This window comes from Lissotriton helveticus, chromosome 2_1 (genome assembly GCF_964261635.1).
Source record: "Lissotriton helveticus chromosome 2_1, aLisHel1.1, whole genome shotgun sequence".
Classification (NCBI taxonomy): Eukaryota; Metazoa; Chordata; class Amphibia; order Caudata; family Salamandridae; genus Lissotriton; species Lissotriton helveticus.
The window spans coordinates 181,292,815-181,581,172 of NC_136059.1; positions in this window are offsets into that span (position 1 = coordinate 181,292,815).

Consider the following 288,358-nt stretch of genomic DNA (forward strand, 5'->3'; position numbering starts at 1 on the left):
TTTGGGACATCCTCTCTGTGCAAACTGTAGGCGGCCATTTTGAGGTCAGGCGAGCTGAGTTTAGCAACAAGCATTGGCGAACATAATAGAAACAAGCATTGGCGAAGACCAAACAAGCATTGGCGAAGACCAAACAAACATTGGCGAAGACCAGACAAGCATTGGCGAAGACCAAACAAGCATTGGCGAAGACCAAACAAGCATTGGCGAAGACCAGACAAGCATTGGCGAAGACCAGACAAGCATTGGCGAAGGCCAAACAAGCATTGGCGAAGGCCAAACAAGCATTGGCGAAGACCAAACAAACATTAGCAAAAGCAAGCAAGCATTGGTACATGGCAATAAACAAACATTGGTATATGCAAATAAACGAGCAGTGGCGAAGACCAAACAAACATTGGCAAAGACAAGCAAGCAAGCCTTGGTATGTGCAAATAAACAAGCACTGGTAAATGCCAAGAACTAGGCATTGGTAAGGTAAATAAATAAGCGTGGATAACGGCGCGTGAACAAGTCTTGGCAACCAAAACAGAATAAGCACATACAAACACGAGAGTGAATCAACTAACAAGCACAAGCAACCACAAGAGTGACTTACCAAACATGCATTGACAAAAACAAATGTCAGCACGGGTGGAAACGCGAACATTGAGAAACGCAAGCGAATGCGCAGTAAGACGACACTGAGCACAAACCGAAGAGTGCCGAAGGGAGAAGAGCTGCTGGGCCGAACTGCAGAAGACCCAGAGGAGGGCAGTCCTACAGAGGACCCCGGAGGAAGTAGAACCATCCAAGTTCATTCACCAGCGCATACTGTGATGGTTACAAAGACTATCAATTTCTAAGCAAACGACCAGACCAAAGACCCTGACCAGAATCTCCCTCTCTCATGGCCGGAAGAGATGTAGCACAACGGGTCACTCCAGACATTGAAGTACCGCCCCCAGCGGTGCAGACTGATGATTGGATCTCGGATCTCAAATGACACTGGTGGCTCGAAGCTTTGGAAGATTTCTTAAAAGCCAATGGTGAGCAAAGAGAGAGAAAATGTCTGATACTACTCCTCCATCTGGTGGGTCCTGAGGGCCGATGCCCAATCAGGACATTTTCCAAAGAGGATACAGATATCTATAAAAGACTCCAAAGGGAGCTCTGTGCCCATCTCAACGCACAGACAGATGTGGATCATAATCGCATGGTTTTCAATACAGCACGGCAGGAACCAGGCGAACCGTTGCCAAACTTCATCACTCGGTTACAAAGTCTGGTACGAGGCTGCCACTTCAACACTTTTACAAATGAGGATGCGGTTCGACTTCGGATAGTTGAATGTTGCACAAACCCTGACACCAAGCGCAAGATCCTGCAAGGGCATTGGTCGTTAAAGGAAATCATCAAGAAGGCCAAAATTGGAATGCAGATAAAAGCAAGAGACGGATTCAAGGACGTGCACCTGAGAGCAAACCATCAAGATACCTGGGAAGATAGAACTCAGAAAACAAACAAAACTGAAAGGAGAGAGAGGGAAGGCAGACCAGCAAAAAGACAACGGGAAAGATACAGTGACAAAGAAAGTGACAAGGACTACTCAGAATCAGATGACTCAGAGTCAACCATCCAAAAGACAATTCCAAGGAGTTATTCGCCCCCCAGGAGTTCCTCAAGGAGTCATTCAAAAAGACAACGGGAAAGATACAGCGACAGAGAAAGTGACAAGGATTACTCAGAGTCAGACCCCTCAGCGTCCGACTACTCAAAGTCAACCAAGGATTACTCAGAGTCAGATGACTCAGAGTCAACCATCCAAAAGACAATTCCAAAGAGTTATTCACCCCTCAAGAGTTCCTCAAGGAGTCATTCAAAGTATGACACACAGTACTCTGATGAGGAAAGAGCATCAAGTGGGACAGATCGCACTCCTGGACAAGAGGGCATACTGCACAACAAGTGGGAGAGGAAGATAAACCCTGGAAGAAGGGGTCGCACTGGTCAACACCTGAAGTCGGCACAGGAACATCAGTCACCAAGCAGTGAAGACGAGTCCAAGGAAACATCTGGCAGGAGAACGCATCACCCCCAGATCAGAGGTGTTAGAGCATCAAACAAGCGTGAAGGAGAAACAGGTCGCACAAGACGGACTGATCCTCCACAGCAACGAACCAGAAAAGATCCATGCATCCAGGGCTCCCGCGACAACGAAGAAACGCAGAGGAAAGTGTTAACTTCAGGCGAGAAGGACAAAGAGGCAAAGGCTTGGAATCAAGCACAAGGAACAAGCACGGGATCACCAAACAACCTCCCAAATGAGACAGCATTGAAGATGTTCCAACAAAGGCAGACGGAGAAGCATCTCAAAGACAATTTAAAGGGAAAGAACAATTCGTCACGGACTACGGAATTCAAAAATCCATTACCCAAGACCGTTTCAAAGAAACGTTTGAGAAGGAATGGGAAGGAGGATCTCTCTGATGCGGAGTGCACATCTATCCGATCCTGGAAGTCGACAAAAGACTTCTCTGACCCAGAAAGCACGTCTATGGCCAGGAACTCCTCTGGTTCAGAGAGCGCGTCTGTCCGATCCTTTAAAAGGGGTATGGCCAGGATCTCCTCTGATTCAGAGAGCGCGTCTGCCCGATCCTGGAAGTCGACAAAAGACTTCTCTGACTTAGAGAGCACGTCTGTTCGATCCCGTAAGTTGACCGAGTCATGGTCCCGACAACAGCCATGGCGTCAACCACCCGAACGCACCATGGAACCAAAGGACCTCCTTCCCGTCAAGAGCAACATGTCACACACTAAGGTCTCTGAATACTCAGTCACGCTACAAGACAACCTGTCATGTGAATCACAAGTATATCCGGACATAGATCAGACACCGTCACTCCGGAAGGGGTCCACGAGGCTGACTCAAAGGACCTACAAAAGGAAAACAGAGACAGTGGACCTTAGTCACCGGACAGGAAGGGACCAGCCAGCCACTCCGCAAGGAAAGCTGGACAGGTCAGTAGAGAGAGATCATCAGATGAGAGAGAGACATGCCTATGCACAGATAGCCCACGAGTTCGCCAGACAACCCGAGGCCGTGAATGAGTTATCGAACCAAACCAAGACAGTCTCGTCAGATAACACCGTACTGTCTGGTGTACATGACCCTGAATTGGAGGGCAGTGTTGCCCTCGCCCGGACTAGACAAAAAGAAGTAAAAGTACATGCGGCGGATGAGTTACCGAACCAAACCAAGACAGTCTTGTCAGATAGTACCGTACTGTCTGGTATACATAACCCTGCATTGGAGGACAGTGTTGCCCTCGACCGGACAAGACAAGAGGAAGTAAAAGTAGATGCAGGTGCCCAGAAGAGGACCAGAACATTATCCACTCATGAAAGGGACCGAGCATCTGAACCAACAGTTACACCACAGGAAGGGAACATGGTGACTGTGGAGTGTGGGAGTAAACAGTTCACACGCAACGTGGTCAATAATGCCCTGATTAAGGCAACGGAAAGATTGACCAAAACCAAGCCCACCACTGATTCGACACTACTGAGGCTTGAAGAACAGGCTGTCCGCCGACCCGTGTGGTGGATTGACGAATTGCGAACACTGAAGACATTAAGCTCATTTTGTTAAGAAGGGGGGAGATGTAATATAGTTGACAGTCTAGTGGCTGGGGTGGGCGGAGCTAGGTTGGCTGAGGGGAAGAGGAGGAGACAGGACAGGATGAGGGCAGTTAGAGTAGGGACAGGGAATGTGTTGGAAGCAGATAATAAAGCTCCATAGAAAGCATCAAGAAGTGTCTGTATTTATTTGTAGCACGATGCTACACACGGGTATTAGCATGATATCAAATGACTTTCAACTCATGTACTCATGATTAGAGCAGTTTTCGGGACAACACAGGTGAGACGGGGAAATATAAGATAGATATATTATTTCTCTTGGCTTTGGAGATTTCTCTAATATGATAGGGGTTTATCCATATCCTTACTTCTACAGGAATGGATATGAGTTAATGTTTCCTATGGGATACCAGCATGACATAGAATTGAAATTAGTTTACGTATATGTCGAAGTTCAGACACAGGTGAGCTGTGAGTTATGATTTACTTTCAAGAGTTGCTTAGAATAGTATGAACGTCCGTTTATTGAAAGGGAAGAGGGGGAAACCCAATGGTCATGTGGGGATAATGTCTTACATGGTTATTTATTAGAGTGAGAGCTCCATTTTTGTATTATATGTTTTTTATATCTAGTTAGAGGTGTCAAGTAGACAACAAGATAAATAATAGGAAATTACTATGAGTTGCTGAAGAGACTCATGTACTCATGATTAGAGGAGTTTTCGGGACAACACAGGAATGGAGATGAGTTACTGAATCGTATGGGATACCAGCATGACATAGAATTGAAATGAGTTTACGTATATGTCGAAGTCCAGACACAGTGGACAGTTTGAAGTACCCATACAGGATTGCTAGTAATAGGAACTTTAGGAGTCAGCCAGTGTGAGTGTTCGTGTAGAATGCTGACATGAGGTACATGAGTGGAATGTTTGGGTGCCTGGTGTGTGAGTGTTGTCAGTTGGAAGATGGGCTGAGCAGCTAGCTGGCTGCTCCTGTTGGGGCTTGCTGTAACTTCTACTCATGAACTTAATAAACTACAAGAAACTTAACTCGGCTACGTCTTCTATGTCATCTGAACACGTGGGACAGCCCACTACACTGTCCCTATGATGTATTTACTTGCCTGTAATACATTGTTACGGGCAAACACTGCTAGCTTTTTTAACACAGGAGCATTCCAATATTAGTACGTAATTGTAATGAGAAAATAATTAACAGCTTTTAAAGGAAGATTGCAGTCTCCCTCTCATTTAAAAAATCTAATACCCAGAATACTGCCTACCACTGTCTGAATCCGACTAGCTGCAAAAGAACAGGCTCTCAAAGGCTCTGAGTCTTAACTTATTACACACTGGGGACCTGCTACCAGGTGCACTGAAGGTGTGCAGCGTGTGCATATTTACAATGGTAATATTATGCCCTCTCCACCTAGTCAGAACAAACCCTAATAAGTATGGATACCTGCATCCGAGAGAGAATGGCTTGCTTTTATTCATTATTCAGAGCTCCAGGCAGAGTTGTGTCACTCAGCGTTGGAGGACCGCCCCTATAAATAATGGAATAATTCAACTTTAGAATGGGCGCAGATGCAGCAGCTCTATGAGCGTAATGCATACATATGAAGTAAACTACAGGAGTAAGTTCTAAGTAGAAAGAAAGAGAAAGTTTAGTTGGCGTATCACACTATAGATGATAAATATCAAAATTCCAAGTTACATGTCATTGGTGCTGCTTCCGAACTTTGGGGCATATTTACAAGGCTTAACACCACAGAAACATCACTTTTTACGAAGTTTCTGTGGCGTTAAGTCCTTTGCCCTATTTACAAGGCAGCGTTTAGCCACGTAACATACTTGTAAATATGGCCCCCTTTCACACTGCACTTTGTGTGAAAAGGCGGCGGGCAATGGGTGTTGCGGTGGGCATTCCACTGCGACACCCATTGTTATTTTATGCTACCCTCGATTTACAAGGGCGGCGTAAATATGGGGCGCACCAAAATTAATACCAGGGAAAACCTGGTCTTTCCCTGCAGCAACGAAGAGAAATGTTTAACTTCTCGTTTTTGTTCTGCAGCACACATAGAAACAGCAAATCGCCACTAGTGATTGTTTTACTGCACATCAACAATCTTTGAAAAATGACGATTTGCAACTTTTATGTGTGCTGCATAAAGCAGCACACATAGAAGTTACAAATCACCATTACTGATTGTTTATGTGCAGGAAAGGACACCTTCCTGCACATAATCAATCATTCCCCCCAATGCCGGCACCCTTGCAGTATAGTGCAACTGTAGTACGAGGGTGCCTGCATTGGCTCAAGGCAGCTAAATTGCGCCAGCACTAGGGTAATCTCAGGGGAGTGCAGCATTATTATAAATACGGCGCATCCCTGTATTTGGAAACTGTCAGAGCACGGCGTTAGCAATCTTGGCTTAATGCCACACTCCTTCGACATGTGCCCCTTTGTGTCTCCATTACAAACCCAAAAAAGTACCTATCTAAAAATCCGAAACAAATCTCTTTTTATCTCCGTGAAACTTAATTATTATGCTCATTAATGGTCCATGTGTGTCTCATCTAAATGACCTGTTCCACAGTTCATGCAATTTCCAGGCTCTTACTCCTATTACCTACAATCTTTTCCTCACTACAGTTCTGTGTGTAAGCACTCTGATGGCACATCTCTCAGAATAGTTTAAAAAATCAATAATAATGTTAATTTGCATTTTCGTACCAGTCTGTCACTCTTTTACTTGCTTCTTAATGGTCATCTGCCCTTCCTCTTCATTTATTTGCCGCTTCCCTGGAGCAAGGATGCATTACTTGTGTCCTTCCACTGCTTATTTACGTAGGCACTATTTCTTTGTTTGTGTTTAAGCACTCTACCAGAGTGCGTCTTTGTGCAGTCTCCCTGGTGTACTTGCCTCACCCCGTGTTCCTTCTGCCCGCCGACCCTCCATTATTTACGTGCTTGCTCCCAGCCTTGCTCTACAGCTGTTGTCCACCTGCCTCCCCTTCCGTCCCAGCCTCTGTTGTTGTCACCTTGCCGAGTCCCCTCTCACAATCTGTTGTCCTCAGCTTAATCCAAGCATCTCCCTTCACCCTCATCAGCTTGTTCACAACCCTTCCCTCTCACCTTCCATTGTCATCAGCTTACCCTCAGGACCTACCTTCCTCCTTCCATTGTCTGTATTGCTTCTCCGACTCACTCTGTGCTGCCTCCCGGCTCCTATCCTGCAAATAATTTTTTTTTTTAAAAGGATTATGACTGGCTACATCATAGCACTTTTCCCACACCCGCAGTCTGTGTTGTCCCCCCACACACCCTCACTCCCTGTTGCTCCCATCTGGTCAGCAGTAAAAACAATATAACGCTTTGGTGTTGACAGCTCTGGCTGCGTCATAGCTCTTTTTTCCGAAATTTAAGCCATGCTGCACACCCGCAGATACATTTTAAGCAATGCTGCTCTTTTGGCTTTGACAATGCTTGTTGTTCTTGTGGTATGCATTTTCTTGTTTTTCATTGCCTTCTCAGCGTAGATTTTCCTTCTATTAGATATTTTGCGCTAACAGTGGCTCTGGATTGCTAAATTGGAGCCATTGCAACCGCAAAATAAGTTTTGGACATGTCTAAAACCCAAATTGCTATTCGGTAGCTTGTTACTGAATCGCAAAACAGGTTGTGGCTACACACCGAATTTCAAGGTGAAAGGGACGTGTTTAGACGTCCATCCAATTTGTGATTTCTAATGGAATGCACCAATTTCATTCCCCTTGGTTGTTCAATTTTCCTTAACCTCTCCCCTAAGGAGCAGAACCAATAATGGAAGAGGAACCATTACGTACTTCACGAATATACCAGAGATACCCACCTCCTTCATCTCCATACTGGGAGTGAGTGTGGGAAATTGATGGCTGGTGCAAGGAAGACAAACGTAATCTAGGCGTTACCTTCCTATTTTGTTTCCTTGCATCATTCATCAACTATAAAAGCTCTACATATAGAAGCTCTACCGATGCCTAAACAGCTGATGGAGAAATGTTAAATAAGGTGAAAATTATGAGCAAATAACTTGTGTTCTCACCATGCACAAAGTTTAATCACTAAGCAGAAAGTTGAATTAATATGATATACAGTATGATAAAGCTAAGTTTATTAGAAATGGCATTTCTAATAATTGAAAAAGAGGGTACCTGAATTCAAACATACCAAACAAAGGTTACACGGGGTAATTAATGTCTGCTTGGTAGGGTTCAGCATATTACAACCACTCAAAAGTAAGAAAGAAAAGTGATCATTCCTAATCAGGAGAGCAAAATGTCTTAATAATAGCCCATAGAAACTTTGAGGTTGACACTGCCAATCTTAGTTTGAATCCATCCAATAGAAAAGCAAATAGTTTTTTCAGCTACGTAAAATTAGAAAGATTAGTCGGATGCTCACTCACGCAGCACTGATACAAGTTACGATAGCCTTGGTTATTTCACACCTAGATTACGCTAATTCAATCTACTTGGGACTGCCACTTTATCTCACCAAGAGGCTCCAAATGGTCCAGAATCAGGCTGCCAGACTAATCCATCAACAACCCAGATGGCTTTCAGCTAGACCCTTATTGAAGAAACTTCATTGGCTCCCAATATCTGAGAGGGCAGAATTCAAAACGGGATGCCTGATCCTCAAATCACTCCACGGCAAGAGTCCTAAATTCATTAACACCTTGTTGACTAGGTATACACCTTCACACTACCTCCGTTCAATGCATCTTCAGCTACTTGCTACCCCCACTTATAAACGGAAACAACCAGGTGGACGTCGATTTGCTTTCCTGGCCACCAGATTATGGAACTCACTCCCTTTGGAGATTCGTTTTTGCACTGATCTACTTCAACTCAGGAAACTATTGAAAAAGTGGCTGTTTACGAGAGCTCTAAAATAACCCCTCTCGATATTAGTAGTTTCTAAGTAGCGCCATGAAACCCCTGGGTGTACGTGTGCTTTATAAGCAACTTTTAACATAACATACCTGTTGGAGGAGGACAAATTAAAGACTGCAAATCCTTTAACAAGCCCCATGTGTGGAGAAAGACCCAGTGTTGTTCAAAAGCATTCCTAGATGAAGGTTTACTAAATCGCCGCCCTGCAACAGAAGTGAACTCATAAAAACCAAGTTGTGTAAGGCTTATCCTTTCAGCTTTCAAACTCCCAATTCAGCTTTCAAACTCCCAATAAGAGTAACTGACTCTGTGGGAGAGACAGGCATTTAAGAATATAGGAGGTCAGAGGAACCAACCAAGGAGGGCTCTCTGCCAAATCTAAAGGAAAGGATACCAAGTCCTTCAAACCGAATTGAGAGCAACCAATATTACATAATCATCCTTTGCTGAGTTTTTTGATAGAACCATTGTCGGAAGAGGCAATGGGGAAATGTGTAAAAGAGACTATGAGGCCAGGGATTCAGTAGCTCATTTATTGACAAAACCAATAGAACTTGCATTCAAGAGCAGAACATTGGTGGACTGCGGTTATCCCTGGAGTCAAACAGATTCTGGCACAGAGTGCTAAGGCTCAATCACATTTTGTGAAAGTCTCCCTGTATTGGCAGCAATTCTGTGAGGGGAAACCTTCTGCTTAGATGATCTGCTCTAAGATTCATTTCTTCACAAAGATAAACTGTCACCAGAGATGATACCTGAGTCTTGGCCCACCTGAATATTTTTTTCGCCGTCGGAGACAATGCTGGAGATTAGGTTCCTCCTTCACGATTTATATAAGATTTGGACCAGAATTCCCTTGCATTGGAGATGGTGAGAAAAGTTTGGAGATCTCTTCTGGTGTCTCAATGTCTCTCCAAACTGAGGTTCAGTTTTTCTAAATTTTTTATCATCAGTTCTGATTTTGCAGAAATCTTATCCTTTGGCACTGGTGACATGGGTAAACATCGTTTACAACGCTGTATTTACACCGCAGTGCTTTTACAATGATGCCATTACAACGCAAGTCGTTACTACGACTTGCGCTGGATGGCGCTGTAGGGCAAGGAATGTTGTAATTTTATATTCCAACACCTTCCCTACTGTTACGTGGACTGGTGTTGGAATATAAAATTATAATATTCCAAAATCCGCGCCCTCCAACGCAAGTCGTTGTAACGACTTGCGTTGTAATGCCCGCGTTGTCAAGTACCGCGATCTTTTAGATCGCGTTGTACTGACATACATACGTGACATGTCTTAGAATTTGGTGCAAAAGAGGAACCAGAGAAACTGCTTGATTTAGACCCCTTCGACCAGATGCAAGCGGACAGGAATTTTCAGATGAACCTGATATCTTGCTGAACTTGGATCCCATGATTTCAGACGACGAGAATGCAGTGGTCTCAGATGACAGCAAGCTCATTTGGCTAGACAATCAGTGAATGCCATGAGACTCAGAACCCATGTTTTCTAAAACCTCACAGGATCTAAATTGGCTTGAAGAAAGGTCAGTAAGTTCTGAAGTGCTTCCGCCGTCCAATCAGGAAATATGACCCTGCTCCTGGATATTTTGAACATGATCCAGTGAACTGCAACTCTTGTGTCAGAGCACACAGCTGACCCGAATCAATTGAGAAACTTCTGACACATCTCCCTGCTTCCCTATCAAGCCAAAATGATTGTGAAGGCCATCAACTAACAACTCACAATGCACCTCGAACTTCACCATCTTCTTGCCAATACTCAATTAGGATTCAGAAAGAACCACTGCACTGAACCAGCACTCAACATGGCCACTGATGACCTTGAAATCATCTTGTACTGAGAAGAAATGGCAGTTCTCATCCTGCTCGACCTCTCTGCAGCCTGCAACACTGTCTCCCATAACACCCTCATCAAAAATCTCCAGGAGATTGGCATACAAGGATCCACTCTCAAATGGATCAGTTCCTTCCTCATGGGAAGAACTCACAGTGCTGCCTCCCTTCACACTAGAGACCATGACATTGATATGCAGAGTCCCACAGAGATTTCCTGAGACCCACCCTTTTCAACATACACATGATACTTCTCCATAACATCATCTGATCACAAGATATCACTGTCACCTTCTACACTGATGACACCCAACTCATCATCTCCATGACAGACAAGACGACCACCACCAGAACATGCTTCACCAACGGCATGACCATGGAGCAGACTGAATGCGAACCAACACCCTGCAGCTCAACTACACAAAGATGGAAGTACTGGTCTTCGTTAACAAGATCTTCCCATGTTACTCCACATCGTGGCCGTCGGAGCCAGGAACAACACTCACACCCACAGACCACACAAGAAATCTAGGGATCATTGTAGATGATAAGCCCAACATGATGGCTCAAGTCAACGCAGTGGGCATCTCCTGCTTCCACATCCTATGCATGCTATGAAAGATCTTCAAAAGGTTTCTCTTAACACCAGATGGACCGTCATGCAAGTAATCATCACCAGCAGGCTGGACTACACTCTCTACACCGGAATCTCCAAACAACTCCTACGCAGCATCCAGACTATCCAGAACGCAGATGCAAGAAGGATGCTCGGCCTCCCACTCCATACCCACATCATACCGCTCCTCAAGAAGCTTCACTGGCTCCCCATTCACAAGCGCAGCCAATCCAAACTTCTCACGCACACATACATAGACCTACACAACACAGGACCAAAATACCTGAACAACCACATACACTTTCACCAACCTACTAGACACCTTTGCTCTGCCTCACTCTCACTCGCACACATTCCCTGCATCTGCTAAAGCAAAACTGGACATTGTTCATTCTCCTACACTATACCTAAGACATGGAACAACCTCCCACAACACATCAGAGCCTGTTTCTTACTTCTTGAGTTCTGCAAGAAGCTGGAGATGTGGCTCTTCATATAAGCACCTTATGCACCACACAACTCCCAAGCGCTGAATACAATCTCGGGTTATTAGTGCGCTATACAAATCAACATAGCATAACATTACGTAACACAACATAACAGAACAGAATGAAATGTGATTTCCTTGTAGTTCATCAGCAATCTATGTTGTGTCAAGACTTTGCAAACTGTCTTCAAGGCCAAATGTGACATCTCCACTGAAGGGGGTCCGATTAGCCACTCATCCATGCATGGAAGATTGACAGACCTTCTGCACACAAAAAGCCCACCAGAGGGGCCAAAGCTTTTGTGAATATCCTGGGAGCATTTTTCAGTTCAATAGGGAACATGATGAACTAATAATGCTCTGTTCATATAGCGAACCAGAGCTACTTCCAACATATCTGATCCAAAAGAATGTGGAGATATTCATGAACCCATGGGATCACCTGCTGAGGGATATCACACCAAAGGTATTCAAGTCTAACTATGCCTGTGGCATCATGAATATACAATAGTATAATCTGGAACCGATCTCTAGGGACAGGGAAGGAATGAAAGCATGTTTCTGCAGTATTTCTGCAATTCTATTTTCCATTGCAGACGGTCTTTGTATTTCAACATACCTTGGAGTCATTCATTCGAGGCCTGAAGTCACGAGCGGACTTATACATTTTATTTGACACCCTTGAAGTATCACTTTCAATACCTACTTTAGGTCATTGAAGAACATCTGCTCCTAGGTACCTATAATTTTTGCCATTTTGCTGAACCCTATTTATGCTGGTTATAGAACTCTGTGCATTTTACCCCTGCTAACCAGTGGTAAAGTACATGTGCTATTCCTTTCAACATGATAACATTGGAATACTCCCAATTGGCATATTTGACTTGTATAAAAGTTCCACAGCACCCATTCTCCCATTCACTCCAGTGACATTGAAAACATGACTGTGGGCCTCCCATGTGCGGCCTAGCAAACAAAATTAACTTTTGACAGGCTGAAACCCTCCTTTTAAATAATTATATGTCACCCAAGGTAAGCCTTAATTCCCAAAAGCTAGTGTGTATGATATTTAAAAGTTGAACATGTAAAAGTTTAATATTACATATTTCTTTACAGTGAAAAGAACCCAAAAGCTATTTTCACTTTAGCAAGGCTGGCTGTTCCATAGGAAAATACTGGGATGCAATATTAAATACTAATACTGTATCTTGAGAATGGAATTAGTCAGAAAAATAACTAAACAGCTATTTAAATAGGTATTAAAAATCGAATTAAATGGGTGTGCCTCTGATTACTGATTCGACAATATCAATGGGACAGAATATGGAGGACAGAATATCAAAAAATAAATATTGACAGCTAAGTAAGTAAAGATTTTCTATACCTAACTCCACATATATGTACCTACAAGATACATATATCTTCAAAGTACTTAGATTTGGAGTTATGAATTGTAAATCTATACTTCCCTATATGCACTTACCTTTCAATATTTTGTCCATCAATATTCTGTCATCAAGATTAGTATGCCACAATATTGTTGGTGTATATATTCAGTAATACAATCAATTCAAGGGTGAAGTCATATTTTTGCTAAATGTTTTGGAAAAGGTACTTTTAGAAAGTTTCCATTTTCCTGATAAAACCTGTGCCGGCCCATTTGCTTTTGTTCTCTCACTGCTGTCAGCCAGTAAGCATACGAACAGGAGTGAATTGGTGTGAAATTACTCCCAGGAGAAAGCAAAAGGCTGATTTGAATGGGCAGATTTGACCCATCTGAACTTGACAGAATATGTACCGTGGGGCTGTGAGCATACCTTTTGACATTAAAGTGTCAATCTGGCTTAAGAGGTCTGCTGGGGTTTTTCATATTACACTTGGGGCTCACTTCAGTGACAAGCAAATGCTAATTGACACCGAGGCAGGTCCCTTCATGTGACCCCCACTCTCCACCCAGGCCAGGCAGTTTCTAATCATTGTTGGCCTCTTTATGACATTACAGTGTCAACGCCTGCTTGACAGGCCTGTTGGGTTCACATATAACACTTGAGGCACACCTCAAAGTAGTGAAATAAGATGCCAAAACAATTCTTGTGTATTGCTGATTGGTTTCTGGAAACTCTTTTTACCAGACTTCTGTCTGTGAGTATTTTGGGGGTAATGTTGGCTGCTTAAAATTGGAGTTTAGTGCTAGATGTGGGAGGACACTAAGGATTACCATAGTACACTCCCTATACACACAATCAGCACTCACAGCCTAAGTTTAGTGCTTACAAATACCTCTTCCATTTTGAAAATGCCCAAAGTGGGTAGGGTTAGCCCTGGGAACTTTTACCCCATTGGTTATGGCATCCATAGGGTCATTCCCACCCACTGGCTCATGCAGGCATAAATGTTGCATCCTCAGGCACCCACTTCAGAACACTCCTGGAGCTGTTTGCGACCTGAGAAGAGCTTAGAGGCTTGGACCTGCTCTCCATCTTGCATCCATAACAAAAAGTTGGACTCCAAGGGTCATAAGGCTGACTTCATATTAAAGCCACTGGGATACAAGAAGCTGCAATAGACCTTTTCCTGTAACTGCCCAGCTGACCAGCGGCAACTTGACTTGGACTGGATCCTGCTGTTTGGTCTATGCCTGATACCTTGTGAGTCTCTAACAGGCACATGCATCAACATTGGCTTTTGCGATTCCTTAATTGCGATATTTAATGAATCGCAATTAAGGAATCTCAAAAGCCTATGCATGTAGAAATCGCTTAAAAAATAGCGATTTCTAAACATTCCTTAATTGCGACTCGCAAATTGCGAGTCACCATTAAGGAACACCTCCCCTTTCATTCCTATGGGCCTAGAGGCCCATAGGAATGAATGGGAAGACATTCTCAATTTGCAAATCTCAATTAGAGAATCGCAAATTGAGAATGCAATTTCAAGGATGCCAGGGTGTCAAAAGGACACCCTGTTGCACCCCTGAAATTGATCTGTGCACATATGTTGCGCACACACATGCCCTAAGAGCATGTGTGTGCGCAACATGAAACTTTGAAAAATACACAAAAGTAAATTTTTCAAAGTTTTTGCAAATTACCATGAAGTTCAACTTCATGGTAATTTGTTCCCCCTGTTAGGAAAATCGCTGATTTTTTTACTTTAATGCATTGCATTTAAAGAATCTCAATTTGCGATTCCTTAAATGCAATCGCAATTTGAGTAATTGCAATTTAGAGATCACTGAAATTGTGATTTTTGCATTTGGGATGATGCATCTCAAATGCAAAGATACCGGTCGCAAAGGGGCAGATTCTGAGATTCAGCCAGTTTGCGACCGGTTTTTCTTTTGATGCATGTCGCAGTAAGTGTCTCTCCTGTTGTCCTGGGGACTTTTGAAGTGTACTCCTAGTTTGATTTAATGATTAAAGTTAGAAGGGACAATCTTTGGCCAGGTCACCCCTGGTTGGTGTAGCCCAACCTTAATCTATAGCAGTCAGCTTCGAATTGTTCCCAGGTACCCGTCTACCATTCCCATTGACTATTATTGGCACTTTGTGTTTCTTGAGACTATTTTTACTAAAAATATTTAAAAAAAATATTTCCTGTTCCCCTTGTTGGATTCTTGCCATCTTTGTGTCGTTTTGTTTATTACCTTTTACTCCACATTTCAAATTCAGCTTATGTTTTATTGCTGCATTAATACTTTACACATTGCCTCTAAATTAAGCCTGTCTGCTCTGTGTCATAGCTACCAAAGGGTAGAGCTCACAGTCACAAGGATTGCTATTATTACTTGAGATGGACACTTTCCCCCCTCAACTAATAACCTCATTTCCTTTATGGATTAAGTGTGAATGCCCAGCATTGCAAAATAAAGAGAATGAAGAACCAGATCTATGGTCCAGATATGGTGGAACCGGCTAGGCTGTAAATTGGAAGGTAAATACATACTTCTGTTTCTCAAATGCACTCTTTACTATGCAATCCAATTCAGTGTCCAAGCGGGTTTGACCACCGAGTGGCATTTATAGTAACATATTCTTTTGTGAAGCCTCAGTCTTCCAGTCTCAAATTTAAATGTTACTTTGTGCCACAGTAGTAGAACATACCAAAATGTAGCCACCCTAATAGAACCAAGTACTGGATCAGCAAAATATTCTATTTACTTTCTGTGGCAGAGAAAACTTCAGAACGATTCAGTCCATCTTGCATCTGCTCATACAAGGAAGAAAAATCCTTCCTAATGGACTTGGCCAGGTAAGCAGTACATACCCCAGAATGTAAAAAAATCATGGAGCCAGTATATGTCTTCTTATATTATAGTTGATTCTACCTTGCTATAGACGTAAGGGGCTATTTACAGGAGGCCCACGCAACCGGAGCATCACTTTTTTTGACACTCCGGTTGTGCAGGCCTCTCAATCATATCTATGAGGCAAAGTAAAGCCACCCTGCATGATTAGCATGGACTCATAGATATTGAGTAAGGCAAGGCAGCACAAAGCACTGTCTTGCCTTACTCTGCATTAAGGAGGCATTCCATGTGCCTTGCAGTGGGTGTTCCCATGCAACACCCAAAGATGTTGATGCTGCCCCAGATTTTCAGGATCACGTAAACCTGGGGCAGTGCCAAACCCTTAAGCCTCCCAGAGTAGGCATAATGAGGAGCATTTATTTCATTTCTCCTTATTTTGTCCTCTTTCTATGTGTGCTGCATTCTGCAGGACACATAGAATGAGGAAAAAGCCTCCATGAACTGTTTTGGTGCAGAAAGGTACAATCCTATCAATAACGCAGGCACCCTTGCACCATGGTGCAAGGGTGCCTGCGTTGGCACTAGCCTGCAAATTGTAAGCCAGCGCTATCTGAAAGGACAGGAATATGGTGCAATCCTGCCCTTTTGAATTAGCATAGGGCAGCACAGCAAAAAGACTTGCTGCGCTGCCCTTCGATAATTCATTGTAAATGATGCCCTTAATCTCTAAGGGTCAGAACTACAACTGACTTTAATGATCTACCAAATAGATTAGGTAACACTGTATGAACTGGTACTTTATCTAATTAACTCAATTCCTCACCCACAAATGGGTATAGCTTGAACATAGAGTGAGGAGAAGCCAATTGTCCATGCTTCTTTCATTCTCTCTGAATAACAGCTTTCATTTTATGATGAATACTGGCAAATACCAGCTCCTAATGCTTAAATGAGAGTGAAGGAGATCACTGGAATGGGGCCAGTTGGGGCACCTGGAATGTGAACAGGTTTGTGATCTCAAGCAAGGTCTGTTCTGTCTCATCTTCATTGTTTTTGTATCTGCTTTCAACATTTTCCATGATTTGAAGAAACAGGAAAAATCAATTTACTTGCCTGTCGTCTAAATACTTCAGCTTCTTCTTGAGTGGCAAACTAGAACTTTACCGCCCCCACATCCATTCAGTAGGTAAATTAAAGGGCACCCTGTAATCTATAGAACAAAGGTAATAGGACTGCAAATGAACAAGTGTTCTACAAGGAAATACTTTTTATAAAAAGATTTTGACAATGAGAAGTTAAGTCACTAGTCTGAAAAGGAAACATATGAATACATCAAAAGCTTTTAATATAGTCAAAGAAAAATGTACAACCAAGGGTGCCGTTGTTTCAGTTTTGTAATTTAAAGTGATAACTTCAAGAGACTGAACATCAAGCTGTATCCATGTACTAGGTGCCTTTATTACAGAGCCGCACATGAAAGAAGGGAAGGCATGATGGATAGATGTCTGACGGAAGCAGAGGGTGGGCAGATTGAACTGGAAAAAGCAGTTAATATTACAGAATGTGGTACTCACAGGTAAATGGGTCTATTAACCTTGTGCTATATCCAAGGATGTAATAGAATAGCGGAATTTCTGTTCATTAATTAAAGATGTAACGGTGAAGTCTATAGACGCGTAGGGGCATATTTACGAGAAAATGTTGGAGCCCGGAGCTGCGCCAAATTTGGCAGCGCCGCACTCTGACATTTTCAAAATGCAGGGTTGAGCCATATTCACAAGAATACAGTACACCACTGTGTTTCCCTAGAGCTGGTGCTACATTTAGCTGCCTAGCTCCAATGCAGGCACCCTTGCACTGCTGTGCAAGGGTGCCTGCGTTGCAGGGAATGATTGTTTAAGGTGTCCCTTCCTGCACGTAAACAATCGTTAATGGCGATTTGTTACTTCTATGTGTGCTGCATAATGCACAAAAAGTGGCTTAATGCGGCTCTGTAACTATGGAGAAGTGCATATCATCACTAGAACATCCCTAAAGGTGACGTTCTGGTGGCGATATTGTTGAAAGACAGTAGTCCAATTAAGTTACAAAGTTTATTGTCAGCAGTGCAGCATAGCGTCCTGCAGGCAGAACAGCTGCAGTTCAACTGCAGTGCAGCCCAGGGATTCCAAGATCAATATTCATTGGAATTCAGAATGCACAACAAAACATAACAAGTCATGTGCTAGGAACATATGCTAATACAAATGACAATGTAACAGATATCCCCTTGTAAATATGCCCCATAGATGAACATATAACTGGTATATGATAGGGACCAGTAATCGACTTGACCTTTACCTGTAGCAATTCATTAGATTTCCAAAAACTATGATCTATGAGACTCTATTTGTAACTAGACAGTACACATTTTTAGTAGGATTCTAGTTGGAGCTTTAAATGTTTGCTAGTTTCACTGCTTTCATTTGTCGTCTTGCATTACGTCACCGCCTTTGCATTATGTTGTTTACAGAATTTAGAAATAGCAAAAGTGCTTTATGGAGCACTATATAAACACAAGTTGTTCTTATCATTATTATCATTATTATTAGAAGTAAGAGTAGGTTATTTTAATCTATCACTCACCCAGCCATGATTGTTTTTCTGGTATGGTAACTGCTTCAGAGATCTGTCCGACAACCAGAGCTGGAATTGAAAACATTTAGCCCAGGAGCCATAGATTGGGTGTCAAGGTGTAGTAGAAGAAAGGGGGTGGAGTCATGAGAAGCGGAATCAGGAACACAGAGGCTGACAGTCAACTTATCCATTTTTTTTAAAAATCTTCGGTAAAGAAATTGGCAACAAGGACAAATGTGAGAGTAAATTTGTTCTAGCTCACTTAGTCTTAATAAAGGCTGCATTAAAAATACTCATGGAGTTAATATACCTGTTTCACAGTGCTTAAAATTGAAATATAGAAGTTCAGGTATACTTGTCCCAGATTACCTGTTTGCTGCTGAAAGGTGCAGGTACTATTCCTTCCAAATTAAAGAGTACCTGCCCATTTAAAGCACTGCTGCTACAGATATTGTTTGTGCCCAGCAATTTTCAGGGGATTATATTATTGATAAGATAACTCTCAGAAAGAAGCACAGAGGGGTAATATGCATTTTGCAAAGCCCAACGTGTAGCATGCAGATCACAGATTTGTATTTATGTAGATAGGTGATTTCTTTCTTTTAAAACAGAGATGCTTTTGTTACTTCCAGTTCACAAGTTACAATCCCAATAAACGACACCCTCAGAAGCTAAGCAGAGTTATTTTTTGCTTCGTTACCTCTCTTTGTCCCTGACCAAAACTGCACCATTCCCTCCTTTTTCCAATTTTCACCCCTGCCCCCCTCCCTACCCTTCTCCACCCCAAGAAACCCTCCCTCCAACCCTCCTCACCCATAACCCCCACCCTACTCTGTGAGGCGCTCAGACCTAGTCTGTGCGTGTGATGGAACACGGTGTGTGCGGTGAAGGCTTACTTAACCTATTAACCCAACAAACTACAAAAATTGGAGCCCAAAAAAAATCACAAATCAGCAGAAACCCTCAACCCATAATCCAGAGTCAGCTACTAGCCGACTGCCACTCCGTGATCTTTAGAGCAACAAACCCCCTGTCTTCATACAGGGTCCAAATATTCCTTCGCTTTAATCTCAGATGTCCTCCCTTCATTAACAATCTTCAACTGCGCCGGGTTTATTAGGAATGCCTGCATCTTTTTGTCCTGAAAGGGCTTAATCACACCTCTTAAACGCCAGCGTCTTTCTACCGTCGTGTGGCAGAAATCCAGCCGCACGAAAAATGATAGCCCTTCACAACACCATTTAGCATTAGGCCTTGCTAAATCCGAAACAGCCTGACGTAAAATGAAATTTCCCAAGAAAATCAGAATCGCCCTGGGCTTGTCCCCTTCTTTCATGTTCCTCCTGACTTTAAAAGGGGTACGATGGACTCTCTGCAGTTCAATAGACCAATTCCAGCTTGCCAGCTCGGGGAATGCTTGTTCAAAAAGCCTGATGATAAATGCCCAGATATCGCCCCCCTCTGATCCCTCAGGGATTCCCAGAACTCTCAGGTTATTCCTGCAGAGCCTGTTCTCCATCTCCTCAAGTTTCCATTGTATGTCTATAACCTGGGAGCTTTGTGCGTTAACTTTAGCTACTGCGTCCACCACCTCCGCTTCTGTTGAGACAATCCTGTCCTCCAGATTTGAGACAATGTCCCCGGTACTTGCGCAGGCCTTAGACAGCTTCCTAACCACACTCCTCATTTTCCTCATTTCTGCCTGTGATTTACGATTTTCCTGGCGTGTCTCCTCCCTATGGGCAATGATTTCCTGGTAAATAGTCTCTAATAAGGTTATTTGCGCCCTCTCAACACCCGGGCTGCCTTGTAAGGTCAAAGAGGCGGAATGATCCCAACTTAGTTCACACTGGGGGTCTAACTGGCCCTTCCCAGCAGCTCCAGAAACTTTTAGTGCTCTGGTTCGCTCTCCTAGTCCCCGAGGGAGCTACAATCACCATCCTCCTCCTCCTCAGACCATTCCAAGCCGTCAGAGGGGCAAAAAAAGCTTTGCTTTGTGCCCCTTCCCCAGCACCAGCACCAGTGAGCTTGCCGGCATCTCTCTGCTCCAATAGAACTAATTGATCCCTTCCGCCGGCATCGGTAGCTCCCTGTGCCTGAGCCTGTATTTGGGAATCTCCCCCAGCCCCCCAACAGAGTCTCCGGGAGTGATTGCCTCCTTTACCAGATTTTGTGCTTCCACTTTGTCCTGTGCAACAATACATATTAGCCGAGCACACTTAGAAAAACAATTTGTTACAAATGGTTAAATCAAAATCAGTTTTTTTTCAATTTCACGAAAAAGTCGATGTTTTCAGTTTTCAGTAATTCTTTATTGTTCAATCTTTTAAAAGCTTTTGGACAGCATCACTTTTGGAACCGCCAACGCGTTTCGTCCGAAGGACCCTTTCCGGACCCGAACTATCATATCCGGGTCGTTACCTCTTCAAATTGACCACTCTATGAATGAATATGATGTCCCACTACATGAATAAAGGACCAAAAGTGGAGTTTTAATAATCAGCAACCGTGAATATATAAAGGGTCTCTGACTAGAAAATTCTCTTCTGTAATAGATCATTACCGTTGAGGATTTACAAGATACTATCAACCGGAATTCATAAGAAATTGACAACCAGTGTAGACTATACGAATTGTTCAAGCCCTGAAGAAGTCCCTGGATGGGACGAAACGCGTTGGCGGTTCCAAAAGTGATGCTGTCCAAAAGCTTTTAAAAGATTGAACAATAAAGAACTACTGAAAACTGAAAACATCGACTTTTTCGTGAAATTGAAAAAAAACTGCTTTTGATTTAACCATTTGTAACAAATTGTTTTTCTAAGTGTGCTGGGCTAATATGTATTGTTGAATTGTTGAGGGTCTGGTTCTTGAACCCGCCCTTATTTTGAGGGAGTTTAGGGAATTGTACTCTCAGCCCTTTTGCACCTTTCTCTCACCAATATTGATAGGGAACTTGTTAGACTGGTGCTGACATTCTATGCTTCAATTCCCTTTTTTGCTTGTGCACTTTGTCCTGTGCAGCTACCCCCATCTGAGGGATCTCGGTTACTGGGGGGATAGTCCCGTTGCCAACGGTAACCGCCTGGTGTACCTGCTGAGCCTTAGTCTTAACTACAGTCACTTCTGTCGACGCAGGTACACCCCCTACAACTCTAGCAGCTACCTCCACCGCCTTCTCCTTACCAGCTTTTGAGAACATCTCGGCAATCGAAGCAGTGGCCTGCCGGGTCCGGGTTCCAGTCTGCTGGTTTTCTTTAATTTCTCCGGCGTCGATGTTTGCAATCCTGGCGTCTTGACTGTGCCCTCCTCTTGCTGGTTTTTCTTTTTCATAGCCGCTTTAGAGGCTTGATTTACTTTTGGGGCCATTTCCCTTAATGCACCCTCCTGCAGTCCAGACGAACTCGGACGCCCGAATGGTTTGCCTCTAAAACGTTCTCTTCGAGCTCAGAGCTTCTTCGTTGCGGCAGCCTTAGCGCCAGACTCCGCCCTCCGAGGGACCCGCGGCGTTTCAGGCTGGGAGAGAGCGCCGCCAGCACAGCCGTTAGCTCCCGCAAAAGACGAGTTGCTGATCCGCGGCAGGACAACGTTGCCTGCATGCCTCTGGTGGCCCCCGCTTACTGCCCCGCTTTACTCCGACATCTTCGCAGTCCAGTAAGTGAGCATTCGGCTAGGGCTGAACTTCCATTGAGCTCCTTCAATTACCAGCCTCACCACACCTCCGTTACAGCCACAACTAAGCGGCCGCCATCTTGCCCCCCCATAGATAGAGTTTCTTGTTATAGGTGGCGTTGCTCAACTAGATGGCAAACATTAGAATTTGCACAATGAATGTGGGAGGCTTGAATGACTGGAAGAAAAGGCAGAGATTAGCTTATGTGGTGAGGCACAATAGAATAGATGTCCTTTGTCTCCAGGAGACCCATCTCCTCTGGGCCAAGAGAAATTTGTTGATCTTAAAAGGTTTCGAGCTGGTGGCTTGCTCGACTCAATCCTCAACTATTAGGGGAGTCGCTATTTTAGTAAGAACAGCTCTGGGAAAAGCCAGGAAAGTGAAAACTGATAGTAACGGTAGATGGGTGATAGCTGAAATGGAGTTGGGTTTTACAATCTTTGGGATATATGGCTCAAATGACGATGATCCTGAAATTTTCAATTTATTAGAAGTGGAGCTAGTTAATTGGTCTACCCCTTAAGTAATTGCTGGTGATTTAAATATTTCTTCTGATTGGAGTAATGGAACATCTTATGGAGGGCGGAAACCTAGAGTTTTCAGTTCAGTTCAGGCTCTTATTAGCTCGCACGGGCTGATGGATGTATGGCGAGCTAAAGAACCCCAGAATCCGGGCTTTACGTACTTCTCAAACCCCGCTCAGAAGTATTCAAAATTGGACTATTTTCTTATCTCTTCTTCGGAAGTAGAAAAAGTCGGGATTATCAAACTCCCAAGATTAATTTCAGACCACAACCCGTTGGTGCTAATGTATAATCTGGGTTGACTGGAAAGGTCAGAGGCAAAGTGGACGTTTGAAATAAGATTGTTGGCAGATAATAGATATGTAGATCACCTGAATAAATGGGTGGGAGAATTTTTTGCTGCTAATAGATATAGTACATCACGGAATGGGGTGTGGGAGGCTTTAAAGCCGCCTTAAGGGGAGAGACGATTAGCTGTTCTGCCAGGCTTAGAAGAGAGGATAGGGGGGAGGTAGAGAAATTAATGGGCAAGCTTGTTACTGCGGAGGAACAGCATATCAGGGATATTGTTTCTTGTGGGGATGGTAAGGAACAACATGCACTACTGGTGGCTAGAGCGGCATTGCAGAAGGAGGTAACGCAGAAGGCAATTAGGGACTTTCAATCTTCAAGGGCCAAAAGATATGAAACGGGGGAACAAGCTGGCAGAGCTCTTGCCCTTTGGCTAAGGCAGGAAAAATCCAAGAAACTGATAACCCGTATAGAAGAGGATGGGAATGTATTTACTGAAGTTAAGGATATACTGACGGTGTTTGAAAATTGTTATCAAAGACTGTATGATGTGGGGGATACTGAGAGTTACCAGGGGGATGAGTGTCTGGATGGGGGTCCCAGTTTGGATGATGCAACCAGAGCGGACCTTGACAAAGATATTTCGCATACTGAGGTCCTGGCTGCATTGCGGGAGCTAGCGCCCGTAAAAGCTTCTGGCCCAGGCGGGATCCCCCTGGAGGTGTACAAAGCTATAGAACGTGAGATTGTTCCATTGTTGGTCGATTTATTCAATGGGATTTTGTATTCAGGGGTGGTTCCGGACTCATGGAAGGAAATCAATATTATAATCTTCCACAAGAAGGGGAAACCAGCGGAGAAACCAGGGTCCTACCGCCCGATATCGCTGATTAACGCTGACACTAAGCTCTATTCAAAGATTTGGGCTAGGTGGTTGGACAGAATCATTGGCGGTCTCGTTTCCCCGTGGCAGCGCGGGTTTGTCCCTGGGCGGGCCACCACAGATCATACATGCAGAGCTATAGCACTGTTTGACGCCCAGGATGCCACGGGGGGGGGGGAGATCGCCATGATCCTGCTTGACGCAGAGAAAGCGTTTGATCGCGTTGTTTGGAGCTTTCTTTGGGGTTTATTGGCGGGGAGGTGGTTTGGCTAGAAAGTCATCAGAGCGCTTAAAGCCATGTATGTGGATCCGGTTGCAAGAGTCACAGTGATGGGGGAAAAATCGGATATATTCAGTATAAGGAGAGGGACGCGTCAGGGCTGTCCCTGCTTCCCTATTCTTTTCTCTTTGTACATTGATCCCCTTATCCAGAGAATATTAGAGAGACCCAGCATATCTCCTGTTATTTTTAACGGCCATGTTAATAAGATATTAGCTTATGCTGATGACTTGGCTGTTATTACGACAAACCCCCAGCAGGCACTTCCAGCTCTGGTACAGATGACAAAGGCTTTTAGCCAGGGATCTGGATATCTCCTAAACTAATCTAAAACACAGATAATCTGCTCAAAAAATATGGTGAAGTCCGATTCTAGATTTGTGGACTCAACAGTTTATTTAGGGGTACAAATTAATGTGTCAGTAGGTAGAATAGTGGAAGAGAATTATCCCCCTCTAATCAAGTCAATAGAGGCCGAATTGGGAAGAATAGATATGTTACACCTATCTTTGGTAGGGAGGGTTAACGCTCTAAAAATGTTAATGTTCCCTAGAGTGTTGTATTTGTTTAGGGCCATACCCTTATTTATAGAAGAAAAATAATGAAACAGCTGGAGTCCGCTTTTATAAAGTTTATATGGCAGTATGGCAAGGTTAGACGATCTACGAGCCTTATGTCATTACCGAGGGATAGGGGCGGGATGGCACTTCCAAATCTTAGATTGTACCACTGGTCCTGCCTCCTGATCCAAATGTCTATTCTCTTTCAATTTGATGTTGGACCAGGAGGGGAAAATTCAAACTCAGGCTCTCGGGGGCCTCCCCCAATTTTTAAGATGCTGTTGGGGGAGAAAGCAACCGGCCTGTTGTTGTGCGAAGTCGAAAGTAGGTTTTATAAGAAGGCCCGTTTTAAGACTTTATTTGGGGCCCGGTTGGTATGGAAAGCCATCCTGAAATTTTTTAACGCCCCGAAGATAAACTCCTATCTACATTTGGGAAACTCAAGTCTTCTCCCTCAGCTGAGGACTGATAGGAATCTCCAGGTTTGGAAGGGATTAGGGTTAAAGACAATTGGTTATCTTATGGAAGGGGATAAGATAATAGGGTTTGAGGATCTGCAAAGGAGGTTTGATGTTCCCGCCAACCAGTGGCTTTTGTATGGTGAAATTGCTCGCACCCTTAGGGCCCTAAGACCTAAACTGAAGCCCCCGTTGATATTCCTGTGGTTGAGGTCCTAGTTAGAGGTTGTGGAGAAGTGTGGCTCAGGGGTTAGAGGCAGCAGACCCGGAAGCTGAGATCGGTCCTGGACCAGGGTTCAATTCCCCGCCTCGGCGGGTCTTGGGCTAAAAATTCCACGGACTTGATAATTCTCGCCCCGGTGCCTCCTCGACTCACGGGTTCACACTCTGCGACTCTGGGCAATAGCTTGCTTAATCTCCACAACGGCCCCTCGCGGCGGGATGCCTGACTTTCACCTTGTGGATACCCTGCTATCTCACAGGGGAATACCAGGAAGGGTTCCCTAAGCAAGTGCCTGGAAACCCACTGCGGGTAGCTGTGCGCTATATAAGCTCAACTACATTTACATTTACATTAGGAAGATTAAAGTGGTTTATGATCTTTTGGTGGTCAGGATCCAGGACGATATCGGTAAAGTGGAAAGTGATTGGGCAACTAAACTGGGGAACCCTGTCGTTGATCTGGATCTCGCACTAGGTTTAAATAAAAAGCTTTTTCGGGCCTCTAATTTACGGGCTCAACATTTTAAAACAGTGTTTAATCTGTACCACACTCTGGTCAAACTATTTGCATGTGGTGTCAGGAGTGATGACCGTTGCCCGAGGTGTAATACAGGCCAAGCAGACCTATTACATATGTTTGTTACATGTGACCGGTTGGGCCCACTCAAGGATGAGATTATGAAATTCTGGGAGGGGATGCTAGGTCATAAGATCGATCTATCCCCTACATTGGTGTTAATGGGCACGGACTCTAAACTGGCTCTGTCAGAGGATGAGGAAGCTTTGGTTTTTATGTCGGTCGCCGTGCTTCGTGTCTTGATTTCAGCAGGCTGGAAGGATGTCACTGCTCCCTCCTTCCAGATGTGGCTATCGAGATTCTTGGGCATCCACAATATCGAGTCATGCTTATATGAATTCAAAGGTGCTAAAAACTGGGAGTTGGTAAGACGTCTCTGGGCCCCTGTTACGGAATGAAGGGCTGCTAGAATCTGAATTTGAAATTAGTATTTTACTGACATATTTATTTGATTGTAAGATGTATTTATCCCCACTTTATGAATTGTGTATTTTTCTATTTATATATCGAGTCCATCATATTGTATTTTTGTATCAAATGTTTACTGCTTCGTCTGTGCTAATTTAATAGTTAAACCCTTTTATTGCACCATAACCCTCAATAAAATATTTTATAAAAGACAGAAGCTAAGCAGAGTGTGTTTAAGAGGCTGCTGAATCAGCTTTAAGTTGTAAACTGCGTATGGAAAGTGTATGTTACCCTCAAGTTCTGGTTATAAAAAGGGATTTGTCGATGTTTATGAAAAGCAGTATTAAAGTGGCTTAGCTTTGGGCTCACCTGGAGGATGAACCAGGACCATCAAAGTGTGGACTGAGCCTGGCTGTATTCAACCAGATTCTGATCTTTAGGAGTAGTTCACTGATCCCAGGCAATCAGCATGGGCCTTCCTGATTGGCCCTCTAGCTCGCAAAGAACTCTGAGACCCCCCCTCCCCACCTGTAGTTGCTCTTAAGGTTTGTGCAGGGCGCCCTAAGACAGCCACCTCCATCTTGTAGCCTGCCTCTCTGTGCCCTACAGAACCCAGTGAACAAATGACAGAGAAGGTGGTAAGAACACAGACTTGTGCTGCGCATTTGAAACTTTAAAACTGCTGGGGGGTTTTCTACCCAGGACTGTTTAACTTTAATCTCTTGTCCTCTGTGCAAGTTGTACTCTTAAAACTACTGTTTCCTTACTCATGACTGTTTGAATTGTACTCCTGGTTTCTGTACAAATGGAACTGTTTAAAATACGGATTTTCTACCCTTGGCTGTTTGAAAAAGTGTCCTAGTTTCCCGTGCACCATGCATATGCGAGGAGAGGCAACCCCACTTCTAGCACCCCCCCTTCTTTTGGGTCTTGTAAAATTAAAAAATGCAAACTACATCCTCAGAGGCGAAGCAGAGTGTGTTAAGGAGACAGCTGAATCTGTTTTAGGGTTTTAAAAACTGTGTTTGGAAAGTGTATGTAAACCTTGTTTTTTGGCTAGAAAAAGGGATTTGTTGAAGTACGCAAAAAAACAGTATCTAAATGGCTTAGATTTGGGCCTATCTGCAGGGTGAACCAGGATGAGCGAAGTGTGAATTGAGCCTGTCTATATCCAAGGAGATTCTGTTCTTCAGGAGCAGCTCACTCTCCCCTGGCCATCAACCTGTGCTTGATGTCACACTCTCATTATATAAGTTTGCCATTGGATGTTACATCTGTGCTCTGATTGCCTCCTGTATTTCGTGTTTCTATTGGATGTAGGGCTTAGGGTTGAGTCTTTGATTTGGCTGATACGTCTGGTGTTCTGATTGGTCCCTGGAGATAGAGTTTCTATTGGACTTTGGTCTTAGGGTTAGGCTTCTGTTTGGCTGATAGGTCTGATGTCCTGATTGGTCCCTGGGGCTGGAGTTTTCTATTGGACTTAGTTCTTAGGGTTTGTTTCTGTTTAGTTGCTAGGGCTATGGCTGTGATTGGTTGTAAGGCCCTGGTGTTCTATTGGTCCTAGGGCTTGGGCTTGTGTTTTGATTGGTTATAGTTTACTACAAACAAACAATACCCACATTCCAATATCTCAACAACCACTACAAATCCCTACATACCACACCTATACACCCTACTAACCCAACTACCACCCAATGGGACCATCACTCTCACACCAACACCACTCTGTCCTATACAAATCTACAAATCGCTAACACAATACAAAGCCACACTATACGAAATTTTAATCCATCTAGATACAAACTACCTGTTCATACAAAGGACCAGCTCTACCCTCTGCTCACTCCTAACAGACACCTTTCTCTCATCACCAAACCAATACTCAGCCTTCCAGCCTTCCATCACTTCATGTACCTACAACCTCCTCCTCTTTTTACAAAAAATATACAACCAAACAGCCCTTCCACTACACTCCACCACACATATTACCTCTTACAGCTCTCAAATCTAACATAAAACACTCATAACTGCTGTCCATCCCCTCTCGCACACCACATACACTCTTTTCCAAAACACATCACCACCCCTTTACCATTCAACTTCCACTCACCAACAATACTGAACATACAAATTCTTCTCAGAAGACAACTACATAATCTTCTCCTCTCACTACTCCACAAAACCAAAACATAACACACACACCAACACAACAGAATTTCACTCTCACACTATTTTTATAATCCATTCTATCACAAACTAGAAACATACACCTACTCCCACCGTCCTGACTAAACAAAGAATACACATTTTAAACCAACTTTACTCCCAAGTTTTCTTTCTTCCCTCACATCTAACACAAATACATCAACACAACAACTCTCATTCAACCGCCTCTCATCCATTAGACAATTTAGAGTTTTTCAACTATAGCCACATGCTTCACTACCACCTCTAACTTAAATACCTTCCGCCATAAACAGACACAAATAAATTAAACAACAATCCATTCTTCACAACTTCGCATCTCCATGTTTATTATATAACAAGGCTACCCTACGAAAGCAACACAGCTCACCAACTCACTCTCAACCATCATCTCCACCACCTACACACACAGACCCATCAAAATGACTTCTCAGCCTGCTGGATGAGGAATACTGTATAGAAAAGCAACACTATTGCTATCCTAATACAGCTAATACCACCACTAATTGCACACCTGCTACAAGTTCTATAAATACTGCTCACTCTTCCACTCTTCTACTAAACAAAGTCACTCTATCACTCTAAACTGAATCATGGTTGGGAGAAGACAGGTGTCCAGTGTGGCATGAAGCCTTTTTTCCACGCTTTAAAACTATTACACAAAATCGTATAGGCAAAAGAGGAGGTGGACTAGCTGTTATATTCAAGCAAACAATAAATCTCACTAAATCTGCCGCTGCCACCATACGAGGTTCTGAGGCTCTCTTCACCAGATGCAACCCTACACCATCTTCCTCCTGTACCTTCCTTCTCCTTTCCAGACCTCGGCCTAGTAATGCAACATTCCCAGATATGTTTCTAGACACTGTTTCAAACATGATAACACTATAGTCCAAGCTATGCATTCTTGGTGACCTAAACATTTAGGGGTCCATTATGATGTCGGGCGGATTGCCTCCACCAGGCTGGCGGTAGCCACCGCCTGCCTGGCGGAGGCAATCCGCCTGACATCCATTGCCCAATTCCCCCCCCGCCACATTAGGATGGTGGGGGGGGACGGTTGCAGTGAAAAACACCGCCCGCCTGTTTTCCGCCCCGGTCGCCTTGCGGCCGGGGCGGAATGTGTTTCATATGGTGGCTGTGTCTGTTAGACACCGCCAGCCATATTACCATGAGCATATTGTCAGGCCTTTCCAGGCAGGCGGTCTTTGGTTTGGGGGCCCCCTGCGGGCCCCCCTGGTGATGGCCGAGGTGATTTGTGCAATGGGGGGGTACCCCCCCCCGCATTTGCATACACCAAGCAGCAGGCACCGCGGGGAGCCTGCCGCTTCGTGTATGCAAATGCGTGCATTTGATTGTAAGATTGTGGCGGGCGGTGCAGTGAGCACCGCCCGCCACAATGTTAAAATGAGGATTGCGCCCGCCACTGTGGCAGGCGCATCCTAATGCACATTTCGGGACCCCCGCCCTTGAGGCGGGCGATCCCGTTTCCCGATAGGGTGGCGGGCGGGCAAAGCCCGTCCGCCATCCTAATGGCCCCCTTAGTTTGACAAACCCAATATGCCCCATCCTACAACCCTCATCACTGGCTTAGACATATTGAACCTGCATCACATCGTCCCCAAACATGCACACATCACTGGACACATCCTAGATGTCGTCTTTGAAAATCCAGAACTAGTTACTTTTCAAACAGTCACTCCATTCACTCCAGTCAGACCCCCATTTTCTAGCTTTCCACCACAAAGCAATACACCTAAAACTGCCTTACATACATCCACCTATTGGGTAACTAGTCATAATATCGAATCCAAAATATCGAATAGACAAAATATTGAGTAAAAAATATCGAGTATAGGTAAATATCGACAGTAAGAATATCGAGGTAGAAAATATCGTTATATTTAATGGTAAAAAATATCGAGTACAAAAATATCTTGTCAAAAATATTGAGTAGTATTAATATCGATTTTTAGTAATAGGAAAAAATATTGAAAATGTAGAGATACAATGTAAATTATAAGTTAAAAAAATAATAAAAAATGTTAAAATAGTAAAAAAATAAAAAAGATTAATATTGTATTAATATTTGTTCAGTTATTAGGGGTCGATTATGATGGCGGACGGAAACGGGATCCGTCCGCCACGGACGCAGCGAAGATACTCCCGACCGCGCCGCGGAGAACCCGCCATTGCGATTAGGATAAAAATGCCTTTAAACTCCGTGCGCGGCAGACGGAGTACAGCAAACCCCGTCCGCGGCGGACGGAGTACACCTGAGACCGCCGCAAGCGGACGGAACCCAAGAAACTCCGTCCGCCGCGGACGAACATGACCGCGGGAACAGGCACAGCCACCGCAATACCTGCGGATGCTCCGTTCCAGCGATTAGGATAACGCCGCCATTCCCACGGAACTCACCCCCATCCACGACCGCTGCGGAAACAATGCTACGAGAAATCCAGCATCCCAGCGGAAGGACTACACGGACACCATCCCTACCGTCAAACCAATTCACAAATGGCTGACGGAAGTAAATACAAAACACACTACACAGGACACCCACCCACACCAATCACAAGCCACAATGACAACCCCCCAAGCACCTACTAATCCACTCAAGTCAACACACCCACATAGCACCTGACTGCCATCAACCATTGGGACACAACCACGACACAGACTATAAAATTACTCCCACCCACTACCACAGTCCTTTGCATCACAGCATAGCTGCTAGCAAGAGGCCCGAGACGACGAACAGCAGAGACAAATTGCACACATACAACCACCACCCAAACACACCACCATACAAACACTCACCACACCATTCCTACACACCACACACCTGCACCTCCCAAAACAACCAACCCACACCTTGAGCACCACACACCATGGCACCCAAAAAAAAAAAAAAATTCACGGAGACAGAGTTGAAGGTCATGGTGGATGAAATCATCCGTGTTGAACCCCACTTATTCGGGACACTAGTCCAGCAGACCACCGTGGCCCAGAAAAATCACATGTGGGACAGGATTGTAACTCGGGTGAATGCGTCAGGGACCATGCCAAGGACAAAGCACGAAATCCAGAGGCGGTGGCATGACCTAAAACCCAGGGTCAAAGGCATCCGTGCCAAAAACAATCTACGAGCAAATCTCACTGGCGGCGGCACACCCCCGGAGCCCATACCCTACACTGATTGGGAGGAAAAGGTGCTGGGCATACTGCACCCAGAGAGCCTGGAAGGATTGAAGAAGGAGAAGAGGCTGGTAAGTAAAAACCAAGCACCACGAGCACATAGACATGACCTGCCACACACAACTGAGAAGAAAAAGCTCCCAGGCCCTAACCTATGTATGTGGGCTACATACTCACCAAAATGTAAACGACTCCCAACAGGCCCCCATGTCCACAGGGAGGGTGGTGGGGTGTGGGGTGTGTGAGAGACCAGCACTACAACTCCCAACAGGCCCCCATGTCCACAGGGTGTGTGTGAGAGGTGGGTGGGGTGTGTGAGAGACCAGCACTACAACTCCCAACAGGCCCCCATGTCCACAGGGAGGGTGGTGGGGTGTGGGGTGTGTGAGAGACCAGCACTACAACTCCCAACAGGCCCCCATGTCCACAGGGTGTGTGTGAGAGGTGGGTGGGGTGTGTGAGAGACCAGCACTACAACTCCCAACAGGCCCCCATGTCCACAGTGAGGGTGGTGGGGTGTGGGGTGTGTTAGAGACCAGCACTACAACTCCCAACAGGCCCCCATGTCCACAGGGAGGGTGGTGATGGGTTGGGTGTGTGTGAGAGGTGGGTGGGGTGTGTGAGAGACCAGCACTACAACTCCCAACAGGCCCCCATGTCCACAGGGAGGGTGGTGGGGTGTGGGGTGTGTTAGAGACCAGCACTACAACTCCCAACAGGTCCCCATGTCCACAGGGTGTGTGTGAGAGGTGGGTGGGGTGTGTGGGAGACCAGCACTACAACTCCCAACAGGCCCCCATGTCCACAGGGAGGGTGGTGGGGTGTGGGGTGTGTGAGAGACCAGCACTACAACTCCCAACAGGCCCCCGTGTCCACAGGGAGGGTGGTGGGGTGTGGGTTGTGTGAGAGACCAGCACTACAACTCCCAACAGGCCCCCATGTCCACAGGGAGGGTGGTGGTGGGTCGGGTGTGTGTGAGAGGTGGATGGGGTGTGCGGGAGACCAGCACTACAACTCCCAACAGGCCCCCATGTCCACAGGGTGTGTGTGAGAAGTGGGTGGGGTGTGTGAGAGACCAGCACTACAACTCCCAACAGGCCCCCATGTCCACAGGGAGCGTGGTGGGGTGTGGGGTGTGTGAGAGACCAGCACTACAACTCCCAACAGGCCCCCATGTCCACAGGGAGGGTTGTGGTGAGTCGGGCGTGTGTGAGAGGTGGGTGGGGTGTGTGAGAGACCAGCACTACAACTCCCAACAGGCCCCCATGTCCACAGGGTGTGTGTGAGAGGTGGGTTGGGTGTGTGAGAGACCAGCACTACAACTCCCAACAGGCCCCCATGTCCACAGGGAGGGTGGTGGTGTGTCGGGTGTGTGTGAGAGGTGGGTGGGGTGTGTGAGAGACCAGCACTACAACTCCCAACAGGCCCCCAAGTCCACAGGGTGTGTGTGAGAGGTGGGTGGGGTGTGTGAGAGACCAGCACTACAACTCCCAACAGGCCCCCATGTCCACAGGGAGGGTGGTGGGGTGTGGGGTGTGTGAGAGATCAGCACTACAACTCCCAACAGGCCCCCATGTCCACAGGGAGGGTGGTGGTAGTCGGGTGTGTGTGAGAGGTGTGTGGGGTGTGTGAGAGACCAGCACTACAACTCCCAACAGGGCCCCATGTCCACAGGGAGGGTGGTGGGGTGTGGGGTGTGTGAGAGACCAGCACTACAACTCCCAACAGGCCCTCATGTCCACAGGGTGTGCGTGAGAGGTGGGTGGGGTGTGTGAGAGACCAGCACTACAACTCCCAACAGGCCCCATGTCCACAGGGAAGGTGGTGGGGTGTGGGGTGTGTGAGAGACCAGCACTACAACTCCCACCAGGCCCCCATGTCCACAGGGTGTGTGTGAGAGGTGGGTGGGGTGTGTGAGAGACCAGCACTACAACTCCCAACAGGCCCCCATGTCCACAGGGAGGGTGGTGGGGTGTGGGGTGTGTGAGAGATCAGCACTACAACTCCCAACAGGCCCCCATGTCCACAGGGAGGGTGGTGGTAGTCGGGTGTGTGTGAGAGGTGTGTGGGGTGTGTGAGAGACCAGCACTACAACTCCCAACAGGGCCCCATGTCCACAGGGAGGGTGGTGGGGTGTGGGGTGTGTGAGAGACCAGCACTACAACTCCCAACAGGCCCTCATGTCCACAGGGTGTGCGTGAGAGGTGGGTGGGGTGTGTGAGAGACCAGCACTACAACTCCCAACAGGCCCCATGTCCACAGGGAAGGTGGTGGGGTGTGGGGTGTGTGAGAGACCAGCACTACAACTCCCACCAGGCCCCCATGTCCACAGGGTGTGTGTGAGAGGTGGGTGGGGTGTGTGAGATGTGGTAAATAAATAAATAATACCCTATTTTTGAATGAATAAATGAATAACAGATAGCTCAATAAATAAGAGTCAAGATTCGAGGTAGTAGGAGTTTTGCAGGTTTAATACAGCATAAGGACAGGAACAGGACGACCTGCACAGGAATAGGAAGGCAGGGCCCAGCAGCTGCTGGGGCTGGATCTGGGATGAGCGCGCTAAGGAATAATCTTTTTAATAACAGTACATGAGCATATATACATAACGCAAACACATAGCATTACATTGCAATAGGCGTAGCAGTGGGTGGAGCAAAGGGTGTGACGCGTAGTAGTCGCGAAAGATAAGGGTGAAAAGAGGTGTAACAGGGCGTATACATAGACATGTGATGCAAACGTAACAGAATATGTCATGAATGGGGCGGAAACCATGGAGGGGGCTACCTGAGGAGCCGGGACCTCTAACCTGATGGTGCGCGCAAACTAGCAACGACGTGTTACTAGGAGAAGCTGGGGGCTTCGAACTCTGTGCTAGGAGCAGAGACTGAAGTCTGGAGAGTCAGGGCGACATGTACCTAAACAGTATCTAGTATCTGATGTTTAGAGAACATGTTGATATAAACTAGAAGTCAGGAGGGGAAAGGCTAACAGACACTATGACTGGACCATGCATTATTCTACATGTAGTGCGTGATGAAGAATATTAAATGACCATTAAATGCAGTATTTCTCTTACATGGGGACGTGAAGGCTAGACAATGACGGAAACTATTGATGCGATTCAGTAGCTTTTAGGAATGCAGAGAAGGAGGACTGAACTGATAACTGGAATCATAACATACTCTTGGCAGACTCAGAGGCAGAGCCAGGCTGAGCCGGGCACTGCGAGGCAGGAAGTAAGTGAAGGGTCGAGGATACAGGTGGGGGCTGTATCGCTCCTCAGCGAGGCTTCAGGAGACAGGAGACAGGAGCTGAATCTGGTGTCCAGGCCCTTCTGAGGCCTAGAAACGGGGACTTTACAATGAAATAACGTGCACACTGAGAAACGTGGCAACGTAACTTTACATAGTCCTGATATTCGTAGTATTCACGAGAACTGGAAACTGACATACTAGAGATGGACACAACTGTAATTGCGTCATTAATCGAACATAGGGAATGCATATGCATATTTAATCATGCACACATAACATATGATGGATGACACGTAGGGACACAGAACATGACAAAATTTACTTTTCCACATTCCCTCCTTGTCACTACGTTTCCATCAGGAAACATCAATATTCATGATACCATCTATCATTTCATACAGTATCATTTGCTCGTCTCAAATTTTCTGGGAACGTGTTTTAGAACGGGGCTTGGGACTAGGAATACAAGATGTAGCACAAATGCCGCAAATCGCAGGGCCACATTGTAAACAGAGGCAGCAACTGAATATGATCGCTACTGCAATACCTAGAAAGGACAAGACTTTCCATCCCCAAGCGGAAATTATATCCCAGAACCAACCGGACCATGTCCAGGTGCCTGGATCTTGGTGTAACAGATGGGCAATTTTATGGAGTCTGGTTATAGCTGAATAAACAGACGGCGCGTTATTTGGAATGAAAATGCAGCAACTAGATCCGATGACTCTACAGGCCCCGCCCCTATCGGCCAATATGACGTCAAGGACGAGACGATTCTGTAAAACGACAAATCTCATAGCAGATTGCTCTTCGGTTAAGTTACCTAAGGCAGAGGCAGTCTCATTGACTACTACTTCAAGGGTTCTTGTTAACCTACGGATTAGCTTACTATTCTGGATAGGTCCTATAAAGAAGAAGAAACCTCTATTAAAATCTGTATACTGTTCTAGAGCAGTTTCAGTATAATCGACAATTGGGGACTCGATCTCCCTTCTATGTCTAATGTGTACTAGATGTGTGTTTCTATGATAATCAGGTGGGGCTAGGAAAACTGGTGGCAGTAGGAAGGCAATGTAACAGGTTCCCTCCCAATCGAGGGGCAGACGAACATATGCGGTCTGACCACAAATAAAATAAGAATGACGTGAAGCTTTGAAAATAGATTTCCCACTGTCACTATACTTGACAATAGTAGTACAATCACTATGTCCTACATGTACGGAACCATTATTTCGGACACATAATTCGCCTTTGACTGGTAGTACTGAAATAGCAGGTAAATCTGGAGTAGAATCAGACTGAACATTCAAGACCATGAAATTCGAAGAATAATTACCCAAATCGTACACTTCATTTTCTAGATCTAACCCGGTTCTGTGGGGGAGACCTTGCTTGTCTGGAAAACATGTACTGTTAAGAAAAGACATATCTGTTGAGGATGACGTTAACGTGGACCATGCTCCACACGAACCATTATGTGAAAAAGGATAAGGAAAGAGTGGCAGAACTCCCTTCGGTGTCTGGAAAGGGGGGAGTCGACCACACACCCAACAATTAGTGGCATTGCTGGTCTGGTGTGAATAATGTAACATGCGGATGAAAGAATTATTTCGCATAGCGAGGCGGTAAGAGAGTTCATGAGGAGGTAGATCACTAAACGTATGCTCTACTGTAGCATTAGCAGACTTATTTACATGAAGAACTGGGAAATACAGGTAAAATGCGTAACTGGTGCAGGAAGTCATAATGCTGAGAAATAATATGAAACATAGAAAAACGATACATCGAATTGAGTTTTGACTAACTCTCTCACTATGGGGGTCTATTTTATACATGTCAGAAACAGTCTAACCGTTTCACCTAGGGGAGGACTTAGACAATCAAACTGGCTGACTTATTTTACTAGACCGGAGTTTCAACTTATACTCCTGTTGCGGAGTTTTCTCTAACAGGGGAGGGTTCGTAGCAATGTCTTTTGCGGGACAGTCCTTAAAAATAGTACTTTGGCAGTCCTTTGAATCCTGGGAAATGTTCTTTGAGACTGGTTTCAGTCCGTAAAACTTCTTTATGTGCGAAAGGTGCACCCAGCCTTTGCGTCCCTCCAACTTCACGGCTGTACGGGTGGCGAGGAGGACCTGTCGGGGCTCCTTCCAGCGGGGCTCCAGCGGACTTGAGCAGTCAAAATTCCGGACAAGGACCATGGATCCTGGAACGATTTCATGCGGTGCCACCTCGGTGTTGTCTGGAAATGCGGCGGCAACCTGTGAACGACAAGAGTTGAGGGCAGACATCAAGGAAGCTAGGTAATCTGTCAGCATATTACTTGAAACATCGGTAATACTTCGGGGTCTGGGTGTACCCCACATGTTAGGGGGGCGGCCGAAAACGACCTCATACGGGGATAGACCTGATCTGGAATGTGCGACCATGCGCATATAGAACAAGGCAACTGGCAGAGCTACTAGCCAGTCCACACCTTTCTCTTTACATACTTTGGCAATGCGGATTTTCAGAGTCTGGTTATGTCTCTCTACGAGACCGGCTGCTTCAGGATGGCGTACACAATGGAACTTCCACTGGTACCCTAACAAAAGGGAAACATGCTTCATTAACTCTGAGGAGAATGGCTGGCCGTTATCAGAATATACGACCCTAGGGAGTCCATAACGGGGGAAGAACTCACGAACCAACTGCTTGGCAGTGGTCGCGGCTGTGTAATCTGGGACTGGATATGCTTCTGTCCACCTGGACAAAGCGCATACAACTACAAGGACATACTTGAAACCTCGACATCGCTCCATCTGAATATAATCCATCTGGAGGACTTCAAAAGGGTGGTTAGGGGGTTGGAATCCACCTTGTTCCACCGGGACACTTTTACCTGGATTAAACTGACAACATATCATACAGGTACGGACTTTCTGCTTGGCTGCAGCTCGTAAATGCTTGTTGAACCAAATGTTCTGGATACTGTCTAACATAGCTTTTTCTCCTAAATGTGCTGGACTATGTGCGGTATTGATAATGACTTGAACCATAGAGTCGGGGAGAAACCAAGTGGCTTTTCCCTTCGTCACCCATCCCTGATCTGTCTGGACCCCTCCTTGTTCGGACCATTTCTTGATTTCATCGGGAGTAGCATGTAACTGGATATCTATGACATCTTGAGTAGGGTCTTTAACTGTCATACATGTAGTCGGATCTGGAGTGTGTGTCGGTGTCTTATTTACTGGAATGTCTGGTGTCTGAGCTGTAAGCTTGGCTGTGCGATCTGCTAGATCATTACCTTGGGAAATGGTGTCAGTAACTTTCGTATGTGCTTTACACTTCATGATAGCGATAGATGTCGGTAAATGTATGGCATCTAACAGAGCTTGAATAAGGAGACCATGCTGAATCTTGGTTCCATGAGAAGTCATGAAACCTCTCGCTTGCCAGAGCACTCCGAAGTCGTGTACAACTCCAAATGCGTAGCGTGAATCTGTGTAAACATTAACTTTCAAGTTCTTGGCGTGTATGCAGGCTTGTGTCAGAGCAACTAGCTCTGCTGCTTGAGCGGACAGGGTGTCAATACGGTGTGTCTCAATAACTTCGGTGTCGGTAGTCACTGCATACGCGGCGACTAGTTCTCCTGTACTTGTTCTCATGCATGAACCATCCACATAAAGTGTCAGGTCGGGGTCTGGTAACGGAATATCTGTCAGATCTTGTCTTGGCTTTGTCGTAATGTTAACTACTTCCACGCAGTCATGTGTGGCAGAATTCGAAGTCACTGATGGTAACAATGTAGCAGGATTTAAAACGTTGCAGCGTCTGATTTCTATGTGTGGCTGAAACAGTGTCAATTCATAACCTGTTAAACGTGCAATTGTCAAGTGCTGAGTTTGTGTTCGGTTTAAAAGAACTTCCACGGCGTGTGGAACCTGTACTGTCAGGGAGTGTCCTAATACTATGGAATCACTTTGTCTGATAGCTAGTGCTGTGGCTGCGACTGACTTGAGGCACGCAGGCAGAGCCTGGGCTACAGGATCTAATGTGCTCGAAAAATAAGCACATGGCTTGTATTGTCCTGCTTGATCTTGTGTGAGAACAGATAATGCTGTACCTTCGCGTTCAGTGACGAAAAGTGTAAAAGGCTTACTGTAGTTCGGTGTCGCTAGAACTGGAGCTTGACATAGGGCTTTCTTTAACTCATTGAAACTGAGTGTATGTTCAGATGTCCAAGGGAGGACAGTGTCGTTAACTGTATCAGTGGCTTGGCTAGAAATGCATACTGAGGAATCCATTGTCGGCAGTAAGAAGTGAGGCCGATAAAGGCACGTACCTCCTTCTGGGTCTTGGGCTGAGGAAGACTCGCTATTAATTGAATACGGTCAGGTGTCAACTGCCTACCCCTCTTGGACAGTAAGTGTCCTAAGTAGACCACTTGCTGGACACAGAATTGAAGCTTCGAAGGGGACACCTTGTGTCCCATCTCGGCTAGGAAATACAAGACTGTAAGGGATGCTCGCTCGCAAGCACGTTCAGAACGGGCTGTGATCAGTAGATCATCGACATACTGGAGCAGGGCAGTGTCAGTTGGCATGTGAATGTTGTCTAGTTGTCTCTTAAGTGCTTGACTGTAAATACTAGGACTTTCTGTGAAACCTTGAGGAGCTCGTGTGAACATATAGCTCCTTCCATTTAAACAGAATCCGAAAAGGAACTGGCTGTCTGGATGAATAGGGACACTGAAAAACGCGTTCTTGAGGTCGATTACAGTAAAGAACGTGGCTTCGGAATCAATGGCTGTCAATAGGGAAGAGATATCTGGGACAACTGGATACTGGGGAATAATACATTTATTAAGCTCTCGGAGATCAATCACTAATCGATATACTGGGGGTGCATTTGGATCAGTACGTTTCATGACTGGAATGATCGGAGAATTGCATACATTGGAGTCAGTTTCTACAACCACTCCTTGAGCCATGAGCTCGTCAATAATTTTGGATAAGGCTGCTACAGCCTCAGGTGGCAATCTGTACTGTCTGATTCGTGGTAACACCACACCTGGCTTGAGAGTCACACGATGGGGTGTGATTTGCATATAACCAACATCAGTTGGACCTTGCGCCCATAGATGCTGCGGAACATTGGACAATCTGGGATCAAAATCTCGTAATACATAGTGACCCTTAAAGTCACGTAGGAACAGACGTATTCCCTCTGGGGAACAGCATATAACTGCACCTAATTCTTTCAGTGTCTTAATGCCTAACAGATTTTCTGGACATGACTTAGTAAGTAACAGATCAGTAGTGCGGGACAATGGACCTACTTCTAGAGTAACTGGCTTTGATATTTCATTTACAATGGGTTTTCCTGAAAATCCAAGGGAAACATTTCTTGAGCCTGAGAGCGGAGCCCCTGGAACTTCGGCGTGGCTAATTGTGGTCCTACTTGCCCCTGTATCAATCAAAAACTTTCTGTCTTTCCCTAATACTTGACTGTGAACATAGGGACCTTCTTGATCTACAGGTATCTCGATGAGAGGCAAGCCTACCTCCCTCTCTAGGCTGTTTCATGAATATGGCTGGTACTCTGGATACTCAGACTGTGCATACTGGTACATCTGCTGTGTAACGTGCTGTGTTGCAGCAATAGGCTGCGGTACAGTAACTGTCTGTGGTGCATTCTGTGACTGAGGAGTCTGTGAAACTTGTTCGTGTCTAGGCGGACGTGGTCTTTCTTTAGTCTTACCAGTGGCTATGTTGTGTTTCAGAACTGCACACTCGTTTATAAAATGACCTGGCTGTTTACAATAATTGCAGTTCCCTTTAACGGGAGCTGCAGGATGACTGGCTTGATTCGGACCCCTCTTCTGACTGTCTTGAGGAACAGATTGTGCGACTAGTACTTTCATTTTCGTGTCTTTCATACGTTTTCTCTCGTGTTCTTGTTCTTCCCTGATCCTATTCTGGTGGTATTGGAGCATCTGCAACATCTGGGACGGGGTATTAGCTTGCCAGGTACTTTCGACTTTCAAAACTCGATTCTTAATTTGTGGACTTGAATTCTCGACTAATTTAGTAACAAAAAGATGAGGGTATGACTCACTACTTGTCTTGAGGCCACTGTTGATACTAAAACATTTCTCAAATCTGGAATAAAAATCACTAATGTCTTCGTCTTGTTTCTGTTTACAGGCTGAGATTGCATCCCAGTCTTCTTTTCTAGTTGTCAATAACCTAGGCAAAACTTGTATTAATAATTCCGGTAATTCTTTACATTTCGCTCCAAGACCGGTACCTGGTACTCGTGCCTTGTCTTCGGCTTCTAGAACTGCCCAATCGATCTTTTTCTCTCCCACCTCCCATTCTTTTTCCTTGGGCTTTTCATACACCCCTGCGGGCAACAGAACCTTTAACATTTTAATTATATCTGGATACGTGTATTCTCCCATACGGAGCATGTCTTTTAATTCTCGATGGAACCCTGCTGGATCTTTATCGTGACAGGGGATTAATTTTTTCATCTCTAAGAGTTCCATCTTTGTGATCGGGGTGTAAACAAACACTCGTTCTAGTTCGCCACCCGTTCCTCTAACTGGGTGGACTTCTCGTAACGGATTCTGTCTCTCCATGTAAAATGGTTTACTTTCTGGGGGTGAGACATGAACAAAATGCGGGTTCAAAAACGTTCTATATTTGTGACGCTGTTCTAGAATGACACTAATTAAATCGGTACCTAAACCTTTCCATCTATACTGGAGTAACTCGTTCAGGATATCATGTAACGGGCCTGGATCAGAGTGTTGACCCTCATACAATGTAATGAGGTGCTGAATCATATACATACCCACCAGTCGTTGCTCGGCTGGGGGCATTTTCAGAAACATTTGTGCCACTATTTCGTCTGGAAAAGTGGTAGAATCAGTAATCCATCGGACTGCTGATCGGGCTAGTTCTTGTTCATGCATAGTACTTAACTCACTGTAACCGATTTGTGATTTCAGAATGTGATCGGTAGCTTGAAACACTTGTTCTAGAGAACCTTGTTCTGGTCCTGGATGATGAAAAATAGACTTGTGTTCTAGGCGTAAATGGCGATCTGGAAATCTAGATTTTCCTACATACGCTATTCTGTCGGGATTCTCGTCCTCAACCTCTTCAGGATCAGAGTTTCTTTCTCGCTTACTTGTGCTGCTTTACGTTGTTCGTGTATTCTTATTATTTCTTTACGAATTTTCTTGTACATACTTTCCATAGCACTGATGGTTCTGTGCTTACCCTCGGCTATATTATCACTCCACTTTGTCAGGGTTCTCATTTCGGCTTGATCTTTGGTCGGATAATCTTGTTCTCGTATTAGACAATTAATCAGAAACTTTAATAGCATGAGCTGGACTTCAGCTTTTCTTTGAGACATGACTTCGCCAATGCTTTCTGGATCATCCCCTGTACGGATGAAACGATATATTCTGTCTAGATCTTCTTTCATATTCGGTAGGGTGACTAGATACTCGGCCACCCTTCTTACACGTAATGAATATAAAACCATATTATCCTCTCCTGGGACTGGATCATATCCACATTCATTAAGGGCTTTTCTTATTTCTGCTACAGACTGATGTCTGGGCGTACGCTGTGATGCTTGCATATGTAATTCGGCTGTCGTTAAACGCTTGTGTGGCGGCGGGGTTTGAGGAGTACCTCCCCCTGCGGCCCCTAAACTAGAGTCGTCGACTGATCCTCTTCGTACTAGTGTGGCAGGAAATTGAAATGCGGGCTGAACTGGTATGGCGGGCTGGACCTGGGGGACCGTAGCAGGTACTGCAAGGGGTACCCCGGTGTCTGGAGGAACGGGAAGTGCCTGATTTACAGGGACTGGTGGAGCGGGGACAGGATTTGCATATTCTGGGACTGTGTCGTCCAAATAGGACGAAATAAAAATATCAGCTGCGGTCTGTTTGTGACGTAGCTTGGTCGGAACTAATGGTGGCGGGAAATTACTGGATGCCTCCGGGGTCGCTTTTGGCAAGCCCTCGGCAAGAAGAGGATACATACCCTTAATAAGAGCATGCCTCTGTCTGTCTGACTGTTCGGCTTTAACTTGTTCACCTATCTCGATTAATTCTTTTTCTTGTGCTCGTTCTAAGGATTCTCTACTTAATTCTGACTTTCTGATTTCTTTTTCGGTTCTTTTATGAGCTTCTTTGCGCCATAACTCGATGGCATCTTTCTGTGACTGTCTGGCTTTCTTTTTCCATAATGCCTCTTCTACTCGCATGATGCACTCGGCATCCCATGTACCCGATACGGGCCATCTATACTTTTCTTCTAACTGTTTGGTATACTCTACCCATAAATCTAGATATAGTATGGCACTTATGCCATGTTTCTGATACATAAAATGACCTGGACTGTCCCTAGGCGGAACTGGAACTGCTGCTTCCAGCAGACCCTTTCTAGTTTTTAACTGACGTAACTTAGAAAACAAGGGCATGACTGGACTGTAATCTAGACACAATACAATACACAATGAACACGATACTTATTCCCCATTCATACCACGACATTAAAATACATGAAGAACATTTAAAAATAACAGTTCGAACAGAATACTACCTGGAATACGGAACACAGAATACATGAATTTTCTCGAGAACAGAACTGACTAGAACAGGAACTAGATGCACTGCTGAAACAGTACGAAACTTACCGGTCTCATACAGAGACACGTCAGGACCCGTATCCACCGGAGTGGACACTTCGTTTGTGGGACTGTGTACCACCAACCCACGGACCAGAGTCAATTAGATTGACCCTGTCTAGATACTACCCCAGTAATGGTACTCACCGGGCAGTAAGAACGGAAGGCCTCAGACTGGACTGGACTGCTTCGACGTCGGACGGACGAACTTCGGACTTCTGTTACGGGTGGGCCTCCGGATACCTCGGACCTTGGACTCTCGGCTTGGGCTCTGGTCGGGACTCGCCGCGTTCCTCCACCGCCTCGTCTGGATGCTGGACCGCCTCCTCCGTCTCCTCCGTGGGCCTGAGGGATACTTGAAGCAGAAATATCTGCACGTGCACGGTATGGTTCCGTCACGGCTGCAGAGGGTCAGGGGGCCGGCGTGGCTTCACCGGCGTGTGGGGAAAGGGCAAGTCCCTATTCGGGCGCCATTATGTGGTAAATAAATAAATAATACCCTATTTTTGAATGAATAAATGAATAACAGATAGCTCAATAAATAAGAGTCAAGATTCGAGGTAGTAGGAGTTTTGCAGGTTTAATACAGCATAAGGACAGGAACAGGACGACCTGCACAGGAATAGGAAGGCAGGGCCCAGCAGCTGCTGGGGCTGGATCTGGGATGAGCGCGCTAAGGAATAATCTTTTTAATAACAGTACATGAGCATATATACATAACGCAAACACATAGCATTACATTGCAATAGGCGTAGCAGTGGGTGGAGCAAAGGGTGTGACGCGTAGTAGTCGCGAAAGATAAGGGTGAAAAGAGGTGTAACAGGGCGTATACATAGACATGTGATGCAAACGTAACAGAATATGTCATGAATGGGGCGGAAACCATGGAGGGGGCTACCTGAGGAGCCGGGACCTCTAACCTGATGGTGCGCGCAAACTAGCAATGACGTGTTACTAGGAGAAGCTGGGGGCTTCGAACTCTGTGCTAGGAGCAGAGACTGAAGTCTGGAGAGTCAGGGCGACATGTACCTAAACAGTATCTAGTATCTGATGTTTAGAGAACATGTTGATATAAACTAGAAGTCAGGAGGGGAAAGGCTAACAGACACTATGACTGGACCATGCATTATTCTACATGTAGTGCGTGATGAAGAATATTAAATGACCATTAAATGCAGTATTTCTCTTACATGGGGACGTGAAGGCTAGACAATGACGGAAACTATTGATGCGATTCAGTAGCTTTTAGGAATGCAGAGAAGGAGGACTGAACTGATAACTGGAATCATAACATACTCTTGGCAGACTCAGAGGCAGAGCCAGGCTGAGCCGGGCACTGCGAGGCAGGAAGTAAGTGAAGGGTCGAGGATACAGGTGGGGGCTGTATCGCTCCTCAGCGAGGCTTCAGGAGACAGGAGACAGGAGCTGAATCTGGTGTCCAGGCCCTTCTGAGGCCTAGAAACGGGGACTTTACAATGAAATAACGTGCACACTGAGAAACGTGGCAACGTAACTTTACATAGTCCTGATATTCGTAGTATTCACGAGAACTGGAAACTGACATACTAGAGATGGACACAACTGTAATTGCGTCATTAATCGAACATAGGGAATGCATATGCATATTTAATCATGCACACATAACATATGATGGATGACACGTAGGGACACAGAACATGACAAAATTTACTTTTCCACAGAGAGGCCAGCACTACAACTCCCAACAGGCTCCCATGTCCACAGGGAGGGTGGTGGGGTGTGGGGTGTGTGAGAGACCAGCACTACAACTCCCAACAGGCTCCCATGTCCACAGGGAGGGTGGTGGGGTGTGGGGTGTGTGAGAGACCAGCACTACAACTCCCAACAGGCCCCATGTCCACAGGGAATGTGGTGGGGTGTGGGGTGTGTGAGAGACCAGCACTACAACTCCCACCAGGCCCCCATGTCCACAGGGTGTGTGTGAGAGGTGGGTGGGGTGTGTGAGAGACCAGCACTACAACTCCCAACAGGCCCCCATGTCCACAGGGAGGGTGGTGGGGTGTGGGGTGTGTGAGAGACCAGCACTATAACTCCCAACAGGCCCCCATGTCCACAGGGTGTGTGTGAGAGGTGGGTGGGGTGTGTGAGAGACCAGCACTACAACTCCCAACAGGCCCCCATGTCCACAGGGAGGGTGGTGGGGTGTGGGGTGTGTGAGAGACCAGCACTACAACTCCCAACAGGCCCCCATGTCCACAGGGAGGGTGGTGTGGTGTGGGGTGGGTGAGAGACCAGCACTACAACTCCCAACAGGCCCCCATGTCCACGGGGAGGGTGGTGGTGTGTCGGGTGTGTGTGAGAGGTGGGTGGGGTGTGTGAGAGACCAGCACTACAACTCCCAACAGGCCCCCATGTCCACAGGGTGTGTGTGAGAGGTGGGTGGGGTGTGTGAGAGACCAGCACTACAACTCCCAACAGGCCCCCATGTCCACAGGGAGGGTGGTGGGGTGTGTGAGAGACCAGCACTACAACTCCCAACAGGCCCCCATGTCCACAGGGAGGGTGGTGGTGGGTCGGGTGTGTGTGAGAGGTGGGTGGGGTGTGTGAGAGACCAGCACTACAACTCCCAACAGGCCTCCATGTCCACAGGGTGTGTGTGAGAGGTGGGTGGGGTGTGTGAGAGACCAGCACTACAACTCCCAACAGGCCCCCATGTCCACAGGGAGGGTGGTGGTGGGTCGGGTGTGTGTGAGAGGTGGGTGGGGTGTGTGAGAGACCAGCACTACAACTCCCAACAGGCCTCCATGTCCACAGGGTGTGTGTGAGAGGTGGGTGGGGGGGATGTGTGAGAGACCAGCACTACAACTCCCAACAGGCCCCCATGTCCACAGGGAGGGTGGTGGGGTGTGTGAGAGACCAGCACTACAACTCCCAACAGGCCCCCATGTCCACAGGGAGGGTGGTGGTGGGTCGGGTGTGTGTGAGAGGTGGGTGGGGTGTGTGAGAGACCAGCACTACAACACCCAACAGGCCCTCATGTCCACAGGGTGTGCGTGAGAGGTGGGTGGGGTGTGTGAGAGACCAGCACTACAACTCCCAACAGGCCCCATGTCCACAGGGAAGGTGGTGGGGTGTGGGGTGTGTGAGAGACCAGCACTACAACTCCCACCAGGCCCCCATGTCCACAGGGTGTGTGTGAGAGGTGGGGGGGTGTGTGAGAGACCAGCACTACAACTCCCAACAGGCTCCCATGTCCACAGGGAGGGTGGTGAGGTGTGGGGTGTGTGAGAGACCAGCACTACAACTCCCAACAGGCCCCCATGTCCACAGGGAGGGTGGTGGTGAGTCGGGGGTGTGTGAGAGGTGGGTGGGGTGTGTGAGAGACCAGCACTACAACTCCCAACAGGCCCCCATGTCCACAGGGAGGGTGGTGGGGTGTGGGGTGTGTGAGAGACCAGCACTATAACTCCCAACAGGCCCCCATGTCCACAGGGTGTGTGTGAGAGGTGGGTGGGGTGTGTGAGAGACCAGCACTACAACTCCCAACAGGCCCCCATGTCCACAGGGAGGGTGGTGGGGTGTGGGGTGTGTGAGAGACCAGCACTACAACTCCCAACAGGCCCCCATGTCCACAGGGAGGGTGGTGTGGTGTGGGGTGGGTGGAGACCAGCACTACAACTCCCAACAGGCCCCCATGTCCACAGGGTGGGTGGTGGTGTGTCGGGTGTGTGTGAGAGGTGGGTGGGGTGTGTGAGAGACCAGCACTACAACTCCCAACAGGCCCCCATGTCCACAGGGTGTGTGTGAGAGGTGGGTGGGGTGTGTGAGAGACCAGCACTACAACTCCCAACAGGCCCCCATGTCCACAGGGAGGGTGGTGGGGTGTGTGAGAGACCAGCACTACAACTCCCAACAGGCCCCCATGTCCACAGGGAGGGTGGTGGTGGGTGGGGTGTGTGTGAGAGGTGGGTGGGGTGTGTGAGAGACCAGCACTACAACTCCCAACAGGCCTCCATGTCCACAGGGTGTGTGTGAGAGGTGGGTGGGGTGTGTGAGAGACCAGCACTACAACTCCCAACAGGCCCCCATGCCCACAGGGAGGGTGGTGGTGAGTCGGGTGTGTGTGAGATGTGGGTGGGGTGTGTGAGAGACCAGCACTACAACTCCCAACAGGCCCCCATGTCCACAGGGTGTGTGTGAGAGGTGGGTGGGGTGTGTGAGAGACCAGCACTACAACTCCCAACAGGCCCCCATGTCCACAGGGAGGGTGGTGGGGTGTGGGGTGTGTGAGAGACCAGCACTACAACTCCCAACAGGCCCCCATGTCCACAGGGAGGGTGGTGGTGAGTCGGGTGTGTGTGAGAGGTGGGTGGGGTGTGTGAGAGACCAGCACTACAACTCCCAACAGGCCCCCATGTCCACCGGGTGTGTGTGAGAGGTGGGTGGGGTGTGTGAGAGACCAGCACTACAACTCCCAACAGGCCCCCATGTCCACAGGGTGTGTGTGAGAGGTGGGTGGGGTGTGTGAGAGACCAGCACTACAACTCCCAACAGGCCCCCATGTCCACAGGGAGGGTGGTGGGGTGTGGGGTGTGTGAGAGATCAGCACTACAACTCCCAACAGGCCCCCATGTCCACAGGGAGGGGGGTGGTGATTCGGGTGTGTGTGAGAGGTGTGTGGGGTGTGTGAGAGACCAGCACTACAACTCCCAACAGGCCCCCATGTCCACAGGGTGTGTGTGAGAGGTGGGTGGGGTGTGTGAGAGACCAGCACTACAACTCCCAACAGGGCCCCATGTCCACAGGGAGGGTGGTGGGGTGTGGGGTGTGTGAGAGACCAGCACTACAACTCCCAACAGGCCCTCATGTCCACAGGGTGTGCGTGAGAGGTGGGTGGGGTGTGTGAGAGACCAGCACTACAACTCCCAACAGGCCCCATGTCCACAGGGAAGGTGGTGGGGTGTGGGGTGTGTGAGAGACCAGCACTACAACTCCCACCAGGCCCCCATGTCCACAGGGTGTGTGTGAGAGGTGTGTGGGGTGTGTGAGAGACCAGCACTACAACTCCCAACAGGCCCCCATGTCCACAGGGAGGGTGGTGGGGTGTGGGGTGTGTGAGAGACCAGCATTACAACTCCCAACAGGCCCCCATGTCCACAGGGAGGGTGGTGGTGAGTCGGGGGTGTGTGAGAGGTGGGTGGGGTGTGTGAGAGACCAGCACTACAACTCCCAACAGGCCCCCATGTCCACAGGGAGGTTGGTGGGGTGTGGGGTGTGTGAGAGACCAGCACTATAACTCCCAACAGGCCCCCATGTCCACAGGGTGTGTGTGAGAGGTGGGTGGGGTGTGTGAGAGACCAGCACTACAACTCCCAACAGGCCCCCATGTCCACAGGGAGGGTGGTGGGTTGTGGGGTGTGTGAGAGACCAGCACTACAACTCCCAACAGGCCCCCATGTCCACAGGGAGGGTGGTGGGGTGTGGGGTGTGTGAGAGACCAGCACTACAACTCCCAACAGGCCCCCATGTCCACAGGGTGTGTGTGAGAGGTGGGTGGGGTGTGTGAGAGACCAGCACTACAACTCCGAACAGGCCCCCATGTCCACAGGGAGGGTGGTGGTGGGTCGGGTGTGTGTGAGAGGTGGGTGGGGTGTGTGAGAGACCAGCACTACAACTCCCAACAGGCCCCCAAGTCCACAGGGTGTGTGTGAGAGGTGGGTGGGGTGTGTGAGAGACCAGCACTACAACTCCCAACAGGCCCCCATGTCCACAGGGAGGGTGGTGGGGTGTGGGGTGTGTGAGAGATCAGCACTACAATTCCCAACAGGCCCCCATGTCCACAGGGAGGGTGGTGGTGGGTCGGGTGTGTGTGAGAGGTGGGTGGGGTGTGTGAGAGACCAGCACTACAACTCCCAACAGGGCCCCATGTCCACAGGGAGGGTGGTGGGGTGTGGGGTGTGTGAGAGACCAGCACTACAACTCCCAACAGGCCCTCATGTCCACAGGGTGTGCGTGAGAGGTGGGTGGGTGTGTGAGAGACCAGCACTACAACTCCCAACAGGCCCCATGTCCACAGGGAAGGTGGTGGGGTGTGGGGTGTGTGAGAGACCAGCACTACAACTCCCACCAGGCCCCCATGTCCACAGGGTGTGTGTGAGAGGTGGGTGGGGTGTGTGAGAGACGAGCACTACAACTCCCAACAGGCTCCCATGTCCACAGGGAGGGTGGTGGGGTGTGGGGTGTGTGAGAGACCAGCACTACAACTCCCAACAGGCCCCCATGTCCACAGGGAGGGTGGTGGGGTGTGGGGTGGGTGAGAGACCAGCACTACAACTCCCAACAGGCCCCCATGTCCACAGGGAGGGTGGTGGTGTGTCGGGGGTGTGTGAGAGGTGGGTGGGGTGTGTGAGAGACCAGCACTACAACTCCCAACAGGCCCCCATGTCCACAGGGTGTGTGTGAGAGGTGGGTGGGGTGTGTGAGAGACCAGCACTACAACTCCCAACAGGCCCCCATGTCCACAGGGAGGGTGGTGGGGTGTGTGAGAGACCAGCACTACAACTCCCAACAGGCCCCCATGTCCACAGGGAGGGTGGTGGTGGGTCGGGTGTGTGTGAGAGGTGGGTGGGGTGTGTGAGAGACCAGCACTACAACTCCCAACAGGCCTCCATGTCCACAGGGTGTGTGTGAGAGGTGGGTGGGGTGTGTGAGAGACCAGCACTACAACTCCCAACAGGCCCCCATGCCCAAAGGGAGGGTGGTGGTGAGTCGGGTGTGTGTGAGAGGTGGGTGGGGTGTGTGAGAGACCAGCACTACAACTCCCAACAGGCCCCCATGTCCACAGGGTGTGTGTGAGAGGTGGGTGGGGTGTGTGAGAGACCAGCACTACAACTCCCAACAGGCCCCCATGTCCACAGGGAGGGTGGTGGGGTGTGGGGTGTGTGAGAGACCAGCACTACAACTCCCAACAGGACCCCATGTCCACAGGGAGGGTGGTGGTGGGTCGGGTGTGTGTGAGAGGTGGGTGGGGTGTGTGAGAGACCAGCACTACAACTCCCAACAGGCCCCCATGTCCACCGGGTGTGTGTGAGAGGTGGGTGGGGTGTGTGAGAGACCAGCACTACAACTCCCAACAGGCCCCCATGTCCACAGGGAGGGTGGTGGTGGGTCGGGTGTTTGTGAGAGGTGGGTGGGGTGTGTGAGAGACCAACACTACAACTCCCAACAGGCCCCCATGTCCACAGGGTGTGTGTGAGAGGTGGGTGGGGTGTGTGAGAGACCAGAACTACAACTCCCAACAGGCCCCCTTGTCCACAGGGAGGGTGGTGGGGTGTGGGGTGTTTGAGAGACCAGCACTACAACTCCCAACAGGCGCCCATGTCCACAGGGAGGGTGGTGGTGGGTCGAGTGTGTGTGAGAGGTGTGTGGGGTGTGTGAGAGAGGTCACTGAAAAGTAATGTATGCCAATCAAAACATGTCATGTCCAAAGTATTGATCATCAAAACTTTTCTCCCACAGGTGATCGCAATTTGACTGGTGGAACCAGCAACCCGCCGCCACATTCTCCTCACCCACATCCAGGACTCTCTGGGGACGATGCCACAGCCAGTTCCGGTGCGGAGGAGGAAGCGGGCCAAGCCCAAAGCACACTGCCAGGGCCATCTGGCACACGGGAAATCCCTGCCTCCACAACCGTGGCCTGTGTCACTCCTGCAACACCTGCCACAGTGAGCTGTAGAACCACCACCACCACCTCCACCACCACCATTACCACCACTCCTGCCTGTGCCACCCTGCCTGACCCACCGCTAGACGCAGGGCCATCCACATCCCACGCAAGCAGGGAGAGTGGACGGGAAAGCAGAGAGCCGAGGCAACATCCCCCAAGCAGGAGTACCTCACACCGGCGAGCTGGGGAAGGACACCCACCCCATCCTGCCGCTGAGACACTGGAAGCCCTAGGCAGAGTCCAGGCTTCCTATGATGCAGGATTGTAACTCGGGTGAATGCGTCAGGGACCGTGCCAAGGACAAAGCAAGAAATCCAGAGGCGGTGGCATCACCTAAAAACCAGGGTCAAAGGCATCCGTGCCAAAAACAATCTACGAGCAAATCTCACTGGCGGCGGCACACCCCCGGAGCCCATACCCTACACTGATTGGGAGGAAAAGGTGCTGGGCATACTGCACCCAGAGAGCCTGGAAGGATTGAAGAAGGAGAAGAGGCTGGTAAGTAAAAACCAAGCACCACGAGCACATAGACATGACCTGCCACACACAACTGAGAAGAAAAAGCTCCCAGGCCCTAATCTATGCATGTGGGCTACATACTCACCAAAATGTAAACGACTCCCAACAGGCCCCCATGTCCACAGGGAGGGTGGTGGGGTGTGGGGTGTGAGAGAGACCAGCACTACAACTCCCAACAGGCCCCCATGTCCACAGGGTGTGTGTGAGAGGTGGGTGGGGTGTGTGGGAGACCAGCACTACAACTCCCAACAGGCCCCCATGTCCACAGGGAGGGTGATGGGGTGTGGGGTGTGTGAGAGACCAGCACTACAACTCCCAACAGGCCCCCGTGTCCACAGGGAGGGTGGTGGGGTGTGGGGTGTGTGAGAGACCAGCACTACAACTCCCAACAGGCCCCCATGTCCACAGGGAGGGTGGTGGTTGGTCGGGTGTGTGTGAGAGGTGGGTAGGGTGTGTGGGAGACCAGCACTACAACTCCCAACAGGCCCCCATGTCCACAGGGTGTGTGTGAGAGGTGGGTGGGGTGTGTGAGAGACCAGCACTACAACTCCCAACAGGCCCCCATGTCCACAGGGAGCGTGGTGGGGTGTGGGGTGTGTGAGAGACCAGCACTACAACTCCCAACAGGCCCCCATGTCCACAGGGAGGGTGGTGGGGTGTGGGGTGTGTGAGAGACCAGCACTACAACTCCCAACAGGCCCCCATGTCCACAGGGAGGGTTGTGGTGGGTCGGGCGTGTGTGAGAGGTGGGTGGGGTGTGTGAAAGACCAGCACTACAACTCCCAACAGGCCCCCATGTCCACAGGGTGTGTGTGAGAGGTGGGTGGGGTGTGTGAGAGACCAGCACTACAACTCCCAACAGGCCCCCATGTCCACAGGGAGGGTGGTGGTGAGTCGGGTGTGTGTTAGAGGTGGGTGGGGTGTGTGAGAGACCAGCACTACAACTCCCAACAGGCCCCCAAGTCCACAGGGTGTGTGTGAGAGGTGGGTGGGGTGTGTGAGAGACCAGCACTACAACTCCCAACAGGCCCCCATGTCCACAGGGAGGGTGGTGGGGTGTGGGGTGTGTGAGAGATCAGCACTACAACTCCCAACAGGCCCCCATGTCCACAGGGAGGGTGGTGGTGGGTCGGGTGTGTGTGAGAGGTGGGTGGGGTGTGTGAGAGACCAGCACTACAACTCCCAACAGGGCCCCATGTCCACAGGGAGGGTGGTGGGGTGTGGGGTGTGTGAGAGACCAGCACTACAACTCCCAACAGGCCCTCATGTCCACAGGGTGTGCGTGAGAGGTGGGTGGGGTGTGTGAGAGACCAGCACTACAACTCCCAACAGGCCCCATGTCCACAGGGAAGGTGGTGGGGTGTGGGGTGTGTGAGAGACCAGCACTACAACTCCCACCAGGCCCCCATGTCCACAGAGTGTGTGTGAGAGGTGGGTGGGGTGTGTGAGAGACCAGCACTACAACTCCCAACAGGCCCCCATGTCCACAGGGAGGGTGGTGGGGTGTGGGGTGTGTGAGAGACCAGCACTACAACTCCCAACAGGCCCCCATGTCCACAGGGAGGGTGGTGGTGGGTCGGGGGTGTGTGAGAGGTGGGTGGGGTGTGTGAGAGACCAGCACTACAACTCCAAACAGGCCCCCATGTCCACAGGGAGGGTGGTGGGGTGTGGGGTGTGTGAGAGACCAGCACTATAACTCCCAACAGGCCCCCATGTCCACAGGGTGTGTGTGAGAGGTGGGTGGGGTGTGTGAGAGACCAGCACTACAACTCCCAACAGGCCCCCATGTCCACAGGGAGGGTGGTGGGGTGTGGGGTGTGTGAGAGACCAGCACTACAACTCCCAACAGGCCCCCATGTCCACAGGGAGGGTGGTGGGGTGTGGGGTGGGTGAGAGACCAGCACTACAACTCCCAACAGGCCCCCATGTCCACAGGGAGGGTGGTGGTGTGTCGGGTGTGTGTGAGAGGTGTGTGGGGTGTGTGAGAGACCAGCACTACAACTCCCAACAGGCCCCCATGTCCACAGGGTGTGTGTGAGAGGTGGGTGGGGTGTGTGAGAGACCAGCACTACAACTCCCAACAGGCCCCCATGTCCACAGGGAGGGTGGTGGGGTGTGTGAGAGACCAGCACTACAACTCCCAACAGGCCCCCATGTCCACAGGGAGGGTGGTTGTGGGTCGGGTGTGTGTGAGAGGTGGGTGGGGTGTGTGAGAGACCAGCACTACAACAGGCCTACATGTCCACAGGGTGTGTGTGAGAGGTGGGTGGGGTGTGTGAGAGACCAGCACTACAACTCCCAACAGGCCCCCATGCCCAAAGGGAGGGTGGTGGTGAGTCGGGTATGTGTGAGAGGTGGGTGGTGTGTGTGAGAGACCAGCACTACAACTCCCAACAGGCCCCCATGTCCACAGGGTGTGTGTGAGAGGTGGGTGGGGTGTGTGAGAGACCAGCACTACAACTCCCAACAGGCCCCCATGTCCACAGGGAGGGTGGTGGGGTGTGGGGTGTGTGAGAGACCAGCACTACAACTCCCAACAGGCCCCCATGTCCACAGGGTGTGTGTGAGAGGTGGGTGGGGTGTGTGAGAGACCAGCACTACAACTCCCAACAGGCTCCCATGTCCACAGTGAGGGTGGTAGGGTGTGGGGTGTGTTAGAGACCAGCACTACAACTCCCAACAGGCCCCCATGTCCACAGGGAGGGTGGTGGTGGGTTGGGTGTGTGTGAGAGGTGGGTGGGGTGTGTGAGAGACCAGCACTACAACTCCCAACAGGCCCCCATGTCCACAGGGAGGGTGGTGGGGTGTGGGGTGTGTTAGAGACCAGCACTACAACTCCCAACAGGTCCCCATGTCCACAGTGTGTGTGTGAGAGGTGGGTGGGGTGTGTGGGAGACCAGCACTACAACTCCCAACAGGCCCCCATGTCCACAGGGAGGGTGGTGGGGTGTGGGGTGTGTGAGAGACCAGCACTACAACTCCCAACAGGCCCCCGTGTCCACAGGTAGGGTGGTGGGGTGTGGGTTGTGTGAGAGACCAGCACTACAACTCCCAACAGGCCCCCATGTCCACAGGGAGGGTGGTGGTGGGTCGGGTGTGTGTGAGAGGTGGATGGGGTGTGCGGGAGACCAGCACTACAACTCCCAACAGGCCCCCATGTCCACAGGGTGTGTGTGAGAAGTGGGTGGGGTGTGTGAGAGACCAGCACTACAACTCCCAACAGGCCCCCATGTCCACAGGGAGCGTGGTGGGTGTGGGGTGTGTGAGAGACCAGCACTACAACTCCCAACAGGCCCCCATGTCCACAGGGAGGGTGGTGGGGTGTGGGGTGTGTGAGAGACCAGCACTACAACTCCCAACAGGCCCCCATGTCCACAGGGAAGGTTGTGGTGAGTCGGGCGTGTGTGAGAGGTGGGTGGGGTGTGTGAGAGACCAGCACTACAACTCCCAACAGGCCCCCATGTCCACAGGGTGTGTGTGAGAGGTGGGTGGGGTGTGTGAGAGACCAGCACTACAACTCCCAACAGGCCCCCATGTCCACAGGGAGGGTGGTGGTGGGTCGGGTGTGTGTGAGAGGTGGGTGGGGTGTGTGAGAGACCAGCACTACAACTCCCAACAGGCCCCCAAGTCCACAGGGTGTGTGTGAGAGGTGGGTGGGGTGTGTGAGAGACCAGCACTACAACTCCCAACAGGCCCCCATGTCCACAGGGAGGGTGGTGGGGTGTGGGGTGTGTGAGAGATCAGCACTACAACTCCCAACAGGCCCCCATGTCCACAGGGAGGGTGGTGGTGGGTCGGGTGTGTGTGAGAGGTGGGTGGGGTGTGTGAGAGACCAGCACTACAACTCCCAACAGGGCCCCATGTCCACAGGGAGGGTGGTGGGGTGTGGGGTGTGTGAGAGACCAGCACTACAACTCCCAACAGGCCCTCATGTCCACAGGGTGTGCGTGAGAGGTGGGTGGGGTGTGTGAGAGACCAGCACTACAACTCCCAACAGGCCCCATGTCCACAGGGAAGGTGGTGGGGTGTGGGGTCTGTGAGAGACCAGCACTACAACTCCCACCAGGCCCCCATGTCCACAGGGTGTGTGTGAGAGGTGGGTGGGGTGTGTGAGAGACCATCACTACAACTCCCAACAGGCTCCCATGACCACAGGGAGGGTGGTGGGGTCTGGGGTGTGTGAGAGACCAGCACTACAACTCCCAACAGGCCCCCATGTCCACAGGGTGTGTGTGAGAGGTGGGTGGGGTGTGTGAGAGACCAGCACTACAACTCCCAACAGGCCCCCATGTCCACAGGGTGTGTGTGAGAGGTGGGTGGGGTGTGTGAGAGACCAGCACTACAACTCCCAACAGGCCCCCATGTCCACAGGGAGGGTGGTGGGGTGTGGGGTGTGTGAGAGACCAGCACTACAACTCCCAACAGGCCCCCATGTCCACAGGGTGTGTGTGAGAGGTGGGTGGGGTGTGTGAGAGACCAGCACTACAACTCCCAACAGGCTCCCATGTCCACAGTGAGGGTGGTAGGGTGTGGGGTGTGTTAGAGACCAGCACTACAACTCCCAACAGGCCCCCATGTCCACAGGGAGGGTGGTGGTGGGTTGGGTGTGTGTGAGAGGTGGGTGGGGTGTGTGAGAGACCAGCACTACAACTCCCAACAGGCCCCCATGTCCACAGGGAGGGTGGTGGGGTGTGGGGTGTGTTAGAGACCAGCACTACAACTCCCAACAGGTCCCCATGTCCACAGTGTGTGTGTGAGAGGTGGGTGGGGTGTGTGGGAGACCAGCACTACAACTCCCAACAGGCCCCCATGTCCACAGGGAGGGTGGTGGGGTGTGGGGTGTGTGAGAGACCAGCACTACAACTCCCAACAGGCCCCCGTGTCCACAGGTAGGGTGGTGGGGTGTGGGTTGTGTGAGAGACCAGCACTACAACTCCCAACAGGCCCCCATGTCCACAGGGAGGGTGGTGGTGGGTCGGGTGTGTGTGAGAGGTGGATGGGGTGTGCGGGAGACCAGCACTACAACTCCCAACAGGCCCCCATGTCCACAGGGTGTGTGTGAGAAGTGGGTGGGGTGTGTGAGAGACCAGCACTACAACTCCCAACAGGCCCCCATGTCCACAGGGAGCGTGGTGGGTGTGGGGTGTGTGAGAGACCAGCACTACAACTCCCAACAGGCCCCCATGTCCACAGGGAGGGTGGTGGGGTGTGGGGTGTGTGAGAGACCAGCACTACAACTCCCAACAGGCCCCCATGTCCACAGGGAAGGTTGTGGTGAGTCGGGCGTGTGTGAGAGGTGGGTGGGGTGTGTGAGAGACCAGCACTACAACTCCCAACAGGCCCCCATGTCCACAGGGTGTGTGTGAGAGGTGGGTGGGGTGTGTGAGAGACCAGCACTACAACTCCCAACAGGCCCCCATGTCCACAGGGAGGGTGGTGGTGGGTCGGGTGTGTGTGAGAGGTGGGTGGGGTGTGTGAGAGACCAGCACTACAACTCCCAACAGGCCCCCAAGTCCACAGGGTGTGTGTGAGAGGTGGGTGGGGTGTGTGAGAGACCAGCACTACAACTCCCAACAGGCCCCCATGTCCACAGGGAGGGTGGTGGGGTGTGGGGTGTGTGAGAGATCAGCACTACAACTCCCAACAGGCCCCCATGTCCACAGGGAGGGTGGTGGTGGGTCGGGTGTGTGTGAGAGGTGGGTGGGGTGTGTGAGAGACCAGCACTACAACTCCCAACAGGGCCCCATGTCCACAGGGAGGGTGGTGGGGTGTGGGGTGTGTGAGAGACCAGCACTACAACTCCCAACAGGCCCTCATGTCCACAGGGTGTGCGTGAGAGGTGGGTGGGGTGTGTGAGAGACCAGCACTACAACTCCCAACAGGCCCCATGTCCACAGGGAAGGTGGTGGGGTGTGGGGTCTGTGAGAGACCAGCACTACAACTCCCACCAGGCCCCCATGTCCACAGGGTGTGTGTGAGAGGTGGGTGGGGTGTGTGAGAGACCATCACTACAACTCCCAACAGGCTCCCATGACCACAGGGAGGGTGGTGGGGTCTGGGGTGTGTGAGAGACCAGCACTACAACTCCCAACAGGCCCTCATGTCCACAGGGAGGGTGGTGGTGAGTCGGGGGTGTGTGAGAGGTGGGTGGGGTGTGTGAGAGACCAGCACTACAACTCCCAACAGGCCCCCATGTCCACAGTGAGGGTGGTGGGGTGTGGGGTGTGTGAGAGACCAGCACTATAACTCCCAACAGGCCCCCATGTCCACAGGGTGTGTGTGAGAGGTGGGTGGGGTGTGTGAGAGACCAGCACTACAACTCCCAACAGGCCCCCATGTCCACAGGGAGGGTGGTGGGGTGTGGGGTGTGTGAGAGACCAGCACTACAACTCCGTACAGGCCCCCATGTCCACTGGGAGGGTGGTGGGGTGTGGGCTGTGTGAGAGACCAGCACTACAACTCCCAACAGGCCCCCATGTCCACAGGGAAGGTTGTGGTGAGTCGGGCGTGTGTGAGAGGTGGGTGGGGTGTGTGAGAGACCAGCACTACAACTCCCAACAGGCCCCCATGTCCACAGGGTGTGTGTGAGAGGTGGGTGGGGTGTGTGAGAGACCAGCACTACAACTCCCAACAGGCCCCCATGTCCACAGGGAGGGTGGTGGTGGGTCGGGTGTGTGTGAGAGGTGGGTGGGGTGTGTGAGAGACCAGCACTACAACTCCCAACAGGCCCCCAAGTCCACAGGGTGTGTGTGAGAGGTGGGTGGGGTGTGTGAGAGACCAGCACTACAACTCCCAACAGGCCCCCATGTCCACAGGGAGGGTGGTGGGGTGTGGGGTGTGTGAGAGATCAGCACTACAACTCCCAACAGGCCCCCATGTCCACAGGGAGGGTGGTGGTGGGTCGGGTGTGTGTGAGAGGTGGGTGGGGTGTGTGAGAGACCAGCACTACAACTCCCAACAGGGCCCCATGTCCACAGGGAGGGTGGTGGGGTGTGGGGTGTGTGAGAAACCAGCACTACAACTCCCAACAGGCCCTCATGTCCACAGGGTGTGCGTGAGAGGTGGGTGGGGTGTGTGAGAGACCAGCACTACAACTCCCAACAGGCCCCATGTCCACAGGGAAGGTGGTGGGGTGTGGGGTCTGTGAGAGACCAGCACTACAACTCCCACCAGGCCCCCATGTCCACAGGGTGTGTGTGAGAGGTGGGTGGGGTGTGTGAGAGACCATCACTACAACTCCCAACAGGCTCCCATGTCCACAGGGAGGGTGGTGGTGAGTCGGGGGTGTGTGAGAGGTGGGTGGGGTGTGTGAGAGACCAGCACTACAACTCCCAACAGGCCCCCATGTCCACAGTGAGGGTGGTGGGGTGTGGGGTGTGTGAGAGACCAGCACTATAACTCCCAACAGGCCCCCATGTCCACAGGGTGTGTGTGAGAGGTGGGTGGGGTGTGTGAGAGACCAGCACTACAACTCCCAACAGGCCCCCATGTCCACAGGGAGGGTGGTGGGGTGTGGGGTGTGTGAGAGACCAGCACTACAACTCCGTACAGGCCCCCATGTCCACTGGGAGGGTGGTGGGGTGTGGGCTGTGTGAGAGACCAGCACTACAACTCCCAACAGGCCCCCATGTCCACAGGGTGTGTGTGAGAGGTGGGTGGGGTGTGTGAGAGACCAGCACTACAACTCCCAACAGGCCCCCATGTCCACAGGGAGGGTGGTGGTGTGTCGGGTGTGTGTGAGAGGTGGGTGGGGTGTGTGAGAGACCAGCACCACAACTCCCAACAGGCCCCCAAGTCCACAGGGTGTGTGTGAGAGGTGGGTGGGGTGTGTGAGAGACCAGCACTACAACTCCCAACAGGCCCCCATGTCCACAGGGAGGGTGGTGGGGTGTGGGGTGTGTGAGAGATCAGCAATACAACTCCCAACAGGCCCCCATGTCCACAGGGAGGCTGGTGGTAGTCGGGTGTGTGTGAGAGGTGGGTGGGGTGTGTGAGAGACCAGCACTACAACTCCCAACAGGGCCCCATGTCCACAGGGAGGGTGGTGGGGTGTGGGGTGTGTGAGAGACCAGCACTACAACTCCCAACAGGCCCTCATGTCCACAGGGTGTGCGTGAGAGGTGGGTGGGGTGTGTGAGAGACCAGCACTACAACTCCCAACAGGCCCCATGTCCACAGGGAAGGTGGTGGGGTGTGGGGTGTGTGAGAGACCAGCACTACAACTCCCACCAGGCCCCCATGTCCACAGGGTGTGTGTGAGAGGTGGGTGGGGTGTGTGAGAGACCAGCACTACAACTCCCAACAGGCTCCCATGTCCACAGGGAGGGTGGTGGGGTGTGGGGTGTGTGAGAGACCAGCACTACAACTCCCAACAGGCCCCCATGTCCACAGGGAGGGTGGTGGTGAGTCGGGGGTGTGTGAGAGGTGGGTGGGGTGTGTGAGAGACCAGCACTACAACTCCCAACAGGCCCCCATGTCCACAGGGAGGGTGGTGGGGTGTGGGGTGTGTGAGAGACCAGCACTATAACTCCCAACAGGCCCCCATGTCCACAGGGTGTGTGTGAGAGGTGGGTGGGGTGTGTGAGAGACCAGCACTACAACTCCCAACAGGCCCCCATGTCCACAGGGAGGGTGGTGGGGTGTGGGGTGTGTGAGAGACCAGCACTACAACTCCCAACAGACCCCCATGTCCACAGGGAGGGTGGTGTGGTGTGGGGTGGGTGAGAGACCAGCACTACAACTCCCAACAGGCCCCCATGTCCACAGGGAGGGTGGTGGTGTGTCGGGTGTGTGTGAGAGGTGGGTGGGGTGTGTGAGAGACCAGCACTACAACTCCCAACAGGCCCCCATGTCCACAGGGTGTGTGTGAGAGGTGGGTGGGGTGTGTGAGAGACCAGCACTACAACTCCCAACAGGCCCCCATGTCCACAGGGAGGGTGGTGGGGTGTGTGAGAGACCAGCACTACAACTCCCAACAGGCCCCCATGTCCACAGGGAGGGTGGTAGTGGGTCGGGTGTGTGTGAGAGGTGGGTGGGGTGTGTGAGAGACCAGCACTACAACTCCCAACAGGCCTCCATGTCCACAGGGTGTGTGTGAGAGGTGGGTGGGGTGTGTGAGAGACCAGCACTACAACTCCCAACAGGCCCCCATGCCCACAGGGAGGGTGGTGGTGAGTCGGGTGTGTGTGAGAGGTGGGTGGGGTGTGTGAGAGACCAGCACTACAACTCACAACAGGCCCCCATGTCCACAGGGTGTGTGTGAGAGGTGGGTGGGGTGTGTGAGAGACCAGCACTACAACTTCCAACAGGCCCCCATGTCCACAGGGAGGGTGGTGGGGTGTGGGGTGTGTGAGAGACCAGCACTACAACTCCCAACAGGCCCCCATGTCCACAGGGAGGGTGGTGGTGGGTCGGGTGTGTGTGAGAGGTGGGTGGGGTGTGTGAGAGACCAGCACTACAACTCCCAACAGGCCCCCATGTCCACCAGGTGTGTGTGAGAGGTGGGTGGGGTGTGTGAGAGACCAGCACTACAACTCCCAACAGGCCCCCATGTCCACAGGGTGTGTGTGAGAGGTGGGTGGGGTGTGTGAGAGACCAGCACTACAACTCCCAACAGGCCCCCATGTCCACAGGGAGGGTGGTGGGGTGTGGGGTGTGTGAGAGATCAGCACTACAACTCCCAACAGGCCCCCATGTCCACAGGGAGGGTGGTGGGGTGTGGGGTGTGTGAGAGACCAGCACTATAACTCCCAACAGGCCCCCATGTCCACAGGGTGTGTGTGAGAGGTGTGTGGGGTGTGTGAGAGACCAGCACTACAACTCCCAACAGGCCCCCATGTCCACAGGGAGGGTGGTGGGGTGTGGGGTGTGTGAGAGACCAGCACTACAACTCCCAACAGACCCCCATGTCCACAGGGAGGGTGGTGTGGTGTGGGGTGGGTGAGAGACCAGCACTACAACTCCCAACAGGCCCCCATGTCCACAGGGAGGGTGGTGGTGTGTCGGGTGTGTGTGAGAGGTGGGTGGGGTGTGTGAGAGACCAGCACTACAACTCCCAACAGGCCCCCATGTCCACAGGGTGTGTGTGAGAGGTGGGTGGGGTGTGTGAGAGACCAGCACTACAACTCCCAACAGGCCCCCATGTCCACAGGGAGGGTGGTGGGGTGTGTGAGAGACCAGCACTACAACTCCCAACAGGCCCCCATGTCCACAGGGAGGGTGGTAGTGGGTCGGGTGTGTGTGAGAGGTGGGTGGGGTGTGTGAGAGACCAGCACTACAACTCCCAACAGGCCTCCATGTCCACAGGGTGTGTGTGAGAGGTGGGTGGGGTGTGTGAGAGACCAGCACTACAACTCCCAACAGGCCCCCATGCCCACAGGGAGGGTGGTGGTGAGTCGGGTGTGTGTTAGAGGTGGGTGGGGTGTGTGAGAGACCAGCACTACAACTCCCAACAGGCCCCCATGTCCACAGGGTGTGTGTGAGAGGTGGGTGGGGTGTGTGAGAGACCAGCACTACAACTTCCAACAGGCCCCCATGTCCACAGGGAGGGTGGTGGGGTGTGGGGTGTGTGAGAGACCAGCACTACAACTCCCAACAGGCCCCCATGTCCACAGGGAGGGTGGTGGTGGGTCGGGTGTGTGTGAGAGGTGGGTGGGGTGTGTGAGAGACCAGCACTACAACTCCCAACAGGCCCCCATGTCCACCGGGTGTGTGTGAGAGGTGGGTGGGGTGTGTGAGAGACCAGCACTACAACTCCCAACAGGCCCCCATGTCCACAGGGTGTGTGTGAGAGGTGGGTGGGGTGTGTGAGAGACCAGCACTACAACTCCCAACAGGCCCCCATGTCCACAGGGAGGGTGGTGGGGTGTGGGGTGTGTGAGAGATCAGCACTACAACTCCCAACAGGCCCCCATGTCCACAGGGAGGGTGGTGGTGGGTCGGGTGTGTGTGAGAGGTGGGTGGGGTGTGTGAGAGACCAGCACTACAACTCCCAACAGGCCCCTATGTCCACAGGGTGTGTGTGAGAGGTGGGTGGGGTGTGTGAGAGACCAGCACTACAACTCCCACCAGGGCCCCATGTCCACAGGGAGGGTGGTGGGGTGTGGGGTGTGTGAGAGACCAGCACTACAACTCCCAACAGGCCCTAATGTCCACAGGGTGTGCGTGAGAGGTGGGTGGGGTGTGTGAGAGACCAGCACTACAACTCCCAACAGGCCCCATGTCCACAGGGAAGGTGGTGGGGTGTGGGGTGTGGGGTGTGTGAGAGACCAGCACTACAACTCCCACCAGGCCCCCATGTCCACCAGGAGGGTGGTGGGGTGTGGGGTGTGTGAGAGACCAGCACTACAACTCCCAACAGGCCCCCATGTCCACAGGGAGGGTGGTGGTGAGTCGGGTGTGTGTGAGAGGTGGGTGGGGTGTGTGAGAGACCAGCACTACAACTCCCAACAGGCCCCCATGTCCACCGGGTGTGTGTGAGAGGTGGGTGGGGTGTGTGAGAGAGCAGCACTACAACTCCCAACAGGCCCCCATGTCCACAGGGTGTGTGTGAGAGGTGGGTGGGGTGTGTGAGAGACCAGCACTACAACTCCCAACAGGCCCCCATGTCCACAGGGAGGGTGGTGGGGTGTGGGGTGTGTGAGAGATCAGCACTACAACTCCCAACAGGCCCCCATGTCCACAGGGAGGGTGGTGGTGGGTCGGGTGTGTGTGAGAGGTGGCTGGGGTGTGTGAGAGACCAGCACTACAACTCCCAACAGGCCCCCATGTCCACAGGGTGTGTGTGAGAGGTGGGTGGGGTGTGTGAGAGACCAGCACTATAACTCCCACCAGGGCCCCATGTCCACAGGGAGGGTGGTGGGGTGTGGGGTGTGTGAGAGACCAGCACTACAACTCCCAACAGGCCCTCATGTCCACAGGGTGTGCGTGAGAGGTGGGTGGGGTGTGTGAGAGACCAGCACTACAACTCCCAACAGGCCCCATGTCCACAGGGAAGGTGGTGGGGTGTGGGGTGTGTGAGAGACCAGCACTACAACTCCCACCAGGCCCCCATGTCCACAGGGAGGGTGGTGGGGTGTGGGGTGTGTGAGAGACCAGCACTATAACTCCCAACAGGCCCCCATGTCCACAGGGAGGGTGGTGGTGAGTCAGGGGGGTGTGAGAGGTGGGTGGGGTGTGTGAGAGACCAGCACTACAACTCCCAACAGGCCCCCATGTCCACAGGGAGGGTGGTGGTGAGTCAGGGGGTGTGAGAGGTGGGTGGGGTGTGTGAGAGACCAGCACTACAACTCCCAACAGGCCCCCATGTCCACAGGGAGGGTGGTGGGGTGTGGGGTGTGTGAGAGACCAGCACTATAACTCCCAACAGGCCCCCATGTCCACAGGGTGTGTGTGAGAGGTGGGTGGGGTGTGTGAGAGACCAGCACTACAACTCCCAACAGGCCCCCATGTCCACAGGGAGGGTGGTGGGTTGTGGGGTGTGTGAGAGACCAGCACTACAACTCCCAACAGGCCCCCATGTCCACAGGGAGGGTGGTGGGGTGTGGGGTGTGTGAGAGACCAGCACTACAACTCCCAACAGGCCCCCATGTCCACAGGGTATGTGTGAGAGGTGGGTGGGGTGTGTGAGAGACCAGCACTACAACTCCCAACAGGCCCCCATGTCCACAGGGAGGGTGGTGGTGGGTCGGGTGTGTGTGAGAGGTGGGTGGGGTGTGTGAGAGACCAGCACTACAACTCCCAACAGGCCCCCAAGTCCACAGGGTGTGTGTGAGAGGTGGGTGGGGTGTGTGAGAGACCAGCACTACAACTCCCAACAGGCCCCCATGTCCACAGGGAGGGTGGTGGGGTGTGGGGTGTGTGAGAGATCAGCACTACAATTCCCAACAGGCCCCCATGTCCACAGGGAGGGTGGTGGTGGGTCGGGTGTGTGTGAGAGGTGGGTGGGGTGTGTGAGAGACCAGCACTACAACTCCCAACAGGGCCCCATGTCCACAGGGAGGGTGGTGGGGTGTGGGGTGTGTGAGAGACCAGCACTACAACTCCCAACAGGCCCTCATGTCCACAGGGTGTGCGTGAGAGGTGGGTGGGGTGTGTGAGAGACCAGCACTACAACTCCCAACAGGCCCCATGTCCACAGGGAAGGTGGTGGGGTGTGGGGTGTGTGAGAGACCAGCACTACAACTCCCACCAGGCCCCCATGTCCACAGGGTGTGTGTGAGAGGTGGGTGGGGTGTGTGAGAGACCAGCACTACAACTCCCAACAGGCTCCCATGTCCACAGGGAGGGTGGTGGGGTGTGGGGTGTGTGTGAGAGGTGGGTGGGGTGTGCGAGAGACCAGCACTACAACTCCCAACAGGCCCCCATGTCCACAGGGTGTGTGTGAGAGGTGGGTGGGGTGTGTGAGAGACCAGCACTACAACTCCCAACAGGCCCCCATGTCCACAGGGAGGGTGGTGGTGGGTCGGGTGTGTGTGAGAGGTGGGTGGGGTGTGTGAGAGACCAGCACTACAACTCCCAACAGGCCCCCATGTCCACAGGGTATGTGTGAGAGGTGGGTGGGGTGTGTGAGAGACCAGCACTACAACTCCCACCAGGGCCCCATGTCCACAGGGAGGGTGGTGGGGTGTGGGGTGTGTGAGAGACCAGCACTACAACTCCCAACAGGCCCTCATGTCCACAGGGTGTGCGTGAGAGGTGGGTGGGGTGTGTGAGAGACCAGCACTACAACTCCCAACAGGCCCCATGTCCACAGGGAAGGTGGTGGGGTGTGGGGTGTGTGAGAGACCAGCACTACAACTCCCACCAGGCCCCCATGTCCACAGGGAGGGTGGTGGGGTGTGGGGTGTGTGAGAGACCAGCATTACAACTCCCAACAGGCCCCCATGTCCACAGGGAGGGTGGTGGTGAGTCAGGGGGGTGTGAGAGGTGGGTGGGGTGTGTGAGAGACCAGCACTACAACTCCCAACAGGCCCCCATGTCCACAGGGAGGGTGGTGGGGTGTGGGGTGTGTGAGAGACCAGCACTATAACTCCCAACAGGCCCCCATGTCCACAGGGTGTGTGTGAGAGGTGGGTGGGGTGTGTGAGAGACCAGCACTACAACTCCCAACAGGCCCCCATGTCCACAGGGAGGGTGGTGGGTTGTGGGGTGTGTGAGAGACCAGCACTACAACTCCCAACAGGCCCCCATGTCCACAGGGAGGGTGGTGGGGTGTGGGGTGTGTGAGAGACCAGCACTACAACTCCCAACAGGCCCCCATGTCCACAGGGTATGTGTGAGAGGTGGGTGGGGTGTGTGAGAGACCAGCACTACAACTCCCAACAGGCCCCCATGTCCACAGGGAGGGTGGTGGTGGGTCGGGTGTGTGTGAGAGGTGGGTGGGGTGTGTGAGAGACCAGCACTACAACTCCCAACAGGCCCCCAAGTCCACAGGGTGTGTGTGAGAGGTGGGTGGGGTGTGTGAGAGACCAGCACTACAACTCCCAACAGGCCCCCATGTCCACAGGGAGGGTGGTGGGGTGTGGGGTGTGTGAGAGACCAGCACTACAACTCCCAACAGGCCCTCATGTCCACAGGGTGTGCGTGAGAGGTGGGTGGGGTGTGTGAGAGACCAGCACTACAACTCCCAACAGGCCCCCATGTCCACAGGGAGGGTGGTGGGGTGTGGGGTGTGTGAGAGATCAGCACTACAATTCCCAACAGGCCCCCATGTCCACAGGGAGGGTGGTGGTGGGTCGGGTGTGTGTGAGAGGTGGGTGGGGTGTGTGAGAGACCAGCACTACAACTCCCAACAGGGCCCCATGTCCACAGGGAGGGTGGTGGGGTGTGGGGTGTGTGAGAGACCAGCACTACAACTCCCAACAGGCCCTCATGTCCACAGGGTGTGCGTGAGAGGTGGGTGGGGTGTGTGAGAGACCAGCACTACAACTCCCAACAGGCCCCATGTCCACAGGGAAGGTGGTGGGGTGTGGGGTGTGTGAGAGACCAGCACTACAACTCCCACCAGGCCCCCATGTCCACAGGGTGTGTGTGAGAGGTGGGTGGGGTGTGTGAGAGACCAGCACTACAACTCCCAACAGGCTCCCATGTCCACAGGGAGGGTGGTGGGGTGTGGGGTGTGTGAGAGACCAGCACTACAACTCCCAACAGGCCCCCATGTCCACAGGGAGGGTGGTGGTGAGTCGGGGGTGTGTGAGAGGTGGGTGGGGTGTGTGAGAGACCAGCACTACAACTCCCAACAGGCCCCCATGTCCACAGGGAGGGTGGTGGGGTGTGGGGTGTGTGAGAGACCAGCACTATAACTCCCAACAGGCCCCCATGTCCACAGGGTGTGTGTGAGAGGTGGGTGGGGTGTGTGAGAGACCAGCACTACAACTCCCAACAGGCCCCCATGTCCACAGGGAGGGTGGTGGGGTGTGGGGTGTGTGAGAGACCAGCACTACAACTCCCAACAGGCCCCCATGTCCACAGGGAGGGTGGTGGGGTGTGGGGTGGGTGAGAGACCAGCACTACAACTCCCAACAGGCCCCCATGTCCACAGGGAGGGTGGTGGTGTGTCGGGTGTGTGTGAGAGGTGGGTGGGGTGTGTGAGAGACCAGCACTACAACTCCCAACAGGCCCCCATGTCCACAGGGTGTGTGTGAGAGGTGGGTGGGGTGTGTGAGAGACCAGCACTACAACTCCCAACAGGCCCCCATGTCCACAGGGAGGGTGGTGGGGTGTGTGAGAGACCAGCACTACAACTCCCAACAGGCCCCCATGTCCACAGGGAGGGTGGTGGTGGGTCGGGTGTGTGTGAGAGGTGGGTGGGGTGTGTGAGAGACCAGCACTACAACTCCCAACAGGCCTCCATGTCCACAGGGTGTGTGTGAGAGGTGGGTGGGGTGTGTGAGAGACCAGCACTACAACTCCCAACAGGCCCCCATGCCCACAGGGAGGGTGGTGGTGAGTCGGGTGTGTGTGAGAGGTGGGTGGGGTGTGTGAGAGACCAGCACTACAACTCCCAACAGGCCCCCATGTCCACAGGGAGGGTGGTGGGGTGTGGGGTGTGTGAGAGACCAGCACTACAACTCCCAACAGGCCCCCATGTCCACAGGGAGAGTGGTGGTGGGTCGGGTGTGTGTGAGAGGTGGGTGGGGTGTGTGAGAGACCAGCACTACAACTCCCAACAGGCCCCCATGTCCACCGGGTGTGTGTGAGAGGTGGGTGGGGTGTGTGAGAGACCAGCACTACAACTCCCAACAGGCCCCCATGTCCACAGGGAGGGTGGTGGTGGGTCGGGTGTGTGTGAGAGGTGGGTGGGGTGTGTGAGAGACCAGCACTACAACTCCCAACAGGCCCCCATGTCCACAGGGTGTGTGTGAGAGGTGGGTGGGATGTGTGAGAGACCAGAACTACAACTCCCAACAGGCCCCCATGTCCACAGGGAGGGTGGTGGGGTGTGGGGTGTTTGAGAGACCAGCACTACAACTCCCAACAGGCCCCCATGCCCACAGGGAGGGTGGTGGTGAGTCGGGTGTGTGTGAGAGGTGGGTGGGGTGTGTGAGAGACCAGCACTACAACTCCCAACAGGCCCCCATGTCCACAGGGAGGGTGGTGGGGTGTGGGGTGTGTGAGAGACCAGCACTACAACTCCCAACAGGCCCCCATGTCCACAGGGAGAGTGGTGGTGGGTCGGGTGTGTGTGAGAGGTGGGTGGGGTGTGTGAGAGACCAGCACTACAACTCCCAACAGGCCCCCATGTCCACCGGGTGTGTGTGAGAGGTGGGTGGGGTGTGTGAGAGACCAGCACTACAACTCCCAACAGGCCCCCATGTCCACAGGGAGGGTGGTGGTGGGTCGGGTGTGTGTGAGAGGTGGGTGGGGTGTGTGAGAGACCAGCACTACAACTCCCAACAGGCCCCCATGTCCACAGGGTGTGTGTGAGAGGTGGGTGGGGTGTGTGAGAGACCAGAACTACAACTCCCAACAGGCCCCCATGTCCACAGGGAGGGTGGTGGTGGGTCGAGTGTGTGTGAGAGGTGTGTGGGGTGTGTGAGAGAGGTCACTGAAAAGTAATGTATGCCATTCAAAACATGTCATGTCAAAAGTATTAATCATCAAAACCTTTCCCCCACAGGTGATCGCAATTTGACTGGTGGAACCAGCAACCCGCCGCCACATTCTCCTCACCCACATCCAGGACTCTCTGGGGACGATGCCACAGCCAGCTCCGGTGCGGAGGAGGAAGCGGGCCCAGCCCAAAGCACACTGCCAGGGCCATCTGGCACACGGGAAATCCCTGCCTCCACAACCGTGGCCTGTGTCACTCCTGCAACACCTGCCACAGTGAGCTGTAGAACCACCACCACCACCTCCACCACCACCATTACCACCACTCCTGCCTGTGCCACCCTGCCTGACCCACCGCTAGACGCAGGGCCATCCACATCCCACGCAAGCAGGGAGAGTGGACGGGAAAGCAGAGAGCCGAGGCAACATCCCCCAAGCAGGAGTACCTCACACCTGCGAGCTGGGGAAGGACACCCACCCCATCCTGCCTCTGAGACACTGGAAGCCCTAGGCAGAGTCCAGGCTTCCTATGAGCGTGGGCAGGGGCATGCTGATCGTGCACACCAGGGCATGGTTGATAACACCAATGTGTTGCGGGCCATTGACAGCCGCATTGGCCAATTAGTGGATCTCGTGGCCCAGCACACATCACTGTGGAGGGTATGGTTAGAATGCAACACCCCCCCTAAACCAAGTGTCCAGCCGCCACGGTCAGCAACACCACCGCCACCGCCACCGCCACCTGTGCCCCTGGAGACGGATGTGGCCCCTGAGCAACCTGCCCCACAAGCTGACTCCGCACCGCCTCCAAGACGGAGGGGCCGTCCGAGGCTGGATGGAGGGGAGAGCAGTGGGGATGCTCCATCTACACCCTCGAAGAGGGGCCGACAATGACTCTAACACTGCCTGAGGCTGCCATCCACCCGCAAACTATCCTGTCCCACCACGCCAAGTATTGGCACAGGTCTGCTGGACTAGCCGGACATCACGCAATGTGGTGTCAGCACGGACATTTCATCTACCATGACCTTCAACTCACACTCCCCCACCCAACACTTACTTGTATATATCCACCAGCACCAATGCACAACCTGTAAATAAATTTCACTTACACACTCAATGATGTGTTGACTCCATGTTTATTCACATGATTGTCTCAGAAACAGACCTGACCAGGTGCAGGGAACCATGTCGTACAGAATCCTGCCGCTGTGGGAGTGACCTAGGGAAAATCAGAGACAGCAAACACACGTCAAGTAAGTGAATCACAACCATCACAACACACAGCAGTGTAAAATTCCACTAATCACACCCATCACAAAATCAGTGGATGAGAGGACACACATCATGTCCAGAGAAATAAACACACACACATGCAAACATAACATACCAGAACAGGCAGCTGATGAACACCACATCCACAAACCACCAGCAAACATACAAAATGCATTGTCAACCGGCACATGAGGTAGTCACTCACATTCAAGGGAAATAGCTATCAATGAGCTGACGCCTCTGGTCCACACCTTCCTCCTCAGCACTATCCTCATCAGTCGACATGGGTGGGATGGGAGGCCGAGGAACTTCTTGGTCTTCAGGGTCCAAGATCAGTTCAATGTTATTGCGCACTGCCAGGTTGTGGAGCACGCAGCAGGCAATCACGATCCTGCATACTTTGCTTGGTGAGTAAGGCAGGGCCCCTCCGGTCTTATCCAGGCACCGAAACCTGGACTTTAGCAGTCCAAAAGTACGTTCCACCACTCTACGTGTCCTTCCATGGGCATCATTGTAGCGCATTTCACCCGCTGTAGTAGGATTACGTATGGGACTCAGAAGCCAGGGCCGGTTTGGGTACGCCGAGTCGCCTATGTAGGGGGATGACAGACACAATCATCACAACCAGAATTGGTGGGTACCGCATGCCACACAGAAATCACAAATGTCCCCACCGCATACTCTCCAACAAGCCACGCGTGTCCTGGACGCAGATTAGCCATCAGTTGGGGGACAATGCTGCTCCGCATGATGTGGGAGTCATGTGCGGAGCCTGGGAATCTTGCACACACATGGGAGATGATGTTGTCGGCCAGGCACACCACCTTCACGTTCAGCGAATGAAAGTGCTTCCTATTCCTATATACCGGCTCACGTGCCCGAGGTGGAATCAGAGCGATATGTGTGCCATCAATGGAACCCACTACGTGTGGTATCTGGCCCAGTGCATAGAAGTCTGCTTTGACTGCTGCCAACTCTGCCGGCCGTGGGAAATGGATGTAGTAATCCTTGTACAGCATCATGGCTTTTAGAACATCCCGAAGTACCATGCTGAACATGGACTGTGACATCCCGCCGGCATGTCCAACTGTGTACTGAAAGGTGCCAGTAGCAAAAAAGTGTAGTGCTGCCATCACCTTAGCTGTGGGTGTAATGGAACCAGGATACGTCCTTCGTGGCTGCAGATGAGGAGACAATTGGGCAACAAGCTCCATCAATCTACGTCGATCTAGCCGGAATTTCCTGATCAGCTCCTCGTCAACCATATCCTCCAGCACAGTGTATGGGCGATGGACATTTGGAGCCCTCCTGTGTGGGAGTAGACGTGATATAAGTCAACTTACAAACAACGCATGGCTGTGCAACTCCATCACATGTAAGGCAACACTAGCAAGAAGATAAATGTCGTGGACAATAGTCATATGTGTGACATGTCAGAAGGTTACGACAATACGGAGTGCCCTATGAACAATGTGCTGCCACTAGCAACATGAAGTGCGTCAACTTGTACAATGCAACTTAGTCTCATGTCAACATTACTGCCAAGAAGACATGTTAGGACCCAATTTTGTAGAAGCCACATCACAGACACACATGCACGTGCAAACACGACACAATAATGCTACACACACTCCATGTCATCATGCACCAATGACAACACAGACAATGGTGAGCATCCGCCCATTACATGCATGGTCAAACAGGCAACACACATACGCATACACAGAATGCATGTGGACCCCCACCATTGTTATTAGCACACATTAACTACACACTGACAACAGATTCAGAATGTGGCGAGACAGGCCTGATGTACTGGGTAGATGTGAAGTATTTGAAACGTGTGTAGGGAAATACAAGATGTCAACACGTCGACATGCACATGTGTAGCACATTGTGTGCACATCAATGGGCATAGTATGAACACACATGACATAGTGCATGACATATGCAGTTTTGCCAGCACGGTCACAACCCTCATAATGCAAGAGCAGACTATACAGCACAGTGCAGCGGTCCAAATAATAACAACATTGGCGCCGCCATGGCGGTGCACAGCTTCCGCGATTTCCAAATGGGCATACGCGCCCCGCGTTCACTCTTCCCATTGGCTGCCTGTGCACGGACCGTCACGGTCACACATCGTCAACCGCATGTGCAAGCTTCCGGGAGGGATGCTTCTCTTGCAACAATGTTCAATCAGTTGCGCCACCATGGCTGCGCACGCCTTACGCGGGGGAGGTGCCGGCCAACACATCCTTCTGATGATGTCAATGGAGATGGCAGTTCATGACCCTCCCTTACAGTCACGTAGCATCATCAACCATACACCGTCTGTGGCCGGCCCGGTCACCCACCGCCGGCCCGGCCCTGTCACCCACCGCCGGCCCGGCCCGGTCACCCACCGCCGGGCCAGGCCGGTCACCCACCGCCGGCCCGGCCCTGTCACCCACCGCCAGCCCTGTCACCCACCGCCGGCCCGGCCCTGTCACCCACCGCCGGGCCAGGCCGGTCACCCACCGCCGGCCCGGGCCTGTCACCCAACACCAGCCCAGTCACCCACCGCCGGGCCAGGACGGTAACCCACCGCCGGCCCGGCCCGGTCACCAACCGCCGGCCCGGCCCTGTCACCCACCGCCAGGCCGGTCACCCACTGCCGGCCCGGCCCGGTCACCCACCGCCGGCCTGGCCCTGTCACCCACCGCCGGGCCAGACCGGTCACCCACCGCCAGCCCGGCCCTGTCAACCACCGCCGGCCCGGCCCTGTCACCCACCACGGGCCCAGCCCAGTCACCCACCGCTGGGCCAGGCCGGTCACCCACCGCCGGCCCGGCCCTGTCACCCACCGCCGGCCCTGTCACCCACCGCCAACCCGGCCCTGTCACCCACTGCCGGGCCAGGCCGGTCACCCACCGCCGGCCCAGCCCTGTCACCCACCGCCAGCCCGGCCCGGTCACCCACCGCTGGGCCAGGCCGGTCACCCACCGCCGGCCCGGCCCTGTCACCCACCGCCGGCCCTGTCACCCACCGCCGGCCCCGCACTGTCTCCCACTGCTGGGCCAGGCCGGTCACCCACCGCCGGCCTGGCCCGGTCACCCACCGCCGGGCCAGGCCGGTCACCCACCGCCGGCCCGGCCCTGTCACCCAATGCCGGCCCGGCCCGGTCACCCACCGCCGGGCCAGGCCAGTCACCCACCGCCGTCCCGGCCCTGTCACCCACCGCCGTGCCAGGCCGGTCACCCACCGCCGGGCCAGGCGGGTCACCCACCGTGGGTGACAGGGCCGGCCCGGCGGTTGTGCACCGGGCCAGGCACGGCGGTGGGTGACCGGGTGTAGTTAACTTGTATAGATGAATCACGCAGGTGGAACTTGTACATGTCAGGTTCATTCGCAGCACAGAAATAAACAAGCAGAGCTCCAACTGCCAGCATTACAATTCCTAAGTAGAATCATGACTTTAGGAACACACTAAAGTTCCACATAAGAAACAGAGAAAACAGACGGAATGGACAACGCTATTTACAATACCGGGCCGGCACGGCGGTGGCTGACCGGGCCGGCCCGGCGGTTGGTGACATGCCTGCCAGGGACGGTGTACGGTGGATGATGCAACGTGACTGTAAGGGGGGTCATGAACTGCCATCTCCATTGACAACATCAGAAGGATGTGTTGGCCTGCACCTCCCCCGCGGAAGGCGTGCACCGCCATGGGGGCGCCACTGATTGAACATTGTTGCAAAAGATGCAACCGTCGCGGAAGTGCGCACTTGTGGTTGCCGATGTGTGTCCGTGACGGCACATGCACAGGCAGTCAATGGGAAGGGGTCACGCGGGGCGCGTATGCGCCATCGACAATGGTGGAAACAGTGCACCGCCACACCAGGGCCTGTCATTGGGCCTTTTCGAATGAGGCATCCAGGGGGAACCAATAGCTGGCCACGTGTGCCACTGACATGGGCTCTGGTCCCTATATATGTGTGACTTTCAGAAGCACACATTCACTGCTTCGATCCAGTGCTGCCTGTGACCATCACCTCGACCTGCTGCTGCTGAGCTGACCTACGGCTGCTGCCTGTGACCATCACCTCGACCTGCTGCTGCTGAGCTGACCTACGGCTGCTGCCTGTGACCATCACCTCGACCTGCTACTGCTGAGCTGACCTACGGCTGCTGCCTGTGACCATCACCTCGACCTGCTGCTGCTGTTGGGCCACAGTCCAGGACCTTGACATGGAGGGAGTGCGAGAGAGCCGGTCGCGTCCCTTCACCGCAGCGGAGCTGGATGTCCTTGTGGACGGTGTGCTCAGCCACTACCAACGGCTCTACGGTGCACCCGGACAGGTGGTAAGTACAGTGGTGTACATGTTGTTGGTCATGAGGTGTTCGGTGGCTCCTGTCTTCTGCAGGCCTGCCGGTGTGCTGTGGGACCTGTACATGTGTAGTGCTGAGCATGGCTGCATGTTGAATCGTGTTGCTGCGATGTTTGTGCATGTCATACTGTCCACTTACGTTACCCTCTTGTCTCCCATCATGGCAGGTAAAGCTGCACGTTCGCAAGGCCGTGTGGAGGACGATAGCACGTGATGTACGGGCAGTGGAGGGGTTCAATAGACGACACACACACTGCCACAAGCGCTGGGACGACATCTCCAGGCTTAGCAAGAATGTGGCGGAGATGACACTGGGGATGATTCCAAGATCTACACGTCTGGCCCGCCGCACCATGACCCCTCTTATGCACCGTATCATTGCTGTGACGCATCCTGACCTGTCCGCCCAGCTGGGTGGGGAATCACAGCAAAGTAGCGGTAAGCAGATTGTATGTGTATGTTACTTGGGCCTGCAATGCATGTATTGCTGCTCGGACACAGTAGTGGCTTCCGTGGTGCGTATGTTTAGCAGAAATACCATGCTGGTGCCATTAGCGGAGTAGGCGTTGGCATCCATGTCCGCCAGGTGGACAGCCCACTTGCTTGGTAGTTGAGGGTTCCAGGACATGCCGTTGAGGTCTGTGGTCCCATGGCATGACATGTGTGCAGATAGTAGGGGTGGGACGTGTGCAGGATGTGTGCTACATGTACAATGTATGTAATTCAATCCTAGATCTGTTGTCCTTCAGTACGTGTGTGTGGCACTTACTCACACCGCGTTTCTCTCTATTTCAGCTTTGGCAGAGGGCACTGACCCGCAGACGACGGAGATGAGTGGTGGCAATGCATCTGAATCAGAGGTCACACACACGCAGACTGACACTGAAGAGGGCAGCCCCGGAGAGGGGGACAGGACTGTTCCTGAGGACTCGCATATGGAAACACCATCGCCCTCATCCTCAGAAAGTGTTGGTGAGTCCGCACCGTTGGCACAGACAGGGAGTGGGCAATCGACACCTTCAGTCGGGACACAGCACACAGGGCCCACACTTCCACCCACTGCAACATGTACTGCTCGTGCTCGCCAGAGGAGGGGGAGCAGAGTTGCCTTCGGTGCAGGAACCGCCGCCCCTGCCCCAGTGACACAAAGTGCACTTTGTGCAGAGGCTGTTGATCTGCTGCGACAGCTGTGTGTAGGGCAGACCAACATGATCAATGCATTCCAAGACCACAATAGGAAGTTGGGGCAGGTGGTGACATGCATGGAGGGGATGCATGGCGATGTTGCTGGTCTCCACAGAACAGTTCAGTCATTGGCAAACACTGTGTCCTCAGCCATTGTACAGTCGCATAGACAAGGTGCTACTTCTGTACAACCATCCACACCACTTGATGTTACAGGGTAGAGTGAGTCTTTAGACCAGGCCTCTTATTCTGGTTATTACACTAGGAGCAGCCACAGGCAGCAAGGCAGGTCAAGGAGGGCACAGACACCATCCCATGAGCCTGTGATCTCTTTATCCGAAGACGACGTGTCCAACACTGGAGTTGACAGACATGATCATGGAGGGGTGTGTATGGAAATGGATTCCCATGCTACACAGCCATCCCCCACCAACGTGACTCCCAAGCCAAGGCCACCTCCCAAGAGCAGGGAGACTCCCAGGGACAAGGACAGTAGCTAGGAAAGGCCATCTCCCAAGAGCAGGGACACTCCCAAGGACAGGGACAGTAGCAAGGAAAGGCCACCTCCCAAGAGCAGGGAGACTCCCAGGGACAAGGACAGTAGCAAGGAAAGGCCACCTCCCAAGAGCAGGGAGACTCCCAGGGACAAGGACAGTAGCAAGGAAAGGCCACCTCCCAAGAGCAGGGAGACTCCCAGCGACAAGGACAGTACCAAGGAAAGGCCACCTCCCAAGAGCAGGGACACTCCCAAGGACAAGGACAGTACCAAGGAAAGGCCACCTCCCAAGAGCAGGGACACTCACAAGGATAGTACCAAGGTGAGGGCACCTCCCAAGAGCAGGGTAGCTTCAAAGGAGAGGGACACTACAATGGACATGTCTGCACCCAGGGACAGAGCACCGGAAAGGGATCGGGCCATTCCAGGGACAGGACACCTCCGACGTCCAAGGCACATCCCATGGCCAAGGGTTCTCCTATGGACACGAGCACCATCAAGGACAGGCATATTTCACCCCTGGCTGCACTGAGGATGATGTTTAAGGAACATACAATACATGTATCAGCGGTCAAGTCCCCCCATACCTCTACTCCCATCCACGGACCACTAAAGCAGAGGAAGGAGTACACTGTTGTTGCATCACCCATTACACATGATGCAGAGGGCAGAAGGCAGGCCCACAGCAAATGGCAGGCAGGGTCCAGCACGTCCCCAGAGAGCAGACCACCACAAGCACATGATTCACCTTTGGTGTCTGGTGATGCCACTCCACTTACCAGTCCAGGAATGTCCGGGGTACCCCTACGTTTCACAAAGAAACGGAGACACACACCAGTGAGACCTGAACACCCCAATGTCGCTCCAGTATAGCTGTCCCCAGCTCCCAGAGCCACCCTGCCTCCTGGCCCATACAGCCCTGTGGCTCACCATTTCAGTGGTCCTAGTGGCTCAGCTGCTGTTCACTCACAAATGTCAGGTGCAGGCATGGTATTTGTTGGTCAGTGTACAGGGACATGTCCGGCAAGTGTGTATGGGTCTAGGGCTCATGTGTCAGTGTGTAGATCGGTGGCTGTGTCTCACACTCCTGGTGCTGGTGCTGGTGCTGGCGGTGTGTCTGGGTCTATGGCACATGTGTCAGTGTGTAGATCGGTGGCTGTGTCTCACACTCCTGGTGCTGGTGCTGGCGGTGTGTCTGGGTCTATGGCACATGTGTCAGTCACCACAGCTGTGGCTGTGTCTCACACTCCTGTTTCTAGTGCTGGCGGTGTGTCTGGGTCTATGGCACATGTGTCAGTGAGTAGATCGGTGGCTGTGTCTCACACTCCTGTTTCTAGTGCTGGCGGTGTGTCTGGGTCTATGGCACATGTGTCAGTGAGTAGATCGGTGGCTGTGTCTCACACTCCTGGTGCTGGTGCTGGCGGTGTGTCTGGGTCTATGGCACATGTGTCAGTGAGTAGATCGGCGGCTGTGTCTCACACTCCTGGTGCTGGTGCTGGCGGTGTGTCCGAGGCGAGTTGTTCAAGCAGTCCACCAGATTCTGTGGTGTGAGGTCTAGTTGCCATCAGTCACATGTCATTTAAGTTTGTGTGTAGATTGACGAATGTAACCACCTATGTTTTGTTAATCTTCTTGTGACGGGTCGCTTGACACACGTTCTTGGCTAGCCAAGTTGGTAGCCTGTAATCTAAGGTGGGTAGATAGAGAACTACACGAAGGAACAGACAATGTATAGGTTCCTTTTAACCTTGCAGGGTTTCTTTTTCATTTATGTTTTAAGCTGAATTGAGGCGTCACATTTTTTAGAAGACTAGGTTTAGATGGGTGCATGCATAGATTCAACAGATTAGGTAGTAGCACCGTGGAACTATATTACAGGGTGGCTACATCTTTTCCTTTCTGTTTATGCATACCTAGAGCGGGGCCTCACATACCCGAGCGGTTGCCGGTAGAGGTGAGGTCTTCACCCACAGAAAGTTGGGTGAGTACATGAAACAAAAAATTCTTATATCTTGCCCTGATGGCCGTATGTAAACGCACTAGGAGCATTGTAAGAGTTGTATATCATAATAGAACACACCTAAAGTGTAACAAGAGTACTATACTCCTGTTTTGTCTGAATTGTGCACTGGGTGATGGGATTAGTCTGCGTTCAGTGATGAACAGTCTATATATTCTTTCGTTTTTTCTAGGTGAGAATTGGTGGTCTACTTCGCAAGGACACATTGGGGCTCCAAGGTCCTGGTAGTAAGACTCTCTGTACTGTTTGATCACATTTATCACATATATAATTTTTTATCACACACCATATTTGGTTCTTTTCAGTAGCATTCGATCCTTGTAGGTCCTGATGAAAGCCGGATAAATTAGTCCTCATGGCAGAAACATGTTGACCTTCCTGCACCACGGGGTAGCCATAAATTCTTAACTACCCACGTGTTTGTTTTTAATTATTGGCACTGGGACATCCCTTATTAAACATATTTTTGTTCCATTGACCAATTTTTATCTCACTAATTTTGTTGCACTGCACTATATCAGTTCCACCTTTGAGATACCTTAGGCTGGAGTATACCATTGGTATCCACCTCCACACCATCAGTTGATGGTCAGGGTGATGGTTGGATCCTTCACGAATCTCAAGTGACGATACTCCACCAATCAGGGTGGCCTGATGAGACTTTTTTAGAACTTTCTCTAGCCCTGGGTATTACTCAAAAGGTATAGTTGAACCACCAGTCCCTCTCCAGTTCACACTTTTTGACACCATTTGCAGACCCTATCGTTCTTTTTCTTGTTGTGTAGCCAATGATGTACCTGCTCTGTTGGGCACAATACCCTGTTGCTGTTCTGATAATGCATTCTGCCCTCTCACGTGCTGCCTCTGATGGACCTGTCCAGTGCAATGGACTGTTGATGCACTTAGCCCCTCTCACGTGCTGCCTCTGATGTACCTGCTCTGTTGGGCACAATGCCCTGTTGCTGTTCTGATACTGCATTCTGCCCTCTCACGCGCTGCCAATGATGTACCTGCTCTGTTGGGAACAATGCCCTGTTGCTGTTCTGAAAATGCATTCTGCCCTCTCATGTGCTGCCTCTGATGTACCTGCTCTGTTGGGCACAATGCCCTGTTGCTGTTCTGATAATGCATTCTGCCCTCTCACGTGCTGCCAATGATGTACCTGCTCTGTTGTCCACAATGCCCTGTTGCTGTTCTGATACTGCATTCTGCCTTCTCACGTGCTGCCTCTGATGGACCTGTCCAGTGCAATGGACTGTTGATGCACTTAGCCCCTCTCACGTGCTGCCTCTGATGTACCTGCTCTGTTGGGCACAATGCCCTGTTGCTGTTCTGATACTGCATTCTGCCCTCTCACGTGCTGCCTCTGATGGACCTGTCCAGTGCAATGGACTGTTGATGCACTTAGCCCCTCTCACGTGCTGCCTCTGATGTACCTGCTCTGTTGGGCACAATGCCCTGTTGCTGTTCTGATACTGCATTCTGCCCTCTCACGTGCTGCCAATGATGTACCTGCTCTGTTGGGCACAATGCCCTGTTGCTGTTCTGATAATGCATTCTGCCCTCTCACGTGCTGCCTCTGATGTACCTGCTCTGTTGGGCACAATGCCCTCTTGCTGTTCTGATAATGCATTCTGCCCTCTCACGTGCTGCCAATGATGTACCTGCTCTGTTGTCCACAATGCCCTGTTGCTGTTCTGATACTGCATTCTGCCCTCTCACGTGCTGCCTCTGATGGACCTACTCTGTTGGGCACAATGCCCTGTTGCTGTTCTGATAATGCATTCTGCCCTCTCATGTGCTGCCTCTGATGTACCTGCTCTGTTGGGCACAATGCCCTGTTGCTGTTCTGATAATGCATTCTGCCCTCTCACGTGCTGCCAATGATGTACCTGCTCTGTTGTCCACAATGCCCTGTTGCTGTTCTGATACTGCATTCTGCCCTCTCACGTGCTGCCTCTGATGGACCTGCTCTGTTGGGCACAATGCCCTGTTGCTGTTCTGATAATGCATTCTGCCCTCTCACGTGCTGCCAATGATGTACCTGCTCTGTTGTCCACAATGCCCTGTTGCTGTTCTGATACTGCATTCTGCCCTCTCACGTGCTGCCTCTGATGGACCTGTCCAGTGCAATGGACTGTTGATGCACTTAGCCCCTCTCACCTGCTGCCTCTGATGTACCTGCTCCGTTGGGCACAATGCCCTGTTGCTGTTCTGATACTGCATTCTGCCTTCTCACGTGCTGCCTCTGATGGACCTGTCCAGTGCAATGGACTGTTGATGCACTTAGCCCCTCTCACGTGCTGCCTCTGATGTACCTGCTCTGTTGGGCACAATGCCCTGTTGCTGTTCTGATACTGCATTCTGCCCTCTCACGTGCTGCCAATGATGTACCTGCTCTGTTGGGCACAATGCCCTGTTGCTGTTCTGAAAATGCATTCTGCCCTCTCATGTGCTGCCTCTGATGTACCTGCTCTGTTGGGCACAATGCCCTGTTGCTCTTCTGATAATGCATTCTGCCCTCTCACGTGCTGCCAATGATGTACCTGCTCTGTTGTCCACAATGCCCTGTTGCTGTTCTGATACTGCATTCTGCCCTCTCACGTGCTGCCTCTGATGGACCTTTCCAGTGCAATGGACTGTTGATGCACTTAGCCCCTCTCACGTGCTGCCTCTGATGTGCCTGCTCTGTTGGGCACAATGCCCTGTTGCTGTTCTGATGATGCATTCTGCCCTCTCACGTGCTGCCTCTGATGTACCTGCTCTGTTGGGCACAATGCCCTGTGTCTGTTCTGATACTGCATTCTGCCCTCTCACGTGCTGCCAATGATGTACCTGCTCTGTTGGGCACAATGCCCTGTTGCTGTTCTGAAAATGCATTCTGCCCTCTCATGTGCTGCCTCTGATGTACCTGCTCTGTTGGGCACAATGCCCTGTTGCTGTTCTGATAATGCATTCTGCCCTCTCACGTGCTGCCAATGATGTACCTGCTCTGTTGTCCACAATGCCCTGTTGCTGTTCTGATACTGCATTCTGCCCTCTCACGTGCTGCCTCTGATGGACCTGTCCAGTGCAATGGACTGTTGATGCACTTAGCCCCTCTCACGTGCTACCTCTGATGTACCTGCTCTGTTGGGCACAATGCCCTGTTGCTGTTCTGACGATGCATTCTGCCCTCTCACGTGCTGCCTCTGATGTACCTGCTCTGTTGTCCACAATGCCCTGTTGCTGTTCTGATACTGCATTCTGCCCTCTCACGTGCTGCCTCTGAAGGACCTGTCCAGTGCAATGGACTGTTGATGCACTAAGCCCCTCTCACGTGCTGCCTCTGATGTACCTGCTCTGTTGGGCACAATGCCCTGTTGCTGTTCTGATGATGCATTCTGCCCTCTCACGTGCTGCCAATGATGTACCTGCTCTGTTGTCCACAATGCCCTGTTGCTGTTCTGATACTGCATTCTGCCCTCTCACGTGCTGCCTCTGATAGACCTGTCCAGTGCAATGGACTGTTGATGCACTTAGCCCCTCTCACGTGCTGCCTCTGATGTACCTGCTCTGTTGGGCACAATGCCCTGTTGCTGTTCTGATGATGCATTCTGCCCTCTCACGTGCTGCCTCTGATGTACCTGCTCTGTTGGGCACAATGCCCTGTTGCTGTTCTGATGATGCATTCTGCCCTCTCACGTACTGCCTCTGATGGACCTGCTCTGTGGGGCACAATGCCCTGTTCCTGTTCTGATAATGCATTCTGCCCTCTCACGTGCTGCCAATGATATACCTGCTCTGTTGGGCACAATGCCCTGTTGCTGTTCTGATAATGCATTCTGCCCTCCCATGTGCTGCCTCTGATGTACCTGCTCTGTTGTCCACAATGCCCTGTTGCTGTTCTGATACTGCATTCTGCCCTCTCACGTGCTGCCTCTGATGGACCTGTCCAGTGCAATGGACTGTTGATGCACTTAGCCCCTCTCACGTGCTGCCTCTGATGTGCCTGCTCTGTTGTCCACAATGCCCTTTTGCTGTTCTGATACTGCATTCTGCCCTCTCGTTTACTGCCTCTGATGTACCTGCTCTGTTGGGCACAATGCCCATGCTCTTGGATTTTCTGATATGCAACTATTATGTTGAATAAAGCTAATAAATCATGTTTTGTGGTTTGTCGCTGTCATTCCTGGTTGTGTACTTCGATTGTGTATATTTTGGTGCGTTCGTCAATGTATTTCCTGTGACATGACACTCCCCCTCCCAACGTCACAGCTCTGCCAGGTACTCCCCTTCCGACAGTGAATGGTGTGTAGCGTACCTGCGTCGTCGTCGATGATGGTCCATGACTTGCTGGTGGAGGATCTGAGGTACTGGGTTTTTCAGAACCGGTACCGAACCGGTAACCCAGTGGTGTCAGGGTACACACCCAAAGACCTCGAGTACTTTCCTGATTTAGACCACAGAAACTCAGAGTCTTCTAGGTGAAGTCAAGGATCGATTTTATTGGCTGCAACCAAGTAACAGGTCCTAGAAGTACAACAACACGGGATGTATATTCTCAGGAGACTGCTCAATCTTACAAAGCCAGGCTTCTCTTTTTATACAAAATATTGTGCTTCAGGCAAACATTCTCCACATTTACAGTAGACTATTCACATATTTTTACTACAAAGAAAAAGCAGAGTCATGATGACAAGCCCACTGTTGTATAGCTAACACACGAGTCAGCGCGAGTACATGCGTGGCGCGAGGTCCACTCGCGCATTTCTCCCACATGGACTCGTACTGACTCGTGCCTATGTTTTTATTTAACTTATCACCTCGAGCTTTGTTATTGTTTAACTCTGTATCACTCGTGACCATTTACAGTTCACTGTATGTATATGCTTGTTCTTAACTGTAATCTTTGTCAGTTACCACGGAGTTCCTGGAGACTTCGGCTGTATGCAGGAGTGCTTCTTTATATGGAATAAACTTACTATTTATTCAAATCATTTGTAGTTATTTACACTACAATTTGGCGACGAGGGACGGAGCATTGAACCTTCCTAGAAGCATTTCCTGCTTAATTTTATGCTATTTACGCATTTTCGACCAAATTTACATCGAAACTTATAAAAGTTTCTGAATACATTCTTGTTTCCTGTACCTGGAAAAGAAGCGACAGACAACCTTCAGCAACACTCTGCATTTCAGAAGGAGGATTTCATTTGTTTTTTTTCAAATGCGTTGAGAGATACGCGTTTTCGTTTCCTCCTGTGTGCTCTTCACGCCTGAAACAGAAGCCACGGCTGTTTCTTTTCCATACGCGGAAACATTGAAACGCTTCTTTCCATTGGTTGTCCTGTTTCTTCTGAAACTGAAGAGGTGACTTTGTTTTCCTCACCCGACGGTCCCGTTTTACAGTTTAAAACAACGAAGATTTCAACCAAGAGGAAATCGGACTAAATGGAAAGCGAGGGAAGCGCACAGAGATCGGAGTTACAGAACAGACTAAGTTAACCTTCATTTATACACATGAAAACGCTCTTTCTTCAAGAAATCGTTTGACTTAATTTTTTTTCAACATTTCAAATATTCACTTCCCATCGTTATTTTGATAAGTACACTTGTTAGTGTGAATTATTATTTTTTTCTTATTTTATTTTACTTACTTTATCCACCATGTGTGCTCAAGGATATACTCTTTCCCCACCACAAAGTTATTGGTCAGCTGGTAAGTCTCCTTGTATGCAGTGGATAGAGTGGAAAGCTTACTTCTTGAATTATATTTAGACATTGGATGCAAATGGTAAGATGAAAGCTCCTGAAAAAAAAGGAATTTTTTTACACTCTTTGGGACCTGAAGGACTAAAAGCCTTCAATCAACTTCCTGCTTCGCAAGCAAGTGGAGATATGAACGTATTTGATAAAGCTTTATATGATTTTGATAAGTATTGTTCTCCCAAAGTGTGCATAGGAATTTCTAGATTTAAGTTTTTTCAAAGAAAACAGTTGAGTGATGAAACAGTAGATAACTTTGTATCATCTCTGAAAACATTAGCCCTTGATTGTAAATTTGGAAAGTTACAAGAAGATTTCATAAGAGATCAAGTAGTCATGCATTCCAAAAATGAGACCATACAGGAAAGGCTTTGGATTAATGGGGATGAAAATTTAGATTTTGTTTTATCCATTGTTAGAAAAGCTGAACTTTCCTGTAGAAGTGCATTACAAGTTAAAGGGGAAGATGTTTCAATTAGTAAAAGCATTGTTGCAAAAATTAACCATAAATACGATAGTAAAAATAAGGACGCATAAAAAAAAGAAACAAATATTTTCTTCCAAAGGGAATTCTGAAGTTCCAAAGAACAACCTTAAATGTTTTAGGTGCAATAGCAAGTCACATTTAGCAAATGACAAGAGTTGTCCTGGTTTGAGACAGAAATGTGCCAATTGTGGTTTAAAAGGACATTTCACCTCTGCTTGTAGAAGAGGTAATGCCAATCAGAAAGTCAAATGCATTGAGTTAAGTGAGAATAGTGATGATGAAGACTATACTGATGATTCCAATGACTGTCTTTTTGTGTTAAACATAAAAGATTCTACAGTTCTAAATGTAAATGACCATACCATCAAGAAGAAGCCATTATGTGACATGGTTATTGGAGGGGTAAAGATCAATATATATGCAGATTCAGGATCACCTTATTCTATAGTATGTGAATCTGTCTGGAGAAAGCTATTTGCACCAAGACTAGGTAGTCATTTAGAAGAAAGTGATATCAGTCCTGAAGGATATTCTGGTGGGAGAATAGATATTTTAGGGTTCAGAACTCTAGTTTTTAGATTCAAAAATAGAAAATGCATTGCGAAATTATATGTTTCAAAAAAAGGTCCTTCAGTTCTTAGCTGGTTTGATTGCGGTAAACTTGATATTGTCCTTGATCCTAATAGCCCAAATCCTGTGATGTTGATTGATGAGCAAAATGGCATTTCCTCGCTCATGTTAAAAAAATTTCCTAATGTGTTTTCTAAAGGCATTGGGAAGTTAACCGACTTTAAGCATGAAATTCGTTTGAAAGATAATGCTTGTCCAAAAATACATAAAGCTCGCAATATTCCCTTTGCTGTCAGAGAGGAAGTTAAAAATGAATTAAATGCCTTGGTAGAAGGTGGCATAATAGAAAGAATAGAGTCATCAGAATGGGTTTCGCCTATAGTGGTTGCTAGACGAGCTAATGGCAAAGTGAGATTATGCATTGACCTTCGCCATCTTAACAATAATATTATTGTAGACCAGTTTCCTCTTCCTCGTATCTCTGAAATGTTATCTGTAGTTGGAGGGTCTAATATTTTTTCAACCATCGATTTATCTGCTGCCTACCACCAGATAGAATTGAATGAGAAGAGCAAGGATTTAACTGCATTCATTACGCCTTTTGGGTGTTTCAGGTTCAACAGGATGCCTTTTGGTTTGGCGTCCGCAGCAGCCATCTTTCAAAGGGTCATGCAAGACATTTTAAAAGACTGTAAAAATGCCATCTGCTTTCAAGACGATATTTTAGTCTTCAATGATGACAAGGACAAACACATTACTGCCTTAGAAGAAGTTTTGAATGCTATTAATGAACATGGTCTTACCATTAAGCATGAGAAATGCAAATTTGGTGTACATTCTGTAAATTATTTGGGTCATGAACTATGTGCAGAGGGTGTCAAGCCGAAACCTTCACTGTTGGAGGCAATTAAGTTAGCTCCTCACCCTTTATCTAAAGACGACGTAAGATCTTTTTTAGGGTTAGTTGAGTTCTACGCTAAGTATGTTCCTGACTTTTCGTGTAGAACTTATAATATCAGGCAATTAATTAAAAGTAGAGTTGTTTTTGAATGGACGGATGAATGCGAGAAAGAGTTCTGCGATGTGAAGAATGCTATCTGCTCAGCGAGTGCACTCTCTTGTTTTGATCCTTCTCTGGAGAACATAATCACCACTGATGCCAGCGCGAAAGGACTGGGTGCTGTGTTTACTCAAAAAAATAAAGAGGGTAGAGAAGTCATTATTGCGCATGCTTCTAGGGCTCTTACTCCTGCTGAGGAGAAGTATTCTACAATAGAGAGAGAGACGTTAGCATGCATTTGGGCTTTAGAACATTTCAGGGTGTTTGTCTGGGGTAAGGAGTGTGCAACAAAAAGTATTGTACAGAGTTCCCCAATGGGAGCTAAAAAATTAGCTCAGCCTATCTTCTCTCTCACTCATTAAAAAGGTGGGGGTTAAGTGCATAGTGTAGACCCTTTTCAGAATGTAAGGATACCTCACACAGGCTAACGGCAGGACAACTACTGTTATCCCAGCCGATGACCGTCCAGCGTCATCATCGGTATCCTGCTCCTACGGCAGGCTGGCGGTGCAATGCCCGTCGGGCAGCAAGGAAAGCTGCACTTTGGCGGAGATCTTCTATTCCGAGCCAACGGGTGTGTGGGTGTGAGGGGCCTATGAAAGGTGCAATAGTGAGCGTGGTGGTGTGTCTTGAAAAAAAGTTAGTAGAGTCCTAATAGAGATTTTATTGGTCAGGCTCACTACTTTATTAAAAAAGATGAAGGGGTATTAAGGAGTGGTGAACAATGAGACCAAACCTTTATTCAACCCTTGTTGTGAAAACGGTCAACATGTTTCTCGCCCTAAGGGCGATTCATCAGGACCTTTGTGCTCATATAATTGCTAGTGTCGTTCGGAAATGGTTCCTTGCGAGGGACCTCCCGTTGGGAATCCTCTTTAAAGCCTCACGGGCTGTCCAGGTGGGGCCAGCAGCGTTATCTGAGTTCCAGTGGGAGGGGTAGGTGCAGAGATGTCCGCCACCAGCGACCTCTGAGGAATTCCTCACTCGCTGCTGGCCCCACCTGGACAGCCCGTGAGGCTTTAAAGAGGATTCCCAACGGGAGGTCCCTCGCAAGGAACCATTTCCGAACGACACTACACAGGTCGTATACCAGTGTCCTCTTAATCCGGAGGACACTAGCAATTATATGAGCACAAAGGTCCTGATGAATCGCCCTTAGGGCGAGAAACATGTTGACCGTTTTCACAACAAGGGTTGAATAAAGGTTTGGTCTCATTGTTCACCACTCCTTAATACCCCTTCATCTTTTTTAATAAAGTAGTGAGCCTGACCAATAAAATCTCTATTAGGACTCTACTAACTTTTTTTTAAGACACACCACCATGCTCACTATTGCACCTTTCATAGGCCCCTCACACCCACACACCCGTTGGCTCGGAATAGAAGATCTCCGCCAAAGTGCAGCTTTCCTTGCTGCCCGACGGGCATTGCACCGCCAGCCTGCCGTAGGAGCAGGATACCGATGATGACGCTGGACGGTCATCGGCTGGGATAACAGTAGTTGTCCTGCCGTTAGCCTGTGTGAGGTATCCTTACATTCTGAAAAGGGTCTACACTATGCACTTAACCCCCACCTTTTTAATGAGTGAGAGAGAAGATAGGCTGAGCTAATTTTTTAGCTCCCATTGGGGAACTCTGTACAATACTTTTTGTTGCATCTTCCTAGGACGAGTGCATTGGACCCCACTCAAAAATCGTCCCCCCCTATTCCCCCTGTTTGATACCACCTGGGGTAAGGAGTGTACACTGAGGAGTGATCACAAACCTTTAGTGCGGCTCCTCACTACAGAGGGCATGTTGGGAGCTTCAGCCCGCATTGCACGTATGTCCATGCGTTTGCAGGATTTCATTTATAATATACAATATTTACCTGGCAAGGAAAATGTTTCTGCCGATTTTTTATCTAGGATGCCCTTACCTATTCAGGAGGATTTACACAATGAATGGGACAATTTTCAGATTGCTTTGATTCATGATGAGGGTCCGATTACTATTGATCAAACTTTATGGAGAGAAAAATTTGAAAATGATGAAATTTTAAAGAATGTTGCAAATTACATTATTGGTACTTGGCCTGACAAGAAGTTTCTGAATCCAGAACTGAAAAGTTTCTGGGAAATAAGGTCAGAACTTTCAGTTTGTGAGAATATTATAAAAAAAGAGGTGAACGTATTGTTCCACCTATGGGTGTAAGAAAAACTATAGTCCTGCAAGGTCATGAAGGTCATAGTGGCATGGTTAGAACCAAACAACAGGTCAAACAATTATTTTGGTGGCCAGGAATGGATATGTTTATTGAAAGACTGGTTAGAAATTGTGTGGTATGTGCCAATTCAGATAAGTCTTTAGTTACCTTAAAACCAAACATGAGTACGCATACTATTCCAAACAACCCTTGGGAAACCATTGCCATAGATATCATGGGTCCTATTGGTTGCGACTCAAAGTATGTCATTGCAGCCATTGACATTTTTTCTAAATGGCCAGTTATCAAAGTTGTTAGTAAGGTAGACACTGATTCAGTGCTGTGTTTTCTAGACAAAGTTTTTATTGATGAAGGTCTACCTGTACGGGTTATTTCTGACAACGGTGTACAATTTAACTCAAAGAAAGCAAATGATTATTTTTCAAGGCTTGGAATTGTTCATTCTACTACCTCTTTATACAATCCTAGTGGAAATGGAGTAATTGAAAGGTTTAATAGAGTCCTAAAGAGTGCTATACAATTTACTGGCAATGATGATAAAAAATGGGAAGTTGATATTTTTAAAAAAGTATGGATGTACAGGACAACCATGAACTCTATGACTGGGTTTTCTCCTTTTGAGATCATGAGGGGAAGAATTCCAAGAACCAAAGTGAACCCTTTGTGGTTGGTTAAATCCACATCTTCTAATGTGGATTTGAATTTAGTTAGAGAAAACCTTATTCGCACGCATTGTTCTAGTAAAAAGTACTTTGATGAAAAATGTGGTTCCAAAAAAGATCCGAAAGTAGAAGTTGGCATGATGGTGAAAGTAAAAAAACCATGGAAAGTCAAGAAGGGGGAAAGTTCATTTATGGGTCCTTTTGAAGTTTCAGAGGTTCTAAGAAACTCTGTGAGATTATCCAACAATAAGGTCTGGAACTTGAGTAGAATTGCTATTCTCAAAGCTGACAAGGGTGTTTACTGCAAAGAATCTATCCATGAACATCCTGATCTTTCATTTTTAGATGAAGATGTTGGTGAGGCTACAGCTCATGATAGTACAGATGCTACACCTTGTTGCTCTAGTGGTTGTCATATCAATCAAACTTCCACTGTATCTTCTGATACAGATGGCAGTTTCACTGGTCAAGAAGTTACTGTACAACATGATGTTTCCTTACCCAAAAGAGCTACTAGGAAACCCAAGTGGCTAACAGACTTTGTTGCTTTTGTTACAGGAAAAGTATAATTTTTCAAAATTTTTTTATAACAATTTTCTTTCTTTTTCTTTAAAATTTTTTCTTCTCTCATAAGGAGGGGAGGTGTGTTGTATAGCTAACACACGAGTCAGCGCGAGTACATGCGTGGCGCGAGGTCCACTCGCGCATTTCTCCCACATGGACTCGTACTGACTCGTGCCTATGTTTTTATTTAACTTATCACCTCGAGCTTTGTTATTGTTTAACTCTGTATCACTCGTGACCATTTACAGTTCACTGTATGTATATGCTTGTTCTTAACTGTAATCTTTGTCAGTTACCACGGAGTTCCTGGAGACTTCGGCTGTATGCAGGAGTGCTTCTTTATATGGAATAAACTTACTATTTATTCAAATCATTTGTAGTTATTTACACTACACCCACATTCCAATTTGTTCAGCCCACAATAAATTACCCGGCAAGGCCCAACATTTTCATCAGATATCGGTGTACCCCCAATAAAAACGGGCACCTCCTCCTCGTAAAGCAAGTCAGAGAGAAAGGAACAGGGACAGGTGGGAGCAAGATTAGACAGGGTGTGTGTGCGATGAAAAGGGTTTATGACATGTTGTGCCTTGATGCTATCTCGTTCGGCCACTGGGAGAGGAACTGACCAAACAGGTTCGGCCTGAGGCAAAGGTTTCAGCTTGCCCAGGTCAGAGAAAAGTCAATCAAGGTGTACGTGTCCTTTGATATCGAATTTAGCTGCATTATAAGCCTATGTCAGGGCAACCCACAAAATGGCTGCCGTACACAAAATGGAAGCCAAGGGTTCAAGACGAAAATGACGATTTCAAGGTGAAATCGTCACTCCTATATGACGAAAATGCTTGTACATAGTGTACTAGCCATTTTCGGTCTTTTGATATAAAAATCGTCATGCTACGACGAAGTTTTATTCACGAGTCCAGAATTTTCAGAACTACAAACCCTCCTTTTGCCCTTACATAGGCAATTTAACCTAATCTCATGCTAATCTGAGTCCAGGTCTATATTCCTAAAGTCATTGAGATGTTGCTGTAACATCATTCTATTACTTAGTTCGTCTTTTGATACAGGTTTCCTTACACATGATGTAGCACAGAGGCCACATATTGCAGGAGCACACTGCACGCACAAACAGAACAGGAATAGAATGGCTAAAACCATCCCAATGACCATCAGAATTTTCCATCCCCAGGCGGATATCAGTTCCCAGAACTATCCCATTAATGACCAATCTCCTTTATCCACATGAATAGATTCCGAAATCTTATGCAGTTTAGAGATGGCCTGGTACACTGTTGGAGCGTTATCTGGAATGAAAACACAGCAACTCGATTGGATCAATCTACATACCCCACCTCGGTCTGCAAGTATGACATCTAATGCAACCCTGTTCTGAAGGGTCATAAGACGATCCGCCTGGAGCTCAGCAGTCAAGTTACTAAGGGCACCAGCAGTTTCAATTACGGTGGACTCAACCACCCTTGTCAATTGCCTTATGTTCCTGCTGTTAACCATGGGTCCCCAGAACGGCAGAAAACCCTTTACGAAGTCCCCAAATTCTTGTCCTGCAGTGTCTTCTTCGCTGAAGACACCTCTAACTATCCTTGTTTTGTGGTAATCTGCCGCCGCTGTGTAGGTGGGAGGCAGCAGGAACGAAACAAAACATGTGCCCGAAAAGTCAGGGGGCAACCATGTATAGGCTCTATCATGGCAGATGAAATAGGTACCCTTAGCTGCTAAGAACGGAGGGGAAGTCTGAGATGCAAAAACATATGTTTCAGTGCAGATGCTTTTCCCTAGCTGAGCTCTGGGATTCTTGCCATTACCTTGCAGACACAGGTGACCCTGATGGGGTACAATCCAAATCGGGGAAGATCTCTTAGCTTGCTGTTTCTCACTCAGAGTAGCTCCATATCCGGTTACGTTCCATCCTATGTATACTAGTGTCTCATCTCTCGGGATAGTCTCATAAGAAATGTCTTCCTTTATCATATCTACTATACCCTTAACTAGAGCACTATTCTTAGGATTGTCTTCCACAGAACGTAGGGGGTAGACTTCATGTGCATAGATGAACATTGTTCTGTATGCCCACACAGAACCATTGTGGCTGAAAGGCAGGACCAGATAAGGGATACCTTTATCCGTTGTGTGAGGCATAAGACCACACACCCAACAGTTAGTTGTGTTCATTACAAGTTGGTGTTGGTGCAAGAGCTGAACAAAGGAGTTATTAATAAACTCTAATCTCCTAGCGGATTCATGTTAAGGAAGGGGTTGAAAAGAGTGTGGGGAAACAGAAGAAGGAGGAGGTATAGGCGACGTAGTGGGTGCAAATGTTACTCGAAAAGAGAATAAAACATAACTTATTAAAAATATCATCACACTGAATAATATGAAAATGCACAATATCAAAAATCTTTTCTTTGTCATTATTTTACATATTCGGTTTTTAAAGTTCACAGTTTTGGCAGATCTCTCCATCTCGAAAAACTCCATCCTCTCTAAAATGCTGCCCGCGATGGGAGGTTGTTTCTGCTAAGGAATGCTTCTGTCAGTCCAGGGCAACTCCCTTGGACCAACCAGAACTGTCGACCTAACGTCGTCAGCTGCACCCCAAAGACTTTGGGCAATCGCAGCCCTAGCAGCGGAAACCGGATGGCGGTTCGAAAAACAAAAATAAGCAAGTTTCTCAGATGGGAGAACTGCGCTTTCAAAAATAGTACTTGGAGGAGAAAAAAAGAATTTTATTTGTCCATAGGTCTCGGCCTCAAATTGTATCTTTGCTTTCCAGGTATGGTATGATCTTGGAAAAGGAGTTCAGGCTCTGTAGTGTCCAATGCAACTGACGGCGATACAGCTGGTTGCAAAATGTTGTTGCTCTCTTTTTCAGTAAGTGTTCCTTTTACACGTGCATCACTGAACGGCAGAAAACGTGGCACAGTTTCAGTCTCTGAGTCGGTGACACCCTTCTGGACCCACTGGTCGTATGGCAGAGGTAAAGGTACCCTCTTGCAGTGGACTCCGTGGATCCAGTGCTTCTTCCCTTCCACTCGAACAGCTGATCTCGTGGAAAGAAGGACGAGGTGCGGTCCGGTCCACCTGGGCTGGTCGTTCTTGGTTCGCTGGAAATTCTTCACGAGAACCCAGGTTCCAGGGTCGATGGGGTGACCTGGAGTCTCAGAGACCGGAGGCAGGGTGTCATGGACCTGTTGGTGTAAAACACGCAATTTAGCCGTCAATTCGTACAAATAATCAAGCAAAACAGGGTGTTCTATTTCACTGAACTTAGTGGGCCTTGGCACTCCCCATATGTTGGCCGGGCGGCCAAAAACAATTTCATAGGGACTAAGTTTCACTCGCGAATGCACAGTCATTCTGGTTGATAGGAGTGCTAAGGGTAGAGCATCAGGCCATTTAAGACCAGTGCTCGCTTGGATTTTGGCTAGTTTTAACTTAAGCGTGCCATTATAACATTCTACTAATCCAGCTGATTGGGGGTGATTTGCAGCGTGGAACTTTTGTTGAATGCCTAGCCCTTCACATACTTTCTTCATCACTCGACCCACAAATTCACTCCCATTGTCACTCCAGACCATTCTAGGCATTCCGAACCTGGGGAAGAACTCTTTCACAAGGGCTTTAGCTGTGGATAAGGCAGTGTTGTCTTTTAGGGGATATGCTTCTACCCATCTTGAGAAGGCACAAACAAAAACGAGTACGTGTTTTAAATTGTTGCACCTCTCCATGTGGATGAAATCTAGCTGCAAAACCTCGAACGGATACGTAGGAGGTGCAAAATGACCAGCTGGAGTTGGGGTTCCCCTACCAGGATTGTGTTTCAGACACACCATGCAATTCTTGACGACATTCTCTGCACACTTGGGAATTCCTGAATTTTGCCATACTGGAGCCAACAACTTGCAAATCCCTTTCTCGCTAATATGAGCCATTCCATGAGCCATTGTAACCACTGCAAGCACATATGCATCGGGTAACAACCATCTCTGATGCTCTGACAATTCAACCCAACAACCATTTGCATCCATTCTACTCGTACTTTCTCTCAATATTTTCAACTCTTTCTCTGTAGCCTCAGCTTGAATAGACTTCACACTCTCTATCGTGTCTTCACACATTCCAACATCACCAACCCATCTTGCAGGGCCTGCAACATACATTCGGCTCATCACATTCCTTGCAGTTTCTTTCGCTATTTCGTCAGCAAATGCATTTCCACGACCAACATCATCAGTCACCTTCTTGTGAGCACTACATTTCACAATCGCCACTTGCAGAGGCAAGGTCAGTGATTCAAGAAGCTCATTCACCAACTGACCATGCTGAATCTTAGCTCCATGCGAAGTCAGGAAACCACGTTCTTTCCACAATCGTCCATAACTGTGAGCCACACCAAACGCATACTGACTATCGGTATAGATAGTCACTTTCATTCCTTTAGACAACACACATGCTCTTGTAAGTGCAATCAATTCTGCTGCTTGAGCTGAATTATGTGGAATACGTGCAGCTTCAACAATTGTATGCAAAGTCGTGACAGCATATGCTGCAGTCGTGTCACCATTCGGGAGCTTGAAGCATGAACCATCCACCCATAATGTACCATCGCACTTTGCAAGAGGAGTGTCCCTAAGATCTATTCTCCCTTTCGTTTCTTCTTCTGTTCTAAGAAAACAATCATGCTGTTCTGAATCATCTAACTCCTCTACACTTGGCAACAACGTATCTGGGTTGAGAGTGTTGCATCTTTTTATGTGCACATGACTTGCTAACAAGGTTAATTCGTAACCTGACAATCGAGCACTAGTTAAGTGCTGTGTCTTGGTTCTGTTTAACAATGTGTCCACTGCATGTGGGACCATCACAACTAGCGTGTTATTCATTACTAAACCAGCAGACTGTCGAATTGAAACAGCTGCTGCCGCTGTTGCTCTTAAACAACTCGGCAATGCTTTAGCTACCGGATCCAAAGTCGACGACAAATATGCACATGGACGCTGCTTGTCTCCAAACAACTGAGTCAAAACTGACAATGCACAACCTTGTTTCTCATGGACATACAATGTAAAGGGCTTACTGTAGTTGGGGGTACCCAACACAGGAGCCGAACATAATGCTGTGCGCAATTCAAAAAAACTTTTCTGACACTCTTCAGGCCAAGGAACGGGATTGGGTGTATCTTTACACGTTAATGCCACCAAAGGTTTGGCTAATAACGAAAAATTTGGTATCCATTGCCTGCAATATGATGTAATGCCCAAGAAAGCACGCACTTCTCTCTGTGTTCTTGGCACACTCAATTTTGCTATTGCCTGAATTCTTTCTGGGGTCAGTTTCCTTCCCTCCTTCGATAAGAGATGACCTAAGTAGGTCACTTCTTGTCGACAATATTGCAATTTTGAAAGTGACACCTTGTGATGCAAATCACACAGATGACTCAACAATGACACCGTGGCATTTTTACAGATTTCCTCAGTATCTGCAGCAACAAGCAAATCATCAACATACTGAATGAGGGTAGAACCATCAGTTAAAACAATCGTATCAAGCTGTGTTTTTAGAGCTTGACTTTATATTGATGGACTTTCACAGTAGCCCTGTGGAGCGCGTTTAAAGCGGAAACTTCGTCCTCCTAAACTGAAGCCAAAAATATCCCTGCTCTCCTCAGGAATCGGGATGCTGAAGACAGCATTCTTCAAGTCAATCACCGAAAACCAGGTTGCAGAAGCTGGAATCATAGTCAATAGGGCAGTGATGTCAGGAACAACTGGAAATTGTGGCACAACTATTTTATTGACCTCTCTAAGATCAATCACGAATCTGTAAACAGGTGGCTGGGAAGGGTCAGTTCGTTTCAAAACAGGCAGAACAGGACTATTGCAAACGTTGCCTCTTGTCTCTTCAATCACATCTTTTTCAATCAGATCATAAATGATCGCTAGTAAAGCTTTTTCACCTTCACTACAAAATTTTATATTGGGGAATGCATGGCATTTTAACATTGGCTTTCAATGTTACAACATATGGTGGTATTTCCAAAAGGCCTACATCATTAGGACCAGTAGCCCAAAAAATATTAGGGAGAGATGACAATTCTGTTGGAAGTTTATCCCTTGACAAATACATTGGAGAAACCACTTTCTTACCTAAAGTAAGTTGTACTCCTGAAGGAGAACAGTACAAAGTTGCATACAATCTTTTCAGCAAATCTAATCCTAGCAAGTTTTCACCACAACCTGTTGTCAGAATAAGGGGTGCTTCGAATTCACAAGGTCCAACAGAAAGGGACAAAGGGTCAGAAATCGGATTTCTAACTGGGGCGCCAGAAAAACCTACTCATACATTCATTTTGCCAGACAAAGGTGCGCCAGGGAGTTTTGAGTGCATAATAGAACTCTTTGTAGCACCAGTATCCAACAGAAAAGGCTCTGACACACCTGATGTAATCACCTCAACGTATGATCCACTCTGATCTACTGGAACTGAAACAACTCCCTCTCTTTGTCTATGGCTGTACTAGCAATCATTACCGTCCATATTCTCATCTTCTGCATAGTAATCATCAGCGTAGTACTGAGCCGTCCTACCAGATGCATTATTCTGCTGATCGAACCTATTCATCGAATTTTGAGGTGGAAAGGAACGAGCGTTCTGGGGGAAATTTCCACGTCCTCTACCTCTAGGCGCTTGCTGAACACCTCTACCTCTTGTGTTTGACACACCATTTGCGCGCTGTAACAGGACAGGGCAACTATACTTAAAATGACCCTCTTCCTTGCAATATAAACACTGATTGGGACCTACAGGGACACGTGGCTGAGTATACTCGACTCTTTGCGAGTTCCTCTGATACTGTTGAGGCTGCTGATAATTATTCTGATAGTTACTCTGAGCACCACTATTTTGACCACCACGTGGCGGATATGCTTGCTGTAACAAAACCTTCGTTTTTAACTCTTTAGTTTTCTTTTCTGCTCTATCTTTCTCATCTTTGTCCCGATTTTCGTAATATTGTGCAGTAGCCAATATCTGTGCTGAAGAGGAAACTGCCCAAGAACTCTCTGAATCTTTTAACTTTTTACACAACTCGGGAAGCAGATTATGCACAAATTTATCGACGAACAATCGCTGACCACCTTCTGTGCTCATATCTTGACCACTGTGGTCGACAAAAGTTTCTTCAAACCTGGTGAAGACATCTGAGACCGTTTCATCTTTCTTCTGCTTACATGCAGACAACTTATCACAATTTACACGCATCGCAGGCATTAAAGTTTTCATGCAATCAATGATTTTACCAGGAAGTTCTGCTACTAAAGGCTCAGGTTTAGCACCACCAACTTGTCGGTCATCTGCAGCAGCAATATTAGCCCATGAGTCACCTAACTCCTGAACATGACGAATCTTTCCCCATAGAGGCTGTGGAACAACCCTGCAGGATTTTTACGGGGATCAGGTAAGGTCTGCTTAAAGGCCAAAACTTCAGCTCGCTTCCATGGAACATGTACCCACACACGCTGAAAATGTGCTGGTACAGGTGGTTGAACATTATCAGGACCAGCTGCTACTGCTTCCTTCCATACTGGAGGAACTTCTCTCATGGGATATTGTCTTACCTTCTTTTTACTAACCCTGGGCGTAGTGTGCGGAGTGGGCTCCGCGGAGCTACGCGAAGTGGGCACACAACTACGCCCACCCGCGCACTCCGCGTAGCCCCACTCCGCGCCGCCCGCCTCCCTCCCGCCCTCCCTAAATACATATATAAAAGTATAAAAAGCTTTTAAAAACACTTACCTTGTCTGCCGCGTCTCCGGGGTTCCTCTCGCCGTCCCGCGATTCGCGCCGCCACCAATTCGGATCCTAATGCGCATGCGCGGCAGTCCGCGCATGCGCATTCCTCATGAGAAATGTGCATGCGCGGCCGCCCGCGCATGTGCATTAGGATCCGAAATGGCGGCGCGAATCGCGGGACGGCGAGAGGGAGCCCCGGGGACGCGGCAGACAAGGTAAGTGTTTTTAAAAGCTTTTTATACTTTTATTTATGTATTTAGGGAGGGCGGGAGGGAGGCGGGTGGCGGCCGGCTACGCACCGTCTGCGGAGCGCGCGTAGTGCCGCCTGGCTACGCCCGCTACGCAAAATGCGTAGGAGACGGCACTCCGTAGCTGGCCGCCCACCCTTACTTTTTACCAGAAGAATCAGATTCAAACAACGACCTAGAAACATCTTCAGTCCTGAGCAACAACAACGTCGCAACTGCTTTCTTAACATCTGAACCCACAATTGCGCCTTTTGAAAACTCAAACCGTACATGGCTCAACTCAGGAGGATTAGAGTCCAAATCATTTTCCTCTAAATCTTCACACAGGAAAACACACATTTTCTCAAAAACTTATCTCGCTTTGATGTTTCCCACTGGGTGAAGACATCCATAACACAGTCTAAATCATATTTTTCCGGGTCAGCAACCCATTTATGTGCCAAACAATTCAACGTTTCCTTCTCCCTAGAATCAGGCAGTTGACTACGCAATTGCTTGCGCTCTGTGTCAGGAGTCACACTCGTTGCACCAAAGAGAGGAGGCAAAAAACTAGCGACAGAACTAGCCACTCTCTGACGAACAGAAGGAGAAGTCGATGAAAAGACAAGAGGGAAAGCAGGGTGAGACGAGGCAGATGCAGAGGCAGTGTCAGGAGAAGTACCAGGAGTGGTGGTCGATATAATAGTTAAAGTTGTAGGAGGTAAAGGCAGAGCAGATGTCAAAGTCGTTGACCCTTGAGCAGGCTGCACCGGAGGAGCAGGAGCCAGCTGAAGAGTAGCTGGTGGGTGCTGTGGAGGAGCAGGAGGCAATGCAATCACAGGTTGCGCAACTAAAGGTTGCGGAGGTGCCGTAGCATTTTGCGCATAGGGGGTGGCGAACTTAACAAATGCGCCATTAACGGATCTTTTTCAAGCTCTTTTGCTGCATCTTGCTGAAGAGGCGGCAAAACTGGATAGCATTTATCTATCACCATTTTACGTTGCCTGTGCAAGTGCTCACTCATCTGTTCTTCTTCATTATCTTTAAACTGCATAGCAGTTTGCATTATCGAAATACCCCTTTCTCTCTTATTTTTCTTTGCTAATTTAATTTCCTTCTGTTTGGCTTCCTTACGCCATAGGCGGAAAGAGTCAAACATCGCCGGCCGGGCTTTCTTCTTAAAAAGTTTAACTTCGAGGTTATCTAAGATTTCCGTGTCAAAACTACCATATTGGGGCCATTTTAAAACACCATCTTTTCTGGTGTATTTGATCCACACTTCATTATATGTGATGGGGCCTACTCCATGTTTCACATATAATTCATAAGTTGGAGTTCCAATCGGAAGAACCGGACACGAGTCCTCCAATCGGGAGACCCTATTATTACAACCAAGACAAAACAAATTTCCAAGTCTGCTAAGACCAGGCATCTTCGCTCTCTAGTCCAGCTTCAAACTTCAAAGGATTATCGATTACGATATTTCTCGTGAATACACGAGTCCTTTGGCTTTGGCACTTGCAAGTTCCAAACAAAGTGATCCCAAAGGGGATACCCAAACTAAGACCAACTAAGGACTGGGAGACGCTCCCCTTATACTTAACTGAGATATCGATGACGTCACCAGAAGACTCGTCTTATCGTTTCGCTCTACCAAACTTCAAGGGTCCAAATCAGGGCGATAGGCAGGGCAGCAGTCCTTTGTAGCCGTCGGGAAGCGGGGAACCTCGCAGCAAAGACCTTCGGACCACGTCGACATGCAGGGGTCGATGAAGTGGTTGGCCTTCCTCCAGAATTTTCACACGAAGCTCCTCACGAACCTCTGGCTGGACCGGTACCGTTGGTATCGCCCCGTGTTGGGTGCCAACTGAGGTACTGGGTTTTTCAGAACCGGTACCGAACCGGTAACCCAGTGGTGTCAGGGTACACACCCAAAGACCTCGAGTACTTTCCTGATTTAGACCACAGAAACTCAGAGTCTTCTAGGTGAAGTCAAGGATCGATTTTATTGGCTGCAACCAAGTAACAGGTCCTAGAAGTACAACAACACGGGATGTATATTCTCAGGAGACTGCTCAATCTTACAAAGCCAGGCTTCTCTTTTTATACAAAATATTGTGCTTCAGGCAAACATTCTCCACATTTACAGTAGACTATTCACATATTTTTACTACAAAGAAAAAGCAGAGTCATGATGACAAGCCCACATTCCAATTTGTTCAGCCCACAATAAATTACCCGGCAAGGCCCAACATTTTCATCAGATATTGGTGTACCCCCAATAAAAACGGGCACCTCCTCCTCGTAAAGCAAGTCAGAGAAAAAGGAACAGGGACAGGTGGGAGCAAGATTAGGCAGGGTGTGTGTGCGATGAAAAGGGTTTATGACATGTTGTGCCTTAATGCTATCTCGTTCGGCCACTGGGAGAGGAACTGACCAAACAGGTTCGGCCTGAGGCAAAGGTTTCAGCTTGCCCAGGTCAGAGAAAAGTCAATCAAGGTGTACGTGTCCTTTGATATCGAATTTAGCTGCATTATAAGCCTATGTCAGGGCAACCCACAAAATGGCTGCCGTACACAAAATGGAAGCCAAGGGTTCAGGACGAAAATGACGATTTCGAGGTGAAATCGTCACTCGAATATGACGAAAATGCTTGTACATAGTGTACTAGCCATTTTCGGTCTTTTGATATAAAAATCGTCATGCTACGACGAAGTTTTATTCACGAGTCCAGAATTTTCAGAACTACAGATCGCGAAGAGTATCGGAAATGCGTGTAGCGCTGGGTCCATGTGGGCGAGCTGCTTGTGGTGGGTATCTCTGCAATGTGTTGTATCTTCGCTGTGGGGAATCCGCCGTGTTCAGGCAGGTTGTTTTTCCGCAGCGGTTTTATGTGTGTTTACCGCCATCGTGATTTGGGGCACGGTTGGCGACGTCATTCCGTACGGCGGTGTCTCAGGATTGGTTACGTCCGCCGCGGGGTCGGGTGTAGTTCCCCGGCGGTGCGTTCTCTCCTGCCGCGTACGGAGTTTTCACAGTTTTTCCCATCCTAATATGGCGGTCGGACTGTCCGCGGCAGGCGGACGGAAAAGGGCTTTTTCCGCCTACTCCAGGACGGCGGACGTCCTTACGTCCGCCATCCTAATGAGCCCCTTAATGTGTAATTTGTTAGAAAATATGTTAAACTAGGGATGTTGGGTTAATAGGGGATAAGGGTGGGGAGTGTTTTAAAATATTAATAAAAAGATGTAATGTTAACAAAATTATATTAATAATAATTAAAAAATAATAATATTAATTATATAAATATTGAAATTTATGTCAATGTTTAGGAGCGGGATGTTGGGTTAATAGGGGATAAGGGTGGGGAGTAATTTAAAAATATGATAGAAAATTTTAAAATATTATTTTAATATTTAGATATTTCCAAATAAAAAAATATTTTTATAAAAAATTAAAAAAATGATTTAGGTATTTTAATTTTGAAAATAAATTTATAAAAAATTAACACACATTTAGAAATAAACTCTAAAAAAAATAATGGGAATTTATTTTTAAAAAAATAAAAATGAAAAAATTTATAAAAATCAATTAAAATAAAAATAAAAAATGTGTAATAATTTTTAAAAAATTAAAACAATTCATAAAAAAATTATAACATTTATGTTAAATTAAAAATATTACAAAATTTAAAAATTAATTTCAAATTCGTAAAATAATAAATATATAAATATACAAAAAAAATAAATATTTATTTTTGTTTTTCAAATATAGAAAAATATACAAATAAATTAAGAATAAAATTATAAATATATTAATTTTTAATAAAAAAATTATAATTAAAAAAATATATATATCATAATAAATAACATGTAAAATATTAATTTCTTAATTAATTACGTTTTTTTAAATTTTAAAATAATTTCAACTAATTTAGAATTTTTATAAAAAATGTATATTTTATTTAAAACATAAACATTACATTTTTTAATTTTAATAAAAAAATTATATATAAATATATAAATAAATTTAAAAAAATTTAAAAATGGTAAGAAAAAATAATATGTGTTAACATTTATATTGGATCAGTGTCCACCACCTACCTTGATATATGCCTGACTGGAGTTGGAATACCTAATTATAATTGGTCAGTGTCCAGCACCTTCCTTGATATTTGCCTGACTGGAGTAGGAATAGTAACTTATAATTGGTCAGTGCCCAGCACCTTCCCTGATAGTTGCCTGACTGGAGTTGGAATAGTAAATTATAATTGGTCAGTGTCCAGCACCTCCCCTGATATTTGCTTTACTGGAGTTAGAATTGTAAATTATAATTGGTCAGTGTCCAGCACCTTCCCTGATATTTGATTGACTGGAGTTGGAATAGTAAATTATAATTGGTCAGTGTTCAGCACCTTCCCTGATATTTGCCTGACTGGAGTTGGAATAGTAAATTATAATTGGTCAGTGTCCAGCACCTTCCCTGATATATGCCTGACTGGAGTTGGAATAGTAAATTATAATTGGTCAGTTTCCAGCACCTTCCCTGATATTTGCCTGACTGGAGTTGGAATAGTAAATTATAATTGGTCAGTGTCCAGCACCTTCCCTGATAATTGCCTGACTGGAGTTGGATTGGTAAATTAAAATTGGTCAGTGTCCAGCACCTTCCCTGATATATGTCTGACTGGGGTTGGAATAGTAAATTATAATTGGTCAGTGTCCAGCACCTTCCCTGATATTTGCCTGACTGGAGTTGGAATAGTACATTATAATTGGTCAGTGTCCAGCACCTTCCCTGATATTTGCTTGACTGGAGTTGGAATAGTAAATTTTAACATAACTGTGTCATAATCTTAGAAAAATATGTACACATGGATGTTTTTAAAATGTTTATTGTCAACTTGTATTTATAACATGTACAGTACAATATTCGAAAAAATTAACATTTAATATAAGTAGTTAGGAAAATAGGATGTATTGAATTACATTTATTTTGATTTATAAATGTTGTACATTTTCCAAAAATATATTTTTCACTGTATCTATACAAAAATATGAAAAGATTTCATAATTATCTTTGGGTAACAATTAGTAATATTTATAAAAAATTATAATCACATTTTTTAACAGCCTGTTAAATATTTATTTAATCATGTTAATATATTATATACTAATATTATTAAATATACATGTTTGATATATAAATTATTATTATTATTTTTTTCTTTTAGGTTTTTTTATTCTTTTTTTTTTTTTTTTTGTCCTTATTTGCCTTCCCTTTCCGGCAAGGGGAATACCAACCAACCAGCTTGCACAACTTTGAGACGTGATTCGATTTTCTGGTGGTAAAGTTGTCCCAAAACAAGGAAAGAGTGTATCTTTAACTCCATCTAGGTATTTTTCAACCTGTAGGACCAAATCGGTTCTAAGTTGGCCCTGGCCCAGGAGCGTTGATGGCATAATCATCGGACCCGGGGGAAAAAAACCCGGGTTCACCTCCAGTTGATTAAGAAGTCCCAAAAGGCCAAATTATGCTCCCTAGCTGTTCTTTTGAGGTCCATTTTGGAGGTTTCATATAAGGATGAAGGCCACCGAGAGTGTAATGGGGGTGTTTTTTCTATCCACTGTATACAAATCTGTCTTCTCGCCAATAAGATTGCATAGAAAAGGAAAGATTTCGCCTTGCCCTTGATATTCTCTTCTAGCCCAAAGATGACAAGTGAAAGGGTTATTGACAAAGATGTATGTAGAATAGAATTTAGAGTGTTCTTCACCTCTTCCCAAAAATTTGAAATGTCTGGGCATTCCATGAACATGAGTATGTCGTTGGCTCCTACCATGTTACATTTATTGCATTTTTCGTCTGGTAGGAATTTAGACAGTTTTAATGGTGCTATATAGGCGCGGTGAATTGAAAATAGATGGTTACGTCTTAACCATGCGGGTTTTACAGTTTTGTACAATAATCCACAAGATTGTTGCCATATCTCGTCGCATGGAATGCCAATCGCTAGTCCCCATAACTCATCTGGTAGTTTAAACTCCCCGTCGTTTTCCTCCAGCATCTGCCAATACCATGTAGCTACTTCTTTCCCCCCAATGGGTCGCTCTACCAACATTTGTTCTAGTGTGCTAATTTTCCCAATGTTGGTGTCTATATGGCTCTGTGATCTCGCCCAGCTGTCTAATTGGATGTATTTGAATCTAGACAGTCCTATTCCTACAAGTTCGTATAATTCGTTCCAGGCTATAAATTTCCCGTCTATAAACAATTGACCCCACCTTATAATGCCTGCTTGTTTTATGATATTTGAGAGGCTGTCTTTCAAACAGGGTGGTGAGCCGGGTGAGTCCCAAATTGGGGAATAAGTAGAGTAATATGACAGGCCTATTTTTTTTCTTATATTAGTCCAATTTTTAGCCCATGATTGTGCCATTTTAAGTTAAATTTTTTTGAAAAATGTGTGACTTCCAAATTTAAACATAAAGCCCTCTGGTGTTAAGTTCGCCCCCAATAATATTGCTTTATACATGGAGTTAGGAATAAGATTAGATTAGATGTCGTTTTTAGTAACATTCTTGAGTGTGACATCTGAAAGGCCCATGAATAGTACAGCAAGTCTGGAAGTGCCAAGCCCCCCTTTTCCCTTCTTCTTCTTAATTTTTCCATGCTATTCTTGTTGTTCTATAATTCCATATAAAAGAGTTAATTTCTCTTTGGGATTTTTCTATTTGTTTTGATTCAAATGCGATTGGGATAGTGTTAAAAATAAAAGTAAACTTAGGGAGGATACACATTTTAACTAAATGTACTCTACCCGTTATGGAGAGCGGTAAATGAGACCAGGACTTTAAAAGTTTTTCACTTTCAATATGTATTCTTTCTAGGTTATTTGATCCAATATTGTCCACTTCCTGGGTTATTCTTATTCCTACGTAACGCAAGGATGTTGAAATGTTTACCCCTAGCTGAATATTTGGAAGGTTCCATACCATTATCTCCGTTTTGCTGGAGTTAATGTCGTAACCTGAAATCTGGCCGAATTCATCTGCGCGTGTGATGATAACTGGAAGTGCCTTGACTGGGTCAGATGTAAACACCAAAATATCATCTGCGTATAATGCTACCCGCTTTTCCCACTCTCCATATCTAAAAGATGGAATATTAGCCTCCTCCCTTAGAAGTTGAGCGAACGGTTCGATGTATAAGTTAAAAAGGAGCTGGGAAAGCGGGCAGCCCTGCCTAGTACCTCTAGATATATTAAAGTCATCAGTTAAACCCCCATTAATCATTAACCTGACAGAGGATGTATTATATAATAGTTTCATTGTTCTACAGAACCCTTCCCCACAATTGAATTTTTTTAATACGTCGTTTAGATAGAGCCAATTGACTCTGTCAAACGCTTTCGTTGCGTCTAAGATCAAAGTAGCCAGAGGTGCAGAGACGGCAGTAGCAATGTCTATGGCCCCCACTAGTTCATGGGTTAACTCGGCTAGTTGTCTCCCTTTGATAAATCCCTTTTGATCTGGGTGGATAATATTACTGATGACACTAGCCAGTCTTGTGGAGATGATAGTTGTGAATATTTTGTAATCACTGTTAAGAAGTGATATTGGTCTATATGACCCACACTCTAATGGAGACTTTCCAGGTTTAGGAATGAGTACTATGGTGGCTTCTCCCCAAGATTTAGGTGGCAGATCTCCCTTTATTAGAATGCCGTTGAAGAGTACCATGAGTTCTGGAGCTATGATATGTTCAAGGGATCTGTAAATTTCTCCGGGCAGACCGTCCGGCCCTGCCACTTTTCCCTTTTTTGAGTGGCGAATTGCTTTTATTACTTCGTCCACAGAGATCTCCTCCTCTAATAATTTGCTCTGATTCATTGATAGAGTTGGAAGTGTGATAGCATCTAACCACCTATCTCTTGCTTGTTGGTCATTGGGGAGATCTTCATTATAAATCTCAAAAAATTCAAAAAAGGCATTCCCTATTTCTTGATTGGTTGATCTAATCTCAATCTCTCCTGTTATCTTAATTGCTCTAATATAGTTAAGGGCTTTATCAGCTTTAATTATCCATGCTAATATTTTCCCTGCAGCTTCCCCGAACTCAAAATGGGATGATTTACTCACTTCCCACCTTTTATTTATTCTTTCTTGTAAAGTATTTTCCATGTGCTTTTTCAATTCGGCCATTTTTTCATGTTCTGCAGATGTTTCTAATTTCGGGTCCAACCTTAATTCTAAAAGTTTTATGTCCATTTCTAGTGTTCTAATTTTTTCATTGTATATTTTCCTCCTGTAAGAGGCTCTGTTAGTAATCTGCCCTCTTAAGAAGGCCGTAAAGGTCTCCCAAACCACTGTAGGGGTAGCAGAATATTTATTAATATCAAAAAAGGTTAGGGTCTCGTCTGACAGAAAGTTGACCTCTTCCTCCTCCAGCAGAAGTGTCCGATCAAAAGACCAGGAAGGATGTTTAACTAGGTTACCTATTTTCAAAGTAAATTCTAGCGCATAGTGGTCTGATAAGTGTGACGGTAAATAGTCTATTAATACTAGGGTGTCCTTTAAACAGTAACTAAAGAAAGCGTAGTCAATTCTGGATTTATGTTTGAAACGACTATTTCTAAACGACCCTCCTGGCTTGTTGCCCACTCTTCCTCTCCAAAAGTCCGCCAAACCTAGATGTTTCATGATTGATTTAAGAGTTTCTCTTGATTTTACGGTGCAAGAGATTCTAGATTTGGTCGATTTATCTAATCTTAGGTCAAGAACAATATTGAAATCTCCCATCCAGATTATTGGCTCCTGGGCTGATATTAGTTGGTTCCTTACGGCGTCCAGATGTGATGGGTCATCAGAGTTAGGACCATAATATCCAATCAATATCCTAGTCTGACCCTCAAGGGAAACTTTAACTATCAGCCATCTTCCTGTCTTATCTTCCTTGCAATCTAGAATTTGTGCTCTTACAGATTTTTTGAAAATAAATATTACCCCTCTTACATTCGCATTATGGTCAGTGGAGCAAAATTTATCTATCCACCTTTGTTTCTTTAATATATCAGTAGCCTCTGATTTAAGAACATGAGCTTCCTGCAACACAATGATCTGTGCTTGCGAGTCTCTCAAGTATTGTAAGATCCCGTCTCTTCTTCCTCGCACTAGCAGACCATTGACGTTCCAGGACATAAAATTTAAATTTGTCATATTTTAACTTCCTCCCCTACCATCTCCATTATTTTTATCTTTGAAATTCGATATTTCTCCCAATTTAGCATGTTGTTAATTGATTTTTGAGAAAAGTTGGTTTCTAGAACCTTAAGTAAATGAGGATTTTTTGTTTTCTTGCCCCCCCTCCCCCTCTCCCCCCCCCCTGGGAAACCACCCCTTACTTATTCTGGCTTGGTGTTGAGCCAGATTCCCCCCGCCAGGAGCCTATCCTTAGCCCCTCCACTGCTAAATTTTTCATAAAAAAAGAGAAAAAGTAGCCGTATCTTAACCATAATTGTGAGAAGTCACCTTTAAATAAAAAGAGGGTGAATTTAGTATGCTAAATATTCGTACTTGTGATTATCTTACTCAAAGCAAATATTTGTGCTCTTCTTTTTTTTATTTTTTTTTCCTTTACCTTCCCCTTTTTCTTTTTCCTTTTTTTTCCCCTTCTTTTTTTTTCTTTTTCTTTTTCCCTTTAATCTTCCTCTTTTATCTTTTTTTTAATTTTTTAAATGTCATTGAACCTGTGACTATTAATTATCTTGCTTAGTTTGTCTTATGCGCCTGAGCTTGAGCATGGTCCCTAATAGAGTCAAGTAGTTCATCAGCGTCGTGAATAGAACGGACATTATGCATCTTGTTATTGTACATAATTCGAAGGAATGCAGGGAATCTCATCTGCACCGTCGCACCAAGTGACCTAAATTTGTCCATAGCTCCCATTGCCTCTCTAGTGTAGTCTTTGAGAGGTCTGATCGTATCCTCTGGTATTTTAAGGAGTCGAATGTTGTTGCGTCTAGAGTAATTTTCTAAACCTTCAATTCTCTCTCTCATGTCATCTCCATCTCTTTGGAGAGTGTAAATTTTGGATCTAGCCGCTTCCATATTTGTGGTCAGTAGGCCTACTGAGCTTTCTAGTGCCTCTGTTCTTTCGCAAAGGCCTTCAACTTTTTGTCCCAACTCTTCACAAGTAGCTCTAATCTCTGCTTGGTTAGTTTTAGATATTTCAAAATCCTGTCTTATCTCCTCTCTCATTTCTGATATAGAGGAAACTATTGCCTCAAGCGCACTTCCAAGCAATGGATCTAAGTTTTGAGGGGTTGCCTTTTTATTCTTGTCCGTTTTAGTTGTTATTAGAATTTCTTTCTCTGATATTTCTTTTGATTGTGCAATTGTCAGACTCTCTACAGTACACTCTGTATCTGTCTCAGACAAAGTAGACTGAGTAACTTCCACAGGAGCTTTTGATGGTCCCCCTACCGACAGAGTAGACTCTGTTATGTCTGATCTCAAGTCAGACACGCCATATTCAGACTATTTATCCTGCTGTATATTTTGGTTTTTCAACGCTTCCGCCATGCCTTGTGTGATCTGTAAAACTTGTGGCAAAACTCTGAAGTATGAGCGCAACGACGGAGTTATGTCCCCAGGAGCTTTAGATTTTTTGCTCTTACTCTTGCTTTTAAGCTGTCTTAGGGTATTATGCCTATCTTTAACTGATCCTAATAATACTTTTTTTTTGTGTCTAACCTTTTTTTGGCTCCCCCCCGAGGTGCACTCTGGGAGTTGGAGTTCTTCCTCCAGCACAATCTCCTTGCCTCTGCCTTTTGTTTTACTCCTAGTAACCCTCGTTTGTATGTCCAGCTCTTCTTTTTTTTGATCCTGCGCTGGGCGCCTCCCCAAACAAACAAAAGAGCTTACTTGGTTCTTGAAAGAAATCGTCTTGACCCCTGTGATTAGACAAACCAGCCTTCTCAGCGTCTATCGTGCCGTATGTCTTCTCCGCCTTCTCTGCTTCCAAAGCGGTTGACACTGCAGCTCTCGATAGTTCTTTTCCTCCTCTCCCGCCTCCGATTACAGCCGCCGTGTGTGTGTGTCTCTTGCGGCGGCGGCACGGCCGCGTCTAATCTCCACGGCTGCCCGCCCCCAGCAGAGGGGAGAATTGGAGGCGGCGACGAGCGGAGAAAGCGGCAGGCACATCAGAGGCCGCCTCACCTTCGTGCAAAACGGATTGGAGTTCCCCCAAGACTCTGCAACAGGCTCCACAACAGGTATCGCTCGAGTGTCTCTCAACATGCGTTTTTTGCTACGGCATTACAGTCCAGTTCGCAGCGAAGGGCTCAGGAGTCAGCGAGCGTGCGAGCCGCGCCTAGCCTGCGGCCGCCATGTTTCCCCCATATAAATTATTATAAACTAATAAGAAAGTAAATATATGTTTTAAAGATTTAATACAAAAAAAACTGTAAAATACTTTGATAGATATTAAATACAATGTTCTTAATAAACAATATATAATCATTAATTATTGTTATATGTATACAAATATTTTGGCAAAAAACATTATTCCTAATACTATATCAAATAGTAAAACAATGACTTAGTTGGATATAATGTTTCTGATTACATTTTTATTATTTACATACATGGTTAGAATAATTAATAATGATAATTAATATTTTATATTAAATATTAAAATTAATTTACAATCGTTAACTAATTATAACATTTTTTACAAATTAAAAAAAATACATTCTGCAAATAGTAACTCAATGTTATAGTTGTAATTGTATTTATTTCCTATTGACATATTTAAATTATATTAATAATAAAAAGAAATAATATTTATTATTTATTTATATTATTAATTTACAAATGCACTAAAAATCTACATTCACCTAAATAAAGGAAAAATTATTTATAATAAATATAAATTAACATTAAATATTTAATATATATGTATTACAATGTTTATATCTTTTTTGTAATATTAATATTAAATAATATTCTAAAAATATTATTTAATATTAATTAAGAAAGGATATCTAAGCTAATTAAATTGTAATTTGTGTTACAAAATTTACTTAGAAATTATAAGTGTGGGTATGTATTTTATTTCTTATTAGAATATTGTATTTAGTATGTTTACGTTTCTAACATGGTTTAAGGGGACTACTTTTTTACCGCGTAAGGTTATTTTGCTTCATTCGGGACTGGAGAAGCTCGCGGTTGGGAGCTGCTTCGCGTTGAGAAAGGTAAGGTGAATTTTAACTAATATTTCTTAGAGAGTAGTAGTGCTTGAGGGTATATTAGAAGTTTGTAGTGTTATTGTGTGTATGTAGTCGTGGTTTTGGTATGTTTTAGGTGAAACTTCGTTGTTACGGAGGCGTCGTGTATGTTTGAGACCTTGGGGTCGATTCCGATCCGGTAAAATAAACCGGCGTACGATTCGTATTCGTAGCAGATTCCGTACGAATGGGAAACTACCGTCCGACCAGCGAATTCCGATCCGTTTCCATTGATTTCCGTACGATTTGCAACGACCCGTACGAATGACATTCGTTTACCCGTACGAATAAGCCTCGTGCAGACCACCGTTCGAATCGTCATCAGTCCGTACAAACTCACTATTCCGATTCGGAACGAAATGCCTGAGCGAGATACGTACGGGCCAAAGTATTCACGCTTCTACATTGATTCGTACGGGACATTCGCCTCACTGCACGCTCCACTAATACATACTACACGCACACCCCTCGGCCAAGCCTACGCGAACACCCCCACCCGCCAACGGCCCGTACCACTCACTCGCACGCACAAGTACGACACGCACACCCCCCCAACAAGCGTACGCGAACACCCCCACCCGCCAACGGCCCGTACTACTCACTCGCACGCACAAGTACGACACGCACACCCCTCGGCCAAGCCTACGCGAACACCCCCACCCGCCAACGGCCCGTACCACTCACTCGCACGCACAAGTACGACATGCACACCCCCCCAACAAGCCTACGCGAACACCCCCACCCGCCAACGGCCCGTACCACTCACTCGCATGCACAAGTATGACACGCACACCCCTCGGCCAAGCCTACGCGAACACCCCCACCCGCCAACGGCCCGTACCACTCACTCGCACGCACAAGTACGACACGCACACCCCCCCAACAAGCGTACGCGAAAACCCCCACCCGCCAACGGCCCGTACTACTCACTCGCACGCACAAGTACGACACGCACACCCCTCGGCCAAGCCTAAGTGAACACCCCCACCCGCCAACGGCCCGTACCACTCACTCGCATGCACAAGTACGACACGCACACCCCCCCAACAAGCCTACGCGAACACCCCCACCCGCCAACGGCCCGTACCACTCACTCGCACGCACAAGTACGACACGCACACCCCCCCAACAAGCGTACGCGAACACCCCCACCCGCCAACGGCCCGTACTACTCACTCGCACGCACAAGTACGACACGCACACCCCTCGGCCAAGCCTACGTGAACACCCCCACCCACCAACGGCCCGTACCACTCACTCGCACGCACAAGTACGACACACACACCCCCCCAACAAGCCTACGCGAACACCCCCACCCGCCAATGGCCCGTACCACTCACTCGCACGCACAAGTACGACACGCACACCCCCCAACAAGCATACGCGAACACCCCCACCCGCCAATGGCCCGTACTACTCACTCGCACGCACAAGTACGACACGCACGCCCCTCGGCCAAGCCTACGTGAACACCCCCACCCGCCAACGGCCCGTACCACTCACTCACACGCACAAGTACGACACGCACACCCCCCCAACAAGCCTATGCGAACACCCCCACCCGCCAACGGCCCGTACCACTCACTCGCACGCACAAGTACGACACGCACACCCCCCCAACAAGCGTACGCGAACACCCCCACCCGCCAACGGCCCGTACTACTCACTCGCACGCACAAGTACGACACGCACACCCCTCGGCCAAGCCTACGCGAACACCCCCACCCGCCAACGGCCCGTACCACTCACTCGCACGCACAAGTACGACACGCACACCCCCCCAACAAGCCTACGCGAACACCCCCACCTGCCAACGGCCCGTACCACTCACTCGCATGCACAAGTATGACACGCACACCCCTCGGCCAAGCCTACGCGAACACCCCCACCCGCCAACGGCCCGTACCACTCACTCGCACGCACAAGTACGACACGCACACCCCCCCAACAAGCGTACGCGAACACCCCCATCGCCAACGGCCCGTACTACTCACTCGCACGCACAAGTACGACACGCACACCCCTCGGCCAAGCCTACGCGAACACCCCCACCAGCCAACGGCCCGTACCACTCACTCGCACGCACAAGTACGACACGCACACCCCCCCAACAAGCCTACGCGAACACCCCCACCCGCCAACGGCCCGTACCACTCACTCGCACGCACAAGTACGACACGCACACCCCCCCAACAAGCGTACGCGAACACCCCCACCCGCCAACGGCCCGTACTACTCACTCGCACGCACAAGTGCGACACGCACACCCCTCGGCCAAGCCTACGCGAACACCCCCACCCGCCAATGGCCCGTACCACTCACTCGCACGCACAAGTACGACACGCACACACCCCCAACAAGCCTACGCGAACACCCCCACCCGCCAACGGCCCATACCACTCACTCGCACGCACAAGTACGACACGCACACCCCCCCAACAAGCGTACGCAAACACCCCCACCCGCCAACGGCCCGTACTACTCACTCGCACGCACAAGTACGACACGCACACCCCTCGGCCAAGCCTACGCGAACACCCCCACCCGCCAACGGCCCGTACCACTCACTCGCACGCACAAGTACGACACGCACACCCCCCCAACAAGCGTACGCGAACACCCCCACCCGCCAACGGCCCGTACTATTCAAACGCACGCACAAGTACCGCAAGCACACATAACGCCAACACCAAAACGACCACAAGGACCTTGCTAACGAGTCGCACTACCACACTGAACATGTCTACTGTGTACACACCTTTGTCAATCAATGTCCTGGTCACAGCCAAGCAGCCAAACAGAGGACAACACCAACACCCACCCCATATAACACCCACACCAACAATTCACATTAAGCCACACCCACCAATTGACCAATAAAAGGGACCACACATACAACCCATCATCCTTTGCAACATACCCATTCTTGCGAGGAAACAGAGAGCACACCAACAATTGCAGCCACATACCTTCACACATACACCCTATCACATCTACACCAACACCACCCCCTTCACAATCACAAACACACACCCTCATCCATACACACCATCACACCCTCAATCACATACACCTCACACCATGACCACACCCAAGAATCCAAAATTCACTAACCCGGAGATGGAGATACTTACTGATGAAGTCATCAGAGTCGAGCCGCAGCTGTTTGGCGCATTGGTCAGACAGACCAGCGTGGCAGAAAGAACACGCCTGTGGGAGAGGATTGTAGACCGGGTCAATGCTGTTGCACCCATCAGACGCACCAGGGATGATTGCCAGTCCAGGTGGTACGATCTGCGGAGGATGGTGAAGAAAAAGATGGCACAGGATTACGCCAATGCACACCACACTGGAGGCGGTGGTCCCCGCAGACCTCCTGTATACCAGCCCTGGGAGGAGAAGGTCATGGTCCTACTGCCAGCGGTGGGAGTACATGGAATAGAAGGAGCCATTGAGTCTGGTGAGTGTACAAAAAACACAAGTTACATGGGTAGACTAACAACAGTGCCCAGCAGCATGGGGTGGGTGGCCATGACTCCAAGCAGTACACAACCAAATGGTGGTAGTTGCAAGGGGGAGGCACATAGGGTGCAATGTGTAGGGTAAGAGGCTGCTCTCATGCCATATGTCCCAGGGACACACACAAGCATAATGACCAATGCACAGGGATAGGTAAATATCACACAAGATACAACACCACATCTTCTAAATATTTACTATTTGCTGACACACCTTACAGAGATGCATCATTTTGTGACAAAGTAAGGCAGTGTAGCAAGAGAGCAAGCACAATCTACCTGTCCCCATCCCTGTCTCGCCCTCTGTCTCTGTCTCCCTCTGTCGCCCTCTCCCTCTGTCGCCCTCTGTCGCCCTCTGTCTCCCTCTCCCTCTGTGTCTGTCTCCCTCTCCCTCTGTCGCCCTGTCTCCCTCTCCCTCTGTCTCCCTCTGTGTCTGTCTCCCTCTCCCTCTGTCGCCCTCTCCCTCTGTCTCCCTCTGTGTCTGTCTCCCTCTCCCTCTGTCTCCCTCTCCCTCTGTCTCCCTCTCCCTCTGTCTCCATCAGTCAGTGTTTGTCCCTCGGTCACCTCAACGCACATCCCTGGGGCACACACACAGTTGCACACAAGCACTGCACAGGCCTCACAAACTCCATAGAGCTGAATGTTAAGGGATGTCTCACAAGTACCAGCAAACATCTGCTATGTGCCTGTAAGACACCCACCATTTGCTGTCAACACTGTACTGTGTCAGGACACACATTTCAGAAAGCTCTATAGTACACAATGGGCACAGGTGTAGGCAGCACAAGTCCCTCCTGTGCTCATTGCTAACACAAACATCAGGACAAGGTCACACATCCTGTGCACCAACACAAAGCCACCATTATGGCAGCATGCCACATGAGGGGACAGCCAAATCATGAACAATGGACGCTTGCAATTCTCAAACAAAGTAATAGCATGGCCTGTTGTACACACCCCTTACAGAAACTCATCCCCGGGGGACAGGCGTTGTATTGCAACACTGTCCCAATTGCCATGTACCACAACAAAACACGTACTCATATGAACATGCATACAACTCATACATGCACATAACAGAAGCTCCAGTCCATTGTGCCCCTCTAAAAAAGCTTGTGCCCCATCTCATTACCTTTGTGGATGTACATAAGTACCAACATGGACATGGGTATTGACAAGGTGATGCGTCTTAGAGAAATGCCAAGTTCTAAAGCCATGATCTAGAAGTGGGTGTACAGGTCCAGCGGTGTTGGCATTGTTTGGACAGCATGGAACAGCAAAAGACATCCATAGTAGTAGCTGACATGCTAAATAATGATGCTCTGTCTCTTACATCAACATGCTGCATCTAAAGTCTGTGCATGCTTGACGCACACATAAGAATTTTCACCATATCTAGGATGTTGCGTGTAACTTACAAATGCTTTACACGTGTGGTGCCGGCAACACAAGACACAGCAATGGCTGTGTCAGTCATTGTCAAGAGATTGGAAGAATGTAAATACCACATTGTACAATTGTTTTTTCTACCACTAAATACACAACTGTACAATGTCAACAATGTATAGCTTGTGGAACAGTGATGCTGATAATGGATAACCAAACCACATGTCACTTGATATTGCCTTGACAGTGTCTGTCTCTCCCACACACAGGGCAACGTGCGGATCTCCCCCCCAGACAGGGGGGCCAAGGATCCCAGTCCCAGGCTCAGCAGGACCCAGACCCCACCGGCAGCGCCGTCCCTCAACGCACTGTGGATGACCCCAACCAACCTGGCTCCTCTGGATCCCAAACCCCTGCAGCAACTGTACCAGCTACATCTCTGCCAACCACCGGACCTATTCCCACCACATCCCAGCAGACAGGTCAGAGCCCTGCCCATGATTCACAAGAGAGCCAGTCTGAAAATGAGGGACACCCTTTGGCGGGCGCCCCTGAGGTTGGTGACAACCTCCACCCTCCCAGCACTCGGGGGGCCCGTCGATCGGATGTGCCCACAAGCGCAGGCCGTGCTCATGTGGGTCAGGGTGGTGGGAGTGGCGCAAGGCGGAGGCGAGAATCTGGGCAGTCAGCTGCAGGGACCGGTATGGCTGAACTCGGTAACATCCTTGAGGCATACCGGCGGGACACCAGTGAGGTAAGCCAGCTTGCGGAGACCCTCAACCAGGTCAAAGAACAGCAGGCAGAGCTAATAGCCAGGCAAGACCTGCATTATGGACGGGTGGAGGCACACCAGGCTCAGCTCTTGATGGTGCATAGGGACATTGTCCATGTGCTACGTCAGATGGCTGCCAACATGCAGCCCCCTCCCTGTGTCACAAGGCCAGCAACATCACGGCAAAGTGCAACACCAGCCACAGGGAGGGAGGAGAGGGAGGAGGAGGAACCCTCTGACGTAGCGTCCCATGCACCGTCCATGCCTGCACATGAGGGTCCCCCAAGGAAGGTGGGTCGTCCACGGCGAAGACGTTGAGGGCCTGTGGCCCATGGACTTCTCCCAGGACACTGGACCTGGCATATAGCCCCTGGGTGCAATAGCATCCCCTATGAGACTCTCCCACTTGCTGGTCCCAGTCTGCCCAATGATGTCAGGCACTGTGGGCTGGACTCTGTTGACTGAAACAGTAAGGCATCTCATCTCCAGCTGTGAATTTTGGATTCCCCCCCTTTCTGTACAGTACCTATTCACGTTTCATGCACTAGAGCACCCAATAAATAATGTAAACATCATACGCATTTGGTGAGTAATCTTTGAAACAGCATACATGTATATGTGTCTGCAAATGTCATAAATGCAAGGTATACAACAAACAGCAGTCATCCACACACTTGGATCAGAATCTGAGTGAGGACACACATTGGTCAGAAATCTCCACAAACTACATACATGGATGGTAAGACACATCTGTGTGGGACAGTCAATGCTGGAGGGGGGATTGAATCCCAATACTGCTAGCACAGGCAGGCCCAGGAGAGGCACTTTGAGGAGTACATGTCAGTGTCACAAAAGTAGTAGTCCATGTAGGGAGTACCTACAACTGTGTCCTCAGGTATGTGAGCTACCATCAGCATGATGCATTACTGTGTATGTGATTAATGCCGCACAGGATAACGGTGGCAGGACAGACTGTGGGCAATGGGCTGGAGCACTCTAGACAACCACACCTGATTAGGTGACCTACCCCTATAGAGCTACAAGTACTATACTACTGTAATGGGAGCAACACATACAGAACAACGACACACATCAGACAAATAACAACCCCGGAACGGCCAAATCACACCACACCCAAGAGACAGGGTCATGGTGTGTGTCCCATGTGCCAACTTGACTGACTGTGACAGCAATGTTGAAGTGGTGTGAGCATGTTGTGTTCTGGCACGTGACTGTAAGCTAACTGTTTTCTGATCTAGTGGTGTTGACAAGCTAACACTGTACAATATTGTGCCTATGTAAGGTGTGTGTGTGTTGGACACGCCACATGACCTGGTGGTACGTAGACCCAATGTCATGTGAATCTGCATAGTCGTGCCAGTATGTGTTGCACACACACGCATAGCAGCAGCTATGGCTGAGTACAAAGCATTTTTATAGCACGAGGGTGAATGTCTGGTGTTGTCTGTGTGTAGGGTGGCTGGAGCATGCTCTATTAATGTATGGAAGGAGGGTCATCCTGTAGGTGTCTGTGTTCCTGGATAGTGTGCGCTGCATGTTGGCTGTGTATGCAGCTGCAGCAATGAGTGAAGACATGACGGCAGGAGGGGTGTGACTAATTGCTAAACAAACACATAACACAAGGGCACCCGCAATGCACAAAGTGACATGTGGATGTGAAGGCAGGAGTGTCTGCCTCACTCAGGATCACTGACAACAAAATGGCACAGTAATCACCACACATCACAGTGAAGGACTGGACTTTTAACAGTACCAGCGGTGCCAGGGAACAACACCTATAACCTTCATGGGATACCTGTTTCGGCGCACAAATTACAGAGACACGGGACACTTCCTTCGGCGTCAAAGATCAGCTTTTATTACTGCAAGGAAACAGGAGTCATAAGAAGTACATGAACATGTAGGTTCTGCGAGTCTGCTTCAAATTGAGGTTGTAGGTCGCTCTCTTTTATACAGAGTGTTACCATTGCATAACATGTGGACAAAAGATTACAATCCGGTTCCCATAGTAGACTTCAAAAGGGTCGCTTTCATGTGTTCAGAATCCCGGAACATCTTTATAAATAGCCATGCCGGTTCCCAACTGTAAAAGTACATCTTCCCACCATTAGGCACACCCATTAGAGTTGTAAATGACCAAGAAGGAGAGACAAGAGCAGCTGCAAGGAAGTCAGACACGTGTAGAGAAAAGAGTGTGGGGGTAATATCGGAAGCATGATCGCGAGATCAAAAGAGTTGGATCCATTGCCTGTAAGGCTGTCACAATAGACCGGTACAACCAGATTACCCTCAAGCTGTGCCATCTGCCTTTGCTGTGTCATTCCTCCGGCCATAAAGACGCATGAAAGGAATATGCGTCTTCCGTAAGGCTTGGGAACTAGAGGGTCAGGGGGCGAACAGTTATCTGCTCGCTGACTACGTGAGGGCAAGAAACAAAATGGATGCCGTATCTAAAATGGAACCCGAGGGTTCAGATGAAGAACACGTAATATTAGACGAACCCTGGCAGGTAGTGTAGCGAAAATTCGCACACTTGCCGAACTCGTCATTTGCGGTTCGTAGATACCAAATTTATCCATATTCGGCAATGCCCAGAACATCGTAATAATTTTTACGGAACCTCAGACGGTCCTTTTGCCCTCATGTAGGCAAGCACTAGTCGGAATCATAATCGATTTCGATACTCATCAGATCACTCAGATGTTGTTGATACATTATTCGATCCTTCAATGCCTCTTTGGTGACAACGGGCTGTCTTATACACGTCGTAGCACAAAGGCCACATAAGGCAGGACCACATTGCACACAAAGACAACATGAGAACAGAAATGTCACAACAATCCCTATGATCATCAGAATCTTCCAACCCCAAGTCGATATCAGACCCCAAAACCATCCCAGAAGCGTCCAATTTCCTTCGTCCACGTGTATGGACTCCGAAATTTTGTGCAACTTAGAGATGGCTTGATAAACCGTTGGAGCGTTATCAGGTATGAATATGCAGCAGCTCGAATGGATGACTTTACAAACCCCACCTCTATCTGCTAGAACAATATCTAGAACCATACGGTTCTGCAACGTCATCAGTCTATCCGCCTGGACTTCGGCTGTCAAATTACCAAGGGCATTTGCAGTTATGTTGGCAGTTGATTCTACTACACGAGTTAACTGTCTCAGGTTCCTGCTATTAACCATTGGTCCCCAGAACGGTAGGAAACCCTTAAAGAAGTCTCCAGCTTCTTGTCCGGAAGTATCTTCTTTGCTAATCACGCCTCTTACAATTCTATTTCTCTGATAATCAGAGGCCACAGTGAAAGTGGGAGGCAAAAGATTCGCAATATAGCAGGTACCCGAGAAGTCATGAGGTAACCACGTATAGGCTCGATCATAACATACAAAGTAAGTACCCTTGGTAGGCAGGAAAACAGGGGAAGAGAGCGTCGGTAAGACATATGTCTCGGTACAAGCACTCTCCCCAAACTGAGCTCTCGGATTTCGACCAAGACCTTTTAAGCAGAAATTACCAAGGTGAGGTACAATCCATATCGGTGGCGAGCTTTTAAGCTGCCTCTCACCCACTGATAAGCTGTACTCAGCTTCACTTAGTTCCTTATATGCTCGCACCTCTTCCTCTGGGATGAGTGATGCGTCAAAAATATCTCTATCTAAGTCTGCAATAGCTCTCGCCAGAGTCTTGTGGTATGGGCCAGGACCAGAGTTTGCTGAGCGTGGTTCTCGATGGGGGTAGGAATCTAGTGCGCTACGGAACATAGTTTGTAATGCTCGAGCTGACCCTTGTGCACTATAAGGCAGAACTAGGTACGGAATACCTTTATCCATAGTATGTGGCATTAACCCACACACCCAACAGTTGGTAGTGTTTACCACTAACTGATGCTGATGCAGGAGTTGTATAAAAGAGTTGTTTCTGAATTCCGCACGTCTGATTTGTTCGTGTTGAGGCAGAGGATAAAAGGAATGTGGAGAAACAGTAGAAATGAAATATTGATCATGAGATGGAAGAGTAGATGTAGCAGAAGACAATAAGAACTGAGACCCATAATATATTCCTCCTACCAATAGCATAGATATGGTGAGAAATAGTATGATTACTTGTGAGAAAAACCATTTTGTATGACATATTTTCTGCAATGTAGATCTTTGCGCCAACATTTCTTCTCTTTTCGACAGCTCAGACAATGATGATTCCATCCCCTAACGACCGTCCGCGACGTTCTTGACGCACTTCGTTCTGAGTAGCGGTTATCAATTCCCAGGAGTTCCCAGAAATTGATAATAGAAACCAACCTTGTGTCGATAGCTGCTAAACAGAAGGAAGTACCCGCACGGCCTTACGGTCAACCTGGATGGTAGGTTCAAGGCTAGATAATGTTCTTGGCTGTACGAAAAAGAAGAAAAAGATACACAATATATAATGTCCACTGTTTTCAGAGCAATGTAGAATCTAGAAACAAAAAAATCTTTTTATTTGTGGCTTGTTCGTGGACGAAGAAAATATCGGCTACTTCCAGGGCGAGTCTGATCTTCAAACAATGGATTGGACGGCAAAGGAGTGTTCAATTGTTCAGGCAATTGTTCAACAGTCAAATTTTCCAATGTTGATGTGGAGGAAATTGTTTGAGAGGAGTCAGCAACGGTGTCAGATACAAGCCGAGCTTCGCTGAATGGAACGAAATGTGGTGGAGTGTCGGTCTCGGAAGAAGAAAGACCTTTTCTCATCCAGATGTCCGACGGCAGAGGAAGCGGGACTCGCTTCGTGTGGGTAGCATGTACCCAGTTCCGACGTCCGTGTAATCGAACCGCCGTCCTTGTAGCCAGCTGTACCTGAAACGGGCCCACAAATCTTGGTTCAAGGTTTCGTTTTCGTCCGTAGTTTCTGACGAGGACCCAGTCCCCTGGTTGAAGTCGATGACCAGGACCCTCTGTTTGTGATGGCAGAGACTCAAAGACCTGTTGATGAATCAAACTCAATTTAGCAGTCAGATCATAGAGATAATCAATCAACATAGGGTATTCAATTCTATCAACTTCCTTAGGTCTTGGGACTCCCCATATATTAGCAGGACGACCGAACACAATCTCATATGGGCTGAGCCCTACTCGAGAGTGTACAGTTGCCCTGGTCGACAGGAGAGCCAGAGGCAAAGCGTCGGGCCAAGATAAACCAGTTGTTGCCTGAATTTTAGCCAATTTCAGTTTTAGAGTGCCATTATATCCCTCCACCAAGCCTGCTGATTGTGGATGATTTGCACTATGAAATTTTTGTACAATCCCTAAACCGCGGCACACACTCTTCATCACACTCCCAACAAACTCACTTCCGTTGTCCGACCATACGACCCGAGGCATTCCGTAGCGGGGAAAATACTCTTTGAGCAAAATTTTTGCCGTGGATAAGGCCGTATTATCCTTAAGGGGGTAAGCCTCAATCCACCTAGAAAATGCACACACCACAACCAACACATACTTCAAGTTATTACATCGGTCCATGTGGATAAAGTCCAACTGGATAACTTCGAAAGGGTACGTAGGAGGGGCAAAATGACCAGGTGGAGTGGGGGTGCCCTTACCAGGATTGTGCATCAAACACACCATACAATTCTTAACCACTCTCTCGGCGCACTTAGTAATCCCATCATTCTTCCATACATGAGACAACAACTTGCATATGCCTTTAGTGTTGATGTGTGCCATACCATGAGCCATTGTAACAACAGCGAGCACATACGCATCCGGTAACATCCATCTCTGCTTCTCTGATAAATCAACCCAACATCCATTCTCATCCAATCTTCCCGTGCTCTCTCTCCATTTAGTTCTTTCCGTCTCAGTGGCTTCATTCTGTATTCCTTTCACACTTTCAAATGTGTCTTCACACATACCAGTCTCTGTTGGCCATCTCACTGAGCTCGTAACATACATTCTGTTCGTCAAATCTTTAGCCGTCTCTTTAGCTGTTTCATCCGCAAACGCATTTCCACGACCCACATCATCTGTTACTTTCTGATGTGCGCTACATTTGACTATGGCCACCTGTTTAGGCAATGTGAGTGCATCTAAAAGATCATTTACAAGCTGACCATGTTGAATCTTCGTGCCATGCGACGTAAGGAATCCTCTCTCTCTCCACAATCGTCCAAAACTATGTGCCACACCAAACGCGTACTGGCTATCTGTAAACACATTCACCCGCTTATCTTTAGACAATACACACGCTCTCGTCAAAGCGATTAACTCGGCAGCCTGAGCCGAATTCTGACTTAGTCTTTCGCTTTCCACAATCGTTCTCAATGTAACTACAGCATACGCAGTCGTCACATCACCGTTCGGCAACTTGAAACAAGAACCATCCACATACAAAGTACCATCGGGATCTGTCAATGGAGTATCTTTTAGGTCAATACGACCCTTAGTTTCCTCTTCAGTTCTGAGATAGCAGTCATGTACTGCTTCACCACTTGATTCTGTGTCGATCGGCAGCAATGTTGCTGGATTCAACACATTACATCGTTTTATCCGTATGTGACTGGCCAGCAACGTCAACTCATATCCAGACAATCTTGCGCTTGTCAGATGTTGAGTTTTCGTTCGATTCAATAGAGTGTCAATTGCATGCGGAACCATTACCGTGAGCATATTATTCATGACTAAACCTGCGGACTGTCGAATGGACGTCGCAGCTGCCGCTGTTGCCCTTAAACAACTTGGCAAGGCTCTTGCTACTGGGTCTAAAGTCGAAGAAAAATAGGCACATGGGCGTTGCTTACCACCAAAAGGTTGTGTCAGGACACTCAACGCACAACCATCCCTCTCGTGAACGTATAGTGTAAATGGCTTACTGTAGTCAGGAGTGCCCAACACAGGAGCCGAACACAACGCATCACGTAATTCAGAAAAACTTTTCTGACACTCTTCAGTCCAAGGCAATGGGGATGAAACATCCTTGCACGTAAGGGCTATCAATGGTTTCGCCAACAATGAAAAATTTGGAATCCATTGTCTGCAATAGGACGTAATACCTAAAAAGGCACGAACATCTCTCTGGGTTTTTGGCACAGTCATTCGGGAAATCGCTGCAATTCTCTCTGGGGTCAACCTTCTCCCTTCTTTTGACAATAAGTGACCTAGATAGGTTACTTCTTGACAACAATACTGTAGCTTTGAAGGCGATACCTTGTGGTGTAAGTTATGTAGATAATGTAACAATGATACTGTAGCCGTTTTGCAAATAGCTTCTGTATCAGCTGCCACTAAAAGATCATCAACGTATTGAATCAAAGCTGCACCTTTAGGTAATACAAAGGCATCAAGTTGACCTTTAAGTGCTTGGCTGTAGATTGACGGACTCTCACAGTAGCCCTGTGGAGCGCGTTTTAACCTAAAACTGCGACCACCTAATGAGAATCCGAATAGGTCTCTGCTTTCCTCTGCAATTGGGATGCTAAAGAAAGCATTCTTTAGATCGATCACTGTGAACCAGGAGGCAGATGCCGGAATCATTGTTAGTAAAGCCGTAATGTCAGGGACCACGGGAAATTGTGGAACCACTATTTTGTTCACCTCTCTTAAATCTATAACGAAACGGTACACAGGAGGTTTAGTTGGGTCAGTTTGTTTCAGAATTGGCAATACAGGGCTATTACACACGTTTCCACGAGTTTCTTCAACAACACCTTTTCCAATGAGATCATGAACGATTGCTAACAGCGCTCGTTCGCCCTCAAGAGAAATACGATATTGAGGTAAACGCGGTAATCGCGCCTTTGGTTTTAATTGAATCACATAGGGTGGAATATCTAACAGGCCTACATCATTAGGACCTGTGGCCCATAAGGACGCAGGGAGGGAACTCAATTCCGGTGGGAATTTGTCGACTGATAAATACATTGGAGAGATCACTCTCTGTCCCAATGTAAGCTCCACTCCTTCGGGGGAACAATACAATGTTGCATATAATCGTTTCAACAAATCCAGGCCCAAAAGATTTTCACCACAACCTGTAGATAGAATCAGTGGAGCCGTTAGCTCACGAGGACCAATCATAAGAGGCAAAGGACTAGAGACTGGGTTGCTAACAGGGGCGCCAGAGAATCCAACGGAAACGTTCGTTAAGCCAGACAAAGGTGCGCCAGGGAGTTTCGAATGCATGATGGAACTTTTCGTCGCACCAGTGTCTAACAGAAAAGGCTCAACTACACCCGATGTAGCCACTGCAATGTAAGGCCCACTCTGATCGACCGGAACTGACACTACTCCCTCTCTTTGTCGTTGGCTGTCCTAGTAATGGTCATTTACAACAGTCTCATGCTCTACGTAATAATCGTCCACATTATACTGTGCAGATCGGACTGACCCTGTATTTCGCTGGTCAAAACAATTATTTGCATCTGATTGATTTTGATAACGATCACTCTGATTGTGGGATGAACCACGACCTCTACCTCGTGATGCCTGTTGGGGACCACTACCACGATTTCCTCGTGCTGACACACCATTTAGGCGGTCCCGTAAGGCAAGACAATCATATTTTAGGTGTCCCTCTTTCTTACAATATGCGCACTGATTATACCCAAGGGAAGATCTATAATCAAAATTGTCAGAACGCGGCTGTGTCCTATTGGGCTGTGCTCGTGGTCGATACTGCTGTTGTGAATCAGTTTGGTTTGATCGTGGAGGGTATGCTTGCTGCAACAAAACCTTCGTCTTGAGCTCCTTCGTTTTCTTCTCTACACGATCACTTTCTTCCTTTTCCCTATTCTCATAATACTGGGCTGTTGCTAGTATTTGCGCAGGGGTTGAAACTGCCCACGCACTCTCTGAATTTTTCAGTTTGTTGCTTAATTCAGGCAACAAATTCGACACAAATTTGTCAACAAATAACCGCTGGCCTCCCTCAGCTCCCATGTCCTGACCGCTGTGGTCGACGAACGCTTCCTCAAACCTTGTAAAGAAATCCGAGACACTCTCGTCTTTCTTTTGCTTACAAGCTGATAACTTATCCCAGTTCACCTTCATCGCTGGCATGATAGTTTTCATGAGCGTAATGATTTTCTGCGGCAAGTCTAAGATTAGCTGGTCGGGCTTAGCCCCACCAACTTGTAATGCATCAGCCGCTAGCAGTGCAGCCCAATCACCCCCTAATTCAACTGCGCGGTTGGCTTGACGAATTTTGGCCCAAACTGGTTGCGGTACAACATTGCCAAACAACATGTCGATGTCGGCAAGGTTCATAATAGAAGCTTCCACCAGTTGTGATAACTCCTTATAATAACCAGCCGGATTTTTACGCGGATCGGGTAAGGATTGCTTCACTTGCAAAACTTCCGATCGTTTCCATGGAAGATGTATCCATACCCTTCGAAAATGCGGTAGAACCACAGGGTTTGCATTAGGATCACCAGGCACCCACAGTGGCGGAACCTCTCTCATGGGATATTGACCAGGAACCGCTTTCCAATTCTCGGTGGTATCATCTGAGGACACCCGAGAATGTGCTGTGGATCTGAACGCTAATAAGCGTTCCACGGCACGTCGTACATCGTCTCCTATAATCATACCGTTCGAAAAGTGACTCTGAAGTTCAATTATGTCGGATGGTACATTATCTACATCATCATTATACCATTCTTCCCTCAAAAAGTTACACATCTCCTCAAACACGAATCTCTGCGTAGGCTCATTAAACTGAGAAAATGTATCAAAGACCACACGAGGAGTGTAATTAGCAGGATGTCTTATCCACCTATGTGCCATGGTTATTAATGTCTCTTTCTCCCTACCACTAGGGATCTGACTCCGTCTCTGAGGAGTTTCAGATGAATCAGACGAAAATAACGGACCAGAAAAAGGTGAATAAAGGGTAGCAACAGAGTTAGGAACACGCTTACGAACAGAAGGAGAAAGAAAAACAGGGGCAACAACACTGGAGGTGAAAGAAGGCATAGTAGGAACTGACAAGATAGTTGGAGTAGCAGAAACAACAGTCTGCGAAGGTACAGGTACAGGAGCAGTAGGAACAAGGACAGGTGGTGGAACAAACGTAGGGTTAACAGCGGGCTGACCCGCAGCCGCTGGAGCAACAAGGGGAGCAACAGGAGGTACTACAGGAGGAACTACAGGAGCAGTAGCACCCTGTACATAAGGAGGTGGTGATTTCATTAAATACGATAACAAGGAATCCTCCTTCAAATCTTCTTCTTTCTTTTCTAGATTATTTGGCAAAACTGGGTAACATCTATCTATTTTCATATGATGCAATCTAGTAGAGATTTCCATTTCCTTTTCTTCTTTGTCCTGTTTACATTCTCGTATAGCTTGCATTATCGGAACGAACCCTTGCTTCTGATCCTTTTTAAGTTGTTTGATTTCTTTCTGCTTGGCCTCTTTACGCCATATCCGAAAGGAATCAAACATAGCTGGCCTAGCTTTCTTTAAAAATAATTTAGCCTCAAGATTATCTAAAATCGAAAGTTCAAAAGTTCCATGTGGTGGCCATCTAAGGTCACCGTCTTTCTTTGTATAGCGGACCCAGTAATCATTATATATTATAGGACCCACCCCATGTCGACTATAAAGATCATGTATCGGAGTTCCAACTGGAGGTATCGGACACGAGTCCTCCAACCGGGAATCCATTGCGCAACATTTGAAAATACGAAACAAACCACTATGGCTAGGCATCGTGCACACTAACCTAGTATCAAACTTCAAGGATTACCGAAGTAATTAAACCTCGTGTAAGTCAAAACCCTCGGTTTTTGGCAATTGCAACTGTCAAATAATACTAAGGACCAATACTAAGAACCACAAATGCAATGGAACCATGCAATACAACAAAGCCTTAAGGCTATCACAAAGCTCGGAGAGCTAACCACAAAGCCTGAGGAGGCTATTAAAAGCTCGGTGAGCTATTACAACAAAGCCTTAAAGGCTAACAACAAAGCTTTCAAGAAGCTAGAACAACCACTAAGGACTGGGAGCGACCCACAAAATACTTAACTCAGAACTTCAATGGCGGCACCAGGAAGGCCCGTCTATCGTCTCGCTTGTACATAAGGTCTGCGCCGGGCGTCGAAGACAGGTCGACAGTCAGGGCATCGGTCCGTCGCAGCCGTCAGGAGGCGGGAATCTTCGCAGGGAAAAACTTCGGGCCACTTATTTCGACAACAGGATCGATGAAGCGGGGTGCACCTTCCCTCGGAGATTTCACACGAAGTTCCTCACGATCATCAGGCTTTGGACCGGTACCGCTGAAGTCGCCCCACGTTGGGCGCCAACTGAAGGACTGGACTTTTAACAGTACCAGCGGTGCCAGGGAACAACACCTATAACCTTCATGGGATACCTGTTTCGGCGCACAAATTACAGAGACACGGGACACTTCCTTCGGCGTCAAAGATCAGCTTTTATTACTGCAGGGAAACAGGAGTCATAAGAAGTACATGAACATGTAGGTTCTGCGAGTCTGCTTCAAATTGAGGTTGTAGGTCGCTCTCTTTTATACAGAGTGTTACCATTGCATAACATGTGGACAAAAGATTACAATCCGGTTCCCATAGTAGACTTCAAAAGGGTCGCTTTCATGTGTTCAGAATCCCGGAACATCTTTATAAATAGCCATGCCGGTTCCCAACTGTAAAAGTACATCTTCCCACCATTAGGCACACCCATTAGAGTTGTAAATGACCAAGAAGGAGAGACAAGAGCAGCTGCAAGGAAGTCAGACACGTGTAGAGAAAAGAGTGTGGGGGTAATATCGGAAGCATGATCGCGAGATCAAAAGAGTTGGATCCATTGCCTGTAAGGCTGTCACAATAGACCGGTACAACCAGATTACCCTCAAGCTGTGCCATCTGCCTTTGCTGTGTCATTCCTCCGGCCATAAAGACGCATGAAAGGAATATGCGTCTTCCGTAAGGCTTGGGAACTAGAGGGTCAGGGGGCGAACAGTTATCTGCTCGCTGACTACGTGAGGGCAAGAAACAAAATGGATGCCGTATCTAAAATGGAACCCGAGGGTTCAGATGAAGAACACGTAATATTAGACGAACCCTGGCAGGTAGTGTAGCGAAAATTCGCACACTTGCCGAACTCGTCATTTGCGGTTCGTAGATACCAAATTTATCCATATTCGGCAATGCCCAGAACATCGTAATAATTTTTACGGAACCTCAACAGTCACTGGATCAGGGCCCTTACGGTCAAGTGGGGCACAAGACACACAGCGTCAGCATGTGTATACAAGAGCTAGTATGTTCAAATCAAAACTGCACCAACAAAGACATGTACCTCACACACAACATAGTATTCTAGCCTTCACCCACCCCATGCGTGTGGTCAATATACAGTTACACACCTAAGAAGCATGAGGTAACTACGTTCAAAATTGTATATGTGCACATTAGACGGACATGTGTGTTGAGCCACAAGCAGGCACTATATTCTGTAGGAGTCTGACGTCATGCACAACATGATAATCTACATTGTGAGCCCATGGAGCTTTCACAATCATACATGTGCACTGTCAATAAGTCCAATTTACACTAATCATGATGTCACCTGTAATGCCACTTTACGAATACCTACAAGGCTGTCAACGACTGGCCGTACCTTTCTTCATCAGACTGGTGTGATGCTCTAAGGGTTCCACCTCCAAATAGCCCATTGGTCTGAGTACAAACAACAGACACAAAAGGGTGATCAGGCGAGGGAAGGAGAGGATGGGAACTGCTGGGAGGGAGACCTGAAACAGAGGCAATTAAGCATTAGGACAACATTCTCATGTCACAGACACTTCAAAAACCTCATTAGCTACACTGTACCAGTCACACCTGTGAAGTGTACTGTCTGGTGAAAAATAATGATGAATAATCATGCCATCACATCAGATACGATGCTGTGACACAGACACATAAAAACTGGGACAGTCTGTCATCCATTAGAGTCATGTGTAACGCTCACAAGTGAGCACCCATGCTAAAAGATCTATGTAGTATAAACACATTCCCAGGCACAGATGAGGTGGACCTCAGTAACAAATGGAAACATATGGAAATCCAACAACCGCTAACTCTAAAGTCTGTATCTGATATTGGATAGCCATAAGGGCCATGTAGGCTAACTTGAGCAAATCCACTACAGCTGTTAGTATCACATATGATGAGGAAGCTAATGATCGACATGCAATGAAGGCACTCTGTAGCCAGTCTTTTGGTGTGTCAAGTATGCATCACAATGCTAAACATGATATGCAGGTACAATATATATTAAGTGCAAGTGATGTCCATCCAAGCTACATAATCAGACCCTACCATAGCACAGTAATGGTGCCGGCGACCAGAGATTCATGTGAATGACCGCACTCCACTGGTGCAACACAAAAATTCACATATGCATCTTTCACACTTTTTACTTAGTCATGATAAACATACATGGCATCATGTGCATCTAAACATCACTGCTACTCACTGTGAAGGCTGGCGTAGCAGTATTCTCAACCGGCACTGAGGTAACGACATGACAGTGACATGATATACTGCTGCAAGGGGCAATGCATCCATGTTAACTGATTCACAGGACAGTTGTCTTAAGATGTGGAACATACACTGGGCAACACCGACACCACATGGTTTTATGTTAATCACACTGGACTGCCCCACAAGCTGGAGGTGAGGATCCAGTCACATTCAAATGCACATAGTGAGGCTGCAATCCCCCACAGAGTCCGTGGTTGTGACCTCTGACACAATGTCATGCCATGGTATGTGCAATGTTGCTGTGGCAATGTCTACACACATTGATGTATTCACCAGAGTATCAAAGTACAACAGATGACAGAAGGGGTGACTATCCTGTCATGGGAGTGGCCATACATGTCATAAGGTACATAATGGAGTAGCATGTATGCAAGGTGACACTACATACACATGAACATGTACCACACGTTTCTACACATACCAACGGTAAACAGCCTCATATGAGTCCTTACCCAAATTGACTTCTCAACATGTCCAAGCATGCTCCGTTGATGTGGCTGACGTTGCAATCATAATGAGCAGTAGCAGGATGACCACGATGTACCCCAACGGACAACAGGCAGGGCGAGCTGTGGATGAGAGTGGCACACAAGGGGTCAAGTTCTGTATAATGTCATTTTGTCAATGTCTGTTGAATAGCCAGATGTAGTATGACACCTGTACATTCCAAGTGCACACATAGCACGTATGTGTGTAGCATTACAACTGAACATGTGACACAGCACAACACACATCCAAGTGATCTTGCTTACAGTCTGTTGCATACACAGCATGCTACCCATGCAACTCTATAGTCCATCTCTTACATAACAGATGAAATGACTCACCATCATGAAAAGAAGTTGCGGATGAGGTGACCGCGGATATCATCTTCACCCTCCTCGTCACTGGCATCCTGGCCAAGGCCTTCATCCTCAACGGGCGGATGTTCCAGCTCATCAGGATCCAGGTAGAGTGGCACAGCCTTCTCCACTGCCATGTTGTGTAGCATGCAGCACACGGTGAAGATGTCACACACCTTGCGTGGGCTGTATTGGAGGGCTCCGCCTGTCTTGTCCAGGCACCTGAACCGGCTCTTCAGGAGTCCAAAGGTCCGTTCGATCACCTGCCTGGTCTTCACATGAGCATTGTTGTAACGCTGGTCTGCAGCTGTCCTGGGGTTGCGTAGCGGAGTCATTAGCCACGGCATGTTTGGATATCCAGCGTCTCCTGCAATTTGACATCATGTACAAGAGTGAATCATATGATGCAGATCATGAAGTTGTGACATACTGACATACAGAGCTCACAGTGTATACTCACCAACTAGACATGCCCGGTGGTTGTGCAGCTGCAGCATCATCTGTGGTACCCTGCTACGCCTCATGATGAAAGCATCGTGGCACGATCCTGGATAACGTGCACAAACATGTGAGATAATCATGTTGGCAAGACACACCACCTGGGCATTTATCGAGTGGTAGTGTTTCCTGTTGCGATACGCTTGCTCCTGAGCCTGTGGTGGGACAAGAGTAACATGTGTACCATCAATTGCACCAATTACATGAGGCATGCGGCCCAGGGCATAGAATTCCCCCTTGACATCTGTCAACTCTTCTGGAGTAGGGAATGTAATGAATTCATCAAGGTGGAGCAACATTGCTCCCAAAACATCACCCAATACCCGGCTAAACATGGTCTGAGACATCCCTCCCACATCAGCTATGGTAAATTGGAAGGTACCTGTGGCAAAGAAATGGAGGGCTGCCATCACCTTTGCCTTGGGTGTCAGTGCAGTAGGATACCTGTGGCGTGGTTGTAGGTGAGCCTCAAGCCTGCCCGTCAGTTGCGCTCCCTCATGGCTTCCAAGTCAGGCAACGGCCTTTCCAGAGGGGGTGCCCTGCAAGACACAATTTTAAGGAAATGTCTTCAACTGTCTGACTAAGACTATAACAATGTACATGGCACAAGCAACACTGCTTGAAATAATGTAGACAATTTGGAGTGTGGCGTGGGATACACACTGATGCCAGCTCCCACACACTCCTCCGTGGCAAAGGTAAATACCTGTAGTGTGTGGAATGGATGTGACATGCATACAAACGATCAGATGTAAAGGTCTTAGTGACCATGACAATGTATCATGTCAGTGAGACACGTCATGTCAATGTCAGTAGGAGGTTGTCTGCACATCCAGAGGGCTGACTGCAATACACACACACACCACAAGTGCAATCATTTGCACTGTTCAGCCTTAGTCATGTTGCGGTGTGTACTTTCAGTGACAATGACATGACCATCATCATACAGCATGATAATTACATTTGTCACTGATGGTCTGTGATGCCATCACGCATGTGAACGGGTCATTCACACACGTGGCATGGTGTGTGTACATTAGTCACCCTGCCATCACAGCAAGGACACAACATAGATGCTCCTACAGCAGATGTACAGTACTTTCAAGGACTAGTTACTTACCTTTTGTAAACCAATATCTGTAAGGAACAGTAGGCAGTAGCAAAGTGTCACATTTCAATACATACATAGCTTAGGACTCATTAGCCTCCCTGGGTGCCATCGATCTGACCAGTGAGTGGTGGCAATCCAGGCCACACCGGAACAAAACCAGTGTTGTAGATTGGCATCCGACAAGGGCGTGGCCACGTTTTGGCCGTACCTACAACGCATACACTGGCAGCTGTTACACAAACATATCCCACAGAGAGTGTGGGTAGCAGGCAAAGATGCATGTCAAGTAGCTAAACATCACTCCCAGAGTCAGGGAGGATGATGACATCTTTGCGTAGTGCCTGTACCTCTTGGATACCCTCTACAGCGTAGCAAACGGGAATGTGTTCTGTGGTTTTGAGGCCTGCATGCAGATGCTTCCTGGGATGGGGTGGTAGGACAGGGAACATGGTCAGTCCGGGTAGGGCAGTGGGGGTCTGACAACGTGCCTATGTACAGACAAACATGCTGCGTGGCTGTACATGCTTGCCAATACACATACAGTACTTTCATCAAGATAGGCCTGCAGAGGCTCAGCGTAGCGTTAGTGTAGTTGAAGGACCTGAGTGACAAGTAGGTCCTCACCGCAGCAACAGGGAGATGAAGGGCCATGGTTCCAACCGCCCACATAAACACTACACTGAACGTTGCCCAATCATCCAAATACATCTTTTGAGTTGAGACATCACCTGTGTCTGGCTAGGTGTCCACAACACTCGCATCCCCCAGTCCACCTGTCCTGTGGTCTTGGGACTGACACTCACGTGCCACTGGGTCTTCTTGACCCTCCCAATACTCATTAGCGCCAATTGTAATGAGGTGTGGCCAGCTCATTGATGTTTACATTCCCATGCAGCATTAAGAGCGGTGTTCTGCCACACAGTTACCACAGCGGAGCCGTACAGTGTGTGGTATCGGGGCCAGCACCACCCCAGAATGGCGCCACGGCTGACACCTGGGGGAGATCTGGCAGTGAGGTTGTGAGTTGAACCAGCGGGGACCAGGATGAACATTCCGATCATGTCTGTCACAGCGGTTCTGGGACGTATGCACCACCTGCGTCCGTCACTCAGCGAGTGATGGCGTCAGGGGCATATCAACAGAGGCGCAACTGCCCCCTGACGGGTACGGTGGGCCAGAAGCTGATGCGGAGTCAGTGGGCGGGGTGAGGGACATCATGGACATGAGGAAGTGCACTTACTCCTCCTGTGTCACATGCAGGGCTGGGACCGTAGGTCGTGGTGCTGGCTACGATGGCTGGTATTCTGATGGAGCCGTGTGGTCGCTGTCACCCTAATCCCATGCAGCATTGCACTTGCATCGTGGTTATTTGTTAATGCAATTACACATCTCTGACTTCTTTTGTTTACCTGACGAGTTTGGCCTGGGGAATGATGTACTAATAAGGGGCTCACATGTCTCCACACCCACACACATGCACTGGTCCTACATCCCAACCATGAGCTATTGTGGTGCTGTGCCAACTGCTGGAGTCTGAGTGGCTTGTGGGACATATCACACCTGGATTCATATGTCAGGTCCCCGCAATTGGTGCAGCTCTTGTTGTTGTGCCTGACGTGAAAACCGTGGAGACACAGACGGTGAGGGTCACTCACCAACATGAGGCCTTTTCATTCCTCACAGGCTTTGTAAGTGACATCCCTATTGGCACGGTCTTGAGTATGACAATAAAAGGTAAATGTTCAGAAGTGTTAGTACAATGATTTAGGGTACAAAATGTGTAAGCTTTAACTTAGACCGGACCTGCGTTGGTGTTGAGAAACAGACAGAGGACCTGACGTGTGGACGCAGAGGTGACATATGACTACTCAGATAACGTCATCAGGGCACACACAACGCCAAGGATACTTGCAGAGCCAGAGGATTTACACACCAACACACAAGTGTACGGTATTACGGAAATTGCCATGTCCAGGATGACATGTGGGGATATTCTGAGTTGAGTAATACTTTACTGACCTGTTCATGGCATATGCTAACAGCATGCACAATGTAGCACATGGCACACACATGACGTGGTCACACAGGGTCATGCTGTGCGGCTATGACACCTCTGTGACAGTGGGCATGTTCCTGTCATCATGTGCCAGTTCCCTGTACTGAATTGTGGCCCATTTGAGTGTTCATGTGCCTCGCTACATGTTGCAGACGTTAATCGTGTTGAAATTGTAGAATGCATGTGATGCACATGTGCATCATGATTGATGACATGTTGTGCAAGCTATTCACACATCAACTGAGGCACAGGGTCACAACCCCTGTGCTTCTTCACTGTCTGCCAAACCTGGCACATACTGATGTATGTGTGCCATGCTGATGTATGCATCCACATGGTTGACATGAGTGTAGACTACATCCCTGCTGTGTGATTTCCTGGTGTGACTCTCCCAATGGTGACATGAAGGTGGACAGGGACGCAGCCTACACAATCGTTCACTTGACCATGTCTGACGCAATGTACGCATCGTTTCCCTATCGCATTTAGGCTCCTATTGCATTTAGGCTCTACGCGAGCTAAGCGTACCCCAATGGTACGTGCGTGTGTATGCATCGTTTCCCTATCGCATTTAGGCTCCTATCGCCTTTAGGCTCTACGCAAGCTAAGCGTACCCCAATGGTACGTGCGTGTGTACGCATCGTTTCCCTATCGCATTTAGGCTCCTATCGCCTTTAGGCTCTACGCGAGCTAAGCGTACCCCAATGGTACGTGCGTGTGTACGCATCGTTTCCCTATCGCATTTAGGCTCCTATCGCCTTTAGGCTCTATGCGAGCTAAGCGTACCCCAATGGTACGTGCGTGTGTACGCATCGTTTCCCTATCGCATTTAGGCTCCTATCGCCTTTAGGCTCTACGCGAGCTAAGCGTACCCCAATGGTACGTGCGTGTGTACGCATCGTTTCCCTATCGCCTTTAGGCTCTACGCGAGCTAAGCGTACCCCAATGGTACGTGCGTGTGTACGCATCGTTTCCCTATCGCCTTTAGGCTCTATGCGAGCTAAGCGTACCCCAATGGTACGTGCGTGTGTACGCATCGTTTCCCTTTCGCCTTTAGGCTCTGCGCGAGCTAAGCGTACACCAATGGTACGTGCGTGTGTACGCATCGTTTCCCTATCGCATTTAGGCTCCTATCGCCTTTAGGCTCTACGCGAGCTAAGTGTACCCCAATGGTACGTGCGTGTGTACGCATCGTTTCCCTATCGCATTTAGGCTCCTATCGCCTTTAGGCTCTACGCGAGCTAAGCGTACCCCAATGGTACGTGCGTGTGTACGCATCGTTTCCCTATCGCCTTTAGGCTCTACGTGAGCTAAGCGTACCCCAATGGTACGTGCGTGTGTACGCATCGTTTCCCTATCGCCTTTAGGCTCTATGCGAGCTAAGCGTAACCCAATGGTACGTGCGTGTGTACGCATCGTTTCCCTATCGCATTTAGGCTCTACGCGAGCTAAGCGTACCCCAATGGTACGTGTGTGTGCACGCATCGTTTCCCTATCGCCTTTAGGCTCTACGCGAGCTAAGCGTACCCCAATGGTACGTGTGTGTGTACGCATCGTTACACCATTCAATGTGTAGCATTGGCAATGGCAATGTCACCATACTTGTGTGTGGATTTTAAAAAATGCATAGGGAACAACTAGGGGAACAGTGTACTGTTCAAAATGCAACCAGGTTGTCATGGATACAGAGTTTTTTTAAACTCCTACAGGTGTCCTGGAAGAATCAGTTAGCAAAAAGTATACAATGTTGCGAAAGTTGTTGTTCTGCTCTGGCTCTATTTTCAAACCATGCATATGTGTGTAATGGGCTTAGGTGTGATGTGATTGGATGGAACATAGGATGCAAATTATGGTGGCCTATCACACACTACTCCTTGGACTCACAGACCCTCTGCAGCACAGATATAAGGCTGCATGTGGCTGTGGGAGGGCACTTGCCTGCACAACATTGGTGTGCTAACCACAGCTGCTGTCTCTGAATCCTCTGGACCCTGATCAGCTGAACATGGAGAGGGCACCTGCATTCACTGATGGTGAGAACAAGGCCCTGCTGGATGCCCTCCTGCCAAACTTCAGCAAGCTGTATGGGAGACCAGAGGATCAGGTGAGTGATGTGTGCAATACCTTGGAGTGTGCACCTGTTGTGTGTGTGACATCATAGCCACTGTGTAGTAATAGTGGATAGATGCAATTTTGTTGTGAGTGAGTGCCAGGGTGCACAGTGTTATTAGAAGAGAGTTATTTGTTGTAGTGTGGTGTGTGACAGCATGTCACGTGCTGCATTGCACCCAGATATAGCATATATTGTTCAGTGAGTGTCATGCTCGAATAGTGTTTTACAACCCTCATGTAATCTGTTGATTTTCAATGTCATGCAAAGCAGTTGTGTTAGCACACAGGCCACATACTCCTGGACAATGATGCTAATGTGTGTGCCATACGTTGCCCTGTTGTCCTCATGTATTTTGTGCACATATGGGTGTCTTGGGAACATGCACCAGGTATACTGATGTTCTGTAACTTTACATTTGTGACAGGTATCTGCCTATGAGAAGGGTGAAATCTGGGTGGACATCGCCAGTGCTGTCCGGAGAGAGGGGGGGCCTCGCAGGAGGCTTCGAAACATAAAGAAGAGGTGGCAGGACATCCGGTGCTGGAGCCGCCGCATCGCCCGAGTCCTGCTGAAGCTGGAAGCTCCACGCCGGCATGGCGGCAGCCGCCAACTCACCCCCAACATGCTCCGGGTCCTGGAAGTGGTGTTCCCAGACCTCCATAGGCAGTTGCAGGAGGGACAGCAGCACGAAGGGGGTAGGTACATGTCTGTTTGTAGTCATGTGTGTGTGAAATGGTACCTGAAGAGCTCTAAGGCATGGTCACACTCCCATAGTTTGAGTGGTGTGGTCAGACAGGCAGTTAATGCATTGGAATTCAATTGTCCCTCTGTCAGCAGCTGCTTCTTTACATGCCTTGACCTACTCCACAGTAGAGGTTTGCTTTGGCTAATGCTTGTTTTTGACATGTTCTCCTATGGTGCAGTATCTCAGATTGCATCTTCCTTTGCACATCATCATGTTGTAGGGGTGTATGTGACACCTGTTCGTACCTTAAATGTAGAACCACATGTGCACTATGTCTGCCCTTCTTCATATTGTGGCACTGTTCTTGAGTCTCAACAAGTGTTTTATGCACAAGTCAGCCTCAGTGGCCTTTGTCCATGGTACACTTTCTAATTATCTTGTGTTAGCTACAGGTGCACAATGTACATGTGCAATATTTTGGGCATCTGCATACTCACACTGGGCAGTGCGTGTGTGCATATTCTCAACATCTGTGGCATGTTCTTTGTACATAGTATTGATGGTTTGCCACACAATGTGACTTTGGATGTACAAAGCGGTGATGGCAGTGTGAGGTGCTGGAAGACTTGTTTCAGGTCCCAGGATGGCATCACATGGCAGTTCGCCCAGGACTTTTCTAATGTGGCACAGAGTCAAAGGGAATCAAACATGACCAGGTCTTGATTTGGGTGGCAGGGTTGGCTAATGAACTGTTATGCATCATCAGCTATTCTGTTGTCAGGCAGTGGATCATCATTGTGTCTCTCATACAAGTATTTTCCTTGCCTATACCTTGTCTCCTACCTTACATTGAGCTTTGTGTCTCTGACATTTCTCCACAAGTAGAATTGTCATTATGAAGAGTTATGTGTCATGTGACTCATGATGCATGCCATGTTGAGGAATGAGGCCAAATGATTTGCAGCTGATATGTCTGATGTGTACAGGTGACTGATATGTTTTCATTCTTCTCCTTGCTCACAGCATCATCATCTGAATCTGGAGGAGACACAGGCGCGGACCAGGCGGAGGGACACACCGACAGTGCCACCTGCTTTGAGGTGTCAGAGGGAGGCAGTGGCACAAAGTGGGAGGAGAGTCTGCAGGCCGGACGACATGTGACTGACACATCTTACCATGCCGACGAATCCGAGACAGACTATAAGGAGGGGGGGAATATGCAGCAATGGTCACTCATTCATCTTCGGCTGCCCTCCCCTCCTCCAGTCCCATCTCCAACCTCCCAGTCCTTGGTGTGCCTAGGGTCCGTGCTAGCCCCCGTGTCTCCTTTGTTCCCGGCACCGCAGCCCCTGCCCCTGTGTCCCCTGCTGCCCTCAGTGTTGAGACAGTGGACCTACTCCGGCAGATTGCTGTAGGTCAGACATCCATGCTGTCTGTCCTCCATGGACATACACAACTGATGACACAGGTGGTGTCGTTCATGGAGGGCATGTCATCAGCCATGTCTGATCTGCGTCGGAGTGTGGCTGCCATTGAATCAACACTGACGGCACCTCTCTACACCCAGCAGCATCTGTCCCCCCCCCCTTCAGAGCCATCCACCTCTGCCTCTCACATACCTACACAGCATACACGCACACGCCACAGGTCAGACACACCCAGCGCACACACACAGCATAAGAAGCTCAAAGCTCCACGCACACAGTCTCAAGGGCAAGTAGGCACACCCACAGGGAGAGAGGAGACACCTCACACACGCATCCACACACCCAGTAGGACAGACTCACAGCCCTGTACCTCCACCCCCAATGTGTCCCCGGGTTCAGGTGGTAGTTTTTCCGCCCTGGCTGAGGTGTGCAGCCAGGTTTTTTAATCTACTTTCGGCGAAGCCCCAACCAGTGTGGATGATTCCACTACACCTGCACCCACTCCACCTGTCCTTCCCTCTCCTGTCCATGCGGTGCCGGAGCATTCCACAGATGGTGCCCCCATAGTCAGCACAGCTGATTAAACGCCATGTGCAGGCAGGTTTGGGTGAGATGACACCCATGGAGGCACAAACTGTTGCAGAGACTCTATAGGACTGGCCATTGGCCTTTAATGAGCGAGGACTCTCATTTGCTTTTCTTTTGTGATTCCGCTGAATAAAGCTAATATTTTCATTTTCAGATTTGTAGTTTGTGTGATGATGTCTGTGACTGCTGGGTGCCTGGGAGCTGGTGTGATGTTCACATTTCGGTCTACTAAAATGAGTCTATCTCCTGAGGGTAATGAGGTTGCAATGGTATGTTTTTGATGTACGAGCTGGGCACTGGTGGGCACTCTGATGCTGGGCACTGGTGGGCACTCTGATGCTGGGCACTGGTGGGCACTGGTGGGCACTGGTGGGGGTCTTAGCCACACACACACTCTGATGCTGGGCACTGGTGGGCACTGGTGGGCACTGGTGGGGGTCTAAGCCACACACACACTCTGATGCTGGGCACTGGTGGGCACTCTGATGCTGGGCACTGGTGGGCACTGGTGGGGGTCTCAGCCACACACACACTCTAATGCTGGGCACTGGTGGGCACTCTGTTGCTGGGCACTGGTGGGCACTGGTGGCCACTGGTGGGGGTCTTAGCCACACACACACTCTGATGCTGGGCACTGGTGGGCACTGGTGGGCACTGGTGGGGGTCTCAGCCACACACACACTCTGATGCTGGGCACTGGTGGGCACTCTGATGCTGGGCACTGGTGGGCACTCTGATGCTGGGCACTGGTGGGCACTGGTGGGCACTGGTGGGGGTCTTAGCCACACACACACTCTGATGCTGGGCACTGGTGGGCACTGGTGGGCACTGGTGGGGGTCTCAGCCACACACACACTCTGATGCTGGGCACTGGTGGGCACTCTGATGCTGGGCACTGGTGGGCACTCTGTTGCTGGGCACTGGTGGGCACTGGTGGGCACTGGTGGGGGTCTTAGCCACACACACACTCTGATGCTGGGCACTGGTGGGCACTCTGATGCTGGGCACTGGTGTTATGCGGTGCATTACCGTACCCCGAAGTCGATGACGTAGGTGCGGTACGTCTCCGTATTACACTGGTGTTGTGCGGTGACGTACCGTACCCCGAACTGGATGACGTACATGCGGCACGTATAACACTGGTGGAGTGCGGTGACGTACCGTACCCCGAACTGGATGACGTACATGCGGCACGTATAACACTGGTAGAGTGCGGTGACTTACCGTACCCCGAAGTCGATGACGTAGGTGCGGTACGTCTCCGTATTACACTGGTGGAGTGCGGTGACGTACCGTACCCCGAACTGGATGACGTACATGCGGCACGTATAACACTGGTAGAGTGAGGTGACTTACCGTACCCCGAAGTCGATGACGTAGGTGCGGTACGTCTCCGTATTACACTGGTGTTGTGCGGTGACGTACCGTACCCCGAGCTGGATGACGTACATGCGGCACGTATAACACTGGTGGAGTGCGGTGACGTACCGTACCCCGAAGTCGATGACGTAGGTGCGGTACGTCTCCGTATTACACTGGTGGAGTGCGGGAGTGTGTGGTGCAACGTACCCAGACATGACAGTCGTGCAATGGAGATGTGCCCGTGTGGCAACACATACAGGTATGTTGGAGTTCGTTGTACTCACCTTCTGCGCCGTCGTCGGTTTCTAAATACGAGGTGGTGGGCGTACAGGATAGGGATGACACGGACGATGGCGTTCATGTCCTGCTTGTCGTGTACCGGGTGCCGGTTTTGCCGGAGTGTGGGTTTACGGTAGTTTGGAGCTCTCGTAGCAAAAGAGCCGTACGGAGTGTGTTCAACACGGATCGTACTTCCTGGGTCGGAAGGCGCGGTCTATTTACGTACGGACGCTGCGTGGTGCGTCAGCCGACTGCAATTCGTATGGATTTCCGATTTGTACGGTGTTTTTTACGAGTTGTACGGAGTGACGCTTTCTTTTGTGATCGTACTTGCTGAATCGTACGGGGACGCCTAATGGTGCGATTCGTACGGGGAAAAACGCTCCGAACAGCAATTCGGAGCGCTTTTTACCGGATCGGAATCGACACCCTAGTGTTATTTTATGCTTAGAATATGTTTTTAAATGTTTTACATTAATTTTAATGTGTATTTTGAAATGTTTGGGGGTATGTGTGGGTTGGTTACTTTATGTATGCTTTTTTACAGGTTCCGGAACATCGCAGTATAATTCCATGGAAGGATGCGTTTTTTTGGGGGGAGAAAAGAGTGTATTACTCATAAATGTAATATTTTAACATCTCTCTCCTTTTTTCGTGATTTCTTGGAGCGATTTTTATTCTTTTTCACTATTTTTCGGGTTTTTATGGTTGTTCGTTTGGAATGGATTAGGAGAACATAGTGCGTTTTTTTTTAACTAGGTGTGTGTATGTTCATATTTTAAATGAATTCAACACACTTGGTTTAGTCCGCGTTTCCTGGAGCGAATTTTGTAATATTTTACTATTTTTCAGGTTTTTGTAGGGTGTCGCATTGGATTGGGAGAAGAATATGCGTTAGAGTTTTTTACAAGGTGTGTGTATATCACTTTAAATTAAAAAGTGTCCACACTTGTTTTATCGGGATTTCCTGGAGCGTTTTTTTCAAATTTTAATTATTTTCGGGTTTTTGAGGGTTTCGAAAATTGGATTTGTACTGGATTGTAAGGGATTGTATGGATTATACGTGGCTGGAATACATCTTCTTCTGCTACATAAATTGTAAGTGTTTATAATTTATTTTATTTGGGTGGGAAATGTCGATTTAAATGTCATTGGCATGTTTGATGTTATTATAAATATTGCATATTTGTCAACAAAATGTTTTAAAATTTTTTATAAATATGTTAAACAAAGATGTATTATTTATTATTAAATTCAAATGGTAATTTTTGTTACCTTTTAAGTAATTATCAGAAGCTATTGTTAATTTTGGTCTGATACTTTATAGTAGGCTTTTAGCTATTAGTGATAGGTACTCTAGACCTCTGGTTGAAGGATATAGTGTCACTTGGCTTTGGAGGAGTCTGAACATTTGTATGGTTTGTTTTGTTAGTTTAGGTCCAATTTGTGTAACAGATTGTTCTATCCTTAGCTCTTGGTAGCTTTGTTCTTTTTGTAAAGCTTCTATTAGATTTTGGAAGGTGGGTTTGGCTCTGCTAGTGGTAGCTTGGAATGCATTGTGCCATCCTTCAACACTGTTATTAGTTTTTGCCTCTTGGTTTAATGTACTTAGATATACATTCCACCAAGTTATGTGGAATTTTGGTTGGCGTCGGTGCCCAGATCTATGTAACCTTCCCACCCAAGTATCCTCAAAATAGTCTAGTAGTGGGGCCAGTTTTTCTTCATACTTTTTGTAGTATGCACTGTCAATTAGTAAGTTATAGTGTTCTGCTACATCAGTAACTGGAACATAGGCTAGTGCTATTAATTTTTTTATTTGGTATGCAAAGTTGCTATCAGTTGAGTATTGAATGCATAAGGTCGATTTCTGGAGATGTCTCCATATACTTTGGTTGAAGTGATAGTAGCAACCTTGGATTGCTGTGTGGGGAAATGTTTTCAAAATGCTATTGATCATAGCTAGCTCGAAATCAATAATTATTTTCTGGGGAAAATAATTATTGATTTCATTTTTGATTACAATTATTATTTCAGTGTATGTATTTTGTTGTTTGTTAGGTAACAAACAGTAAATAAAAGGGATATTTTAGTGATGGTATAATCCATATATGGTATATAGCTGATAAAATGGTTTGGGACATAGTTTAAAAGTCCCATCCATCATCCATTGTTCGCATTGTTGTATTTTCCTTAAATTTGTTGCAGTTGCAAACATTATTATTCTGTTGGTGGGGCTTTCATTGTCATAAAGTACAAATTTTTCATTACGGTGTGTTACGCTCATTTCTGGGGAAATTACAATTTCTTCAAAGGTTGTAGGGTTAGGTTGTGTTATGGTAGTTAGTCTTTTTGTGCGTGCTATTGTGCGTTTAAGGGAGTCAATTGAGGGTAGCTGCCCTGAAGCATGGGCTGGAATTTTTAACAGTTCTTCTTTTAGGATTTGTGTGGTAGGTTTGTCACTCCCTGTGCTAGCTGTTTTTATAGTTTCCAAAGCATCCCTTATCTCTATCTCTGTGACATTGGGGGGGTGATTGTGTTCCCTGGTAAATAATACATGTGTCTCTTCAGTAGTAGCCCTACCATAGCATTTGTTTGAATAGTATTTGGTACATTTCCAGAATTCTTTTCTTCCTGTTTGTCTTTCTTGATTATAAACATACCCCATATAACATAACAACAATTTATTTTTCTGTGACATTACAAATTCTGCACCTTCAGTCATTTTGTATTACTTGTTCTAGGAAAGATTAGAAAGAAACATGTTTAAATGTAAAATATTTTTGTTTGTGTTTTACACATTTATATTTCACTGTTTATACTTACAGTTGGTAAATCTTGTTTTGAGAAATGCAGAAACTGTGTTTTCAATTTATTTCTTGTATGTTCTTCTTGTTTTCCGGTTGGTAGGAAAAGTAAAAGATTATAAGTGATTTTTTTAAAAAAAAATTGAATTTTTTCTAGGAGAAAGCTGTATTATATTTAGCTTTTTAGGGTATTTTAGGAAATTATTAGATATACTTACTTGTTTAAATTGTGTAGTGTTTGCTTTAGGTGGAGTAGATGTAGGATGTATTCTGAATATCTGTAGAGAAGATAGAATAAATATTAAATGGTGTTTAGAAGATAGCTTTAGCATTTTAGGGTCTTTTAGGAATTCTACAAATATACTTACTTTTTTAAATTGTGTAGTCTTTGCCTTTGGTATAGTAGATGTAGGATGTCTTTAGAATATCTGTAAGGAAGATAGAATAAACAAGAAATGGTGTTTAGAAAATTGCTTTAGTATGTTAGGGCCTTTTAGGAAATGTACACATATACTTACTTGTTTAACTTGTGTAGTCTTTAAATTTAGTTGAGTAGAATTAGGATGTTTTCTGATTATCTGTTAAGAAGATAGAGTAAATAATGAATTGCTATTAGAAAATAGTTCTTAAGAACAGCAGTTGGTGTATTAGAGAACATTTATATATACTTACAATCAGTAATTAGTGGTAAAGAAATAGGAGCAGGTTTTTTGATGTGTTTAGGAGATGTCTATATAAGAAGTGTTGAATGAGAGAAATAAATGTTATTTAAACAGTTAGGAGATATAGTTAAATGTTTAGCCTAGTACTTGTGTATTATAAAAATAAAGTTTAACTTACTTGATTAATTTGGTAGCAATCTTGATTTGTAATGTATATTCATCAGGAACCAGTTGGCCAAAGTGTTGCCTTCTTCTATCTATAGAGTTAGAAGCAACAAATGGTAGTAGACATGTACTCCTTTTATAGTGTGTATTTTTTGTGTTCTCTCATTTTATTGGATGTTTTAAGAAAGGGAGCATTTTATTGGCTAGTTTGAATTTTTTTTACAATTAATTGGTTTGTTTGTTGATGTGGGAATGGTGATCTGTGAAGAGTTCTGCATTAAAGCTGGTTAGTTATTTAATTTATTTTAAATATATGTAATAATAATGTGATAATATATGTAGAATGATTTAGAAATATTTATATATTAATTGCAATGTTTTCATGATATGTTGGAAAAATGTTAACACATTTAAATGTCTTAAAAAAATGTTATTTAACATGTTATATTTAATTTGGCTTGTTTAATGTATTTTACAAGAAGATTTATATAGTATTTTACATATTTAATGTTTATAATCCTAAGTCAATAATCATCAAAAGACGATATTTTTGTTGTCTATATATTTGCTGTCGATATTTTTGTAGTGTTAGGTTTATTTAGCTTAAAAACGATATATTTGTAGTCGATATATTGGTTGTCTATATTAGTGATGTCGATTTTTTTTAGACTCGATATTTTTTAATCGATATTTTTGTAGTTTGTTAAATAAGTATAGAAAGTCGACATTATTACTGTCGATAATTTGTCAACGATATTTTGGCAACTCGATATATTGTTCGTCGATAATATTTCAGTGATCCCACCTATTGACCATGGGACAAACTCAATTTTGAACACTGAGAAACACGGCTAACAACCAACACAGATCTAGGCACAATAAATAACTATAAAAAACTATATGAGTGGCTACAGGAAGCTTTTGATATCCTAATACCACTCAGTCGAACAAAAGAGGACACAAGAAACCAGGCACCTTGGAGAAATACAGAACTAAAAGAGATAAAACTGCAAATTAGAAAGCTGCAACGCACCTGGCTCAAAACATACAGCAATAAAGACAAACTTCTCCTACAGAAACTTCAAAGATTATGCAATTCAGCAATCAAAGAAGCTGAAAAAGGTACTATTCAAACAAAATTTGAAATGCCAAATCTGCAAATAAATACATTTTATAAAATTCTCACCGAATCTTGTAAACCTAAATGCTCAGAGGGAACTCATCCCATTACTCAAGAATTCATGGATAAACTGGTAAATCATTACACAAACCTAGCAGATACATTTGATTCCTACAACGGAAAACCACCACCACCAGCACCAACACCTTTAGAACCACTTCCCCAAGTGTTGGCTAACCCAGCCTAGGCAATCTTTCAAAAAATATCACAAAGTGAATTTATGGATCGGTCAAAGCAAGCAGACCAGTGGCAGCCGGCGGGGTGGGGTTTGAATTAAAAAAAATCACTTACCTGATCTCACCGCATCTCTCCATCGCCACATCTCTCCCACGTCGAGTGTGTCTCTTTCAGGGACAGGGAAGCACCTAGGCTCCCCTGAGCGAATCACAACACTGTAATTAGCGTTGTGTTTGATCTAAGCACTGTGGTTCGGTGCTCAGTCACAGACTGGAGGCCTGGACATGTTCTCTATGCAGATTGTAAAACAGCCTTCATGGAGAACATGCGAAGTGCGCATGACTGTTTTGCTGGCCTGAGAGGGCCAGTCAAACACTAATGCACACTTTACAGAGTGTACAACCACTCTTCCTCCCCAATGTCAGGGGAGCCAAGCCCCACCCTAGCCTGACCATATGAAAAATAAAATGATAACAGCTCCAGTTATTATCATTTTACTTTTTTCATTTACACTGCTCCATGAGCGGTGGGGAAATGCTTTTCCACCTTAACAGAGGATGCGACTGCTTCTGACTCTTGTCTACCACAAACTTTCAAGAACATTCCTAAACATTATTAAAGAAAACTAACCTGGAACTGCATGACACCGATAACTATTACAAATGTACACAATAGAAACACCAGTATTCACCCAGATGTCACAATTCAGTGAAGATAACTCCATTCTCTCAGACTTTGAAACAGGATTTCGTCCAGGAAGGGGCACAGTATCTGCCCTCATCGCCATCTGGGATGACCTTAAGAACACAGTATACCAGAACAGCGCTGCTGCACTATTTCTCTTGGACTTCTCAGCTGCCTTTGACACAGTTGACCATGACACTCAAATACAAAGAATCTACGAAGCTGGCAAAGAAGGGACTTCTCTCGACTGGATCACATCCTACCTTCAAAATAGAACAAATGTCATCCAATCTCCTCCTTTCTCATCCAAACCATACTTCACAAAAGCATGGGGTCCCTCAAGGCTCTCTCATCTCACCCATGCTTTTCAAAATCTACATTTATTGGGGTTGAGAAAAAGAAAGAAATGACTGTGAAGAAGGTAAAGGAATGAGAAGGCATTTAAGGGGGTTTGGAAACCTCTTGTTGGAGAGGGGATAGGTGAAAGGAGCGTTTTGCACAAATATCTAGATATAAAGTTACTGGAAGCCATAAGGCATGTCTCTTCGGGCGTGAGATAACGGGTGAACAAAAGCTGTGTCAAGTCTATGGTTGTGACAGACATTGTACCACCAGGCCTTAAACGTAATGTTATTAGCGTTCTTCCAATTGACTGTAATCTGCTGGAAACCAACAGCTAGTAATAGGTCAATAATGCGAGTATTTGACTCAACATTATCCCAAATGGAAGACAGGCTACCCAAGAAAATGTTTTCATAAGCAAAGGGAGTCTTAGTGTGGAAGATGGTATTGATTTGATTCCTTTACCTTCTTCACAGTCATTTCTTTCTTTTTCTCAACCCCAATATGACCATTACTCATCATTGTGTTACTCATCTCATAGCTTTGTAATTCTAATATTTGCCTTTTCATTGTTACGCCTCAATCCTACAATTTTAATTTGCTTTATTGACTCTTGACAACATGTTTTTATTTCTTTTATTTTATGTATTGACACCTCCTTATATCCTAATAAAATTATTTTGAACTGAAAAAAATTACATTTATTTATTTTATTTATTTATTTATTTTACTTGAAGTTGTTACCGGCAATGATTGATACATTTCACCTCATATGCTATGCCTATGCGGATGACACACAAATACTCTAAAGACATTGGATACTTTCAAATTTTCGGTTGCCTCAGAGCTGTTGATCTGTGGATGGCATGGAGCCATCTCAAATTAAACGCTTCCAAAATGGAAGTACTCACATGTGGTGATTGGAGACATTATGACTCAATCGGCACCTGGCTTGACGATCTGGGAACACCACCTAAAGTATCTAAGGAAGTAAGAAACTTGGAATTACAATAGACTCCAAGCTATCAATGAATGTCCAAGTGGACAAATTAGCGGAATTACAATAGACTCCAAGCTATCAATGAATGTCCAAGTGGACAAATTAGCAATATCAAGCTTCATTAATGTAACAACTCTCCAATGCATCTTCCCCCACCTGGGAATTTGACACAAGGTTCAGGCTACTATCTCTCTTGTACTGTCTAAACTTGATTACGAATAGCCTTTACCATGGATCATCTTTATCAACTATGAAATGACAACAACGGATTCAGAACTCTGCTGCCAGACTACTCCTACATGTAAAGCCACAAGTCCACATCTCCCCTGCCTTGAGGGCCCTACATTGATTACCGATTGCCAGAAGAACCATGTTTAAAATGCTTTGTATCATCCACAAAGCAATACATGCAACAGGGCTGCTTCTCATCAGGAGTAGAATCACCATATACATTCAACAAAGGACCCTCCGTTCCAGATTGGTACCGCGCCTCAAAATCCACCCATACAAGAAAAAAACCATAGGTGGCACATCATTCTCTGTTCAAGAAATCAAACTACGGAACTCATTACCGCCAAAAATAAGATCCATGTATAACTGATCTTCAGAAGACTACTCAACAGTTGGCTCTTCCCTACATAACCACTATACTCAAACATAAATATACAGCATAACCCTGTAGATGTATTTACTCATTTGATTATATGTATGTATCTAGATATGGGCATTTCTGAGTATAAATATGTGTAATAATTATGTTTTAAATATATAGAAATTCTTTAGCCTAGCTTAACAAATCTATATATTACTCATGGTTAAAATATATATATTATTCTATGCTTAACATGCATGTAGGTCAGTGCATGTTTTTTTTAAATGTTATTGTATTAGATGCTTATGGTTCTCCATTTATATATTTATCACAGCATGTGTATATTATCATAACTTTGTATTTATAATTGCTTCACTATTGAATTATTGAAAAAATATGTAATACAAAATATACCAATAAATTAGCTTAAAGTACAGCAACACTATAAAGTCTGTGTTTCTAAAATACAACTTAAATCTTGATATACCCTCCTTACACATGTATAACCTCTATGTACTTATCTTTATCTGTATTAATTTACTCCCACTTTAAAATAAAAAATAAAAAAATAATTATCAAAAAAAGGAAAATTTAGTCTTTCCAATGCACTACCCTATGTTTCACACTATACCTCTCTCAATGTATTCTCTACCTCCACTCTGAATCATCCCACACCTCATTCTTCTACTACGATCTCCAAAACAACCCTTTTAGGCTCTTCCCTCCTCGATCACTCCTTGCATCACCTCAAACCTCATTTTACTACTATGATCTCCCAAATAACTCTTTCTAAATTCTTCCCTCATGTATCCCTCCTTGTACTCATTCGAAAACTCGTTTAACTACCATGAGCTTGCTAATCTATTTCTAGAGACTCTTCCCTCCTCCATCTCTCCTTTACTCACCCCAAACCTCCTCATACCTCTATGATCTCCCAATAAACAATTTCTAGAGTCTTCCCTCTTCTATCTCTTCATTATCCTTTTCAATCCAATTAACAGACTTACATGCCCACAGTCTAAATTAACTCATATTTCCCTTTACTAATTCAGCACTAATCATTTAGGATTCTCACTTAAAAAGTGCTTCGACATCCCATTAGAAATAGTAAGATCTTTATAAATAGAATTGCAATTATAGTACAGCACAGTGGGCTATGAAGCGGAAACAAATGGTTGGATGCAAACTCCAAGTCATGGGTTTAGATCCTTATTCATTTTTCACAATCAGTTGCTATTCCAAATTTGCAAAGAAGGATTTCCTGGGTAGTCATAAAGTCCTATTAGTTAAGGCAAACCGAATCACTGCGTTACATTTTAAATTCTGGCTTTGTGCTTCTCTCCGATTTTTCCGGCAGCCGCCCCAGGAACCGGTGCGTACTCCCCGCGTGGGAAGTTTGGAGAAAATGTTGGAACTTCCCAACTGAGCTTCGGTTAAAAGCATCGAGCTACCATTAGGAGAAAGTCCTTCTACACCGCTAAATTATTTGGCTGTTTGAAAATTACAAGATGTCGAATCTATAGAGGAATCCCAGTGTGGAGCCCGCCCTGCTATGATTCAAATCCCCCTTCTGTGCGCGTGATTAATTCAAATAAAGGCCTGCTCTGCCTTCAAATTGGTTACACGGGCCACCCATAGAAGAAAGGCATTCGTCTCCCCTGTGCCCCCACTCACTCCCGCCCTGATGAAGGTGTAGCCCCGGCTGGGGCCTCACACCGAAACGCATGTTGGCGTTTGTACCACCTGAGGATCATCTGAGTGATTTGGGATACTATTCCAACTGTTCCCAATTGATCGCTGGTTATTACATCTCTGTGGAGTGATATATGAATCTGTTGGATTTGTTTTGATGTGAGCTGTATGCATGTTGGTATGAGAGTGCTGTATGGTGTGTGGGCTATGGTGAGGATGTAACTGTTTTTTATACATTTTGTGTATCTCCCTCTATTGAATACTTATGAATTATATGTAATAAATCTAATTTGATTATGTCTATGAATTGGAAAAATATTGTCTCATAAAATAAAAAATATCTTTTATATTTTTGTTAATATGTGTTCAAGAATTTCTTATGTGGTTTAAGGCTAGCATAAATATATTTGGACCTTATTTGAGGCCTTTTTGAATATAATAGGCAGGTATCTCCTTCTTCGCCTTGATTTGTGCTTCTCTCCACCATGCTCTTCTAACATATATTATCTGCAAGTGTGGATGATCTGTGACTCCTCCCCCTCATAACCCTGCTTGCCTTTTGTAATATTTCCGTACATTGATTTACATAGTTGTATGATTTATTGTGTCTTTGTGTATAATGTAAAGTGATTTGACACCCTACACTGGGATGACTAGCACTATAAATGAATTTAATACAAAATAATCTAGTAAGTGCAATTTAAATTGTTATTTGTGTAATAAGTCACACACACAGATACAACTGGTATGTTTACAGTGCATGCACATTTCTTACATGGGGAGGTGGGGTTTGAACAAAGTCACAAACCTGCCTCCAATTAAAATTTTCTCTAAAGTCCTTCTGAAATGCTAAGCTGTGTGCCTTTGTTTCCTTCCATTGTATTGGTGCCTAGGTGTTAGGCTCCAGATGGCTCCCAGCTAGGATGATATTCGAACAAAGGAAGGGTTGTTTGTTCTTTAATTCCGGCCTTTGTTTTGGGTCCAGCTGGAAGTTGAAATAAGAAAGCCCAGTTGCTGGGTACAGGTTGCTGCTCTGAATAGAAAGTAGACTACATGCAGGTGTAGCTGTGTCGTGGTGTGGGAAAATTCAGCACATTTTACTGGGTCGGCCAGATCCCAGATCCGGCTCTGAAATAGCTGCCCAAAGTGGAATCTGACTGGATCCCCCACATTTCCTGGACTGCTCAGAGAAATAACCAGTGGTGATGGCTTCAATAAAATAGAAACGTGATTACTTAAGAACTACACCAGGGTTAATGTTAGAAAGTAACTACAATGACCATCAGATTGGTGGATCAACTTTGCACCTCTTGATCAACATCACTGCCGAGGCCTCACTTGGGGTTTTGTGTCATTGTGTGCTAGTGCTGGTCAGGGGTGATACCTTGGACACTTTACACAGATGCAAAGATTTGTGCAAACCCTTTTTGCCACGTAGCTGGCTGTACAGTATGAATGGAATAAGGCTCTCCTTGCGAGTTGTTATTTCACCTAACCTGATAACTCTGGGTCAAATACCCGACGTCATCATTCATTACAAGTGTGTTCGGGCATGGAATTATCAGGTCCAAAAACTCCAAAACTGCTCATTCTGGACCATAGACACTGGTCTTGTGATTAATGCTGCAGAGCGTGGTCTTCAGCCTGCAGCATTGCTCTCCCCTTCCCTGTGCAGCAACCCAGGGGAGCAGATAATGCTCTTCTTGGACAGACAGAAGATTTCCCTAGACTCCTCATCCACCCACATATCCTTGCCACCCTCCATTAGCACTCCTGCTGATGCTTTCCACCTGCTAAGAGCAGGCATAATGTCTCAGCCCTTTTGCAGGAATAGTGAAAAACTGCCCACCGGAGCACCCAGTAAATTTAGGTCTGAGCAGTTATTTCCCATTTCAAGGAAGAACTCCTAGGGGCTTATTTATGAGAGGCTTGCACCGTCGGAGTGTCACTTTCTTTGATCTCCACCAAAATAAAACAGACTTTGTTCAAACCAATAGGTATTTTTTGCCTGTGAGAAGTGCATGCATTGGATTTTGTGTCTGTTATGGCCCCTTCTGTTTTAAGAATTTAACCCTATAATAAAGCAACATCTTGTGTTACAACAATGTGGAAGCTGGGATCCCCTTTCTGATGTGGATTGTTTAGCTAAGTTAAACTATATCTTCAAAAACGGTGGGAGGAGAAGGAGTCAGAAAATTTAGCATTGTGTTGTAAGTACTCAACTTAAAGCCATGAACTGCAAAATATTGCACAGGAGTTATTTCTGACAAAGGGCCAGTAATTTTGTTGAAAACACTAAGGAAGTCTATGTATTTGCACCTCTTCAAACTGTACACAAAGCACGTTATCCTGACAATAAAGTAAAATGAAAATTCTTGGGTGATTAGTGGAAAGTACTGTGCCTTTAACCAGGTTCAGACACCCAAACAGCATCCTTTCTTATAAAAAAAAGCTATAAAGTAGCAATTAAAATGCTACTGTGTCAGCAAAGTGAATGTATTAAAGAGCACACATTGGATGTAGCTCAGTAAAAGGATTACATGATCCCCAGACCACAAACAAAACAATATAATCATCTTCTAAATGCCATGGCTTGCCGTACAGCCCTTCTAAGCAATAGCAAATCATGAAGAACATACAAAAGCCAATGGCTGAAGGGAGCTGGGCCAAAGCTCACTCTGTCCCTGTAGTTGTTCTCATACTTCTTTTAACCCGTTGACCGCGGTGTGGGTGAAATAATGAGTGGGCGGGGTTCGGACGGCCCCCGGCCGTCCTCCGCATGCACCCACTGCATGAAACGGGTTAAAAAATGAGCTAAAGCTGCTATAGCCAAAGACACCAAATGATAGACCACCCAACTTTGGACCACAAGCCTCAGGAGGATAAGTTCAGTCCAAGAGTCAAACTTTTTTCATCAGAGCTACCTAGATGTTACACTGGAAATGGGGGGCATTTTTAGGAGACATATTAAGGAATCATTTTAAAAGAGTGAGTCTGAATGCATGGGAAAACCTCTCAATGAGAATCCTGGAGACAAACAAATACCTTTATGGATGATTCACAAAGCCATTTATGAGTATGAGAAGTCATACTACAGGGATTACTCTTTTAGATATTTTTACATATCTCTGTGAATCAGTACCAAAATACCCAACTCCCTATTAGTAAACATGCAAGGAGGACACAGTCATTACTATTTATACTAATTGTATATGAGCGTTCCTTGAATACTCCCATTTTAGACGTTTTGGGGAGAATTCCCCAATGTATATAAAAATAGATAAAAGAGTGCTACAGGAGTACTACTTCACCTTATCCCAAAGGCTTCATGAATACGCCCCTTTATGTCTAGTTCTATGAAGTGATGCGATCTGCAATGAGATGTTGGGAGGAGAACCCGGTATATCTAGTATATCTCAGCAGAGCAGCAGAAGCTTCTGCACAGTGGCTGCATCTGTCGTAGAAGGAACCACTCACAGGAGAAAAAGGCTGGCTTAAAATGCACAAATGATGTCATTGTTCCCATGATATGTTATGTAATGTTATATCCATTTATAACACGCCCGGATACTCGTGAGTGTCAGTCAACCAATGTGGCCACTGGAAGTCTAGTACCATTGTCATTGCCCATTCCTGGTCTACCTAACATGCTGGGAAAAAGGATTCAGCATGTTAAGGACACAACAGGGCTTATTAACACGCCCCTAGCACTTTTAATATTGGAAAAATTGAAGAAACCGCCTGCGCAAGTGGCATGTAAATAAGCCTCCACTTTTCCACGAATGTCGGACACCCTTCCCATGGTAGTCTTTCAGGGATTAGGTCATGAGGCAAAGCAGGTCCAGTAGACAGGGACTGATGGGAGTCAACTATGTTCCTTGGCAGAGCCACTAGAGCTTTCACAGGTGGCATGACCACTAGCGGTCTTCACAGAAGCTCACTAAGCTGCAGGCTACAACCCAATACCTGCTTCCAATCCTTTGAGTGTATATCGCTGGAAATCCCTTCACATGCTACCACTAATCTTATGACGCATATGTTCTGCCACCTACTCGTACAAACCACCTCCATTATCAAAGAGTGCATTGAATTCTTCCCTACCCCATTAATCAGCTCAGACAACATTATCTTCCTCAGTGACTTCAACTTTCACTGGGGCTCCAAAGTAAATAATCTTCTGGACAACTTGCTATATTTCTCAAGAACAATGAACTCCACCAACACTGCCAAATCTCACACACTGCAGGAGTTCCTCTCTGGAGCTTATCACTGAGTGGCCTGTGACCCCCATCCCGGTCGATTTGTCTGACGACCTTTGTGCAAATCCCCTTCACTGTGTCTTTCACACTTATGAATACCTCTGGACAGCTAAAGAAAGAACACATTTGCTTCAGGGACACTATTCACAATGATACTGAAACCCTTACTAACTTAGCTCTCACAAACCTCATGCCACTAGTTCCTCAACTCAATATTACCAAGGCCACAGACAATTCTACTCCTGCATGGAATCTGTGATTGAGGAATTTGCAGCAATCAACAGCTAATACAGCAGACCCAATCCTTCTTGTCCCTGGTACTCAAAAGTTGTCTATGAAGAATAGAAGTGTGTCAGGACGCTGGAGAAAGAATGCAGACAAATACCCACACTGATTATTCTTACGAAGCTACAACATGTGAGGAAGAACTACAAAGCCCACATTTTTAAAGCCAAGGCTTTACAAATTAGATCCCTCCTGGACACATCCAAGAACAGACCAAAATGACTATTTGAGGTAATCAAACAAGCCAACAACCCTTCCTCCAGCCCACCACCCAACCCCTCAGAAGTCCTACACAACAAATTTGTAGAATTCTTGAACAAAAAAGTGAAGGAATTAAACAGCTCACTTCCAATCAAACTCAACAACATAGCCGAGGAGAAACTACCAGGCAATGCACAACATCTGTGGTCCTCTTTCTCCCCGGTCTCAGAGGCAGATCTATTTCTAACTTTATCCAAGGTGAACCCTAAAACCATCTATGCAATGCCATTCTAGGCTCTATCAGCAAATCCAAAGCCAAACTGGTACTCCTCTTATAGAATACCCTGGTCAACTCCCTTGAACAGGGCTCATTCCCAGAGCATCTAAACATGGGTCAAATCACTCCTCTCCGAGAAAAACATTCACTGGATCACAACAACTTTAACAACTTCTGTCTGCTTTGTACTCTGCCACTCCTAGGCAAGGTGATTGGAAGCTGCACAACCTCCCAACTTTCATCCCACATCCAGGCAAACAACCTCTTTGACACAGATCTAGAATGTAGATGACACCCTCCGTATACTCAACACTGGAAACTCCTGACTTTTTCTGCTCCTCAACCTCTGCTTCATTTGACACAGTCAAGCATCATGCTCTGTTAGACACCCTAAAGCAGCGTATGAGACTCGAAGGTGTAGTCTTAAACTGGTTTACTTCATACCTAACAAACTGCTCTCCAATTGTGAAAATCTGGAACACAGTCTGGAAGCCAGTTAGCCTGCAGAATGAGTTCCCCGAAAGTTTGATTCTTTCTCCAACCCACGTCAACCTCTGTCTTGAACCCCGATATTCGATCCTCAGGAACTCTGGAGTCCCTTTGAACCTATACATAAAGGCCTCTAAAATCTAACTGAATGTCTCATACCTGCACGACTTCACCTTCTTATCCAACACCCTGAAAAAGAATTCAAACATGCATTGCAAACAAATATTCAAACTAAACCCAGTGGAAACAGAATTTCTTTTCATCTCTACAAAGAAGGAGAACCCATCGATTTAAGACTGGATAGAAATTCTACCCAACTTGGTGAGCCATCCATCATTCAGTATACCACATCACTTAGTTTTACTCTTAACTGACATCTTACCCCTCAGAGCCAAGAGCTCCCGGATTCCAGCAAAGGCAGCTATGGGGAATCAGGCACCTCATTTCAGAACAGGAACAAAAATGAGTTGTCCAGATGCTTGTCCTCTCCAGACTCTACTACGACATCACACTTCATTCAGCTATTCCCAAAATCCACCTTGGCCTGCTTGGTGTAGCCCTTCATGCTGCAGCCATTTTTGTGACCAGTCACAAGAAATTTGACCACATCACCCCAATTCTAAGCTCCTTTCAATGGCTCCCCATAGAAGCAAGAGTTCAATTTAAAACTGCCTGCACCATGCATAAAACACTTCATTTCTCTTCACACTCATATCTAACTGAGAAATTGAACATTTCAGGTGCCAACCTGGACTCAGTCCCATCTCCTAGAACCTCCCAACTTCAATCGAGTGTTGCATGAACCAATTTTCCTCCAGATGCACCAGAGGAATTGGAAACTCACTCCCTCTGAACTGCCACCTGATGACATGTCATGACATCTTCAAAAAAAGACATGAAAGCTCTTCACTTTGAACGTTACGTGGGCTAAGTCCTGCCTCGTCACGTTCTCGGTGGATGCATTTCAACCTCACTCTATTGATGAACATCTTGTGAACAGCATCCATCCCATTGCCTCATATCACTTGCCTTAAATATTATGTTATGAAATATGTGCAAAATAAGACAACCTTTTCTTGAGTTAGGTTTATCTTGGAATTCCATCAAAATTAAATGTTTAGGAATTTGGTATTGTTCAACTACCAAGAATACTATGAAGACAAATTCAGAAGTCCTTACAGCTAAACTTCATCACTTTTCTCAGAAAGAGTTTCCACTATACCATTCATGGTGGGGTTGTTTAGATACCATTAAAATGATGCTTATTAATTATGTTTCCTATGAAGTTACCGAATAAGATCTGAAAATGATTGTTTTGCTCTATTGACAAACTTCTTTCTAACTTTTTATGGAATGGTAAAATACCTCGAATCTCTTTGCAAAAATTAATACCTTCCTAAGATTTCAGGAAGTGTTAATTTCTCTGACTCTGGTACCTATCATATGGCTCTTGGTATTAGGAAAATACACTGTTATCTATCCCTATCACTCGGCGCTACTCATAAATTATGTCAGACGCCAGGAACCATCGGTCGCTTTCTTGCTTCAGGCCGTTATGAATCTTTCTAGCCTTACGCTGCATCTCTAATTATAAAAGCCGAAGGCAAAGCAGTCTTTGAAGCCGCATAAGGGCGTTATCAGGCCACTTATGTCATTTTAAATAAGAGAATGTTATCATTTTGCGATCCTCACTGCTCGTCAGGCTATCTGTGTGAATTACCGGAGCAACACTAAAGACTTATTGGTGTCTCAGTGCTATTTGGAAGCGTTTTATCCTGACATCTCCAGCCTTGTGGAGTTGTTTTCGCTCATTTTGTCCTCTGTGGCCTCACCTTTACAGAGCTTTCAAGATTTTAATATTAATCCATTTAACATTTAACGTTTGCGAAACCAAAAGAACATTACGAACTTTATGGAGTAATCTGTGGCCACTCCTGAAGAAGGCGTTTAGCATGCCGAAACGCGCGTTGAGATTATTACGTTGCCACTAGTTTTGACACCTTATCTGTACTTATGTTTTTATTGTTTTATTATTTTATTATGAAATGTCATTAACTTTCTTGTTTAAAACATAATAATCACTGTGGTTCCACACAGTTTTTAATTGTATTTGTATCTCTATATGAATTATTAAAATGATGCTTTTGCAGACTGTATTTTCCTTGGTTTGTTAATTTTTCCATTTACCGTTGTGTGGACAACTATATGTAATTGCCTAGGTGCTGCCTTTCTTCGTTCCTTTGAAACATGCCATGCTATCACCCTTTTCTCACCAACATTTTTTTCATATCCAACACTCCTAAGCTTTGATTACCCGCCACGGTTTCTCTCGCTTGCACCTTACCGAAACTCTTTCTCATTTCTTCTCTGTCCCCCACTAATACGTTTTTGAACAACACTACTTGGCATGATAATTGGCAAAAAAAAAATCAAAGACTTTAAGATGGGGAGCATGGATGAACAAGGGCTTATTTATTATCTCACAATTGTTCCATTCTGTCTCCCTTATTGCTTTTTCTTATTTATCTACCTTATACAACTCCCACACACCATGCATACCCATTATATTGAGCTCTCAGCCTTGGTACAAACTGCTTTCACACCATACACCTCTTCCCTCCCTTCCCTCGCCAGCTCACTTCCTCACTCGCTCCCAACAACTGTTCACTCCAAGGCAGCTACCATCTCTAAATTACTTAGGTTACCTTACCCAGATACGGCCAAAACGATAACTGAAACACTATGAGAATCTGACCTACACTTCGTTTAACTTATCACATCATGGCATAGCATTTTGTGCAAAATACATTCCACAGCTCGGACCACCAGTCTCACTTAAACTTTATATATTTTTTTATAACAGACTTTTTATTCTCGTGTTCGTCTTTCAAAGGCTAAACGTATACACCAAGACACTTGTTATTGTTGTAATTCTCACCCAGTATGTATTTTCGATGTCAAGCTCTATCCCATTTCCGTTCTCTGGTTTAGAAAATAAAATTAATACTCAGGTTCATATACCACTTTCACATGATGTACTATTTCCGGATATCCTGCAGGATGTTTGGGTTTCTAACAGACTGCTTGGAAAATGTGTAGATCTTCTTCTTTCAATCGCCATTCATGACACTACCTTCACCCGAAAATCTTCAGACTATATCACACTTCATTGCTGGTGGAATTTAGTTTGTCACCATCACAAGGTGGATAGACTTAACCTTAGCTCATTACAGTTATTGCATAAATGTAATCGGTTTTGGTTGCTACTTACCACTTATTTTTCTTATATTTTTTTAACTGTGGCTAAGTTCTCCAGTTCATTTTATTCTCTCATTGTATTGAATGTTTAACTAGGTTAATTATTGCTGCATTTGATATATTTTTCTATTCTACTGGAAGTACTTTGTATCCTTACATTTTGAGTCTTTGCACATATGATTCTTCTTTTTTCCCCTTGCTCCTTCTCTTCTCTCTCTTTTACATTTCTCTCTCTCTTTTAAAACTCACCCTTTTTGAGTTTGAATTGCCTCTGTTAGTTATTGCTCATATATTTGAAACTTGCATAATTCTTTCTTTGTTCAAAGTTTGAAGTCACTCATAACGTTTTAGGCATTGCTGTGTTATCCATAATATTTTTCTTAATAAAATATTTTAACTTGAGAAAAATGAATATGTGCACAGCGCATTTTTTCCCGAGAGGGGTAACCTGGCGCTCAGCTTTTCTAGGGGGTATCTTTGTATGTTCCTCTTGTTATTGATAGATTTCTGCGTCATTGTAAAGCGCTCTCATGCCTCCTGGCCAAGTTTGTACTAAATAAAATCACGAAAAGATAAATAAATAAATAAAAATAAACGCATCAGTTATTCCACGTATACCACTTGAGATGCAGACAGAGAATGTGCCCTTTGAGAGCAGATTCTGCATTATCTCCCTCTTCTTGAGGACGGTCCTAACATAACTAATGCTTGTGTGTCTCGTTGCAAAAGTGGATACCAAGGAGGGAGTGTAGTTTGCCATGCTGTGTCTTTTTGCATAAATATACACATCCGTGTGACAATATATAGTAAATGTCGTGATATCTGCTTTATGTATTCATATGGAGAGGTAACATAGTGAAGGCATTTATGTCATGTGCCTCTGAAGCCTTAGGTACGTTTTGAGATTGCATGATTTATTCCTGAAAAAAAGTTTGGTAAGATTTACTACATGCATCTGAATATTAAAAGGCAGGCCATGTACACCTTACTCAAGATGAACTGGGGTGTAAGTTAAGCACTGAGGACAGACAGTATAAGGTAATATTATTTGTGGGGGCGTGGCCAAGATTACCTATGAGCGGACGTGTTTCAAGTGCGCTCCATCTCCGCTGGGCCGAAAGCATTAACAAAGCAGCTGAGCCACCGAAACTCCTGCCCTGGGAGACTGCCTCGCCGGCTGTACATTGGGGCTAGACTCTGGAGACCGGTGAAGAACGGTGAGACCCCCTCCCTGGAAGCAAGAGAATGGTGCCAGGCCTGCCTGGAGCTGGAGCTGGAGCTGCAGCGGGCCCTCCTCACCGATTGGCAGCGCGAGAGGTGGCAGACATCTTTGGTTCTGTCAGCATTCACTCTGCAGAGCGGGCTGGGGGCCCGGAGTGACAGCATGGGGGGGCTCGCGGGACAGCTCCTCACCAGTTCCCTGGAGCATGAGTGTCTGGCCTGGGGGTGGGCCAGCCGCAGACGGCGCTGTGCACACTGACGGCGCCACCACCTGCTACTTCAAGGACCTCAAGGTGATCTACACCCGCCGGGTAAAGGTAGGCAGATCATCCTGCCTGGGCTCAACTCCCAGCAGCAGCCCTTCTACGCAAGCAGTGGTGGTGTATCACGCAGTGCCCCACCTCCCTTGCAATTCAGCAGGAAACTCTGGATCGAGGCCGTGTGGGGCCCGCTGGCTTTCAACTGGGGGGGGACCGCACCAGTGGAGGTGAAGCCTGTGTGCCTCCGACCGCACCAATCTCTGGAAAAGTGAGCAGCATCAACCCAGGGTGCCTCGGAATACTGCTGACACTGGTGCCACGAAGTGAGGCACCAAGAGCCATCACACATAGCGTCCTGTTTTGGGGGATGTCCAAGCCAAGCGACTAGTGACATCCCACAGGAAGGGAGATGCGCTTTGAGTGTGCATACTGAGTCGTCCACATCTTGATGAGACTGGGCATCACATGAACCCTGCTGGTTCATGTGATGGACACCATTGCACCCAGGGGGTTTTCTTTCACAACCTCTCTTGAAGCCCTTGACTGAGAAGGGAGCCCAGTATCCCTCCTTTCAGCAGCACAACGGTTCTATTCCCCTTGTCTCGTCGCCTGAGGTGGCGCCAGGACACCACTGGGCCTTAGTGGAGGCGGAAGTCTGGAGCAGTTCTGCGGTCACCCCACGCATGAGATGCTCAGGGGCCCAGATTGGCCGTCGACTTGTGCTCCGACTAGCCTATTGGCATCTGGGTGCGCCCGGTGCTGGCCTCTCGGGGAGAGAGTAGTGAAGCAATGGCGATGTCCAAGTAGAAGAAGGATCACAAAGTGCGCGATTTGTTCATGAAGGGCTCTGGGCGTCCTCTAAATGATAAAGATGGTTGAGCTGAGGCAGCCCAGCTGGAGAGAGGGAGCTGAGAGCCAGGTAACAAGTGAATTTCTAGAGGCTTTGTTTGCATCCTTGCTTGAAGACCTTCAGGCAGTGAAAACAGATTTGCAGAAAGTGCTCAGAGAAGTCAGCTGAGATACAAATGCTGTTGGCGAACAAGTTGCGACCCCAGAGGAAGGCCCTGCATCCATGGATAAATAAATGGAATCCCTCCAACAGAAAGTCATTTGGCTGCAAGACCAACAGATTGATTTACGGACCACGCAGAGGATATAGAAAACAGATCCAGGCGGAATATTATTAGCATTTCAGGGGACCCTAAGGGTTCAGAGGGCTTGGACCTGGACTGCTATGTCCAGGACCTATTCAGCTGAGACTTGGGCACCACGGCAGAAAACGGGGTTAAAATAGACCGGTGTCATCGTGTGCCGCCCCCACCCCAGCGAACCCTCACCAGCCCCCACAGACATCTTGGTTTGCATGCACAATTTCAAAGTGAAAGAAGCCTTACTCAAAGTGCCTCACGTTGCTCAGAAGTTGCATTTAAGGGACCACGCACCTCAACTCTTCCAGGACCTCTCTGCGAGTACCTTGCAGAAATGGAAGGTTTTTCATCCTGTGACTAGTCACTTGCGGGCGGCAGGCATCGCATACTCTTGGGGCCACTCATTTCACCTTATTTTCCACCTTGAGGGCAAAAACTACCAGCTGCGCTCCCTGGCTGAAACATGCAAGGTCCTCAACCTAGATCTCAATGAGCTGGCCTCCCGCCGGTCCCTTGTGGATGACAAAGCTCCTGGCAGAAATTACCGAAGATCAAGACATGGATGCCGACTCCAGCGCCATTGCCCAAACCCAGCCACAATTGTCAAAGAAAGGTCAGGGGTCCTGCACTCCCTCACTGGCTAGGGTGGAGAAGATACAGATCCTTCATCCTGAGGTATTGCATAGATCAGCTGGTGGCTTGGTCAACTTGGAGAGGTGGGGGCACTGAGACTAGACATTATAAAATGACTCTGACCACTGTGGTTGTCCCCTTATGTGCGGGCCTTCCTACAGTGATGAACTTTCTCAAATTTACACATGTTAACACTTTTATTTGCTTTGTTACATTGTTGGGGTTTAGGTTGTTTTGTTGGGTTGTCCCTTCCGATGAACCAATTCAGATATGTCCACCACACACACCTGCTGATATCAGAATTTCCCAGCAACTAGATTCCTTTGGCCCCACACACATGTCTATGGAGGCACTTGCCTGATCGTTCATAGCTCGATTTCTTCCCTTTGACCAATGAAACTAAGATCATTAACCTCGATGTATGAGGCCTCAACAACCCTATCAAGAGATCAGCGGTGCTGTCTTTGCTGGAACACGCCCAGGGTGATATTTTTATGATTATACGACCCTATTTCTCACCCTATACATCTATCAATATATCTTCTATATCCACTCTCTCATTCATCTCAAACCCCATACCACTACTATGATCCCCAAAATAGGCCTTTCTAGATTCTCCCCTACTCTACCCCTCCTTGCACCATCTGACACCTCTTTTTACTATATTGATCCCGAAAACAAGCCTTTCTAAACTCTTCCCTCTGACTCTACCCCTCCACATCCCTTTTTACTCATCCCAAGCCTCCCACTACTCCTATGACCTCCCAAAAAAAATCCTTCACTCTTCTATCCCTCCACTATCCTTTTCGTTCAAAATAACAGACTAAGACGTCAACTTCTCAAATTTCATATTTCACTATACTAATTCACCACTAATCCTTTATGGGTTGCAGAGTAGCGTGCTACTCGCAGAAAAAAAGCGTTTCAGCCCCTCATTAGGGGTAGCAAGCACTATATAAATGCAAACCTTTTTTCCCTCTTCTATCCCTCCGCTATCCTTCTCAATCCAAATAACTGACTAATATCAACCACTCAAATTAATTTCATATTTCTCTATATTAAATCACCACTAATCCTTTATGGGTTCCAGAGTAGCGTGCTACTCATCAAAAAAGCGCTTCAACACCCAATCAGGGGTAACAAGGGCTATATAAATGCAAACCTTTTTCCCTATTCTATCCCACCGGTATCCTTCGCAATCCAAATCACTGATTAGTTTCCAACGCTCAAATTACTTTCATATTTCACTATACTAATTCACCACTAATCCTTATGGGTTCCAGAATAGCGTGCTACTCGCCGAAAAAAGCGCTTCAACATCCCTTCAGGGGTAACAAGCGCAATATAAATGCAAACCTTTTTCCCTCTTCTATCCCTCCACTATCCTTCTGAATACAAATTCATGACTAACCTATCCACCACTCAAATTACTTTCATATTTCACTATACTAATTCAACACTAATTATTTATGGGTTCCAGAGTAGCGTGCTAATCGCCGAAAAAGCGCTTCAACACCTGGTCAGTGGTAGTAAGCGCTATATAAATGCAATTACAATACAATATATGCTTGCTCAAGGAGACACACTTACTCTCTAAAGACACACAAAGAATATACACCAAGAGGTTCCTGCAACAATTTTGGTCCTCAGGGAGTTGGAAGAAAGTGAGTGTGACCATAATCCTCTCCAAGCACTTTCCCGGTACAGTCCTGAGTTCTATGGCTGAGATCAAGGGTCACCTCCTAGCCCTTCGAGTGCAATTGGGTACACTTCATCTCACAATGGCATTGATTTACACCCCAAACGAGCAAAAGGAATCCTTCCTGACAGACGCTCTGGCCAGTGTGCTCCAAACCCCAGACACAGTGGCAGTGGTGGGCGGGGACCTGAACATAGCGATGGATGCTGAGCATGACCGATCGGGACTTAGATCTAGTAATACAGGGGCTCTCTCCCCTTGAGGGGCGGGGTGGCTGGAAGAGTGCGGACTGCGTGATGTGTGGCGCTCTTAACACCCGGGCGAACAGGACTACACCTTTTATTCTGCAGCCCACAAGACAAATGCTCGTTTAGACCACTTTCTAGCCTCCCGGTCTGCATGGGAGCTCTCTGTCAGACCATGCCCATCCGCGAGACAATGCTGCAGTCACCGATAACGGTCACAGCACTTAAAAACCTACATGATTATCTAGCTCTTAATGACACAGGCTCCACCGCGTTGTATTCGATTTGGAAGGCCTTAAAATTGGTGGCCAGTGGGGATCTCATTGCAAAAGCAGGGCACTACAAAAAGATGAGGAAAGCTAAGAGGAGGGAACTGGAGATGTCCGTGCTAGAGCTGGGATTGATACATAAGCGCACCGGCGCCCCCAGGATTTAGAGGCAACTCGAGAGAGAGCATTTACAACTTAAGCGCCTTGATCTGGGCAGAGCCGAACATGTACTGTTACGCCTCAAACATAAATTCTATGTACGAAGCAATAAAGGAGGCCGTATGATGGCACATCGTCTCCATAGTAGACAATTTGCACATTTGGTGAAATTTGTCCAGACAGGCTGGGGCTGAAGTATCTGAGGCAAATAAAATTGTGGACGCCTTCCAGGCCTATTATGCTGGGCTGTATTCATGGGAAACTACCAGCCATGCAGACCCCAATACATATTTAGGGACCGCAGCGATCTCGTCAGTGTGGGATAACACTAAATGCATTTGCCACCTGATAGACAAGGTGCAACGATCTCAGGAAGAAGCCTTGTTACTGGCGGTGGATGCTGAGAAAGTGTTTGATAGGGTGCACTGGCCCTATTTATTTGCAACTCTCAAGCACTTTGGCATGGGCTTGCGTTTTAAGATGTGGATCAAGAGCATCTATAGCTCCCCAAGTGCTGCGGTCTGGGTGAATGGAGTGAGCTCCTGCGGCTTTACCATAGAGCAGGGCAAGAGGCAAGGCTGCCCTCTATCACCGCTCCTCTTTGCTATTTATATGGAGCCTTTAGCGCAGAAACTTCGAGACAATCCTAAAGCTGAGGGTATCCGGTTTGGAGCAGACTAGCACCTAATCAACCTCTACGCTGATGATGCCATCTTTTCATTCACCCAACTTTTGACCTCTCTCCCAACTATCGTAGCGGAACTCCAGGAATTTGGAGCGGCTTTGAGCTTTCGCGTAAACATGCAGAAATCATAAATCTTGAAATTCAATACTACTCCTAACACAGAGTTGGCCCTGCGTTCCCCGTTTGACTTCCAATGGGTCACAGAGGAACTCCCATATCTAGGACTCCAAGGCCAGAGTCTCCTCAAAACCACAGAGACCAATTATTCAGAGCTCCTCTCCCTAATTCGTAAAGATCTGACGCAGTGGTCACAACTTTCACTCTCGTGGCGAGGCAGAATCGCAGTTGTAACAATGAATATCCTCCCCCAGCTGGCACGATTAGCATCAATCTCAAAGGGAGATTGAGCACTTTAGCTAGGGGATAACGAAAACTTGGCTGCAGAAACGACTTCTAGAGCGTTCAAAATAGGAAGGGGGGCTCTCTGGACCCAATCTGTCTCACTACTACCAAGCCGAGCAACTGCGCTATTTAGTGGAATGCAATTGCCCACTTACGGAGAAACACTGGGTCTTCATGGACCAAACAGTAGCAGGATCACACATATGGAGGGAAGTGTGGCTGACTCAGCCCCATAGAGCCTAGGGTCTTTATTCCTCCCCTGTAATGCGCACGACACTTCAAAATTGGGAAAAGGTAGCAAATGCAGTGGGACTTACCACATTCCCTTCGCCTATGATGCCTCTGTTTGCAAATCCGGACTTCCCTCCAGACATGATCCTGCACGCCACCAAACGCTGGATTGCAGGCGGATGTAAGCGCATAGGAAGCCTCTTTAACCATAACGGCCCCATCCCATTCGATCAACTAAAAACAGACTATGACTTGAAGGAAACTGACCAATTCTACCACACGCAATTGACACACTGGCTGCTCAGCTCTGCCACATGCCCTAAGGCAGTTAGACCAATGACTGCATTTGAGAAGTGGCTGTTCCTCAAGGCAGACAATAGGAAGCTTATCTCAGAGATCTACCTCCACCTGACAAAGAAGGCACAACAATGTAGGACTCCGGGACAGAACCATTGGGAAGCTGAGCTAAGCCGATCCCTATCAGATAAAGAGTAGGAAGACATTTTCTGTGGAACACATCATACGACACGCACTACAGGACACACTGAAACAGACTACACAATCACTTCTTATGGGTACCACCCCCCCCCCTTGTATGCAGAAATGGAATGACCAATTTGACAGCCAATGCTGGCTGGGCTGTGGTAACCCAACGACGCTGATCCACCTCTTATGGCACTTCTGGAAGCTGCAGAGATTCTGGGATCAGGTCCTGAATGACATTGACTGTGCGTCAACACCACAATCCCCAGATTCCCCACATACACGCTACTGGGACTCCCTAACACACTTCCATTCCCACTTCATTCCATTAAAGGAAGGCAGTTGACCCTGGCAATGAATGCCGCCCATAAAGATTTGCTGATCAGTTGGGGCACAGATAAAATTCCGGACCACCGGCAGTGTCTTCATCAGCTCTGCTCGTTCCTGGGCACGGAGCGGCTGTCAATGGCGACCTGCAGATCACTCCACATACACTAAAATGTGGGCCCCTTTTATCCCTATCCTTTCCTCTGAGTAAAGGGAGTTGACCTGTCCTAAATCCCTACGTATTTTGACTTTAGTACCAGATAGTCCTGAGGAGGACAAGCCTGTGGGCAGGATATCGGCTTATCCCGGACCTATAACATATTTCCAGAGTGCACGTTTTTCTCTCTTTCAACAGTTTACTCATTCGTAGGGGAATGGGGTGGGGGAGAAGCAGATGGGAGTTTGTGTTTTTCTCCAATTTATTTCTAGTTATGTACCGGGGTTCTTTTGGCTTACACACTCTAACTTGGCTGCACCTGTAGTTTTTCGTGTATGGTAGCACTGATCTGAAGAGAGTCCGACCTGGTGCCCGCTCCGGACATTAAGAAATATATGCGTGGTTTCTGTTCAGTATTAAGCACCCTATGCTGAGACGGGGCGGTCCTTTGCGGGTTGTAGGCGACATGCTGTGTAACCATTCTCAAGTTTGCTGCCACAAGGACGTCATTGTCAATGCGCCCCTCTTTATGGTAGACTTTTCCATAACAAGAACGTTTCACAAATTACTCACTATGTAAAGGTATATGTATAGACCGCTATCGTTCTACTTGTACATGGCGCATGGACACAGAATTCGTGGCCGGTTGTGTAACTGTTCCTCTGATCTAACTGGCCAATAAAACAAATATTTGATTCTAAAAATATTTTTTGTGGGTGGTAAAAAAAATTCACATCCTCTGACCACTCTTTTTGGCGAGTCAACTGGAGACACATTTTACAGAGTCCAGATCGTCAATCTTATTCTCATAATGTATGTATAACTTCTTTTCAGTAATGCATGTGTAATAATGGTCTAGATGTATCGCAAACGGACATTTTGCATCTTTTGGGATGTATGAGAAATTAGCAAAATAAGGAATCGCAAAAAAATTGCGATTCCTTATTTTGCTTAAGCATTTAAGGAATCGCAATTTTGCGATTTCTTAAATGCCATGTATGAAGCTTTTTCAAATTGCGAATTCTGGTTAAGAAATCGAAAATTAACACCAACTTGAGGTTGGTGTTAATTTGCGAATACCTTTCAAAATACACAATTTAGCAATTTTGAAGGTGGCATGTGACACACATACATGCCCATAGGGCATGTATGTGCGCCATATGCACACACATGTAAGTTTCAGGGGTGCAGCAGGGTGTCCATGAGACACCCCTGCACCCTTTAAATAATTCTCAAATTGCGATTAGCAAATTGCGAATTCGCAATTTGAGAATTATTTCGCAATCATTCCTATGGGCCTCCTGGCCCATAGGAATGAATGGGAAATTATTCCTTATTTGCGAATTCGCAACTTGCGAATTCGCAAATAAAGAATAATAAGGAATTGCAAAAAAATAGCGATTTTAAACATACATCCCATTTTGCGATTTCTAAATGGCGATTCGGTAATAATCGCTATTAAGAAATCGCAAATAGGAACATGATACATCTAGGCCAATATGTCTTGATATAGCGAGTCGTACCCCTCTGCTGCAGTTTCATCAAATTACAGGGTTTGCAATAACCCGATTTAATGGAATTTAATCTTCCTCTTCCGGTAGGCTGAGATCGCCTTGACTGTATCTGAGCTCGTGACCCGCAGAAGATCACATGTTCCATCAGCGCACGTTTAACTCGCTGAGCCATCCTTCCTCGTCTATAAGTCCCACTCCTATGCATGCACTTTTCATCCATTGCCCTCTGTGACTCTCAGGTAAAGTATACGTGAGTATCTTACAACTGTTTGCCCGGGTAAAATACGACATGCTTCGCTGCCCAGGGTTCTATATTCGGTAACACTTGAGATTATGAGCAGTTTGAGTCGGAAATGATGCTCGGTGCCTGCTGTGCAGGTGAGTGAAGAGCTCGGGAGCTTGCACCAAAGAGCAGTGCGGCTGGATAAGTAAAGTGCTCGCACGTGCTTTGATTTAGGAGTCCTTTAGCTGCACGTTCGTCTTGTGTCTCAGCCAAAAAGGACATTCATTTAATTAATGAAATTGACTGCGCTTCCCATTTCCTCCTAATTGAGCGGTAGCATTAGTTAAATTGGATGGCACATGTCTTATGTGAGATGTAACCATCAGTTATAGCAAAATGGAGAGAGTAATGCGCTACTTACGGTGCGCCTTGAAGCATTAATATACGCTGCTGCAGCACTTCACAAACAAGTCGCTTCAGTATGCCCTGGTCGGTGGTATGACTGGCATAACAATGTCAACCAGGCACAGTAGATTATTGCCAGGCACTGATGACTCTTCAGTTGTTACCTGGAAGAGTTTTAAGTTGATAACAATACTTTGCATATTGTAGGTCTGACAATGGATTTTCACTGGTGTTGCCACTTCACGCCATGTCATCGTGATGACCAGTGTCTCCAGACCGCGGCTTTTCGGTGAAAAACAAGCTAATGCATTCTGGGACTGGGAGTTGCCGTTCTGTTTTACTTCCTTTATATTAATTAAACTAAGAATCCTGCTGGGAATGATTTGTATGCTGAAGGCTCAGGGCTGGAATCAGTGCACATGGAGTTAAGTGGCCGCCAGAACTGTTACCAGAATATATGAATGAATTCATGGTGCAGATTGAGAGGTTTAAGGCCAGCAAAGAGCGGCCACTGTTGTTGTGTACCAGTGATGGGGCAGTAAAGAAAACAGCCATTTCATGTTGCATTGATTGTACCTTTCATTATTAAAGCTGTTGTGCTGTGTAGTAATCCTTTGCAAATTGTGCAGTTTGACTTAAACTGTGGCAGTGTTGGTAAAATGCAAAAAGTCACTAGTCGAGTCGAGAATCTACTGCAATAATTTTCTAGATTATTCCATGATGATTAAAACGTTTAAATAGGTTTTATCAACTTTAGACATTAGCAGTTGTAGCAGGATAAGAACAAAATCGAGTAGCATGCGAATGTAGGCATAAGCAGTTGTAACAGGATAAGAACAAAAACTGGTAGTAATCTTCCGGCACATTTCAATTTCAGTACAGGAAAATGCCGCTAAAGAGGCGATAATGGGCTTGATAATATGCCCTTGTGAATTCCCATAGCAGCCCAGGTTAACACCAGAACCTGGGCTGCTATGGGAATTCACAAGGACATATTATCAAGCACATTATCGCCGCTTTAGCTGCAGTTTCCTGCCGCTAAAATGGCGATAATTTTATCGCCTTTCTTGATAATATGCCCCAAGGTTCGGTACCTGCACTGGTATATTCTACACTTGCTTTATCATGCCCTCTATTAAATCAGAGGATTAAACGACACAATCGATAAATAATGATACACCCCAGTCTAAGGTTAGACCATAGTTAACTAAGCGGGGACCACAGATAACCATGGATCTACGACGGTGGACATTACCGTCACCCCTCCAATTGTTAGATGTAACAGAGAGAAAACATGGAGTGGCTGTAGCTGAATGTGAAAGAGATACATTTTACAAGCTCTACCAAGCTTGTCTGTGGCAGTCTTGTTATGATCATCATTTCCATTGTAGTCATGACAATAAGAAGTGAGATGTACTCAGTGGTGGACCAGCCAGTCAAGAGAGCAGGGCATTTCCCATCAGATTGCAGGATCAGAGCCGAAGAGCATAGAGATGCAATTCAAAACTAGGGGGTGGGTGGTAAACTTTCTGATGGTGGAGTTTGCGTCGTTTGGCCCACATGAAGCGTGAAGTTCGGCAAAAACTCTGCCAACCACCATGTGCTAAAGTTTTTATCGCCCTGCTTGCGATCGTTAAGTTGGTAAATGGGAGTGAGAATAAATAAGTGCTAGACTGCCTCCCGGCGAGTTTTCTCAACACGAGCGATCGAGGCAAGACACTACTGCCTCGCACTGACAAAGCTGCCATTCGTGTTGAGAAAGTTACAGCTCAATTAGAAAATCTACTCGAGTGCAGAAAGAAACAAGATCCTCTGGCACGCCATGTGGTGCCATTTTAGCTGATTTTACAGCACTGGACAAACTCTCGGCATTCAAGATCAGCGCGAGTAGTGCGAGCAGCCCGACGGACCAGAATTCCAGTGCTCGTGAAACTCCGTAGAATCTCGCTGAGTTTATAGGTAACCCCGCAAATTCCATCCACCCGTATTAAAATCCCGCCTAAATAGTTATTATTGCTCTTACAAACTTTTAACTTTGACTTTCAGGTCAAGACAGAAGCAGAAGTTAATACATTATAATACACAGGATTATGCAATCCCTGTATTGAATATCTTTATAATCTATACTTTCTGCAACTTTTGACGCACCCAGTCGCCAATAATAAAGAAAAGATATCAGAACTCGATTATTATAAATTATTACAGTTGAATTCTGACTCCACAATGCCTGCTGCTAGAGCCAGAAGCAGAAGTGAAAGGCAGGTCAGGTCATGGAGCATAATTGAATCGGCTGTTTAAAGCAAGGAAAACAGAACATTGCTTTTCTTTCTTCTGTTCTATTTTTAGCTTACAATGACAAGCAGAGAGAACATGTTTATTTTTTGCACTCAATTGATAGTTAGATAAAAGCTTGAATCTTTCTGCATGTTTGCTCACATTCCGAGCTTCTGCAGCCTTCGTTTTTGTTTTTTTAAAAGGACTTGTATTGAACAGTTTCTAATACCTGTTTGCAACAAATACCTAACAGGTTTTTTATGTCTTTAATTTTGCACTAGAGGTTCTATTTTTATTCTTCCTGTTTTCAAATAAGCTTGGTCTTTCATATGCAGGAACTATGCACCAATGTTTTAAGTGGTTCGTGGGAAAGGTCATGATGTGACCATGTATTATATAGGATAAAGTACCCCATTTTGTACATGATAAGGATATTGCAAGCCACCTTGCAGTTCCATAACCTTATAAAGGAGTTCATCCTTCGGCCTTGTTCCTCTATATGGATTTGGAACTCCTTGGTGACTTGCAATATTAATATAATGTACACCAGGGGGTTCTTTATCCCATATATACTGCAAGAAAAAAGATTCCATGACATAGTCGTGTGTTGAGGATGCAGGGCCAAAGGAGTCGTTACAAAAAGAAAGCTAACTGATGAAAATTGAAAAGGAAATATAAGTAAGATACAAATGGAGTGAGAGCATAAAAGAAGGGAGGAAAGAAGAATGCAAATTCAAGGAGGAAGAAAGAAAGCAAGACAGAAAGAACGTTGTAAGGAACAAATACAAAATGGAAAGAAAAATGTAAAACAGAAGGAAAGGAAGAAAGAAAGAAGGAAGGAAATGTTCTTTGGGGAGACATTTGCTGAGGACCTTCAATCCCATCCCCTGAGGCCCAATGTAGAACTGCCCTACGGACCCCATCCCCTGGGACAGAGTGATTACTTGAGGAGCTGGTGCTTTGTCTGTTCCCCCCGCCATGTCTGTGATAGGGTTGGTTACGTTCGCTGCAATGTGCTCTGCCCACTCTCAATGCAGGCAGGGAAAACTGTGCTTTGCTCCCACCAGGCAGCAGACAAGAGGAAAGGCTGCTCTCGCCTGGTTGGCGAACAAAGAAAATGTTGCGGCCTCTCGCATGGCTCCAAAAGATAGAGGCTCGTGTGTGGTGTCGGCTAGGCTGCGGGCCTTGAGGCTCTCCCTGCAGGCTTCCATCAGTGGAGTAAACTGTGCATATCCAGGGTGATTTAAAACAAAATGGAAGCGCCTATACGTGTAGCGGCCTGGAGGGATATCATACACAAACCACGAGATCCATCTCACGTCCTTGATATAGGAAGTGACGCGGATGAGGTATTGATACATGTGAGCGATACTATTTACATTCATTTAACAAATAAACAATTAACTCTGTTAAGGACCGCCATATTAACTATAGGCAATAGAGAAGACTCCGGAAGTTGTATTCAGCAACAACTCTCAATTGGCTAACAACTCTTTAGCCACCGAGACAGTATCTACAAGCGTTTGGAGCCTTAAGGAGCCCCGCTACCTTTAATTGATATTCAAAAAGCTCTGAGCCACCCCGGTCATATCAAAAGGATGTGTTTGTGGTTTTTAATTGGAGAGGTCGCTTTATGCTTTTTGTCCTGAAGAAGGTGGCTTGAAATCATAAAAGCGCCACTGAAACGCGTCAACGCATTATAACTTCACATTTGTTATATACAAGGATGGCATTGGTTGTCCAATAGAGGATATGATTCATGGACACTTATGAAATAATACTATGAATTTCATGTGGAGTAACGTATTTAGGATGTGTACATGATTATGCACTGTTGTTTGTTGTCGCTCTATCTTATATATTTTATCTTTTATTGTTAGTCAGTTTGTATTGTCATGTATTGTGCACAAAGTGGAATTGACCACAAAATATTTAAATTTTTTAATTTTTTTATTTTCTTAGACATTTGCAATTTTAATAAAATATACTTGTCCTTTTTGAACACTAGCCGTCTTTGAGTATTACAGTATATAACTGACTAATAGGGTCCTGAATGGTTCTCTTCCTCTCTGTGATTGGTGATGCCATAGGTTTTTGGATGAATGTTCATGGTGAATCAAGTTTGAATGGTCTATATGGTAAATATCTTGGAATACAGTATAGTTGAATTATTCCCAAGAGAAATCTGCCTCCTTTTTCATATCCAGGGTGGGACAGGGGCACCCCAAAAAATTAAAAATTAAATAATGCAGCGACAGGCTGCGAAAAGTTTTAATGAATGAGCGGCTGTGTCAGAAGGCGTATAGCAAACTTTCACATGCCTACTGCCTTTCACCTTCGAACCCAAAGAAATCATCTGTGGAGTACCACAAGGATCTTCGCCCAGCATTACCCTCTTCAACACGTACATGACACCACTAGCCAGCATCATCAGAACCCATGAACTTAGCATTATATCCTACGCCGATGACACACAACTCATCATTTCCCTCTCCAATGACACCTCCATCACCAAGACGAACTTCTACAACTGCATGACAAACATTGCCAACTGGATGAATGACAGTTGCCTAAAGCTCAACACTGACAAGACAGAGGTACTAACCTTTGCAACAAATGCTCCCTGTGTAATGCCTCCTGGGGGCTCATGGAACTTGGACCTACTCCAGCCCTGACTGACCACACTAAAAACCTAGGCATCATCTTGGACAAGAAGTTAACCATGACGTCCCAGGTCAACTCTGTCTGTTCCTCCTGCTTTTTCATCCTGTGCATGCTTTACATGATCTACAAATGCCTAACATATAGCTCAATACGCACAATCACCCAGGTCCTCATCGCCAGTTGATTGAGCTATAGCAATGCCCTCTACGCAGGGATCGCAAACCACCTCCTCCACCGACTACGGACCATACAGAATGCCGCGGCCAGACTCGTTCTCAAACACCCAAGATGAACCCACATCACCCCCTTCCTCAGGGAACTTAATTTTCTCCCTTTACAGAAAAGATGCCAGTTCAAACTCCTTACCCACACATGCACGTCTCTACACAACTGTGGACCAGCCTACATGAACCACTGCCTGAACTTTCACCAGCCCACCATACACCTCCACTCCCTCTTGCTAGCCTACGTCCACCGCATCCAACATAGCTATTCAATCTCTTCCGGAGTTCCAAAAGCTGGTAAAAACCTATCTCTTTGGATGATCACCTAGACCCTGGATCACCAGGACCCTGCCAGCATCTGCAAACCCTCACAGGTGACAAGGTGTGCTCTACAAATCAACTGAGTGATTGCTTGACACTAATTGGATCATGTCATCAGTGACATAATCAATGATATAATCGAACATATCATGAGTGATGTAATATGTGTGATCATAAGCAGTGCATGGCGGGGCACAAATTATATTAGTTCGGTTAACTGTAACTGGTGAAAACACACACATATATAATGCAGGCCTTTTTCTGTCAGACTGAGTGTAATCTGGAAGGAGGTGGCTGGTGTTCCTGCCTCAGCCATCATCTGCTACAGTACCTCATTGCCGGTGTCATGCAAATGTGGCATTAGATGTGAATGAATGAATGAATGAATATATAAATGTATTGTGTGGTTACTTAACCCCTTAAACGCGTCTGGAATTCCCCCGTGGTGCGGGCGAATACCACGCGTGTGCGGTTCAGACAGCCCCCGGCTGTCCGACGCACATGCCCACTGTGACGTTGGACGGCCGGGGGCCATCCGATGCATGGAATGAATTAAAATCATTACAAAAGGACATTATAAACAAAAAGATAATTAAAAAAATTAAATCAATTTTAAGTGCAAGAATTGTTTATAAAATTATACACCACTTGAAACATGTTGCGTTGGTTCTTGGCGAAGTTCTTTATGACCTAATTGGAACAGAGTATGTTGGTTATTGGCCAAGTTTCTTGTGGCGAGGTTAAAACAGAGTTGTTGTCATTTGGAGTTAAAGTGCCAGTGCTATTTTGTCCCCACATGCCTAGTGACTATTCGTCCATGCATAGGATGGAACAAGATTCTTGGACAAGATTCTTATGCAAAGTTAGAGCAGAGCGCATTGGTTCTAGGTCAGTTTCTTGTGGGAAGTTAAAAAGGAACAGTTGGCTATTATTGTTTCGAATTCTTCAGTAAAGTGCCAGTGGTTTTTCATTCTGCATGACTCATATCTATTTGGCTGTACATAGGATGTATACAGAGGTGCCCATGGGTCTTGCGGGTGGTGTACTGATTGTGTCAGGAGAGAAGGTCCTTAATAGCGTGAGGGTCATCTGGGTATTATTCACTCCCTGCTACGGCCATTCTATCTTTCAAAAGGGTGCGCATATGTTGCACAAATATACCAAAATCAACCATGTCTTTGACGGTATCCAAAATAGAGAGCTGACGTACAGCTTCGTTTGCTGTGCAAGTGCCCTGTTGGAGGAAAATGGGCCTAAAATTGATACAGCAGCCCTGTCGCAGTACCGGGCAACATATGTGTACCAGTGATTCCCTTTTATATTGCATAATCTGCACTCTGTGAAGCATCCAAGCTGTTACCAGGATGGGTACAGTTCTTTTAAGGGGAGTGGGTGCAGCCTTACAGCTAAGATCTGATTAAGGGTCCGTCTCCCCATGGCCCGGTTAAGGTGGTGTTTTGTTGCTGATGAGATTTGCGGCAATTTAATGCTTTTGTGGAGGTTGCGTACCTGGAGGGTTTCAAGATCTAGAGAACGGGACAGAAGGCGCCATTGTATTTTAATTGATGTTTTGACGCTTGTGTAGTCAATAGTGTTTGGGTCCCAGTTCTCCGGCCGCAAAAAATTATTTTTATGGGAACCTTAATGGAATTGTCTGGGGTTGCAATTGCCAAGAAGAGTCAGTTTGCCAAAGAAGTGAGCCCTTCCAGATTTTGTTGAGTGAGATCAATTTCTAGGCTGATCAGAGTATTTCTTGTGCAAGAAGGGAGATGGGATAGTTTCGTGTAGGCTGAACATTGGATTTTTCCAAGCACGCGGCTAGCATGCCTGGGAATGCCTGCTGCGTGTAGTTGACTGATAGTATCAGTTTGACCCATATCACCCTTCGTAATGCTGTGGGGCTATCGAGTATAGCGTAGAGTTTGCAAAGGGCATAAGTCACCATCTCACCTTTCAGCCTCATTTTGTGTAGAGGGAGCAAGGGTTGGTCTGATTCGCTCAACTGAGCACCCAGATAGTTGTAGCCTTTTACACAGTCCAGGCTAGGTGAACCCAGCTGCCATTTCAAAAGCTTTTTTTTGGGTAGCTGCCAAAGATCACTATTTTGTATTTGCTTGCGTTGGCGACCAACTCGTTCTGCAGATTGTATTTGGAGAGGACATTAAGTACTTTTTGAAGGCCTACTTTGGTGTGATCTAGGATGACTAGATGACCCGCTCACTCCACAGAAATGGTCATCCTCTCTGTTATGGAAGAACTGCACAGGGGAGCCGACTCCAACACCAGTCAGGCTCTGGTGCTCCTGGATCTGTCGGCCGCCTTTGACACGGTCGACATGCCATCCTGGTCGACCGTGTCAGGCAGGCTGGGATAGGGGGCCCTGCCCTTGATTGGGTTCGCTCGTTCCTCACCAGCCGCCAACAGGCTGTCAGATTATCCCAGTTCTCTGCGGAGCGGGTGGGGTTAACCTGTGGCGTACCACAGGGCTCCTCTCTATCTCCTCTCCTTTTTAATCTATACCTCACTCCTCTGATCAGCTCCCTCCGAAACAAGAATGTCACCGCGTTTAACTACGCGGATGACATCCAGCTAGTCTTCAACATCGACTCCTCGGACCTGTCAGTCTCCAACTTTCAAGCCACCCTTTGCCACATCAGCAACTGGATGGGGGCAAACCACTTGAAACTTAATCCCGACAAGACCGAATTGGTTCTTGTCGGGGGCCCTCCAATCCTTGGAAAGTTTAACTTCTGGCCCGCTAGCTTGGGTCTTCCCCCCCGCCCAACTGACTCGGCCAAGAGTCTGGGGGTCATTATTAGTAAAGACCTTTCAATGAAGCCCCAGATAAATGCCACTGTTTCCTCTTGCTTCTTCCAACTACGCAAAATCCGCAAAATCGCGCGCTTCCTTACCACCGAGGCCCTTACCCTGGCTCTCTTGGCATTAGTCGTTTCCAGAATTGACTATGCCAATTCTCTTTATGTTGGCATCCCTGCATACCAACTCAAACGCCTGCAGCTTGTTCAGAATCAGGCGGCCCGCCTCATTTTCCATCAACCGAGGCACCACCACACCCGCCCGTTGCTAAAATCCCTGCACTGGCTCCCTGTTTCCGCACGCTGCAAATTCAAGTTAGGCTGCCTCGTCTTCAAATCTCTGGCCGGCTCAGGCCCTACGTTCATCTCCTCGCTCATTCATCCTTATATCCCCTCCCGTAATCTACGCTCTGCTCATCTGGCTCTTCTCAAAGCTCCCAGAGTCAAGCGCAAGAAATGGGGAGGTTTAAGATTCTCGTTCCTAGCTCCTTCTCTCTGGAACGCCCTCCCCCTGGACATAAGGTCGGCTTCGCTCTACACTCGCTTCAGATCCCTCCTTAAGACCCACCTATTTCGTTTAACCTGTAACTAGAATTGATAATCCTCCCCCTTCCCCCGGTCCCCCTCTTTCCTGTTTCTTGCCTTTTTCTCCCTCTCACTGCCCAGGTAGCGATCTACCGTCCTTCTGTTTCAGCGCCAAGAAACTGTACAGTGTATGATGCGCTTTATAAATGCCTTTCACTTTACTTTCACTTCACTAGGTCATCGGCGTATTGCAGCGGATGGATTTTTTTATTTCCACTTTTTGGTGTAACAAGGGAGGCTCCACTTAGTCCTGGCCCGGATCTGTAATATATATGTTGAATAATAGTGGAGCCAGCACGTACCCCTTCTATAGCCCTCGATCTGCATCAACTGTTTGGGTGGAGACTCCTCGGTAAGTGTGGTCCTTACCCAGGTTCTGGAATATAATGCCAAATTGGCTCTCAGTAACTTCAGGCAGATGTTTCACCCCTTCAGTTTCTGTCGGGGATGTTACGGACTACCCCGTCGAAAGCAGACAAGTAGTTGACGAAGCAGGCAAAAACTGTGGGGGGGGATTGTAGAGATGGGGTCCACACAGAAGTAGGTTTCCAGTTGGTTTATTAGTAAACAGGAACAGCTTGACATCCACAAGAGAGAACAGCGTAGAGCAGCATCCACTCTTCACAGCAACCGCTATCCAACCACCAAGATTCGCCGAAGAAAGCTCCCAATCGTCGCCAATATTTATGTAGAGATGGGGTCCACACAGAAGTAGGTTTCCAGTTTGTTTATTAGTAAACAGGAACAGCTTGACATCCACAAGAGAGAACAGCGTAGAGCAGCATCCACTCTTCACAGCAACCGCTATCCAACCACCAAGATTCTCTCATGACACTCTAGGTTCTAAGAACCCTTAACAAGTCAAAGGTATGGAATACCACAGGGATAAGCGAGAAATTGCTTTTTGGGCTAAATACAAGAGAACAGGGATGTTCTGCCCTGGAGGGGCGCTTTGTCTGTTGTCAATCGATTGCCTCCCCAAGCTGTTGTGTTTTGACCTTTTTTGGGCCTGTAGTTGACAGGCTGCTTGTAACCAAGGCCTATGATTGTTTGTCTGGCGTTTTTGTGATCATGTGGCCCTGTGTTGGTAGGGCCTGGTGTTGCGTGCTCATGTTAAATATGGAGTAAAGTGCTGTGGTGGGACAATTATTACGTGTAGACTTTGATTGTCTAGGTGCTTCCTTTTTGCCTACTGTGATGCCTGATTTTTTCAATGCTTTTTTTATTGACTGCTGTTTGGAGTGCTTTTGTTGTTTCTTGAGACATTTAGTTAGTTGTGGTGCAGTGTGAGTGGTGTCCCCCCATCCCAGTACCCCCCATGTTATGGTCCTCAGGCTCAACAGTTTGGTCGATGGTCGCGACCGTGGATGTAGGTAATTGTGGTGGGACTTCGTTTGGTCTGTTCTGTGAGGAGTTTTTTTTTAGCTTTTTGGGAGGTCTGTTCCATTATCCATGGCCGGGTTGGGTTGGGATCTGAATGTCTGGGCGGTTTTTGCTTGTAAGTTTCAGGTCCTCTACCAGTGAGGTAAGCGCTGTGGGAAGCAAGGCCAAAATGTCTACTATCCCATGGTATTTTGATTTTTTCTGATTGCCTTGTTAGGGCGTTTATTGTTGCCGCCAGGGAAGAGTTGACCGAACTTAGCAGGTTGTCCTATGGGTATGAGAGCTCAAAAGGCAGAAGTGAGAGTGACCTCTGCAAGGTGTGGTCAGTCTTTGTTCTACTGACAGACGAGATGGGACTCGGTTTTCAAGTCCAGCTCTGCAAGTCCTATACCTTGGTTTGTTTGTCAGGTTTCTGTAGAACCTATTTGCATTTACAGGAGTCTGTTCAGATTTTGGGTGAGTTTTAACTTTGAGCCAAACCACTTCTTGCTGCACCCCTTTTTTGGCATTGCGACAGTTTCCCTTCTGGTGGGGCGTCTACTGTGCGGAGACAGTTGAAAAGACTTCTGAGCCCCAGAGGGCCTTGACTGGTGGCTAGTCTGATGGTTGCTGCCCACCTTCCAGGGTCAGGGTCATTGTTTGAGGGACTTATTTCGTGGGTTGGTGCATAGAGTGGAGTCCTCCTTTCCCCTCTTATGGTTGGGCACCAGTCCCGGTAACCCTCTCTTGCTTGATCGCCTTAGTCTCCTTTCTGCCCGGCCGCTCCTCCCAGTCTTGCGTTTATTTGATGTTGGCAATTGTTGAGTTGTTAGAGAATTGTTATCGCCACTTCGGTGCTTTTGTGCTGCTACGTTGGGTATTGAAGGGTGAGCTTCCCCAACCTAGGTGTAGGGTTCACTTGAGTTGCTACGCTGGTATACAGAAATGCATTCCCAGGTGAGGCAAGCTAGGCCCTCCAGGGTTCCTGCAAGCTGCACACAGCTCTAGCCGAACCGCCTCCCGGGGGCCTGGGGCTCGCATCCACAACCACCTCTATGGCAGCTGCTGTGTTTGCCTGCTCCTCCTGCTGCCTGGACTCCGTGAGTTAACTGCAGGGGAGTCTTACAAGTGGGGGAAGGGGGATCAGGAACCGCGGTGTCCAGCGCTGTGCCCCCTATTCGCTTGCCGCCATTATCATCACCTGCTGTGGAGGCAGTCGTTCAGTCGGTCAAGCAAGGTACAGGAGACCACAGACTGGGCGCTGCATGCTGCAAGAGCAGCGCAGCTGCCTCTCAAGTCCCAGCCCACCGCCTCCTGCTGTGCCTGGTGGCATCAGGATGCCTCTCGAGGCCGGGTCACCCCCTTCACTCGCCTGCTGCCCTGCTAGCCAGCCTCCTTGCCCTGCCTGCCTGCCTGCCGCCTGCCTGCCGCCACCGCCGCCCCCCCAGCACCCCCGAGCGGCCCAGCCACAGCGGAGCAGGCCGCTCGCCACTTTTCCCGCCGCTGGCCCCTGAGGCCCCGCCCACCACCGGCCCATTGGCCCGGACGCTCGCCCAGCCCAGCAGATCCGCCCTCCCGTCCCCCTTCTTATGACGCAGCGGACGCGCGCAGCGGGAGCACCGATTGAGCGCCGAAGGTGCGCCAAAGGTAAGCCCGTCTGCGCCCGTCCGCGCCTGGACCGCGCCCAGCGCCAGGACCCCTGGCCCTCGCAGACCCCAGCCCACCCGCCGGACGTACGACGCCGCCACCCTCAACGCACTCAACGCCGGCCGAACCCCGGGATGCTGCCGAGCCACCCCGAGACGCACCCACGGACCCTTCATCTGCCAGTCCTGCAAGTTCTCCTGCATCCGGACCTGCACTGCACCAGCGTCCACCAAGCAGAGCACCAGCAGCAACCACCTGGAGTGCATCCTGCTCAACACCCGCTCCGTCCACAGACACGCCGTCGAGCTCTGGAACCTGCTCGACACCACAGCCCCAGACGTCGCCTTCCTCACGGAAACCTGGATGAACGCCTCCTCAGCGCCCGACATCGCCATCGCCATCCCGGACGGCTACAAAATCATCCGGAGGGACCGCGTCATCCAGACAGGAGGAGGCATCGCCATCATCCACAGGAACACCATCCGCATCACGACCAACACCGATGACACCATCGCACCCGCCGAACACCTGCATTTCCAGATCCACACCAACCCCAAGACCACCCTTAGAGGCACCCTCATCTACAGACCCCCGGGACCACGCACACAATTCAGCGAGGACATCGCCGACTTCATCAACCCGCTCGCCCTCCCCTCAGCCGACTACATCCTCCTCGGGGACCTCAACTTCCACCTGGAGAACAACATCGACCGCAACACCACCACCCTGCTGGACAACCTCGCAAACCTGGGACTCAAGCAGCTGGTGACCACCCCCACCCACTACGCCAGACACACACTCGACCCGATCTTCTCTTCCAGCAAGGACATCGCCTTCAGCCACGCCACGGGACTCCCATGGACGGACCACAGCTGCGTCCACTTCAGCTTCAGAAGGACCACACTCCACCATCACCAGCAACAGGCTCCCCGCAGAAGCTGGAACAAGATCACTGCTGACCAGCTCACCACGTCCTTGAGCAAGAACCCTCCCACCAGCACAACGAACCCCAGTCAAGCAGCCACCAACCTCACGAAATGGATCAGCGACTGCGCAGACGAACTCGCCCCGCTGAAGACCCCGCCGAGCCGACCCGGCAAAAAGAAAGCCCCATGGTTTAACGACGAACTCAGGAGCTCCAAGAAGAACTGCAGAGCACTCGAGAAAACCTCGCGCACAGACCCAACACCGGACAACATGACTGCCCTCAAGCTCGCCACCCGAAAACACCACCAGCTGATCCGCGCCACCAAGAAAACTGCATTCAAGGAACGACTGGACAACAACGCACACAACAGCAAGGAACTCTTCAACATCGTGAAAGAGCTCTCCAACCCCAACGCCGGAAACAACGACATCACCCCTTCGCAAGACCTCTGCAACTCCCTCGCCTCCTACTTCGACAACAAGATCGCGGACATACACAACAGCTTCAGCACTCAACCGACGCACGCCACGACCGAACCACCGCCCCCCACCACCACCCTCCGCGCCTGGACCCCGATCAGCACCGAAGACACCATCCGCACGATGAACTCCATCCACTCCGGATCTCCGACAGACCCCTGCCCTCACCACGTCTTCAACAAGGCCGACACTGTCATCGCACCCCACCTGCGGGACATCATCAACACCTCCTTCGACATCGCCACCTTCCCGGAGAGCTGGAAGCACGCCGAACTCAGCGCTCTACTCAAGAAACCATCAGCAGACCCTACCGACCTCAAGAATTACCGCCCCATCTCGCTGCTCCCGTTTCCGGCCAAAGTCATCGAGAAGACCGTCAACAAGCAACTGGCCGCCTTCCTCGAGACGAACGGCTCCCTCGACCTCTCGCAGTCTGGCTTCCGGGCCAACCACAGCACCGAGACCGCCCTGATCGCAGCCACAGACGACATCCGAGCCCTGCTCGACAACGGAGAAACAGCGGCCCTCATCCTCCTGGACCTCTCCGCGGCCTTCGACACTGTCTGCCACCGCACCCTAGTACAGCGCCTCAGCAACGTCGGAATCCAGGAGAAGGCTCTGGAGTGGATCACCTCCTTCCTCACCGGAAGGACACAGAGAGTCCGCCTCCCCCCGTTCAGATCGGAGGCCACCGAAGTCATCTGCGGCGTCCCTCAAGGCTCCTCGCTCAGCCCAACTCTCTTCAACGTCTACATGAGCCCCCTCGCAGCCATCGCACGCCAGCACAACCTGAACATCATCTCCTACGCCGACGACACCCAGCTGATCCTCTCCCTCACCAACGACCCGCCACCGCCAGAGCCAAACTGCACGAAGGGATGACAGAAGTAGCCAAATGGATGTCGAACAGCCGCCTGAAACTGAACTCAGACAAGACGGAAGTCCTCATCCTGGGATCCTCACCCTCCGCCTGGGACGACTCCTGGTGGCCCCCCGCCCTGGGCAGCGCACCCAAACCAACTGACCACGCACGCAACCTGGGCTTCATCCTGGACTCCTCCCTCTCCATGACCAGACAAGTCAACGCCGTCTCCTCGTCGTGCTTCCACATCCTGCGAATGCTACGCAAGATCTTCCGATGGATCCCCACCGAGACCAGGAAGACGGTCACCCAGGCCCTTGTCACCAGCCGTCTGGACTACGGCAACTCCCTCTACGCCGGAACCACCGCCAAACTCCAGAAGAGACTCCAGCGGATCCAGAACACCTCAGCACGACTCATCCTGGACATCCCCCGCCGCAGCCACATCTCCGGACACCTGAGAGACCTGCACTGGCTCCCGGTCAACAAGAGAATCACCTTCCGGCTCCTCACCCACGCACACAAAGCCTTACACAACCAAGGACCAGGATACCTCAACAGCCGCCTCAACTTCTACGCTCCCACGCGCCAGCTTCGATCGACCAGCCACGCCCTCGCCGCCGTCCCCCGCATCCGAAGAGCCACCACAGGAGGAAGGTCCTTCTCCTACCTGGCCGCCAAGACTTGGAACTCCCTTCCGACCCACCTCCGCCTGACCCAGGACCACCTCGCCTTCAGGAAGCAGCTCAAGACCTGGCTATTCGAGCAGTAGCGGACCCCCCCCAGCGCCTTGAGACCCTCCGGGTGAGTAGTGCGCTATACAAATGCTCTGATTGATTGATTGATTGATTGATGGGTGTAGCTGAAGTTTGTTCACAGGTTACCACGACTACCTCTTGGACCCCGGGTGTGGTGGTCGTTGCGAGTGCCAAAACTCCAGCGTTCTTGGGTTGTTCCGATGCTTTTGTCCTTCCAGCAGCCTTAATATGTCTCTGGCTCCACCTCCTCCTGATGTAAGGGGGATTCTAATTATGTTTTTGGCTAATATTTTGAAATACTTTACCAAAGTTGACCACATTTTGGATAGCATAATGCAATGTGTCATTAGAAGTGGGAAAATCAGCACTGGATGTGTGGAAATGAATACAATGTCCATGCAGTAAAATGATGGGGACAGGAACTTCAGTTATCAAAAGCACAAAGCTCTGGAGTTTATATAACCAGATCATGACAGCAAAATCAAACAATTTCTGCTTCTGAAAATACCTGTGTTGGACCTTACCTTTTCTGCAGACTCACCCCTTATTTTTGCCGTCCTCTACCTTCCTTTGCTGACCCCGTTTTTGTTGGCTTTTAGGACTCTGTGCACTTTTTCCCTGCCAATCAGTAGTAAAGGGCTTGTGCTTGCTCCTTAAAACATGGTAAGAATGGCCTACACTTCATTGGTTCATTTAATGTACTTGTAAGTCCCTTGTATATGGTACTAAATGTGCTAGGGCCAGTAAATTAAATGCTACTAATGGGCTGCAGCACTCACTGTACCTCCCACTAAAGTAGGCTTTTAAAACCTGTCTCAGGCCTGCCACTGCAGCCTGTAGTACAGTTTTAAACTGCCATTTTGAACTGGCAGATAAACCTTTTCCAGCCCTAAACCTTCCTTTCTAATACTTATAAGTCACCTGTAAGGTAGGCCATAAAGGCTCAAATGGAAGCGTGCATGGTATATAAAAAGTAGGACAGGTTGGTTTAAGTTTTACATGTCCTGGCAGTGAAAAACTCCTAATGTCGTTTTTCACTGTTGTACCTTATCTTGTTTTAATTAATAAGTGCTAACTTCACATTGGGAGCATATAGAGACATACTGTTTACACTCGAATTATTTGTAATTTACAACCCTCTTTAATGGTGTAGTCAGATTTTCGATTATAAGTTTGAAAATGCCACTTTTAGAAAGTTGACATTTTCCTGCCCAAAGTTGCTGAATCCTTTCTAGGAGTTTCCAACTTTGGCCTGTTAATTGTTCCCCCATCTGGAATGTGTATTGGGCCCAGACAGTGAACAATGGGATGTTGGTGTAGCTGTGAGAGGGTCTTCCTGACTGGGGAGGAGCTGTACCCTGCTCTGATTACATTTTAAAGAATCTTGCCCACAATCGTAGGGCATATTCCTCTTTCTATGTTTGCTACAGAATGCAGCACACGTGGAAAGAGGAATTAACAAGGAGAAATAAAGACATATCTCCTCGTTACACCGCTGTCTGGTAGGCTTATCATATTGGCTCAAAAACTAGTTTACAAGTCTTTGTAAATCTGGATTTGTTTTAAAATTCCTGGGTGGTTGCACTGGAATGCCTATGTTCTAGTCATGTTCTGCCTACCAGATGCAAAGTAACGCAAGGCAGCGCTATACGCTGTATTGCGTTACAAAGAGGCTTTGCATGGCTTAGTAAATCCCAGTTAAGGACTTGTGTTGCCTTACAACAACTTGGGTCACACAGGGACAACTGACGTTTTTAGTAAATCTGCTCCTTATTATCTATGTGCCATAACACCCCTTTTTGGGTTACATGTCAGTTTTCTTTAGCCGACAGAGGCTTTTGTACACCTTTGACCTCTGCGGAGAAAATGAAAACATACAGTTATCTCACATCTCCTGCGTTGTGCTGCACTCATAGTTGTAGGAAACAGGCTGACTTGCCAGAGAAGGTCTTTCATGTTATAGAATAGGTGTTTTCTCCTGGAACCCCCAAACCAGTACACTCACAAATGTTGCTCTATTGTAAGAAATAGGGTCAGATATATGAAGTGACGCAGTGCACTACAGAAAGATAACCTGCTGTATTGTGCTGTGTTTCATGAAGAGGGAAGAAATGCGCCATATCTACTAAGCCTAGTGACAATGCAGGCACCCGTAAACCATGTTGCAAGGGTACCTGGGTTGCAGGCAGGATTGTTTTTTTGCAGGAAGAGATACCTTCCTGCACAAAACAATCCTTAAAGGGTTAGGTTCTCTTTCCCTGTGTGCCGCAGAATGCACCACACATAGAAAGAGTAAAAAACAAGTACAGATAAAAATATTTCTCCTTGTTGCCCCTCCCCTGGGAAGTCATACCTTTTTGACCCATTCCCAGGTTGGCCACTTGTAGTAAATTTGGAAATGAGCCATAATCCATGAGGGGATGCGTTTGAGCAGCCACGCTCCACCAATGGAAGGCCTTCCTATGACAAAGTAACGCAAGGCAGCGACTTGTGCTGCAATGCGTTACTTCAGATTCACTATTCTATGAAGGTCTGCAATGTGGCTCTGCGTGGCATAGTAAATCTCACTTAAGGCTTGTGTTGCCTTGCTCACCTTGCGTGACGTAAGGGCAACACAATCCTTTCATACATTTGGCCCTCAGTGTTTATGTGCTTATCTAATATATGAAAAAAGCACTTGGATTATCATAATAAAAATATTAAGACTGTAATAATGAATTGTATCAGAAAACAACAGACTATAAGTGCCAAACAGTGTTCATCTTACCTTCCTCATCAATTAGTGTAAGAAATCCCCTATTAACTCCCTACGTCCGCTAAAGCATTATATATTATTATGCTGATTTGTTACCAAGCCATGTAATACATACAACACACCTGCTCCAGATACAATGGTCTTCACTATTTTATCCCTAAAAGATTTTCTCTTTACTCCTCCCCAAGTTAGAGGTGCTTTTATGCCCTATTTTCTGTATAATCTCTATGGATCACCTCTTAGTCAGAAACCTGTGTTGGAGCCTAGCAAAATTGGGTCAAAAACAATGCTTTCATTTGAAGCATTGAGAAGTTGTAGTCCATGTTATCTGCAGAACTGTAAGGACCTGGAGATTGAGCAACCTGGAGATTCATCCTGCAGGAGAGTTTTACTCCCTTCCTGTGAAGCAGCGAAAGTGCTAAGATCAGCCAGAAAGAAACAAAAATTACTCCTCATGACCAAAGTACTGCAAAGCCTCTTTTTTGTGTCTAATACAAACTCACACTAATTGAATTTTCGGCAAATGCACAATAGCAGACATTTTTTATAGGCCAATTTTAATTTGTTTTATTGTTTATAACAACAAACATTACAGTACAAGCGACAAGTACATTTCGATGAATAAGCAAATGATGCAGCACATCCTTCTGATCAACTCATTCCATAATATTCCCACCATATTTGCCCCAGACTTTCCTGTGTTATTTTGGATATCCACTTGCCACATAAAGAGGTTCCTCCTTTTCACACATCATCGCAACACGCCATGCCATCAGTGAAGGCGGATCAGCGGGGTTCCAAGCACGGGCAATGCCTCTTGTCGATCAGGGTGCCTAGCCCCACCAGGGACCGCTCTCCCTGCATCTCCCCAAGCTCTCAAGGAGACCGAGAATTGCAATTCAAAGTGAGAGGTTTTTCTAAAATACTCAACAGTGGATTAAAAATGCCAATACTTAGTGATTACTGAGCATTTACAGACTACATGGAAAAAGTCAGCACTGTCCTCGGAACATCAAAAGCATGCAGGGGAGGTCTACTTTTGCTATCTTCACAGAGGGAGAGCGAGAGAAAACCTACCCAATTACATTCTCCTAAAATCACTATTATCACAAAAGAGCAACTGGGCAAAATTGAAGAAGGAGAGAGACTTTCAAGGTCCGACGAAGGTGTAACTTCTTAAGTACGCCATGGTATCAAAAGATATTGAAAAAGTTGCCTCAACCTCGTTATCGTGACATGCTTCATCATTGGCGCCTATCCACTCCCTGGCAGGAACACTTTTGCACCTGCCACAGCCAAAGTGACGTTAAGTAAGTAATATGCAAGTATTACAATTCGATCAGCAAGAGTCTTGAGGATATCGCCAACCCATGCTGTGCCATCTTGGACTCTCTCCAATCGCTACCATCTAGGAGGCCCACCCACAATTCTCATTTAGCTTTCAATTGGGCAAATATGTCAGCGGAATCAATGACTAATGATTTGTGAATACAGGAAATACCACCTTTTTATTTATGTGATTTTCTATAGCGCAAACTTTACCCGAAGGTGTCAGAGCGCTTTACATAAGAACCAGTTGAAAACCATAAGGACTTAGGATTACATGCGTTACAAAAAGGATACAAACAGAAAAAAATTGCAAATGTGCAAGATGTAAAGTCACACAAGGAGGAGATACAAATGCATATACTCTAAGAGTCACATAGGAATGGCAGAGAGCACAAAGGTCTACTGCATATACTAGTGATTAGAGTTATCTCTATATACATAGGGAAGGGATATGACTGGACATACTCTAAGAGTCACATAGGAATCACTTAGGAATCCTAAAGGCCCCATTAATAGTTTGGGCTTTAACAGGTTATACTCAGGAGTTTCTTGAGGGAGTCCCCATTGGACAACAGGGTGTGGCGGAGCTGCAGGAAGTTGTTGAATTGAGAATGCTGAAAGTTGAATTCTACCTGCAGCTCCTAAGAGGACCTCATAGGAGACCCTGCCACACATCCCCCAGTTTAGAAATGCTGATTAGATTGCATTTCCCAAATCTCTCTAATCAGGCTACCTGCCCCAGCCAAAATCCCCTCCAGAGGAGAATCTCGTGAGTGATTCTTCAGCACCAACCAGACCAGTGCAATGCCAACCTCCAGACCATGAACGCCACAAGGAAAGCTCCTGGAGGGAGCAAGGATCAGACGCCCCATATAGCATGCCTACTATGGCATCAGATCTTCCCAACCTCCCCTAAGCAGGCCATTCAGAACCACCAACTGTGAGGACCAGCAGTACCATTTGCACATTTGCAGCAGCCATACCCCCATCTAAGTTGGATTGCACATATTTGTTGAAGGTAATATGGGAGACTATATCAGACAATGTTAATACGTATCAAGGACTGTGACACATGTTAGTTGTCATCAAAAAAGTTGTAGGGGCTTGCTTCACCTGTCAGTTCAGCCAGCCAATGTTAGAGAATGTGCTGTGGAGTGAAAGAGGCAACATATTTTCTCTTGCACTGTTCTTTTTTAACTCTGCTTTATCTGTTTTCTACTGCATTGTTTATTGTAATATCAAAGCAAGGAAGAGAGAAGATGCACAATTTGAGGTCTCGCTACATAAACCTGTTCTTACCAATCTTGAAGAAATCACATTTAAGACGTACAGAGAGAACTCGGGGTGGCTTGACTGCAGCTCACTTCAACCATTGGCTAGCATGCATTTTTAATAGTTTGCCAAGCCTGGCTGGGCTGTCCATTATGTCCAAGTAATTCCATGTAATGTTACATTGTCTAATTATTGTTTCCTTTATATTCTGGTAATGGGCTCCAAAAGTTGGTCGTACACACCTATGCTTACAGTTTTTTCACCATCTAACACATTGTCCCACATACTTTATTTGTTTCCCTCACTCTCTGCCTTCCTCACCCACTATGATTCTATTTTTCCTCTCTGCCGTTCCCCATGCTCTCACTTGCACTCTTCTCCATTGTTCCTGCACATCTTTTTCTGCATCTATCATCACCTCCTGCACTGATCAGCATTCTCTTATCACTCAACATGGTTCCATTTACCCTCTCTGTAAGTGTTTCCTGCCTGTCACCTCCTCGCCACCACTGATCAATACTCCTACCTGGCACCAATAAACAAGCCTTCACTTCCTTTCAACAATCCCATCTGATACTGTCACTATTCACTCCATGCGCACTCACGCCCACCAATAGGGGACCTAACTCTGTGTAGCTTTCCAATGCTCCAATAACCATCCAGACCTTGCTCTACGTTCACCTACTGATTTCCAGCCTCTTGGACACTGCTGAAATTCTAATTCATTCCAGATCCATGATGGGTTTTGTGGGAGTCAGTCTGCTTTTCTGGCTAAAAACTCCAATTCCTAGACTTTCTTGCTCACTGCTTCATCTTCACCCCTGCAGGCCAAGGGTGGGCAGAAGACTTCAGCACACTGGTGGCTGGCAGGTGATTGACTGCTCACAACTGAGGCATGTGATTATAGTCAGCTCTTTTAAGTTCCAGTTCCTTCAGTCAAGGAACGCTCATTGCAGTAGTGTTCCTGTTTGACTGATCACATGTTTCCTGAGTTTGTGAGTGTTTCCTTGTTCCCTGAGGGGGCCTTCGCTTATCTTTGTTCCTTGAACTAGCACTGGCTGTCTTGAATCCTGATTCTGGAGTCAGCACTATGTTAGTGCATCCTGGATCCTTCAAAAATTACTCTTTCTATAGTTTCTGTATATTTATCCCTACTGTAATAGCTTCCAGTTTCCTATTGTGGTTGTTCACTTGCTTTCCTCCCGGGTTCTCTTTGTTTTCCCTTCTTTCCTGTTAACCACTCTTCCTCTCTACTTCTTAGTCTATGAGGCTGTGTATTTTAGTTCGCCACCCTTTCTGTTACTGCCCGGCATGTTCCTGTGCTATTGCCAGGATACATGAGCACAGCTGTCAGCCTAGCTTGTGTTTCTCATCCACTGTGAGTATTGTCCTTATGATTCTTTTATGACATTCCAAAGGTGTCAGCGTCACAGACCCTGTCTTTGCATGTATATCTTATAAGTGGGTATTTGCAGTCAGTATTTGAAGCAGCAATTGTGGGTGAGGAACTTAATGAGCTTAGGTCTGGAGCTCTCGAGTGCTTACCCTACGTCCACTTTATTGTTAATCTTGTTATGTACAGCTCTTGCACATCCGGGATACTTATTCTGAGTGCTGAATAGCCACTTTAGTGGCCTATTATTTCTGAGCTTTGACTTGTTATCTTGTACAGGTCATTCCCATTGAATCCATTATCTCTGCTGACTCCTTTTGTGATCTTGGGCATCTCTGTACTCTGCATTCTGTGACGTAGTGTAGCCAATCACCAGACCTTGCCAGAGGCCCTGACAGTAGCCTCTTCCTTTGCACTGATCATCATTCCCACACAGCAAATTCATTGCCTTGTTACTTTCACTGTCACCTGCCACATCCTCCCTGCAGTGATCTGTAAATCACTTTCCTTTACTTTTTCATCAATGATTACTTACAACTCGCATCAATTGGATTCACCAATATTGCATCCTCACCTGCTTCTGCTTCACACCAATCATCACTCTCACCAGTCAGTGTACTTCCTCCTTTTCCTTCCCTTACCTTCCCTTACCTTCCCTCATTTTGCTAGTTTTCTGGCCTTACACACTGGGTACCAATTGTAACAAAAATAACCGAAGACTGTTGTGGATACAGAATACAGTAATTGTCTATGTACAATGCTTGAAATTACCCATCTATTTTAGAATGACTTCTCCCAGAAAATAAATTAGTTTAATTCAGACGCTTGGTAAGGACTATAAGCATCATAACCAAATATTAGCATATTTATTTAGGCCACAGGAACCAAGCAAATGTCATTAAACTTGTGAATATGAATATACAAATGTATGTTGAAGACACACCCTCGCTAAGCTTTGACCTGCATAAAACAAAAGTTAATGGACACTAGACCACAACATGCATGTGCCCAGTGACTTCATTGTTGTACTCCTTGAAATAGCACTTGTGTAAAATTGATTCATGTACATGGACACTTTACCTCCCAAAGAAGGGGGTATCAATTGGTGCCTGTTTTGCAAACAATTTTTGACTCATAATGTAGATGACTTTGAATGCACAGTTTTTTTTACCATATTGTGTATAAGACTTTACAGTGTAATGTATTATGATTTTATCAAATCAAATAAAGGTATTTAATGAATGAATGCACCCACGTGCCTACATCAAATTATCTTTGGACACATCCTGTCTGCAGAAAAGATACATTGACGATGTCCTGGCTGAACGATGGCAAGAATGTCCTGCTTTGTAAATATGTAATATATAATTGTCTAAGCCTAATCGCTGTTAAGATGTAATCCTGAGTGAATTTGCTATTTGTATATTTATATAACTCTAACCACTATTATATGTAGTAGACCTTTGTACTCACTACCTCTCCTATGTGATTTTAGTGTGTATCTGTTTGTAGCTCTTCATTGAGTGTCTTTATAACTTGTACATTTGCAATTTTCCCTCCTTTTACTCCACTTGTATATTTGCATTTTTTTCTGTTTGTATCTCTTATGTAACTCATGTAAACAAAAGTCCTTATGTAACACAACTGGTTCTTTTGTAAAGCGCTCTGGCACCTTCGGGTAATGTTTGCTCTATATAAAATCTCATTAAATAAAACCAATAAAATAAAATAAAGGCAGTACTGAGTCCCTTTCAAATGTCAGCAATTCGCTGAACCAGGAATATTCACACTTAGGGCATCATTAGGATGGGAGACGGACTTTGTCCACCCGCCATCCTTTTGTAGGAAGGGACCGCCTGCCATTAGTGGGGCGGTCCCGTGAGGGTCATTAGGATGCGCCCGCCACACTGGCAGTCGCATCCTGCATTCTACATTGCGGCTGGCGGTGCTCTCAGCACCGCCCGCAGCAATGCCAAAAAGGTATGTCATGCATTTTCATACACAACATGGTAGGGTAGACACTGCACTGTGCCTGCCATGTTGTGCATGAAACTGCAGGGGGGTACCTATCAGGGGGGTACCATAGGTACCCCCCCTGTGCACCTCTCCCCACCGAACACCCTGGGGGCCCGCAACAGGCCCCCAAAGCCAAAACCGCCTGGAAAGGCAGTTCACCGCCACGATGATAATATGGATGGCGGTGCCTGCAAGGTACCTCCACCATATTCCTGGGCTTTTCCGCCTGGTAGGCAATCGGGCGGATTGCCTACCTGCGGTAACCGGCAGACTGTCTTCCCATCCGCTGGGTGCCCCCCTGCCATCGTAATGTGGCGGGGGAAAAGTCATGCGGGCGGAAGAGTTTAGCCGGCTTATAGCCACCGCCATACGGGCGGTAGCGATCCGCCCACTATCCTAATGACCCCCTTAATGTTTACCTTTGAAGCTAAAATAAACAACTTACCTTTTCTAGATTTGATAGTACAGGGAACAGATGGAAAATTAGGCACCTCTTTATTGTAAACTTACCAAGAGAAACAGTCCCTTATAGTCAAGTAACGTACCAAGAGCTTTGCGTGATGGCTTAGCATGTGGACAGCTTCTATCAATCAATCAATTTGTAAAGCGAGCTGCTCACCCGTGAGGGTCTCAAGACGCTGAATGGGGGTGAGGGGGAATGCCGCTACTGCTCGAATAGCCAGGTCTTGAGGTGTTTCCTGAAGGTGAGATGGTCCTGGGTCAGTCGTAGGTGTGCGGGGAGGGAGTTCCATGTCTTGGCTGCCAGGTAGGAGAACGATCTTCCTCCGGTGGTGGTTCTGCGAATCCGAGGGACGGTGGCGAGGGCAAGGCTGGTGGAGCGGAGCTGGCGGGTGGGAGTGTAGAACGACAGGCGGTTGTTGAGGTATTCGGGGCCCGTGTCGTGGAGTGCTTTGTGTGCGCGGGTGAGCAGCCTGAACGTGATCTTCTTGCTGACGGGGAGCCAGTGCAGGTTTCTCAGGTGGGCAGATATGTGGCTGTGGCGAGGGATGTCGAGGATGAGTCGTGCGGAGGCGTTCTGTATGCGTTGAAGGTGTTTCTGAAGTTTGACTGTGGTTCCTGCATACAGGGCGTTTCCGTAGTCCTGGTGACTAGGGCCTGGGTGACCGTCTTTCTGGTTTCAGTGGGGATTCACCGAAAGATCTTTCGGAGCATGCGCAGGGTGTTGAAACATGAGGACGAGACTGCGTTGACTTGCTTGGTCATCGTGAGGGAGGAGTCCAGGATGAATCCCAGGTTGCATGCGTGGTCCGTGGGTATCGGTGCAGTGCCCAGCGTCGTGGGCCACCAGGAGTCATCCCAGGCGGATGGGGATTGTCCGAGGATGAGGACTTCCGTCTTGTCCGAGTTGAGCTTCAGACGGCTGAGCTTCATCCATTCTGCGACATCTTTCATTCTGTCCTGGAAGTTGGCTTTGGCGGTGAGGGGGTCTTTGGTGAGGGAGAGTTTCAGTTGGGTGTCGTCGGCGTAAGAGATGATGTTGATGTTGTGTTTGCGTGCGATGGCGGCGAGGGGGCTCATGTAGATGTCGAAGAGAGTAGGGCTGAGTGAGGAGCCCTGGGGTACACCGCAGATGATCTTGGAGGCCTCTGAGCGGAAGGGTGGGAGGCGGACTCTCTGGGTTCTGTCGGAGAGGAACGATGTGATCCAGTCTAGGGCCTTTCCTTGGATTCCAGTGTTGTAGAGGCGGGTTATTAGGGTGCGGTGGCAGACGGTGTCAAAGGTTGCCGAGAGGTCGAGGAGGATCAGGGCGGCTGTCTCTCCGTTGTCCATCAGGGTCCTGATGTCATCGGTGGCTTCGATGAGGGTGGTCTCGGGGCTGTGGTTGGCTCGGAATCCGGACTGGGATGGGTCGAGCGAGTTTCTTTCTTCGAGGAATGCTGTCAGCTGTTTGTTGACGGTCTTCTCGATGACTTTAGCCGGGAAGGGGAGGAGAGAGATGGGGCGGAAATTCTTGAGGTCTTTGGGGTCCGCTGTTGGTTTCTTCAGTAGGGCGTTGATTTCTGCGTGTTTCCAACTTTCAGGGAATGTGGCTGACGTGAGGAAGTTGTTAATGACGTTCCGGAGGTGGGGTGTAATGATGGTGTCGGCTTTGTTGAAGATATGATGAGGGCATGGGTCGGAGGGGGAGCCGGAGTGGATGCTGTTCATGACGCGGGTGGTGTCTTCGGTGCTGATGGGGGTCCATGCGTTGAGGCTGGAGGTGGGGGTCGTTGGTTTGGTGGTTGTATGTCTGCGATCTTGCGGTGGAAGAATGTGGCGAGGGAGTTGCAGAGGTCTTGTGACGGTGAGATGTCGTTGTTGCTGGCGCTGGGATTGGAGAGCTCTTTGACGATGCTGAAGAGTTCCTTGCTGTTGTGGGCGTTGTTGTCCAGCCGCTCTTTGAATGATGTCCTTTTGGTGGTGCGGATCATCTGGCGATATTCGCGGGTGGCGCTCTTGAGGGCTGTCATGTTTTCTTGTGTGCGCTTGTGGCGCCAGGCTTTTTTTAGGGTTCTGCACGATTTCTTTGCGATTTTGAGGGCGTCTGTGAACCATGCAGTTTTTCTGTTGCTAGTCTTGCCTGTGGGTGTCTTCAGAGGGGCGAGGTCATCGGCGCAGTTTGTGATCCACTGTGCGAGGTTGTGCGCTGCGTCGTTGGTGTCGGGGGTGTAGGCAGGTGGGTTCTGGCTCAGCGATGCGGTCAGTTGGTCTGTGGTGACTTTTCTCCATCATCTGCGGGGATCTGTGGTGTCTGGTGGTCTTTTTGAAGGTGAAGTGGATGCAGCTGTGGTCGGTCCAGTGTAGTTCGGAGGAGTGGCTGAAGGAGATGTGGTTTGCAGGCGGAAAAGATGGGGTCGAGTGTGTGGCCGGCGAGGTGGGTGGGCGTGTCCATCAGTTGTTTGAGTCCGAGGTTGGCGAGGTTGTCGAGCAGGGTGGTGGTGTTGCTGTCGTTGTAAATGTAAATGTAAATGTGGGATACTTGTAAAGCGCACTGTTACTCTACCCGAGTGTCCTGGCGCTGTAGACCGCTGGGGAACCCGTCCTTAAGAAGGGGCGAGGGAGGGAGGAGCAGGTGGGAGGGGGAGTGGGGGTCCAATCAGGTGCAGGGGGCGGGGCCGCAGGGGAGGCAGCAGCAGGAGGCGGGAGAAAAACGGCGGGAAAGTAGAGGCAGCAAGGGGGCAGCAAGGGTGGTGATGGCACGGTGGGGGAGCGACCTGGCCTCTGACCAGGGTCGAGGGTCGCTCCCTTAGTGCGCAGCGCCCTCCCTTAAGAAGGAGCGAGGGAGGGAGGAGCAGGTGGGAGGGGGAGCGGGGGTCCAATCAGGCGCAGGGGACGGGGCCGCAGGGGAGGCAGGAGCGGGAGGCAGGAGAAAAACAGCAGGAGTATAGAGGCAGCAAGGGGGCAGCAAGGGTGGTGCTGGCGCGGTGGGGGAGCGACCTGGCCTGTGACCAGGGTCGAGGGTCGCTCCCTTAGTGTGCAGCACCCTCCCTTAAGAAGGGGCGAGGGAGGGAGGAGCAGGTGGGAGGGGGTGCGGGGGTCCAATCAGGCGCGGGGGCAGGGCCGCAGGGGAGGCAGCGGCGGGAGCGGGAGGTGGGAGAAAAACGGCGGGAAAGTAGAGGCAGCAAGGGGGCAGTAAGGGTGGTGCTGGCGCGGTGGGGGAGCGGCCTGGCCTGTGACCAGGGTCGAGGGTCTATGAATTTGTAGAAACTGTAACTTGTGCAATGATTACTTCTTTGAGGCAGAGATTCTTTGCAAAGACAGTTTTGGAAAGATGTCTTCAGAACTGTCTGCTTACATCTGCCTGGAGCAGCTGCATGCCATTCATCACACCCTTCTGTCCATCAATGAAATAAAGTCAGCACAATTATCATGAAAACTATAATTTTCTCATGTTCCACACATTTATTGATACACTTTTTTCCTTCATACGAGTGGGTGATCATCTGGTCCATGCCATGATCTGGACCCTCAAGGCCATATCAGAGAACTAGACGATCACCATTTGTTGGGGTTTACCCCTAGTTCTCAGTCAGTATAAATGTAAAAATTGCACTGTAGGTTTACAAACCTTTAACGCCAAAGATTTCAAACATGGCACAGTCTCTTATCCTCTGAAAAAATTCACAAACTGTGGATTTATTAATGTGATATACGCCATCTGGTGCCACTGTGGCCTATTATAGATTGGAAAAATAACTCAAATTATCAAAACATGCACTATCCTGCACAAAAGCCACACCAACTAATCAATCAATCAATCAGTAGATTTGTAGCGCACTTCTTTACACCCGTGACCCAGGCAGTGAACTCCGCTCCACTTGAGGAGTTTGCTGAGTTCGCACTTTGCACTCCGCAGAGCACTTGGAGTCAAATCAAGTTGGCGAGCAGGAGCAAGGAAAATCCACCTCAGAGTGAGATATTTTCTCACTTGCGCTCCCCAATGGCAAGTTGGCAATTGCAAGTGAGAAAAATCCACTTCTCGGTTAGATTTCTCAACGTGGGCGGTCGTATTTCTAAATGTGGGACGTCGCAGGTGGGCATGACCGCTGGCGTAGAGAAATATTCTGTTTGCGTTGGGAAAGTTGCCGCTCGGGTAGACAATCTACTCGAGCAGCGGAAAAGAAGCAGTGCCCCCTTGCGCTGTGTATGATTCCGTTCACATTGATTTTCCAGTGCAAGACAAACACCCAGTGATGAAAATCAATGCGAATAGTCATTACCAAGTGCACTCCGCCGCTTGTGGAACTCCACGTAGTGCGGCAGAAATTTTGGGTCAGTTCGTGGAGTTTTGCATAGTGGAACTTCGCCCAGGCTTAGAAAGAAGCGGCCTCCACATCTGCTATGCCGGATGCTGGGGGTGAGGGTTAGAGAAAGGTACAGGAAGAAGAGGTGTATGGTGGACTAATGGAAGTTCAGGCAGTGGTTCAAGTAGGTAGATCCGCAGTTGTATAGGGCCTTTTATGCATGGGTTAGGACCTTAAACTTGCATTTTTTCTGCACAGGGAGCCAGTGGAGTTCCCTGAGGTAGGTGGTGATGTTGGTTTCTCTATGGAGATTCAGGATGAGTCTATCAGTGGTGTTCAGTATGGTCTGTAGTCATCAGAGGAGGTGAGCTGTGATCCCTGGGTAGAGAGCGCTGCTGTAGTCCAGTCAGATGGAGATGAGGGCCTGGGTAATTTCAAATGGGCATTGGGATACCCATTTCAAATTCTAACGAAGCATGTGGAGGATGAAGAAGCAGGAGCAGGGGACAAAGTTTTTTTTGGGGAAATCTTTTTATTAACATTGCTCACAGATTCACAAAATACATCGCAGTGCTCATTCTTCTTGAAATTTCAGTTGAGCGTTATACAATCAATGGCAAATTACACATAATCAAGGCATCAGCTCCCCTATCCCACCTCTCCCACTTCCCCCCCTCTACCCCGGTACTTCCTCCAGGGACCCCATATCTTCCTCCATTTTCTCACGCTGCCCCTGGCCTTGTAGACACCAGTCTAAATCTCGCCTCCATTGTTCCCATTGTGGTGCCTCCTGCGCCCCCCAGTTCCTGGCTATGTTCCTTTTGGCTACCCCGGCCGCAAAGGCCATACAGATTTTGTTATACCTCGTCCAGTACGTTGGGCCTTTGATCAGTAATAAAAACCATCTTGGCTCCACCGGGACTGACGATCCCACAACCACCTCCATAGTGTGAGCCACCCTGGTCCAGAAAAGAACCACGTTGGGACAGACCCAGAGAATGTGGAAGAACGTTCCCTCTTCATGACAACCCCTCGCACACAGTGGAGACTGCCATCTGCCCCACGCGAACAGGTGTGTGCGCGGGTAGTACACCCGGTGCAAGATTTAAAACTGAAACAGCCTAAACCGGACCCGCACCTCTATTTCCCTTGAACTCTGCAGGGCATCTTGCCAATCTTCGTCTTCTAAACTACCAATAAGCCCTTCCCATTTTGTCCGCAAAGACAGCAGGGGGTCAAGCATATTATTAATCAATTTACGGTAAATGGTTGCTGTGGGCTTCTCCAAGATGAGGTCAAGCAGGAGTCTATCTTCCATTGCAGAGTACTCTGGAATTGAAGTCCCCAAAGGGATGTGGGCGCGCAAAGCGCGGGAAACACGCAGATAATAGTAATGTTGTGAGTCATGGATTTGGTATTCCATTTTTAGGTACTCGAAGGGTCTGAGGGCCCCCCTTCCAGATATCGCCAAGGTATTCGATTACGATCAACTTCCAGCCCTTGAAGCCAGTGAGCCTTTTCACCTCCTTCAACTGGTCCCCAAACCAGAGCGGGGTTCTGCCGGTTATAGTGTCTGTCATCCAAGGAATTTATTAGGTTCCCTCCAGCATGTAGTACCACCCCTGTGTGCGAAGTCAAGTCACTCCAATGCTTACGTGAGTAAAGAAGAGGTTCACAAGTACCATTCGGAATGGCGTACCTGTCCACCCTATAGGCCGGCTCAGAGGCCTCCAAGTAGACCCAGTCGTTAATAACCTGGAGCTGGGACGCCCAATTATATAGTCCCACATCCGGCAGGGTCAGCCCTCCGTCGTACACCCCCCTCGTGAGTTTGCTAAGTGCAATTCTTGGATTACACCCGTCCCAGAGCAGCGTCTGCAGGGCCTTGGATATAGGCCTGAACACGCCGTCGGGCACCGGGTATGGTGAGTTCTGTAGGATATATAGGAGGCACGGCAACACCAACATTTTGAAGAGCGCAGCTCTCCCCATCAGTGTGAGTGGCAAGGAGCGCCAATGGGCAACATCCGATGCCAACCGAGCGAGGTGCGGCTCCAGATTTTTGTCAAAGAATTCTGCCCTGTCTCTAGTGATATACACTCCGAGGTATTTAAATCCCTCCGTGACAACCAGGGCCGGACATCGCGACGGGAACCTCGGGGGGGGCCCCGAGAGAGGGTATATCAAGGATTTGGACCAATTGATCCTGTAGCCGGAGTAGCTACCGAATAGGTCAAAGAGGTGGAGCGCCTGCACCATAGAATGATAAGGCCTGGCCATGTAGAGGATTATATCGTTAGCATAGAGGGATATACGCTCCTCCCAGTCGTCTGTGAGCGCCAAGCCACAAAATGACCGATCTCTTCTAATCCAGTGGGCCAAGGGCTCGAGCGCCAGGGCGAAAAGGAGAGGGGACACAGGGCACCCCTGTCTCGTGCCGTGCCCCAGGGTAAACACCCGAGATATAACTCGATTCACTCTCACCCTAGCCACGGACCTCTCATACAACAAACACACCCAATTACAGAAAACCGTCCCAAAGCCCAAGGGTTGCAGGACCATGAACAGATACGGCCATTCAATACTATCGAAGGCCATAGAGGCGTCCAGCACCATCAGGGCCATCTGGGTGTCACCCACGTCCTCGGTCATGTACAACACCCCGTAGAGGCGCCTCAAGTTATGCCGCGTACTCCTACGGGGCATGAATCCCGACTGGTCGACCTGTACCAAGTCAGGCAGGACCACAAGTAAACGCGTTGCCAATGCTTTGGCCAAGACCTTAGCTTCCACGTTAATGAGTGAGATGGGACGGTAGGAGGAGCAGTGGTCCATCGGTTTCCTGGCCATATGTATAACCACTATCGTGGCCTCCCACTGATCTGGTGGGAGCACCCCTTCTTGCCTCGCCTCAAGAAACATGCGTCTCATGGGATCTATCACAACGCTGGCCTGTCGCTTGTTTATTTCTACTGGGAGCCCATTGGGCCCCTGCGCCTCCCCAGCCTGGAGTGCGTTAAGGGCTTCACTCAATTCAAGGGCCGTGAGGTCCACCTCTAGGCTGTCAGCCTACTCCTGAGACAGCGTAGGGAGCGCAAAGTCCCGAAGGAACTCCTCACAGTCCGATTCAGATCTGGTGCATACCGGAGTGTTTACCGCCTCGTAGTAGGACGCGAAAGCCTCTGCTATATCGACGCCTGCCGAAACCATGTTGCCTGCCTCATTCCTAACTTCCACAACCCAGGAGCGCTCCCGATCTCTTCGTTCCAACCAGGCTAGCAATTTCATGCTTTTATCCCCTGCATCGTAAATCCGGTGTTGCACAGCCAGGGAGTAGGCCCGCACCTCACCCTCCGCCAGTGAACGAAGTTCCCGCTGTTTGAGGGCAAGCTTGTGGCTGTGCTCCACCGACGGGCCCCCCCAACTCTTGCTCCAACGCCGCAACCTCCCTCTCCAACTGCGCCATCTGGAGCGCCTCTTCCTTCTCCTGGGCCTTTATCAGCGCCTGGACTTGGCCCCTCTAGACGGCCTTGAAAGCTACCCACAGGATGACCTGGGAATCAACTAAACCCCGGTTTTCTTCGAAGTACAACTGGGAGCCCTCCCTCAGCTTGTCTACTATGGAGTCATCCTTGAGACGCCATGGGTCTACCAGCAGAAAGGTCGCCCTGGCGGTTACCGCCCCTTTAAGAGTGACACCCATCGGTGAGTGATCCGATATCCCCCGGGCCAATATGCATGAGTCCTCAAAATCGCCTGCTTGGTCTACCCTGGCTAGAATGTGGTCTATTCTGGAGAAAGATCCATGTCGAGCTGAGTAAAAAGTGTATTGCCATTGTGTAGGGTAATGTGCTCGTCATATGTCGCAGAGACCCAGTGCTGAGGGACAATTTTGCAAGCCCGCCTCACCCCGATGGCCCTGCCTCTCCCCCGAGCGGTCCAGGTCTGCGTCCATAACCGCATTGATGTCCCCTCCCAATATCAGAGTTTCCCATGGTAAACCCGCCAGGTGGGACCCAAGCTTCGTGTAGGTCGGTCGGGCGTGCAACCCAGGTGAAATGTAGCAAGAGCTAAACACTAGAGTGCGACCCTCCCATTTAGCTTTAACCCCCACCAAGCAACCCGAGTCCTCCTTCGAATTACCCACTACAATCAGCGAGAGGCTGCACGGACTAGAATCCCCCACGCCTGGAGCCAGATGTGAACAATGAGTGGGCCAGCAGCTTGTAGCCGAACCTGTCCAGCGCCCTGCACGTGTTGCCTCGCAAGTGAGTCTCCTGGAGGACCACTACATCCGGGCCATGGTGCTTCACATTCTGCAATACCAGAGTACGCTTAACTTTATTACCCAAACCATTTACATTCCACAACCAGATCCTCAACTGTGACCGATTACCCATTAAAGTACAACATCCTAGAATGTGCCGGATCCCCCTCGAACCACGGCTTGTTGATGAGTACAAAACCATGGACCTGTGAGACCAAAACACCATGAGCCAAACACAAACCTTCCCACAATACCCATTCCCTCCCCACAATCCACAACCCCTCCCTGCCTCCCTGCTAGGTGGGCCCCAAACCTCCCACTGTTGAAACATGCAGAGGGCCTGTACCCCTTCAACCCCATACCAACCAATAGAGGGAACGTAAGCCTGCAACCGCAGAAGCAGTCCTACTGGGGTACAGAGTTCTCACCCCATTAAGGAATCTCATAACCGGACCCCCCCTCCCAGCGCCCAACCCATTGTAAAAACACAGAGAAGCCATTGACGGAGACCCCAGAGCCCCGCGAATGCCCAAACTTTCCCCCCAACGAGGAGTCAGCCCACCTGGAGCCTCCCATTCACCCCCGGAATAAAACCAGATTCCAAGAGGTGCTTTGACTCCCCTACTTCCTTTCACCACAGTGGCTCATGTCCACCTCACCCACATCATCATTTAATCAGTGACTGCCCCGCCTGTGAAGGCTCCAGAGTTTGACTGTCGCAGAGCTGGGTCCCATGACCCACTCGGCTGTGTGGGGGGGCGCTGCGATCCAGTCTGGAGGCCCACAGTCCGCCACCCCTCCAACCAGTCACTTGCCTCTGTTGGTGAGTCAAAGAAAAAGGCCTTCTCCCCATCCAGGATCTTGATACGTGCTGGGTTCAGCATCATGTATTATATGCCTTTCTCCCTGAGCGCTTTCTTGACCCCCTCAAAGGATCGACGCTGGCGCTGGACGTTGAGCGTAAAGTGCGGGAAAAATCGGATTGTAACATTGTCCAGATGAAGGTCTCCTGACACCCTCGAGGCCTGCAAAATGGCATCCCGGTCTCTATAGTTCAAAATACGGGCGATGATGGTACGCAGAGGGGCCCCAGGCTTGGGCCTGCCTCCCAGCACACGGTGCACTCTTTCCACTGATAAGAAGTTTGACAGGCGCTTAGGCTTGAGGTGTTGAAGGATAATATCTTCCACAAACCAGTCCATAGACGGGCCCTCCATGCCCTCCGGGACTCCCACGATTCGGATATTGTTGCGCCGCGCCCGACCTTCCTGGTCCTCAAGGCGGGCGGCCATGTCATCCTGGCTCTTCATGAGCTTGGCCACATGCCCCTTAAGCCTCTTTATTTTGGACTGCAGGCTGCCGACACTAGACTCCACCTCCGCGACCTTGTCCGACATTTTACGCAAGTCCGCCCGTATCAGATTTACCTCCAAAGTGACCGAATCGAGCTTGGGCTCCATGGTGCCCCTCATCTCTTTAATGGCGCCACGCATCTCCATGATGGCCCTCATAATGTCTTTTAAGGAAGTGTCTGCCCAGTCAGCTGTCCTCTCGCTCCGCTGGCTCCATCCTTGAGGGTCATCGTCCCTCCCCACACTGACCTTTTATCTGTCAATCTGGTTGACCTGCCCCTGCGTCAGTGGTCTGTTGCGGCCCATGGTCCTGAGGCCCACCCCTGTTCGAGCCGCCGCCCCCTGTTCCGCACCTTCCGTCAGTACTCCAAGTCCACTCCAGGGGGGATTGCTGCCCCCAAACACTGGGAGGCCCCTGCTAGATGTTGCGCTCCTATGCAGCGGTCCGTCCCCTCACAATCTGTCCCTTCACCCCACTGGGCCACACTCCCGGTAATGCACTGTCCGTCGCCAACAAAAGGCCTGCATGCTGGTAGCAGATCTGGCCAAGTAATGAAAGAGGGGAGTTCTCTTGTGTGGCGGTGAGGCCCCCCTCACCTCAGGGGTCAGCCAGTAAATGCCACACACTCAGTAATTCACTGTCCATCGCCAACCAAGACCTGCACGCTGGTATCAGATCTGGCCAAGTAATGAAAGAGGGAAGTTCTCTTGTGTGGCGGTGAGGCCCCGCTCACCTCAGGGGGCAGCCAGTAAATGCCCCGCGGATGACTGTGAGTGGCCACACCCATGTGTCACCCATGTCATGCAGCTGCTCCTGTCACCCTGCCGCCCGCAGGGGAGCTGGCTATGGCAGCCCCTCCTCACACACGAGGCCGAATCTCTGGGGCTCTCCACCAGCCCGCTCAGCTTCAAACCGGTCCCAGCCGGCCACTGGCCGTACCACCGCTGCCACCAGGTCGGGCCAGGCCCTCCACTGCTGACACTTGGGCCATTTAGCCGCCCCTCAGGTCTCCACCAGCCTCCCGTCCCCAGGTCCATCAGGCCCAGCACCGACCTGTTCCCACCTGGGGACCGCTGCCTGCTCACCCAGCAGTGCCGGCCGCTACTGGGTTCCGCTCCTGGGTCAAGCAGGGGACAGAGTTGACCTGAGTCATCATAGTTAGCTGGTTGTCCAGAAAGATGCCTAGGTTCTACGGGTGGGTAGTGGGCTTAGTAGTAAGTCTGATTCTTAGGACCACCAAGATACATTGCATGGGGAACCTTTGTTTCTGAAAATAGCACCTCTGTCTTGTCCATGTTGAGCTTCAGGCAGTTGGCGATATCTTTCAAGCAGTTGCGGAAGTTAGTCTTGGAGTTTCTGTTGTTTTTGGAGAGGGAGAGGGTGAGTTGTGTGTCACCGGTGTAGGGTATGATGTTGAGTCCTTGGGTTTTAGCAATACTGGCCAGGGGTGTCATATAAGTGTTGTAGGGGGTGGGGCTGAGCGAGGATCTTTAAGGTACTCTGCAGATGATTTTCTTAGGTTAGGAGGTGAAGGCAGACTTTTTTGCATTTTTCCGGTGAGGAAAGAGGTGACCCATCTGAGAGCGGCTCCTTGAATGCCTATGTTATGCAGGCTTGTGAGGGGTGTGTGGTGGGAGACCTTATTGAAGGCTACTGAGAGGACTAGGAGGAACAGAGCCACAGTCTCTTCTCGGTCGAGTAGGGCTTGGATGTTGTTGGTAGCTGTGAGAAGAGCTGTCTCGTGCTGTGGTTGCTGGGAATCCGGATTGGGAGGAGTCGAGTAGGAGGTTCCATTCCAGATGTTGTTGGTTGATGTACTTCAGCCAGGAGCAAGGAGATTGGTTGGTAGTAGTGGACCAAGTTCAAGATGGAGGCATGTCCTGCGGGATGAGTTGGCTCTGTTTGGTGAGACAGATGTCTGTGGTGGTAGTGGGGATTTTGTGCTGCTTCAGGAGGTCAGTGGATTTCAGCTAAAATTTGAAGTTGCTGTAGATGTTGGTGATCTTGTCATGTAAGACGTTTGCAAGGTTGTCACAGAGTTCCTGTGAGGGGGTAATGTTGTTTGTTGCAGCCAAGGGGTTGGAGAATTGTTTGACAGTGTTGATGAGTTCTTTGCTGTAATTGGAGATTGATTCGATGCGTGACGCTAAGGCCTTTTTCTTCAATTCTCTCAACTGTCTATGGTAGAGGTTAAGGACTGTCTTGAAGGGGGCATTTTCGGTCATTCCTTGATGGTGCTTTAGCTCCTTTCCAGTTGTTAACAGTGCCGGTTAGTGGTTCTGAGGTCTTCAGTGTGCCAGCTAGCCTGCTTGGTGGACCCACGATGGGTGTTGTTGCCAATGGGTACTACGCTGTCAACGCAGTTGATGATCCAGTTGTTAAATTTCTGAAATTCTGGGCTAGGTTGTTGGTGAGATGGGGTGGGTGATGTTCAGGGCATTGATCCACATGTCCTTTGAGACTTTGCTTCAGCAGTGGTGGGGGGCATTGGGCAGGTGAGGGGCAGATGTAAGTGAACTGGTGATGTTGGAGTGGACGATGATGTGTTCGGTCCAGGTGAGTTCCATGGTGTGTCTGTACTTGATGTGTGCTGATGTAATTATGGTTGTCGAGATGGAAGTTGAGGTCACTGTGGAAAATGTAGTTGTTCGAGTCTATAGTGAACGAGGTGATGACGTTGAAGAAGACTGGACGTGGTACAGGAGGATGGTAGGCGAGGGTGCCCCAGATGGTGGTTTTGTTGTCTGTTTGGAGTCAAAAGTTGAGGTGTTCTATGGCTGTTGTGCTGTCGCCATTTCTGTTGTTACATTGGATGCATTCCTTTTGTATGATGGTGATCTCTCCACCAGGCTTATTGATGCGGTCGTGGTGGGTGATCTTGTTTCCTTCAGGTATTGCGGTGGGGATGTCAAGTGCAGGAGTGGGGTTGAGCGAGGTCTGCATGTGAAAGATGTCCGGTGTGAGGGTGGAGAGGAGGCACCAAATCTCGATGGTGTAGTGTGTTTCTATAGTGAGCATGTGTTGAGAAGGGTGCATGTGAGTTGGTGTTTTTGTTCAGGTGGTATCTGTGTTGTGTTCAGGGTGGGGCTAGTCAGTTGGCGAGTGTGTGTGAAGTGGCAGTGGGTGCTGGTGAAACGATCTACCATCGAGTGTGGGTCAGAGCGGTGGCAGTGTTTCATCAGGGAATGTCAAAACATGCTCCATGGGGAGGATACCAACAAGATGAGTCACGATCAGAAGAGGTGTTTCTTATTTTCTATACAGGAGACCCGAAGAGGCACAGACGGCCTCCACCCATGTGCATTTGTGGAGATTGTTGGATCGTATCTCAAGGCATTCATTCACACCGGCACATAGGTGAATGTGACGGGCATTCAACAATATTGACACCTCTGTCCGAGGCTCGTCCTGTTCGTGTACCACACCAAAATCTACACGTATGGGGGACACGACCCACTGCCTCTAAAAGGATTCATGAAGGAGAGTGTGAGGTAAGATGACCAGGAGATCACTGTAACATTCTATGTCATTGATAAGGAGGCAGACACCCTGCTCAGATGTCACACTGCAGAAGATCTTGGACTAGTGTTGTTTGCCAGCAAGGTGCAAGCGTAGCAGGTGATTGAGCTACTCAATCAGTTACCAGGGCTGTTCAAAGGCTTGGGCTGTCTACGAGCTGCACAAATCAGTCTGCACATTGGCACAGCAGTAAAACCAGTGGCCTTGCGCCACCGACGTGTGCCATTCCACTTGCGGACACTGGTGAAAAAGGAACTTGACAAGCTAGAGAACCTAGAGGTGATCGAAAAAAGTGTCTGGCCCAACTCCCTGGGTATCACCAATGGCAATTGCTGAATAGCCCAAGTACCCTGGCAAGAAAAAACTGTGTATAGATATGCGCCTTCGGAATAAGGCTATCAAAAGGGAAAGACACATTATTTCCACAATGGGGGTTCTCCAAATTAAATCAGAAAGGTGGATACCACGAGCTCCAATTAGTTGAGGAACACAGTCTCCACACATCTGGGTCTATGGAGATACAAGTGATTGAGCTTCAGCATATCATCTGCTGTGGAGGTTTTTCAGAATGCCTTAAAGGAAGCATTGTCCGGTTTACAGGGTGTCATCAAAGTCAGCAATGACATTTTGATATACTCTGTGATGGCGGAAGAACATCATCAACCTCTGAGGGCGACTCTGAAGTGCCTGATTCAACAGGATGTTTCTCTTCACAGGGAGAGTGCTTGTTTTTCAAGAACACCATGGAGTTTTTTGGATACGTCTTCACCCAGGATGTAGTGAACGTTGATCCCTGGAATTCACATGCCAACAAGTAGGCACCAGCACCAAGCAATGTTTTGGAAATGTGTAGCTTCCTGGGCATGGCCAAGGATTGTGGAAGATTTATTCACAATCTAGCGGCCATTGCAGAACCACTAAGGGCACTGACTAAAGAGGATGCCTGCTGGATGTGGGGATCAAAGAGAAAAGGAATCCTTTCAGAGGGTGAAGTGGACACTTTTGAGCAAAGCCACGATGGACTACTTCAACCCCAAAAAGAAAATGGAACTGGTAGTTGATGCAAGACCGGTAGGCCGAGGGGTGGTGCTCACCCAGGAAGGGTAGCCAGGAAGATGGGCACCATTTGGCATTTGAAAGCAAAGCACTCATACCGACGGAAGTGTAGTATGCCCAAATTGAATGGGAAGTCCTGGCAGTTAAGTGACCATATGGACCTTTTCCTTTGTATCTCAGTGGCAGATTGTTTAGAGTGATCACAGATCATCAAACGCTGGTGCCACTCTTCTGGGACACAGGGCCTCATCCACTGCATAGAAAGGCGGTCCATCCAACTGCAGCACTAAGAATTTGAGGAGGTCTTCAGGCAATGATTGAATTCTTTCTATACTGCCATCATCCCCCAGGTGATGGGGTGCATAGAAAGAGACTGATCATATAGAGGAGTACAGGGGATTAGCGTTTCAAGGTACCTGCCCAAGGATGCAAAGTATGCCAGAGATAGAAGAGGCAACACTCTGGGACCCGGTGCTCAAGAAAGTTCTTGAGGCACTACAACGAGGGTTAGGGCATAATTTTCTTCAAAACACCAACAGCTGGAGTGGCAAAGGCAAGGAAGTGCTCACCCAACTATAAAGAATACGTCACAAGCTAAGAGCCACTTAAGAGGTACTCATACTCCAAGGTTACAAGATGGTCGACCCTGAGAGTCTACAACAAAGGGGAGCCAGTTAAGTTCCCAAAGGTCATCAAGGGAGGGCCAAAACCAAGTCCAACTTGAGGTAGAAAGTATGGTTCCCAGGGCTGGAAGCAGTGGTTGACGGCCTGGTTAGGCAGTGTCCAGCATGCCAGATCGCTAGCAGTCCTAAACTGCCTCCTCCGGTGATCACAGAGGAGCCATGCTTCACCCCATGGTCCAAGGTGAGAATGGATTTTGGGAGTTTTCTATATGGAAGGGCCACCATAGTCCTCATGGACAGTCATTCAAAGTATCCAGTTGTGAAAATTGTATAATTGACGATCTTTGCAAATGTGTTTCCAGCACTGGAGAAGGTGTTTGCTCTATTTCGCTTGCCTGAGGAACTTAAGGCAGACAATGGACCATCTTTTCAATGATCTGAGTTCCAGGATCTGCTTGAGCGGATATGGATCAGACATCGTCGCATTACTCCACAATGGCCTCAAGCAAATGGTGAGGTGGAGAGGTCTATGCGGACTCTGAATATAACTATGAGAATGGCCATGCACGAAGGTGTCTACCCCGAAATCAACCTCCATTGTTTTCTGAGGGAGTACAGGTGCACCCCACACTGTACCACGTAGTGTCCTCCATGGGCTCTTAATTTGCGAGGATATCAGTGGGACACAATTCCAGTCCACTTCGAGTTGATTTGACCGGAGTACAACCCGGAACCTGCCCACACCAGAAAGGCACAGAACAGCGAGAGGGCCGCATCAAAAGGAGAGCTAGACGTAGACGGTTGGAACTGGAAGATCTAGTACTTCTGAAAGACCAAAAACATGGGTGGGAATTCAGGGCTCATTTGAGCCCCTTATTTGGATGGTGATAGGAGTGGAGGGATCCATGATATCTTTGAAAAAAAGTGTGAGTCGAAATGTGTCTTGGTTTTAGAAAGTAGACAGGGTTGGCCAGCCAAAGCAGGAGTAAGATCGATGTGGCCCATAAGTGATTTATTTTATTTATTTAATTATTTAAAACATTTATAGAGCGCGACTGTCGCCTTGCAGGCATCCTGGCGCTAAACAGAGAGTAGCTCCACAGGGGGAAATATAGAGAGGTAAGAATGAGGACGAAACAGTGGTTTAGACGAGGTCAAGGGGGCGATCAAGTGAACAAGGTTAGGGGAAAAGCCATGTCTTGATGCGTTTTCTGAAGGGAAGGAGTTGCGGTATTTGACGGATGTCCAGGGGCAGACTGTTCCATAGTTTTGCTGCTGCTACTCCAAAGGATCTTCCCCCAGGCCTAACCTTGTTAAATTTAGGGACTGACACAAGGTAGGCTGAGGCAGAACGTAGGGCTCTTGAAGGAGTGTACCATGTAAATATCGCTTCCAAGGATATGGGTCCGACTCCGTGCAGAGCCTTGAACACAAGACAAAGTGCCTTAAAAGCCACTCGTTGCTTCAGGGGGAGCCAGTGCAGTTCGGCTAGGGCTGCAGTGGCCGATGATCTCCGTGTTCAGCCAAGAGCTAGTTTGGCGGCGGCCGTCTGAACCCTTTGGAGTCGGTCTAGCAACACCGCTGGGGACTCAAGTAGCAAAGCGTTACAGTAGTCCAGGCGACTAAGAATAGTGCACCTGACTACCAACGCTCGAGCTTGTACCGGAAGGAGTGGCATAATCTTGCGAAGTGAGCGTAGTAGGCCCGAGCAAGTGGACACTGTTCTCGCAACCTGAGTCTCCATGCTGAGCTTGTTGTTTATCAAAACTCCCAGGTTGCGGACAGTAGTCACCGGCTGTGGTTTTTCTGAAGCCTCTGAGGGCCAGAGATCAGTTGGGAGCGGGCGGGGAATCTTGCTTCCTGCGCAAAACAGCACCTCAGTCTTGGCAGAATTAAACTGCAGGGAGTTGTTGTGAAGCCACCTAGCGGTATCTCTTAAACAGTCATGAAATGATTCCAGAGGGATTGATTCTGCCCCATCCAAGGAAAAGATGAGCTGTGTGTTATCTGCGTAGTTTATAGTTTTTAGCCCATGGGTTTTTATTAATGTGACCAGAGGTTTTAGGTAGACATTAAAGAGAATGGGGCTGATGGACGAGCCTTGGGGCACCCCATGGAGCACAGAGGAGAAGGCAGATTGAAAAGGGGGGAGGGACACAGCCTGCTTCCTGTCTCTGAGATAGGACTGGAACCAAAGCAGGGCAGTGCCATCGACCCCGGATTCCATCAGTCTTTTTAACAGAATCACATGGTTGACCGTGTCGAATGCGGCAGACAGGTCCAGCAAGATCAGAACTGCTGCTTGGCCCCTGTCTGCACGCATACGAAGATCTTCCATGGCCGTGAGGACAGCTGTTTCAGTCCCATGCGCTGGGCGAAACCCAAATTGGGTGTCTTCCAGCAAGTGATTCTGCTCCAGATGTGTGGAGAGACAGGAGCTCACCCAGCGTTCGTCAATCTTTGCCGGAAATGGCAGAAGGGAGATAGGCCGGTAGTTTGATAAGCATTCGGGGTTCAGGGAGGGTTTCTTCAGCAGCGGAGTGATGAGGGCCTGCTTCCAGAGCGATGGAACAAGTCCACAGCGCAAGGATTGATTACAGATCTTCCGAAGAGTACCAAAGAGTTCTGAACCAAACAATTTCCATATTTTGGGAGGCAGGGGGTCGAGAGGTGAGCCTGAGGTGATCCCATGCGCCAGTCTCACAAAGTCCATTTCTGGAATAGGGGGGAAATCCTGCAAATGTACTAGGTTTCCTAGATTTGTTGACTCGGACTCAGGGAGGAGAGTCTCGGGTGCGTTGAGACTGTCCATTGAGGGGGAAGTATTGAGGTTATGGATAATGGTCTCAATTTTATCGTGAAAGAACTGTGCAAGGTTATTACAGAGTGCTTGTGACGGGGGAGTAGTTTTTTTAGCGCAGTCAGGGTGGATGAGATTATTAAGGATCTGAAAAATACTCTTGGAACTATTAGCAGCATTAGTTATAGTGGAGCAGAAGTAAATAGATTTACTTTTAACAATTTGGGATTTGTACTCCTGAAGTTTCGTTTTCCAAAGTGATTTGTTTATATCAGAATAGCCTTGCCTCCATTTCCTCTCAGCCTTTTTACAGGCGATTTTGAGAGTTTTCAGGGAATCGTCAAACCAGGGGGCAGAAGGTCTGCCCTTAGGTTTGCATCTTTTTAAGGGAGCATAGGAATCCGTCATAGAGGAAATGATTGTGCAGAAGGCCCCATAGTTGCCCTCTACTGAGTTGGCAGAGGAAAAGCTGTCTTGCACCTGGAACACTGCCTCAGTGGTGCTCAGCCTTTCCAACGCTTTCCAATCTCTGTACAGAAATTCAGAGAAGGTACTGTGTGCCGGCAGTCTAGTCCCTTTAGCGGTAATAAAAAATTTAAGGAGGGCGTGGTCTGTCCAGATCATGGGCAGGATTTCATTCAGATGTACTAAAGAGGGGGTGGAAAAAATAAGGTCGAGTATGTGACCTGCTTTGTGAGTGGGTTCTTTGACCAGTTGATAGAGTCCCACGCTTTCGCAAGAAAGCAGGAGGTTGTGCAGTCCAGTATCAAGACTACCGTTTGGCCAGAGATTGAAGTCCCCTAAGATGATTAACTTACTATGGGAGATCGCCATGTTTGTGAAGGTGGTGAGTAGCAGTTGCTGTTGTTGAGAGCTGAAAAAACCCGGAGGGCGATAGCAAACGATGGTTGTGAACGTGGCTCCATTGAGACAGTCAATGGAGAGGCCAAAGAGCTCGGTCTCAGCGACCGGATCTAAGTCTAGGATGTTGATCAGCCAAGATGCTCTATGAATAATGCCAACACCGCCACCTCGACCTTTGGGTCTAGGAAGATGCAGGATTTTATAGTCCTGCGGACAGGCCCAATCTAATTCAACATCACAGTCAGCGTGAGTCCATGTCTCCGTAAGAAAGAGGACATCTAAATGATGATTGTCAACAAGTAGCTGTATTTCATTCGCATGTTTAGGCAGGGATCTGACATTAAGGAGACCTCCAAGGAACAAGCCCCCAATGGTGAAATCCTGCAAAGGAAAGGCATTGTCAGAGAAGGTAAGGTGGCCTTCGTGTGCAGACTCTCTCAGACTGAGCAGTGTCTCACGGGTATACCGCAGAGAATGGGCCCTCGGAGTTATGAGTAGTTGATCAGAGTGGGCCGCGCTTATCGCGTCCAGATCGCGGACGAGCGCAGACGAGCTTGCCTTAAGCGCGCCTTCGGCGCGCCATCGTCGCGCCCGCTGCGCTTCCGGGAGGGACTCATAATTTATAGAGGAGGTCCTGGGCGAAAGGGAGGGGCGTGGCCGAGCGAGGGGGGCGTGTCTCGTGGCTTCCCACACCAGGTTATGGCGCCAAGAAACAAGCGTTTTTGGCTGGAGCAGCGCTCAGACAGCTGCTTGCTAGCGGTTTGAATAAATGCCAAGAGGTCAGTGCAAGTATAAAATCACAGTAATTACAAGTTAAAAGTCTTTAAAAAACACGAAGCAAAGCTCCCGGCTTTCCGCCTCAGGAGTATTCTCTGTTTTGATCTAGTTCGCGCTAGTAATCAGCGCGTCCTATTTGTACCTGTGGGGGGCGTGGCCGAGCGAGGGGGGCGTGTCTCGTGGCTTCCCACACCAGGTTATGGCGCCAAGAAACAAGCGTTTTTGGCTGGAGCAGCGCTCAGACAGCTGCTTGCTAGCGGTTTGAATAAATGCCAAGAGGTCAGTGCAAGTATAAAATCACAGTAATTACAAGTTAAAAGTCTTTAAAAAACACGAAGCAAAGCTTCCGGCTTTCCGCCTCAGGAGTATTCTCTGTTTTGATCTAGTTCGCGCTAGTAATCAGCGCGTCCTATTTGTACCTGTGGGGGGCGTGGCCGAGCGAGGGGGGCGTGTCTCGTGGCTTCCCACACCAGGTTATGGCGCCAAGAAACGAGCGTTTTTGACTGGAGCAGCGCTCAGACAGCTGCTTGCTAGCGGTTTGAATAAATGCCAAGAGGTCAGTGCAAGTATAAAATCACAGTAATTACAAGTTAAAAGTCTTTAAAAAACACGAAGCAAAGCTCCCGGCTTTCCGCCTCAGGAGTATTCTCTGTTTTGATCAGTGAGGTGGTACACAGGAAGCAGAGGGACCACCGAGCCCACCAGGTAGAGCGACGTCGCAGGAACATGCAGCTGAAGGAGGGTGACCAGTGGGGGCACCAAGAGAAATCCAGATGGAATGGCGTGAGCAGACTGCTCACACCATCAACGGTATGATCTTCAGTCACATCCCATGCCGAACCAGCAGTTTAAGAACTTTTGGTTCAGAGCTAAGTGGGGAAGGGATGTAGTGAGCCACCAGGACTCTAATGAGTGGCTCACTGACCCTGATAGAGATGCGCCATATCCTCTGGCCAAGCGTGGCTTGTGTATTTAACTGAATGGGTCATAGACTGTGCGTGGTCTTCATCCGTACCGTATTACTGAGTGAGTGTGTCAGCTCATTGCAGTGCACAAGCATGGGGTGTGTGTTCCCCCAAGTAGATAGTTAAGGCCCCACCTGCGCAGTGTTGACTTGTCTCATAATTCCCTCCCTGCTCTCTCCTTCTCAGGCTCTCAGAATTGCACAGTGACTCTTCAGCATTGTTCCTTGGTTTTTCTTTGCCTCTCCTGGAAGCCGTTCACCTCTACTACTAACCTGTCCTCATGTATATCTTGCTTAAACCCCCTCTTCGATTTTACAGGAGCAGGAATTTACACGATATCTTTGCAAGTTGCCTTGTCTCCTCACTCTGGTGTATCACTGAGTGAACACTGTTCACTCGTTCTCACACTCTAACACAACAATTTTTATGATATTTTAACACTTATTCGATGAACCCTTCATTTCAGATTGTCCCGAAACTCATCTCGCAGGTACCCCTGATGTAGCCTGACTTTGTTTTTCAAATAAATAATTTCGGTAGAATTACTAACTCTGGATTAATATCCTTCTCCTTTTCTCCCTATGTAGCAATCTTTTTCTCTTCCTGCTCACTCATTGTTTTGTCCTGATGATGACCTGTTGAACCATTGAGGGTCGAAACACCGTCAACAATATTCCAGAAAAATAAGATGTTCATCATTAATTACATACTGTGCAATGGAATAATTATGAACTGTAGGCTTCTGAAATTATCCACGCATATTATCAACACATTCCTTTTGTTGACTTTGTTTTTCTCTTTGATCACAACTTTGCACCATCCACACAAATTTTAGAAGCACTGTGTTTTAATCCTGCACACTAAGCACTTACCTTTCAGTTTATACGGATGCTGCCAATGGTTATTTGAAATAACATGAACAAATAGAAAGATTTATTTCTGATTTCCCTTGGCCATATCTTTGTTTATTGATTTACTGCATATGAAAATAGATTTACTTAAGTATTCTACGACAGATGACATTCTGTCTTTCAAATGATACCTTTGTGGGCACTGTTGTCGACATAAGTAAAACCCTTGTCCTCTTAAGTCTGTGGGTGACTCCTGTTCTCTATGTTGTTGTGGTTTGAAACAAAACCCCAGTGGACTTTTTCTCAATGTTTCTTTCTACTTTCATCAACAGGAGACATTCAAGGTCATGTGCTCTGCTGCTAGTGCTCTGGCATCCTGAGATTGAGGGGCAGTGGTGGATGCCTATGGAAACTCAAGTAGCTGCTTAAGTTACTGCAGACTCATTATATCAGGGTCCTTTGTTAGACCCGCGGGATCTCTAAAAACTACTCTTGTTATTCTAGGCTGCTACAGAAAGGACTTGTGTCTGGTTCCAGTGACACCTTCTAACGGCATAAGATATTGAAGCCCGCTACAGCAAAGTTTGTGTCTGCCTGGAGGTACCTTCATTAACAACCTATGGAACTGCCGCCTGCATCAAGAAAATGTTCACTGCAAGTTTTCAAAACTACATGCTACATTCAGCTGAGGGGGTTTTATTTTGCTTTTTTCTGTTGATTTACTTCTGATGTATTTGACAGGTGCATAACATCCTACGGAGCTGCTGCCTGCATCAGGAAAGTGTTAGCTGCAAGTTTTCAAAACTAAATGCTACATTCAGCTGTGGGGGGTTTATTTTGCTATCTTCTGTTGATTTACTTCTGATGTCTTTGACAGGTGCATACATTTTTTTTAATAGTAATTAATGTGAACGAGTATGCAATATGAAAAACCAATGCCAACGCTGATAGATGGCGTAGATTATCATTGACAAGCTTTCCGCATTGGCTGTTTAAAAAAGCAAGACCTATTGGCTTTGCGAATGCTAGTCAATGAAACAATTAGCAACTTGAAGTTTGTAAAGTTTTAGAGGCTTATTTACAGGCCCCTTGCACCACTTTTGCGTCACTTTTAACATGGGAAAAGTGACGCAAAAGTGGCGTAAGGGGCTTGTAAATAAGCCCATTTGAGCCTTATTTAACATTAATATATTCGGGATATATAAGATATACCCAGAAAACACTCCCAGCCTGATTCACAAAGCCTGCTGCGCATCTATGTTCAATTAAGGGTTTACAAACAGATTTGCAAGTGCAAAATCACTTTTCTAATCCATAAAAGGTGAATTTGATCTAAAAAATTTCTTTAACCCCATGTAATATTACGGATAAGATCTGAGGGAAGGTGGGAGGTAATCAATGGGCCGCTTTGGCTTAATCCCCGTCCTTTCACCAATCTGCCATGGCATCTCATGAGAATCATTAGGGCAGGCCCCAGGGGAAAGCAGGGAACAAAACAGGGAAAGGGAGGGAGGGGTCATATTTTGTGGAGGTCTGGTACAAGGGGATGGGTGATGGCTTTTCTCAGCTCGAGAAGGACATTTACTGTGCCTCCTCCGGTAAACTGTGCACCCTGGGGCTGACAAATGATCTATGTATCAAGCACACAATGTCAAGGACCTACTAGGAACAAAGGGAACAGGAATGCACTCGTGATGTGCGCTTAAAGACTGGTATGAACCCCACGGAGTACCTGGAGACATTCTGGAATCCAAGCAGCTCTGGAGCACTCCTGCAGGATGAACAAGAAGCACAGATCAAAGCAACAGCCAACAAACTATGGAAGACGGAAAAAGAGGAAGCTTGTAAATGGGAAACGAATGTGACTGAGGAGAGAAGCAAATTACTAAAGCTGGGGTGGACAAAATCACAGGGTTAATGAACTAGAGTGAATAGCAGGAGCCATAAAAACATAATTCAATGTCGCCAGATATCATGGGCATATATTTCTGCCTCTTTATAATGCTATCGACTAGCACATAACAGAGCGACTGTGACCGAAGCTAACCCGGAACTATTCCTTCTCATAGGGTACTAGTCTTTTCACTAAGCATCACCCTGCTCTTCAAAGTCGCCAGCCTCTTCTACCTAGTAACCTTCTCACTGCTTTGTAGAAGTTATGTCTCAGCATCTTAGTTTGTCTTGAGCCTACTTCCCTGACAACTAACTCCTGTACAGGGCAATATTACATGGGGGTAAATATGCTCCACAGATGGACAAGAATGTTTGTGCACACCTACGTTTGTGGGTATTCACAAAACTTTCTCAGCCAAGGAACATTTTAGCAATTTGCTCATCGATGGCAAGAGAAATTCCTTTTCCAAGTTTGAAATTGTCAGAAATCTTAGTCTACATGAAACATGGCAACTGGGATCTAGTGCGGCCCCTGCGAGAATTACTTTTGTGAAATTGTCAGAATAGATTCCCTTCAGTGGACTACTGATCTGGATTTCAATTCATTTGGGAGTGAGGGGGGCTGAGACTGAGGCTCACTCTGATATTATTTAATGTGTGGAAGGTAAAGTGTGAAATAATATGATCCTTCAAGTTATTGTATACAGATACAAGAGATAGGGAGAGAAGTATAACTTAATTATACTAGTGAACTTGATCAGGCAAATGTGGAGAAGAAGAGACAAAAGACCTTGAACAAAAAGTATTAATCGCTGGAGACTTTAATGCCAAAATAGACTGTAGCATAAGACAGAACGAGGACATTATCAATTCAATTAAAAATGTATTGTTTGATTACTAAAAACCATAACAACATGTTTTTGAAACTTTGCTCCGTGTATACATGAATGTCATATTCATGTATACACAGAGCAAAGTTTAAACAAGAACCCAAGGTAATACGAAAACAGTGCAATAATCTTACTTTAAAATGGGTTAAGGTTAAGAGAATCACAGTATTGAGATTATAGCCTATAGGGTTCTTAGTCTAGGGTAACAGAACTGTCAGATCATCACTTTAAAACATCTAAAAGGGAGGCAAGTGAACATGACAATTAATTTGAGAGATGAAAACAATGTTCAGATGGGCCACTCTTGATAAGCCAGAGGTTGGTAAGTGGTTTCATGGCGATGAAGCGGCGCGACCAACCAGCAGAGGATTTGCTGCCCTGTCTTTCTCCAGCGATTAGCTGCTCTCCTAACAAATTTAGAGAACCGGATGTTCAACTTTGTGTTTTCTGAGTTCGTAGCAGCTATTATGGCCTGACGACAAGCACGAGGTCCAGGTTTATTCCACTCCTCTTGCAATAAAATCCTTCTTTCATTGAGACAAGCGGGGCATGTGCAGGTTTTATGCTCCATGCTTTCAGAGTGGTAGCCATACTCACTGCATTCAGTACTAACACAGTGGGGCCACCATTCTGGCAGATACTTTAAAAAAGGCCATTCACCCAACCTTAGAGCCATAAACTTTAGCTTCCAAAAGGGTGAAACTGTGCTTAATAAGTAAGATGACTCAATCCTCGGTTTGAGGTCGTAAATAACGGCCCAGGCGTGTTTCCTTCTAGATAGTTTTGCCCTATCGGAATGAAAAGACCAAAGCCGGATTCTTCGCTTAATTGCTATCTTTAATGCCTGTTGTGATGGGTTTGTTCCCCAATATTCCGTGTCTTCGAGTAACTGCAGAGAGTGTGCCAGGTGGTGCTGATATATTTGACTGGATATGCTGGTCGTTATTTCAATCCAAAGTTTTGCCTCCAGGCTGCCTTCCCGGAAGTTGTGCAGTCTGTTACAGAGCTTAATGAGCGTGCGTGCCTCTACGCCATGATGATCTAATAGGCCCAGTTCTAGCCTAACTTGTGCTGGGGATGAGGACCTTGGCAGACACCATGCTTGTTTAAAAATTCTAGTGGTTAGTTTGTTTAATAAGGTGCTTGTTGCGCCCATCATAATCTCATGTACATATGATAGCGAGTTGGTGATCTTAGCCTTCATCACCTTGAGCAGTGGAGTTAGGCTTGGACCAAGAAGCTATTTTGAAAGGTTTCCCGAGGTGACCTCAAGCGACAGTGCTTTAGCCTTAACAGCGTCCTTTGCTTGGTGAAGGAGCATCCGGAGTCCAGGAGAATTCTCAGGTCTTTATAATGTGGCACAGTCAATGCTTTTACTGTTGAAAAACAACCCACTTTCTGTTGCTTCCGTTTGCCAAAATGAATTATTTTTGTTTTTGACCAATTCACTTCAAGGGCGTTGTTTGCAGAAGAAGGACATACTTTTGAAGGAGGAGGTCTGGGGGTACCAGAATGACTGAATCCACTGAGTAACTGGAAGAAAAAAGGTATTGTAGAATTCGGTATGCATGCACTAAAAGGTTTATTCCCATGGGATATATTAGCAAAGAGCACTTAAGATATATAAATGATGGGTTGTGAGATTATTAGGACTTTGGGGCTTTGTGTTGAAATAAGAGTGAAAATGCAACAATTATCTGTGTAATTAGCAGGCTCTCTTTGGGCGATAGACATGATGCTAGTACAAATGTTGGCTCTGTGAAATATGTGGCCAATAACTGAAGATGATTAAACTGGATGTAGTGTCGGAACAAAGTAGAAGGACGCAGGTCTGGGAAGGTACACGGAACAGCTTTATTCAATACAATTAAAAAGTTGTGGAAACTTACCCCAGCCACAGCTGACTGGCTCTCAGCACGCCAGCCGCCAGACTTCGCTGGGCGCTCAACTTAGAACGCTCTCCGCTGTGACATTCTAAATGATGTCACCAGCGGCGCTTTCCAAAGTGATCGTAGGAGCAGAGATGCACAGACATAGGATAGCTTCCCCACTAAGGTGGAAGATACCACACATCCCCCTTCTCTACGTAAAGCAAGAATAAAACATACATGAGACCATAAGAACATTAGCTGCACACTACATGGTAACATATTGCTCCAGGTGTTTCAGGCGACTAACCACTCTTTGGCTAGCTCTGCGGAGAGTGTAGGATTCCCCAGGACACTTTTTCTCGGGCAGGTCGCCCCTCATCTGGGGATAGTCTTCTCTCCTAGCCCCATTGTCCTTTTTCTCTGGAGGGGAGTGATAGCTTACAACTCTTCCCAAATTCCAGATCTTCCCCTCCTGTGTTTTGACCGCATTTTTTAACAATTTTACAATTTTGGTGGGTCTGGTAAATTCAGACCAGCTTGCCCTGCCTGTCGGTGCTTTGATTTTTTCCACATCTCCCACTTTAAACCCTGCCTCTTTAACGGAGTGTAGTTTGTCAAACCTGTCTTTCCTGTCTATCATAGCTTTGAATTCCCTATCCAGCCTTAGTGACTCTCTAGAGTGTCCCGTCCACCCTTTGTGCCACTCCATCCACCCCGGGGAAAGCTTCGTGTTGGGTCTTCTTGCCCGGAGTAGTTCAAAGGGAGTGACCCCGATTGTCTGATGAGGGGTCAGCCGGTAGGCTTCTAGGCGTTTCCCTATCTCTTCCTTCCAATTTAACCCACTTGTTCTTGCCAACTGGATGCTCTCCTTGAGGGTTTTGTTGAACCGATCAACCATCCCGTTGGTCTCTGGGTGGTACAATGCGCAGCGCTTGTATTCGATCCCATTATTGTAGGAAGTCTTTAATTTCCTTTGAGCAGAGTTCTACTCCATTGTCTGTCAACAGGCTGCTGGGTAGCCCTTCCCTGAGGAATAGTTCTTGCAGAAACTCAATGGCCACCTTGGTGGTGATCTCAGATACTATCTTCACCTCTGGCCATCTTGAATATAGATCCATGAGCACCAAGATGTAAGGGGTGCGAAGCTCACCCGTCAGTGGGCTTACAATGTCCAGTGCCACTTCTTCCCAAGGACTCAACGGAGGTGGTCTGCATTGCATGGGGGGCGTGTGTTGCTTCAATACCTTGTCACTGGTTGCACATGGTATGCAGTCTTTTATTTTTCACTCGATTTCATTATCCATGTTGGGCCACCAGCAGTCTGCCCGCATCCTCTGTTTCGTCTTGGTGATTCCCAGGAGTCCTTCATGGGCCAAATCGACTAGATATTCCCTCAAAGTTTTGGGCGGAATCAATCTTGTGCCCCAGACAAGCATTCGTCAGCAACTGACAATTCGTTCCTGACCATCCAGAACGGGCATAGCGCCTCTCTCTGTTTGTCTTTGTCCTTCCAAGTTTCTTTTACCCTTACCCACACATCCATCAACAAGTCATCTGCTCTAGGGGCCTCTTTCCAGCTTTCCTCTCCAATGGCCCCTTGGGTGATTACACAAACCTTTTCTGCTTGTGCCCCGTCCTTATCTTCCTCATTCTCCTCGCCTGCCTCTGCCTCCTTCATTTCTCCTACGGGGCGTGCGAGGCAGTCAGCCGCGAGATTCCTTGACCCAGGCACTTATTCAACGTTGAAAGTGTACTCCTGGAGGTTTACGACCCAACGCCTGATTCTGCTTGAAATCGCGTTGAGCCCTTTTCCAAAGGCTTGTGGTCTGTTCTCAGGTTGAACTTTGTTCCCCAGATGAAGTCTCGGAACTTGTTCATTACCCAGTGTACCGCTAAGGCCTCCTTCTCTATCACCGAGTAGTTGACCTCGGCCTTTCGAAGGGATCTCGATGCGAAGGCTATTGTTTCTTCACCACTCTCTCCCAGTTGCGTGAGATCTTCTCCGAGTCCTTTTGAACTCGCATCTGTTGTCAACACCGTCTTCCTCCTTGGTATGAATGCTTTGAGGCTTGGTGCTCAGCGCTTTCCTCACGTCTTCAAATTCCTTCTGGCACTCTTCATGCCAATTGAACGCCACGTCCTTCTTGAGCAATTGGTATATGGCATAAGTTCTGCCAACGAAATTCTGCACAAACTTGCAGTAGAACTCCAACATTCCCATAAACGACTTTATCTCTTCTTTGTGCTTGGGTGAAACCAAACTGCTTATAATGTTCTGGAGTTCTGCCTCGGGCGAATTCCTTCCTTCCTTGTGCCCCAGGAAGTCTATCTCTTTACAGCCAATCCTGCACTTTTCTCTCTTCACCGTGAGGCCCTGCTCTCTGAATCTCTCCAGCACCTGTCTCAATCTTATTCCGTGTTTTCTGTTGTCTACGCCAAAGACCAGCACGTTGTCTTGATAGCACAAGACACCTGGAATGCCTCTAAGGATACTGCCCATATGAATTTGAAATACCCCTGCGGCCGAGACTAGACCGAACGGCATTCGTTTGAACTTGAAGGCTCCCATCGGTGTGACAAACGCTGTTAGTTCCTGTGATTCTTCATGAAGCTTGATCTGAAAGTAGGCCGAGGTCAAATCCAACGTAGAGAATACTTTTGCTCCTTCCAACATGCTCATCATTTGCATAGACGGACTGATCCATTTTTCTTTCTTGCTGCGACGATCGGCACCAGCCACTCCGTTGCTTCCACTGGTTCAATGACCCCTAGGTTGCACAGCTTCTCTAGTTCTTCTCTCACAGCCTCCTGAATGGCTATGGGAAGGTTTCTTACTCTTGCTACCACCGGCTCTGCATGCTCCTTCAATTTTATCCTGTGAGAGTAATTTTTTAGGCATCCTAGTTTCCCGCTGAACACTTCCTTAAAATCTTCTTCTATGCTTCTCCACATCTCCCCTACCTCTTGCACCAATATCTGTGGGGTTTTGTTGGGGTGAGGTATATGCCTAGTTCTTTTTGGGCCTGCCACCCCAGTATGTTGTCCCCCTCTTTGGATACGTAAATCTTTGCGACCGTCAGCCTATCCTTGTAGCCTACGGTGCCCCAAAAATAACCTTTCATGTTGATAGGTTGTCCACCATAACCCCCCGGCCTTACATCCATTTTATTCAATGTGAGCTTTACTTTGCCCACCTTCTCAAATTCTTTAGCATTAATGATCGTTATTTTTGAACTAGAGTCAAACATTGCCTCCACCCCTGTTTCTTCTACTTTTATCGTGTCTTTTTGATTGCTAACCTGTCCGCTCTGTATCTGCAAGACGATTTCATCGCACACCTGTGTAGGGTTGTCTTTACTTTGCCTCTTGTATATGTGACCGCTCCTGCAACACTGCCTGAAATGTCCCATCCTACCACACTTGCTACATGTATATTTCAAAGCGGGACAATCTTTGTCACTCGCCATATGCCCTTGCTTACCACACCTGTAGCAGTTACCCTTAAAACTCCAACCCCCTTTGGTCTCCCTCTGGTCCCTCTGCTCTTTCTTCTGTTCCTTAACCCGCCAACACACAGTCACTTTCTGCCGTCACCTCACTCACTTTAACCTTACTTTCGCTGACCTTACTTTCGCTGTCTTGCTTGATTTCACTTACACACTGCATCATGTGTTCCACTAGTTTGGTTACTATGAGCACCTCCCCTAGAGGTGGGTCGTCTTTTAGCCACAACTCTTCTCGCACCCATTCAATCCTGCATGTCAACACAAACTGGTCTCTGATCCTCTCCTCACATGCTCCCCCAAACTTGCACATGGCCGCCAGTTTGCGTAAATCCGAGGCAAAATCTTCTATTGATTCCCCCTCCTTTTGCCCTCTTTTACCAAAATGGTACCGCTCCATAATAATGCTAGTCTTTGGAAGGTAGTGCAAATTTAACTTTTTTAGACTTATTTCGAATTCATTCAACTCCCTTGCTACCTTTTGCGCTCAATTCTGGAAGGTGTTCCAACACTTCCTGTCCTTCCGCCCCCATGTAGTACAACAACAAAGCTACCTTCCTTTCTAGGCCTAAATTAGGTCCACACACAACGGCATAATTCTGGAAGACCTTCTTCCATTTGCTCCATTTAATTGCGGGTTCCCCTGGACTAGGTAAAGAGAAGGGAGGGGGCGTGACATTCTGCATATTTTTTTTTTTAGTAGAGTGGGTATCCTTAGCACAACCACAACAACTCGCAAGATGAATTCACCAGGATAGCGTTTTCCCCTATGGGCCCAGTGTGCAGGACACAGAACACAAATGAAAATTTTCACACAAAACAGCGCAAGTTTTTTTTTCCCTCTAGAACCCGAGCACACTGAGTGGTCCTTAACTCTAATTCTCAGAGCAATAAGCTGTTAGCCGAAGATGACAAAACATGGGTCAGTACTCCCTGGAGCCCAATAGGTGGCGCAGTTCCTCAAAGTATGTTCTTCCCGAAAGGTCTTTCTCTCACTGACTTCGAATTTCTTAATTTCTTAACCCAGTTCCTTTTCCCCTCCAACAACAGGAACTGCCGCCAGTGAGTGGAGACTCTTCCCTGCCTCCTCGGGCAATTATCACTGCCGCGAGGTGTAGGTTCCTTGGTTAACGTGGTACAAAAGGGGGTGGTGATGGACGGAGCATCTGAACCAATCAAACACTCACACCCAGTCAACACATCTGGGTTTAATCCATCACCGTTCTTTAGCCCCCTCTGCCACCCCAGTTCAATCATGGCCATATGCAAATCAGTCTGACCCTGTGCCTCATGGGAAAAGTCCAGCCCGAACTGCCAAGCCATGCCTTCCCTGGACCGGAAACAAGCTTCCGAGGACCAGTTTCTGGAATTTAAGCCGTCTTCAGCCTCGCTTGCTTGAATCCAGTGGCAAAGTGAGCAAGGGACTCACGTCTGAGCATACCCTGCCAACTTATGGCGAACAAAGTGGTACAAAAGGGGGTGGTGATGGACGGAGCAACTGAACCAATCAAACACTCACACCAAGTCAATAGATCTGGGTTTAATCCATCAGCATTCTTTAGCCCACTCTGCCACCCCAGTTCAGTCATGACCATATGCAAATCAGTCTGACCCTGTGCCTCATAGGAACAGTCCAGCCCGAACTACCAAGCCATGCCTTCCCTGGACCGGAAACAAGGTTCCGAGGACCGGTTCTGGCATTTCAGCCGTCTTCAGCCCGGCTTGCTTGAATCCAGTGGCAAAGTGAGCAAGGGACTCACGTCTGAGCATACCCTGCCAACTTATGGCGAACAAAGTGGTACAAAAGGGGGTGGTGATGGACGGAGCATCTGAACCAATCAAACACTCACACCCAGTCAACAGATCTGGGTTTAATCCATCACCGTTCTTTAGCCCACTCTGCCACCCGAGTTCAGACATGGCCATATGCAAATCAGTCTGACCCTGTGCCTCATGGGAACAGTCCAGCCCGAACTGCCAAGCCATGCCTTCCCTGGACCGGAAACAAGCTTCAGAGGACCGGTTTCTGGCATTTCAGCCATCTTCAGCCCGGCTTGGTTGAATCCAGTGGCAAAGTGAGCAAGGGACTCACGTCTGAGCATAGCCTGCCAACTTATGGTGAACAAAGTGGTACAAAAGGGGGTGGTGATAGACGGAGCATCTAAACCAATCAAACACTCACACCCAGTCAACAGGTCTGGGTTTAATCCATCACCGTTCTTTAGCCCACTCTGCCACCCCAGTTCAGACATGGCCATATGCTGTTCACCCTATGTGGGAAGGGTATGCCCAGACGTGGGTCGCGTGCTCACTAAGCGACTGGAGTCACGCTATCCTGGCTGAAGATGGCTGATAGCCAGAAACCGGTCCTAGGAAGCTTGATTCCGGTCCAGGGAAGACATGGCTTGGCAGTTCGGGCTGGACTGTTCCCATGAGGCACAGGGTCAAGACTGATTTGCATATGGCCATGTCTGAACTGGGGTGGCTTGGTGAGCAAAATAACGAATAATTAAACCCAGATCTGTGACTGGGGGTGAATGTTTTGCCATTGTGCAACATTCCATCCATCATCTTGTGTGTTTTGCGGTTCCTTGGTTAACTTTACCCCCACACCTCACAAGCAAGTTCGCGCGCAGCTCCAGTCTGGCACCCTGTCCTGTAAAGACCTCTGGGGGATGCTCGCACAAAGCCCACGCACTGTTTCCACTCGATCCAGGCGGCGAATAATGACGGCCCCCCTCGCTGGCTGCTCCACACGCGTACCAGTCTGCCACACGGCTGAGTGTCTCACAGTTCACCTCAATAAAGGCTGCCTTATCGCCAGATGCCACCTTCCACATCTCAAATCTTTGGAGCGTCTTTGGAGGCATCTTATGGATTACGCTTCTAAATCCATATATAATGCTAAATTGGTATTTTATAAATCATCTGTGGTTAAAGCTAAATCTAGCTATTATGAAACCAAGATAAAGAATGCAGTTGATGTCCAAAAGGAATCCTTCAAAGTCCTCAGAGGGTTCAGCTGTCCTAAAGTATCCAGTCCAGATTTTGACCAGGATGAGTGTGAGAAGATGCAAGAGTTTTTCCTGACTAAAGTCAAGGACATTATTTCTAATATAAATAACTCCTGCCTCACCTCTGCCCCACGGTCAGAAGAGGAACCGCTAATGTCCCAAAACAATTTTTGCTGGACTTTCCCCTCCTTGAGTCTCACGATTTATTTCGTATTTAATTTAAAATTAAATCTGGCTCGCCCAAAGATCCTTACCCCCCTAAAGTGTTTCAAACTGCCTGTTCTGGAAGGGGATATACTGACTATACTGAATACATCATTAGCCAGTGGGATGGTCCCATATAAACTTTTAAGGAAGCTTTAGTTGTCCCCCTGCTTAAGAAGATTGGAGCAGATGCTAAAAATCCCCAAAACTATAAACCAATCTCTCAGCTCCCTTTCATGGCTAAGATCTTGGAGCAACATGTGCTCTGTGCTCTTTCGTCTTACATAGAAAACAACAATTGTCTCCATTCCAGACAAGCTGGCTTCCGAGCACCCAATAGCACGGAATTAGTGATGCTTTCAGTGTTAGATGATTTACGATGTGCAGCTGATAGGAAGGTTCCATCTGCACTTATCCTCCTAGATCTCTCAGCCGCGTTCGACACGGTGGACCATGATATATTGGTGTCCTGTGTAGGCCGGCTGGGGGTGTTGGGGACTGCCCTCCGATGGATTTCCTCCTTCTTGGCTGATGGTTCTCAGAGAGCCCAGAAGGCAGAGCATACATCTAAGGCGGGTAGGTTAGGGTGGGGCGTACCTCAAGGTTCAGCTGTATCCCCCCTCTTATTCAACATCTACCTACAGCCACTGATTTATGCATTATCCAAACTGGACTGTCAAGTCTTTAATTATGCGGATGACACGCAATTGATCGTCCGTATTGATAATACTACTTCTTATCAGGCCAATGTCCAGAATATCGTCCCGTTTATCACCAACTGGATGACTTTTCATTCTTTGAAGATTATGCCCAGATAAGACGGAGGTCCTGGTGTTGTCCGCAATGGCTTCACCCTGGTCTAGCTGTTGCTGGCCTTTAGAGTTAGACACAGTGCCCTCGCCAGTACCTGTAGCTAAGAGTTTAGGCATCAGGCTGGATACTGATTTGTCACTAAAGCAGCAAGTTTCAGCAGTAGTTGGGAGCTGTGTTGGCTTAATGCGGCAACTCTGGAAGTTGGTTCACCTGCTGTCTGTATCAACTAGACAGATTGTGGTGACTGCGCTCATTCTTTCCAGTCTAGATTATGGGAATGCAGTGTATCTTGGGCTACCTGAGGCCCTCCTACAAAAACTGCAGGTTGTCATGAATGATGCAGCTAGGTTAATCTACATGTTACCCAGAAGCGCCCACGCAACCCCAGTATTGAAGCAGCTGCATTGGCTCCCAATGAAACAGCGTATTGAATTCAAGGCTTTATGTATCGCACATAAATCACAGTATGGCACAGTCCCGAATATATCAGGGACCATTTGTAGGTTTACGCACCCAGCTGCTTGCTCCGGTCATCAAACTTAAATCTCCTGGTCTGTCCACGGTTTAAAGGAGCTAGACTGTGTGGCCGAACCTTCTCCGTAGTGGCTCCCAAACTCTGGAATAAACTACCAGAAATTCTCCGTGAAGAAACCAGGCTTTTACCGTTCAGGAAGTGCTTGAAAACAGTGTTATTTCGAGAAGCCTATGGTTAGGTTCGCCAGAGATTGCTGCTTACCTCCTCGGTTTTGAGCCCTCTAGTCTGTCGGACACTGTAGTGCATTTGTATTTTGAACTGTGTTAACATCTTAGCGCTTAGAGACCCTGGGTGATAGGCGCTCTATAAGTATAAATAAAAAAAAAATACAAATACAAATGCTTCTGCCACTCAATGTACAGCGTAGCTATCTGCCACCGCGCTGGGGTGCCGCCTACAATCTTTTCAACCGTGACACGCGTCTTGAGGGGCTGGCGGACACACTCACCGGGACACGCGAACCAGGACCGAATATTGATCAGGTCCTGATCAGTCAGACACTTGCCTGGAAGTCCGTCACCGCTTCACCTCTGACCGCAGTTCCACACCCACCGCAAATGTTCCGGACTGCCCACATCCAGCAGCAGTGGTTCAGGGCGCCAAAACCGGCGGATCTAAGTTTGCCAGTACAAGGTCTAGATGAGGGCCGAGGGTGTAGGAAAGATGTCACCCTCGCTCAGTCCTGCAGTGCCGAAACAGCTTTGGGGGGTACCACTTAGCGTTTCTGGGTCATAGCTGTTTTCTTCAAGGACCCTTGATCCCGTCCTCGTTGCCAGTGAAGTGTCGGAACAAAGTAGAAGGACGCAGGTCTGGGTAGGTACACGGAACAGCTTTATTCAATACAATTAACAAGTTGTAGAAACGAACCCCAGCCACAGCTGACTGGCTCTCAGCACGCCAGCCGTCAGACTCCGCTGGGCGCTCATCTTAGAACACTCTCCGCTGTGACATTCTAAATGATGTCACCTTCGGCGCGTTCCAAAGTGATCGTAGGAGCAGAGATGCACAGACATAGTATAGCTTCCCCCCTAAGGTGGAAGATACCACACTGGAGTTAGGACATTGACGGTGGTTTATATCCTTGCTGCATTAATCTATTTGTGCCGCACCAGCCAACAGTTTTGAGATGGCCATTCGCAATACAAACTGATGGTTATGGTAGTGAAGGTGCTGCTTTCTAAACCATTGTTCAGATTTAAAGGGACAGGGAATACATGAGGGATCAGTTGTGTAAATAATACACAGATTCTACATTTTGGCCTTGTCAGGGAATAAAGATATCGGAGAAAGTGAGAAGAAAAGGTTAGGGCTTGAATATGTGGCACTTATTAAGGAAAAAGAAGATGTCATAAGAGATAACTCATGGAAATCTTTAAGACTAGCCACAGGAAGAAGCAACCCATATGATTTGTGGAGTATAATAGGAATTTGTATTATTGTTAAGGAGGACTAACTTGGGGATTCCTGTAGAAGTTGGTATAATAATTTCTCTCCATTGAATAATGCTGACAATAATAGAGTTAGGGTCAACAGGGTTGTGATTTCTGATACACATATCTCCCAATACTTAACAATAGAAGAGATTCAAGTAGTAATCAGTAGTTTAATAAAATGATAAGGCACCTCATCCTGACATTATCCTGACCAAATTGTTAAGAACTCATCTAACAATATGGGCCCCGGCTTGAGTTCATCAATGCAATTCTCTTCAATCAAAGAGTGTAAGACATGTTTCAAGTTGCTTATGTTGCTTTCAAGACAGGACTTCTCATCCTATTTCTTTTTTAGTTTTCTGGTTAAATTATTTGAGGCTTGCATAAGTAGAAGATTGCAGACATATGTCATCAAGAGTGCATTCTACTGAACAATTATTTTTGAGCCCAAGGACATAACAACAAGAAAGATCGTATTTTAAATAAATAAAGACCTGTGCATTTAGAAAACCACTATAGTTATCTGGAATTCATGGACATGCAAATGGCATTTGACACTATCAAAAATGTAGTGAGTCTACTAAATGAACTGGAAACTCCTAGGTATTATTGACATTGCTACATGTTTTAAATAACATTTGTGTCAGAAATTGAACTAATAGGGAGAAGACGTACTCATCTGAAGTATCTAGAGCAGTACATATAGGATGCATTTTACCCCTTTTCTATTCATCTTGTACATTCTGTCTCTTTAGCCTTGGTCAACAAAGCTTCTGATGTCCATTGAGGTAGGTGCCTCTAGAATTCTAATACTGGTGCTGGCAGAAGATGCAGATGCATCAAATAGAAGCACATGCCTCAAGCCCCCCAGGCACTGCAGTCTCTTGGAGCGGGTCTTCCTATGTTATGATAATAATTGAGATTTGAGAGCTTGGATAATGGTGGATAGAATGGATATCTGCTTTATTTAAAAATGCAAAGTTTTGGAGGACAGTGTCTTGGATAGAGAAACCTAAATAAGAGGGTATATTTGAGGAAACATTATCGGCGGCGTGTTGTGGCACATAAGGTTATGGTTGAAAACATATTGCCTCACTTTATTAGCTGGTAATCAACAAGCTATAATATGAATACATTTGACCATTGTCGGAGATTAGGGTATTAGTTGATGGGAGATGAAGACCCACCCCAAATAATTTTCACGATCCTTATCAGGGTGAACCACTAAAGTCTCTAAAAAACCTGTGCATACCTGTTTGGAAACTTGTCACAAAGTAATTAGGTGTAACGTAGAGACAACATATAAACAGGCATATGCATCAAAGTAAATACCGGGAGCAAATGAGCAGATTCTCAGAATCTGCCCCTTTGCTCCCGGTATTTTTGCATTTGGGAGGCATCATCCCAAACGCAAAAATCGTAAATTAATCTCTAAATTGACATTCCTTAAATTGCAATTGCATTTAGGGAATCCCAAATTAAGATTCCTTAAATGCAATGCATGAAAGTAAAGAAAATTGAGAATTCGCTAATATGGGGAGCAAATTACCATGAAGTTGGACTTCATGGTAATTTGCTAAAACTTTGAAAAAAGCACTTTTGTGCATTTTTCAAAGTTTCATGTTGCGCACAGACATGCCCTAAGGGCATGTGTGTGTGCAACATATGTGCATAGATCAATTTCAGGGGTGCAATAGGGTGTCATTTTGACACCCTTGCACCCTTGAAATTGCATGAGCAATTTGCGAGTGCCTACTGGTACTCGCAAATTGCTCATGCAATCTCCAATACATTCCTATGGGCCTCTAGGCCCATAGGAATGAATGGGACAGCATTCCTTAATTAAGGAATGTTAAGGAATCGCTATTTTAATAGCGATTCCTACATGCATAGGCTTTTGTTATTCCTAAATAGCGATTCCTTAAAAATCGCTATTTAGGAATAGCAAAAGGCTACGTTGATGCATCTGCCAGAAAGTATTTATGCAGTACACAGCAAGCAACAAAATAAAAACATAACACAAGGAAAATCCCAAACCAATTTAGAAAAATTGTAATGTAGAAAATGACTCCAGACCACCAAAAATCCGATAAGTAGAACTGGAGATATGAGTTTTAAAACTTTTAAGTAAAAATGTTGACAAGAGGCATGAAGCGCCAACTGCGGGTGTTAGAAATGGGGTTTCTGGTTGCCTAGGGAATGCACTTAAGCCAGGCAGAATTCACCACTCTAGTCAGGGCAAGTAAGACTTCACATAGGATTAAATAAAAATATATATAGTACATTGTACATAACAAGACCAAAACGACATAAATCATAAATACTGTGCTTGCAATGCAATTACCCAGATAGTACTCATTGTACTGGACAATGCAGGGCAAAAACAACATATATAATAACAGTAGTGTATGTAATGCAAATTCGTTTAGAGACAAATACACGACTCACAATAACAAGCAGCTAAGTATTTTCCCAGCTATGCAGTGGTGAAGTTTTCAAATGAACACACTACCTAACCAGCCTACAAGCAGTTGCAAGCCAGAGAACTTCCTGCAGGCCTTCCGGAAGATTTACAGTAATCCTCGTGTGATTTTAGCTATCTTCATTAGAGGTAGCAAATGCATTTTCTTAAAGCTGGAGCAGAGGGAGTAGAGCCCCTAGAAGGGGGTTTGAGCAGCAAAGGAAGGAAGTGAAAGTCACTGATTAATAATACAGGAATGTACGTTTGAGGAAGTGAAGGATCTTGCTGTAACTCAGCCGTGAGTGCCCATATGTTTGCAGTCACACTACCTGTACAGATCTCCCAGATGTAGGGCCATGCAGAGCTGTTTCTCTGAATGCACTGCAGTGGTCTCCCTGAAGAAGTGCAGGTGGGGCCCAGCGTCACCACCTGAAGAAAGAAGAGCTCTCCATGCACTTCTGTTAGGAACCTGAAATGGCCAAACTCAGAGTCCCATGGCCAGAAGATAATAAGACAGCATCTTTTCTGATCCTCAGACGTTGATGAACAGGGGGCAAGGCAATATGCTCTCGGAGAACACTGGAGCACAAGACGAGGAGCAGGCAGGAAGGCCTAAAAACAAAGTTACTTTTATCAGAGTGGCAATCGCCCTAGCATCCCAGCAGGAAACAGGTCAGCACATTGAAGAACCGGGTATTCAAGTACCCAGCGGCGTCAGGGACACGCCCGAAGTCCTCTAGTTCCCTTGCCTTGGTATACAGAGACACGGAAACTTCTAGGCCTACCTGAGGGCAAAACTAAAATGCAGTCAGGTTTGAGAATTACAGAACCACAGACCCTCCTTTTGCCATTACGTAGGCAATAACCTAAACTCATGTCAACTGAATCTAGGTCTATATCTATTCTCATCAGGTCATCAAGGTGTTGCTGTAACATCCTCTTATTATCCTTCACTTCTCTCGGGACTGGTCTTCTCACACAGATCATAGTACAAAGACTACAAATGGCGGGACCACACTGGATGCATAAACAACACGAGAAAAGGATAGCTAACGCCATACCAAGAAACGTCAGAATCTTCCATCCCCATTTGGACAACGACTCCAACAACCATCCCATCAACGACCAGTCTCCTTCGTCCACATGAATAGACTCAGAGATCTTATGTAGTCTAGAGATGGCTTGGTACACTGTCGGGGCATTATCTGGTATGAAAACGCAGCAACTAGATCTAATCAATTTGCATACCCCACCTATATCTGCAAGTATAATATCTAAAACAAAACGGTTCTGTAATGTCGTAAGGCGATCCGCTTGAAGCTCAGCTGTAATATCGCTAAGGGCACCTGCAGTCTCATTTATAGTGGCCTCAACCACTCTCGTAAGCTGACGAATATTCCTACTATTAGCCATAGGACCCCAAAAGGGTAGGAAACCCTTAAAGAAGTCCCCAGCTTCTTGTGCGACAGTATCTTTCGCATCGATTACACCTCTACCATATCTTGTCTTATGGTAGTCGAAAACAGCAGTGTATGTAGGGGGAAGCAAAAATGCCACATAACATGTGCCAGAAAAATCAGATGGCAACCATGTGTATGCTCTATCGTGACAAACAAAATGCGTGCCTTTAGCTGGCACGAACGGAGGAGATTTCTGGGACGTATAAACGTATGTGTGAACACACACACTCTTACCAAGCTGAGCTCTCGGATTCTGACCATTACCTTGCAAACAAAGATGACCTCGGTGGGATACAATCCAAATAGGAGGAGACCTTCGCTGCCTTTCTTTCTCCGTCAAGCTAGCACTATATGTCGTCTTATTCCAACCGACATATGCTCGTACCTCATCTCTAGGGATAGCGCTATATGCATCGATATCTCTAATCATATCAACTATTCCCCGTATCAAGGCATTATTACTTGCATTGTCTTTGACGGAACGTAAAGGAGAGGCTTCATTCGCATAGATAAACATTGATTGTAGTGCCCAAACTGACCCATTAGGCGAAAAAGGCAAAACCAAATATGGCATTCCCTTATCTGTAGTATGTGGCATAAGACCACACACCCAACAATTCGTGGTATTTATGACTAGCTGATGCTGATGCAACATCTGTATAAACGAATTGTTCACAAATTCTGATCTTCGTGTCTGTTCATGTTCAGGTAACGTACGAAACTCATGTGGAGAAACAGTAGAAAAAGAAAGAGTAGGTTGAGAAGTTGGTGCAGACGTCAATTGTGTAGAAGGAACAAACCAGAATATAGTAGCTAATAGAATACATAAAAGTATTAAAATAGATAAAGCTATACCACACTTGGAGAACAACATTCTATAATATCGGTTTTTCATCTCTTGCCTTTTATCGTCATTCCTCAATACAATCTCCATTTTCTAATGTCGCTCACGCAATCTTGACAGAGTACTTCAGCTGTGATTATTAGCAGGTCGTAGGGACACTGCAAGTCCTGCAGACCTACTGCCACTACTCAGGTCACAAACTGAACCGTTGGTACTCCTACGTGACCCTGCAACTGGCAAATGGTAACCAATCAAAAATTTAACAGAAAACCATAATACATTTTCAGAAAAAAGCAAGAGAAAAAGAAAAACAAAAAGTCAAATGCAAAATACTTGAAGAAATTGTCTCTTTTTGGTCTCAGTGTGGAAAAAAAAATAATGTTCAAAGTCCCTTTATTTATTCCAAGATCGGAGGTTGTAACGTGATTTAGTCGGCACGGTTTGGTCCGTAAACAAAAGTTCAGGTTCGGTAGTGTCCAATCTCAAACGTGGAGGAACAGCTTCTTGCAGCACATTGTCATCCTCGCGTTCTGACCGTGTCCATGTCAAATGAGCATCACTAAAAGGCACGAATGTGGGGACTCGCTCGCAATCTGTATCAGCTATACCATCCCTCACCCACTGATCATACGGTAAAGGCAAAGGAACTTTTTTCGTATGGGTGGCATGCACCCAGTTCTTTTTACCAGCTACTCTAACAGCAGTTCTAGTGACCAGCAATACCAAATAGGGACCAGTCCATCTAGGCTCCAAATTCTTGGTACGCTGGAAGTTCTTGATGAGGACGTATTGACCAGGTTGGATTGAATGTCCTGGATCTGTAGTAGCTGTCGGCAAACTGTCATAGACCTGTTGGTGGAGAACACGTAATTTAGCAGTCAAGTCATGTAAGTAATCCACCAACATAGGGTACTCAATACTGCTGTATTCTTTAGGACGAGGCACACCCCAAACATTCGCAGGACGACCAAACACGATTTCATACGGACTAAGTCCCACTCGAGAATGCACAGTCGTCCTTGTTGACAAAAGAGACAACGGCAAGGCATCCGGCCATGTAAGACCAGTGCTCGCTTGTACCTTAGCCAATTTCAGCTTCAAGGTACCATTGTAACATTCAACAAGTCCAGCAGACTGGGGGTGATTCGCTGCATGGAACTTCTGATTTATTCCCAATCCAGCACACACTTTCTTCATGATTTGACCCACAAATTCACTCCCATTGTCCGACCATACAATTCTCGGCAAACCATACCTAGGGAAGTACTCTCTCAACAAAACCTTGGCTGTAGACAAGGCAGTATTATCCTTTAGGGGTAGGCCTCTATCCACCTGGAAAAGGCACAAACAACCACAAGGACATACTTCAAATTGTTGCATCTCTCCATATGTATATATTCTAGCTGTATCACCTCAAACGGATACGTCGGAGGAGCAAAATGACCAGCTGGAGTTGGAGTTCCCTTACCAGGATTATACTTCAAACAAATCATACAATGTTTCACCATGTTCTCTGCACATTTCGGAATTCCAGCATTCTGCCAAACTGGAGCCAACAACTTGCATATTCCCTTCGAACTAATGTGAGCCATTCCATGAGCCATTGTAACCACTGGGAGCACATACGCATCTGGCAATAGCCATCGCTGATGTGCTGACAACTCAACCCAACAACCTGTCGAATCCAACATACCCGTAGTTTCTTTCCAAACACTCACTTCTTTCTCAGTCGCTTCAGCCTGAATCATTTTCACACTTTCTATTGTGTCTTCACACATTCCACCAACCATAACCCATTTAGCTGGGCCTGCAACATACATACGGCTCATCATATCTTTCGCCGTTTCCTTCGCAACTTCATCCGCAAACGCATACTCTCGACCAACATCGTCCACAACTTTCTTATGCGCACTACACTTAATAATTGCAATCTGCTTTGGGAGAGTGAGAGATTCCAAAAGTTCATTCACCAACTGCCCATGCTGTATTTTGGTTCCGTGCGAAGTAAGGAACCCACGCTCTCTCCACAAACGCCCAAAACTATGGGCAACTCCAAACGCATACTGACTGTCGGTGTAAACATTCACTCTCTTTCCTTCTGACAACACGCACGCTCTCGTCAGTGCAATCAACTCTGCTGCTTGCGCAGAATTCTGTGATATGCGTGCTGTCTCAACAACTGTATGTAAAGTTGTAATAGCATACGCTGCAGTCGTTTCACCATTCGGAAGCTTAAAACACGAACAATCTACCCACAGCGTACCATCAACATTCTTAAGGGGAGTATCCCTAAGGTCAACTCTAGCTTTCGTTTCTTCCTCTGTACGAAGAAAACAATCATGCTGTTCCTGAGGATCCGTCTCTGTAGAGATCGGTAACAACGTAGCTGGATTCAGCACATTACATCTTTTAATGTGCACATGACTAGCCAACAATGTCAACTCGTAACCTGACAGACGTGCACTCGTAAGGTGCTGTGTCTTAGTCCTGTTTAATAAGGTATCCACTGCATGTGGGACCATCACAATCAATGTATTGTCCAATACCAAACCAGCAGACTGTCGGATAGAAACAGCCGCTGCAGCTGTAGCTCTCAGACAACTCGGCAACGCCTTAGCAACTGGGTCTAACGTAGAGGAGAAATGCGCGCATGGACGCTGCTTGTCCCCAAATGGTTGTGTCAACACTGACAACGCACAACCTTCTCTCTCGTGCACGTACAACATGAAAGGCTTACTATAGTCTGGAGTACCCAACACAGGAGCCGCACACAATGCATCGCGTAGTTCAGAAAAACTTTTCTGACATTCGTCAGACCAAGGAAGAGGATGCGGAGTATCTTTCAGAGTCAATGCTAACAGAGGTTTCGCCAACAGTGAAAAATTGGGGATCCACTGTCTACAATACGATGTAATACCTAAAAAGGCACGCACTTCTCTCTGTGTGGATGGTACATTCATTTGCGTAATTGCTTGAATTCGTTCTGGGGTCAATCTCCTTCCCTCCTTCGACAAGAGATGACCTAAGTAGGTCACTTCTTGGCGACAATATTGCAACTTTGAAGGTGACACTTTATGATGAAGGTCAGACAAATACCGCAACAAAGAAAGAGTAGCCTCTTTACAAATCTTTTCATCATCAGCAGTAATCAACAAATCATCGACGTACTGAATAAGAGTAGCACCAACAGGTAACACAAAACCGTCAAGCTGAGTTTTCAACGCCTGACTATAAATGGAGGGACTTTCACAATAACCTTGGGGAGCTCTCTTAAACCGGAAGCTTCGGCCTCCTAATGAGAAGCCAAAAATATCCCTGCTCTCCTCAGCAATAGGAATACTGAAGAAAGCATTCTTCAAATCGATGACGGAAAACCAGGCTGCCGAAGCAGGAATCAAAGTCAACAAAGCAGTGATATCAGGTACCACAGGAAACTGTGGCACGACTATCTTGTTTACCTCTCAAAGGTCGATCACAAACCGGTACACAGGTGGCTGAGAAGCATCAGTACGTTTAAGGATAGGCAAAACAGGACTGTTACAAACATTACCTCTCGTTTCCTCAACTACACCCTTCTCAACCAGATCATAAACAATCGCTAAAAGAGCTCTCTCACCATCGCTCGAGATCTTGTATTGTGGAATACGAGGTAGCCTAGCATTCGACTTAAGCGTGACAACATAAGGTGGAATCCGCAAAAGACCAACATCATTTGATCCTGTAGCCCAAAGTGTATCAGGAAGCGAACGCAATTCCAGTGGCCAACAATTCCTTAGACAAATACATTGGAGAAATCACTTTCTTACCAAGAGTAAGTTGTACTCCTGAAGGAGAACAATGCAATGTCGCATACAATCTTTTCAGCAAGTCCAAACCCAACATATTCTCACCACAACCAGTTGTTAAAATAAGTGGAGCTTCCAATTCACAAGGGCCAATTGAAAGGGACAAAGGACTAGAAACCGGATTACGAACTGGGGCGCCTGAAAATCCTACTGAAACATTGGTCAAGCCAGACAAAGGTGCGCCAGGAAGTTTAGAGTGCATAATAGAACTCTTCATCGCACCAGTATCCAAAAGAAAAGGTTCTACCACACCTGATGTATTCACTTCAACATAAGGTCCACTCTGGTCTACTGGAACTGATACTACTCCCTCACTTTGTCCTTGGCTGTCCTAGTTATTTTTATAACCAGAACGCTCACCTTCGACATAGTAATCCTCAACATAATACTGGGCAGACTGACCACTCGGAACATTCTGTCCGTCAAAAGAATTTTGTAGGGAAGAGGAATGCTCATTCTGAGGGATCACACCACGTCCCCTACCCCTAGGAGCTTGCCGAAAACTACCACGACCTCTCTGACCTGATACACTATTCGCACGCTATAACAAGACCGGGCAACTATTCTTGTAATGACCTTCCTCTCTGCAATAAGCACACTGATTAGGGCCAGGAAAGAATCGCTGAACATAAGGCTCAGGCTTCTGTAACAATCTCTGAAATTGTGGAGGTTGCTGAAACTGAGGCTGATTCTGACGAGGCGGATAAGCTTGCTGCAAATGAACTTTCGTCTTTAACTCTTTAGTTTTCTTCTCCACTTTATCCTTCTCATCTTTATCCCTATTCTCGTAATATTGTGCAGTAGCCAATATCTGGGCCGATGAAGAGACAGCCCATGAACTCTCAGAGTCCTTTAACTTATTAGAAAGTTCGGGAAGCAAATTAAAGACAAATTTATCCACAAACAACCTTTGACCACCCTCCGTACTCATATCCTGACCACTATGATCAATAAACGTCTCTTCAAACCTAGTGAAGAAATCAGATACACTCTCGTCTTTCTTCTGCTTACATGCTGCTAACTTATCCAATTCACTCGTAAAGCGGGCATCATCGTTTTCATCAGATTAATAATTCTACCTGGTAATTCTGAAACTAGAGGTTCAGGTTTAGCACCTCCCTCCTGTCTACCATCTGCAGCAACAATATTCGCCCAGGTATCACCTAATTCAGCAGCATGATTCTCATGACGAATCTTCGCCCACAAGGGTTGAGGAACTACATTACCCATCAACATATCGATGTCAGCTAAATTCATAATACACGCTTCAACTGTCTGGGACAACTCCTTGTAATAACCAGCAGGATTCTTACGAGGGTCAGGTAAGGTCTGCTTAAGAGCCAAGACCTCTGCTCTCTTCCAAGGGACATGTATCCCATACTCGCTGAAAATGAGCCGGAGCGGCCTGAATACCCTGATTTACATTAGCCTGAACTGCTGCTTTCCATACCGGAGGAACTTCTCTCATAGGGTACTGTTTCACTTTCCTCCTAACAGAGGAATCAGGTTCATACAATGTCTGAGGCGAAAGTCTAGATCTGAAAGCAAGTATCGTCTCTACGGCATCTGTAACATCAGATTCCACTATCATCCCTTTAGCAAAATCTGACTGAACATCGAGCACATCCTGCGGAATCGGACCCAACTCATTATCTTCCCATTCCTGACGCAGAAAAGTACACATTACATCAAAAACATACCTTTGCTTAGGCAGTTCCCACTGAAAGAAAACATCCATAATAATAATAATAATAATAATCCACATTTGTAAAGCGCACAATCACCCGTAGGGGTCTCTAGGCGCTGGGGGCCGTCGGGAAGATTAAGCAAGCTATTGCCCAGAGTCACATGGTGCTGGGCTAACCTGCCGCCGGAGCCGGGGATCGAACGGTGATCCCCAGATTCAAGCGTCAGTCGCCCTGGCCGCGGCGCCACACCCCTCCCTAACCTCTCCTCTCCATAACTGCTGGTAAATTATACCTCGGAGCATTTAAAATCCACCTACGAGCCAACAAATCCAACACTGTCCGTTCTTCAGAACTAGGAAGCTGACTACGACTCTGCTTACGTTCCGAAACAGGGGTCATATTCAGTGACCCAAACAATGGTGACAATAAATTAGAAACTGTTTCTGTCATTCGTTTTCGAACAGAAGGAGAAGAAGCAGACATAAGAACAGGAGAATAAGTATTCTGAGGCAAGGAAGGTGTAGGAACAAGAACAGTAGAAATCAAAGATGCAGAAGGCAAAGGAGTTTGAGGCAAAGCTGATAGCAAGGCTGGCGACCCTAGAATGGGTTGCGCAGGAGAAGGCAAAACCATCTGTGGAGCACCGGGTGGCTGAACAACAGCAGGAGGTTGAACAACAAAGGGCGGAACAACCGGGGGTAATAGAGGCGCAGTAGCACCCTGCACAGAGGGAGGAGGCAATCTCAGTAAATGAGAGATCAAAGGATCTTTTTCAGGGTCTTCCATCACTTTCGGAGGAGAAGACGGCAAGGCCGGATAACATTTATCTATGGCCATACAACGCTGTCTATCTAAGACTTCACTTGCACGCTCTTCTCCATCTTCCTTAAACTGTCTAGCAGCTTGTAGTACTGACATATTTTTATCTTTCTATCTCTCTTTGCTTGCTTAATTTCTCTCTGTTTGGCTTCTTTACGCCAAAGGCGGAAAGAGTCAAACATTGCCGGCCGGGCTTTCTTCTTAAATAGCTTAACTTCTAGATTGTCTAAAATCTCTGTTTCAAAACTACCATGTGGGGGCCATTGCAAAACACCATCCTTTTTAGTGTAGTGGACCCATACTTCATTATAAGTAATAGGGCCCAATCTGTGTTTTGAGTAAAGTTCATAAGTCGGAGTTCCAACCGGAGGTATCGGACATGAATCCTCCAATCGGGAATCCCTGTTACTACCACAAACAAACCAATTACCAAATTTACCAAGACCAGGCATCTTGCTCACTAGTCTGGTTTCAAACTTCAAAGGGAATAAAAAAATGATACACTCGTAAATATACAAGCCCTTCGGCTTTGGGTACTGCAGCAACCAAATCAAAACCAAGGAATCAAACAAAGTCGTGGGAGCGACCCACTTATACTTAACCAAATATCTGTCACGCCACCAGAAGACCGTCTATCGTCTCGCTTTACAAACATCAATCGGAGGGTCCAAGACAAGGCGATAGTCAGGGCAGCAGCCCTTCGCAGCCGTTGGAAAGCGGGAAGCCTCGCAGAAAAGACCTTCGGTCCACGTCGACATGTGGAAAAGTAAATTTTGCCATGTTCTGTGTCCCTACGCCTCATCCATCATATGTTATGTGTGCATGACCAATATGCATATGTTATTCCCCATGTCTGATTAATGACGCAATTCCAGTTGTGTCCACCTCTGGTATGTCATTTTCCAGTCCTCGTGAATACTACGAATATCAGGCCTATGTAAAGTTACGTTGTCACGTTTCTCAGTGTGCACGTTATTTCATTATAAAGTCCCCGTTTCTAGGCCTCAACAGGGCCCGGACCCTGGATTCAGCTCCTGTCTCCTGAAAGCCTCGCTGAGGAGCGATACAGCCCCCACCTGTATCCTCGACCCTTCACTTACTTCCTGCCTCGCAGTCCCCGGTGCAGCTTGGCTCTGCCTCTGAGTCTGCCAAAAGTATGTTATAGTTCCAGCTATCAGTTCAGTCCTCCTCTGCATTCCTAAGCCACTGAACTGCATCAATAGTTTCCGTCATTGTCTAGCCTATTCGGCTCCACGTTAGAGAAATACTGTATTAATGGTCATTTAATATTCTTCATCACGCACTACATGTAGAATAATGCATGGTCCAGTCTTAGAATCAAGTTAGCTTTTCTCCTCATGACTTCTAAGTTTATATCAACATGTTCCCTAAACATCGGATACCAGATAGGGTTTAGGTACATGTCGCTCCGACCCTCCAGACTCTAGTCTCTGCTCCTAGCACAGAGTTCGTAGCCCCCAGCTTCTCCTAGTGACACGTCATTGCCAGTTTTCGCGCACCATTAGGTTAGAGGTCCCGGCTCCTTAGGTAGCCCCCTCCTATGTTTCCGCCCATTCATGACATATTCTGTTACGTTTGCATCACATGTCTATGTATACTCCCAGTTACACCTACTTTTACTGTTATCTCTCGCGACTGCTACGCGTCACGCCTTCTGCTCCACCCACTGTTACGCCTACTGCAATGTAATGCTATGTGTTTGCGCTATGTATATAAGTCAATGTATTGTTATTAAAAGTTAGCGCGCTCATCCCAGATCAAGCCCCGGCAGCTGCTGGGCCCCAGTTGTCCTGCTGGGCCCTGTCACCTCTGTTCTATGCAGGTTGTCCTGATCCTGTCCTTATGCTGTAATAAACCTGCAGAAACTCCTACTACCTCGAATCTTGACTCTTATTTTATTGAGCTATCTGTTATTCATTCATTCATTAAAAAATAGATCCGGTATTATTTATTTATATACCACATAATGGCGCCCGAATAGGGACTTGCCCTTTCCCCACGCGTCGGTGAAGCCACGCCGACCCCCTGACCCTCTGCAGTCGTGACGGAACCATACCGTGCACTGGCAGATATTTCTGCTCCAAGTATCCCTCAGGCCCACGGAGGAGACGGAGGAGGCGGTCCAGCATCCAAACGAGACGGTGGAGGAACGCGGCGAGTCCCGACCAGAGCCCAAGCCGAGAGTCCAAGGTCCGAGGTATCCGGAGGCCCACCTGTAACTAAAGTCCGAAGTTCGTCGTCCGTCGTCCAGTCCAGTCCGAGGCCTTCCGTTCCGTGCTGCCCGGTGAGTACCATTGCTGGGGTAGTATCTAGACAGGACCAATCTAAATTGACTCCTGGTCCGTGGGTTGGTGGTGCCCAGACTCACAAACGAAGTGTTCACCTAGGTGGATACGGGTCTTGATGCGTCCCTTTATGGGACCGGTATGTTCCGTACTGTTACAGCAGTGCATCCAGTAACTCTAGTCTGTTCCGTTCTCGAGAAATTCTGTTCTGTTTCTGTTCTCAGTATTCCAGGTAATATTCTGTTCGAACTGTTATTTATAATGTTCTTCATGTATTTTAATGTTGTGGTATGAGTGTGACGTGATTTTGTGTTTTCATTGTATATTGTATTGTGTCCAGATTACAGTTCAGTCATGCCGCTCTTTTCCAAGTTACGTCAGTTAAAAACTAAAAAGGGTCTGTTAGAGGAAGCGGTTCCTGTCCCGCCTAGGGACAGTCCAGGTCACTTTATGTATCAGAAACATGGCATAAGCGCCATAAGGTACCTAGATTTATGGGTAGAGTATACCAAACAGTTAGAAGAAAAGTATAGATGGCCCGTATCGGGTACATGGGATGCCGAATGTATCATGCGAGTAGAAGAAGCATTATGGAAAAAGAAAGCCAGACAGTCACAGAAAGATGCCATCGAGTTATGGCGTAAAGAAGCGCATAGAAGAACGGAAAAGGAAGTCAGAAAGTCAGAGTTAAGTAGAGAATCCCAGGAACGAGCCCAAGAAAGAGAATTAATCGAGATAGGTGAACAAGTCAAAACCGAACAGTCAGACAGACAGAGGCATGCCCTCATTAAGGGTATGTATCCTCTTCTTGCCGAAGGTGTGCCAAAAGCGACCCCAGAGGCATCCAGTAATTTCCCGCCACCATTAGTTCCGACCAAGCTACGTCACAAACCGACCGCAGCTGATATTTTTATTTCGTCCTATCTGGACGACACAGTCCCCGAATATGCAAATCCTGTTCGCACTCCGCCAGTCCCTGTAAATCAGGCACTTCCTGCTCCTCCAGACACCGGGGTGCCCTTAACAGCTCCCCCGGCTCAGTACGCCATACAAGTCCAGCCCACGTTACAATTACCGACTCTGCCAGGACGAAGAATGTCAATCGACGATTCCAGTTTAGGGGCCGCAGGAGGAGGTCTTCCTCAAACCCCGCCGCCACACAAGCGTTCAACATTACTCGAATTACATGCTCAAGCGTTACAGCGCACGCCCAAACATCAGTCTGTTACAGAAATCAGGCAAACCCTTAACGAATGTGTCTATGACCCAGTTCCAGGCGAATATAATATGGTTTTATATTCCTTACGCGTAAGGAGAGTGACCGAGTATCTAGTCACCTTACCGAATATGAAAGAAGATCTAGACAGAATATATCGTTTCATCCGTACAGGGGATGATCCAGAAAGTATTGGCGAGATTATGTCTCAAAGGAAAGCCGAGATTCAGCTCATGATATTAAAGTTCCTGATCAATTGTCTAATAAGAGAACAAGATTACCCGTCTAAAGATTCTGCCGAAATGAGAATCCTGACAAGGTGGAGTGATAATATAGCCGAGGGTAAGCACAAGACCGTCGGTGCTATGGAGAGTATGTACAAGAAAATCCGTAAAGAGATAGTAAAGATACACGAACAGCGTAAAGCAGCACAAGTAAGCGAGAAAGAAAGTATCTCTGATCCTGAAGAGGAAGACGAGAATCCCGCCAGAATAGCGTATGTAGGAAAATCTAGATTTCCAGATCGCCATTTACGTCTAGAACACAAGTCTACTTTCCATCATCCAGCACCAGAACAAGGTTCTCTAGAACAAGTATTTCAAGCTACCGATCACATTCTGAAATCACGAGTCGGTTACAGTGAATTAAGTACCATGCATGAACAAGAACTAGCCCGATCAGCAGTCCGATGGATTACTGATTCTACCACTTTTCCAGACAAATTGTGGCACAAATGTTTCTGAAACTGCCCCCAGCCGAGCAACGACTGGTGGGTATGTATATGATCCAGCACCTCATTACTCTGTATGAGGGTCAACATTCTGATCCAGGTCCGTTACACGATGTCCTGAACGAGTTACTCCAGTATAGATGGAGAGGTCTAGGTACCGATTTAATGAGTGTCATTCTAGAACAGCGTCACAAGTATAGAACGTTCCTGAATCCGCATTTTGTTCATGTCTCACCCCCAGAAAGTAAATCATTCTACATAGACAGACAGAATCCGTTACGAGAAGTCCACCCAGTCCAAGGGGCGGGTGGCGTAATGCAACAAGTGTTTGTATACACTCCGATTTCAAAGATGGAACTTCTTGAAATGAAGAAATTAATTCCCTGTCATGACAAAGATCCAGCAGGGTTCCATAGAGAATTAAAAGACATGCTCCGTATGGGAGAATACACTTACCCAGATATCATTAAAATGTTAAAGGTCCTGTTACCCGCAGGGGTGTATGAAAAGTTAAAGGAAAAGGAATGGGAGGTGGGAGAGAAAAAGATCGATTGGGCAGCTCTAGAAGCTGAAGACAAGGCACGAGTACCAGGTACCGGTCTTGGAGATAAATGTAAAGAATTACCAGAATTATTGATTCAAGTTTTACCCAGATTATTGACAACGAGAAAAGAAGACTGGGATGCAATCTCAGCCTGTAAACAGAAACAAGATGAAGATATTAGTGATTTTTATTCTAGGTTTGAAAAATGTTTCAGTATTAACAGTGGTCTCAAGACAAGTAGTGAGTCATACCCTCACCTTTTCGTTACCAAATTAGTCGAGAATTCAAGCCCACAAATTAAAAATCGAGTTTTGAAAGTCGAAAGCACCTGGCAAGCAAATACTCCGTCCCAGATGCTCCAGATGCTCCAGTATCACCAGAATAGAATCAGAGAAGAGCAAGAACACAAAAGAAAACGTATGAAAGACACGAAAATGAAAGTGCTAGTTGCACAATCTGTTCCTCAAGACAGTCAGAAGAGGGGTCCGAATCAAGCCAGTCATCCTGCAGCTCCCGTTAAAGGGAACTGCAATTATTGTAAACAGCCAGGTCATTTTATAAACGAGTGTGCAGTTCTGAAACATAATATAGCTACTGGTAAGACTAAAGAAAGACCACGTCCGCCTAGACAAGAACAAGTTTCACAGATTCCTCAGTCACAGAATGCACAACAGACAGTTCCCGCACCGCAGCCTATTGCTGCAACACAGCACGTTACATCGCAGATGTACCAGTATGCTCAGACAGAGTATCCAGAGTACCAGCCATATTCATGAAACAGCCTAGAGAGGGAGGTAGGCTTGCCTCTCATCGAGATACCTGTAGATCAAGAAGGTCCCTATGTTCACAGTCAAGTATTAGGGAAAGACAGAAAGTTTTTGATCGATACAGGGGCAAGTAGGACCACAATTAGTCATGCCGAAGTTCCAGGGGCTCCGCTCTCAGGCTCAAGAAATGTTTCCCTTGGATTTTCAGGAAAGCCAATAGTTAATGAGATATCAAAGCCAGTTACTCTAGAAGTAGGTCCATTGTCCCGTACTACTGATCTGTTACTTACTAAGTCATGTCCAGAAAACCTATTAGGTATTAAGACACTGAAAGAATTAGGTGCAGTTATTTGCTGTTCCCCAGAGGGAATACGTCTGTTCCTACGTGACTTTAAGGGTCACTATGTATTACGAGATTTTGATTCCAGATTGTCTAATGTTCCGCAGCACTTATGGGCGCAAGGCCCAACTGATGTAGGTTATATGCAAATCACACCCCATCGTGTGACTCTCAAGCCAGGCGTAGTGTTACCCCGAATCAGACAGTACAGATTGCCACCTGAGGCTGTAGCAGCCTTATCCAAAATTATTGACGAGCTCATGGCTCAAGGAGTAGTTGTAGAAACTGACTCCAATGTATGCAATTCTCCGATCATTCCAGTCATGAAACGTACTGATCCAAATGCACCCCCAGTATATCGATTAGTGATTGATTTACGAGAGCTTAATAAATGTATTATTCCGCAGTACCCAGTTGTCCCAGATATTTCTTCCCTGTTAACTGCTATTGATTCCGAAGCCATGTTTTTCACTGTCATAGACCTCAAGAATGCATTTTTTAGTGTTCCAATTCATCCAGACAGCCAGTTTCTTTTCGGATTTTGTTTAAATGGAAGGAGCTATATGTTCACACGCGCTCCTCAAGGTTTCACAGAAAGCCCTAGTATTTACAGTCAAGCACTCAAGAGACAACTAGACAACATTCACATGCCAACTGACACTGCCCTGCTCCAGTATGTCGATGATCTCCTGATCACAGCCCGTTCTGAACGTGACTGCGAGCGAGCATCCCTTACAGTTCTGTATTTCCTAGCCGAGATGGGGCACAAGGTGTCACCCTCGAAGCTTCAATTCTGTGTCCAGCAAGTGGTATACTTAGGACACTTGCTGTCCAAGAGGGGTAGGCAGTTGACACCCGACCGTATCCAGTTAATAGCGAGTCTTCCCCAGCCCAGAACCCAGAAGGAGGTACGTGCCTTTATTGGCCTTACTTCTTATTGTAGACAATGGATTCCCCAGTATGCATTTCTAACCAAGCCACTGATACAGTTAACGACACAGGAGGCAGCCGTATCGACTGTCCTCCCTTGGACATCTGATCACACACTTAGTTTCAACGAGTTAAAGAAAGCCCTATGTCAAGCTCCAGTTCTAGCTACACCGAACTACAGTAAGCCTTTTACACTTTTCGTTACTGAACGTGAAGGTACAGCATTATCTGTTCTCACACAAGATCAAGCAGGACAATACAAGCCCTGTGCTTATTTTTCGAGCACATTAGATCCAGTCGCCCAGGCGTTGCCTGCGTGCCTCAAGTCAGTTGCAGCCACAGCACTAGCTATCAGACAAAGTGATTCCATAGTTTTAGGACACTCCCTGACAGTACAAGTTCCACATTCAGTAGAAGTTCTTTTAAACCGAACACAAACTCAGCACTTGACAATTGCACGTTTAACAGGTTATGAATTGACACTGTTCCAGCCACACATAGAAATTAGACGCTGCAACGTTCTGAATCCTGCTACACTGTTACCATCAGTTAATTCAAATCCTGACCCACATGACTGTGTGGAAGTAGTTAACATTACGACAAAGCCAAGACAAGACCTGACAGACATTCCGTTACCAGATCCTGACCTGACACTTTATGTGGATGGTTCATGTATGAGAACTAGTACAGGAGAACTAGTCGCCGCGTATGCAGTGACTACTGACACCGAAGTTATTGAAACACACCGTATCGATACCCTGTCCGCTCAAGCAGCAGAGCTAGTCGCTCTGACACGAGCCTGTATACATGCCAAGAACCTGAAAGTTAATGTTTACACAGATTCACGTTACGCATTTGGAGTTGTACACGACTTCGGAGTGCTCTGGCAGGAGAGAGGTTTCATGACTTCTCATGGAACCAAGATTCAGCATGGTCTCCTTATTCAAGCCCTGTTAGATGCCATACATTTACCGACATCCATTGCTATCATGAAATGCAAAGCACATACGAAAATTACTGACATTATTTCCCAAGGTAATGATCTAGCAGACCGCACAGCCAAGCTTACAGCACAGACTCCAGACATTCCAGTTAACATGACACATACTCCAGATCCGACTACATGCATGACAGTTAAGGACCCTACTCAAGACGTCATAGATATACAGTTACACGCTACTCCCGATGAAATCAAGAAATGGTCTGAACAAGGAGGGGTCCAGACAGATCAAGGATGGTTAACAAAGGGTAGAGCCACATGGTTTCTCCCCGATTCTATGGTTCAAGTCATTATCAATACCGCACATAGTCCCGCACATTTAGGAGAAAAAGCTATGTTAGACAGTATCCAGAACATTTGGTTCAACAAGCATTTACGAGCTGCAGCCAAGCAGAAAGTCCGTACCTGTATGATATGTTGTCAGTTTAATCCAGGTAAAAGTGTCCCGGTGGAACAAGGTGGTTTCCAGCCCCCTGACCACCCTTTTGAGGTCCTCCAGATGGATTATATTCAAATGGAGCGATGTCGAGGTTTCAAGTATGTCCTTGTAGTAGTATGCGCTTTGTCCAGGTGGACAGAAGCATATCCAGTCCCAGATTACACAGCCGCGACCACTGCCAAGCAGTTGGTTCGTGAGTTTTTCCCTAGATACGGACTCCCTAGAGTCGTATATTCTGATAACGGCCAGCCATTCTCATCTGAACTGATGAAGCACGTTTCCCTTTTGTTAGGGTACCAGTGGAAGTTCCATTGTGTACGCCATCCTGAAGCAGCCGGTCTCGTAGAGAGACATAATCAGACCCTGAAAATCCGTATTGCCAAAGTCTGTAAAGAAAAAGGTGTGGACTGGCTAGTAGCTCTGCCAGTCGCTTTGTTTTATATGCGCATGGTTGCACATTCCAGATCAGGTCTGTCCCCGTATGAGGTCGTTTTCGGCCGGCCCCCTAACATGTGGGGTACTCCTAGACCCCGAAGTATTACCGATGTTTCATGTAATATGCTGACAGATTACCTAGCTTCCTTGATGTCTGCCCTCAACTCATGTCGTTCACAGGTTGCTGCCGCATTTCCAGACAATACCGAGGTGGCACCGCATGAAATCGTTCCAGGCTCCTTGGTGATGGTCCGGAATTTTGACAGATCAAGTCCGCTGGAACCACGTTGGAAGGAGCCACGTCAGGTCCTCTTGACCACCCGTACTGCCGTCAAGTTGGAAGGCAGAAAAGGATGGATCCACCTTTCTCATATTAAACTTTTTAAAGGATTGAAACCAGTCTCCAAAAACATTTCCCAGGATTCGAAGGACTGCCAAAATATTGCTCTTAAGGACTGTCCCGCACAAGACATTATTACAACCCCTCCCTTGTTAGAGAAAACTCCGCAGCAGGAGTATAAGTTAAAGCTCAGGTCTAGTAAAATAAGTCAGTCAGTTTGATTGTATAAGTCCTCCCCTAGGTGAAACGGTTAGATTGTTTCTGACATGTATAAAATAGACCCCCATAGTGAGAGAGTCAGTCAAAGTTCAATCAGATGTATCGTTTTTCTAAGTTTCATATTATTCATCAGCATTTTGATTTCCTGCACCAGCTATGCGTTCTATCTGTATTTTCCAGTTCCTCATGTAAATATGTCTGCTAATGCTACAGTAGAGCACACGTTTAGTGATCTGCCTCCTCACGAATATTCTTACCGCCTCGCTATGCGCAACAACACATTTATCCGTATGTTACATTATTCACACCAGACCAGCAATGCCACTAATTGTTGGGTGTGTGGTCGTCTCCCCCCTTTCCAGACACCGAAGGGAGTTCTGCCACTTTTTCCTTATCCATTCTCACATAATGGTTCATGTGGAGCATGGTCCACGTTAACGTCATCCTCAACAGATATGTCTTTTCTTAACAGTACATGTTTTCCAGACAAGCAAGGTCTCCCCCACAGAACAGGTTTAGATCTAGAAAATGAAGTTTATAATTTAGGTAATTATTCGTCGAATTTCATGGTCCTGAATGTTCAGTCTGATACTACTCCAGACTTACCTGCTATTTCAGTACTACCAGTCAAAGGCGAATTATGTGTCCGTAGTTATGGTTCCATACATGTAGGTCATAGTGAATGTACTACTGTTATCCAGTATAGTGACAGTGGGAAATCTAATTTTAAAGCTTCACGTCATTCATATTTTGTTTGTGGTCAAACTGCATATGTTCGTCTGCCCCTCGATTGGGAGGGAACCTGTTACATTGCTTTCCTACTACCACCTGTTTTCCTAGCCCCATCTGATTATCACAGAAACACACATCTAGTACACATTAGACATAGAAGGGAGTCCCCAATTGTCGACTATACTGAAACTACTCTAGAACAGTATACAGATTTCAATAAAGGTTTCTTCTTCTTTGTAGGACCTGTCCAGAATAGTAAACTGATCCGTAGGTTAACAAGAACCCTTGAAGCTGTAGTAAATGAAACTGCCTCTGCTCTAGGTAACTTAACCGAAGAACAATCTGCTATGAGATTTGTCGTTTTGCAAAATCGTCTCGTCCTTGACGTCATACTGGCCGATAGGGGCGGGGCCTGTAGAGTCATCGGATCTAGTTGCTGCATTTTCATTCCAAATAACGCGCCGTCTGTTTATTCAGCTATAACCAGACTCCATAAAATTGCCCATCTGTTACACCAAGATCCAGGCACCTGGACATGGTCCGGTTGGTTCTGGAATATAATTTCCGCCTGGGGATGGAAAGTCCTGTCCTTTCTAGGTATTGTAGTAGCGATTATATTTAGCTGCTGCCTCTGTATACAATGTGGCCCTGCGATTTGCGGCATTTGTGCTACCTCTTGTATTCCTAGTCCCAAGCCCCGTTCTAAATCCCGTTCCAAGACAATTCGAGACGAGCAAATGGTACTGTATGAAATGATAGATGGTATCATGAAAATTGATGTTTCCTGATGGAAACGTAGTGACAAGGAGGGAATGTGGAAAAGTAAATTTTGCCATGTTCTGTGTCCCTACGCCTCATCCATCATATGTTATGTGTGCATGACCAATATGCATATGTTATTCCCCATGTCTGATTAATGACGCAATTCCAGTTGTGTCCACCTCTGGTATGTCATTTTCCAGTCCTCGTGAATACTACGAATATCAGGCCTATGTAAAGTTACGTTGTCACGTTTCTCAGTGTGCACGTTATTTCATTATAAAGTCCCCGTTTCTAGGCCTCAACAGGGCCCGGACCCTGGATTCAGCTCCTGTCTCCTGAAAGCCTCGCTGAGGAGCGATACAGCCCCCACCTGTATCCTCGACCCTTCACTTACTTCCTGCCTCGCAGTCCCCGGTGCAGCTTGGCTCTGCCTCTGAGTCTGCCAAAAGTATGTTATAGTTCCAGCTATCAGTTCAGTCCTCCTCTGCATTCCTAAGCCACTGAACTGCATCAATAGTTTCCGTCATTGTCTAGCCTATTCGGCTCCACGTTAGAGAAATACTGTATTAATGGTCATTTAATATTCTTCATCACGCACTACATGTAGAATAATGCATGGTCCAGTCTTAGAATCAAGTTAGCTTTTCTCCTCATGACTTCTAAGTTTATATCAACATGTTCCCTAAACATCAGATACCAGATAGGGTTTAGGTACATGTCGCTCCGACCCTCCAGACTCTAGTCTCTGCTCCTAGCACAGAGTTCGTAGCCCCCAGCTTCTCCTAGTGACACGTCATTGCCAGTTTTCGCGCACCATTAGGTTAGAGGTCCCGGCTCCTTAGGTAGCCCCCTCCTATGTTTCCGCCCATTCATGACATATTCTGTTACGTTTGCATCACATGTCTATGTATACTCCCAGTTACACCTACTTTTACTGTTATCTCTCGCGACTGCTACGCGTCACGCCTTCTGCTCCACCCACTGTTACGCCTACTGCAATGTAATGCTATGTGTTTGCGCTATGTATATAAGTCAATGTATTGTTATTAAAAGTTAGCGCGCTCATCCCAGATCAAGCCCCGGCAGCTGCTGGGCCCCAGTTGTCCTGCTGGGCCCTGTCACCTCTGTTCTATGCAGGTTGTCCTGATCCTGTCCTTATGCTGTAATAAACCTGCAGAAACTCCTACTACCTCGAATCTTGACTCTTATTTTATTGAGCTATCTGTTATTCATTCATTCATTAAAAAATAGATCCGGTATTATTTATTTATATACCACAGACATACAGGGGTCGATGAAGTGGGGGCCCTCCTCCAGAATTTCCTCACGTGGCTCCTCGCAATCTTCGGGCTTGGACCGGTACCACTGAAGTCGGCCCGCGTTGGCCGCGCCAACTGAAGAACCGGGTTTTCAAGTACCAAGCGGCGTCAGGGACACGCCCGAAGTCCTCTAGGTTCCCTTGCCTTGGTGTACAGAGACACGGAAACTTCTAGGTGGCGTCAGAGATCAAATTTATTAGCTGCAGCCAGTAGCAGAAATCCCAGTAATACAACACGGTGTACAACTCAAGAAACTGCTCAATTTTACTAAGGTGAGATATCCCTATTTATACACAAAAAGGTACATTTAAAATGCACGCCCCTGCACCAAAATTCAACCAATAGAAAATACATGACATCACACAGCATCATACAGTAAAGCTCATTTTACAGTGTCCCAACCCACAAGTTAATATTTAGGCATATCTAAATAATAATCTGGAAGGCCCGCACAAACCCTTAATTGAAAGCGTAACCCATGAAATGAAGATACAGTCAAGAAAAGTAGTTTCAGATAATGTGCAAGATAACAGATACGTAAAGAAACTTAAAAGTTAACAAATATCTTGGATGATGATTGGAAAAGTAAATAACGATCATGCAGGGAAATTGGCTTGGCAGGGTCAATTCCTAGGTGAAAGGCCAGCTTCTGAAATTAACTCCAATGCTTGAAGGAATCCTTGGTTAATGTATATATATGATTCACAATAGGTCAGACTGCTTTGTTCACAGCCTAACTTCTGAGGCCTACATGAAAAGTAACACCAGATGGCAGTCACGACACATGGCAAAAACCCATGTTTCAGAAAAGAAAGTTTTAAGAAAAGAAACCATTTAGATATTGTTTAAGATAAGATATGCGCAAGGAAATTAAAGGTTAACGAGGTCCTGAACAGTGATTGAAAAACTCAGACAACGATCAGCTAGTGAAACTGGTTTTGCAAAAGGTCAGTTTCAGGTGAAAAGGGTTACTCTCTTTGCAGTTCATTCAGAGTCAGAGAAACCCAAATTAATATATGCACGAACTCAGAAGGCAAGGCCACTTGTTTTGGGCCTACTTCACTGGCCTACGTGAGGGCAAAACTAAAATGCAGTCAGGTTTGAGAATTAAGGAACCACAACATCAAAGCAAGTGGTCCCAATGACAGTTCCTCCTGTCAGGACAGGAGTCATCTGGCAATGTGGAACTTGTAGATCAAGGAACATCTGGTTACAGGTCCACACAGTGCCTAGAAACATCAGAGCCCTTGTTCTTATACCCAAATGTCTTTGATGAAGGGGTGACTTCAAAGGAACCCCTAGAAATGTGCAACAATCAGTTTCAACCCAGCCCTGGCTCCAGACAACCAGGTAAATCAGCCCTTTGTGTGAGGGCAGTACATAACCTATACAGATGTAAAGTGTGAACAACCTCTCCCTCTCCCAGCCCAGGAAGACTATCAGTGTACAGATGAATTCAAATGTATCTCTGTCACACCCAGCCTTTCCTTTGTTGTGGTCTGGAAAGTATGCACCCAGTGTAACTGTCACCCTAGCTCAGATGTGTTTTGGAGTCAGGCTGCAAAGCACAAAGAGTCAAAGAGTCATAAGCACAGAGAAATGCCCACTTTCTAAAAGTGTTATTTTCGAAAAAGAGTAATGTATAATCCAACTACACCAGTAACTAGGATTCATCACCACTATTCTAAACATACCAAACATGGCAACGCCACTCCTTTCTGATCAGGAATTACCACATAAAAGTACATAAGTAAATTCCAATGCTAGCCTGCGAGAGGAATAGGCCTCACTGTAGTGAGAGACTAAATCGACTTTTTGTCACTACCAAGACATGCTACACATAAAGGCACCCAACGGATGTATGACGTTACAACGCATACTTTTACAACGCCTACCTTTACATCGCAACTTTTACAACGCATACCATTACAACGCATAATGCTTTTAGGCGCTGGATAGTGAATAGTTTAATTTACTATTCCAACTCCAGTCCCCGTGGATAGTAGGGAAGGTTATTGGATAGTAAATTAACCTATTCCCTATCCTAGAGCGCCCCCCAGAGCAATGCGTTGTAATAGTTTGCGTTGTAAAAGTTGCGTTGTAATTGTAGTTCGTTGTAAAAGTTTAGTTGTAAAGGTTGTTCCCCCACATGCCCTGCCTTTTACTTATACCGCACCCTGCCCATAGGGCTAACTAGGGGCTAACGTAGGGATGACCTATGTGTAATAAAAGGGGATTTTAAGGCTAGCCAAGTAGTTATAAATGCCAAGTCTAAGTGGCAGTACTCTGCAAACACAGGTGCTGTGGAGGTAGGCCTGAAATAGGTTTGAAACACTACTTCTGTGGGTGTCACAAGCAGTGCTGCAGGCTTACTTGTGATACAAAAGGGGATGTTGGACGGAGCGTTTGAGCAAATCAAACACTCACCCCCAGTCAACTGATCTGGGTTTAATCCATCACCATTCTTTAGCCCACTCAGCCACCCCAGTTCAGACATGGCTATATGCAAATCAGACTGACCCTGTGCCTCATGGGAACAGTCCAGCCCCAACTGCCAAGCCATGTCTTCCCTGGCCCGGAAACAAGCATCCTGGGACCGGTTTCGGATTCATAATCCTCATCAGCCAGCCTATCTTGAATCCAGTGGCCAAGTGATCAAGGGACTCACGTCTGAGCATACCCTGCCACACTTAGGGCGAACAAAGCGATACAAAAGGGGATGATGGACGGAGCGTTTGAGCAAATCAAACACTCACCCCCAGTCAACTGATCTGGGTTTAATCCATCACCATTCTTTAGCCCACTCAGCCACCCCAGTTCAGACATGGCTATATGCAAATCAGTCTGACCCCGTGACTCATGGGAACAGTCCAGCCCGAACTGCCAAGCCATGTCTTCCTTGGACCGGAAACAAGCATCCTGGGACCGGTTTCGGATTCATAATCCTCATCAGCCAGGCTATCTTGAATCCAGTGGTCAAGTGAGCAAGGGACTCACGTCTGAGCATACCCTGCCACACTTAGGGCAAACAAAGCGATACAAAAGGGGATGATGGACGGAGCGTTTGAGCAAATCAAACACTCACCCCCAGTCAACTGATCTGGGTTTAATCCATCACCATTCTTTAGCCCACTCAGCCACCCCAGTTCATATATGGCTATATTCAAATCAGTCTGACCCTGTGGTGTGGAGTGCAAAAAAACGATGGATTTAGGCCCAGATCCTTGTACTGGGGTGAATGTATGACATTGTTCTACATTCTGTCCATCAACTGTGTTTTTTGCAATTTTCACCCCGAGTGGGCTGGGTATGCTCAGACGTGAGTCCCAGGCTCTCCACGCCACTGGAGTCAAGCTATCCAGGCTGAATGAAGGCTGATAGCCAGAAACCGGTCCTTGGATGCTTGATTCCGGTCTGGGAAAGACATGCCTTGGTAGTTCGGACTAGACTGTTCCCATGAGGCACAGGGTCAGAGCTGATTTGCATATAGCCAGTGTCTAACCCAGGGTGGTGTGGAGTGCAAAAAAACGATGGATTTAGGCCCAGATCCTTGTACTGGGGTGAATGTATGACATTGTTCTACATTCTGTCCATCAACTGTGTTTTTTGCAAGCAGGCTTACTTGTAGCATTTAATTTACGGGTCCTGGTTATATGGTATACTACTGTACAAAGGAATTACAAGTAAATCAATGTTACCAAACAGGATTAAACCAATGAACCCTTGTTTAGAGGAGAGTGCACATGCACTTTAGCACTGATTAGCAGTGGCAAAGTTCCCAGAGTCCTGAAGCAAACAAACAGAAGGTCAGAAAAATAAGCAGAGGAAGGCAAAACGTTTGGGGTTAGCCCTGCAGAAAAGGCCAAGTCCAACAGCGGATATCTGCCATAAACTTTGGAGAAGCCTGAAAAACTCTTGCAGAACTTGGGAAATTGCTTTAGTTATGAGATAAAGGGGTTCTCTGTAGGGATGAATTCACCAATCATTTATTCAACAATAGTCACATCAACTTATTGGTTCTGCAGTATTTTTCAACCAAAGATAATTGTATCAAATTATATTGCACACATCATAACATATCTAGGTACCAAAGCATTGAAATATAAATATATGGTAAGTTCTGCAATATTTAAAAAGCAATTTGTTTAGTAATTCAAACCATAATTATATACACAGAGAGTCCAAATGCACTCCATTCTTGTACAATATTTAAATGTCAGAATGTCCACTTTTTAGATTTACTGTGTGGGACACCCAATTGATAGCACGATGTGCAGTCCTAAAGGGGTGTAAATTCCCATAAATGATCTAAAACAATTTCCTCCAGGTGTACGTTCTTATCTTTTTCCTTGTAAATATTGGTTGTACTCCTATGGGTAAGTGTTGATGCATCAATCGGCGGCAGATCCAGTGAGCTTTTAATTGAGGACTGCACGACTCCTGTGAAACCTTCAGTTCGATAGAAGTGTACTGTGACTCCAATCAAGGGTCCAGGACTTCAAAGACAGCACTTGGGGGTCAGGAATCACTCCCAAAGAGGCCAGCAGAGAGGGCCAGGTCAAGAACAGTTGGGTCTGGTCAACAGGGCAGTTGTAAGGAAAGTGCCTCTGGAAGCTTGTTGTGTCCCTGTAGCTCAAACAGGTGGTCAGTCACCTGACCCTTGTAGTCAATACTGGAGTCCTGGGTTAAAGGCAAATTGGTACAGTCTTCATTCATGTTTCAGGTACAGCAGGGCGGCCCTTCTTCTGATCTCCAAAGGTCCAGAAATGTTATAATTTCAGGTTCCAGGATGCCACTTTTATGCAGAGTGCCATCCTGTTGGTGGGGGACAATACTATGTCTACTTTCTAAACTAGTTCTAGTCATTTCCCCCTGTTCTCTGGGTTTGGCTCCAGCCGGCTAGTGAAAGACAGACAGGGGTGGTCCTAGTGTCAGGGCCGACTGTGTGTTGCAGGCCCCTTTGAATTGTAATCAAGGTAGAGGCATAGATCTGGTCAGGAAGACCCACACCTCCTCACTGCTGGGCCCTTTGTCCACTGTCTTGGAGCAATACACATCTCTCTCCACGTAGCCAGCAGGGTTTAGGTAACGCCTGATATCACCTGGTAATGGCAGTAAGACAGTTTTATGTTTAGGCAGGAAAAATACAACTTTCTAAAAGTGTCATTTTCAACCTTAGCATTAAGGGGCCAATTCCGATGTCGGACGGACCTGAGTCCGTCTGACATCGGCCAGGAGCTGTAACCGACTGACCTGCTGTCGTCGGTTACATCCCTGCTAGTACAGCATTCGTATACTTAACAATACAGGCATGCATTCTGAGCGGAATGAATGCCTGCATTGTTGAAAGCAGGGGTGCAGTTCATTCCTTTAACCCTGTGGCCGGCACCTCAAGGTGCCTGCCACCGGGTGCAGGGATCAACGGAGGGGCACCATAGGTGCCCCCAGGCTGCCATCTGGCAGCCTCACACCCATGGGGGCCTTGATCGGGGCCCCCAGAGACAGCTTCTGACTGCCTTTTCGTGCCAGACACACTGGCACGAAAAGGCAGTGAAAAGTTGCCATCGTACTCCCTCTGTCGTAAAGAAGCGACCAGGGGAGTATGGAGGGATTTTGGACTGTGGACAGGCTCTCCGAGCCTGTCGTCCACAATCCGGAAATCCGAGTTGGATTCTTTTCCCATCGAGCCCATCCGACCGAGCTCAGTCGGAAAGGCCCGGCCCACACATTCCAGTTCGGAATCTCCCGCTAAATTGGATTTTAAATTACTATAAAAAAAATCTTTGGAATATTTTTCTAGCTGCTCCAAACTGAATTTAGCCCTTATTAAATGAAATAGTGTTAACCAGTGCGCAGTCTGTAGGAGGTCAGCCTTGTCACAGTGCAGATGACTTTGGAGATGTTTCCCCGCCTGGATATGGAAAATATTAAATATACACATCGTACTTTTTAATTACCATGCACCCTGCCATCTGAGCCTTTAGGGCTTAGCTTAGAGGAGAATTTTAATAAATTAAATGTTTGAATTAGGTGCACGCCAATTTACCTATATTTAAAAGGGAGAGCACAAACATTTGACCTCTGGTCGACTGAGGTAAACTGCACAGAGTCCTAGGGTCAATAACAGCATTGGAAGGCAAAAATCTGGGGGAGTCCCACACAAAGTGTAATGCTTTGCAACAAACATAGGCACATGAAATTTGAAATGGATGCATTCTTCCACGAATAGCTATTGCAAAGATCGTGGGGAATGGGAAATTATTTATTTTAATTGTGTTAATAAAAAATTAAAATGTATGATTTACTTAGGAGTATGTTTTTGATTTCTTCCAAATGTGGAAAGGACAGAGTAGTTTCACTTCAATAAAAAGGGGCTACTTTAAAGGTGTCCTTACAGAATGGATAGTTCCTTGTTCTAAGTTCAAATAAAGAGGTTATAAGTGTAAATCAGTGACCAAGGTATCTGTGGTGCTTTGGGGTTACAACGAGGCAACTGCAATCTGGTTGCTGAGAACCAATTTTTCAAAAAGAATTTACGGGTAGCAAATCAAATTATGCAGTGCATTGGACTTCCTGTCTGATGTCTTATTAATCAAACCTGCAATTTATCGGATTAACACATGGAAACGACCAGAACGAAGTTCAGCAGCAGCTCTTACTGAGGAAGGGCATTAGGAATTAAGAGAACTATGAAAAATGTACAAATTTAGGAGGATAGTGATAAAGTTTGATGCTGTTAATGGGGTGATGAATTTTCTACAATGGACATCAGCAGGATGAACATATGTTGCATTTTTCACTATTACTGTTCATGCCTCTGATAAATTTTTAAACTTTTTCTAATGTATGTCAAAGATTTGAATTTAATATTAGTAGATGTTTTATGATGTTTTGTGTCTGAACCAAATAAACAATAATTGACTAGAATTTCATTTAAATTAACTTAATTTAATTACATTTAATATTGGGGGGTATGCAGAGGAAGGAGTCTCATCATGGGAACATAATATTTTCCTGTGGGGAAAAGACATTTAAAGGAAAATAAATGTGCATTTACACAAATGCAAAGAAATATTTTGCCTGTGCAATTTACCCATGTACAATGGCTCATGTAGAAATAGTTTCACATGAGCGTAAATAGGAATTCCCGTGTTTCCCAGAAGTAATCCTGGAACACTGGGATTTTGAGGGATGTGCAAGACAAACTTGGAATCTTTTTTGAATCCCAGAAATTCAAACACTACACTAAAAGGTAGGCGTATATGAGTGTAGATATGTTTATTTCTTTCGAAACTGGATCTGCGTGTTATTGACCTGTGCCTCTTTGTTATGCATAGACGCGACCTGCAAAAAGTTAACTTGACTGGGAAAAGTCTGCACTAATATACAATATTCATAAATGCACAGAACATTATATTTCTATCCTGAGAAAAAACTTTCACTGGGTGCAGGTCTTCTGGGAACCTTTGCAAAATTTGTGAAGTGATGAAAATTGTGAACTTTTCAAACATTTTCAGAAGGAAATACCATTGTACACCCCTTGTGGCATCCTCAAAACTCATAAGGCACTGGGCTGTATCAATTGAATTGTTACTTTTGTATCGTTTTGAGATCAAAACGTGGAGTGCAGATTTCTGAGAAAAGAAAAAGGTCAAATGCAAAAAAAAAAATTCTAACGAAAAACCCTCTAAGCCTGAGACTTAAAATACTGGGTCCATGAAGGTAGCTGCAGAAGACACTCTCAGCGTTTACAGGGCCAGACTGGGAACTGAAAGCAGCCCTGGCAAAAATTGCAAAGCCAGCCCCCATTCGGTACGATAGCGAGCGAGCGCACCGAGTAGCGCCCGACCACTGCTAGGGGGGGGTTTGGGAAAAAGACAGACCAAAATGGTGAAATTTACAGCACATTTTTCATTACATATTCTATTGTATAAACATTCAAAGCACCAGCATTATGCAAAGATATAGTTGTGCTTGTTTAATGTTTGGTCAGACAGACTACTGAACTGGCTTAGACTCTGTCTCTGTCTCAAGGTCGGCCGCGGTCCAAATCGACCCCAGCAATAAACCGGCCGGTGTGGTGGCACCGATTGCACCGCCCTAGAGCAGGCACTGAGTGAGCAATCTTCACTTAAAAACACATTTGGGGGGGCGTGGCTTGCGCGCCACTGGGACATGGCGGGTCGCGCTTGAGCTCTCAGGCGAGTGGGGGCCGTCGGAGATTATTTACCGCTTCCTGACTGCCCCTCTTCACTGAAAAGACATTTCCAGGTGCCGGAATGTGTCAGGAGTCGTCTGACATCCTTTTGGGCGAATTCTACTGACGGCTGCTTCTTTTTCCCGGCAAGCTGCTGTGACGCTCGGTTTCTTCACGGGCGGCCGCCATCTTACAGCTTGTGACGGAGCCGGCGCTTTCTCCTCAGAAGTGCCGCTTTTGCTACATTATTGCTGGTGTGGGGATATCCTGGTCCTTTTTCCTCACGGCGCTGAAATGGTAACATCTTTTTTCTCCTTTTTTATGCTCATTGGGCTGCTTGGCTAGATACTATGTTGCATGCACTCTCTTTTCTTCAGTACTGATCTCTGTGGATGGAACTGCTTTCTCCTCACGATGTTCTTGGTGTAACCTCTTGATTTATATGAGGCTCTACCATATACTCTGCTGCCTGCTCACCAGATAAGTCTGCCTCTGTCACTGCTTTAGCGCTCCTCATGCTCGGGGTGCTGTATTTCTTTTTTTGGGGGCAACTACGCAGTTTTTTTTTCTTTTTTTCTCTCAAGAGGCTGTGTATTTTTCTTGGGGTCTGTCTCTTCATGGCTGCAAGTATGGGCCGTTCCACAACTAATAAAGACCCAAAAGATGCTTGTGCTTCCCTTAAACGTCTTAAGTCATTGTCTCCTACACCTGAGACTGCTCAGTCAGACACCACCTCTACTCTTGACGCAATATTATCGCGCCTTAATGAGGTGCATGATATTGCACAATCTACAAAGACTAATACGGATTTACTACAAGTGGAGGTGTCCGCTATTCGGAATGACTTCAAAGCCTTGTCTCTTCGTGTATCAGCCACGGAGTCACGTATAAGTTCCTCAGAGGATAATATCCAGAAGCAATCCAGGTCTCTCAGCCACTTAGAGCGTTCAATGGCGGCTTTGCGTAAAGATCTCACTGAGCAGGAGGACCGTAATCGTAGATCTAACCTACGCATTTTTGGTCTGCCGGAAGATACAGAGAAATCATCTTCCTCTATGATTGATTTTTTGTATCATTGGATTCCTGATACTTTACAAATCTCTTTTCAAAGAGACTTTGAGATAGAAAGAGCACATCGTGTTCCAACTTTTCGTTCTAAGTCTGCCACCCAGCCAAGAGCAATAATTTTTAAGCCACTGCGTCACCAACATACTGAGCAAATTCTTTCGCACATGCGCAAGACTAAAAATGTCGTTTGGGAAGGACATCGAATTTCAATATCTCAAGACTTTGCCAGGGACACAGTCATAAGGAGGAAGGGCTTCCTTAATCTTCGGAAACGTCTTTCTGAGATGAACATTCCCTTTTCCTTTGCTGGTCCTTCCAAATTCCGCATTTCTTACAAGGGTCGTTCCAGGATTTTTGATGAGCCGGCGGATTTAGCCACCTTCCTGGACAATCAGCTGGAGATTCAGATGGAGATTCAAAGGGCGACTTCCCAGGATCCTGGTGCTTCGGGCACTTGAAATGTCTCCTTTGGTCTCCTCTATGGTGGCTTTCTGTATTCTTATGTTTCCTCTTCTTTTTCTGGCTGATAGCATCCTGCTGTATTGACTTTTAACTTCGTATTTTTTCCTTTCTTCCTAGCCATGTTGTATACTCCGTTATTTTTCTCTCACTTCTCTTCCTTGCATTCTTTGCTACTATGTATATATTGTTTGCTTCTCAGCTGATCACTATTTTTCCTCTCTTTCTCTCGTGCTCCCCTCTGGGGATATATATTTTACATTTACTTTCTTCTCAAGACAGTTTCTTTGGTTGAGGATTGTTTTTTAAATACAAGCTACCTCTCTCTAGTGTGTATCACCTTTTCATTGTCTTTCTTTGCTTTTATTCTCCTATTCTCTTTTCTTTCTTCTCTTACATTTTTTCTAATGGTTATGATTTTTCAAATGTTCTCACATTTCGTACGATTTATGGACTTAAGGCCTGTTTATTAAGTGACTGTTTTTTTAGATTACGCATAGCGATTTGCATGGTCTTTTGGTTTCCTTACTACTTTAACATATTGTATTTTCAATCTTGGATTCGTTAGTATTACTATTACTTTGTATATACTGTTTGCGTCTTAGTACATCACTCTTTATGTCTCATTATCTTGTGCTCAGCATTTGGGGTGATATCTGTTATGTCACTATTTCACCCACGATAGTTTCATTCCTTACTGTTTGTCTTTTAAGTCAGCTGCCTTTCTCTAATAGGTATCACCTCCGCTCTTTCTTCTCCGTTTCCTAGTCTTTTATTCTTTTCCTTTCTTTTTCTATCTTACCCTTCTCCTGCGTTGATCTTTTTTCTGTAGTCTCTCCTTCTTTCTGAGTCTTGTTGTTTACGCTTTTGGTCTATGTAATCTCTCCTTCTTGTTCTTTTTACTATTATGTTCTTATTGCTTGCTTCTAGTTGATCACTATTTTAGTCTCATTTTCTTCTCCTCAGTCCTCGTGGTTATATTTGATTGATAATATTCATCTCCGGTCGATTTTCATTGTTTGATGCGTCTCTGTTATTAATTGTTATATTTCTCTGATATGTATCACCTCTTCTCTATCTTTTTTGATGTCTATTCTTCTTTTCTCTTCCTTTCTTTTCTTATAATTTTTTCATATGCTCTTGTGTTTTTCGATTTTAAGTACATATCGTAAGTTTTTGTCAGTTAAGATTTGTTCAGTAAGGATTGTCTATTTTGAGGCTACACATAGTTATCTTCATGAATTGTGTATTTTGTTTTATTTTACCATATTGTGTGTTTCAGTATCAATCTGACTAATATTATTTATTACCCATGATAGGTATGACACTTGTTCTTAGTTTAGTCATTCGATGTGACTGTACTAAGTTGCTTGTTGTATTGTTCTTATTTATAGTATTATGCTGATATTTGTTTCTATTTTGATGGTTGCCTTACCCTCCTTTATTGTCATTAATTAGGTAATTTATTGGGGCTATTTATATTACTTATTCTCCCTCCTTGTACGGGTCCCTTGCTCGCCTTTCCACGTTCTCCTTAGTATGAATTTGGCCTTTTTCAGGCCTCCCCTGTTATCTCTTCTCTCCCTTCTCTTTTCTTCTTCTATACCTTCTTTCTTTCTATTTTCGGATTTCCCGCATGGATTATCCCTTTGTGCGCTTTCTGTTTGCTATTTGGTTCCTTGTCTCTGTGTAGTTGGTTATTTCTCTGTCATTGATGGTATCTTTTTTTTGTTTTTGTATATGCTTACATGCCTGGTTTGAATGTATTATCCCTTAATGTTAAGGGTTTAAATCATCCGGTAAAGAGGTCAAAAGTCTTAGATTATTGTAAAGCTCTTTCTTCGGACCTGATTCTTTTTCAAGAAACCAAGGTATCTACCAGGGAGGCGTTATTTTTGAAAAAAGGATGGGTTGCTGATGTCTGCTGTTCTGATGCCTCGGGCAAACGAAATGGGGTCACTACATTGATTTCCAAGTCTTCAGGTTTATCTATCATTTCTTCTGAGCACGATTCTGACGGACGTTGGTTGTTAACCAAATTGTCTGATGGACATAATGTTCTTTATGTGATGAATATATATGCCCCTAACATTGATGACCCGACCTTTTGGACGGCGCTTACCAAAAAATTACATGATACTCCACATGCTGGGAATCTTATTGTTGGTGGTGATTTTAATTTACCGATGGATCCCATTTTGGATAGGAATTCAGCTTTTCAGTTTCGTTCTCCAAAATCCCATAAACAAATGCTTAACATGTGTTCCCTCACTCAGCTTCAAGATATATGGAGGCTTCACAATCCCACTGGTAGCGACTTTTCTTTCTTCTCTTCACCTCACTCTTCCTTTTCTCGGATTGATTATCTACTGGTTCACTCCTCTCTTGTTTCGTCCTCCTCTTCTCCGATTATTCATCCTATTTTGATTTCTGATCATGCGGCGGTTACTTTTTCTTTGTCGTCTTTTGCTCCTAAATCTTGTGCTCGCTCATGGAGACTGAATACGGAAGTTTTACATGACTCTGCTCAGGTTACTGAATTCTCTAATGCAATAGAAACTTTTTTCCATGAAAATGAAGGTTCAGTTTCTTCCCCAGTTGTTCTGTGGGATTCGTTTAAATGCACTTTCCGTGGGCAGGTTATTAAATGTATGGCCAAACGTAATTCTGATATTAAGAAAGAGCTTACTGATTTATCAACCCAAATAAAATCTTTGGAATCTGCCTTTAGACAATCTAGAAATGCATCCTGCCTTCAATCAATAAAACACTTAAAATACAAGTATAATACTATAGTTACCAAAAGAGCCCATATTGGAGTACAAGCGCAGAAGTCCAAAAGATTACTGTTGAAGAATCGGGCTGGGAAGATTCTTGCAGCTACATTAAAATTTCAAGATTCCTCATTTAAATCCTCTCAAATTTCTTCTATTACGGACCACTTGGGTTCTAAAAAAATTCAGACGGGAGAAATTCTTGGTGTTTTTCGTGATTTTTATAATAATTTATACACTCCTTCTAACCAAGCATCTTTTGAGCACTGTCAAGATTTTTTAAAATCTATTCCGGTTCAGATGGTTTCAGAGGAAGCTCGCATTTTTTTAAATGCCCCGATTTCCCCTGAGGAAATTGTTTCAGCAATTAAAGCTACTCGTTCTGGCAAAGCCCCGGGCCCTGATGGTTATCCTATTTTGTTTTATAAAACTTTCCTCCCCGCGCTTCTTCCCAAATTGCAATCTGTCTTTGATTCTTTTGTTAAAGATGGGTCTGTCTCTGGTACTGCAGCTGAAGCCACTATCGTAGTGCTTCCGAAAGAGGGAAAAGATCATTCAGATCCCCAAAATTTTCGACCTATTTCTCTTCTCAACATGGAAGCTAAGATTTTTGCCAAAATCCTAGCCAAACGTTTGGAATCCTATGTTCCCCATCTTGTTCATCCCTCTCAAACCGGGTTTGTAAAGGGTCGTCTTGCGCGAGATAATATACGCACTTTTTGTCATATTCTTGGTGCAGCTAAACGATCTCATCTCCCTGCCGCGGCCTTGGCCCTTGATGCTGAAAAGGCCTTTGATAAGGTTTCTTGGCCGTTCCTTCGTGCTGTCTTGTGTGCTCATAATCTTGGGGATTCCTTTATTAATATGGTAATGTCCTTATATTCTCAACCTAGAGCTAACATCAGAGTTAATGGTGCTACTTCGTCCTTTTTTATTCTTAGTCAGGGCACGAGACAAGGTTGTCCTTTATCTCCGCTTTTGTTTTTACTATCTATTGATCCTCTTCTCAGACTGTTTGAGTTACACCCAGATATTAAAGGCTTTTCTTTTGGATCTCATTGTATAAAAACAGCTGCCTATGCGGATGATGTTCTTATTTTCTCAGACGATATTGCCGTGGCAATTCCTGCTATTTCCGATACCATCTCCCTTTTCTCCAAGGTTTCAGGGTATACCTTAAACAAAGATAAGACGGAAATGTTCCCTTTGAATGCCTATTGTTTCCCATCACATATGGGCTCTGCGGGGTTTAAATGGCAGCCTACACACTTAAAATACTTAGGTATTTACTTTTGTTCTACTTTACACGCTACTTCTGCATATAATGAATCTCAGACTCTTCTTAAAGTGCGTCGTCTTTTAGATACATGGTCTCCGAAACACATTTCTTGGTGGGGTCGCCTCCAGACTCTTAAAATGATGATCACACCCATTGTTAATTTCGTATCGTCCATGCTTCCGGTTAGGTTATCAGAAACCTTTTTTCGTGAACTGGATGTTTTGACCTCCAAATTTTTGTGGAATGACAAACGTGCTAGAATTGCTTACAAATTCTTGAGACGTCCGTGTGATATGGGAGGTTGCAATTTTCCTGATTGGGGAAAGTACCAGACTGCCTTTTTGGCTTCTCAAGGTGCTCTTTGGTTTTCTCCTCCTTCTCTTCCTGTCCCCTCTTGGCTTTTAATAGAACAAGAATTAGCATCTCCTTTGCCGACTGCCTCTTTTTGCTCCACTTCTACGTTACATATCCGGTTTTCTCGTTCTATCATTCTTGATACAATTGCTGCGGTTCGGAGTGTAGACAAGAAAGTGGCAATCCCCTTACATAAAACTAGGTGGTCATCTATTTGGCGGAATTCTAAAATTAAACTTAACATTACTCCCACTCTTATGGACTATTGGGCGGCTAAAGGGATTTCTCTTGTTTACCATCTTTATGGTGCTAACAATGAGCCATTACCCTTTTCCACCCTGGCTCAAAAACATTCTTTGACTAACTTAGATTTTTATACTTTTCTTAAAATAAAAGTCGCACTCGCTAAGGTTCATCTGCATCATTCCTCTTCTACCATTTCTCTTTTTCATCTTTGGACTAAATCTGGTCACGTAGCCTCCAAAATCTATAATTTTTTATCATCTGTTAGTCTGCCCACACACACGGTGACTCAACAAAAATGGTTACATCATTTTGATCATGGAGTCACGGATCATATTTCTTCAGACACCTGGCAATTGATTGGTAAATTTTCCCTTCGAAATAAAATTGCCCCATCATTAATACAATCTAAATTTTTCTCTATCAACCTCCTTCATTGGACGCCGGTTCGTCTACACTCGCTCAATCTCAAGGATGACAATTTATGCTGGAGCTGTGGATTGCTGAAGGGAGATTTTCAGCATATGTTTTTTGAATGTTCTCTTCTTCAACCTTTTTGGACCCTCATTCAGAAACATCTATCTCTCATCTTTGGTATTGAGTTCCAACTCTCATTTCCATTAATCTTACTGGGTCCACTGGCTGCCCCTGTTCCCCTCCCCTTGGATCCTTTGGATTTACAGTTGATGGATCTCCTTTTGACTGTTGCGGTGAAAGTTATACTTATGGAATGGAAATCCTTTTCCTCTGTTTCCTATCATACTTGGTGGGCTTGGGTCTCCTTTTTGCGTAGTGCTCACACCTCGGTTGATCAAGCTCACTGTTCCCCTTCTATCTCCAGTAGGGTCTGGGAAGCTTTGGATGTATATATGGATTTGTCATCAAAGCGGCTGATTGCTCAGTTTCCTTTTGATGTACCTGTTTGAGGGCGTCTTGTGTTATGCATGTTTGGTTAGTCTGTTGGGAATCTTTCTTTCTCTTTTTCTTCTCCCTTTTTCTCTTTTCTGTCCTCTCTCCCCTTTCAGTTTTTCTCTTGTTCTCTCTTTCTTTCTTCTTTCTTTACCCTGATACCCCTCCCTGCCCCCTATTCTAATAATTGATAGTGATACAATTGTTTCTTGATCGAAGATTGGCCTTTACCTAATTAGTTAATATACCAGGTTATGTTATCTTCGAATGCATTCTCTTAACTTACGCTTTTAACTTAGCCTCTGATTGTTTTGTTCTTCTTAGATAAATTGTATCACTTTTATTATACTATGTACTACCTTTACTTTATCACTTCTTTATAAAATAAAATGCTTTGAAATCAACAAACAAAAAAACACATTTGTCCCGTTGAACCCCAGGGAATCCTAGACATTCTTTCTTTAGTTGAATTTAATTCATCATCAAGGAAGGCAAGAGATCAAAACTCTGGAGGGTGAGTGTAAATGCAAGTGAGTCCTCAATGGTTGTATCATGTGACAACACAAGACTGGAAGACACCTTTCACAACAGAGACCTAAAAATACAGACTGCCAAAACAATCTTACCCCAATGTCTCTCTACAAAAAATGCATCCTAGTTTGCAAACCAAAAACTAGTCTAACTCTGTTTCCACATATATGATGGAGGGAGGAGAATCTGGGCCTACACAACATACCACACACGTCCTCACACACAAAGTAACAAAAGCCTACACGGTCCGTATTTGTGCTACACACTCACTTTTCCTTCCTTCATTTACTCACTGGACACAGATATCAGCTACCCCTCCCCCCCTTGCATAAAACAGTTCATGGTGCAATGCAAGTGTGTAAATAGTATTATTCAAACGTGTCTCCCCTGCCCTTAAACAGGCGCATCTTTCTGAAAGTAATGTAAATAGGATTTGATCAATAACTGTGGCATTTGAAGAAAGTTTATGGGAAGCAATTTAAAGATAAAGGTAGATAAAATAAATGCAGCTCAGTAGTAGCTATTGACTATATGAGGCGCGTGCCATTCGCTGCAGACAGTGGACCTCTTCCAGACACAGGTCGACGTTACTTGGTGTCAGTGCTTAATTTGTAAAAAGTTAAGTGCCAGGACTCAAGGATTACTTACTGGTTCACTGCAGCTTGTACACCCCACTCATTTTAAACTGCAAGTTTAAGTTAACGTTTTATCATTTTTTTAACATATATCAAATAGCTTAATGCTTCACTAATGAATGTTGCTTCAAAATATACACACACATGACACTGCACCACCATCTGAGGTTTCTCAAAAATATATGCTGAGCACCGGAAAACAGTGGCATGAATTAAGCACTGCGTGGTGTGTATACACAGTGTTATGGGCAGTGAGTTTGTGTCAGGCTGATGTGTGTTGCCCGGGTCGCTCCACTAAAGGAGTGAACAAAATAAACCATGGCCAATTCACTAATGTCAGGGCGTGCGTTTGCGTATGCCAAAGCGTTTGCTTGCTTTGGCATATACATCTGAGTGTTTAATTTAGATAAACAACAGGCTTTCCCATTGCTGCCAAGGTTTTAGATTGCTATGTGTGACATTTTTATAATTTCAGAGTAATTATGAGTGACATTTCAAGGTCTAAGAGTGACACTCTCTCACGAGCAAAAAGCAATGAAGACGAGGGAAACATAAAAATTTTAGAAATTACACCAATTTGAGCAACGAGAAATTCTAAGATCTTACAACTGCTGAAAAGCACCAGAAAATGAAGGGCACTAACTTAGGGCCCTTGTACACTGAACTTACTGTTAAACAACTGTATAATCATGACACAGACTGGCAGACAGTGACTGCGTTTAATGCAAACGAGCTGTAACTTTTCTTATAGTAGAAGCTGATTGATGATGCACTGCACTCCTCCAAAATAAAACATAAAAAACAATGAACACAGTTATTCATTCAAATAAGGATTATACCCACAATTGTATTTCATATCATATAATGCATACTAGTGAGAGAGCACAAGTTTGGGAAAAAATGTATAAGTACGCCATATTTACAAGCACGTAGTTAGTTAACATGTACTTTGCACCAGAGTGTTTATATTTAGAAGTGAAATACACCGAGTGTCTTATATTCAGTGGTGAAATGCATAGAATGTTTAAGTAGAGTAACAATAATCATAACTGTGTGAGACTAATGTAGAAATGTTTGGGATGAATATGAAAACCTCACGTTCTCATGTTAAAGGAATAATGTAAGAGTTGAATGTAACTCTAAAACCCAGTATTTTGTGTAGGCCTCATGGCAATTCACAAGCAAATCTAAACGTGCTGCTAAAATAATGTGAGACAAGGTTGACATGGTTCTTTCAAAATGTACTATTGAACTTAGGGTTAAAAGTATATGCTTTATAGATGTGTTATTTTAGAAACGTATGCTAGTTAAGAATGTTTGCTGTTTAAATCAAGTTAACGTTTTAAGAGTGCAGGAACCTGCTGCATGTAAATCAAGTAGGCCAGAGCAGATAATGTCATGTAGTTTAAATCGTCATGTGCTCGTTAGAGGAGAGGTCGTGAGGTGTCCAGTATGGAGCTCTGAGAGTGTTTTATGGCCTAAGATATGGTGAAGTCTGGAATTTGAGGCCCACTGCAGGACGAGCTGTATGCAGGTGCGAGGGTCCTAATCAGCTCGAATGAAAGGGACTTTGTTCAGTGGCGCCTTGCGCAGGCCTGTAGGAGTTTCCAGGAATTTCAGGGGGTATCAGCGCACGGAAGAAGAAGCCTGGGAACCAAGGTCAACTATAACGAGGGTCTTCAAGAGTACCATCATGGAGTTTGCCGCGGAAAGATGTACCACGTGAGGGGCGTCCCAAGGGGCGTTTCTATTGGAAATGTGATGTGGTATTAGGGAAAGTGACCCGGGAGGAGAGCAGAGCAGATGATTTTGGGAGCCTAAGGAAGCGGATGGGTAGGCAGATAGGCTGATCAGGAGAGACCCATTATCTGAGAAGAGACAAAGAGAAGTGCGTGATCTTCTTAGGAAATCACCACGGCTGACACCTAGAGGGTTAAGATCTTGCTAAGTAGGGATGTCATTTAGTGTAGTGTAGGGACAGACTAACCTTAATTTTCTTTTCTGTAATGACTTTGAGGTTGCAACTTGTATTCATTTTGGCAACGCTCATGTTGTTAGAACTTGTACTTATTATTTTGTTCTTCAGACTCAGACTATTCAAGAAGTTCATGTTCATAGTGATACCGATATACCTTTTGAATCTCATTTTGAGAAGTTTGTATCTTCAGTTATCTTTGACTTTATATTAAATCTTTAAAACTTAATTTTGGTCAGTGGTCATTTAGAGTGGTGTAAGTTCTTAAATTGATTTTATTGTGAGATTACCTTTTACTCAAGACAGGTACCAACGATTCAGTCGACAGGAAATGGGATTTGGTAAGATAATTAGTAACCAGTAATCCCGCGTTAGCAGTTGGTAGCAGAGTGAGGATGGTTATCTTCTTGAGGAAGGTAATCTAGAGAGGTTAGTTTACCCCAAGGCCCGAGACGTCGAGAGACGAGCAGCGGAAGAATCGTGTGCCGAAAGGTGCAGACGGTGCGAGAAAAGCAGCAGTATCGGAGAGTGAGTATAAAAAGGGTCATGCGTGAACAGATTGCGGTGTTTTGTGTTGTATTTGTATTGTAATGTCTTGCGGAGTTGAATGCCTGTAGTGTGAAAGAGAGAAGGTTGTGAGCGCGCGCAACCTGGTAAACTGGTAACCTGGTAAACGGGTGAACTGGTGAAATCTTAAGTTCAGGCCAGAGCTTAAGTGGTTTTGGGTGTATCGAACATCCAGGGTAGTTGTCGACCATAGTACGGAGGTCACGAGGTACCATTGACCGCCGTGGATCCAAGATAGGGGGAGTGTAAGAGTGAGTGTATGAGTAACGGACGCTGGTCGAAAGTTACTGCGTGTGAGTAACCTATCGGAGAAGGCGATTGTCTGGAAGTAAACGGAAAGACATTTCGCCAAGTTAGGGTGACAACTACAGAAAGACTGTGGGCGTACAGTCAAAGAAAGGTGATCGCTTGGACGGAAGTAATCATTTTTCAGAGTATGAATGGGATGCGTGCATGACCGAGGAGACGAGCTGAGAAAGGAGGGGAACTGCTGCGAAGGGGGACGGGTGACGTCGGCTAGAGCCGCGCTCTGATTGAGCGGTTGGTGTGACGTTAGCTAGAGCCGCGCTCTGGTTGGGCGGCTAGAGTGACGTCGGAGGAAAGTCGCGTACGGATAGGCCAGTTAGTGAGAACGGCGCCGAGATTGGTGGAATATCATCAGGAAGTAAACAAACGCGGAGAAAAGAGAAATCATGAAGTGTTTTAAGTGTTTGAAAGGGATTTTTAAACGTAAACGAAGTGAACATTATTACGGGGAAGAGGCTCCCCCAGAGGGTACGCCAGCTCATTATATGGCAACGAATGTTGGGCTGCATACGATATTGTGGATCGGGGCTTGGAATAAGCTTACGGAAGGAAATGAGGAAATGCAGTTCCCGAAGTATGGAACGTTTAAATTAGAGGTGTTACATCGGCTAAAAGCAACCATGTCCTCATTGAAACCCTCACCTAGACCAACACAGTTTGAGGCTCTTAATGCATGGATTAAGGCTGCACACGACCGAAATTTGAACAGGCGTCAACAAAGGCTGACGCGATCGGTAAGGGCAGTGCGAGATTCCAAATGGGATGAGGAGGAAAAGCGTTGGAGGGTACAGACTATTGAGGTGGAGAAAATGTATCCGATGAGGGAGGTGTCAGGAGGAGGAAACCTCATGGAAGAAGACGAGGAAAGCGAGTCGGAGGACAATCTGATAAACAGATTGTTAATGGATAGACCACCTCCGAGAGTGGGATTGATAGAAGATAGAGGGCTCGCAAGGGAAGATGGGAATGAGATAGAGGGGTATACACCACTCCCTATATCGGAATGGACACCTAGCAAAGGCGGAGAAACACCTCTAAACAACACTGTACAGAGTGTAGTGGGAAGGTTTGTGGTGCAGAAAACGCCAACCACAGAAAGGGTTGAGTCTGTGGGATTGCCAGACGCTCTTCAAGTGCCTGTTACCATAGGACCCATAGTTTCGATCTATAATTCTGAGAGAGATAGAGGGGAACAACAAAGGCAATTGGATAGGGAAAGGATTGAGATGGAAAGGAGGAATAATGTGACGAATGCATGGAAACAATTACCAGGTTCGGTAACGTGGAACACCCCATTAGACACAACTGTCGGTCCCAATTCAGAACAGGGAGGTCCGAGAGGACCAATGGATCTAAGGGGACCGCGGCCAAGATCTTTTTCAGAGTTAAGAGCTGATTTGAGGGAATGGGACGGGTCCATAGTATCTCCGAGTAACAGGACAAGAACGGAACCAGAGTGGGAAAGCAGGGGTAACGGAACTGTATCTCATTGTGGGGCCAGCGAGAGTAGTCAGGGCCGGGAAGGCCAAAGTCAAGAGAATAGAGGGGATGCATGCCCTACAAATCAGAGAGAACAGCCGGAACAAAATACTAGGATTGTAGAATGTGAGGAAATGTCCCGTCTCTGGGGGAACGGAGGAGATGAGGCGGTACGGGCTTTCCAGAATAGGTTTAGGTGCCTTCATCATACCCTTGGGGAAGACGTTCAACATTGGAGAAAGGAGAACAGCGATAGGTCCCGCCACGCCTCGAATACTCAGGAAGCACAGGGAAGTAGGGAAGAAAGAGGGAATAATAGAACCTCTTATCCTCAATCCCGTGAAACTAGCCAGGATGGAGAGAGAGAGGCTGGGAGGCATGAAGGAGTGTTTCACCACCCACCCCGAGAAGACGGAAAGGCATGGGACTTAGAGAGATGGGAACAGGGGAGGACTCCCTATAATTCACCAATACCTAAACGTAGATCTCGGAGCTGGGATGGGAGAGATGCAGATGGAGGAGCTAAATTGAGTGTCTTGAAAGCTGAAATAAAGGCAAAAAGGCTTGATGTTACCAGTTTAAAATCAGATGTTGATGAGATAATAGATGGAACATTGCCTTTGGAGAGGATAGAATTGTATGAACAGGATGAGTTATTGTTCATGGCAAAGGATATTACTAGGAAAGCTAGAACGGTTCATGAAAAACTGACCGATTTGGCAGACAAGTATGCCGTGGATTTGTCTAGGACAAGGGCATTGCAGAGCAACCACAGATTACAGTACGCAGACCAAGATCTAGATGAGAAGAGAACTGCTGGATTAAAAACACACATAAGAGAGTTGGTAACAGGGATAAGAGTGTGGAGAGAACTGGATAAATGGGAAGAAAGGTGGTCGAAAAAGGGCACAGTTAGGCGAAGTACAAATGTGATGACCCCTGAGGGAAGGGTAATGCAGATGGAGGCATTCCCTTTGCGAGAAATATCAAATGGAAATTATGTACATGTGCCCTGGAGTAGAGGAGACTTAGCCGCATTTACCAACTCATTTCCGAAGTTGCGGGACAACCCAGTCGAGTGGTATAAGCAGGTAGAGAGGTTTGTTAAAATTTCGAAAGTACTGTGGATAGATTTGAACACGTTGTTTGACATCGTGGTCCCATCTGATTTGTGGACCCCGTGCAAGACTAGTGTCGAATGGCCAAATGCTGAACCATTGAGGGATGTTCGAACAAATGGACCATCTGAGATTGTCATGCGAAAGTATGAAAGGGTAATAGCATGGCTGAAAGATAAGGTACCACCACAGGATATAGATTGGGTAAAAATAGACCGAACAAGGCAGGAACCCAAGGAGACAGTTCACGAGTTTTATGAAAGATTGTTGAAAACATTCAAGCAATACAGTGGACTAGATGTAATGGATCCCAAAGACATAGGGCAGTTCGTGTCAAAGTTTGTCTTGGGGTTGAGGCCTGATATTTGTTTGATGATACAGCAACATTTAATCTGTTGGCAGAACAAACCACTAGATGAGATTTTACGATATGCGAGGTACTGCAGTGACGAGATAGATTCTAAAGCCAAGAATCTAAAGGAGAAATTGATGGTGGTGCAAATGCAGTCCGCTGGGAAGGGTGGTCAGCAGAAGCAGGGGATGGGACGAAAACCAAATGGTCAGAACAAGGATAATGAAGAAGGGCAGAGACCTAGGATAGACTTTGCCACTTTAAAGAAAACGACAAAGTGTCATCTGTGTCACCAGGTGGGGCATTGGCGACGCGAGTGTCCCTTTAACCCTGAAAACGGAGGGCAAGAAGTAGAAGAGCAGGTCCAAGAAGACCCAGTGCAAAAAGTGACAGTCCCAAGCAGTAAGGTGGCCAAAGGGGGGACTTCGGCTCCACGGGCCCAATTCCCACAGCCACCGAAGATAACAGCTGGAGGAAAGGTCTTTAAACAAATGCCTCTGTTTATTGAGGAAGAAAAATGTTATTACATTGATCCATTGACAGGACAACGGGTGAGCAGTGAAGAAGACTGTACCCTCGGGGCAGTTCTAGAAGTGGATCAGAGAGGGCCATTTGTTGAGGCAGAAGTGGCAGGGTGTCCCACTACGTTCTTAGTGGACACTGGAGCTACTCGTTCGACTCTGAGATCAGCGGTGGTTCCGGACTTGCCAATGTCAGGGGAAACAATTCAAGTGGTAGGAGTCGCAAATAAAAGAATGACTAGTCCCTTGACAGAACCAGTGTCTGTGAAAATTGGAAACCACATGAACGAACATCAGTTTGTGGTTTGTGACTCGAGTCCGGTATGTCTGTTAGGTAGGGATTTGTTATGCAAATTGAATTGCACCATATACTGCACCCCACAAGGAGTGGAGGTACAGACTACCGACGATGATGCTACCTTTAAGGTGGCCAATTCAAAATTCTGTGTAGAACTATATCCTACTCTGACTGTAGAAGATCTTCCACAAGACTTAAGAGATGCAGTGGCGTCAGAGGTGTGGGATTTCACAGGAGAAGATATAGGATTGATTAAAGGGGTAGAACCGGTAAAAATTCTGGTAAAACCAAATGTTGAGTTTCCAAGAACGCCTCAATACAAATTGTCCCAGGAAACGATTGCGGGAATAAAGCCTGTGATCGAGTCAATGATACAGCAGGGAATACTGAAGGAAATCGTGGGCAGTCCTTGTAACTCCCCGATTATGGGTTTGCAGAAACCTAGTGGGAAGTTTAGGATAGTTCAGGATTTACGAAAGATTAACAACATAGTCGTTTCATGTTGTCCCGTGGTACCGAATCCATCAGTAATATTGTTTCAAATACCATGTCAAGCAGAATGGTTCACAGTGATAGATCTTTGTCAGGCTTTCTTTTCAATCCCATTGGATGAAGAGAGCAGGTACCTTTTTGCGTTTAAAATGGAAGATCGCGTTTTAACATGGTGTCGAATTCCACAAGGATTCACAGACAGTCCATCCATCTTTAATCAGTTGTTGAAGAAGAATCTTGAGAATCTAGTACTGCCACAGAACTCGGTTCTGGTACAGTACATAGATGACCTACTTGTTGCGTCAGAAACAGAGGAAGCTTGTAAAGTAGATTCAATTGCCTTACTGAATCATTTAGCTGAAAATGGACATAAGGTATCTCCGAGCAAGTTGCAGTATTGTCTGACAGAAGTACAGTATCTAGGGCACAGGTTAGAAAAAGGGAAACGTAAGGTGTCCCCAGAGAGAATTGAGGCGATAATGAAAATGAATGCGCCTACAACACAGAGAGAAGTTAGAATGTTCTTAGGAATGGTGGGTTACTGCCGACAGTGGATAGTTAACTTTTCACTGAAAGCAAAGCCCTTACAGAAACTGACGCACAAGGAGGTGAGTGATCCGGTACCATGGGATGAAGAATGTCTGGTGGCGTTTTTACAGCTGAGAGACGATTTATGTCGTGCTCCGGCTCTGGGAATGCCAGATTATGAAAAGTCGTTTTCACTCTATTGCTGTGAGAGAGAGGGATGTGCTTTGTCAGTCTTGGCACAGACCCACGGTAATGCCCGTAGACCAGTTGCATATTTTTCGGCTACATTAGATCCAGTAGCCGCAGCGTTGCCCGGATGTCTCAAATCCGTTGCTGCAACGGGTGTCAGCATTGAAAGGAGCGAGAGTATTGTGATGGGACATCCAGTAGTGGTGTATGTACCGCATTCAGTTGAATTGTTAATGACCAGGACGAAGACGCAGCATCTGACCAATAGTAGGCTCACGCGTTATGAGCAAGTTATACTTGCTGCAGAAAATGTGACTCTCAGGAGATGCTCTGTCTTGAATCCTGCTACTTTGATGCCATTACCTACTGTAATAGAAGGCGAAGGATGTGAAGACCACGATTGCCTTGATGTGACTGAACTATGCACGAAACCCAGACCAGATATAGTGGATGAGCCATTGTCTGACCCCGATGAAATTTACTTTGTTGATGGCTCATGTTTAAGAGACGATACTGGTCGGTTAAGAGCAGCTTATGCTGTTTGTACCATTACTGGAGTTGTGGAAGCCGCTTGCCTGGAAGGAGTACATTCCGCACAGGTAGCAGAGATTATTGCCCTAACTCGTGCCTGCATAGCAGGAAATGGAAAGAGAGTCACCATCTACACGGACAGCCAATATGGTTTCGGTGTGGTTCATGATTTCGGGCAGTTGTGGTCTCAGAGGGGTTACATGACCTCCTCTGGTTCGCCCATTCGAAATGGAGAATTTGTGCGATTGCTGATAGAAGCATTACAAGGTCCTGTTGATATTGCAGTGGTGAAGTGTGTAGCTCATACTAAGAATACGGATTTTGTGTCACAAGGTAATAGATATGCTGATGAAGTCGCACGCTATTGTGCGGAACAAAGTTATTCTTTCTCAAAGGTGGAAATAGAAGGTGCAGAAGAAAAGACTGAATTAAGTATGATGTTAGAAACTGTAGACACTTGGGAGGATTTAAGAATAATGCAGGAGAACGCACCTGAAACAGAGAAAAAGGCATGGGAAATAGCAGGTTGTGTGCGAAGTGAAATGGATTTCTGGGTTTCAGCAGACGGGAGAGCTGTGTTACCTGAAGAATTAGCTAATCCCATGGCGAGAGAAATACATGGTCCAGTACATCTAGGAAGGGATGCTATGATGAGAGTTTTTAGGCAGACTTGGTATTGCCCGAAATTCAGAATAGCAGCAGAATCAGTATGTAAGCGATGTGTTACCTGCCAACAACTGAACGTAGGCAAACGAACACCAGTCACACTGAGTCACATTGGGAGGTCAGGGGGGCCTTTCAATAGAATGCAACTAGACTTCATCGAAATGCCAAGAGTCAATCGCCTTCGGTATGTGTTGGTGATTGTATGCGTATTTTCCAGATGGGTTGAAGCGTACCCTACACGTAGGTGTGATACTCTCACAGTGGCTAAATTGTTGCTCAGGGAGTTGATACCGCGCTTCGGGGTGCCTGCCTCTTTGGAATCGGACAGAGGAAAACATTTTAACAGCGAAATAGTGAAGATGTTGTGCTCCACACTGAATATCGATCAAAAGCTGCATTGTAGTTATCGACCAGAAGCTTCAGGAATTGTGGAACAAGTGAATGGCACTTTGAAGAATAGATTGGCTAAAGTAGTGGCATCCACATCTTTGAGTTGGCCAGATGCTCTTCCATTGGTGCTCATGAGCATGCGCAGCACACCTGATAGGAGGACAGGTCTCTCTCCTCACGAGATCCTGATGGGGAGGGCCATGAGACTTCCTACAGTTCCAACTACTGCTCTATTGAATATTACAGATGATCTGATCTTGGATTATTGTAAAGGACTGTCTGACGCCATCCATTCTGTGTCCCTTCAGGTGCATGCGGCTGAAGTTCCAGCAGCGAGGAACCTGTGTCATGACCTGAACCCAGGGGACTGGGTCCTGGTTAAAAAACACGTCCGGAAGAACTGCCTAGATGTTCGCTGGCGTGGGCCCTTTCAGGTAATCCTGATCACGAACACCGCGGTGAAGTGCGGGGGGCTGCCAAATTGGATCCATGCATCCCATACTAGAAGAGTTCCAGCACCTCTAGAAGGAACAGCTCCCATCCCAGACGAAAGCCCGGAAGTGGAAGAAGAGTCGCAAGAAGGGATTGAGGCAGCTGAGGAGGTGTCGGAAGAAGTTGGGAACGCATCGGATTCAGAAGAAGAGCGAAGGCAGGACGGCAGTGAGACAGAAGACGCAACTGAAGGAGAGAGCAGAAGTGAATACGACTCAGACTCAGATCCGTATCGGAGCGACCAAGAACCAAATGGGAGGACAAGGAATAGGAGAATAAGGCTTGGAGCTGCCACTTGGCCAACAAGAAGAAGAAGGCTAAGTTTGAGGTCGGCCCAAGAAGAAACGCTTACTCATATATCCGAAGACTCAGATCCAGACGAAGATATCCAGGATCAAGCCGAGGAGGGTCTTAGAAGATCAAGTAGGGTGCGAGTGCCTAGCAGAAGATACTCTACTCCCGATTGGACCTACCTCGTTGCAGATGTCTGGGAGACACAGAACAGGGAGGATCAGGGAAGTGGAACTGATCAGAACTGACCCGATCATCACAGTGCAAATAAAGTTTCTACTGCCAGGAGCGGAGACCGAAAGGTTGCTGACACTCAACATCGTTCATCCTGCTCTCCTGAGTGGAATAAGAAAATTGCTTTTAGAGACAGTTGAGTTTCCAGTTTGCTGTTCACGATATCCAATATTGGAGGGAACTCTTCTTCGTTTGGAAATGCTTGAACGAGTAGTAGAATTGCTAGGAGTGCTTATTGTTGTGGACTAATATCATACTACGAATGTCTTCAAAGGGGTGCAGATCTGGAAAAGTGAAGAAAGTGATCTTGATTAGAACGGACCCCTTTGTAATTGTGGATATAGAACTGATAGTACCAGGATTGGAAATTGAGAAAACGCTAACTCTCAATTTCGTCCGTCCACTTGTCTTGAGCGAAATAAGGAGAATAATCCTAGAAAAGGTTGACTTTCCATGGTGTGGTACGAACTGTCCAGAACCTGAGGGAATGATACTTCGGATGGACATTTATGAAGAAGTAGTGTCACTCCTTGAGTCATACAAAACTTCAGACGAAAATAAGACTTTTGAAAAGGAATTGTAAACTTGTTGCAAGATAACCTAGCGCCGAGTGGAAGAAGAAAAGTGATAGGGGTTTCATTTTAGTGGATGGAGAAGGGCTAGGGTTGTCTATTTTCTACTGGACTTTGAACTGTTTTGCGGAAACAAATTGTCAAGCTTCCAAGTGTTTCAAGAAAGACATTGCAAGAGAGAAAGACTTTGTTTGAAAAGAAGAGGAAGTGAATGCTGGAAGATAGTCGAAAACTACACTGTTTTGAGAACATGGAGGCTGGCAACCCGAACCGCAGGGCAAAATGTATAGCTGTTACATTTTTAGGAGTAGTGGTTTCTCTTATAATTTTAGTGGTAACTGTTTCATTCCTAGCGGGACACGAAGGGGATGGAACCACAGTTAAGGAGGATAAGGGAGTGTCAACACCGAGAACTACCATAGTTAAGGAAAAGGGAAACATCAATGAGAAAGACAAAGCGTTGTTAGATGCAGAAGTAAAAAGGTTACACATGGATGAGTCACAGGGGAATTACAAGTCAAATGCTTATGCTAAGTTGCTTTATGAATATGTTGATGCCATGGAGGTAAAGGACTGCTATGTATGTATGCAATTACCAATTTCGGTGGAGGAGGGTATCAAATACCATCATCTCCCGTTGACATATGGGATAACGTGCAGTTTATTGTTAAGTATGTTTTATGGACGAGACGGATTTGAGTATTACTTCTCGAATTTCGACTCGACATTGCCAGAGGTTCCGAATTTCAAGCATTTGAACAAATGGGACTACTACAAAAGCGAAGACAGGTTACACAAATGGTTTATTCCATGGAGAACGTTAGATACTTCACATGCTCGAATCAACAATCTGACTTGTCAAATATCAGAAGTTGAGAAAAAGTTTATAGCACAGGTAGATACTAGATACAGGAAGCAGAAGGTATTGAAGGCATCAGGACAAGGAGAAACAGATTGGACCAAGGAAGAAAGGGCACAACAACGAAAAGGAAGTATTGGTCCAATTGCTTTGGATAAGGAGAAACGGGGGAAACTGTGTATTCACAGGAGTTACTCCTACTATGAAAACGTTTATGTAGGACAAGTCAATTGCGAACATGCTTTTCAATTGGAGTACTACTCTAAGAACTTCATGAAAGGGATGCAAGCAATACCAAATGTATATTTTGTATGTGGAAGATATGCCTATGTGAAGTTACCAGATAATTGGTACGGATCATGCTATCTGGCTGTTGTCTTCCCTAAAATATATCATGTTGAGAATTTAGACACGCCTAAGAAAGAAATATCAACTAGATGGAAGCGAGGGCTGGGTGCAGCAGAAGTAGTTGGAGATGTAATAGGTGCTGCATTCCCTTTCTTAGGATTGATAATGAATGACATTAAGATCAGGAGGTTAGCTACAGTCGTAGATAGACTGTCTGCCAGTACTGCAAGATCCTTGATGCTGATAGAAGGGGAGATGCAATCGATTAGGGCAATGGTTCTTCAGAACCGACTTGCTTTAGATGTTCTGTTAGCAAAAGAGGGAGGAGTCTGTAGGGCCTTGAAGGTTCAGGAATGTTGTACTTACATTCCAGACAATTCAAAGCCTCTAGAGAAGTATATACAAAACATCACTGCCATACACTACGAAATTGAGGACCTGGCAAAGGTAAATGTGTGGGAAAAAGTAGGCCATGGAATGGGTAAAGTTGGAAGTTGGTTTGCCAACTTAGGAAAGGGTATCGTTTGGTACATATTGAAACCCATCATCATAGTAGTGATTTGTGTAATCACTTTGTGGGGATTGGTGCGTTTGTATCAATGGTATAGAGCAAATAGGTTACAGAGAGCTATGAAGAAACAGGAAGAAGAGTTGACAGCGATGCAGGACACTCAATATAAGAGTCTGAAAGCATTAGAGAGTATGAAAAGAAGTGGTACTGCCCTGACTTCACTTTAAAAGGTTCTACATTTTTAGTGTCATGGTGATGATGACCCCTAAAGGTCATCAAAGGGGGGACTGAGAGAGCACAAGTTTGGGAAAAAATGTATAAGTACGCCATATTTACAAGCACGTAGTTAGTTAACATGTACTTTGCACCAGAGTGTTTATATTTAGAAGTGAAATACACCGAGTGTCTTATATTCAGTGGTGAAATGCATAGAATGTTTAAGTAGAGTAACAATAATCATAACTGTGTGAGACTAATGTAGAAATGTTTGGGATGAATATGAAAACCTCACGTTCTCATGTTAAAGGAATAATGTAAGAGTTGAATGTAACTCTAAAACCCAGTATTTTGTGTAGGCCTCATGGCAATTCACAAGCAAATCTAAACGTGCTGCTAAAATAATGTGAGACAAGGTTGACATGGTTCTTTCAAAATGTACTATTGAACTTAGGGTTAAAAGTATATGCTTTATAGATGTGTTATTTTAGAAACGTATGCTAGTTAAGAATGTTTGCTGTTTAAATCAAGTTAACGTTTTAAGAGTGCAGGAACCTGCTGCATGTAAATCAAGTAGGCCAGAGCAGATAATGTCATGTAGTTTAAATCGTCATGTGCTCGTTAGAGGAGAGGTCGTGAGGTGTCCAGTATGGAGCTCTGAGAGTGTTTTATGGCCTAAGATATGGTGAAGTCTGGAATTTGAGGCCCACTGCAGGACGAGCTGTATGCAGGTGCGAGGGTCCTAATCAGCTCGAATGAAAGGGACTTTGTTCAGTGGCGCCTTGCGCAGGCCTGTAGGAGTTTCCAGGAATTTCAGGGGGTATCAGCGCACGGAAGAAGAAGCCTGGGAACCAAGGTCAACTATAACGAGGGTCTTCAAGAGTACCATCATGGAGTTTGCCGCGGAAAGATGTACCACGTGAGGGGCGTCCCAAGGGGCGTTTCTATTGGAAATGTGATGTGGTATTAGGGAAAGTGACCCGGGAGGAGAGCAGAGCAGATGATTTTGGGAGCCTAAGGAAGCGGATGGGTAGGCAGATAGGCTGATCAGGAGAGACCCATTATCTGAGAAGAGACAAAGAGAAGTGCGTGATCTTCTTAGGAAATCACCACGGCTGACACCTAGAGGGTTAAGATCTTGCTAAGTAGGGATGTCATTTAGTGTAGTGTAGGGACAGACTAACCTTAATTTTCTTTTCTGTAATGACTTTGAGGTTGCAACTTGTATTCATTTTGGCAACGCTCATGTTGTTAGAACTTGTACTTATTATTTTGTTCTTCAGACTCAGACTATTCAAGAAGTTCATGTTCATAGTGATACCGATATACCTTTTGAATCTCATTTTGAGAAGTTTGTATCTTCAGTTATCTTTGACTTTATATTAAATCTTTAAAACTTAATTTTGGTCAGTGGTCATTTAGAGTGGTGTAAGTTCTTAAATTGATTTTATTGTGAGATTACCTTTTACTCAAGACAGGTACCAACGATTCAGTCGACAGGAAATGGGATTTGGTAAGATAATTAGTAACCAGTAATCCCGCGTTAGCACTAGGATGTGTGCCTTTTTATTTTGCTTTCCAGAAAATGTAGCATTATTGGAGAATCCTTGCCTGACATATTTTACTAAAGGTGACTATGTCCATTATATTATGTAAAAGTATACGTGATAATGTGTCCAATTATAAACTGATTCCTGCCTAAGTGAATCAGTTCTCATCTTTGTTGCTCTGCTCTCTCTTTCCTGGCCCTTTTTATTTTGCAGTTTGTCTCTTTTCAGTTGTCAGCGTTTTGCTTACCATATGTTTCCTTCTTCTCGTTTGTCCCATATATTTCACTGCCCATTTCTCCCCTGCCCCATTTCTCATCCTCATTCCTGCTCAGCACCTGCTTTCCCTTGCTCTAGCTTCTCTCCCAAGTCTCACCCCTTTCCCTCTCAACTTCCCCTTTCTCTCTCTGATACCTCTGCAACTTCATCGTACCCCCCTGCGTTACTATACAATGTTCCTCTTCCTATCTTGACTCCCCTTCTCTCTTTGTATTAGTGTCTTGTTAGCTTTCTGAAAAAATGAGGTAGGGGGCATTCATTACCTCATCCATTTTGTCATGCTCTGTGACATGAAACTCTCTAGGATTTAACACTGGTCTGAATATGACAGTATTTGAATATGGTGGGATGTCCCCAGAGACCTATGACTCCCTAGCATGACTGTTTGCACACATCGAGTGCGGTCAGAGCAGACAGCATGTGAACATGTGCCTGTCTTGTCTAGTGTGGTTTGTCCTTTACTTCAAAGAGAACACTGCTACCTTCTTTCTACTTTTGGTGCAGTCACAACCGGGGCCTACTGAGGCTTCAGCTACAACATAAACAAAGCACCAGAAGTTAACGTGCATGGCTTGCATACTGTACAGAACCCCTCACTATTGATTCAATAAGCATGCGCTGCATGGAGGGCCGGTGTACCATCGTTTGTCGGGCCTGTGGGGGGTAACGCAATGGGAGGTACAAAAAAAGGCCCATGATTGGCACGTTTTATTCTGTGGAGCATACCTCACCAGGCCACAAGGCAAATGCGCCTGTACTCTCTGTCCGAATCACATGCTAATGTTCCTATTATTTTCCTCTCGTTAAGCTGTTTTCTTTCTAGATGTTTCACTTCCTTATAAAGTTTTATACTCTTTCACCCGTCTAAGAGGCAACTTCAGCAATTATGAATCCTGCTCTATATTACAAAAGTTCTTTCCGGCACCGCCGCTTTCTTATGTTTAATGTGTCAGTCTGAAAAGGCAAGTGCCGATGCTAGGATTGTGGATTTGTGGTGACAGCATTTTTTCAGAGATGAGCAGCACTAGGTACACAGACAGACACTCTCACACTTGCACCTCACGAATGTGTAAAAAGACCCAAATCAGACACGCCATGGTGATTCCTTAAGGCAGTCTACCGTGCATATCCACAATCCTAGCATCGGCACTTGACCTGCAGTGGATCGTGAGGAAAATAGCGCACATTCAGTTACATAGCAAGTAGGAAACAGCTAGAGGGGGCACGATCCACTGCAGGTAGGCCGCGACCAGAGTGTGAAGAACCCAACTACGCAGTTAGGAACCCTAACATACAAATGTCACTATTTCCATAATCCTCCTGTATCGGGCCACAACAAGATTGGTTGGCAGCGACTGCACAGTGTCATGAAAGACTGGCAGATGATGGAGAGTACAAATAAACCAAGCGGAGGTGGGGGGGGGGGAGTTCTCTGACAGACACAGCAAGCTACAGATTGTAGATTCCAATGCAGGGCCAGTAAGCAGCAACTGACGTGTAAAAGTAATGTGGCCGCCCCAGGGGGGCTCCCAGGATTTGTGAAACCACTTACCTTACCAGTCGGCAGAAGGGTGCGGGCCGTGCCAGGCACACAAACCACGAGGCCTATTCCGGCCCGGTTGCAACGCACCCAGGCAGAGCGGGCCAGGTCATAGGATGAGAACTGCATGAAAATGAAACGTCTGGATGGATAAGACGACTCCCCAGCGGGCGGCACAAACAAAGGCTAGAAATTATTACATTTTGGAGTCAGGGTGCCTCTCTTTCTCAGTCACCTCTGGCCTCTAAGATGCCTGCCTCCTCGACCTTCGCTTCGCCCTGGCCTCACCCGTAGTCATGCGCGCATTTTATCGCGTGCTCCGAGCCCCCCTGGCCCCAGTAAACAGCAATGCTCATGACATCACCAGGCAGACCCAGGCCTGGGCAGACCCCACCCCACCCTAAGATTACATTGTAAAAACCACCCGCAGACGTGGCGGCGCCGCCGTGGAGATATCTGCGTGCGCGCTGCGCGCGGCTTAAAGGTGCTGCTGCAGGTGTTTAAAAAAAAAAAAAAATTATAATAATCATAGTAGCCTCTAGCCTGCCTGCTAAATGAAAGTGAAAACGGGTCACAAAGTGAGTCATGGACAATCATGGACGGTGCGTATGATGCAGCACCAGCATTATGCACGTTCAGGGTCCAAACCGGCCCCCAGGTCACAAAACAGCCCCTGACATATGAACCAGCCGACCGGGGGATTGCCCGGTGCCCGGAATAGTCAGTCCGGCCCCGAGCGTTTATCTATGTGCAGTTGAGTTTCACAGACCACAGCAAGCATAGTAACCATGGGACCAGTTTTTTTCACATTTCTGTCACAACCTCAAGGAACCAACACCAAAAAGAGGACACTGGTCAACTTGCTTAGAGTAATGAAGAGTGTAGTCAGGTGCAGCCTAACCTTCCTGTAGGACATCATGAAGTAAGTGTGCAGGTCACATATAAACTCATACTCCATGTAAGAAATTGGGTTACTGCTTGAGGAGGGTGAAACCCTCCTCAAGCAGAAACCACAATCTTTGTCAGGGTGAAGGCACAAGCAAACCCAAAATTAAACTGTGGTAGCTTAGCACAGAGCAGTCAGGCGAAACTGAGAGACAATGTTTTAAGTATTCATGCACAATACAACAGGAGTTCCACATAACCCATGACAGGACCAGGGCAATGTTCCCTCTAATTTTTTTCCTCTGTGTGCGGCAGTGGAGGGTCTCTGTGCGCTGCAACCATGGCTTCGGTGCCAAATGGCACTCAAAACGTTTACTTTAAAAAGTGAAAAGATGGTGCATTTTCACACATACAGCGCCACAATAAGGGTCTTAAGGGCCTCTGTGCCATTAGTTTTTTGTGCCTGACTGCCCTCTGTGCCACTCGTTTTTGTGCCCCTTTTGCCTTCTGTTCCACGCGTTTTTCCCTCGTTTTTTGTGCCTTTCTGCCCTCTGTTCCACTCATTGTTTGTGCCTTTCTGCCCTCTGTTCCCCTCGTTTTTTGTGCACTTCTGCCCTCTGTTCCACTCGTTTCGTTTTTTGTGCCTCTCTGCCCTGTTCCACTCGTTTTTTGTGCCTGTCTGCCCTCTGTGCCACTCGTTTTTCCCTCGTTTTTTGTGCCTTCTGCCCTCTGTTCCACTTGTTTTTTCCTCGTTTTTTGTGCCTTTCTGCCCTCTGTGCCACTTGTTTTTCCCTCGTTTTTTGTGCTTTTCTGCCCTCTGCTCCACTTGTTTTTTGTGCCTTTCTGTCCTGTGTTCCACTAGTTTTCTGTGCCTTTCTGCCCTCTGTTCCACTAGTTTTTTGTGCCTTTTAGCCCTCTATTCCACTCGTTTCCCCCATGTTTTTTGTGCCCTTCTGCCCTCTGTTCCACTCGTTTTTTGTGCCTTTCTGTCCTGTGTTCCACTCGTTTTTTGTGCCTTTCTGCCCTCTGTTCCACTCGTTTTTTGTTCCTTTCTGCCCTCTGTGCCACTCGTTTTTTTTCCTTGTTTTTGTGCCCCTTTTGCCTTCTGTTCTGCTCGTTTGCCTAGCCGCTGTGCCCCCTGCGGCCCCGCCCCCCTGACTGCCCACCGTGGCCTTTTGTTTAAGTATTGCTGTTAATCAGAGCCCCTTCACAGGCTCCGATTAACAGCAATACTTAAACAAAAGGCCACAGTCTGCCCCGCGCTTTACTAACGAAAGCGTAGAGACAGTTTCTAAACACAGCGTGTGCTAAAGTATGCGCTGTGTTTGGAAACTGACTTCGCTTTTGTTAGTAAAGCGCGGGGCAGACTGTGGCCTTTTGTTTAAGTATTGTTGTTAATTGGAGCCCGTGAAGGGGCTCTGATTAACAGCAATACTTAAACAAAAGGCCACAGTCTGCCCCGCGCTCCCACACAGCCACAAGCCCCACCAGCCCGCCACCTCCCTACCTGCACTCCACACGACCGCTCCGCCGCCTCTGCAAGGTAAAGTGCCTCATGTTCGCGCTGCACGCTACTTTAAAGCGGCCAGCGGCGCGACTCTCTCGCGCGACATCCTGTGTGCGCGCTCCACGCGTGGCGGTGCGAGCTGACGTCCGGGGAGGTGCGCGCGCCCTAGAGGGAACGGTGGACCAGGGTATAACTGATATAATCAAAAATGTCCTAAAGGTATTATTCATAAATCCAGTAATGCAATTAGTGCGATACTATAAAAATGTATTTTACATTGCCACAGATCGATCAAAAAAGATACGGCCAAGAATTGGCAAAACATTGATCGTATTTAATTAGTTAGGAGAATCAATATTCAGGAGCATCAAAGATACATATACAGTGAAGGGTGCACAAAGTGTATAATGTGCATAATGTGCTCAGGAATTTGTAGGCTACACAAATTGATAAACAAAAAGGATAAAAACATCGAACAGAGGTAACAATTCACTATAGTGCATGGAAAAGTAAACAATTCATGATAATGCCATTGCTCAATATATGTTTCAGTAATCCATCTCTTTTTCAGCTGGTATAATGTTATCAGCATTTCAACCTTTCATAGTTCACCAGGTCATCATCAAGACAAAACATTAGAGGAACACCAAAAATAGATTTCCACAAAATCGATACTGGGGTCATGAAATGAGATTTTAATCATAATACTCAAAGAATAGGTATAGGGAGTTTTGCTTGAAACTAATGGAGACTGAACCCGGAAGTGGTCAATCATTGAATAATAAGCCTGGTGGGGAATTAATTCACACTGGACCAGGATAAAATCACAAGTTCAGACCGAATGCGTGGGGCCCCGGCTGGCTATAAGGTCCCGGTTAGGCCCAATGAACAAGAGGGCCTTGAATCCTGGTGGTGAAGAGTTACCAAGTCCCAGATCCAAGCTATGTCACGCAGCTGAGGCGTTGTGAGGTTCATGTCAGAAATGCATTCTGCAGTGACAGTTCCGAGGAGCTACAATGTGAGGTCCTGTGTCGTTATCGAGGAGACTGTCGATGAGAGGGCTTGCGTTGCGAGTGTCTGCATCAGGGATGCATCACGCATCGGCGGTTCCAATGAGACTGCAGTCTGCGAGGGGGATTGGAAGTCCTTGCACCGGTAAAGTCCATGGAGCAGATGCGATGCATTGGTTCTGCCCATGGTAGGGCCATGCAGCAGAGGAGAGCCATCAGTTCTGCTGGGTTTATGGACAGGCTGGCAGAGCACCTTCAGGCCGACCTCCATGAGTCCAAGACAGGGTTGGCATTACTTGGCAGGGTAGGATTCACAGATAGCAGAGTCCAGGTGCTGGGTTCAAGATTGTTGGAAGCCTATTGTGTCCCTGAGGCTTCTGATCAGGAGGCCAGCCAACTAGCCCTTGGCGTCACTCTGGAGTCCTAGGGTTGCAGGTCCAGTCCTTCCGTTGTCACCCAGACAAGAGGGCAGCAGGACAGCAGGTCAGCACAGCAGGGCAGCAGTCCTCCAGAGCAGCAATCCAGTAGAGTTGCATCCCCTTTAGCAGTACAGCAGTCCTTCTTCCTGGCACAGGTCCAGAAGTGTACTGAAGAGTTAATGTCTGAGGTACAATATTTACACCTGGTGCCCACTTTGAAGTGGAAGAATCTTCAAGAGGATTCCATCCCTCAAGGTGCTTGGAATTTCCTGCCTCCCTGCCATGGCCCAGGAATGTCAGGAATCACAATAGACTAATGTCAAACTCTTTGTGAGCATGTCCAGGCAGCAATTCCGAGAGGCCCATTCTGCCAATACTGGGCTTCCCTTGGTTTCATTGTCTGATAGCAATACACAAAGACTAACTGTGGACTACACCTAAACATGTGACCCGGGATACAGACAGCAGATACCAAATGGCTGGGACAAGAAAATATCACCTTTCTAAAGTGTCATTTTCAAAACTGTGGTTAAACCATTAAACAGGGTTTTTAAATGCAATTCTTTGGACACCAAACCAGTTCTGAATACCTGCTTCCAACTGGAAGTTATAGCTTATTAAATGTAATAAGGTAACTCCAATGTTATCCTATTGTAGAGGTTGGCTTTGCTGTAGTTGAAACAAATGTATGGGTTTTTCTCTACCAGGACA